This window comes from Argopecten irradians, chromosome 4 (genome assembly GCF_041381155.1).
Source record: "Argopecten irradians isolate NY chromosome 4, Ai_NY, whole genome shotgun sequence".
Lineage (NCBI taxonomy): Eukaryota > Metazoa > Mollusca > Bivalvia > Pectinida > Pectinidae > Argopecten > Argopecten irradians.
In genome coordinates this window covers 16,974,951-17,224,708 of record NC_091137.1, presented here as the reverse complement: position 1 = coordinate 17,224,708, position 249,758 = coordinate 16,974,951, and the positions used below count along the sequence as shown (strand labels likewise).

At 35.1% G+C, this 249,758-nt stretch overlaps 11 protein-coding genes, 1 long non-coding RNA gene and 1 pseudogene across 16 annotated transcripts; 10 read left to right on the top strand and 3 right to left on the bottom strand.

Moving 5' to 3' along the window:
• Window positions 1-11,878: 11,878 nt before the first annotated feature.
• LOC138322133 (C-type lectin domain family 17, member A-like) lies at window positions 11,879-17,218 on the bottom strand. The gene is made up of 3 exons (XM_069266188.1): window positions 17,032-17,218; window positions 13,978-14,148; window positions 11,879-12,622 (listed from the first exon to the last, which is right to left on the bottom strand). The coding sequence occupies exons 1-3, from the start codon at window positions 17,216-17,218 to the stop codon at window positions 12,357-12,359; spliced, it is 624 nt and encodes a 207-aa protein (XP_069122289.1). The 3' UTR covers window positions 11,879-12,356.
• Window positions 17,219-28,238: 11,020 nt separating this feature from the next.
• Window positions 28,239-52,436, top strand: LOC138320798 (YEATS domain-containing protein 2-like). Its single transcript, XM_069264016.1, is given in 18 exon segments — window positions 28,239-28,277; window positions 31,571-31,681; window positions 32,508-32,605; window positions 33,153-33,245; window positions 33,631-33,822; window positions 38,210-38,481; window positions 40,363-40,474; window positions 40,623-40,667; window positions 41,021-43,719; window positions 44,069-44,145; window positions 44,797-44,876; window positions 45,452-45,484; window positions 45,487-45,595; window positions 46,124-46,294; window positions 46,788-46,900; window positions 47,530-47,604; window positions 51,107-51,171; window positions 52,054-52,436. Coding segments are annotated over 17 exon segments (4,452 nt in total). The 5' UTR covers window positions 28,239-28,277; window positions 31,571-31,587; the 3' UTR covers window positions 52,178-52,436.
• Window positions 52,437-67,553: 15,117 nt separating this feature from the next.
• LOC138320796 (bifunctional purine biosynthesis protein ATIC-like) lies at window positions 67,554-107,116 on the top strand. Of its 2 annotated transcripts, XM_069264013.1 has the most exons (19): window positions 67,554-67,636; window positions 74,383-74,465; window positions 77,685-77,811; window positions 78,003-78,079; window positions 78,471-78,537; window positions 79,922-80,010; window positions 87,179-87,257; window positions 87,582-87,654; window positions 90,077-90,233; window positions 90,693-90,818; window positions 91,262-91,369; window positions 92,953-93,038; window positions 96,688-96,777; window positions 97,659-97,787; window positions 99,478-99,644; window positions 100,128-100,236; window positions 100,468-100,530; window positions 106,005-106,100; window positions 106,739-107,116. In XM_069264013.1, the coding sequence occupies exons 2-19, from the start codon at window positions 74,447-74,449 to the stop codon at window positions 106,856-106,858; spliced, it is 1,782 nt and encodes a 593-aa protein (XP_069120114.1). In that variant the 5' UTR covers window positions 67,554-67,636; window positions 74,383-74,446; the 3' UTR covers window positions 106,859-107,116. The 2 variants fall into 2 exon arrangements, with proteins under 2 accessions (XP_069120114.1, XP_069120115.1); XM_069264014.1 differs by lacking the exon at window positions 67,554-67,636 and having other exon boundaries at window positions 74,364-74,465.
• Window positions 107,117-107,585: 469 nt separating this feature from the next.
• Window positions 107,586-114,033, bottom strand: LOC138320797 (ATP synthase subunit C lysine N-methyltransferase-like). Its single transcript, XM_069264015.1, has 5 exons — window positions 114,002-114,033; window positions 110,920-111,195; window positions 109,761-109,898; window positions 109,323-109,373; window positions 107,586-108,566 (listed from the first exon to the last, which is right to left on the bottom strand). Exons 2-5 carry the CDS (start codon window positions 111,181-111,183, stop codon window positions 108,366-108,368), a joined length of 654 nt encoding a protein of 217 aa, XP_069120116.1. The 5' UTR covers window positions 111,184-111,195; window positions 114,002-114,033; the 3' UTR covers window positions 107,586-108,365.
• Window positions 114,034-118,886: 4,853 nt separating this feature from the next.
• LOC138320794 (sodium/mannose cotransporter SLC5A10-like) lies at window positions 118,887-135,815 on the top strand. The gene is made up of 16 exons (XM_069264011.1): window positions 118,887-119,081; window positions 119,878-119,973; window positions 120,348-120,419; window positions 120,846-120,950; window positions 122,329-122,388; window positions 122,704-122,808; window positions 123,472-123,577; window positions 124,195-124,275; window positions 124,688-124,893; window positions 125,543-125,678; window positions 125,962-126,069; window positions 126,675-126,825; window positions 127,150-127,318; window positions 128,273-128,488; window positions 134,171-134,357; window positions 135,335-135,815. The coding sequence occupies exons 2-16, from the start codon at window positions 119,884-119,886 to the stop codon at window positions 135,565-135,567; spliced, it is 2,025 nt and encodes a 674-aa protein (XP_069120112.1). The 5' UTR covers window positions 118,887-119,081; window positions 119,878-119,883; the 3' UTR covers window positions 135,568-135,815.
• LOC138320795 (uncharacterized) lies at window positions 135,754-140,459 on the bottom strand. Its single transcript, XR_011208254.1, has 4 exons — window positions 140,382-140,459; window positions 137,439-137,594; window positions 136,818-137,019; window positions 135,754-136,465 (listed from the first exon to the last, which is right to left on the bottom strand). It is a non-coding gene; the product is annotated as an uncharacterized lncRNA (long non-coding RNA).
• An 8,960-nt stretch (window positions 140,460-149,419) lies between these two features.
• On the top strand, window positions 149,420-150,475 carry LOC138322132 (uncharacterized). The gene has a single exon (XM_069266187.1). It carries the CDS (start codon window positions 149,420-149,422, stop codon window positions 150,473-150,475), a length of 1,056 nt encoding a protein of 351 aa, XP_069122288.1.
• A 2,722-nt stretch (window positions 150,476-153,197) lies between these two features.
• On the top strand, window positions 153,198-154,253 carry LOC138322131 (uncharacterized). Its single transcript, XM_069266186.1, has one exon. It carries the CDS (start codon window positions 153,198-153,200, stop codon window positions 154,251-154,253), a length of 1,056 nt encoding a protein of 351 aa, XP_069122287.1.
• A 12,353-nt stretch (window positions 154,254-166,606) lies between these two features.
• On the top strand, window positions 166,607-179,615 carry LOC138320793 (sodium/mannose cotransporter SLC5A10-like). The gene is made up of 15 exons (XM_069264010.1): window positions 166,607-166,810; window positions 168,118-168,189; window positions 169,238-169,342; window positions 169,611-169,670; window positions 170,398-170,502; window positions 170,864-170,969; window positions 171,805-171,885; window positions 172,216-172,421; window positions 172,988-173,123; window positions 173,279-173,386; window positions 173,532-173,682; window positions 174,441-174,609; window positions 174,975-175,190; window positions 178,498-178,660; window positions 178,975-179,615. Exons 1-15 carry the CDS (start codon window positions 166,727-166,729, stop codon window positions 179,208-179,210), a joined length of 1,998 nt encoding a protein of 665 aa, XP_069120111.1. The 5' UTR covers window positions 166,607-166,726; the 3' UTR covers window positions 179,211-179,615.
• A 3,410-nt stretch (window positions 179,616-183,025) lies between these two features.
• On the top strand, window positions 183,026-192,003 carry LOC138322130 (sodium/myo-inositol cotransporter 2-like; annotated as a pseudogene).
• Window positions 192,004-192,359: 356 nt separating this feature from the next.
• LOC138320791 (sodium/mannose cotransporter SLC5A10-like) lies at window positions 192,360-204,734 on the top strand. Its single transcript, XM_069264009.1, has 15 exons — window positions 192,360-192,478; window positions 193,898-193,969; window positions 195,231-195,335; window positions 195,650-195,709; window positions 196,101-196,205; window positions 197,069-197,174; window positions 197,668-197,748; window positions 198,779-198,984; window positions 199,114-199,249; window positions 200,050-200,157; window positions 200,317-200,467; window positions 201,210-201,378; window positions 201,648-201,863; window positions 202,269-202,428; window positions 203,537-204,734. Exons 1-15 carry the CDS (start codon window positions 192,371-192,373, stop codon window positions 203,770-203,772), a joined length of 2,019 nt encoding a protein of 672 aa, XP_069120110.1. The 5' UTR covers window positions 192,360-192,370; the 3' UTR covers window positions 203,773-204,734.
• A 2,186-nt stretch (window positions 204,735-206,920) lies between these two features.
• On the top strand, window positions 206,921-215,738 carry LOC138320790 (selenocysteine-specific elongation factor-like). 2 transcript variants are annotated; one of them, XM_069264007.1, is made up of 7 exons: window positions 206,921-207,234; window positions 208,862-209,031; window positions 209,600-209,689; window positions 211,103-211,285; window positions 211,802-211,885; window positions 212,349-213,099; window positions 214,356-215,738. In XM_069264007.1, the coding sequence occupies exons 1-7, from the start codon at window positions 206,940-206,942 to the stop codon at window positions 214,535-214,537; spliced, it is 1,755 nt and encodes a 584-aa protein (XP_069120108.1). In that variant the 5' UTR covers window positions 206,921-206,939; the 3' UTR covers window positions 214,538-215,738. The 2 variants fall into 2 exon arrangements, with proteins under 2 accessions (XP_069120108.1, XP_069120109.1); XM_069264008.1 differs by lacking the exon at window positions 206,921-207,234 and adding an exon at window positions 207,412-207,523.
• A 7,217-nt stretch (window positions 215,739-222,955) lies between these two features.
• LOC138320789 (contactin-like) lies at window positions 222,956-248,530 on the top strand. Of its 3 annotated transcripts, none has more exons than XM_069264005.1 (25): window positions 222,956-223,106; window positions 227,894-227,998; window positions 228,325-228,419; window positions 228,950-229,035; window positions 230,065-230,213; window positions 233,609-233,722; window positions 233,987-234,310; window positions 234,698-234,793; window positions 235,014-235,253; window positions 235,609-235,714; window positions 236,001-236,182; window positions 236,617-236,889; window positions 237,241-237,519; window positions 238,200-238,363; window positions 238,662-238,788; window positions 239,169-239,333; window positions 239,746-239,901; window positions 241,044-241,138; window positions 241,787-241,873; window positions 242,547-242,694; window positions 243,187-243,308; window positions 244,498-244,684; window positions 245,496-245,611; window positions 245,828-246,002; window positions 246,560-248,530. In XM_069264005.1, exons 2-25 carry the CDS (start codon window positions 227,929-227,931, stop codon window positions 246,685-246,687), a joined length of 3,684 nt encoding a protein of 1,227 aa, XP_069120106.1. In that variant the 5' UTR covers window positions 222,956-223,106; window positions 227,894-227,928; the 3' UTR covers window positions 246,688-248,530. The 3 variants fall into 3 exon arrangements, with proteins under 3 accessions (XP_069120106.1, XP_069120105.1, XP_069120107.1); XM_069264004.1 differs by lacking the exon at window positions 222,956-223,106 and adding an exon at window positions 224,780-225,023; XM_069264006.1 differs by lacking the exon at window positions 222,956-223,106 and adding an exon at window positions 226,863-226,883.
• Window positions 248,531-249,758: the final 1,228 nt, after the last annotated feature.

The window sequence follows — 249,758 nt, the reverse complement described above, 5'->3', positions numbered from 1 at the left end:
CCTAATCAAGATTACAGTAAACATAAATAGTCATTGCATTACCCATTGCCTAATCAATTTACAGTAAACATAAATACTCATTGCATTACCCATTGCCTAATCAATTTACAGTAAACATAAATAGTCATTGCATTACCCATTGCCTAATCAATTTACAGTAAACATAAATAGTCATTGCATTACCCATTGCCTCATCAATTTTCTTTCAAAGTGAAGTTAATTATTACATTTTAAAAGAAACGTGATATTTCTCTGTGATCCAGATAGATATATCTGGTAAATGTACTGGAATGACGTTGTAGAAATGGTGAACGATCAAGGAAGATTTTCTAAATCACGTGGTTAGAAAATTTCTTTAAAGGCTAACGTTTTCTGTCTGTCCAATAAAATGAAACATCCCCATCATTTCGATTAAAATTTTCATAAACAGACATAAGGGAGCTGTCGGTTGAATAGACAAGTTTTTATCTTCTCTCATATTCTTCTGAAACTGTTCTCCGGAGATTACACTGATCATCGAAATCAATCAAACATAAATTAATAGCAATAAAAACAGAAGGAAGGAGATAAGAAGTCTTCTACATTGTAAACAACAAGTGCAATTACTCACATTAAGTTGAATTAAGTACATTTTTATGATGTATTGATTTCATATATATCTCTCATATAGATACTTTTATGTTCTGTTTGATAGAGTTTTACCTATTTTAATTCTTATCGTAGCTTTCTAATACGAGTCCTGGTCAATAACCCCACAATTGTATGAAATTTCCGTGGTGTGTTTTATTTTCAAACGGATCGATATCAACGTAATTACTGATAAGAATAGACCTAAAGTGAGATTCGACCCCAATATTATTAGTATTTGTAGACGTAATTGAAATTAAGTTATATCAAAGAATATTTTATTATTTTATAATGATTTCTTAATAACTTTGGTACAGCAGTTGATGAAAGTCGAAATTTGTTAACATGTCTTCATTTTATGGCCGCCATAGAAGCTACGATTATTGCCGAACGGAAATCGGAAAATTCATGACCCGTTCGCGGAAGAATTCGGACAATTTTGATTTTTTATCAAGAGTTTCAAAATACGTCTAAATTATGAAAAAATAAGATAGATACGGATTTTGGGACTTTAATATTTGATAATTATATAAGATTAATATATAACTTCATATTATAAAAAAAACCTGTAATACATAAAACTGATAAAGGACGAAGATGAGAATATTGAGTGCATATTAAAGTTGTTCCATTTAATGGTTTTTGAATATAGGAATGAATGAGTATCACGATAATACAAATAAATGCACTTTTTTGGTGATTAATTTTTTTTCGACGAAACCACTCCAGAGTTTATTCAGATTGCATTTTTGCACGATTTGTTGCTTATACATCGATAAATCAAACGATTGTCCTGCACAATAATTAATTAATTCTACTTTGCTGTTTTTAATGAAACAAAAGTCAAATTGCAAGTTGCCTCGCCCGATACAAGTTTATTTTAGACCCAATATTTTTCCGTATTAGATCACTAACAAACTGTGTAAACTAATAGATTCCCAATGGTTTTGGGTCTTCTTAGAAACTAATGATATCGATATTTAACCTGCATTGTGAGTTTAAAACAAACATATATAATCTGAAACTAATAAATGCTTTGGTATGTGATAACAAAATATGTTGTGGTCGTAATACGTCGTCGTATATATGTACATGTAAGTCAAAAGATCCTTTAACGGGTTTTTCGCCAGTGTTAAATCGTCATACAAAAGAGTGACGAAAACAAAAATTGGCGATACAAGTCCTCTACGAGTTTCGAAGCAAATTTCCAAGAAAAAGAGTAGGTATGTTTGGGATATGATATAACATCCAAGTCTCCTCCTAAATGGCAAAAATATGAAGTGTCTATTTTTTTTTTAAATATTTATATATATATATATATATAATTTGATTGTTCCCCATATCATTTTTTAATACATAGACACGTATATTGACATAGACTCACTCAATAATATCACATCGACAAAGACAAATATCAACAAATATCACCAAAGATAATGATGGCTAAAATTAAAAATCTAATTTTCGAGTATAAATGGCAATATTTGCGAGTGGCGAAAATAACCCGGTAAAGTTTTTGATATTCAAAAGAATCGTATAACAGTACACCGTGGTTGTCTGAATGGCTGTAAAAATGGGCGTCGCTCTCTGTCTCTCTCTTCTCTGCAACAAAAATCTTTTCAGGCCTATGATTGGTCAAATATTTTCTCGTTTACTGTCTTCAGTTTTACTATGATATGGTCCAGGGGTGAATATAACGTCAATTATAGTAACCCCTAGAGTATCGAGGATGCACGAATACGAACCATGACTAAAACTTCATATGGAATATATATTGTTATGTTATTTACATGCAAAAACGATTTTTACATGCAAAAACGATTCCTAGAGCGCATTGTATAAGTTTGCCGCTCTGCATAATTCATATATATCTGTGATGTTTTAGATCTTTTATATGACAGAAATTCCATTATGAGTAAAATAACAAATCGAATGCCAGTTTTCAATTTATTATTATATTTCCTGTTTTTATCAATATAAATTCTAATTAATATCCTACATTTGTGTATGTATGTCTTTATAATTGCACCCAATGTATTTTCATTCTTTTTTTATAAATCTGAATTTTAATTACTATTCTACATGTACATTTGTATAGATGTCTTAGTTATTGCACCCGATGTATATAAAATATGACAACCATTGCTTAAGTGTAGATAGGGTTGGTTGATGAATTATTTTTATTTCCATTGGAATTAAGTAACCTTAACATATAATACCAAAATTCTAATATTTAACACCTACAAATTTCCTTGATGTAGTTATTCAAAGCTAGACCAAAATTCTAATATTTAACACCTACAAATTTCCTTGATGTAGTTATTCAAAGCTAGGAAGATTATTGCGATGTCGAGAACTGCCTTTCGTCCGCCCTTCAATGTACATATAGCCGAAGCATTTTCATATGATCTCTCCTCTTCATGGACCTCGAAACAATGGCTTTCTATTGTCACATACCCGTCAGTGCCGCATACTACATTTTTGTAATCAAACACAAAATGTCGTTATGGGAAACATAATTGTTTATTGAGTTTTAACGGCAGTATCATATTTTATAACTAACTCCTGCTAAAATTTATATCCCGGAATTTACGGTAACTAGCAGTTTGAGTTCAAAGTTCTCACTTTTAACATCTACGAATTTTGTAAAACGTTCCCACTGCCATATTTGCCAAATGCAATTTTCTCACATAACCTCATCACTCTATCATCAACACATTTCCCAACAACACCGCATCACTCCATCATCGACACATTTTCCAACTTGACTGATCCTAGAAGCATTCTTAGTACTGCCGTGCATATCTGTTATATTATTCTTTGGACAAAATATTAAAATGTGATGGACTAAACGGCGATATCAGAAAAGATAGAATACATCAATGTAATAAAGTCCGATATCAAAAAAGATATACAATATCAAAGTATTAAAAGACGATATCAGAAAAGATAAAATACGAAAATGTATTAAAAGGCGATGTCAGAAAAGATAAAATACAAAAATGTATTAGAAGGCGATGTCAGAAAAGATGAAATACAAAAATATATTTAAAGGTGATGTATGAAAATATAAATTACATCAATGTATCTAGATGCAATGTCCAGTCCGATTCCGCAACCATGTACATGTACAGAGCTATTGACTGCCGGTACAATTCTATCACCTTACTTGTTGGGTCAATTGATGTCTGGAGCAAAAGATGTCTACTAGATATATAATACTAATGTTCCGAAAGGAATTATAATGGAGTAAAATCGTGAAAAGATAAAAGAGAACTGTTATTGAATTAAACTTAATCATAATTAGGATCAGGGGGGGGGGATGAAGGATTGCACGAGAATAATCAGTCACTGAAAATATTTCATCAAACATTGTGTCCCTTGTTGATGTAATAACTTCAAGGTCTACTGATTTTGTTCGTGCAATTTAAGAAGTAATTCTCCCCTCGGCAACGAATTGATCTGTTATATGAAAATGCATACAGATACGTTCATAATGCTGGATCTGAACCGTAAAGAGATAGATTGCAATGTGAGAATGCATCGAAATAAGCATATACGATGGATAAGCTCATTTCATGAAAGGAGTCGGTGGGAACCAAATAAGGAGGATAATTGGTGTGCACAAATCATGGCATCCTCGATACACCAGGGGTTCTGATCACTTACAATCTTTTCACCCCTGGACTATCTCATAGTAAAACTGAAAGCAGCACAGCGAAAACATCTGTGTCATGTATGTATTCCTAGCCACTTATTGTCAGTAATAATCTACATGTTGGTAATTAGTATTACATAGGTCATGTGTGTGTTTGAATGTCAAGTCTCTTATAAGCGTTTGTGTGACTATGATTTGTTGTCTAATAAACATGTGTAGTTAGAACATGGAGTCGTTGATTCTTGACATGGTGTCAGAATCGGACTTAATCGACGCCTAGATATTGCCATCAAGGTTGAAAATAGCTGCGAATCGTTCTTAAAACCGACTTTATCATGACTATGTTTAGTGTGGCTGGCGAAGTCCCAAAGATGGACATGAGTGCCAAAGATTTGGAGGCAGAATGGAAAGCTTTCAAACAGCACGTTAACTTTATGTTCACAGGCCACTTGAATCTGAATTTAAAAAATGCAGTTACCTAATTAAATGGGTTGGCGAGAATGGAAAAACATCTATACTACATGGAACATGACAGAAGAAGAGGTAAACAAGCTTAACTTTTATACAAACGTCGAAGCTTTTGTAAAACCAAGTTCGAACATTATCTACAATAGATACAAATTCCAAACCATAGTGCAAGGAAATGATGAGCCATTTGAGCAGTTTGAAACAGACCTACGAATTTAAGTGAAAGATTGTCAATATCATAACGAGCTCAGAGAAAAATGGTCAGAGACAGGATTGTATTAGAGATCACAAACCCCAAAACCGTGAGAAACTAATAGGCATAGGATCGGACTTGACTTTGGATTAAGTCCCTAGATGTTCTGAGAACATACCAAGTGTCACACAGTTAGGCAAAAACTATGTCTAGTGATAGTAGCTCAACTACAGAAGTAAACGCGGTACATAGACAGAACTTTGGTAACAAGCAGAAAAAGAACATCACATGCTCGGACCCCGCGCAAAAATACACCACCAACTAGTAAGGAATCCAAATGTTCCAGATGTGGATATGTTATGAAATCAACGCCGCACAAATGTCCAGCGAAAGGGGAAAACTTCAATAAATGCAAAGGGAAAGATCACTTCGCAAGTATGTGCAGAACTAAAATGAAAAAGTAATAACACACTTTTGAGGAAGCCGCCTCCTGTTACGACACAGACAGTGAATCATCAGCAGATGAGTTCTTTATAGGACACATTGAAATCAACAATATAACATCGGAAGAGTGGTCAGAAAATATGGAAGTTTGTGGAGAAAAAATCCAGTTGGATACAGGTGCACAATGCAACATCATACCATACAGCCTTATTGAGAAAATATCAAAAAAATGTGATGTGAAACAACCCCAGTCCACACTGAAATCGTATTCCGGACATCGTATAATGTCCGAAGGCAAGATAGCATTAGCATGCACTGTTTGTGATAGAATTTATAATAACACTTTTGAAGTTGTGAGTGGTAATGTCAGACCAATATTAGGAGCTCAATCGTGTTTTGACATGGGCTTGGTACACACGAATGTGAATAAGATTTCACAAACATCAATTCCAGAAAACATAATAAAGGAATATTCCAAGGTTTAGGATGCATGCCAGGTATTCATACTATCAAGTCTGATAGTACCATAACGCCAGTTGTCGACGCACCACGGAAGGTTCCTTATGCCTTAAAGGACAGAGAAAAAAGAAACTTGACCGTATGGAGCAAGAAGGTGTTATCGTTAAACAGGAAGAACCGACACAATGGGTAAACTCAATGGTTACAGTAGTGAAACCTAATGAGAAGATCCGGATTTGCATAGATCCAAAGAACTTGAACAATGCAATTATGAGAGAACACTTTCCTATGAAAACTGTTGAAGATGTAATAGCCAACATGCCACACGCAAAAGTATTCACAAAACTGGATGCAACATCAGGCTTTTGGCAGCTAAAACTTGACGAAGAAAGTACTAAATTATGCACATTCAACGGCCCATTTTGAAGGTACAGCTTTCAAAGATTGCCATTTCATTAAATTTAATGAATGGAATTTGGAGTCAGCGGCATCAGATTTTCAGGAACTCAACTTGGGGTCCAGAATTGAAATTTTCCACCAAACCGATGGCAATTCTATTGGAATTTATTCAATATTTGGTGAAACAAGTTCTTATGACAATAGGTATGATATATAATAATATATTACATCAGAAGTGTTAAGCATGAAATCACCAACAGTTTACTGTGTTTATTATATACATACGTTCATACTGTCACAGAGAAGTGCTAACAAAGGCTGTTTTCAGTGATACACAGCAATCAATTTCATAATACATTTGAAGTAAATTAGTATATGACCTAAATAAACCTATAGTTGTAAAGCATGATAGTTTACATGGGCATTTTAATTCAATAACATTTGACAAAATTTCACAAACCAATATCTATGCATAATTACTAAAGCAATATCAGTGTGTAACATTTTCATGCTAAAAAAGAACTGCAGATAAATCAAAACTTACTAAAAAGTGTTCATCTGTGCTTAAAGAAATCCAGGAATTGAATAATCCGTTCACTTATGTGCCAAAACTTCTATTTTAATATTAATAATGTTTCCCACACGCCAACAGATACAGTAGCAATTTGGATTATTACTGTTTTGGCGGGAAATGTATAGAAGTCATGTGACTCATGTGGTCATGTGACAAGCCATGTGACCTTAGTGGATATTCATTAAAATTCATCAAAATGAATGAAATAGCATGTCAAGAATCATTCATGAAGTTTTATGCATAACTGATATTCATAAAAATTCTTAAAAAATGAATGAAACATTTTCATGACGATTATTCGACGATTTCTCCCGAGAGTAGGGAAGTCTCACAATACCTTCATTGTACTGCACCAACAGACATTTGCACTTTTAATCATAAAATAATTACCAGATCCATACGTGTTTATCGATCAATTCTCTGTCATATCTGTGTTGATTGGTTCACACGATCACAAAGGTTAATTTATAGTTCATCAACCTGCAATTTACCTGTAAACACTCACATGGGAACCCAGATAAAAGTATTTTAGCGTGAACCGTTTCAGCTTCATTGTTCGACGGACAATTTATCAATTATTGAAATACAAACATATAATTTGTGATATACACGGGTATATTGTTTCATTAATTACTAATGAGAAATTACATATTCTACTGGTAATATTTTACTGACTGCAACAATACTTGTCATGTGATATACAATTTTTCAGACTTTAACTTAAAGTATTATATAAGTATTATATAATTCTGTACTTTAAAATTGCTTGATTTCTTTTCATCTTACAGTTTCTCCTCTGAAATTATGAGTCAAATCAAAAGACAACTATATAATTTCCTAAGTTTCCATAGAAATCCCATCCAGGTCAGGGGAACCACATTAAGGCACTGTGCTGAATGCTTGGTTTCCGAATGGCTATTGATCTGTTTTAAGATTCCTTTTAACAACATTCAAACCAAACACCAGTGACTAATGCGCTTTTCATACTTCTGAATTAAGCTGTATTTGTCGGATTATGTCAAAGACATGGTCGATTTTAGAAATTCGTTGGAATGCTCTTTTTGAGCTTAAAACTGGTGTTGGTTCAATGCTAGCATGTTGTCAGAAACAGTCAAGAAAAATCAGCTTATATTCAGTTAACTTAAATATGGCAAACAAAATGGGAAGTTTTCTGAAACTGGAAGACTTTCATTATCATAAATGAATCGTGGAACAAAAAGGGTATCCCACGCCTTAAGTTTCTGTGCTAGTTCAATTGCTCTTCAACACGATTTGGATTCCTAAGAAAAAGGATTCAAAGAGTCAACATTTTTCAGGAGCAAATTTAAATTGTCATTGCAACGATAACAGTTTCGCTGTTTGTAGTTAATCATGAACAAAAACGTGTGGTTGCCTTCACAAAAACTTAGATAACTGATCATGAATGGTGGCAGACTTCACTGCCGATAAGTTTCATTAGTCAGTGATGTTGTTAATGAGTTAATGATAATCACAATACATATTATGTTCCAAAAACGTGACTAGGCATCTATGTATAAAGCTTTGATAAACATTTTCATTACACTATACCGAGGTGATATCCGTCCTTCCATCCGTCATTCCGTCCGTCTGGATGTCAACAATCGGTTTCTGTTTCTTTACCGCTGGTTAGCATTTAACCAACTGCATCAGCATTTCGTAGGGACTACCAATTGTACAAATCACCATGCGACACCCAGGGGCCTCTAAACCTAGGCATAGAATAAAACTCATATTGCATTGGTAGCATCCTTGTGGGGATGAGGATTCAAAATTGCACAAATAAATGGGCTGGTCCCTCCGGGATATGATGGAATAAGCTAAAAGAGATCAATATATTTTGCATATACACGACTTTTTCTCTGAAAGGAAGCATTAGTAAGATCATTAAAAACCAGTTGAGCGTTACAGGCCCTCTGAGCATCTTGTTATAAAAAGTTGCTTCATAAATATTATAAATATAAGATTACAATGAACTCATGTAGTCATTGCATTGTCTGTTGTCTGATCCATTTTTTAAATAAAATTAAATATTACGTGTACATTAAAAACGAAACGCAAAACAGCATGGATAGTAAACTAAAGGCTTTCATAACAATTGAAACATGCCGTTGATGTTACTCCTGTGGTCCAGATAGCATATCCCTGATAGATGTATAGGAATGAAGAGATGGTGATCAATCAAGAGTGATTTTCTTAATCGCATGTTTAGAAAATTCCTTTAAACGCTTATGTTTTCTGTCTGCTCGATAGAATGCAATATAGCCATCATTTCGATTAAAATTCCAACGACGTTTTATCAGGATTGCCGATCGTCTATTCATAAACGCGGCTCTGGTGCAATCAGTTATAAGATAGATGTCGATTGAATAGGATAATAATTAAGTTTCCATCTTTTCTGATGCTTTTCTGAAACGATACTTCTGACATATACCTGGTAGATAAGTCTAATGCATTGTAGAAAGCAAGTGCAATTTTCCCGGTAAAAAAAAAGATAACGTATAAGTATTGATTTCCTATATATCTCTTATAGATACTATTATGTTCTTTTTAATAGAGTTTTCGCTGTTTTAATTCGTATCATAGATTTTCCATACAAGTTCTGGCGAATTTCCCTACTATTGTAATAGCTTTTTTAAATTTCCCTGTTGTGTTGTATTTTCAAACGAATCGATTTTCAAGGCAATTATTGCTAAATATATATTTATATTCAATGCCTAAATATGAAAATTTTAAGTGAGAAATATCATTTCAATGGCGACTATCACATTAAGACTATTCCTTTTCATAGTTATCAAAATAAACATGTTCGAATTCGTGGTATTTTGATATGCATATATCTGAAATTGATATTCGATATATGACATGTATCATTTCGGGATAAAAAAAAAACACCTAAGATATGAAATTGCAGGGATATAAGCGCGTAGAAGAGAATATTAAATGCGTATTAAAGTTGCTTCCTTTAAAAGTATTCAAATATCTGAATAAATGATTACCACAATTACATATTTTTGGGGGATTTTCTTTTTTCAATTATACATTTGATACTTTAATGCCGAGAATTTCCGACGAAAACACTGAGCAATTTATTCAAAATAAGACATTGCAAGTCACAAAGCATTTAATATATTAATACTGTAAAAATAACTAAGTACCAATAAGTTTACAGGATATTATTAAAGATAACAGAAACAAATACTGCGATTAAGGCCATGGCTTTATTTGATGCACCGCCCCATCAATGGGTGTAATTGGCAATATGACAATCAAAATTTCTTAATATTCCAAGAAGTCAAAAGAGATGAATGAGGATACCAGCATTCACTCCATTATGTTAACATCACATTGTTTCTTTTTGACCAAAATTTATTCAAAAGTCATAAAGTTCCTTGATCGAAAGAAATTTAGTTACTTTAATCAATAAAAGTTAAATTACTCTCTAAATGTAGAATTTGCCCTAAGGCATTTACATTTAATTTTTCAAATTAATTCCAATCACATAATTAATATGATATTCATTTTCTTTTCAAATAAAGGCAAACAATGTGAATATAAAGCACTATCAATGAGTGCAAACAATTTCAATAAACTCTATCAATGACTGCAAAAGATGTTAATAAGCACTATCAATAAGTGCACTCAATGTCAATAAGCACTATCAATAAGTGCACTCAATGTCAATAAGCACTATCAATAAGTTCACTCAATGTCAATAAGCACTATCAATAAGTTCACTCAATGTCAATAAGCACTATCAATAAGTTCACTCAATGTCAATAAGCACTATCAATAAGTTCACTCAATGTCAATAAGCACTATCAATAAGTTCACTCAATGTCAATAAGCACTATCAATAAGTTCACTCAATGTCAATAAGCACTATCAATAAGTGCACTCAATGTCAATAAGCACTATCAATAAGTGCACTCAATGTCAATAAGCACTATCAATAAGTGCACTCAATGTCAATAAGCACTATCAATAAGTTCACTCAATGTCAATAAGCACTATCAATAAGTGCACTCAATGTCAATAAGCACTATCAATAAGTGCAACTGGTATCAATGAAGAACTATCAATAAAATGTCAATAAACACTATCAATAAGTGTAATCAATGTCAATAAGCACTATAAATAAGTGCAGAATAAACACGTTTGTCGAGGACCCGCCTTATAAATCTCTTGTCAACACGTCCATAAACACTTCACAGCCGACAAGAATATACGCGTTTGACGATGATACCTTACCATTATTGCACGGTACGAGGATTTCCAACATACCGAACATTACCATGTTTTAATCACGGTCCCTTTCCAGTTTACATCCAAGTGTTCAGTTCTTGTTCACATACCGAAAAGTGGCTGGAAAGAGAAACAAAAAAGAGCAGCAGACTACAAACTGAATAAAAAAAGGGTTTTTTTAAGGGAAGGGTTGAAATTTTTCCTTGCAGATTTGTTCAAGCCGCGACGAAGAAGGAAGTGTTCACCGCGCATGCTTACTGAGAGAGAATGCGTTATACTAAATGCTACTACTTCCGGTAGAAATGACACACACCGGCTGTAACGAAAATTATGGCCCCAAACCTGCACAACTTATCATTCCATCGAAACTGAATGAAATTTTTGCTCCTTTAATAAACTAATCTATTCGTTACACAATAAATCTTATTAACTTATGGAACAGGCAGTTGGTTTAGTCGAAAGGACAATTGTATATTATAATGCGATCGTTATTTAACCTGCATTGTTAAAAAAACTTATACATTCAGACAGAAGTAAGTAGATTTTTCTATATTTTATACAGAATGTTTAACATCAACGTCTGCTACTCATTGTCAAAAATATAAAGTAACACGCTTTATTTTTTTTATAATTGAATTGTTTCCAATCAATTTTACGAATAAATAGACATACACATATAATGTATTGGCATACATTCATTCACTAATATTCACATCGAGAAATAAAAATAACTGTGAAAACTAAATTTCCAATTTAGGATTACAAATGGCGAAATTTGTGAGTGGTGAAAATAACCAGTTATAACGAAAAAAGTACACTGTATATATGTCATTTACTAATAAAATGTATTATTATACCACATTTTCATTTAGATTGTTCTGATTAGATTAAACTTGATCACTTGTCATTGAATAGTTTGGATATCTCCCCAAATTACGGGGACAAGGAAAATAACCCCAGGAAAATACACCCCTTAGGGAAATAACCCCTTGGAAGCTCCGCACGTGACCGGAAGTGGACTTCGTCTGCAACGTCAACCAACAATGGCAACGCTTATTTTTTGCAGTCAGCCGAATTTAGCAAAGTTGTAATGGAAATCATCTTTGATTTCTTAAAAAGGAGATTCAGATTGCTTGTTGATGTTGAAAAACAAAATTATGACTTTATTTTGATTCTGTTCGGTATTATAAATAATTACGTTTTCGCACTCGAGAAAATTACTACAGAGAGACAATTCTAGATATTCCTTCAGCAGAGGGCCAGTATTCCCCCTAGACAATCACTCGCTCACAAACAAATGTCGCTGGATGGTCACAGTTATCGTCATATAATTTATCAATAGCTTTATGCAGATCGTGCCAGACCACCGACGCATATGCGCAGTCAGCAGTAAAATCATTGTATCGTCTGTCATTTCCGTTTGGTTGATTTCCGTTGAATTCTGGGACGGTGCCAATAAGGTTTCCATTCTCCCAGCGCCACTCTCCTTCCACTGCCCGATCCGTTAGACCCAGAAGATATCCGACCATTCCGCCATCTGTAAACAACATTTTAAAAACAGAAAACAAATGTCAAATACACTAATATATATGGTGTTGTATATCAACTATGATCTGACTAAAAACGAAAACTAGTCGTGATAAGTGTCTTCTGAGTGATGTTGGCACAAAATTTTAGAGATGCTCCACCGCCGACAGAGCATTAACATTATTCGTTACTTGAACAATAACTGATGTTTAATCGTGTATATCTATGTCGAATTAACACAAAAAATAATATAGAATTATTTATTTTGTTTTTGGTGCATGCGCAATCAGTACTTCATTCAATATAGGACATAGTGTCATGGATTTTTTTCGGGATGAAATTAAATATTTTGATATTCTTATCTTGAAGTAAAATTAGAAGCTCAAACTTTTCAATGGCGGTAATGGTATAAAGTAGCTAATAAAAGAAAAACACTAAATCGTCCGCTCTTGTTTTTGGAAGAGAAAAAATACCATTTTTTCAACGGTGGAGAATCTTTATTTATTTTATTTTGGTAGTCAAAAAATCGTATCGTACTGTAAAACAATATTCTTTCGCTGCTATTAAATTCGCGATTTCCATTTCAAAGCAAGTTGACGAAGATTAATATTCACTGATATAACAATTGAATGATAATTCCTATAAATTAATATCAATGTAGATATTAATTCGCGGATATAAAATTTCCCGAATTAACTTGGATCTCAAAATTTGCAAAAATAAATCGCTCGCGAATGAAGGGTTACAGTAACGGTATACTGTGGTTGACTGTATGGCTTTGAAGTTAGGCGTCGCTCTTTCTCTCTCTCTCTCTCTATAGATATATTTATATAATCTTAAAAAAAAATGCCTGTGATTGATTATATTTTATTGTTTCTCCTGAACTGTCTTCAGTTTTACTATTAGATAGTCCAGGGGTGGATATAACGTGAGTAATAATAACACCTAGGGCATCGAGGATGCACGAATACGAGCCATGTCTTAAAACTACATATGTAATGCATTGTTGTATCACTTGTTTGTGAAAGAAATTTCTAGGTTTGCAGTTCAGCATAATTCATTTTATACATAAATCTGTGACGCTGATGAGTAAGACACAAAATCACACGCCACGGTAAACATATTATTATTTATATTCTTTTTTTTAATAAATACATGTATAATATTTAATAACTATTCTACATTTGTTTAGATGTTTTTGTAATTTCACCCAATATGTGTTACAAACAATTGCATGTCAAAAATATGACAACTAATGCTTAAGTGTAGATAGGGATGGTTGATAAATTATTTGTAATTGAATTAAGGAACGGATTACAACACAAAATACAAAATATGCGCTTCTCCCATATATTTAACACCTACGATGTTCTCTAATGTAATCATTCAAGGCCAGAAAGGTTGCTGCGTTGTCGGTAACTGCCATTCGTCCGCCCTCCAAAAAACAGATAGCTGAGGCATTTCCATATGATCTTTCCTCTTCGTGAACTTTGAAACAATGGCTGTCTATTGTCACGTAGCCGTCCGTGCCGCAAACTAAATAAACACAAAATGGCGTTACGGTAAATACCATCGGTTATTTAGTTTTAACGGCGGTATGATTTTATAACTAACTCCTGTTATGATATGGTGATCATTCTTGTCGCCCAGAGAGAGTTTTTGTTATAGGTACTGACTGCTGGTTGGCGGTTTTTCTCTGGTTACTTTGTCTTTCCCTCACCATCTTAACGTTCTTAACTAAATGGTCCTGGTTGTTGCAACTTTGCTAGCCGAGGGTACAGTAGTCTACGTTAATGTTCGGTATCGTAGACAACTGAACCCTTTGCTAGCGAAGTTGTGGTTGTTGATGAGACATTTAACTAATCTAATCAATCTTTATAGTCTTAAAGTCAAAGTTATTGTTGGCTTTGAATACATTTTGTTTTTATGAATCAGGGTTAACTCTCCATGACATAAAAACATTTTCAAAATCATGCCCACATTCATTATGCCTTTGTATTAGACAATCAGAAGCGACGTTACAAACTGCAACCCTTTTTGTCCCTATATGAGCTAATAAAGTACACTTCAAGTCTAAAAAATTATCGTTACAAGTAATATTGAAATATTCACTCAAATCAACTTCCAATATTTTGCTCCTTAGATCTACAACAGTTTTAAAATCAAGGGTCTCTCTTTTGATATATAAACGTATTCAAACCTGGATCGTAAAAGCAATTTCCCCCACACAACCCCCTTCCCTCCTCCTCACTTGGCGCAAATTGAAATTACATGTATGTTTAAATTCCGTCCATATTTGTTGAATACGTGTTATAAATAATGTTTTATATTATTAGGAAATCTAGAGAGTATGTTCCTAAATACCATACATTATCTAGAAAAAAATTAGTAAAACAAACTCACTACTTGTGATATAGAGGAAAGGCGATATAAGAAATATAAAATACAAAAATGTATTTATCAAAGGCGAAATCAGAAAATATAAAATACAAAAATGTATTTAAGGCGATATCAGAAAGTATAAAATACAAAAATGTATTTATTGAAAGCGTTATAAGAAGAAATATAAAATACAAAAATTGTATTTAAAGGCGATATCAGAAAAGATAAAATACAGAAATGTTTTTATGAAAGAGCTTAAGTAAATTGCGATGTCCTGTCTGATTCCGCAACCACGTACAGTGTTACTGACTGCCGGTACAATTTTATCACCTTGTTGGCTCAATTGATGTCCGGAACAAAAAGTGTCTACTAGATAAATAATACTATTGTTCCGAAAGGAATTTTAATGGAGCAAAATCGTGAAAAGATAAAACAGAACTGTAATCGAATTAAATTTAATCACAATTACGATCATAGAGAATGAAGGATTTCACGAGAATTACCAGTTACTGATAAATATTTCATCATATATTGTCTCCCTTGTTGATGGTATTACTTCAAGGTCTACTGATTGTGTTCGTGTAATTTGATTGGCAATTGTCCCATGGGCAGCGAATTTATTTTGATATAAAATGTTCAGTGAGGCTCGATCAAAACCGCATATAGATCAATTGCGATAAGTTCATTCCATGAAAGGAGTGCAGTGAATTCCAAATAAAGAGAATAATTGAAAAGCATAAATCACCTTTGCGCAAAATAAACTACAATGTACTGTACCACGCACCCCCGTGTCCTTTGTACGTGAAACCAAATTTATTTTAAAAAAAAAAGTCATTTCGAAAAATTAATATTTTGACATCGTAATGTGCCATTGTAAGCAAGTATTGAATTCATTCGTTGCAAAATAAATAAATTCTTCATAACAATACAATGATAGAAAATCCGTAGGATCGACTATTCATAAAGTAAAATGCTGATATTTCCCGTGCTTGTTTCTCCTTGTTCGTTGATCATTTAAAATAATGTAAGGAATATAAATAATGTATGAAATAAATAAGTATGGACTCTTCGACATAGGAGATAACTACTTAATTAGTAAATATTTTAGACAGGTCATTTTTACTCCTTTGTCTTTGTGAATTGAAATGTGTAGCACGTAAGTCTAATCATGATGTCATACAGAGATTTTGACGTCGTATATTTATTTGAAAAAAAAAACATGGGACAAGGAAGTAATTCCAACCGTGTGGACAAAACAAAATTGTCAAATTTTCGAGGCGATCTGCCCCTTTATCAAGACATACAAAACGAACATGATTACATAATACGATACGAACAGTGCGGGACAAAGTAGACAAATATTAAACTATACAGCACTTTGAAAAAGACCAGTAATACCTTGATAAATGAACAGACTCGTACATCAAAACTATTTCATTTCGTCAAGTAGTCTAAAGTAAATGTTATGAGGATTGTTGTCACTAAAATGGTTTGCAAATGTTTGTGATACTCGCGTTCCAAACAGTTTGCAAACAAACACCATGTATCTTTATATTAAAATCAATCCCATCATTTCACTAAAACTGTCAGTAGACCTTCAAGTAATTACACTAAACATGTGGAAAATCTTATAAAAGGATGTGGTTGTAGCACTATAGAAAATAATGTCTGTCTATTGAAATAAGATGGGTTTTTCAAAAGATACATGTATGTCCGCCAAAACTTCACATTATATCAAATATCAAGCATTAAAAGCTCCAACCAAATCTAGTTCATGCTGTTTTGATTGTTTTCTTTAAAATACAAAAGAAAAATGTCTTAGTTATCACATACCTGTACCAGGTAAGTCAATTCTGATTGCCTTGGTTTTTTTCGTACTATCTACTGGTAAGTTTATTATAACTATTTGCCATTATTAAAATTACGTACAAACTTCGTTTAAATATCATAATACGGTATTAGTAATTGCGAGAAATTCAATGTTTTAAACAACGTATTGCATTTATGGATTAACAAAATCACTCAAAAAAGTCTTACCTAGACTGTCAATTAAAAATTGAATTTGTAGATTATACTCTTCATAGTACAACCATCCATGGTCGATTTTCCTTTCCGTAGACCACGTGGTACCATCTTCCTTGAACACGTGGCATTCAAGTGTTTTACTGTTGATAGCTAAAAATGTACAGCCTTCGTATATGCCACACGTGCTCGCACAGTGCATAATTCCAGAAGAATTTTTAAGCGCCCAAGGAATTTTTGTCACAACATAGTGGACAAGATCGTCACGTTGTGTGTACATTTTCCCAACATAATCCGTATGAACAACATCTAAATCAAGGAAATAACGCTTTAATATTCGTGTTTCTAGCATTTCTTGAATAATAAATGCATATTTATGTTTTTATAACTCTTTCTCCGAATTTGATATAATCCTTTTGAGACATATGTTTTCACATAGTCTCCATACAAAATAAGTATTTATAGAGCCACATTAAGTCAGCCCTATTACATTACAACACATACTGTAGGCAGACCACAATAATGTATTGCACGTTGTGTTTTGTTCTAAATAAACTTTAACCCGAAACAGACTTTGAAAACTTTCCTGATATTTACCAGAGAAAATAAAATGCAAAAAATATCTAGTCATCAACATGTGTTTATACTTACAGGGTAACAGAAGCAGTATTAGTGATAGCTTTTCCAATCCTCTCCTGGCCATGATGCCGGACGAACGTCTCATCTCTCATCAGCTCCGCCCGCCAAGTACTTTTTTAACACAAGAGCGTTGTCGTCTTTAATATACCCAAAACAGAGGACAGTTATAAGATGACGATATTGCGCTGGTTTCTTCCGAGAGTAAGCATTGTTGAACGTCACACAATTCCTTCATTGTACTGCACCACCAGACATTTTGCACTTTTTATTATAAAATAATTATAAGATTCATACGCGTATATCGATTAATTCACCTCTGTAATGATAAATTCACACGTCCAGAAACGTTCTAGGTTGTCAACCTTGCAGTTTACTGGTATATATACTCACATGGCAACCCTGACAAAGAGCATTTTAGCGTGAACCGTTTCAGCTTCATGGTTCGATATCCAACGAAAAATTAATCAATTAATAAAATGCAAATATACTACTTAATAATCATACCCGTTTTATAATTTGTGTTCGGGTGAGGCGTGCTGCTTGGCTGCATACTTCATTGATATTACACAAATATCGACATGTTTTCAGGTGGATACGGTGATTTATCAACTCGAGCAAATGATATCACCCGAGGCCGAAGGCCGATGGTTATTTCACTTTCGAGAGTTGATAAATCACCGTATCTACCTGAAAACAGGTTGATATCTGTTTTATTATATGGTATTAACATGGTGTAAACCATTTGAATACATGTATTTCCTTGCCTTCTTTACGATATTGAGCAGCCCCTCTCCCCGAATTGACCTGATACTCAATAGTCCTGTTGAATAATTTCGAAGAGAAAAATGAAGGCTGATAATATCAATAAAATAGAGAAAACACCACGTAATCCATTCCGAACTATTCATCGTGACGTCATCCCAGGTTGATATAAGATTCCAAAACCACCAATAATAGAAATCTTGCATTGTGCCGTCATGTAAAATACATTGTAACGTCACAATCACTTCACAGGTTGATATAAGATTCCACTGGGTCGTACCCAAATTAAGGATTAACTTGAATAGATTTTTTATGTTATGGAGATATAACAAAAAATCTGAGTGTACCTAAATAAACGCGAAATGATGAGCACTCAGTTTTTTGTTAATCTCCATAACATAAAAAATCTATTCAAATTAATCCTTATAATTCAATTTACTAAAGATAATCTCTTCAACATTTAAAATTCATTTTGGTACCTTTTGTGAAATTATTACGCCGTCATCTCAGCCAATATTACAAACGGCGACGCCATTTTTGCCTTTATGGGCTGATAAAGTAAATTTTTAAGTCAATGGAAATGCTCGTACAAGCAAATTGAATTATTATCGTAAATAGAATATCCGTGACGTCAAATATCTATTGTGACGTCATCGTTCAGCGAATTTGTGACGGACTGCAGCAGGTTTACTGGAATCAATATGACCATTCCAATATTTATATTTTGTCAGATTTATTCAAATAATATGTAAAATGTATTACGTGTTGTTTTATCTATTTATTGATATTATAAGCCTTCATTTTTATTGTTTATTAGGACTATTGAGCATCGGGCAGAAGGGCTACGCAATTTCATGAAGAGGAAATAAGTGTACATCATGTAAATGCCAGATAATAAAACAGATATCGAACTGTTTTCAGGTGGATACGTTGATTTATCAACCCTCGAAAGTGATATAACCCACGGCCTTCGGCCTCGGGGTATACCACTCTCTCGAGTTGATAAATCACCGTATGCACCTGAAAACAGGTCGATATTTGTATAGAATCGTGGCGGGAAAGTGAAGTTTTAGCCAATCAGGGGCGATCGAAAAAAAATGCCATGTGATAAAGTATATTCTTCCATACCTACGGGTCTGATACTGGCTGGTCTAGGGCAATACACTCATGCCGCCTAAGGCTGTATTGCATGGCTACCTATGCAATAAAGCCTCGTAGCGTCAACAAAATTTCTATTTCTCGGACATGGCGACAATAAATGTATTGGCTATACTGGTGACCTATCTATACATGCATACCTTTGTCTCGTACAACAAAACGCTTGATACTGGCGTAGCTTTCTATATAAGATATCTTATATAGCAACGAGATTTCAATTATGTAAATTATTTCATATATTATATAAGATATCTATATAGATTATTAAAATGAGATATCTTATATACGATATAAGATACCTAATATAGGATCAATTAAAAAACATATAAGATATCTCATATATTATATAAGAGATTTTATACAGTATAGAAGATATCTTATATATTAAATAAGGTACCTTAAAATATTATATGAAATATCTAATATACTATATGAAATATCTTATATCGCAATCAAGATATCTAACATATATGCATTGAAATTAAGGATCGACATTGCTCTTTGAATAAATGTCATGTGCTTGGCATCCACTATACAAGATGACACAACACTAATATACCGCAGTCTCCCAAAACACGGACTCCATACACGCTGCACACTGCATACATGGGAGGCCGTCCTTACATGACTGGCTGCTAATAGGACGTTAATATAATCAAACAAACCAACAGTAATTAGATAGTTTGCTGACTGCAAAAATACTTGCCATGTGACATAAGACTTTCTTCCAACATAGTTATGAAAACTCATTAAATTCCGAAACGCGTTTGCATTTTGCATCAAACGTACACTGTTGATATTGAATCACTTAAAGATATCAGCTAATGTGTGAAAGTAGCAAAACTTTAAAGACTTTATCTAAATGGTATTATAAAAAGCATGTATATCATTCTGTACTCTTTAAAACAAATGTTCCTTTGTAGTGCGACGTTATCTTAATCATGTTACCAAAGACAACAGTATAGTTTCGATGCGGTTAAATTTCCATAGAAAGTCACATCCAGATCGGGGGCCAACATATGCTACTGTGCTGAATGCTTTGTTTCCGAAAGGCTGTTGTTCTGTTTTAAGAATCCTTTAAACAGCATTTAGACCAAGCACCACCGACTACTGAACACTTCTTACTTCTGAATTACAATTGTTTAAATGTTCAGCTGTATTTGTCAGATTATGTCGAGGATATGCTCGATTTTGCAATTTAGTTGGAAGACTCTCTTTGACCTTAAAACTGGTGTTGGCTCAAGGATAGCATGTTGTCACAAACAGACAAGACAGTCAGCTTATTGTAGTTAACGTAAATATGACTAGATCAACACAAACAAATGGGAAGTTTCCTAAAACCAGAAGACTCCCATCATCATAAATGAATCGTGGAACAAAAAGGACATCCCACGTCTTAAGTTCCTATGCTTGTTCCATTGCTCTCCGACACGATTGGGATTCCCGAAAAAGGGTTGAAGGAGCCAACATTTTACAGGAGCAAATTCAAATTGTCAATTGATACAACTGAAACAGTTTCGCTGTTTGCAGTTAATCATGAAAAAAAGTGTGGTTGTCCTGCACAAAAGCTTAGATAACCGATCATGAATGATGGCAGACTTCTAATAATAAAGATAAAACACAATCCAAAGATAACGTCTCATCAATGAAGTTTCCTCAGAACAGCAGTTGGTGAAGGTAAGTAAGGAGACGGAGACTTCCTTTGATGATGACAGAGAGTGACGCCCAACTTAAAATCCACACAGTGTACCGTTACTCGATTCTTTTAATGTAGAATAAAGGACTAGATTGCCTTCAAATGTAATCGTTTGCTATTGTTTATTATCTTAGGGTTGAATTTACATTTAGATTTTAGATATTAATCTTCCTCTTGACATTCTTTTTTTTTTTTTTTTTTTTTTGTCGTTTGCCCCTGTGATGAAGGCTCTGGGTACTGTCCGCAGAACGAGACACCATAGTGTTTAAAATGGTATACGTACAGTTTCAGATTCTCCTTACAACGTGCGTTGTTGGATGTCTTTGTTGGCACGCTGTGTTGTTCGATGTCTTTGATGGCACGCTGTGTTGTTTTATGTCTTTGATGGCACGCTGTGTTGTTCGATGTCTTTGATGGCACGCTGTGTTTTTCGATGTCTTTGATGGCACGCTGTGTTGTTCGATGTTTTGATGGCACGCTGTGTTTTTTCATGTCTTTGATGGCACGCTGTGTTGTTCGATTTTTTTTGACGGCACGCCGTGTTGTTCAGTGTCTTTGATGGCACGCTGTGTTTTTCGATGTCTTTGATGGCACGCTATGTTGTTGGGTGTCTTTGTTGGCACGCTGTGTTGTTCGATGTCTTCGATGGCACGCTGTGTTGTTCTTGTTTTTGATGGCACCTTGTTGTCGTTCTGAGTTCTCAGTTGATGGACGCTGTTTCGTTCGATGTTCAGTTGCGGCACGCTTGTTGTTCATGTCTTTGATGGCACGCTGTGTTGTTCGATGTCTTTGATGGCACGCTGTGTGTTGTTCAATGTCTTTGATGGCACGCTGTGTTGTTCGATGTCTTGATGGCACGCTGTGTTGTTTTCAATGTTTTATGGCACGCTGTTTTGATCGATGTCTATGACGGCACGCTGTGTTTTTCGATGTCTTTGACGGCACGCTGTGTTGTTCGATGTCTTTGATGGCCCGCTGTGTTTTTCGAGATCTTTGATGGCACGCTGTGTTGTTCTATGTCTTTGATGGCACGCTGTGTTGTTCAATGTCTTTGATGGCACGCTGTGTTGTTCGATGTCTTTGATGGCACGCTGTGTTGTTCGATGTCTTTGATGGCACGCTGTGTTGTTCGATGTCTTTGATGGCACGCTGTGTTGTTCGATGTCTTTGATGGCACGCTGTGTTGTTCGATGTCTTTGATGGCACGCTGTGTTGTTCGATGTCTTTGATGGCACGCTGTGTTGTTCGATGTCTTTGATGGCACGCTGTGTTGTTCGATGTCTTTGATGGCACGCTGTGTTGTTCGATGTCTTTGATGGCACGCTGTGTTGTTCGATGTCTTTGATGGCACGCTGTGTTGTTCGATGTCTTTGATGGCACGCTGTGTTGTTCGATGTCTTTGATGGCACGCTGTGTTGTTCGATGTCTTTGATGGCACGCTGTGTTGTTCGATGTTTTTGATGGCACGCTGTGTTGTTGTTCGATGTCTTTGATGGCACGCTGTGTTGTTCGATGTCTTTGATGGCACGCTGTGTTGTTCGATGTCTTTGATGGCACGCTGTGTTGTTCGATGTTTTGATGGCACGCTGTTTTGATGGCACGCTGTGTTTTTCGATGTCTTTGATGGCACGCTGTGTTGTTCGATGTCTTTGATGGCACGCTGTGTTTTTCGATGTCTTTGATGGCACGCTGTGTTGTTCGATGTCTTTGATGGCACGCTGTGTTGTTCGATGTCTTTGATGGCACGCTGTGTTGTTCGATGTCTTTGATGGCACGCTGTGTTGTTCGATTTTTTTGACGGCACGCCGTGTTGTTCACTGTCTTTGATGGCACGCTGTGTTGTTCGATGCCTTTGACGGTACGCTGTGTGTTGTTCGATGTCTTTGATGGCACGCTGTTTTGATCGATGTCTATGACGGCACGCTGTGTTTTTCGATGTCTTTGATGGGCACGCTGTGTTGTTGTTCGATGTCTTTGATGGCACGCTGTGTTGTTTCGATGTCTTTGATGGCACGCTGTGTTGTTCGATGTCTTTGATGGCACGCTGTGTTTGTTCGATGTCTTTGATGGCACGCTGTGTTTGTTCGATGTCTTTGATGGCACGCTGTGTTGTTCGATGTCTTTGATGGCACGCTGTGTTGTTCGATGTCTTTGATGGCACGCTGTGTTGTTCGATGTCTTTGATGGCACGCTGTGTTGTTCGATGTCTTTGATGGCACGCTGTGTTGTTCGATGTCTTTGATGGCACGCTGTGTTGTTCGATGTCTTTGATGGCACGCTGTGTTGTTCGATGTTTTGATGTCTTTGATGGCACGCTGTGTTGTTCGATGTCCTTTGATGGCACGCTGTGTTGTTCGATGTCTTTGATGGCACGCTGTGTTGTTCGATGTCTTTGATGGCACGCTGTGTTGTTCGATGTCTTTGATGGCACGCTGTGTTGTTCGATGTCTTTGATGGCACGCTGTGTTTTTTCGATGTCTTTGATGGCACGCTGTGTTGTTCGATGTTTTGATGGCACGCTGTGTTTTTTCATGTCTTTGATGGCACGCTGTGTTGTTCGATTTTTTTTGATGGCACGCTGTGTTGTTCAGTGTCTTTGATGGCACGCTGTGTTTTTCGATGTCTTTGATGGCACGCTGTGTTGTTCGATGTCTTTGATGGCACGCTGTGTTGTTCGATGTCTTTGATGGCACGCTGTGTTGTTCGATGTCTTTGATGGCACGCTGTGTTGTTCGATGTTTTTGAGGCACGCTGTGTGTTGTTCGATGTCTTTGATGGCACGCTGTGTTGTTCAATGTCTTTGATGGCACGCTGTGTTGTTCGATGTCTTTGATGGCACGCTGTGTTGTTCGATGTCTTTGATGGCACGCTGTGTTGTTCGATGTCTTTGATGGCACGCTGTGTTGTTCGATGTCTTTGATGGCACGCTGTGTTGTTCGATGTCTTTGATGGCACGCTGTGTTGTTCGATGTCTTTGATGGCACGCTGTGTTTTTTCATGTCTTTGATGGCACGCTGTGTTGTTCGATGTCTTTGATGGCACGCTGTGTTGTTCGATGTCTTTGATGGCACGCTGTGTTTTTTCATGTCTTTGATGGCACGCTGTGTTGTTCGATGTTTTTTGATGGCACGCTGTGTTGTTCAATGTCTTTGATGGCACGCTGTGTTGTTCGATGTCTTTGATGGCACGCTGTGTTGTTCGATGTCTTTGATGGCACGCTGTGTTGTTCGATGTCTTTGATGGCACGCTGTGTTGTTCGATGTCTTTGATGGCACGCTGTGTTGTTCGATGTCTTTGATGGCACGCTGTGTTTTTCGATGTCTTTGATGGCACGCTGTGTTGTTCGATGTCTTTGATGGCACGCTGTGTTGTTCGATGTCTTTGATGGCACGCTGTGTTGTTCGATGTCTTTGATGGCACGCTGTGTTGTTCGATGTCTTTGATGGCACGCTGTGTTGTTCGATGTCTTTGATGGCACGCTGTGTTGTTCGATGTCTTTGATGGCACGCTGTGTTGTTCGATGTCTTTGATGGCACGCTGTGTTTTTCGATGTCTTTGATGGCACGCTGTGTTGTTCGATGTCTTTGATGGCACGCTGTGTTGTTCAATGTCTTTGATGGCACGCTGTGTTGTTCGATGTCTTTGATGGCACGCTGTGTTGTTCGATGTCTTTGATGGCACGCTGTGTTGTTCGATGTCTTTGATGGCACGCTGTGTTGTTCGATGTCTTTGATGGCACGCTGTGTTGTTCGATGTCTTTGATGGCACGCTGTGTTTTTCGATGTCTTTGATGGCACGCTGTGTTGTTCGATGTCTTTGATGGCACGCTGTGTTTTTCGATGTCTTTGATGGCACGCTGTGTTGTTCAAAGTCTTTGATGGCACGCTGTGTTGTTCGATGTCTTTGATGGCACGCTGTGTTGTTCGATGTTTTGATGGCACGTTGTGTTTTTTCATGTCTTTGATGGCACGCTGTGTTGTTCGATTTTTTTGACGGCACGCCGTGTTGTTCAGTGTCTATGATGGCACGCTGTGTTTTTTCGATGTCTTTGATGGCACGCTGTGTTGTTCGATGTCTTTGATGGCACGCTGTGTTGTTCGATGTCTTTGATGGCACGCTGTGTTGTTCGATGTCTTTGATGGCACGCTGTGTTGTTCGATGTCTTTGATGGCACGCTGTGTTGTTCGATGTCTTTGATGGCACGCTGTGTTGTTCAATGTCTTTGATGGCACGCTGTGTTGTTCGATGTCTTTGATGGCACGCTGTGTTGTTCGATGTCTTTGATGGCACGCTGTGTTGTTCGATGTCTTTGATGGCACGCTGTGTTGTTCGATGTCTTTGATGGCACGCTGTGTTGTTCGATGTCTTTGATGGCACGCTGTGTTTTTCGATGTCTTTGATGGCACGCTGTGTTGTTCGATGTCTTTGATGGCACGCTGTGTTGTTCGATGTCTTTGATGGCACGCTGTGTTGTTCGATGTCTTTGATGGCACGCTGTGTTGTTGGATGTCTTTGATGGCACGCTGTTTTTTCGATCATTCTATGACGGCAGCTGTTTGTTCGATGTCTTTGATGGCACGCTGTGTTGTTCGATGTCTTTGATGGCACGCTGTGTTGTTCGATGTCTTTGATGGCACGCTGTGTTTGTTCGATGTCTTTGATGGCACGCTGTGTTTTTCGATGTCTTTGATGGCACGCTGTGTTGTTCGATGTCTTTGATGGCACGCTGTGTTGTTCGATGTCTTTGATGGCACGCTGTGTGTTGTTCGATGTCTTTGATGGCACGCTGTGTTGTTCGATGTCTTTGATGGCACGCTGTGTTTTTCGATGTCTTTGATGGCACGCTGTGTTGCGATGTCTTTGATGGCACGCTGTGTTGTTCGATGTCTTTGATGGCACGCTGTTTGTTCGTTCATGTTTTTGACGCTGCTGTGTTGTTCGATGTCTTTGATGGCACGCTGTGTTTTTCGATGTCTTTGATGGCACGCTGTGTGTTGTTCGATGTCTTTGATGGCACGCTGTGTTGTTCGATGTCTTTGATGGCACGCTGTGTTGTTCGATGTCTTTGATGGCACGCTGTGTTTGTTCGATGTCTTTGATGGCACGCTGTGTTGTTCGATGTCTTTGATGGCACGCTGTGTTGTTCGATGTCTTTGATGGCACGCTGTGTTGTTCGATGTCTTTGATGGCACGCTGTGTTGTTCGATGTCTTTGATGGCACGCTGTGTTGTTCGATGTCTTTGATGGCACGCTGTGTTGTTCGATGTCTTTGATGGCACGCTGTTTGTTCGATGTCTTTGATGGCACGCTGTGTTGTTCGATGTCTTTGATGGCACGCTGTGTTGTTCGATGTCTTTGATGGCACGCTGTGTTGTTCGATGTCTTGTGCACGCTGTGTTGTTCGATGTCTTTGATGGCACGCTGTGTTGTTCGATGTCTTTGATGGCACGCTGTGTTGTTCGATGTCTTTGATGGCACGCTGTGTTGTTCGATGTCTTTGATGGCACGCTGTGTTGTTCGATGTCTTTGATGGCACGCTGTGTTTTTCGATGTCTTTGATGGCACGCTGTGTTGTTCGATGTCTTTGATGGCACGCTGTGTTGTTCGATGTCTTTGATGGCATGCTGTGTTTTTCGATGTCTTTGATGGCACACGCTGTGTTGTTCGATGTTTTTGATGGCACGCTGTGTTTTTCGATGTCTTTGATGGCACGCTGTGTTGTTCGATGTCTTTGATGGCACGCTGTGTTGTTCGATGTCTTTGATGCCACGCTGTGTTGTTCGATGTTTTAGGTGGTACGCTTAACATTGAGAAAAGGAGGAAATATTATAATATCTAAAATAAATTTTGTATAATTAGGATACACAAAAATTTGTTTTTAAAGCATTGTCTTTATTTTTGAGATTTCAAGAAACTATGCAGCCTATAGATCGCAATTTTTTTGGAGGTGGCTTCTGGTTATACATTCAATATAAAAGTTCCGAAAACGCGACTGCATCACAGATCTAGATTATTTGCTGTTAGGTAGCGGGCTAATTATACAAAATATATATAGATATAAATAGATATATATATAATTGTCTACTCTTTTTATTTTAACGTGTTTATACTTAAAATATTTAGTTCAAACACATGCTCTATTTCAAAAGTAAATTTATTAACGACCTTTTGATTAACTAAATTACAAACTAAGCAACAAATTATATAATGACATGATACATCATAATCCAATTTACATGATAATTTACAACACTCTTCTTTAGAAATAGTGTCATATTGTAACATTGGTCATGCGTTACTCATAAGATAATAAATTCATTTAAGTATCAAGTATTGGATTAAGTTTGTAACATTTTATAAATTATGTCGGCCTACAAACATTTGATCGGCACAGCTGAATTGCAAAATTGAACAGCTGAATGACCTTCCGCTAATAAATTGTCGTGGAATTTTATTATTATTTTATATCATATTCTACCATGAGTGAAAATGACACGTGATCACTACAGCTTAGAAGTGGTATGTATTTATATAATTATTTATTGGAATGAGCGAAAAAAGTATAGATAATGTTAACTACTAAATATAAATGCATACTGCAGTACAATGTACATACAAAGTTCAACGTAAATGTTACTTTTTTAACTAGGCCTAAGCCTAGATCTAAGCTTAGGCCTACTGTTACAGTAAGTTTTTGTTGTCTAACAAGTACATTGTACAACTGATTACATGGAAAAAAGTATATATACGGTGTATTCATAAGTGGCGACATAACTTTTAATGCCAAAATTCCTCTTTGAAACAAATTAAACATATCAAGAAGAAGTTTATAAATAGAACTTGGTTTTTATTTCAAAATTTCTGTCGGTCTGAAGTTCTCAAGTTGGAATTAGGAATCCAACCAATCGCAGTGCTTCAGTAGCTGCAGCAATGGTAGTAATGGCAAAATCCGAGAAGTTCCGAATAAACTAGATCGATGACAATATGGCTGCCTCCATGCAATAATGTAAGAAGAAATGATTTTATTTCATACATCCATTGCTGTAGGACATGCGACAGGGTATTTGAAAAGCATGTTTTAGAAGTAATTGCGAAATATTTATTTTAAGCAGTGTAAAGGTCTTAAATAAACGTCTTGGAAATGAAAACCCTTTTTTGGGACGGATCTCGAGCACCTCGAAAACCCGGGAAATTCATTAGCCTACTGCGATGCACGCATGAGGGGAAACGATTTCCGTTCTAAAGTATTTTTATTCATTCCAATCATTTGCAAATAATTTATTTTTTAATAATCGGGTAAATTTTATGACCTTATAAGTTATGTGAATCTTGGAGCTCTCACTTTACAGAAGACATGCGAGTGTGTATCGTGCTTTGTCAGCTTCGCTAAATAATCGGTTGTTTATCACGTAACCCATCCTTTATAGATCTGTGTAAACATTACCGAGTACGAACAGAATGACCACTGTAAAACGTTTTATTTCAATACTTTAAGCGTCTGTTATAATTACAAAATTCAATTAGTGATGTGTATCCAACTAAATCGATATCAAGGTGGAATAAGACCTCATACACGTTTAAGAGTAGGTACAGATCATGAGTATAAGGAGAGGAGAAATGTAGCATCCAGAACAGGGTTCAAACCTAGGACCTCCAAACACTAGTCACATTCTCTATCGATCGAGTAGCTGCAATGACGTAGCTCTGAATGTCGGACGGAAGATTTCTGACAAATGGTCGTTGTTAGAGCTACTATCAAGTCATATTGACCATAGTTTTGCAAAATATCCAGCGGTGAAAATGTAACATTTCACGGGTGTCATGTAAATGTGTTATTAATTTCAACAATATCAAACACTTGTAACATAAAATAATTATTTATTTACATTTGAATGGCTCACATCTCCGACACAGTTCACTTGGCCGCCTGATGCTTCTTGTTAGAAAGTCTACTCCAAATATGGCAACTAAGTACCATATATGGAATGACCTACAAATGTTTAAATGGAAGATATATAGTGTCACAGAGTTTTTAACACACATTTAAGAAATTCTTCTTCCCTAAATTCCAAATAATACTTACATTTGTTCAGTTTCATAATGTTTGTTCTTAATTTGTTGGCGTTTTTAAACTTCAAAACATTTTACCTGTTGAGTGTTTCATTTTGTCATGGTTTCCGGTAAATCAAACATGGCGGCATATTTGAACAGAATATTACGTGTATGTGTGTTGTGCTTGCCTTGAATTTTACCACTTGATGAAAAATTATGATGGAAAGGTTTGTGAATTTAATATCGATCATAGTTGTAAGAACAATACAGTTAAATATGGATATTATTCGAAAAATATATTCTTATCAGCCTCTAAGTGCCTGATGTGGATCACATAAGTGCTTGAAACAGTAGATTAGTGATTATTCATTCTAACAATCGAGCTACCCTATCAGCGATGATTGACCCAGTCTATTTCCACTAAATTCCTCCCTTGTTTCTCGATGCAAGTGTAAAATGAGTGGGTCGGTGTGTTTTGTGCATAGTGTTAAATATGGCCTCCATCACTCAGCTAATGGAGCATGATTCGTTGGCTCAGTCGGTATATCTAGAACCTCAGTTTTTCACACTGGAGGCCGTTTTCGATTCAGGAATGTGTATTTTTCCTGTTCTTCTACATTGGCGCCTAACTAAATAACCCATGGAAGATGGTTAGAGAGTCTTGGGTTGAGATTTAGGAAATCTCAAGAAAAACAATTAGTATCAGGGTTCGACATTAACAATCGCACACTCACCAAACGCGAGTTGGTTTTTGAAATGGCGAGTTGAAAAATATAGTATTTGCATTTTTTGGCGAGCAGGTGCATCGTACGTCATTCTAAATACATATACTGTTACTAAATATTACAATCAATAGGCATACACCTGTCATAGATTATGTGCCAAAGTATAGCCTAAATCAATCGTGAAACGAAAGCACAACGTTCCACACAAATAGTGGCATGTCTGGTCTACACTTTGAAATACTGTATACTCAAGCATCTCAAAAACAGTGACATTGATTTGGTATGGAAAAGTTTAGAGGTGTTCTGTGAAAAAGAATCATTCTTCCAAATATTTAACCTAGTTTGCTAAAATGGTTGACATAACAAAGTTCTTTCAGCCAGCAAAATTGCAAAAGCATACACAAGACAAAAAAGTTATTTACAGTTACTTTTAGACAAAAACACTTTAAACATGTGTTTTTTTTTTTTATTTGCACAAACTGCTACATAATGGTCATTCTGGAAATAAAAAGTTACTAAACTACACTTATATAGTGACACTAAAATGTAAAACATTTATTGTTTTATATATATATATATATATTTATATATATATATTTGTTTACACCAATCTATATATGAAGAAATATAATATTTTCAACTATTACACCGACCGTTCAATAAAACCTTGTTATATTGCACGGTTCGAAGTTATATTGCACGCTTCCATGGAAACGTTATATTGCACGGTTCGAGATGTTATATTGCACGCCTTTAGGAACACCTCGCTGTTGTTGTCTAGTTTTTTAGAAAAACTTCCGAGGAATTGCGAGTAACAGTGAGTTACGTTATTATGACATCACAAAGGTTCACGTTCAATTTCGCGCTGGATTTATAGATCTCGAATCAAGCACGTCATGTAGACTTTTACTGTACCGAGTAAAGGACGGACACGATGAATGTATTAGATCAAAAGGCTGCAAGCAGGTCTAATAATGTGAAAACAGACAATAAGACATCCAAACCGGAGTTACAACGTGATGTACGTGGGCTTTTTTCCGTACGGTACGGTGTTGGTGATTTTGTTAAGTGATTGTCGTATTCGTTTTATAAAAAAATATTCAACTGAAAAACTGGTGATTATGTAATAAAACAAATATTCCATGGTTACTGTGCTCTAGTTTATAATATTTACCCCTCAGTGATGGTAATCAACAAATGTTATATTGCACTCGGCCTTTGGCCTCGTGCAATATAACATTTGTTGATTACCATCACCTCAGGTTAAATATTATGAACTAGAGCACAGTAACCCATGAAATATTTGTATAATATACAATAAATAAATATAATATTTATCAATTAATTTGGTTGAGTTTAATAATGATAATCTCAAAGTGGCAAACAAGTTATTGATTTGGCGAGTTGAAATTTTACCAGCTTGCCAAAAATGGATAGTGGCTTAAAAAGTTTAATTCTATCCCTGAGTATATTCCAAATAATACCATTATTTTATTGATTTCTATTGTCTTTCCTCATTTAGCATCATGTGATATCAAAATGGCTGCCAAGAGGTCTAGGATTGAAGTGGATCCAGACTACCAAGATGTAACTGAACAGCAAAACAAAAGACAACGAGTTTTAGAACAAGATGGTAAGCAGATAATAATTTTCAGATACATAGCAACATTATGGTTCTTCATTTACTGGTATATACTTCATATAAATCATCAATCTCTGGAACTGATCATTTGATACTTGATTAAGTTGCTTTGTAATAAGCATGTAATCGCATTCTGCTACAGTTACATACATTGAAGGAGACTTAGTATATAAATAATCAGAAACCTTATTACTATATTGTCAGTTTTGGAATTTAATTGAGTTTCAAATTTATTCTTGACAAAAACATAGTGCACTGAACATGATGAGTTCTCGGTTGATAGGCATGCTAATTAGTAGACTACATGTATATATTTTATGTTTATTTTCTTTAAAGATGCTCCACCGCCGACAAATGGTATTTTTTCACTATCAAAAACAGTAGCAGACAATTAATATTTTTCTGTAGTTACAAAAGTTACTTACTTTACACCATTACCAACATTGAAAAATTTGAGCTTCTAATTTTACTTCAAGTGAAAAATATGAAAAGTCATTAATTGCATTCCGAAAAAAATTTGTGTTACTATATTCTATATGGAATGAAGTACTGATTGCGCATGCACCAAAGGCGAAATAAATTATTTTATATTATTTTTGTGTTAATTCGGCATATATATACACGATTAAACACCAATTATTGTTCAAATAATGAATAACATTTATGCTCTGTCGGCGATGGAGCATTTTTAAAGTAAGAAGTATAACACTGAGATGATACATTTATAACAAGTCACACATAATCATGATCAGTGATAACAAAATTAACCTTAAATAGTGTAACTTAATTAACTTCTGCATGTCATTTATTTTTTTAGCCAAAGTTGCCACTCGATTGAAGATTGAAAATATCATCAAGAAAGAATTTGCAGCTGAAGTACACAGCAGAGAGATGGAGATCGACCTGATAGACCAGGTACAGTAGTGTACCGATGTCTAAGTACTGGGAAATCCCTCTACCAAACTGAAACACATTAGTATTACTTATATTGTCAACTAGTTATATTTATATCAATTGCATACAGTAGTTCAATAGAATTAACCATTCACTGAAACATTACATGACTGTTTTTTTTTTCTTAAAAATGTAATGTTAAACTGTAAACCAACATCTATTTGTGTGCTATTAAATCATTCGTATTTTGCAGGTGATAATTAAGTAATCACAAGAATATATTGCCACAAAAATGTTTCAAATTCAGGTTTATGTATCCCCATGATCGAAGTTGAGATTGTGAAGATAAATCATAATGAAAAAGTTTTTAGGCATGAAAACACAAAATTAAGTAGCTACGGAAATAAGCTGGTTTATTAGGTCAAGGTCAATACATTAGTTTATATGAGAAATTTTAGTTTTCAAGGAGGTTGTTGAAATAGCAATGTTAATTGATATTGATGAATATATACATTGTATATCTGCTGCCATGTGTGTATGTGTGTTACTTGACCTTGATATTCTACAGAGGTTAAATCAAACCAGACTTATCATGGATAGACTGCGAGCCTGCATTGTGGCTAACTACTATGGTTCTGCTGGCCAGACCAAACTATGGCAGGTAAGAATATCTCAGATTAGTCAGTTCTCTTGATACATTCATCATGGGGCAGAATACTGACAATTGATTGGCAACACAAACTATTTTTTTTCTGAACTTACTAAGTGGTATATTAGTTAAATTTTTAATTTCTTTCAATTTAAGATATTCTATCTACATGAAATATTATGTTGGTCTTTAACAAGAATGATTTCAGAGAATAACTAAATTATTTAAAAAAATATTTTCTTAATGTTTCCTTATTCAATCAATGTGATTCAATTTGGAAGCTTTCATTTTAATTATTTCCTATACCACTTTCGTGATGTTATGCAAAGATTCTTTTCCCAGTTATTTGATAAGTTATTATCAGAATTGCCCTTTGATAAGGCTGTGTTTATTTCAGGGTAAAATGTCAGATCCAGAACAGGTACCCTCCATTCACCCAGCTGTGAAACAACATCTAGGGAAAACCCCGAAGGGGTACCCCTCACTTACTGCCGAAATCAAGACAGAAACCCCAGCTGAGACATTATCATCTGACACAGTAAATACAGACTCAACTCTCCTGTCATCAACTCACGTTACTAAAGAGGAGGTAACTCAAGCTTTACAAACTCATCAAAGAATAGGAGAAACTCTAAGGCCAAAAAAAAAAAAAATGTCTGTTCAGGGTCCTCTGACCCTACCTAGATTTTACCCTCCAACCCTAAACTTTTTATTAAGAAAAATTGAAAATCTTGTGATGCATCATTTTCGTTTGGGTTTGGGACTTTGCAATCAAACGCACCCGAAAAATGGCGGCCATGACAGGTGAGCCGGCTGGCCAAACGCAGGCATACTAACCGAGGTACAGACGCAAAACGCCAACCAGACATGACAATTGGATTATGAATGGCAATCACCAATTAATTAACACCTTAGGCACAATATTCTAGGTCCTGTCAGTGGGTATTTTTGGCATGTGGCCCACTTTCAGCATGGTATGGCTAGCGTGTTGTGTCAGTACTGCGGTGCCGGTGAGTGACAGCGCTAAGTGTTGGGGTTTTGTCTGGGTTAAATATCCCTTGTAAATTAAATATTTTATTTCAATCCAAATGTACATATTTATGTTGCGTTTCTCCAAAATGTGATAGCACTTAAGCTTTGACGTGACGCTATTGTATATCGTAAGTCCGTGATGGAAGGTGACTACGGCAGGGAAAACTAGAAAACGTCACTTTAAAACTCACATAATTTGTTCACTTTAAAACTCACATAATTTGTTCACATAAACATCCACGTAATGTAGTTCACAATAAATCCATTAGGAACACACACACTGGTACACTGTTTCACTTAAGTTCACTGCTAGGTGATATCCATAATCGCGAAGTATTCAGTACATCCCAAATGCAAGTATAAATCCCATAGTCACAAACACACTAAGAATGATATAGTAATCCGTATATATCACATCACTGACACATGTAGGAAATATCCGTACAGTACATCCCAAGTATAATCCCATAGTCACAAACACACTAAGAATGATATAGTAATCCGTATATATCACATCACTGACACATGTAGGAAATATCCATGCAGTACTTCCCAAGTACAAACACACTAAGAATGATATAGTAATCCGTATATATCACATCACTGACACATGTAGGAAATATCCGTACAGTACATCCCAAGTATAATCCCATAGTCACAAACACACTAAGAATGATATAGTAATCCGTATATATCACATCACTGACACATGTAGGAAATATCCATGCAGTACTTCCCAAGTATAATCCCATAGTCACAAACACACTAAGAATGATATAGTAATCTGTATATATCACATCACTAACACATGTAGGAAATATCCGTGCAGTACTTCCCAAGTATAATCCCATAGTCACAAACACACTAAGAATGAATAGTAATCCGTATATATCACATCACTAACACATGTAGGAAATATCCGTACAGTACATCCCAAGTATAATCCCATAGTCACAAACACACTAAGTATATAGTATAATCCAAGTCACACATCACTGACACATGTAGGAAATATCCGTGCAGTACTTCCCAAGTATAATCCCATAGTCACAAACACACTAAGAATGATATAGTAATCCGTATATATCACATCACTGACACATGTAGGAAATATCCGTACAGTACATCCCAAGTATAATCCCATAGTCACAAACACACTAAGAATGATATAGTAATCCGTATATATCACATCACTGACACATGTAGGAAATATCCATGCAGTACTTCCCAAGTATAATCCCATAGTCACAAACACACTAAGAATGATATAGTAATCCGTATATATCACATCACTGACACATGTAGGAAATATCCGTACAGTACATCCCAAGTATAATCCCATAGGCACAAACACACTAAGTGTAGTAAAGTAATTCGAATTAAAATAACTGATCCTGAGATGCGTGGAGTAAGTCCCAAAATTTCATGTAATCTGTCGTTTCGTCCCGTGCACCCCTTTTATACCACTTACATACTGTCCTCTAATTGGCTAAAACCTCGCTCCTTCCATCTTCATTCTCACGTTCATTGGCTGAATCTTACTACGATTACGTATTTCTACCTACTTCCATCCCCCCTCCCAACCTAACTCTAATTGGCTGGCCGGAGTGATCACTACCTTAATTTAGCTCTCTGTTACTATTAATACGAACACCTTACGCAACCTGTCCATCAAAGTGGACCCTAATACACAGCCCTAGTCGTAAACAACTCCTTATATGGAAAACGGAATGCGGTGCCCTAGCTCCCTACGTATATGTAACGACCCCAGATGGGCACATGCACGTGGCCACCTGGTCCCTAACTGTCCTATGTTTGTATATATACACTATACATACTGCACATAGATAAACTAAAACTATCAACTAAATAGTATAAAACTGTTATTTTACAATACAAATAAATTTTAACTTTAACAACTAATAAAAACTAAGCATGACATAAATTTCCACTCTACACTTATTATATTTCAAACTTCTTTGATAGTATGTAGTCTGTGTGTAGATTATTCTGTATATCTACAAGTCTATAAAGCGAAAATGAAAAAGGTAAGTTTTTCCATTATTAAATATATAGGCCTAGAATCTAACATATATTGCAAAATTGAAACAAGAAGAAAAGAAACATTAAAAGACAATTATTTGTAAAAGAGAAAGAGACAATGTTTAGCAGCATGTTATGTATAGTGAACAATATAAACTGACATTTTAATGCATATTTAAAAATATGCAAGTACATAGGCAATAAATCTGTGAAATGAAAATTATATGAAATATTTAAAAAAGAAATATCCGACCTACCTACCCTATTTTTTTGGCCTCATGTGACCCTAAACAAACAAAAAATTTTATTTGGCCTAAGGGTACAATACAATATGAATTCAATATTGTTCATTTTATCCATGGTCTTCATGAAGTCCGTGGATTTGTTAAATACTAAAGTAAGAGTACTTATAGAGTCTTAAATAAAAAGTACTAATACTTGAGTATTGTTTCAATGACCTTGTTACATTGGAGTCTGGAATGAAGTAAGCAATAAGGGGAAGCTATTCAAATGTCTGGAATGAAGTAAGCAATAAGGGGAGGCTATTCAAATGTCTGGAATGAAGTAAGCATTAAGGGGAGGCTATTCAAATGTCTGGAATGAAGTAAGCAATAAGGGGAAGCTATTCAAATGTCTGGAATGAAGTAAGCAATAAGGGGAGGCTATTCAAATGTCTGGAATGAAGTAAGCATCAAGGGGAGGCTATTCAAATGTCTGGAATGAGGTAAGCAATAAGGGAGGCTATTCAAATGTCTGGAATGAAGTAAGCATTAAGGGGGGGGGGCTATTCAAATGTCTGGAATGAAGTAAGCAATAAGGGTAGGCTATTCAAATGTCTGGAATGAAGTAAGCAATAAGGGGAGGCTATTCAAATGTCTGGAATGAAGTAAGCATTAAGGGGAGGCTATTCAAATGTCTGGAATGAAGTAAGCAATAAGGGGAAGCTATTCAAATGTCTGGAATGAAGTAAGCAATAAGGGGAGGCTATTCAAATGTCTGGAATGAAGTAAGCATCAAGGGGAGGCTATTCAAATGTCTGGAATGAGGTAAGCAATAAGGGAGGCTATTCAAATGTCTGGAATGAAGTAAGCATTAAGGGGGGGGGGCTATTCAAATGTCTGGAATGAAGTAAGCAATAAGGGTAGGCTATTCAAATGTCTGGAATGAAGTAAGCAATAAGGGGAGGCTATTCAAATCTTTCCATGACATTGATTATCATGTACTGTACTCTTTAATAAAAAGTTATACAAAGTGTGTAGGAAGGTAACTCCTGGTGTTAGTGGTGATATGTGTTATAGTAAGAGCTTGTCAAGTTCCCATCATTCTAACATTGTATTGTGTCACATAATAAATGGTGATATTTGTTATAGTAAGAGCTTGTCAAGTTCCCATCATTCTAACATTGTATTGTGTCACATAATAAATGGTGATATGTATTATAGTAAGAGCTTGTCAAGTTCCCATCATTCTAACATTGTATTGTGTCACATAATAGATGGTGATATGTGTTATAGTTAGAGCTTGTCAAGTTCCCATCATCTATCTAACAATGTATTGTGTCACATAATAAATGGTGATATGTATTATAGTAAGAGCTTGTCAAGTTCCCATCATCTATCTAACAATGTATTGTGTCACATAATAAATGGTGATATGTGTTATAGTAAGAGCTTGTCAAGTTCCAATCGTCTATCTAATAATGTATTGTGTCACATAAAATTGGTGATAGTGTTATAGAAAATAAATCACGCACACAAAAAATGTTGGTTTACAGTAGTCATTGAAATATCTTCATTTTCAAGAGGTTAACTTAATTATTATTTAAGCAAATAGAATAAAAGAGAGAAAATCCATTGAAATGATTTTGTATTTAAATAAATGTCATCTCTTTAAAAATTTAGCCTGGAGATGTTAAAGATGTGTCAATGGAAGTTAGTGATACAGCTCCGGCCAGCTGTCGATCCATCAGGGCTAAAGTGAAGAAAAGAATCATTGTTGGAAATGTGTCTAAATACATTCCTGTTGACCGGCGTGAGGAGAATGACCAACCCACACATAAGTGGATGGTGTATGTCCGAGGGCCGAAGGACCATCCCCATATTGACCACTTTGTTAAGAAGGTCTGGTTTCTACTTCACCCCAGCTACAGGCCAAATGATCTTGTGGAAGTCAGGTACATTTATATGTATACAATCTAATGCTGAGGTACATTTATATGTATACAATCTAATGCTGGAGCGGTTACTAAAAATGCCAACTGGTTAACAGGATATGATTAACCAAACCGTAACCGGATAACCATACAATTTCATTTTGTAGCTGTTTAAGTAACGTTACAGTTGTACAACGATGCCATGAATTTGTCATACTTTGTCTTGATTCCATAGCAATTGTTCATATCTTTCATGAAACACTCATTTAACACAAAGATTTTTTTATTTTTGAATTAGATTTATTTTGTTTGTTTTTAATAAAACCATGACGGTGAATAGAAATCGGTGTAAACCCTTACAGTGTCAGAGTAGGCCTACTTCTTGCACATGGTTTCTTTTGCACACGGCACTTGCGCACATCACACTCACTGGAACTGGAATGTTTGTATAGAAGCCAAGTGACACTTAAAAGCGTTTTAGTGATGACCCAGTTTCCGATAATAGCACTGTTAATTAAACGTTGTCGTAACACTTTTAATTTCATTAAAAAATTAGGCTTCTGAAAGCATATATACTTTATACTATAGGTGAAGACGATCGTTAGTACAGAAATTTCATTACTTTGAGGAGTATTTTTGCCATACAAAATGTATATGGCAGTTATGGGATAGCTAAAATGCTAACCGGACACAAGCTGAAACCGAACCGTGAACCGGTTATCTGGTTACCCGTTCTAGCACTACAATCTATATATGATCTGTTGAGAGTCGCTCATGTTATCAAATGAATGTAAATAAAACTCTATTACAATAAACAAGAGTATCATGAGTGGAAAGGATTGACAATAAGCTAGTAAAATATTAACGATTCACAGTGGATAATTATGTCCCCCAAGTGAAGTGGGGGGACATATTATTTTTACTCAGGTTTTTCTTCTTATTATTATTATTTCTTCCACTTTCTTCCGCCGGAATGGTTTCTGACACTTTTCTCAGAAACAACTAGGCTGATGATCTTGAATATTGGTAGACATACTTCATAGGATGTGGGATGGTGCATAAAGACTTTTTTCTGGGCCTAAAGTACAAGATGGCCGCTGGCTCATTTCCTGTTCTTCAGGTTTCAGTCTCTGATCTATATGAAAATTGGTCTATGGGGGTTTTAAGAGATGCCGAACAACATGTTAATATTTTCGAAAAGATTTTGGTATTCCAAGATGGCTGATTGGCCAATTTCCTGTTTTTATATTTCGGTCTCTAATTTCAATGAAAATTGGTAAAATGAAGTATTAATGGATGCTGATCAATTTGATAAAAATTTTGAAAGACTGTCGTATTTTGAAAGACTGTCGCGGGGCCAACTTCCTGTTTTCAAATTTTTCGTCTGCAATTCATTGAAAATTGGTAAATGTGAGTTTTAACTTATAATTTTAAGGGATGCCAAATTACAGGCTACCAGATTACTAAATTGAATGTAATGTATGATTAATGTTCTACTCATATCTCGAAAATAGAGTAAAACAAGTCTGAAATATTAATGAACAATAGAATCTTTGTTTTCTGGAGTTAAGAGATTTTTTTTCTGTATATTTTTTTTCATCTGCTGTTGAACAAGGCCTTGCCCCTAAAATATGCATTGTATCAGTCTTGACACCAACTTCACATATGCGCAACACAGAACCTCTACATCAGAACCTCACATGACAAATTTTGATTAAAACAACAAATCAACAAAATGTACATGAAGATGAACCTGTCAGCCCTTGTTAGTACTACAGTACAGCCATGGTCACTGCCAAATCAATTCCTACGAAAATAGCCTTGTATTAGGTATGTTCACAGTATAATTAATTTTGAAATATGATATTTCATGTTTCATTTTGTTTAAAATATTTCTTTCAGTAATCCTCCGTTTCACTTAACAAGAAGAGGCTGGGGAGAATTTCCTGTCAGAGTTCAACTACATTTCAAGGATTCAAGAAACAAACGCTTAGACATTATCCACCAACTCAAAGTAAGTACATCATACATGATGTCTCAACATGGTTCAGCAAGCATAGACATTTTTGTCACTAATTCCTTTTTTGGAAAAGCAAGTAAAAGTTGCTCTTTGTCATTTTTTGAAATAAAAACTTACTAAATATTATTTTATTTTTACGCAGCTTGACAGAACTTACACTGGTCTGCAAACACTTGGAGCTGAAACAGTATGTACTAACTAGATTTCATTTTGTGCAATGCACGATAGTGATGAATTCAAAAATTTTCACAATCTCAATCATTTTGGAATATCTGTGTTGTTTATTGTAAATTGAAAATAAATACTTATCTAATATTTGCAAAAAATCAGAAATCAATCCAATTACCATGTTTGTAGTATTAAATGCTTAGATTGGGAATGGTTGTTGCTAATTTTGATACATTTTTACTTTCATGGAATAAGATCAACATTTAGAAACTATTCATATTAAAGGTTTTTCCCTGTTTAAAAAGCCTTTGATTAAGGAATGATCTAGTTCAGTATTTTATGCTCATGGTCGAGCATTGTTTACAATTTCAGGTTGTTGATGTGGAACTAGAGCGGGACCTCATTCCAGAGAGAACAAAGCAATACAAAAATGGGAACAAAAAAGAGAGCAGTAAACAGGTGGCTTCATCCACTGTTAACGGAGAAACCGGTGAACATTCAGGGGCCAAGCAGGAGGAACTAGATCTTAATTTTACAATTAAAGAGCACATGACGCCAAAGAAAGCAAGCACAACTGATCAAAAACTTTTGATAGAGGACGTAACTTCTTTTCAAAGCAAACCTCAGGGAAATACAGACAATGGCACTGCCATTACACTCCTATCAAATAAAGAAAACTGTTTTATAAAGAGTGGTAATGGCTCCTTAGGCAGTCCTTCGCCACAGAAACCGAGAAGCTCTTTAGGAGGACCGTCACAAATGAAGGTCGTAAACAACACCAAAGGACTATCTATTGTTAACCCAACAAGCACTTTGTCCTCAAGTTTAGTTGTCGGAAATCTTTTGGTGAATTCCCTGGATGGAAAGACACCAAGTGGTACTATGTCGCCACAGGCTGGCCTTGGTGTAGTCACACAACAAGCTTCTCCGTCACGTCCAGGGTCGACACTGCTGCTTTCTGGTACATCAGGGGTACAGGTGGTGCTCGGTGGGTTTGGCTCCATATCAGGTGTACAGAAACCAATAGAGACGAAACAGCCAACTCAGACGGGGAAGTCACTACTGAAGAAAACGTCAGCGGGTAAATCAGCCACCACAACAGGTCAAACATCATCCATATCTTCACAGGCTGTTGTACAGACTGGGACAGTAAACAGGTTGGGAGGAGCTCAGAGTCCGTCTTCGTTTGTGTTACAAGGTTTGGGTTCACTCAGCGGAGCTGGGTCTGTTTGTGTGACAGACAGTGCTAAACCGTCTAGTAAAACAGTAACACAGGGTGTACCTGGAATACCTACAAATATGATTGTGACTGGTGGCTCCACATCTGGAAGTAAGACACCATCCTTTCACATTGTCACTTCCAACCAGACAGAAGGCACTAGACCTCAGAAACAGGTGTCTACACCTACAGGCAAGGTAGCTGGAGCTCCTGCCAATGAGCCTGTGCCTGCCAACCCCGTAAATCTACCTGCACCTGCTCAGACCTTATACGTACGGTGTAAAGATAACTCGGGAAACATTTTCCTAGTGCCGCACCATCTACTCAAGCAGGTGTCAACGACAGTCACTAAAACTACCACTCACAATACCTCTTCTACTGTAACAATATCCAGCTCTACGACAAGTTCTCTCGTCGGAGCCACCACCACTGGAGAGACTAGAGTTACCTCCCATCAGCAGAAATCACTTCTACCTCATACGTCTCTGGACCAAAAAACCTCGTTACCAGCATTGTCATCAAAAGGTCATTCTTTACCTTCCTCACTACTGATAAAAGTAGAACCACAACTACCAACCCAGGTAATGCAACAAAATAGTGCCGGCCAATCAGAATTGCAGAAGTCTTTATTGTCCGGAGGTTCTCAAAGGCCTCAGAGTGCTGTGTGTACAGTAGATCTCAAGAAACCTAGCACTGTATTTCATGTGAAAGCAGGCACAGAAGATCCAACTCAAATGTCATCTAAAGTTGTTAAAGATCTGTTTTCAGATCAAAAGATAGATCACAAATATTCCACACCAAATGTTTCCCCAGAAAAGAGGGATGGAGCCTTGTCTTCACTAACTACAGTGTCTTCAACAAAATCACAATCTAATCTATTAAACAGTGAATCTAATACTGAAACAGGAAAAGATAAATTACCAGACATTTCTACTTCAAAAGTTCAGCCTCAGGGTCAACGGGGTCAAGGGCCATTGTCAACCTCAGGTCATCTCAAGGTTACACCTCAAGGGTTGAAAATGGTTGGCAAGGGGAGAGTGGACAGCAGTCAAGGAAAGACCCCACCAAATACACCACAGAAAATGACCACATTTAAACTGCAAGGTCAAGGAACGACATTGACCAGTGATCAAGGGCCACAGAGTTTATCTTCCACACCAAACCCACCAGGGACCCTGCCACAAACGTCAGTATTACCATCCAATGGAATGGGGAATATTAAAGAAAGAACAACAGAAAGCAATGTAGTGGAATCTCAGATAAAGAAAGTTGAGACACAGAGTTTACTAACTGGCAAAACCATGATATCCTTCAACAATACTTCAAAATCATCAACATCAAAAGTGAAAACTCTGTTACCCAATTCAGACCAAAAACCATTTGTGACTTTGTTAAACGGGCAGTCACTTGGGTCATGTTTAGGTGGTAAAACGTCTCTGCTTTCAGGGGAAACATCTAAGATTGTTTCAACAGTTACTTCTTGTCAGACAACCTGTAGCACCTTACGACCTTTAATGACCTTCACCTCATCGAGGGACCAAGACGCCAAGACTATTGTAAACAGTGGCACAGGGAAGACAACAGACTTAATTCAAAATAGTCAATGTAAAACTATGATGGCTACCATCGGGAGTCAAAAACTACTGATACACGTTCCAGAACTCAACCCAGTCACAGACGAGGACCACCCACCGAATCTCACAGATACCTCGCCCTGGCTTCATGAAAAAGTCAATAATAAGTATGTTATTAGTGACGAGTCATCCAGTCAACAGAAGAAAATAATTAATGCCAAGAAGAAGAAATGTTATGAGACGGTTCCTTTCAAACCAGCTACAGTCCCACCCATCAGGTAAGTTTATCTCATCTGTTACTTATCTAATATCATGTGCAGATTAGTTATTTTCACAGGTCAAAATTTCCGCAATTCTAACAAAAGAAAAAGGATGGGGGGCTTTAAAACTTTCGCTATCGGCTTTAAGGGTATATATATATTTCAACCATTTATCAATACATATTGTTTGTTGTTTATTGTGTTTTATTGTTTGAAAATAACTGGCTATATGTATATGGTTTAATGGGGTAATGACACAGGCTGCTAGATTTGGTGCTAGTAGATTTGGTTTTGTCGTAATGACTGCTAAAATATGTGGCTGGTATGCATTTACAAAAATTTATCTTTTTTTGCGTTTTCTTTTCAGTGTTTCGAGTTTCCATGACTTATTGTCTCTGGTGAAGGCAGCTGTGAAGAGACACCCCGTGATTTGTGAGAACGTTGGTATGTCATTTCACTGAACTGTACCAACTTGAGCAAGGATTTATAAGTGAGAAGGATTTGTTACTTGTGGTTTTTTGGATGAATACGTCGCAAGCGCTTTTTTGGTTGTGCATTGACCATAATGTCAACATCGGGCGACAACTGATTTTCCTTTGATATTCGCTGAATAGACATTGTGAAATTTATTAAGCTTTAATTGGTGTTTCTTTTGACTTGATAAGACAAGCATATGTTGAGAAAATAGTTTTTATTACTGGTTCATAGGTATGGTGTTTAGTAGTGTAAAGAGACAGTGACAAATCCTTCTCACCTAAAAAGCCTTGACCGTACTTATCAAAGAGGATGGCACTTTTTCTTAATTTCATGGAAACAAAATTATCTGTAAATGCAATCAAACATAATCACAATCTATACTAAAACTTCAAAACACAAAATACTGTTCATCACATTTTGCCAAAAGGATAAACATCATCATATTAAAATGAAATTTCCTAGTTAATTAAGACTGTGTTCGTAGTGTAATAAATGGTGTCTCTGTGTCAGGTATACTTGATCCACACAATACAAATCTGGAGGATGTTTACAGTTAACCAAGAATTTGGTACGTAGTATCAACTGAATGTACTTTAAAAGGCTTTATATGTATTTCAGATCGCAGTCTTCACCCGTACTGTGCTCGATCCTTGGAGGAGTGGCTATCCTGGAATGTTGGTAAACGACGAGCTTCAGAGGTTTGTAACAATTATGTCTAGATTTGTGGTATGATATTTGAGCCCCTATTTTTAGTTTCAAGAATTATCAATCTTTTGGTACTGTAATTATGACATGATAGTGTATCTCATGACAGTCTGTGAAGTTAATTTTTTTTGCTGTTAGTCATTTGGACTAGTAAACCCCAAAATTTTACTATTCTGACTGTTTAATCACTAGTCACAAATTACAGTTTTGATGCATTTCAAATTCTCACAAAATGGTGCATCCGTACAGAAACAATCGCATACAGAACACACTCAAAATGTTTTGAAAAATACAATTGATCACCGCTCTTGTAAATATAGAAATTGTAATCGTGTGGGGAGCCACCAGTCCAATTGGACTAGTTCACTACAAGTGGCACTAGTCCAGCCATAAAATTACTAGTTGTTGGCATCGGACTAGTGCAAACTGTCATGATAATAAATGTGAAGACCTGGTAGTCAGTAGGTCACTGGTAATGAGGAGAGTCCTCAAAACAAATTACTAAAATTAAGATCTCTTTTAAACATCATAAAAAACGGTTTGATAGAATTGTGTTTTTACATTTCAGTGGCAAAGAGCATCATTTGTCAGGAAATATCTGCTCTGCTGAAGAATCTCAGTGGTGAAACAACATTCAAGGGGGAGTCACTCTGGACGACAAAACAGATCATGGTATGGTGTCGACATCATGTGTACAGTCCACATTTCCTAGGTATGTACATAATTTACCATGTCAACCATGTGGTTAAAACCTTACCATGGAAATTACATGATATATAATCCACCATGGCAACCACAATTTAAAATCTGCATTGGTAACGATAGGGTTTGTAAACTACCATGACAACCATGTGGTTAATTCTTACCATGGCAACCATATGGTTAATACGTTACCATGGAAACTACATAATTTATAATCCACCATAGCATTCAAGATTTAAAACCTACATTTGCCTACCATTGCACCCATATCATTTGTAATCCACCTTGGCAACTACGATTTAAAACCTACATAGCAATCAAATGATTCACAAGCTACAAGTATTATAGTAACCACATGTTTTATTGCTTTAGTGTCTTTGCAAATAATCTTTATAAACCATATTGGCTAATCTTGTTGACCAATTTTTTTTCTGTGTAAACCGTTGAATAGCAGCATAGACGCTGTAATTGGTATATAATAAGTGTGGAAGTACAGGGAAGGATAACTTCTGAACGAGACTCTATTACTATTTTTCAGAGAAAACACTTCATCCGTCCCCAGTAGAACTCGGCGCTGATTCTAGTATGTTGGGTAAAAGATACACTTCAGCAACAGACTCTGATGTCATCTTGTCCCGTATACATGATATAAATGCTGCAAGGAGTGCTGATGATACCGATGAGATGGATGTCGATATAATCTCTGTTGGTAGGTGTGAATAGGCATCAAAATAATAAATAAAAATTCATTAAAGATAATTACCTATATTGACATTTTCACTGCGCCCTACTATATAATCTTATCAAGCGCAGTTGGCATTTATCAGTCTATGAACTGCCATACGCTTATTATGATGATATTGCCGTACAGCAATTTAATATGGAAGATGGCTGTTCAAATGGCTGTTTCATCTTTGACGATAATGAATTCTTTATTCATCATACATGCAAAATCTCTTGGATTTCATCAAAAAATTTTTATCAAATGTAACTATAAGTATTGAAAGTCTTTCAGTAGGCATTCACTTAATTCAGCTCTAAAACAATTAATTACAAATTGAATTAATAATTAATAAATAAAAACTATTGTCATATTAAGCAGCCGATATATGTAGTAGGATTTTGTCACAAGGTCTCATCATGAAACACTATTAAGCCATCCTTTCACACCTCATAGTTTAGTATTTTACTGATTATTTCAGAACCTCCAAAGGTGAAGATAAAGACCGAAGTGAATAAAGAGATGGTTTATTGTGACCCGGTAATTCTGCCTCAATCTCATCAGGCGCGCTTTGTCCAGGATCTGTCAACCAAAGTAAGCTGCATACACAGCAACAATAAGTTAAATGTATCCTGTAGTTATTTCTTGGCTAAAAGATGTATCAACAGAAGTATCTTTAGTAGAAAACAATAAGTTAAAGGTTTCCTTTTATGAATTTCTTGGTTGGTGTCCTGTAGTTATTTCTTGGCTGGTAGATGTATCGACAGAAGGATGATTAGTAAAGTCTGTAGAAACCAGAGTATAGATTTGAAACATGTTATTAATTGATGACACTTGAATATATAGAAACAAATACACAATTTTGGGATTTATAATACTATTATCATTAAGTAAGTAACATTATAAGCTAACATGTTTCTGAGTGTGAATAAATTGTGTGTGTTTTGCAGGGGATCAGAATTCACCAATACTAATCACCACAAAAAATAAAGAGTATAAGTACATTATACAGTACAAATGTATAATTATTTAAATCCTGTACAATGTAAAACAAAATCGTGTGAAAAATTATCCCAACACAATTATCATGGAAAAAGTTAGTTCTTAAGAGTAGTCAGTCAAATATGCAAATTAATATAAGATTTGATCTGTCAATGATACAGATCCTCTCTGACACTCTTTGTTATATAAAGTGTTGCATGAATTGCAATATTTTTTCTCAGATCGGAGTGAGATTTGAGCCGACTGTGATTGATCAAGAGGTACATGGATCTGTAACTGAGGACATGATATACTCTGTAAGTATGACATTGTCTAGAGAAAACCATTGCAGATTTTTCATGAGTTGAAGCTACTTTTAAAAAAAACACATTTCAACTTCTCATGAAATATGGTGGCATATAGTGTTCCATCCAATCGTGTTTCGTCCTATTTACATTTCTATACCTACAAGTTTATAGAAAGGTTTTATTACTATGATGCATATAAAATGTGAGGTCTTCAAAAGGGACAAATGAGATTATAATGAATAAACAAAAAGATTTGACTTTTCAGCCCTGTTATAAAAGGGACATGAACCTAAATAAACCATGTAAATTTGAGTAAAATACATATTTAAGAAGTGTCAGATACCTTAATATTACTTATTGTGCAAATGTGGCAAATAAAATAATTATAATGAAAATTCCATCATTCGGTATTTTGAACCGGCCCGGTCAAATTTTGTAGATAAAAATAGTAGTGTTGAACTTAAGTGACCTCCAACAATGCACTGCATACATTAAATTAAATGAATGTAAACAAAATGGTGGGTCAAAAAGGTGCGTGAAGCGAACACAAACGAATTCCGATAGAAAATGGAGTACGACAAGAGTCAATAATGTGCGCGATTGGGAAAGTAGGTAAATATTTATGGATCGCTGAAATGCAAGAGACGGGAGCAACTTTCCACTTTATACTTGCGTGAATGATGTATATATGTGCAATAAGTCAAAAACCACTCTTTGCAGTGCTTCATCGAATAAAAAGTCTTGTTGACTTTTGACTTAACATTCTTACGCTAAATACAAATTGTTTTATAACAAATATTAACAAATATGGATCATAGGTCAACAATAGTTAATTAGAAAATAATCTTAAAATGTGGAAAACTAATATTCCTTGTTGTGTGTCAGCCAGTCGTTCATTATAATCTCGCTTTCGACCAGCTTTCGTTTTGTGTTCCAAAAAGAGAATATGACGGTCTATTTTTAGGTCACCTGACCATGAGGTCATGGTGACCTATTGCGATAGCCTTTTGTCCGTCCGAGATTGATGAAACTTTGTATGTAGCTTAATATTAACAAGATCTTGGACGAGTACGAATTTCAGGGTTGCTGGGTCAAGTTCAAGGTCACTGCTACCATTTTTAGAAAAATCCTTATCAGCACTCTAGCGGCTTCATTCCTTGAGTGATTTTGATCACACTTCCTACTTATAGACAAAGGATCATAATATCTGGGAAAAGTTTGATTGTGAAGATTGCCAGACTAAGGTCAAGGTCACTGTTACTATTTTTAGATAATTTCTTTGTCAGCACTCTAGCGGCTTCATTCCTTGAGTGATTTTGATCAAACTGCACACAAATACAAAGGACTGAAAAAGTTTGAATTTCAAGACTGCAGGGTCAAGGTCAAGGTCACCTTTACTATTTTTAGAAAATCCTTTTCATTGCTCTAGCTGCTTCATTCCTTGAGTGATTTTGATCAAACTTCACACAAATTTAAAGGACCATAATATTTTCAACAAGATACAGTTTTAGGATTGCCAGGTCAAGGTCAAGGTCACTGTTACTTTTTTTAGGTCACCTGACCATACGTCATAGTGACCTACTACAATAGCCTATTGTCCATCGTGCGTTAACTTTACTTTGTGAACATGATGACTTGAGTAAATGTTAACCGAGGTTGATGAAACTTTGTATGTAGCCTTATATCAACAAGATTTCGTACGAGTTCAAAAATGGGAATTATTCGACAGTAACGTACAAGTTATTGCCCTTTGTTCTAATTTTATCATTGTGCTTGTGAACAAGATAACTTTGGTAAATGTGAACTGATTTTGATGAAACTCTGTATGTAGCCTTATATCAACAAGATCTAGGATGAGTTTGAAAAAGGGAATTTTTCGACGGTAACTTTATTATAGAGTTCATGTCTTTTGTAATAATGCTATTATTGGACCTTGTGTTCTAAAGATATTGTGGTGCTTTATCAGAATTGTGAATTTTATAGCCCTTGGCCTCTTTGTTTGCCTCTGGGGAGGAGGCTAAGTTTGCTATAGTTTATATTGAATACTTCTTGGGTATATCATGTTTATTCTCTACTAGAAATTGTTCAAACTTTTGATTCACATTATAACCACAAGAGGATATTTTGCTGTTATGTCATTTTGACCCTGTCTCATCCCCAAAGGCTGAGGGGTGGAGCCCAGTGGGGTCCAAATGGCCAAAATTTTTAGGTCACCTGACCATAGGATGATAAAATTAGAAAGAAAAATAACAACCAAATTCATCCAAGACTTCATTGCATACAGAGTTTCATCAACATCAGTTCATATTTACTTCAGCTTCTGTGTTGAATACAGGAGGGAAAAAATTAACACACCATTTGTTAAAGTCCCTCATAGCTATTATGTTGGATCTTAAATGACAAATTACTTTTTGATGTCAGGTGACCGTTAAGGCCCATGGGCCTCTTGTTATCATTTGAGGGGTAGGTATTCCCCATGTTTTCCTGTCGTTTTAGATAACCAATCCTTGTAATAAAATATTCAATAAACATCTGAATACCATATCTAAGCATACAGAACAACTTATCTAAGGTTCATGTCCCTGTAATACTTGGTAATTCTATTCCTTTTTACTCCAGCATAAAAAATGCTGTATGAATATTTACCAAGGTTCTTACATTCCAGACCTGTGGTTTTGATGTTTGTCCACATAAATGAATCATGATGTTGCTTCAGTCTAATTAAAAATTCCACCCCACTACGTTACGCTCCAAAACAAGATCTTACAGTGCCCTGTTCCGGGTCACCTCAGCATGATCCTTACGGTTAGCCAATCGGCGTGTCGTTTATGAAATCTTCACTGTAATTGATTCTCTCGAAAGTATAAATGGCTACTATCTACATATAATGTGTCCCGAGATGTTTCGATTTTAGGCCAGAGGTCATGCTGAGATGACTAAGAAATTATCTACTGTCATTGGTTTTCTTGCTGTTTGTTTTGTTGTTTTTAGGTCACCTGAGAAGAAGTCACTTGAACCTATTCTGATCGCCTTTTGTCCGTCATGTGTCATCCGTTGTGCGTCGTATGTCTGCAAACAATTTACATTTTTGACTTCTCCAAAACTGTGAAAGCAATTTCAATGAAATTATGCACAAACCTTCTTAGGCATCATTAGGCCAATCAAAATTGTGAATTATGTAAATCCAGCCTACTTTCTTAAATTTTTTTTTTATTAAAATTGCCCCCAAAAAATAGTAATTTTGTTGATGCTGTGACGTCATGAGGCTTTATTGCATGGGTAGCCATGCAACACAGCTTCAGGTGACATGAGTGTATTGCCTGGCCCAGCCAGTATTACACGTGTAGGTATTAGAGAATTATATGTGTTGTGTCATTCTACATCAGAACTCAGGTGACCATTAAGGCCCATGGGTCTCTTGTTTAGGCTATTGTAATACACTATTTCAATGTACAAATGTATAATGTTGGTTTTTTTTCCACACAATTAAACTGCTTTTGTTATTTTTCAGGCTATGAAGACATTTATGAGTGATATACTTAGGGAAACTTATTCTATGAAAGTTAACTTAGGCAGGTAAGATATCTATGTCTGATATACTCTATGAAAGTCAACTTAGGCAGGTAAGTTACCTATGTCTGATTTATTTTATGAAAGTTAACTTAGGCAGGTAAGATAACTATGTCTAATTTATTCTATGAAAGTTAACTTAGGCAGCTAAGATAACTTTGTCTGATTTATTCTATGAAAATTAACTTAGGCAGGTAAGTTATCTATGTCTGATTTATTTTATGAAAGTTAACTTAGGCAGGTAAGATAACTATCAATGTCTGATTTATTCTATGAAAGTTAACTTAGGCAATTAAGTTATCTATGTCTAATTTATTCTATGAAAGTTAACTTAGGCAATTAAGTTATCTATGTCTGATTTATTTTATGAAAGTTGATTTAATAGGAAGGTAAGATATCTATGTCTTATTTATTCTATGTAAATAAATAGATTGAACAGTGATTTGATTGCGTTAAAGGTGGTATGAACGCAATGGGATACAGATATATTCTACATGTAGCGCTAACGTGCTACATTGAATATGTCTGTATCCCATTGCGTTCATACCACATTTAACGCAATCAAAACACTGTTTAATCTCTATATAAACCAAAAAGGGGAAAAGAATTAATTGATAACATAAATTAATAAGTTAAAACAGTAACTTTTAAATATTTAAAATAGTTAAAATTAAATGAGAGTTTAGAGAATCATTCTCAATGTTAATTAAATCTTATTGTAATAATGATATTGAAAATGTGTACAAGGTTAACTTATAGTAACAGTGTATTTGAAGAAAAAAAACAGCTTTCAATATGATATTAATCATAGATCTTCCTTTAATTTGATAATACCATTTTCCCATTATTCCTATATGCAGTAAGATATTCTATTATAATTGTTACCAGGTATGCTGACGGCATTGGGGTTGGAGACGTGTATCGAACCATCAGTAGAATGGAGGAAACCGACTTCCTTACCAACCACTACCTTGGTGTTCCAGCTAACACACCGGTCTCCTCTGACAGATAACAAAGGTTGTGAGGTTGGGCTAACAAATAGCCTCACCAAATGTCTTTTTTTATCCTCTAATGATATATATATATATCAATGAATTTTTCAGATAATCAACGAGAATGATATTAATCTCAGCCATCATGATTATTTACAGACATTATACCTCATCTTATACCTAGACTGTGATGAATACCTAGGTGAACTATTAATGATAAATAACTACACTTGCAGTTAGATTTGTATGGAACTCTCATTAAACTCAAACTAAACTATATTTATCGGTCTTATTGTCTGTGTAGACCTAAAACAACATCAGGTGTGCTGTTATAATCAGCGGATAGTTGGTTAGGCAAAAAAATAATTTTGTTTAGGGTTATATTAGCAAAAAAAATAGGGTTGGTTGGTCGAGAGTATTTTCTTTTTTTTTTTTTTTTAGTATTTTTCACTCTTACTGCCGTTCTATCATAAGATTGCACGATTGTGTTACAGTACTAGTGTATCGACTCACTGTAGTAGATTACATCGCTACATGGTACAGGTGAAGTGTCTATGTAACACGCATTGTGATTGGCTGAAGTGTGTAATAAATAAACGTTACACAATGCAACAATTTTGTGCAATCGGGACGTTGTAAGTACGTCGAAACAATTACAAATGTTCATAGATAAACATCTGAAAAATTAATATTTGTAAAATAGAAGTATTACGCTGTAAAAATAAATAACGCTAATATATAGAATTCGCGCTGTAATATACATGACTGTTGGGTGGTTTTTTCCGTAGTACACCTAGCACATGTGACGAACTTGACTGACAGAGTTTCCTGAAATAGCTGTTGTAAATATATAAATAAGATGATTGAAAAAAAAAAAATCAAACATGGAAAGAGATAACACACAATCAGGTTATACTAGCTGTAGAAGAATACATAATACTGATTTAAACATGATAATACTGGTACCGTTAATGAATAAATATGAAGGTCAAGAAGAAAGTATCTGCTAAAACAACTGTTCAGTTTCATAATTATGGTAAGGTATATTTAAAATGTCAATTTAACTCTGAATTTGAACTTTATACTGAATAAAAAAGTGTGGAAGTACTAAAAATCGTCGATCGCCAAGCTGCCAATGCGTGCATATTATACATGTAAGTTACCGGTAAGATTACCTTGGTGTTCCAGCTAACACACCGGTCTCCTCCTCTGACAGATAACAAAGGTTGTGAGGTTGGGCTAACAAATAGCCTCACCAAATGTCTTTTTTTATCCTCTAATGATATATATATATATCAATGAATTTTTCAGATAATCAACGAGAATGATATTAATCTCAGCCATCATGATTATTTACAGACATTATACCTCATCTTATACCTAGACTGTGATGAATACCTAGGTGAACTATTAATGATAAATAACTACACTTGCAGTTAGATTTGTATGGAACTCTCATTAAACTCAAACTAAAACTATATTTATCGGTCTTATTGTCTGTGTAGACCTAAAACAACATCAGGTGTGCTGTTATAATCAGCGGATAGTTGGTTAGGCAAAAAAAAAAAAAAAAAATTGTTTAGGGTTACATTGGCAAAAAAAAATAGGGTTGGTTGGTCGAGAGTTATACACTAGTACTGTAACACAATCGTGCAATCTTATGATAGAACGGCAGTAAATGATGGCCATAACCGGAGTCTTGAGATCGAAATCCCGACTTTTATTTTTTTTTGTAGAAAAGTGGGGAAAAAAATTAGATAGATATTGTCGGATTGAGCTGAAACTTGCTATAAATGGTTTTTGAAGGAAGATAAATACAATATGGATAATGTTTTGAAGACATCAGATGTCATTTAGTTGCCATAGTTACCAAACCAAAGCAAAAATGAAATAAACGGATTTTGTGTATCGGTCAAAAATGATAACATTTGGATGACCTAGATTAAATTGAGGAGTAGCGGAGAAATTGATTAGTTATTGGCTTACAGTTCTAGTTTGGAACGATAATCATCATGGCTTTAGGAAACTTTCTTACCTCAGGACAAGGTCATGTGTCAACTGACCAGGGTATATCAATCATCAGATAGTCAAGAGAACACCATCTACACAACAAGTCCGGAAATAAAAGGAAGAAAGCATTGATTGCAGACAACCATCTGATAGAGGGGACCAGGGTGTTTGATGATTGGGAGTCCCCAATTGACATTTGTTCTGTATGGCCAACCACTGATGAACAGGCCTAGACCAGTGACTATATAGTGATTGATAGTACAGGACTGAACAGGTATGGATCAGTGATTTAGAAGGTCACACACATAGCTGATATCCGAGACATAGAGGATCTTACATGATCAGTGACTATATGATATGGAATTTAACAAACGAGTTCAATAATTTGATATGCCATGAGCTTTTAGTTGATATGCCATGAGCTTTTAGGCGAGTGGCATATCAAGTTATTTAACAAGTTTGATAAATTTCATATCACATAGTCACAAGTATAAGATTCTATTAAGCACATAACTTTTTTGAAAATATATATCAGCAAAACTTTAAATTCCGCCTCCATATAAAACAGTAGAAATCCGGCTCGGATGTGTCGTTTCCGTCTACTGATACAATCGTGTGACATCATACAGATATTATGATGTCATATATATATGTGATGTCATATATATATGTGATGTCATAATAGTGTTATTACACATGTGTCTTACGATATTCATGACATGGCTGGTTGGGCCAGTTATGTGATAAATCAGTTTATCACTTAATACAGCACATTGAATGTTGTTAGGTGACAGAGAAAAACACATCCTGAAGATGTTACCGAGAAGGAACTGACTTGTATACCGTATACGTTGCATCAAATAGCTCTATCCTTGTGTTTATGTCCAAACATTTCTCCAAAGATAGTACACTGTTCACCAAGTATTGTTCAAGAGACTGGAGAAGAAACTGGGAAACCATTAGTGTGTACACCACGGAGGCCCACAGTGTCCAGTCACTGACAATGTTGCATTGATTGGTTGCTTGTGTGAACTTCAAGATGGTGATGAAGGTAAAATAGTTGTTAACATATTTACATCAATACTGATTTTCAGAAATTGTTTTGTACTGTAAACTAACTTATCTTTGTATGCGATCAAATGTTGCATATTTTTGCAAGCGATAAGAAATTGCTAAAAATTGCCATAAAAATATAAAACCACACCTGGAAGACAAGAACCGGAAATCAAATCACTATATAAAAGTCCTTATAGGCATGGTAACTGTGATGTAGTTATTTCTACAGTACAGCAGGGTGTGATAGCTATGATAAAACTACTTCAGTACAGCAGATTGTGATGGCTATGATAAAACTACTACAGTAGGGCAGGGTATGATAGCTATGATAAAACTACTACAGTACAGCAGGGTATGATAGCTATGATAAAACTACTACAGTACAGCAGGGTGTGATAGCTATGATAAAACTACTACAGTACAGCAGATTGTGATAGCTGTGATAAAACTACTACAGTACAGCAGGGTGTGATAGCTATGATAAAACTACTACAGTACAGCAGGGTGTGATAGCTGTGATAAAACTACTACAGTACAGCAGGGTATGATAGCTATGATAAAACTACTACAGTACAGCAGGGTGTGATAGCTGTGATAAAACTACTACAGTGCAGCAGGGTGTGATAGCTGTGATAAAACTACTACAGTACAGCAGGGTGTGATAGCTATGATAAAACTACTACAGTACAGCAGATTGTGATGGCTATGATAAAACTACTACAGTAGGGCAGGGTGTGATAGAACTACTACAGTATAGCAGGGTGTGATAGCTGTGATAAAACTACTACAGTACAGTAGATTTATTTTCATAACGCGGGTCGTCTTATGTTTCCCGCCGTCGTCCTAAATACCGCGCAGTAGTTGACTATCACTGCGCCAGACGGCAAAACAGCGAATTGACTCTCCACTGTTTTCATATAATACGCGCGGTATTTAGGACGACGGCGGGAAACATTAGACGACCCGCGTTATGAAAATAAACATTTTATTTATTTTAATAAAATCGTTCACAAGATAATGATAAAAGTGGTGTTAACGGTAAGTTAATAATTTATAAGACTCTACTAAATTATCGATCTTGTTTTACATTCCCATTTTAAAAATTAAAAGCCGTTTCGGAAAGGTAGTGGGCCTTTAAAGGATTTGTGCAGTCAAAAATGATAATTTCAGTTTATGCTGGAAATCGCTTTATTAGCACGTGTAGAAACCTCTCCGTGCCGCGCGCAACCGGAATAACCTGTAAGCCGTCGATATCGAGGTCAAATTTTCTAACCACTCGATTATGCATATTTTCAAGCTCTAAACCGTGTGACGTCATAATAGACCGTGGCTTATAGCTGCACTACAACTGATGTGCTATGACTTACATCGAAGGTCACAGGATAAACCGATCAAAGGTTTTTTTATGATTACTTTTGAGTGAAGTTAATCGTACAATAACTTTGGCTCGAATATGAATAACTAAAAGAGTGAAATTCGATGTTTCAAATACTCTAATTTATGCTCTAATAGCAGGTCATCCTCGATACTCCAGGGCTTACGATCACTTACGATCTCTACACCCCTGGACTATCTCATAGTAAAACTGGAGGCAACAGAATAGAACAGGTAATTTAGTCATTTGATGTACATCAAAAGAGCCGTATAACGGTACACTGTGGTTGACTGTGTGGCTTAGATGTTAGGCGTCGCTCTCTCTGTAGTCTTTAAAGGAAATCTTTGCTAGCCTGTGATTGGTCAAATGTTTTCCGCTGAGCTGCCTTCAATTTCACTATGAGATAGTCCAGGGGTGTAGAGATCGTAAGTGATCGGAAGCCCTGGAGTATCGAGGATGATAGCAGGTATCTTCGTGTAACTATGAAAGAAAATCCACACAGAAATAAAAGTTTCTGATTTTTTGTCGAGGAGTTCAACAACGAATACATGTAAGCTTTAATCAGATAATGTTTTCCTGTAGTCTGTATCTTTGATACATTGTGAATTGCAAAGTTTGTGACTATTAAATGAAATTTTACGTAACAATTTAAGAAATTCTTGATTAAAGCATCAAGGATATGATGCTTGACATACGTACACACCGATGATTGATGATTACAAACATTGTGTTGTGTTGCTAACCGAATAAATCGAGATACATTTATTGCAATACGCAATACGTAAAACGTTTCAACAAGTGGAAGAAAGAATTTATTTTGGATATTATAAAAAATCAAATATTGAGATATTAAGCAAAACAAACTATTTTTTCAGACCGTGCGGTCGCTTTCAATTTTAATAGATAATATAATAATAATAATAATATATTTTATTAACGTGTCACACATTTTTACACAACATTTACAATTAAAAAATATTCATCATTAGTAAAAATGCCCAGCCATTAATTGGCTTACGAGACACGAATGTACTAAAATTATGGACAATATATGTGAATAAAATAACATTTTCAGTTAAAGTTATAATAAGTTAAGATTATTATAACAGAGATCGCCTTCTCCTCATCGCTAAAAAGATATATTTAGCAAGACTAACTTGTAAAACATCATAATTCATTAAAAAGAGAAGTTGATTATCAGAAGACATACTTTCAAAATGTTCACATAAAACAGTTACTTTATCAAATATGTAAGTTTTCCTTAAATCACAATACGCTTTACAGTTAAAAATAAAATGAACTTCAGACTCAATGATATCTTGACAAAATGGACAAGTTCTTTTGTTTAAAGGCATTGGAGGCTTACAATAACGCCCTGTCTCTATATCCAATACAAACGCCACAACGCAACTTACCCAGAACTGTGTTCATCCACAATCTCCTTTGGAGTTGTCATGACCCGTACTTTGTAGAAACTCCATTTAAACATCCTGTAGCTCACTTACTGAATACGGGAATTTTCGTACCGGGGAAATTTCGTACCGCAAAACTATTGATATACTTACATGATATAATGTTGTGTTATTAATGCTGTGGATGTATTGAGTTACTCTATGAATTACAATGGACGATTTCTTTTGCGTACAGTATTTAGCTTTTCAGACATCGCGGCAGTCAGTGCTTGGTAGTAACATATATTACATGACGTATCTAACAGTACTTAGTTTGACACAAATTCAAGTCGTAGATTATCTGCTGAACCAAGTAGATTTTCTGGTGAACCATGATTTAAAAATCATACAAAATGCCATTTATTTTAGAAACATGTCTTAAAGAAAAGGTAGCTGAGTCACCGGTCGGTTGAGGAAACCGCCTTGTCAATCACCTGTAATATTATATTGACTGACACGTGTGGTGAGAGCTCGCCAGCCAATGATATTCAATGGGGGAGGAGTCATACACTTCACGTGCCTGTCAATTATACCTGACTGACTGATTGATCAAAGGAACAGCCACGTGCACGGGAGCACGTCAGTATCAAACTGTGTTCTACAATCGTTACACATATGTATGTTGAATTTATATATTGCTAGGGTCATCCTGTTTTTTTCACAGTACCTCGCAAGTTGAAATATGCGCCAGTAAATTATATTTTTTTCTAATGTGTAAATTGACGCAATCCGTTTATTCTCAATCTTCATTGTCTCTCTATTGAACTTCTGTTCGAAAGTTACTTTCTAGGGGTTACAGACCTATTTTACAAAAAGTAGAAAGGCTTTGGCACAAGCAACCGGTTACTACTAAGAAAGTAATTTTGTGATACATACATCTTCATTATGTATAGGGTTTTCGGTTATTCAAGGATTTACAAGTCCTTGGTTTATTTAACATCCTCCTTTAATTAAAAATGACGATCTATTCTTTTTACAAGACAGTCCAAAAAAAAAGGAAAATCAGCTTTTAAAATGATTACACGTGTACACTATATTTATCATACATTTGTATTTGATAAAACAAAAATTACAGTAAAAATTGGTGCAAGCAATCAGTTACTAATGAAGATCATTTTGTGTGATACCTATGTTTATACATCCCATGTCTGTAAAAACGAAATACTTTTCAAATACATTAAAAGTGTAAGTGCCCTGTAAGATCATAAACAGACTCGAACATGTTTCATAATAAATTTTACACAAAATTATTAAGCTGTTAAACCCTGTAAAATATATCAAAGGTCAATTTTATTTAGGCATTAGCTAGGCCTGTAAATATACCCTAATACTTGATTAAGAGTTGTGTGAGGTTTTTCAGTAAAACTACTAGATTAGTGAAAAATAAAGAATATGCGTATACATTGTTTCAAGAAGCGTTTGACAGATAATTTTATTCATGCAGGTAAGAATACATATTTTACGCAGTGTCACCAGCCCAGTTCTTCCGAATTTATAGACATGTATAATGTATATTGATATAATGAAAATGGCAAAGTGCTGAACAATAAAAAATAACAGTTAAAATTTAAATAGTAAGCAATGATTGAGGTTTATGTTGCCATAACTAAGGACAGGCAAACATTTTCAACAATTTCTAGTGCTGTACTGTAACGATAATGACATGCATAGAAAAGAATAGTATTCATTGTAAAGATTAGATAGACTTCTTTAAACATTTTTCTGATTAATGTGTGCTATATTGGTTCAAGTATTTGAAGAAATAACTCAATAACCATTATATTATTCAATGTGAGAAATTGATACATACGTGTACGTTTTGGAAGGACATTTGACAGTGACATGTTTTCTTCAAAATCGTTTAATATATCTAACTTTTATTATTATTTTGCTTAATTTAAACCTAGAAGCTATTCTTTATGCTGTCCTAAATAGACTTATTACTTGCCGAAATTTATGTCTCTGTTTCGTGCATTATAATTGATTAAGAGATAAACATCAAGGACGAAAATTGTCTGCTATTGAGATATTGACCCATGTCCATCTTTAGCTAATCATGATAACATTTTCATCAGTTTCATTTTGTTCTATATATGTACTTGTAATTCATTAAACAAGCACCCAATTAAACCCCAAGGGCTCTAGATGACAACGTAATTACTACAACGACGCTGACACGTGCCAGCAAGTTAACAACACATGTACGTAGAGACTACGTAGTTTCGTAAACTGAATAATGTGTACAGGTCTGTAATCGCCTGAAATAATCAAAATAATGTTGTTGACAAGACTAATCATCAATAAAATTAAATGGAACACTAAAAACGAAATAAAAATTTTCGGTACGAAAATACCCGGACGAAAATTCCCCGGTACGAAAAATGTCTCCGGTACGAAAATGTTTCGGTACGAAAATTCCCGACACCCACTTACTTTAACCGTCACCGCCATGTTCATTTTTCTCTCGGAACGCTTCTCGACATTAAATATTGTGACTACGTTATGCAAATTATGTTATGTTGTGCTTGTTTGTAAACTCGAGAAGCGTTCCGAAGAACAAATGAACATGGCGGTGACGGTTAAAGTTTGTGAGCTACAGGATGTTTAAATGGAGTTTCTACAAAGTACGGGTCATGACACCTCCAAAGGAGATTGTGAATGAACACAGTTATGGGTACTGTTTACCACCACAAGCGTAGTTTTTGTGATTTTGGCTTGGTTTTTGAGGTACCCATTAGAGCCGAGACGACATTTCGACTGGACAGGGAAATGTTAACCTAGCATATTTTTCGTAAATTTCCCGATTCATCAAGCCATAACTTCGTCAATACTTGGCCAATTTTGTTCATCGAGCACTCACTGGAAAGATAAATTATTTCTCTTTAAGGTAAGATATCCGTCAATGCTGTATAGAACCCATTTATTAAAATAATCACGGTTTTAAAAAAATAGGTCCGTTTTTCTCGACCGCCGAGTTCATACCCTTGATACTATAATATATATATATATATGTATACCGTTAGTTTAAAAAAATCGTGCCAGGTCCCTGTGGAATAGAACTGGTTTTACTAAACCATAATAGAGCTTTGTATAAACAGAGTAACTCATTCCTCCGGCAGCTATAAATTTCGACGATAACATGCAAGTTCCTTTACCGCCATTTTTAAATCTAGGTATTCATCGAACCATAGCCCTAAATATTTATAGGCATTACATATCTCCAACTCATTTGTACCACATGTGAACACAGACTTCGTACGTGATATAGAATTGGGGCGAAAGTGAATAATTTTGGACTTTGTCGTATTAATTGTGATTCTCCACTTGAAGCACCATTCCGCCACAATATTCAATAACTTTTGTAGATCACTTTCTGTCGCCGAGATGAGCGCTATGTCGTCTGCGTAAAAAAGAGCACTTAAATTCATTGTGTCTATGTTGACACCACATCCTGACTGATTAAGGATTCCAACCAAGTCATTTATGTACAAAGAAAAGGCTGCCGGTGACAACAAACATCCCTGTTTTAGGCCCCGCCGTACATTGAAGCTGTCGGTTAATGTTCCATTTATCCGTACATAACATTTTACATCCTCATATAACGAAAATATGGCTATAGAGTTTTCCCTTTATACCAGCTGATTGTAATTTAAACCACAGACAATCCCTATCTACTGTGTCGAATGCTTTCTGTAGATCTATAAAACTTGAAAATGTAGATTGACCTATCAATTTTCTATTGTTTATAATGTTCTATAATGTATAAATATGTTCCTGACATCCTCTTGACTTACGGAATCCATTTTGAGCGTCGGCCAGTTTATTTTCCCGTTCTAACCACTTCGTAAGTCTGGTATTTATAATATCGCAGTAAACGTTACATGGTACCGATAAAAGTGTTATCCCGCGATATGTTAAGGGGTTCCGAGGGTCTGTGGAATTTGGCTTAATTAGTGGATTGATTATTCCTTCCTTCCATTTTCCAGGCACCACTCCATTTTCAAAGCATTTTTTAAAAATGGAATGAAGTAATGTGACACATGCATCATTTTTTAAAGCTTCCGCCGGTATGTTGTCTATCCCTGCTTTGCTTTTTTTACTGAAACTTCTACTTCCTCCATCGTTATCGGGGCGTTTAGAGAACTACTATCACAATCATCTCCCGCGACGGAATTGGTTTCCTCTCGAATGCGCTTTAGGTGAACCTCATCAAAGCTATTGTCGCTAGTAGAGCATGTAGAATATAGGTCACTGTAGTCTAATTTCCATCTATTTAACACTGCTTTAGTATCGATAACAATACGACCATCACCATCAATTACTTCCCATAGAATTCTTTGCTTGCGTTGTTCTCCAATTCCAATTTTACCAATATCACGCCAAAATTCCCTAGAATCGTGTTTAACAAGTGATTCCTCTAATTCGCGTCGTTTCTGTAATTGATAATTACGTTTACATCTGCGATGAAGTTTGTCGAATAGTCGCCGAGCGATACAATACTCCTCCTTATAGCGACGACGTATTATAGGTGAACCTTTATACTTCAGCCAGTTTTTTCTTTATCGCATAATGCATCCTAATTCTCCTGTAAGATATCGTTCCAGTAAGGCTTATATAACGACTTGCGTTTGTAACTATTGTACGAGTTCTGTGTACGTAAATGCACACGCGATGACATACCTGCTCCCTCCATTTCTGTATGTAGAAATTTTTCAAATGCGTCATAAGCTGTATTTATGTCACTATTACAAGCGAATTCCTGCTCAATGCGGTCTATAGTTTTATTAATTGCGTCTATATAATCGACGGATTTTAAAAAATCTCCAGGTATTTTATTTGCGTTGAACATCGGAGCTGTGCTTTTGGACTCAATAGATGTTTCAAAGCGGAAATTATGATCCATTTCCGGAATATCGATAGAACATTGTAAGTAAGAGTGATCCGGAATTGAACATGGTGTGTTTAAACCGTTGTCGTTAATCAAATTAGACATTCTGTTCACTTTAAAATCGTCGTATAAAATCAGTTGTTCATGTGGAACAAGTATGTAATCCACGACAGACCTTCCTTTTGACGACACACATGTAAAATCTTGTGTTCCCGTACGACCGTTCATAACACACAAATTCGTATCTATACAAAAGTACGGTGGCTGATTTATGCCATTTCGTCTTTTCGTCTTTTCGCCCCAAAAAGACGAAAATTAAATATCTTAATTCTCGTCTTTTCGTCTTTTCGCCCCGAAAAGACGAAAATTAACAAATTTGAATTTCGTCTTTTCGCGGCGAAAAGACGAAAAGACGAAAAGTCAAACACGAAAAGACGAAAGTGAAGCACGCTAATTAGCGCCTTTAATTTTTCGTCTTTTCGCCTTCAAAAAAAATCTCGTCTCTTTTCGTCTTTTCGCCCCGAAAAGACGAAAATTACAAACCTTAAATTTCGTCTTTTCGTCTTTTCGCCCCGAAAAGACGAAAATTAACAAACCTTAAATTTCGTCTTTTCGTCTTTTCGGGGCGAAAAGACGAAAATTAACAAACCTTAATTTTCGTCTTTTCGTCTTTTCGTCTTTTCGCCTTTTCGCCCCGAAAAAATACAAATTACAGATATACCTTGTCATCTATTATATACGACGGAGATTATAATGTAATTTCTAATGTACAATTATGATGAAGACCATGTCATGTATGTAGTCAAAATGTCTTTTCAAATAATACACAGTACATTGTACCTACTGATTGACTGTTATAATTAACTGTATTTGAGCAATTTCTTGGTAAAAGTCCTTCCTTTAAACTCAAAGTCTTCACGAGTTGTCTTTCATAAATTATTTTGTTAACAAGTTTATCCGTGGTTCAAACGCTTTCAAATAATACCCGCCGACAACTTTTTTTTTTCAAGTTGTGTAGGGGAGGCAACTCCTGTAAGTGCTATGTTTAGCATCTTAAGTTTATTATGGTCCTTACATATACACGGCAATGTTTTGATAAGCGTAATTGCTAAAGAGGGCGATTAGAACACAAAAAATAAGATATTAATGAATTTTTAAAAAATGTATCAATCACGCTAAAGGATTTGCGGAATGATGAATCTGTTAGTGGCACGTGGCATATGCCACGTGTGAGAAATCTACGTAACTGCTGTAAACAAACATGTTGACTTCTGTTTTAAAACTTCTAATCTTAGTTATTGATGAAGATACTTGTAATACTATCAATTTAATAAATCCATTGTTATCATAAACTACTTTGATGCTTCTGTATTGAACAATTAAGTCAATATTAAGATAAAAAGGTTTCAAAATGACTTCCACACCAGACCGGAAGGCGAAAAGGCGAAAAGACGAAAATTAAGGTTTGTTAATTTTCGTCTTTTCGGGGCGAAAAGACGAAAAGACGAAATTTAAGGTTTGTTAATTTTCGTCTTTTCGGGGCGAAAAGACGAAAAGACGAAAATTAAGGTTTGTTAAATTTCGTCTTTTCGGGGCGAAAAGACGAAAAGACGAGAATTTTAAGGCGAAAAGACGAGAATCAAAGTCGCTAATTAGCGTGTATCACTTTCGTCTTTTCGTGTTTGACTTTTCGTCTTTTCGTCTTTTCGTCTTTTCGCGGCGAAAAGACGAAATTTAAAGTTGTTAAATTTCGTCTTTTCGGGGCGAAAAGACGAAAAGACGAAAATTAAGGTTTCTTAATTCTCGTCTTTTCGGGGCGAAAAGACGAAAAGACGAAAAGACGAAATGGCACAAATCAGCCACCGTACAAAAGTCTAATAACATGTCACCATAACTGTTTTGTGTTGAGTCGATAGATATACGCTGGGGGATTTGATCGACGCCCTCAATGAAATCATTTTCCTCCTCGATTCTAGCATTTAGATCTTACATTATAACAATATTACCTTCCTCCTGGTATGTGTGCACATGATTCAAAAGTTCACTAAAAAATTGTCCCGCGTCGCATGCCCTTGTCGAATTTTCAGGCACTAGATATACTGCACATACAAATAACACAGAGTCAGTGGATTTGTTCCGTAATTTTATCCAGAATATTCCTTCGTGCTCTTTATTTATTTCGGTAATCACATAACTTGTGAAGAGATCATCCTTTATTAGAAAACCTACTCCTCCCGAACCCCGTCTGGCGTTTCTGTGTAAATCGGTACGGTTATGACCTAGAAATGAATAAACCCTCGACTGAGAGTTTATCAACGTCTTTTAGAAAAGTCTCACTAATGGCTATTATATCATCGTTACAAAGTTTTATGACATTACGTCGAAATTCCTGGTTATCATTAGAACGCTTCTCGACTTTAAATATTGTGACTGCATTATGCAAATTATGTTATGTTGTGCTTGTGTGTAAACTCGAGAAGCGTTCCGAAGAACAAATGAACATGGCGGTGACGGTTAAAGTTTGTGAGCTACACGATGTTTAAAGGCCCACTACCTTTCCGAAACGGCTTTTAATTTTTAAAATGGGAATGTAAAACAAGATCGACAATTTTTTAGAGTCTTAAGAATTATTAACTTACCGTTAATACTACATTTACCATCACCTTCTGAACGATTTGATTAAAATAAATAAAATGTTTATTTTCATAACGCGGGTCGTATTATGTTTCCCGACGTCGTCCTAAATACCGCGCGGTAGTTGACTATCACTGCGCCAGACGGCAAAACAGCGAATTGACTTTTCACTGTTTTCATATATTACACAGGAAATCTTGCATATGTTTTGTGTCATAACCTTATTTTAGGTCATCGGTATGCATTTTCTGATGTTATTAATGTTTTTAAGAAACCTTTGTATTTTGCACCGAAAAGGTAATGGGCCTTTAAATGGAGTTTCTACAAAGTACGGGTCATGACACCTCCAAAGGAGATTGTGAATGAACACAGTTATGGGTACTGTTTACCACCACAAGCGTAGATTTTGTGATTTTGGCTTGGTTTTTGAGGTACCCATTAGAGCCGAGACGACATTTCGACCGGACAGGGAAATGTCTACCTAGCATATTTTTCGTAAATTTCCCGATTAAACGGCTAAAAATGATAATCGATCATCGGTTGGAATCGGAAGACTCATCCGATCCGATAATCGCACAAAATGATCGGTTCAATTTCCTATTCAAATTGCCTATAATCTATATATTAAAAGCTTGTTTTGCCCTCTCTGTTATGAGCAGTGGATAGAATGTTGAAAACGAAAATTTCTGGCCTGTTTTTGACAGTATTTGGTGAAAATTATTGACATGGAGGAATGTTAGGGAGTTTTCAGTGTATTTTAGGTTTTTAATAGAAAAATATTTGATTCCCAATGAGTTTAATTTTTTTTCCCGATGATCGATTATGACATTTTCAATCGATCATCGGATCGGTTGAGGGTCATCTAGCCAGTTAATCGATTATTGCCGATCATCAATAAAACACTAGCCATAACTTCGTCAATACTTGGCCAATTTTGTTCATCAAGCACTCAATGGAAAGATGAATTATTTCTTGTGAAGGTAAGATATCCGTCAATGTTGTATAGAATCCATTTATTAAAATAATCATGGTTTTTAAAAAATAGGTCCGTTTTTCTCGACCGCCGAGTTCATACCCTTGATACTATAATATATATATATATATAATATTGTTAGTTTAAAAAAATCGTGCCAGGTCCCTGTGGTTCCAGCTACCAAGACGTAGTTGCCCCTAGTATCTGCCATGCCTATATGACGTATGCTTCTCTGAATAACTATTGTCCCTTCGTTAGCCTCGCTCTCTATCTTGATTCCTGTGTGTATCGTGAGTACTCATGCGTGTACAGTGTTGGCCACCCCACACTCACCCGTGTCATGATATGTACATATGTATGCGTGTGTGTATTACGTCCTTTCTGTAGCATTCTGATAGCTCGATCAATCTTCAGTTCGGTTTTACTTTTATCGTTGTCAATGTAAACTTTGTTATATCTGCTGTTGTGTTTTAATCCTTGCTTGGACCTCATGATTTTCTATTTGTTTTCTATAATAGATATGACCCTCTTGTTTGTTTACGTTCTACATGTGTAATGTTTACGCCGGTTACCTTGAGCCCGTCATGTAGCAGTGTAGTGACGTTGCGTTTTGTGTACTCCTGCCCGTTTTCTCCTTTCTCTGTTTTAATTCTTCTAAGTTCTTTATTACTATATATGTTTAATTGTTTCTTGTTTGAACTATATTCACCTCTGTCCTCCCTATTGCCTGCACTGGTCCCCTTGTCCTCAATCCTATGTGTGAGCGCGTCACTTATCCCTTTTAGTTTTCTTTCCATTTCATTTCTAGTTTGACCATCTCTCCATTCATATCCGATTTCAGTTTGTCCATATCTTTGTTTACATGTGTTGTTACATTGTCTATTTTACCATGAAAAGTTTTAATAGATATACGAGTAGATACACCGATATAGATTTATAATTAGCCATGCCTTTGGTTTGATGGTTATGTAATACCTTGACCAGGATGTTGTTTACCTGTACACAACGCCATTCATCGAACTCACTTGTAATTACCTGGCCGCGGGCAATTTGCTATTCGGGTATTTGGTATTGTCTTTTACTGTCATTCAGGTTAGGACATCCGTTAATTGGATCGTGATTTGAATTATGGAAACCCCGTACATCTATGCTCTAGGTTTTTTATTGTGACTTCCGGTATGGACGTTTTTTACGGTAAAACTTGGTTTTACCAGTATTGGTATCGCAATTCCGGAACTAGCTTTTTACCCCCCCGGCTGGTGTCGTGAAGAATAAACTGAATAACCACACATTTGTGGTATATGTAGTTGTAATTTGCACCCAGATACAATATAAACTAGTTTAGAATCATTCTGTAAACTTATTCAGCAGCATCAATATCATTTTAAGTGGATTGCGAAGAAAATAAGAAAATATAGTGAACTGCATTTCATTAGTAACTTAATAATATTCCCGAGGCAATCAACAGATACAAGTGGTGTCGTGGTAAGTTCTGAGCTTTCTAAGCTGACGGCCCGGGTTCAACCCTTATCGTCGGCAGGTTAATTTCATTTTTTTTTTATTTCATATTTTTATTTGTTGTTAATTCACCATGCTTGAAAATATTCTTTATTTTTTCTTTATATTTATTTTTGTTTTTTTTTATTTTTATTTTCCAAAAGTTTATTCCAAACATAGACATGTATAGCATATACACTAAATTACGAACATCCCACTATTACGGCCACTTATTTTCAGTTCCGATTTTTTTTTCTCTTCAGAAATACAATCACACCGCTATTCCGTTTTACGACCAATTTTAATAGTCCCAACGACCACTAAAGTAACACTAATTGACCATTTGATTATGACCACAGGCACATGTGACTTCACACCTCGCTGTGCCTCACCTTCCCGCACGCAGCAACCCGTGAACAACTACCCGCAGGTACATCAGTCAGTCTTTTGTTTCCATCGACCTAATTATCAGATTATCTACCTGTACTAGGAGTGTGTTAATCGCCATCATTTGCATACTTGTGACTGGCAGTTGACGTGATCGAAACCACAAGTAATGCAGCGTTCTTTCGATAGCTCTGGTGGCGAGATCGAACGATTTAGGCAGTTCTTTCTCATACGTGTAACGCCAATGGAATTAAAATTCTTTAATGTATGAGATATATTGATCTTATTTTAGATATTTATGAAGTACCGTACGTCAATCATCTCATTTCAATAGATGTGTCATCTATTTTGTTGCGGTAAACAATCGATGTTTTGCATTAGTTAAAAGTACGCTTGACTATTGCACAGTAGTCTTTCAAACACTTTACCGATTGTGATCGTAAGTTATTATTTGACTAATCATTGCACATGGCGGGGTAATTAAAATCGATTTACGTAAATATTAATAATAATTTACACAGATCAATACCAATTTTAAAACACATAGATTCTCATTTACCTCAGGTGATACTATGTGATAATTAAACCAGAGACATAGATAATTTAATAACTATCTAAATCTCTGATTAAACTAACGATATGTATTTGAATTATAATTAAAACATAATAGAAAGTAATGTCTAGAAAAAGTATTTTCATTTAGATTGTCAACAATTACTTCATTGAAATTCAGTTTAAGATTTAAGTAAGCACACACCATTAACTTAATTTAATGAAAAAAATATGTCTATGCTCTAGAAATAAATGGTATAGTCATTATATGTCCCTAATTTATCAATCTTTAAAAAATATTTGTAAATTATTGGTTTTGATTAGATACGCATGCATTAAAATATGATATGATTAAGATTCTAATGATCGACAAAACTAATTGATCAAATATAGTAATTTGCAAATTTATCTTAACCAAAATATATCAAACTGGTTTTTTCCCCACACGTACATGTACATACTCAGCATGCTATGTTATGTTTCTTATGTTTTTTTATATAAATGTAATGTATATGTCATGTCAAGGTTATGTTGATGTCCCATGTATTTGTAAATGTGTTAAATGCAAAAAATTGAACAAAAAAAATAAAATATATATATATATAATATACATTTATATATACATGTATATTGCATTTTTCATAAAATTTCAATTTTGAAACAAAAATACAGTACATATATTATGTACCGTCAGCTAGGATACAGAGTTTCTGTTCTTGATCGTCATGATCATAGAAGAAACCTGGTCCACCTCAGAATTAAGACCACCTCGCTATTAAGACCACTTTTACTCGGACCACTGGGTGGTTTTAATAGATAGGTTTTAATGTAAATACTGTTATACATATTCTCAACACATGTTATATAATGTTTCTGACGTCCCTTGCTCATACACATTTTCATTTACAGCGGTTCGGAGCGGTAGGGAGCTGGGTTTTCGAGAAAAATATTTCAAAGATTAAAGGATAGATAACCACCCCATATATACATCTACATCTCTTCGTATCTGTAGCAGTGTGCAGCCAAGCGTGAAGGTGTGATACATATTGATCATGACCACATCAAGTTTCTTTATTAGTTCTCTTTGACAAATACATTGTATAGAGAAACATAATATATAGATATCAATTTCAAAAATTTGACAAGTAGAAAATATGTACATATAAGGAAGGACAAATCATAAATTCTTTTGGAAAATATCAAAACAATAAGCAGTGATCTAGAGTTGGCTGTTCTATTGTTTAGAGGATTAAGTGTCATTTTATAACGAAATCTTATCGTTTGGTTGTTTATGCAAATTAAATGAAAAAATTCGGAGGTGTTTAAAATATAAATGAAATTGTAATACATGTACGTACTATTCTGTACTAGGCAAATGTACTTATATAATTTGTAACACAATGTTTTTTCAGAGTAGATTATCATGTCAAAGTAAAATTGCTGAGTGAATCTGCTATAATATATATTGAAACCACTGAAGCTTATAATTTTCGTTACTGTAAAGGAAATTTTAGAAATATCAACCCATTTCAAATGATTCGACTGAACTAATCAAGTCTTCCCATCTTCTCCTCCCGGTAGGAGTATGTTATTTTTTCATTACGTTGTACAGATCAAATATGAAATATTTAATGTAAGTAGGAAACAAATTTGACATATTTCAGAGTCAGCCTAATTCAGGTATTCTCTGATAGCAGATACTAAAACCGTGATATTCCACAAAATTAGTACTAATCTGATAGATTTGTATCAATTCATCAAAACAGTAAAAAGTAAGCGTGTCACTATCCTTCATTAATTCATATACTACAATTATGTTTTTCTTGAACCAAGCCTTATAAGAACAGTTTTTTCTACCAATATTCATATTTCAAAGTAAATTATCATGTTCAAGCCTTATGAAAACAGTTTTGGAACCAATAGTCAAATTTCAAAGTAAATTATCATGTCAAAGTAAAATTTCTGAGTGAATTTGCGATCCGAATTTTGGACCTATCCTTGCTCCAAATTTTGCTGAACAACTTTCCATAATGTTTAATAAGAAGATATTTACAAATTGTAGTTAGAAAAGGACACTGATGACAATATCTGTCATTTAGGTAACTCGTGCCGTTACCGTTTGATAGAATATATGTTGTAATGTACTACAAACTTGATAGACATAGAGAAAAAATATTAACATGTTTTGACAAAAAACATCCTTCGTGCCATTTACATGTCGTTTAGTTAATTAACTCAGGTTATTTAGTTCTTTAGTTAATATATATACATTCATGTACTTGAAACTTGATAAAGCATATACCGGTAAACAGCTGATAGCTGACAGAGATTTTTTTTTCTCTCTTTCCCTCTCTTTCCCCTCTTTCTCCCTGATATGTTGCCAAAGTAGTATTCGTGAAGTTATGAAGCATGAAAGTCATCCTTTATGACAATATACGTTAGTTATATATGTTACACGGTCTGACAACCATTAAATTTTGTACTTATAGATAGTATGGTGTTCTTAAACTTGCTAGATACATTTTTGTTAAAAAGGAAATCCTTGATGTCATTCATATTAGTCATTAAAGGTCAAATACGTGTACGGTATCGCTTAAACATTATATGAGATTTTATATAATATAACCAGTAAGTTTTTTCTTGATATCTGAAGAATGCCTGTTTATTTTTTAACAAAAAAAATCAATTTAATTTGACATTACAAGTCACCATAATGCTGAAACTTTTCTTTATATAAACTTGACAACATAAATACTTCCTCTTTGATTGAAGGTTCTGCACTGAAATGCATTATGTGTATTTAGAATAACTGGACCTGTACAAAATGTGAGAAAATAAATCAATGTGGTAAATTATTACGACCAAATAAAAAACAATTATTTGTATTAGTTTTTCAGCCTTAGTTTAAGTCCTGTTTTCTTTGGATCGTTTTCCAATTTGCAGTTATACTGATAATATAACCATTGACTTATCAATCTTTAACACTCGAATCAACTCCTATCATCCAGAAGTTTTACCGCAGCAGTACTTTCAGTACTTTGATTAAAAAGATGATGTAAAAGCAAATGGAAATAAAATATACGTGATCATACCTAGGAATATATATTACATACATATATATATATATATGTCGTACACAGGTAAAACAATAATGGAAGTTGACTTATTCAGAGACAAAAATGGTTCTGAGAACTATTTCAACTAAAGGTTTAACCTTAAAACTAATTCCAGTCTAGTACTGTAATTACCTACGGAGACCGCGAAGGGACATGGAAATATATTTATTAATCCGTGCACACGGTTTGTGAATCTGTCCGCACGGTTTGTGAATCCGTTCGCACGGATTACTTATCCGTGCACTCGGTTTTTGAATCCGTGCACACGGTTAATTGTTTAATTGTGTGTGGAAAAAATGAGTGTTTGAATATGTCCTTGGTGGCAGCTATATGTATATATGTGAATGGGTGTGATTGTCTAGTCCTGAAGTCTGTCAGATTAAGAATTTGATTATAGTTTATTGCCACATGATGGTGTATGATTTTATAAAATAAAATTAAACGTGTTCTTGTTCTGCGTGTTTGTAGTGAGGTCCAGTTGAGGTTTTCCATCATGTCTTGTACTGAACTTGTGTTGTGGTATCTGCTTGTTGTGTAGCGTGCTGCTCTGCGTTGTGTTTTTTTTCGATTTGCATGATTTGATTTGTCTGGTGGGGGTCCCACACGGAGGAGCAGTACTCCAGTTTGGGTCTGACTATGGCTTTGTATGCATGTTCTTTTATATGTTGTGAGTTTATCTGTAGGTTTCGTTTCAAGAATCCCAGTGTCTTGTTAGCATTGGCTGTTATGTTATTGATGTGCGTGTCCCATCGTAAGTTATTTTGTATTGTGATTCCTAGGTATTTGCAAGATGTTACTTGTTGTAATTTGTGGTAGTGGAGTTTGTATGTATAATTGGTCTTTGTGCGTTTGTTTGAGATGCTAAGGACGTTACACTTGTCCGGGTGGAAGGACATTAACCAATCTTCCTCCCACCTACCTGCTGCGTCTAGATCTTCTTGTAATTTAAGTGCATCTTGTGAGTTGTATGGTTTTGTATAATATGCTGTCATCTGCAAAGAGTCTGAGGGTGCTGTGTTTGATGTATTCTGGGAAGTCGTTTATGTATATGAGGAAGAGTATTGGGCCAAAACAGGTTCCTTGAGGTACTCCTGACGTAACTGGTATTTTTTCTGATTGTTTCCCTTCAAGTACAACTGTTTGGGTGCGGTGTGATAAGAAGTCTGTAATCCATGTAAGTGTTTGTCCTGTAATACCGTAATATTTGAGTTTGTATTGTCAAATGCTTTGGCAAAGCCCATGATGATAATATAATGTCTGTCTGTTTGTTGTTGTTATGGTTTTGTGTTAATTCATGTATAAAGGTGGCTAGTTGTGTTTCGCATGATCGGGACGCTCTGAATCCATGTTGTAAATCATAGAGAATGTTATTGTTTTCGAGGTGTTTCATTGTAGAGCTTGTTATATCATAACATCAAGGATTTATAAGTCCTCATATACGTCCTTGCATAATATGTTCCATGAGTTTGCATGAAATTGAGATGAGTGAGACTGGTCTATAATTTGTAGGGTTGTGTTTGTCTCCTTTTTTATATAGGGTGAACATGAGAACATGAGCATGCTTCTCACAGTCATGTGGTAGTTTTTCTGTGGTGAGAGATGTTGTGAATATTTTTGTGAGAATGGGTGCTGTTACGTCTTTTAGTTCTTTGAGTATTTTCCCATGTATTTGGTCTGGCCCTGAAGCTTTATGTGGGTTTATGTTTTCTAAGAGTTTTGTAATTCCCAAGCATGTTATGTGTATTTGAGGCATAATAGGGTGTGGTGATTGGCCTTTGTTTGGTATGTTATGGTTTTGTTCTGTTGTGAATGCTTTTTGAAACTGTTGATTGAGAATGTTTGCTTTTGTGGTGGTGTCTGTTATACGAGTTGACCATCTTCACGTAGGGCTGTAATATCAGTGTTTTCTTTTCGAGTTGTTTTGATGTAGCTAAATAATTTCTTAGTGTTATATCGTTTGTGTGTTTTTGGTGTGGTTTGCTCGTCTGTAGGGAGATCTTTAATAATTTTTTCTAAGTAAGAACGGTATGCATTTCGTATCTGTTTTTGTACCTCTGCTTTTAGTGTTTTGTATGTTTGTGTTTGTTGGTGATTTGATCGTTTGTAACAGAAATTTAATTAAGAAATACTAATAAAAAGCTATCTGCAGTATTTATTTTGAAAAAAGAAAAAAATAATGATAGAACTTTTCAATTGTGTGCTTATCTGAAAAAAACTAACTATATCGCGATATATTCTATGTAGAGTTCACGAACTTTAATTTCACTTCGACCAATGAAAATTCAGGTCGTTGAGTTCGATCAGGACGCAGACAGTCCCGCACAACACGTGCTGTCGTACAACGAGAAACATGGCTTCAGGAGAAATTGGTGAGTGTCTTATACAGTTTTGTGACAATGACAACATCCTTTTTCGTAGGTATAGTTTAAAGTATACTCTAAGGAATGGAGATGCTTCGTTATATATACATAAACTTTATATATATAATGTATAATTATGATACAAAAAATGTACGTACATTTACAACTTTACACAACTGGCACGTTTAAATACGTTTAGTATATATAACCTTTAAATTTCACTTAACTAAACACGAACAATAGATCTAGAATTAAAGAAAATCTTTATAATATTTTCATTTGTGGATGACACTTTTAGATTGTACACAAGAACATTGTTTTTAAACATGCACATCACTCATGATGGACAACCGCGGCCAGATCTATAGTTTGTAAACAATTGCCTTGCACAAGTCCCGATAGTCTAATCTTACTTTCGATGTCTTTTTACTAATAATGCTTCGTATACATGATCTATGTAAATTAAAGACATAGAAACCCAATAACACTGAATGATGGACTAATGAAAAGTTACCAATAAAGTTTATTAAAATCAATGACCTTGACCTTGATATATACATGTACAATATATTTGTCTGTGTATTGTCATATATATAATAACATAAAATGGTAAAAAACAATATTGGGCATATAGTAGCATAAACAAATTGTATACAAAGTATGTGTACTTGATTGGATTAAGGGTTTCAAATTTCAAGTTTGCAACAATGAATGACCTTTACTTTAATTTGTTCAAGGTCACAGAGGCCTGGTCAAATATTTAAAGATGATTAAATTAGAATCACTTAAAAAAATAAGAACCTATTATCAAGAGAGCCCAACCTAGCTTGCTGATTAAAATACTGTAGGACATTTACATGTAGCTAATATGAATTTTTAAGGTGCATCAGGACACTGTGAAATCACCATGTTTAGTCGAAAATGAACTAAACAATTTTGAATTAAAGCACTAGCTGTTCAACAAGCAATCAAATATTTTCAGTTTCATAAATAGGACTAAATATATATATACACTTACATACACATTAATTATGTTGTAAATAAGTACTTTAGCATGCGTCAATGAAGTAGGCTACCAAGTATATATGTGTGAATGAATGGCCTTGACCTTTACTTTAATTACTGATGGTTACAGAGGTAAAGTGTAGCAAGATATGCAAATACTTTCTAATTAATAAGTTAATAAGAGTACTGGCAGCTAGACCACAAAGACCAAGGATATAAGGGCTTGAAATCAATGACCTTAACATTTATTCAAGGTCACAGAGGTAAAGTATGGTGGAAGTAACTACCCTACATGTAATATCATAGCTACTATTGTAGTGGGAAAGATATAACCATCTGACTGACTTTTCAGAAAAGTCCGTCAGAAGGTGATATCTTTTCCACAAAAACAGTAGCTACTAATGTCAATAACTTTGATCCATAGACCTAGTTGATCATGGGTCTAACAATTGTTTGGATTAATGCATGGGCTACCAATTCACAATGTAATGGACATTGACTAATTTGTAGTGACCTTGACTGCTTAATTCATTCAAGGTCACAAAGGTATAATATGATATAAATACTAGTAATTGTCAATGGACAATTTGACGGTCAATCATACAAATTGTATTGACATGCTTGGTAGCCCTTTATCTCGAAAAATTTGTTACAGGTCCAATTTCAGATCTCTACATTAATTATTTAAGGACTTTTGGTCCATGTGACCTTGAATGTAGGTCAAGTTTATTCATATAAACAAAATTGGTAGCCATGCATTTCTTTCAGCATACTACAGGCCTTTACAAGATCGCATTAATGATTTGAAGATTTTAGCTTATTTGGCCAATGTGACCTGTAGGTTAAGATCAATCATATTACGGGGGTAACATTAATAAGGTGATTGATATAAACAATATTGGTAGCCATTTATGTCAGCATGCTACAAGCCTAGTTATAGCTTTCTTGGCCTTCTAGAACTTAAAAAGAAGCCATTTGAAGATTTTAGGACTTATGGCTCCTGTGACCTGGAATATATTAGGTCAAGGTCAATGGTATTAACAAACTAACATGTAGTAGGTATTTATGTCAGCATTCTATGAACCTTATATTAGATCTCTGGGCCTTCAAGAACTTCAGAAGAAGATTTTTTTAATGACTTTTTTTGAAAAAAAAGCACTTTTGAACTTTGACCCTTATTTCCAACCTGAAGGTGAAAATTTAATGGAAAATGTTGCATTAGTTATTTGCTCCATGTTTTATTCTGCATAACATATCCAAATCCAATACAGAAAGAAAGTCAAGCTTTTAACGAGATATTGACATCAGTGTAAAATTGGAAGTAAGCTAATAGGTCATAACGGCCATATTGGATTTTTCTCACCAACATAAAAATGCTGCTGTTGCACCTTCAACTCATGCCCTACAATATGGTGACACGTTCATTGGCATATCTCTGACCATTTCAGAGATCCTAAATGTATACAACTTTCTGTGCAGAAGAATAATAAAATACCAAACAAAAACAATAGGTCTTTTCACCCATGCGCATAGCCCTAAAAAATTTGTTATTGCTCCCACTTCCACCCACATCACAATTTGTTCAATACCATGGAAACCATAATGGAGGAACATGTATGGTCTCAAATAAGGAGTAATGGAGGGTAATTAATTAATAATTAGCCAATCAACAATTTTGAACAAGTAAGGGTCTCTGAGACTTGATATTGAGTATACTTAGTTGATATTGAAGGGTGATGATAAACATTTGACATTTTTGAAGAGCACAGTGGTCAACTCTAGGAAAATCTTAAAAGGATTCAGAGACTGACCTAATTAGTCATATAAAATATATATTTGGCAAATTCAGTGTCCGTAACAATAACATTGACCTTCATAAGGTCACAGATTTTTATTATAATGGTGCAGTCTATATAATGAATTGTCAACAATTAGGAACAAGACGCATCATGTTGGACTATAAGCCTCCTGGAATGAAGGTCTTGCAAGTTTGTATTTAGATAAATTTGATGACCTTGCCTTCATTTTAAAGGTCACAGAAATAAGGTTTTGGGATGTTTTATAATTTCTATATATTTAACAATTTAAGGGTTGTTGTTGTTGGATCTGAATTCACAATTTTAACTGGGCAACCGGTGCAAGATATGTGCCTACAAATTGAGTCATTGTTCGGTTTTGTTCATTGCATGACCATGAAATCTACACCCATTTTATTTCAACCAGCATTGATTAGTGTTTCGGACAAGACTGGTTTGATTCCATTTGCAAAAGAGTTAGTTGCCCTTGGATTGAGGCTTGCTGCATCAGGTGGCACTGCAAAGGCTATAAAGGATGCAGGGATACCAGTTAGGTAAGATTTATTAATTGATATAACTACATATCAATATGATATTGTTGTATGCATAAATATATATGAGAAGTTTTTGCCCATGTGCGTATTAGGAAACTAGAGCGCTGAGTTATCAATTTTACGTTCCCCACAATCAAGGCAAATCATTCTTTTATTTTATTGCTTAATTTGTTTAATCAAATTGTTAATAGCTGTGTATCAGAGATTACTGGAGCAGCAGAGATGCTTGGAGGCCGGGTGAAGACTCTGCATCCAGCCGTTCATGGAGGTATATATATAAGCATTCAAAATTCATGCTAAAATGTTCATGAAGTAATGATTTGTAGAACTCCGGGCCAGTCTGGGGTCCATCGGTGATCGACACAGATGTTCATGGATATTTATTATTTAGAGGTCTCATGTTTAAGGAGGTAATATAACTTACCATAGAAAGCTCAGTCTTAATTGATTAAGGTAAACATTAAAATTGTGTATAATACTAACTGTAATGTATATGCTGTGATTGAATAAAAGAAATGAATTTAAGCAACAGCTATAGTCCATTCAGATAGAAACTACAAATGTAGCTTATATCCATATGTACCAAATATCAAATGTTATTCTTCAGTGAAATGTTAGCCCTTTTAATGTAAATGACATTTGTTTGTCTTTTATGTAAGGTATTCTGGCTCGAGCAACTGAATCAGACCAAGCAGACATGAAGAAAGCTGGGTTTTCAATGATACGGTAAGAAAAGAATGGGAGATGGTAACTTGATGATTGTTGATACAGAGACTCGAGTACATGTAAATTTATGTTAAAGGCCCACTACCTTTCTGAGATAAAAAATGTTTCTTTAAAACTTAAATAATATTAGTAAAAATATATTGATGACCTAATATGAGGTTAGAACACCAAAAAAGTGCAAGATAATCTGCGTAACAGTGAAGATTCATTTCACTGTTTTGCCTTCTGGCGCTGTGATAGTTGACTTACGCTCAGTATTCAGGGCAACATCGGGAAACATAAAAATAATCCGCGTTATAAAAATTAGCATTAGATTTACGTATTTGAATTAAATTCCTCAGAAGGTGATAATTACTGCAGTATTAAGAGAATGCTAATAATTTTTAAGACTTTGAAAAATTATCAATCTTGTTTTACATTCCCATTTTGAAAAATAAAAGCCGTTTCGGAAAGGTAGTGGGCCTTTAACAGTTTAATGTTAGATAATCAAATAATGAGAACATATATTTATTTATCCTGCAACTGTCCCACATGCTGACCGATAACTACTGCCGGATAAACTTGTGCTTTATCCGTCAATACGATATGCTTTATCCGTCAATACGATCACGTGAATTTGTTCCATATCTGACGGCACTTTTTCTAACTTGACCCAGAACTTGAACCTTCCGGTGAATGAAACGTCATTCAGTCCCGCTAAAACGTGACGTCACATTCACCGAAATGACGCCATTTTAACGATATCGAAAATCTCGTATGGCGGTGCCGTCTTTTTCTTGGCTCATGACAAAGGTATGTATTGCTAAGTAATTCTTTAATGGGTATTTATTGTTATTTGAGTATTTTCCTTTCCTTTCAGTGATATATCACACTGAATAGAATTATGGTGACTGTTTGTGAATGCGCTTATTTATTTCCCACGGCAGTAAAAAGGAGTGCACTCTCATTCGGTTAAGTGAATGAATCTTTACCTCCGCATCAAAGAATTGTCTCGCTTCGAGCGAAACAAAGTAAGGAACTGTCAATTTGCTTTCGTTTTGAATGCCATAATGGTTGCAGGATAAACAGAATACACGGTTAGTACCTTACAATACAAGTTTTATTTAAGTGCATGACACGGAGAAAGTCGAGATGACTCGGCACAGCCTCGTCATCTCGGCTTTCCTAAGTCTCGCACCAAAATAAAACTTGTATTGTAAGATACTAACCGTGTATTCTCTATACAACACATTTAACATTAAATTTATTCATCAGAGGATATCAAGCTTTAGCTAGTGAAGAATTATTAATTCCTTAACAGTGTAGACACTACATGGTACATATACAATCAAGCATGCATTACTGTACATTACGTAATTTTTAGTTAAGACTGATTGTTTTGCAGTCTGGTAGCTTGTAACTTGTACCCCTTTGTGAAGACTGTGGCCGACCCTAATGTACAGCCTGAAAATGCTGTGGAACAAATAGATATAGGTTTGTAATAAAATATATATTACGGTTTTCTAAGTATTAAATTAAAAAAGAATATTTATAGATCTTGGCTAATAATCTTTGTAACGGAATAGCTGAAGTAAATTAACACCAGTGTTGTAAATCCTACGATGTGATATGAATTCGAACAGCCACTATCCCAGGTCATTAGTTATTGTTATGACCCAGAATAACAGAAATGAGAAACCAGCAGCTAAATTCAAAACACAATTTAATTATATACAAAATTTTACAGAAATAGTTTACAATATCTAAAGTAATTGGTGGTGGTACAGGAGTAATACAAGACTTTAAAGTGTTACTAATCTGTATGCAAATTTCCTGGTATTATCCTTGATCCTTCCAGTTTCCGAATTAATAATGTTCACAAATTCACAAGGAGAATTTATGTCCACAGATATTTGTAAAGTTCCAGGCAATATGAATAAATCCACACAAAGCGTTGTAATAATCCACAGAAAAAGTCACAATAGCTCTCCCAATAGAATCTAATATGGCGCTGTACAATTCTCTAACTCCACCTGAGAATTCTTTGATTTTTGTTTTTCATTTTCCCAACGAATGTCAAAGGGTTGTGGTCGGTGAAGACCAACACAGGCACAACTGTAGTGCAGAGATGCACATCATGGTTCAAGGCCAAAATTAACGCTCAACACTCTTTCTCAATGGTGGAATAATTTCTTTTGTGTTTGTCAAACTTTTTCGAGAAATAACAAATTGGATGGTCAATTTGTTCAGAACCTTCTTGCATCAAAAAAGCACCAACACCTACATCACTGGCGTCAACAAACAGTTTAAACTGTTGATTAAAATCTGGAGCAGTCAGAATTGGTGAGTTTGATAGTATGGCTTTCAATTTCTCAAAGGCAGACTTACATTCGTCTGACAAGACAAATTTGACATTTTTCTTTAACAAAGCAGTAAGTGGAGCTGCTATAACAGAGAAATTCTGACAAAATTTTCTGTAGTATCCAGCCATACCAAGAAATCTCATCAGCTCCCTCTTGCTTCTAGGAGTTGGAAAATCTATAATTGCTTCTACTTTGGCCTGAACAGGTTTTACCTGCCCCTGTCCTATAACATGGCCTAAAAATTCATCAGTTGCATGACAAAATTCACATTTTAGCAAGCTTACGTATGTATACAGTCAATTTCATGGTAGTGAGTCAGGGATCAATCTAGCTCTGATTTATTACCGTTTATGGGTAAATTTCCCCTCAAGGAATGAATTCCCCTCTGGCTTAAAATTCCCCTGATGATTTAAAAATCCATTTTTCATTATTTTCTTAAGACTTTTGTTTGCAAATTTCTTCATATTTATCATACAGCTACTGCATATTTAATAATTAACTCAAAGTTTTTAATATTGAGCTTAAAATCTTGCTTTACTAAATCTAAAAATAAAATTAGTTGTTTTACTGTACTTTTTTCGTAAAAAGGCATATAATTTTGGACCAAAATAAGAAGATTCAAATATCCTATATTTCGCCAAACTATTCCCCTATGTTGAAAAAGGGTAGTTTCCCCCAAAACCTAGATTGATCCCTGTGAGTCTCTCGAAGAATGTGCGAATTCCGCGTAGATGGTCTTCCCAAGTGTCTTGGTAGTTGATTACGTCATCAATGTATCCATCGCAGCCTTCCAGGTCTGATATTACGCCGTTAAGAAGACGTTGAAATGTTGCCGGGGCATTCTTCATACCAAACGGCATAACTTTGTACTGGTACAAACCTTGCGAGGTTACAAATGCTGACACTTCTTTGCCTCTTTCTGTTAAGGGCACCTGCCAATAACCTTTCAACAGGTCAAACTTGCTAACATACTTGGCATTTCCAACTTTGTCAATACACGAATCAATCCTTGGAATTGGATAAGAGTCTGTTTTACTGACAGAGTTTACTTTTCTGAAGTCAGTACAGAACAGGTATGTCTTGTCTGGCTTTGGCACCAAAACACATGGAGAGGTCCATTCACTTTTGCTTGGTTCAATAATATCATTGTCCAACATGTATTGAATTTCTTTCTTTAAATGTTCTTCTTTCAAAGGATTGACACGGTAAGGATGTTGCTTGACAGGTGGCGCATCGCCCACATCCACGTCGTGATAGATAGCATCTGTTTTGCCTGGTGTATCCGAAAACAAATGTTTAAACTCGGGTATCAGATCTTTCAATTCATTTCGTTTCTTTTTCGATAGATGACATAGTTTCTTGTCCAAGTTCGCGAGCACATCTGAGTTCCGTAACTGAACACCACAGTCTAAACCTACATCTTGTACACCACCATCTAAGTCTAATTTACAAATATCAGCTGTACTTTCACTTTGTGATGGTACAGAGGCCAAAGTAGCAATAGGTTGAGAGGTCTTGCTCTCTTCTCTATCTACATATTTCTTAAGCATGTTAACATGACATAGTTGAGTTTTCTTGCGCCTCCCTTGAGTTTGTACAATGTAGTTAACATCATCTTTCTTTTTCTCAACAACTTAAGGTCCAAAACATCTAGCTTGCAAAGGCTGACCCGGTAGTGGTAATAGAGCAAACATTTTGTCACCTGGATCAAAACTTCTTGCACAGGCATCTTGATCATACCATGTTTTCCTTTTGGTTTGAGTAACGGCCAGATTTTCTTTTGCCAATTCACATGCCCTTGTCAACCTTTGCTTAAAGTTAGACACATACTCTAAGAGATTCACTTTAGAATCTTCGTTCAAAATTTTGTCTTTCAAAATTTTCAAAGGACCATGTACAGTGTGTCCAAACACAAGTTCAAAGGGGCTGAAACCAAGAGATTCTTGTACAGATTCTCTAACGCCAAATAACAACATGTGTATACCTTCGTCCCAATCTCTTTTGTTTTCAAAACAATAAGATCTCATCATATTCTTCATTGTCTGATGAAAACGTTCTAAAGCATCCTGAGACTCTGGATGATAAGCACTAGACTTATATACTGCTTGATCTGGAGCTGGTACATGACTTGTTGAAAAATACCAGACATGAAATTCGAACCTTGGTCCAATTGGACAGCTTTTGGAACACCAGCCATTGTAAAGAATTTAACCAAAGCCTTGACTATGTTAGGGGCCTTAATATTCCTGAGTGGAATGGTTTCAGGGAAGCGTGTGGAAGCACACATAATAGTTAAAAGATACTCATTTTGAGACTTAGTTTTGGGTAGAGGACCTACACAGTCTATAATGACTCTACTAAATGGTTCCTCAAATGCTGGAATGGGGTGTAGAGGCGCTACAGGGATTTTCTGATTAGGTTTCCCTACCACCTGACAAGTATGACAAGACCTACAATAATCAGCCACATCCCGTTTCAACTTGGGCCAAAAGAAGTGATCTAAGATTCTGTTCTGAAAAAGTCATGATCACACCTAAATGCCCTGCCATAGGTACATCATGAAACAAACTCAGAATATCTTGCCTATACCTCGGTGGGACAACTATTTGATTGACAACCTTCCAGTCCTCTTCGGGAGACGCATCAGGGGGTCGCCACTTGCGCATAAACACACATGACCTACGGAAGTAGCAAACTGGGACTTTCTCTGCCTCTTCCTCACTTAAAGCCCAATTACACAATAAGGAAATTTCAGGATCTTTTTCCTGTTCTACTATAAGCTCCTCTATAGACAAAGATGATTTACTCATCATGTCAGCCAAAGAAGTACCCTTGTTAGGAACAACTCTATCACTTTCAAAGTCTACAGGATCGCCAAAAGATCACGCTTGCTCCCGACATCCTCTATATCATGAGCCAAGAAAGTGTCACCTAACCCTGGACTATTATCCTCAACTACTGCAACATCAGAAACCTTCTTACTCATTGAACGAGTTACAGCACAAGAAGGGAAAATACCAGGAAATTCCTGTTGAATAGTCTCAGCACTACCTGTTTTATCAGGGATACTGGACAATTAGGGATCTACCCTAACTTTCTCTCCAGCCAAGTCATTGCCTAAAATGAGTTACACGCCCTCTATGGGAAGTTCTGGTCTAACACCAATGGTGATAGGCCCAGTTATATACCAAGTCTGACTTTAAATAAACACAATGGAGAGGCACATTAACAAAACCTAACTCTACACCTTGAAGCAAAACACTACTACCACATGAGGTCTCCTCAGACAAAGGCACTACGCCATCTAATATTAAAGAATGAGAAGCCCCAGTATCTCTCAAAATCTTCACAGGTTTCAAGTTGGTGATATCACTAGTAAGTGAAACAAAACCTTCAGAAATGAAGGAAGAGAATTTCTCCAAGACACTATCAGACCCTGAGCTCTTAATCTCAACAGACACTTTACCACAATATCACTAAGTTTCTGACTAGGCTTTGACATAGCTAACACAGAAGGAACCGATTGTTTACGCCATTGCTCCTTACGCTGGAGAGAATAACATTCAGACATAACATGTCCTACTTTCTTGCAGAAATTACAAACAGGACCAGAAGGAGACCCCACACCTGCCCTATGATCTGTTTTAGAATCAGACTTAGTCTTATCACCTAATTTAGGTTTGTCGTTAGAAGGGCCACTAAAGGTTGGGTTCCTAGGCTGACCAAATTTACTAGTACCTGTTGTACTGTTTTTGTCTTGAGAACTCCTCTCCTTTTCTAGAGTTTTGAAATTTCTGGCGGCAAGCCTCAGGAACTAACTCATAAGCTTTCAAAAGAGCTTTTTTGACTACGTGGTAATTTGAAATATCATCTACAGACAAAGAAGAAAAAATGTCTCTAGCTTTACCAGTTAAGACACTCTGACGAAGCATTGTAAGCTTATCTTCAGGCCATTTCATACTGTCAGTTTTTTTCTCAAAATGCAGAAAATACTTGTCAACTTCTTTCTCTTGAAAAGGAGGAACTAACCTAACGTTTCTACTAACATCAAAACCCCTGTTTCCTTGTAAACCCCTAAAAGTTAGATTACTTGAACCGTCTTGAGAAGCTAGTTCTAATTCTTTAATTCTAAGTTCTGTTTCAGCTTGAATTTTTTGCTTCTCTAGTTCTAACATCTGATCTTTCTGAATCTCTTTATCTTTTAATTTTCTTTCAATTTCTTTTTCTCTTAACTCCTTTTCTATTTCTCTTGCTTTCATTTCTTTCTCTATTTGTTTCATTTTCATTTCATGTTGTCTAATTTGGATTTCTGAAGTGACTGTTTCCTCTATTCACGTACTATCTAATGCACTAGAGTCAAGTTTGCCATTGTCAACAAAATATCTTATAATTACATTCCGAATTTCAGCTTTCCTCAAATTAGTTTTGATAGATAGGCCTAAATGTTTACCCAATAACAGTAAATCCTTCTTACTAACTTGCAAAAGAACTTCTAGGGATGGCGCTTTAACAAACTGTTCTACCTGCATATATATAGTAGTCATGTTTATCTAGCTGTTGGTTTCAAATGTAAACTCAAAGTTTGTACACAAATTTTGAAAATTTTCAAAGTTAGATTTCACAATTAAATTATCGATCTCGGACAAGAGCCCCCAATCTGTTATGACCCAGAATAACAGAAATAGATATGTCTAATTACAGGTCTCATTACAGTTTTGATTAAACTTGGGCAGCTGGAGTATATATAGCTAAACCCTAATTCAAGAATATTGGAGAACCTTCCACTTCTAGAAATATCTAACTAAAAACAGTAAACAGATAAACACACAGAACTTTCTGGAAATAGATCATTCTAGATCCCTACTTATAATCAACATGTTTGCAAACATGTATGTTTATACATGATATAATTATAGAAAGTTCTATAACCTAAATTAATTATATGACCTAGGATGTATTGATAATATAGCTATAGGAGTTATCTCCCTTATCTAATAACTACATACATGTACCTTATTTTCCCTATTAGAGCGCCTCCTCTAATAAGAGCGCCCCCACATTTTTTGCTGAAAAAAATCAACTAATTTCATACAATTTTTGTGCCAGATTGTGACGATTTGTCTTTGCAGACGCTAAAAAAATACCGTTTCACATCAATCTGATGCTTAACAGATATCCAATCAGCTTGTATAAGCACTAAATTTGTTGCATTGGACAACTTAGGACATCTTTGCCAAGTGTTTACACATAGAAACAGCGAGAACGCCATGTTCAAAATAAAACGTGTCACTTGAATGCCCCACACAAATGTATGGATGAAGACTAACTGGCAACAACATTTTAGCGATGTCTATACAGGTTTTATGAATAGTTACTGTATATCTATTATAAAGGTTCCTAAATAACAGGAATGTTTATCATTTTTAAGCATTTTATTGTGTGCTCTTGTCTGTAATTTCCATCTGCCACAAAACGAAAGTAGCGATTGAAAGCACTGTCCCCCATTTTGTGTACGCATGGTAAACAAACAGGCTAGCATGATATGCCAAAATTCTGTGAAACAGACATATTAAACCAATGTTTAATACTTCTGGTGCATACATTTCTTCATAGTTATGTAATTTCAATACTTACTTGACTTCAAATAAGTTGATTATAGTAAGTTTCAGAAAAATACCAAAACTAAAAGCAAGATGACTATAGTCTGTTTCAGAAAAAAACATCTAAAAATGGTCTCCAATAACGGCGCCCCCCTTGGCCATTTACCCTTCCCCCTTGGCCATTTACCCACTCCCGGCGCCCTCATTAGGGAAAATATGGTATTTAGTGTCATACATAACATTATGCATACTACATTTTGGTACCAATCGGTGAACAAAATAGCCGACAGGATGCCATCTTGAATTTTGCCAGTTGAAGTTTGTTACTGCTATTTCTCAGTGTTACCACTATATTTCTCAGAAAAAATAATGAAGGGATCTGTCTCAAATTTCATGTGCAGCTTCCCTAGGCCCCTAGTTATGCATATTGCATTTTGGTACCAATCGGTGAACAAGATGGCAGACAGGACGCCATCTTGAATTTTGATAGTTGAAGTTTCTTACCGCTATTTCTCAGACAGTAATGAAGACGTGGGACATCATTCTATCACCAATAGAAACAATAGTACCGCACAAACATTAATATCGGGTATCACGTGGTACATTAATTATTCCCATTTGAATTATACCTAACTACATGTATCTTAAATTAAATGTCGAAGAAGAATAGCTAATCAAAAAATCTCCTTTCTGTTGAAGGGGGAGTAACTCTGCTACGTGCAGCTGCTAAGAACCACGCACGTGTAACTGTAGTTTGTGATCCTTCTGACTATGGCCGGTTTGTATGTTTTTATATTAAAACTTTTTGCATGTGACGTTGTGAAACAAAGGTGTTTTTTGCTTGGACAGAAAGTAAATCAAAATGGTGATGACTGCTTTAAGGGATTAATTACCAGAATACTGTCGATGGAATTTTTGGTGACTATTTAATATACAGTTGTTGTTTCAAAAATATTCACTTTAAATCCTTTCCCTAGAAATATAAAATGTTAATGTTTTGTATAAATTGTCTTTGTGATTTCACTGAATCATGCTTAATATAGTACATGTATAAGTATATTCTTGTTTTAATATTGTTAGACCTTGAACATATTTTTTAAAGAATTTTAGAAGAAATGAAGAAGACACCTAGCATCGATACCACAGAGTCTACAAGACAACAGTTAGCTGTTAAGGTCAGTCCCATAGTGTTAGACATCCTTGGTACTCAATGGGTTACTATCACTGATATTATATCCACCCCTGGACAATATCATAGTAAACTGGAGACAACAGAACTGATTTTTTTCAGTCCTTTCTTGTACATAAAATGAGCGGAATAACGGTACACTGTGGGTTACTGTATGGCTTTAAATTTGGGTGCTGCTCTCGATGTAGAGCTTCCAAGGAAGTCTTTGCAGGCCTGTGATTGGTTAAGATTTTCTCCTGAGCTGCTTTCAGTTTTGCTATAAAATAGTCTAGGGATGGATATAACTTAAGTTATAACCTCTGGAGTATTGATGATGATAGTTAGAGTAATAATTTTCCTAATTTCACATGTTATGATATGTGTATAGCAGCAGGACCACATGCAAGTTTCACCAATATTCATAATTTAATGGAAACTCCTTAGTCACACTAAAAATTCCCCTTACAAAGCATTACTGAAGTTAAGGAACCCTCCTTACGTGTTTTACCTTTGAATAGTGTATGATGCTTGAATTGAGGAATTAATTTCAAATCAAGGAATTTTGTACCTTACTGTCGTGTAGGCCTAACTGTTGACACAATAAATGATGTAACATCTCGGTATTTTGAGCGACAGATATTATCAACTGGTCAAGTGGTTCTGTAGGGGCGGAGTTTACATAGCCTACCTGAGGTCAGGCGAAAGAACAAGTGGGCAGAGTTTATCGGACAATGTTCTAGAGTTTGATAGGCAATACGGCTGTGCACGATAAGAAACACGTGTGTGGAAGATCTTATGCTAGCAGGGTACTGACGGACAGTAAACTTCGTCGTGAAATACTTGATCTTCTTATAAAGGATTATCTTTTCATGAGATTAGTAAAAAAAAACTGGTGTGATCAGAGGAGTTTTTTGCAAGATTACAAAGATTATAAGTAGCCATCTTGGATTTTGATAATTCTGATATATTAGGGGTAGAATTTAATTTTTAAAGCCACTATCCATTTTCAGCAAGTTGATATAATTTCAACTCGCCAAATCAGAAATTTTCTTGCCACTTTGAAAATAAAAAAGATCAAGATTAAAAGCAACCAAATTTGTTGACATTTATCATATTTATTTATTGTAGGTAACAATATCTGTTGATCATTTTTAGTAAAACTAGCTAATAGATCATTCTTTGGTGGGTGCCAATTAAGATCCCACTGGGATCTCTTATAAATTTTTAAAAGTTTACTGTCACAGTATATCTTTGCCGTTAGATATAAATATATATCAGATCTTATATGAGTGTTCATTTCATTTGAGATTTTATGAAACGAGTCTAAGAAGTTTTTATTTTTGCGAGCCTTGGCGATACTTTATCTCCAATACTTTTTGTGTCGCCTTCACTCGAATGCAATGCAAGGGGCGACACTTAGGAATCACTATGTCGGTGTCGACGTCGGCGTCCGGGAAACGGTTTCCGTGCGATAACTTAATTATTTATTGTCCAATTTCAACCAAATATGATATACTGCTTTATATAAATGAGATCTCGGATGAGTTTGATAATGGTTAAAATCCGTCAATATTTGCAAGAGTTATGGGACTTTAAAATTGTCAAAACAGATAAATCGATGGTTTCCGCTCGATAACTTTGTTATTTATTGTCCAATTTCAACCAAATTTGGTATACTGCTTTATATTAATGAGATCTCGGATGAGCTCGATAATGGATAAATCCGTCAATATTTGCAAGAGTTATGGGACTTTAAATCGTCAAAACAGATAAATCCATTGTTTCCACTCGATAACTTAAATATTTAATGTCCATTTTCAACAAAATTTCATAAATATCTATATCACTGAGATCTCGGATGAGTTCGATAATGGTCAAAATACGTCAATATTTGCAAGAGATATGGGACTTTAAAATCGTCAAAACAGATAAATCTATAGTTTCCGCTCAATAACTTTATTATTTATTGTCCGATTTCAACCAAATTTGGTGTATTACAGCAATTTGCTTTATATCAATGAGATCTTTGATTATTAGCAATATTTTCAACTGTAAATAACTATTTTTTGTGATGCTGTGCAGGTGACACATACACTTCCGTGGAATTCTTGTTATCACATACCTACAAAAACCCACATAACAAAAAAATTCACATCAAAATGTATTTGAAAAATCGCAGAGGCCGCCATTATGTCCCGCTAGCCTCGTAATCCTGACGTCATTTTATTGTTTCTGTCTGACATCACAATGAATTTCCAGCCAATGAGAATTGCTCCAGGTCATATTACACTAGTGACATCAGCAAAAATATTACAGTACACGGGTAAAATCATTGGATATCAGGCGGATTTTGTGATAAATATTATTGTAAGGGTTGTAAATAACATTTAGATCATAATATAAAGAAAATAATTTTTCTCTGTTTCCAGGCATTTAACCACACAGCTGAATATGACGCTGCCATCTCGGACTATTTCCGTCGACAGTACAGTGCTGGATCGTCACAACTATCACTCCGATATGGCATGAACCCACACCAGAAACCTGCCCAAATATCCACCACACTACCCAATCTCCCTATCAAAGGTGAATTAATTGATAGTTCAGAATCTGTACACCTGTAACCAAAGAATACTATTCCACTTTGAAGTTTTGATGGAATGCTATATATCGAAATTAGTTGGTATAAGAAGAAGCGAATTACCCTTTTTGTAAAGATGTTAGAATTTCATTGCATGTTGAATGTTGAAAAAAAATTTCATCTGCTTACATCTTCTTGGATTTCTTTATGTCTGCTTAAATTTTGAGAGACAATGTCCACAGAAAAAAATAATGTAAAATGTCCTCTTTCTGTCAACCAGCCTTACATAATTATAAATAAATGTATGCTTGTAATATGCATGCATACAGTTGACATCGATAATCCAAGCACTTGTGCCCCTAGAATAAACTGTCTGAATTCCAAATCAGTTAACTCGGTCAATGATTTTACTGGTCAAGGTTTTTAGTTATATTTAACAAATATTTGCTTTCATGTCGTTTCAGTATTAAATGGTTCACCTGGATTTATCAACTTACTAGATGCTCTCAATGGGTGGCAGCTTGTCAGAGAAATCAGTCGAGCGTGCAACAAACCTGCAGCAACATCATTCAAGCATGTCAGTCCAGCAGGTAACAGATGTAACTCACAAATATATTCCAAGAGGGTAAAGTTTTAAAAAATAATTAAGTGTACTGATATTGATGTACATCGATACAGTACATCGATACAAAGCAGCGATAGAGCGGTAGGGGTTTATACACACACGTCGTTCTTAGTTGGGGTAGCTCGGCTGTATAAGTTATTTATGGGAATAAACTGAAAATTTGAGAAATATATGGTACTCATTCAGTATTAGAAATACCAGTACCAGCTCATAATTAAGCTACAGTAGTCCAATACTTGACACTTGAAATCTTCAGAAAGCTTGATCAGTGTTTGACAATAATTTCCACTTTCCAATAACTATTTCCACACATTCCCTTGTAGAGAATAAGCCACTCTTATGTAGATAAAGCGCTTGATGTGTAAGATCAGTAAATAGCTCTCTCATTATATGATCCACATTTTCCAGGTGCTGCCATTGGAGGACAGGGGATGAGTGAGGCGGATCGCAAAGTTTGTATGGTGGATGATTTAGAGGAGTTGTCTCCCTTGGCCGAGGCCTATGCAAGAGCTAGAGGTACATGCAATATAATTAAATTGCGTGGATAAAGAAATACAAATTTTGTTCTTTTTTGACCAGTTTAAAATATTGACAAAATATAAGAATGGTTTAATATACAACTTTGAAGAGGTATTACCCTTGGCTAATAGCTATTTCAAAGCTTACCGTATTTTTGCGCGTATAGTGCGCACTTTTTTTCATAATTTATCAAGTGAAAAGTTGGGGGTGCGCACTATACGCAGGTACAAGGCATAGCCAGGTCCTAGCTGGGTCATAATCACCGACCGGCAGGTCCGAGCTGTGCAGTAACATTTTGTACACGTTGTCGTGAAATAATTATGACTAAATACTTGGATCTTTAAGTCAATGGTCAATGCATATATTCAATATAAAAGGAAAACATCTCTTGAAATTTTTATCTTTAATTCCTTGAAAGTCCGTTTTGAGAGCACATGTGTTCATGACCGGATTCATGTTACGATCGTGAATCTTCAGTAAGGTATCTCCAAATCTAAATGGCTAAATGAATATAGCCTGGAGCTTGAAACGATGTATAAATGTGTAAGTAATTCGTCACATTAGACAGATTACCTTATAAATATGTTTCTCCATCATGTGATAACTTTTGAACTTGCAAATGTTTACGGAAGTGAGTGTAATCCCACATGCAGAGCCAGCAAATTAAATACGAAACTAAAACCTTCTTACATTAACACTGACCAATCGGCACTATAAATGATGGTATGACTGTAAAATTTACTCTTATTACTATCTTTTGAAATGGTTCTGTAAGATATTATCCTGATTTCAATACTAATTGAAATAATTGAGAATACGGAAGCGTGCAGTCAGTAATCAAATATGGCGGCCACCTGTGGTTGATTAGCCTACTCGGTCGGCTTTCCAGCTAATATCTTGGACAATGATTAAATCTAAATGCCGAACAGATACACAATAGACTTGATTGATACCACTTGGAATTACACAAGGTATGATTAATTATTTGATTGTAAAAACATCGTTGTTGATATCCTCATTATAGTGTCACCGGCAATTCACAAGCTAACTAGGCCTGCCGTTGTGTAAACAAAGTGTCAATCATCGTGTCAAACTCCTCTCGCCAGTTAATTTTAATGAACAGAAGGTTGTTTTAAGCACTGATAAACAATAAGAACCGGTTGATTTTGTTCTTCAAAAGTGTTTGGTGGCAATGCAAAATGTTGTGAACGAAGATACAAAAACTAAGATTTTTTTTTGTAATTTTTTTTTTTCCAAAATGGAACTCAAAAACGTAAATGGAACTCAAAAACGTACCTGCGCACTATACGCGGGTGCGCACTATACGCGCAAAAATACGGTATATAGCCAGGAAAATGATTTATATAAATCAACAAAATGATTTAGCCATTAAATTTCATCAATTTTTCAGATATGATCCTCTGATGCAGAAAAACCATGCCTGTTCTTGTCAAATCCTGTCAGTGCAATCCTACTGTCTATTTTGATTAAATGAATATATTTTTGAATTTACCACATGGTTTGTATTCTTTGGCTATACATATGGCTAATGTGCATTAATTTGTTTGCTTACTTTACAGGAGCAGACAGAATGTCATCTTTTGGAGATTTCATTTCATTATCAGAAACATGTGATGTCCCCACTGCCAAAATAATATCTCGTGAGGTAGGCCTCGGATATTTCTATCGAGTAATCAACTGTATAAATATAAGATATAGCTAGACCATGGTGCCGATAGCCGAGTGCTGAAAATGTCCCGACATATTACCACAAGCCCTCCACCTCTAGGTTATGAGTTCAAACGCCTTGTGGGGCAGTTGCCAGGTAGTGACTGCTTGTTGGTGGTTTACTCCAATTTCCTCCACCAACAAATCTGGCACATCCTTACATGACCCTGGCTGTTAATAGGATGTTACAGCGCCGTTACAATAAGTGTTCCTGTTTACATTCATTCACTCGATAGACACGTTGGCTGGTAGCTGATCTAGTAGGCTGGTAACTGATTCAGTAGATTATATTTTAGATCGCATGTAACGAAGGCACTGATTGGCTGAAGCATCAGCAGCCCGACTGATTGCCCCCGACTGACAAGATCGCTGACAACATTGAAAAGTAGGCGGAGCCAGCAGATCTTTGATGTTCATACCCGACTCTGTTGTACAATGTGTTTGATCACGTTGTGTACTATTTAATTTTTTACAATGTATACATTCAATCACTGTATTAAAAATTCGTTTTTAGCTCACCTGGTCCAAAGGACCGAGGTGAGCTTATGGGATACCGTAGCGTCCGGCGTCCGTCAACAATCGACTTCTTCTCCATAACCGCTGGTCGGATTTCAATAAAATTTGACTGGTAGCATCCTTATGGGCTACTAACTGAAAATTGTACAAATGATGGGGCTGACCCACCGGGGGCCTGAGGGGCGGGGCCAAAAGGGGTCAATTTGGCTATTTCCATATATTAAAACGACTTCTTCTCTGAAACCAAGCATGGGATAGCACCCATAATGCAATGGTAGCATCCTTATAGGGTGGGGATTCAAAATTGTACAAATGATGGGGCTGACCCCCCAGGGGCCTGAGGGGCGGGGTCAAATGGGGTCAATTTGGCTATTTTCATATAAACGACTTCTTCTCTGAAACTAAGCATGGGATAGCACCCATAATGCAATGGTAGCATCCTTATAGGGTGGGGATTCAAAATTGTACAAATGATAGGGCTGACCCCCAGGGGGCCTGAGGGGCGGGGTCAAATGGGGTCAATTTGGCTATTTCCATATAAACGACTTCTTCTCTGAAACTAAGCATGAGATAGCACTCATAATGCAATTGTAGTATCGTTATAGGGTGGGGATTCAAAATTGTACAAATGATGGGGCTGACTCCCGGGGGGGCTGAGGGGCCGGGTCAAAAGGGGCGAATTTGGCTATTTCCATATAAACGACTTCTTCTCTGAAACCAAGCATGGGATAGCTCCCATAATGCAATGATATCATCCTTATAGTGTGGGGATTTAAAATTGTACAAATAATGGGGCTGACCCCCCGGGGGCCTGAGGGGCGGGGTCAAAAGGGGCCAATTTGGCTATTTCCATATAAACGACTTCTTCTCTGAAACTAAGCATGGTATAGCACCCATAATGCAATGGTAGCATCCTTATAGGGTGGGGATTCAAAATTGTGCAAATAATAGGGCTGACCTCCGGGGGGCCTGAGTGGCGGGGTCAAAAGAGGTCAATTTGGCTATTTCCATATAAATGACTTCTTCTCTGCAACTAAGCATGGTATAGCACCCATAATGCAATGGTAGCATCCTTGTAGGCTGGGGATTCCAAATTGAGCAAATGATAGAGCTGACCCCCGGGGGCCTGAGGGGCGGGGTCAAAAGTGGTCAATTTCCATATAAATGACTTTTTCTCTGCAACTTAACATGGGATTGCGCTCATAATGCAATGGTTACATCCTTATAGGGTTTGGATTCAAAATTTTGCAAATGATGGGGCTGACCCCCCCCCCCCCCCCCCCCCCCGGGAGCCTGAAGGGTGGGGTCAAAAGGGGTCAATTTAGCTATTTCCATATAAACGACTTCTTCTCTGCAACTAAGAATGGAAGAGCACTTATAATGCAATGGTAGCATCCTTATAGGGTTGGGATTTGAAATTGTACAAATGATAGGGCTGACCCCCCGGGGCCTTAAACGGCAATAGATGCGAGGTCAAAAAGGTCAATTAGGCTACTATTTTCATAAAAATTACTTTGTCTCTGAACCTATGTATTGGATAGCATATTTGTATGGTATTAATAGCATCATTGTATGGTTGTGATTCAAAATTAAACTTTGGGAGTCAATTTTGCTTATTTTTCTAATTGTCAGATTCTTGTGATAATTACTAACAAAAAGCCAGGTGAGCGATACAGGCCCTCTGGGCCTCTTGTTTTGTTTTGTTTCACTTAGTAAGCGAATGTTTTGAGGATGTTTTGTTCATAAATTATTGGCCATTTCTCTCAACTTCGGGGAGTATTCATACTGTGGCTTATCTACCAACGTTCCAATGGATCAAATTTTTCATCATGTTTGTTAATGTGTTGGGTTTAGATCTATTATATCCATTGTAATGTTACATGTAATGTCACAGCCGAATCTAGCTACTGTTGTACCTTCTGACTGACTTTTCCGCTGCAAGGTCCGTGTGGTGTGGAAAACAAATCAGGTACAGGTGACAAGAGATTACAGTATGTCTTATCAAAATATATTCCGATCAAACACGGTTTTGATATATACCTGGATGTTAGTAGGGGATGTTATTCTAGTTATAGACGTCGAGTTTGAATGCATTGCCTAAATACTTACAATTTAATTTTTAAATTTAATATTTGCGCGACCCACACAGGTAATGTTCTCGGGGGTTGGCGCATGCGCGACGGTAGTTTACAAAATGTCTGTTGATTTTAGCCGAGAAATTGTCAACACTAGATTCAAATGCATCTATCTGATTAAATACTGGTGACAGAGTTTAAAAAATCTAAGCCTACATCTGGAATAGCATCCCCTACTAACATCCAGGTATGTGCCAAAGCCATGTTTTATCAGAATATATTTTGACAAAACACGATGGTTGGTCATACATTGTACCCGATTTGGTTTCCCACACCTTGCGATAAAGTTATAATTAGTCAGAAGCAGGTGATTTCTTTTCCATACAATTTCTGACTGACTTTTCCGCTACAACAGTAGCATATATGTACATATGTACTTCACTGATTAGCGCTGTTTCAGAGTCTATACATGAGGTAATTAAAATGTATTTGTGTAATCTTTTTACATTATGAAGCGTATGCCGATCATGTTATGTATATATACTGTCTACTGGTACAGTACACGTTACTGATCTCAGTATTCGACGACAGACATTTCCGACTGTTTAGTTCCGCCCCACATTGAAGCGACAGCCAATGAGAGCCACGCTTACACAGCTTATTGAATGTTGTTGGCAAATTGACTATCTGCCATGCAAACTGACTAGCTACCAATCAACAGAACCACCTACTAGACTGGCAGTCACACGTACACTTATTGTAACGGCGCTGTAAACTTGCACCAAAGCTAGAGCTGCAGGCAGATACATGTAAATGATTACCCTAGAATTTATTGATGTAGACCTATGGAAATAATCAGGCAGCTGTTTTATCATTAATCAAAACAGTGCTCTGAAACAGTACATGTTAATTAAATCATTGCTTTATCTAAAAGCCATGTCCATTCCATAGACACGGTACATCTAATATAACCATGTTGTTTTTTGTCAAATTTAGGTATCAGATGGCATCATCGCACCAGGCTATGACAATGAAGCCTTGGAAATCCTTCAGAAGAAGAAAGGAGGCAACTACTGTGTATTACAGGTTAAAACTTAACATATATATTTTAAATCTACATCCTAAGTCTTATTTTAAGGTGTTTGTTTAGAATGTTACTTATGGCCTTATTATTTTGCATACCTACCATTGAACACTTAGTTACACAGTTAATTACAATGTTGTACTACATCTGACAGTGCATCCTTTTGTCAAAACTTCTTTGTTTCTTATCCTGAGAGCTTCACCAGTGGAGAGACGAACAGTGTTTGGATTATAGTTGTAATTGTCAGTATACATTGCTGTTTCAGATTGACCCGACTTCTGACCCGCCACCAATGGAGACACGGACAGTGTTTGGATTACAGTTGTAATTGTCAGTATACATTGCTGTTTCAGATTGACCCGACTTATGACCTGCTACAAATGGAGACACGGACAGTGTTTAGATTACAGTTGTAATTGTCAGTATACATTGCTGTTTCAGATTGACCCGACTTATGAGCCAACACAAATGGAAACACGGACAGTTTTTAGATTACAGTTGTAATTGTCAGTATACATTGCTGTTTCAGATTGACCCGACTTATGACGTGCTACAAATGGAGACACGGACAGTGTTTAGATTACAGTTGTAATTGTCAGTATACATTGCTGTTTCTGATTGACCCGACTTATGACCCACCACAAATGGAAACACGGACAGTTTTTAGATTACCGTTGTAATTGTCAGTATACATTGCTGTCTCAGATTGACCCGACTTATGATCCACCACAAATGGAGACACGGGGACAGTGTTTAGATTACAGTTGTAATTGTCAGTATACATTGCTGTTTCTGATTGACCCGACTTATGACTTGCCACAAATGGAGACACTGACAGTTTTTAGATTACAGTTGTAATTGTCAGTATACATCGCTGTTTCAGATTGACCCGACTTATGACCCGCCACAAATGGAGACAAGGACAGTGTTTGGATTGCAGATGCAGCAGAAGTATAATGACGCAGTCATCAATGCTGAAATGATGAACAACACTGTTACAAAGAGGTCAGAGGTCAGTCAATATTAACCTATCATAGTATCTATTAGAACGAATATACATACCCGGCCTACTATACCTTTCGGCCAGGTACGAATTGGTCCCTATGTGTTGTAGTGGAGCACTGCCTCCGAAAATCACTCGGGCACAGTTTTCTATACTTTTTTGTAGGTTTCAGATTATTTTCTGCGTATACATGCATTTACATATTATTTTTGTCCAAAACAAACATAACTACCATTCTTTATATCTACCGTACCGCTCACAAGACGTCGAATTCACAATTTGTGGACTTGCAGTATAAATTTCTTTCAGAAAGACCTGATCATATGTATTATCTAAAAAAATAGTGCCTCGATGAGATTTTGATATTTAATGTTGTTCAGTTTTATTAGCTCACCTGGCCCGAAGGGGAAGGCCCGTCCGCCGTCCGTCCGTCCGTCCGTCCGTCCGTCCGTCCGTCCGTCTGTTCGTCAACATTTCCTTTAAATCGCTACTAGTCATAGAGTTCTGCATGGATTGTAACCAAATTTGGCCACAAACATCCTTTGGAGAAGGGCAATAGAACTTGTATAAATTTTGGCTCTGACCCCTCGGGGGCAGGAGGGGCAGGGCCCAATAGGGGAAAAAAAGGTAAATTCTATAATTCGCTACTTTGAAGTTATTTGAAACTTTAGGGAGATAACCTAGTACATGTATTATTAATTAATTAAATATTATTTTAAACTCTGTTTAAACCCCCCCACCCACACACCCCCAGGGGGCAGGAGGGGCGGTGCCTAATAGGGGAATTTGAGGTAAATCCTTTAAATTGCTACTGGTCCTAGAGTTCTGCATGGATTGTAACCAAATTTGGTCACAAACATCATTGGGTGAAGGGGAACAGAGTTTGTATAAATTTTGGCTCTGACCCCCCGGGGGCAGAAGGGGTGGGCCCAATAGGAGAATTAGAGGTAAATATTCAAATTCCTTCAGAAAAGAAACAATGAACCTGTATCCAGAACATTACTTGGCATTACAAACCAGGTGAGCGATACAGACCCTCTTGGCCTCTTGTTTCCGAATAGGTAAGAGATATCAAACAAGTACGATATAATGCAAACAGATGTTTTATAATCATTACTTTCCTCCATTAGCAGTAATAGGCACCAATTGTAGCTCTAAAGACGAGCATAATTTTCTGTCTAAAAGTCTTTTTAGCTACAATATTGCAGCTAAGTATCTATATCATCTTTAGGAGAAATTTGTACATGCATGCGCAATTACGCTACAGTTGCATTGAAGTTATTTGAAACTTTAGGGAGATAACCTAGTACATGTATTATTAATTAATTAAATATTATTTTAAATTCTGATTTAGCTCTTTTCCAAGTGGTCAACATAAAAAATATAATATTCACAGCATGTGGAATGCATTTAGATTAATATAGCTTGATTAATTAGAATTCAGCTTGATTAATTAGAATTCAGCTGAGAAATCCTTAATTCCAAAAACCTTGGTCTTGTGGCCAGCTTTATAGACAGATTGAATTGTGCATTGATTTGGGGTTACAAATTATTGCTCTCACTCTTGGACAAGTCTGTATTTTGCTACCTTACTCTTAATACAGCTGTAGAAGCTCGAAGGTAGGTGATATCCCCCAGAAACTGGTGTAGCAAGTATACTTACTAATAAATCTAAGCAAACTTTGTACCATGATTGTAGCTTGGAGAGGGTGTGCTGGAGGATCTGATTGTGGCCAGTATTACCCTGAAATACACACAGTCTAACTCGGTCTGCTACGCTAAGGGTGGTCAGGTAATTGGAATAGGTGCTGGACAACAGTCACGCATCCATTGCACACGACTGGCAGGGGACAAGGCAAATAACTGGTGGGTTATAGAGCTTCTCTTTATGTACACAAATACATCATCATCTGTCTGAATGTGATATTTATATATATTTTTCATAGGAACTCTGATATATTGATTGTAAATAGGATTTCTGAATTGCAGCATTCACTGCCTATTTCCTCTTTTATTTTTTACTTTTTTTTTAATACAAAGTAAAAAATGGTAAATTTGATTTATTTTTTTCTTCCAATAGGACTTCAATAAAACGTTAATATGAAACTTCAAATGTTACATATAATATAATAGCTGATAGTTTGTATACAATATGGAATTGAATTGGTCCTGAGAAATCCAAGATGGCCACTGTGACCCTTAAAATATTAAGTCATAATTTTAAAATTATTCCAATTGTTTTGGGGATGGGTACTGTAAGGTAAGGATTCAAAATTGAATTTCCTTTACTTTAATATGAGCCTTATTGATGCATGGATATCGGTTTTCTTGTCCTTACTTGATTTGCAGGTGGCTAAGACAGCACCCTAAAGTAATGGAAATGAAGTTCAAAAAAGGTGTGAAGAGAGCGGAAAGGAACAATGCTATCGACCAGTTTGTGTTGGGGACTGTGGGATCGGTGAGTCTGCTATTCAGGATTGAAACAAAAAAACTAATCTTAAAGTACAGCATGGTTGTTGTACTAGCTGGCCATGTCCAGTGTAATTGATGTGTATTTATGATAAATGATTACTTCTCAATATGATAATGGTGATGGATTAATTGTATGATATATATATATATATATATATAACTGTACAGCTAATCTAAATGAGATATTCAGTGATGTTACAGATTTGATTATTTATAGGACATGGATATGGAGACATGGGAGGAACTGTTTGAGGATAAACCACCACAGTTACTATCACAGGTACATGTATATATTTAAGGAATTAATTTTATGTTTTGTTGTTTACTGGTGTGTAAACTGCATTTTTTGTAGATATTTTAAATGACGCGCGTCATGTTGAAATATCTGTACAAAAAATGCAGTTTACACACCAGTAAACAGCAAAAAAATAAAAACATTCCTTACATTTACATTTCGATAGACCATTTCATTTAAATTTAGTGTTCCAGTGAAATAAACCTTCGTTTTTCAACATTTTATGATTGGTGGAACAGCTGAGTAATTGATGGAATCGCGAAACAGCTGGCTCCAATTTGTTGGGAAAATGTGTCAGTTCCGGGAGTAAATAAAATATAGTTCCACAATAACTTTATCGTTTTTAATCCATTTTTAGCTCACCTGGCCCGAAGGGCCGGTGAGCTTATGTCATGGCGTGTCGTCCGTCCGTCCGTCAACATTTCCTTTAAATCGCTACTAGTCATAGAGTTCTGCATGGATTGTAACCAAATTTGGCCACAAGCATCCTTGGGGGAGGGGGAACAGAACTTGTATAAATTTTGGCTCTTACCCCCCGGGGGCAGGAGGGGCGGGGCCCAATAGGGGAAATAGAGGTAAATCCTATAAATCGCTACTTGTCCTAGAGTTCTGCATGGATTGTAACCAAATTTGGCTACAAACATCCTTGGGGGAGGGGGAACAGAACTTGTATAAATTTTGGCTCTGACCCCCGGGGGCAGGAGGGGCAGGGCCCAATAGGGGAAATAGAGGTAAATCCTTTAAATCGCTACTATTCATAGAGTTCTACATGGATTGTAACCAAATTTGGCCACAAACATCCTTGGGGGAAGGGGAACAGAACTTGAATAAATTTTGGCTCTGGCCCCTCGGGGGCCGGAGGGGTGGGGCCCAATAGGGGAAATAGAGGTAAATCCTTTAAATCGCTACTAGTCATAGAGTTCTGTAGGAATGTAACCAAATTTGGCCAGAAATATCCTTGGGAGAATAAGAACTGAGTTTGTATAAATTTTGGCTCTGGTCCCGGGGGGGCAGAAGGGACGGGGCCCAATAGGGGAATTATAAGTAAATCCTATAAATCGGTACTTGTCCTAGAGTTCTGCATGGTTTGTAACCAAATTTGGCCATAAACATCCTTGGATGTAGGAGAACAGAACTTATATAAATTTTGGCTCTGACCCTCCAGGGGCAGGAGAGGGGGAGGGGGGGCGCCCAATAGGGGAAATAGAGGTAAATCTTTTAAATCGCTACTAGTCATAGAGTTCTGCATGGAATGTAACCAAATTTGGCCACAAACATCCTTTTTGGAAGGGGAACAGAACTCATATAAATTTTGGCTTTGGCCCCCCGGGGGCAGAACGGATGGGGCCCAATAGGGGAAATAGAGGTAAATCCTATAAATCGCTACTTGTCCTAGAGTTTTGCTTGGACTGTGACCAAATTTGGCCATAAACATCCTTGGGGAAGGGGAACAAAACTTGTATAAATTTTGGCTCTTATCCCCTGGCCATGGGGGCAGGAGGGGTGGGGCCCAATAGGGGATTTAGAGGTTAATATTAGAATTCCTTCAGAAAAGAAACAATGAACCTGTATTCAGAACATTACTTGGAATTACAAACCAGGTGAGCGATACAGGCCCTCTGGGCCTCTTGTTTTCATATGTTTTCATTTTCTTATTTTTCAATATTAACACAATGTTTCCATTGCATTCAAACTGATGTTGATATCAAACCTTTGTCATGGCATATATTTTGGCCTAACCGGATGCGCATTCACATAAGGGCGGAAGTCAGTGTTTCAGTTTGTAATTTTGCGCAGCAGCCCCTCTGCGTTTACGCAAGTGTAAACGATTGCCCGGTTACTAAGGGTACATAGGAAAGTGAAAACAGAAATGTAAATATATCACTATCAACATCATTTCTCATTTGGCCTCTTACAAAGTAATTACAGTCCAATCTGTATGAAAAGACAACCCAAGGGAAATTCAAAAGTGGTCTCTTAAGGATGTACTCCTCTGAGAAGTCAAAATTTTCTTGTATTAAACTTTTTTTCTCATATAAATTTTTGGAATGAGGAGTTCATACCATAAAAGAAAATGGAAGAAAAAACATATGTCCGTGTGCTCGTTTTTGAGTTATTGTCACTCAAAGATACCAAAATGACAAAATAGTGGATTTTATTGGAATTTCACCGTTTTGACCACATACACTAGAATTTAAAGCCATAATTTCCTAATGAGGTGTTTGATATGTATGGATGTTTGTAGAATTTATTTTCCAGTAGTCTTCATTAAAAATATATCAGTTATGATTAATAAGAGTCATATTTTTTCTCAAAATAACAACATATGCTACCCCTACCCCTTAATTTTGAGCTCCAAAATGCACCATTTTCAGCCATTTTTGTCAAATTTAATACTTTATAGAAAAAGTTCTGGTATTAAACTTTTGTCAATAGTTTGCATATCAATAGGGAAAGGGTTGTTCTTTCTAAATCAGGCAGAAAAATGGGGGGTCCGTGTGCTTACTTTTTTGCCCCATTTAAATATATGTTATTTTTCAATATTTTTGACTAAAAAATAAAAGTGCTCAAATTACCATTAAATGTAAAAATAAAGTGACAAAAGTGTATCATTTCACACATTAATGTTCAATGTTTTAATTAACATGAACCCAGTGAAGATTAACAGCAAAAATTAACTCGATACAGCTGAAAATGCTGACGCGGTGATGATTTAAGTAAAAACAATTTAAGAAAAAAATGGGAAAACGATGGCTCTTCTCAAAGCCAAAAAAGACACAATTTCAAAATGGCCGCCAAATTGGCCATTTCTAAAAATCGCTGTGTAAAAAAATCTACTAAAAATATAAATGTAATTTTTTGACAAAATTTGCTACAGACCACATGCTACAGATATTGATAAATCGTATTTGAAAATCTCATAACGTTTTTGATCTATGTCGAAACGAGACTTTAACGGGACTGAAACCACAGAAGAATACATCCTTAATAGGGAGTGGTCTCTTAATAGAGAGTGGTCTCTTAATAGAGAGTGGTCTCTTAATAGGGAGTGGTCTCTTAATAGAGAGTGGTCTCTTAATAGAATAACCATGCTGATCAGAATTGAGATGACAAGTCACCAATGTTTTGATATTAATTTCTTTCACAATAATCTTATGTGTTCTAACTTCTAGAATAAATCAAAATATAATACAATTAAAAAGTGTCATTTTGTTATTGTTTCAATTCATTTTAATTCAAATATATCATATACTCCTCCAATTATTAGGTTTGTACATCACAAAACGCCGGAATGGGGGTCATTTTGGATATTTTTTTATCGTCAAATGCAGATTTCGGCATCCACAGTGTAGGTAAAATGTGGCCACTGGTTGCTGAGAAGATCTGGTAGTTTAATAGAGTTAAAATGTAGAGGTTTTGGGGATTTGAAATGGTCGCTTAGAGCAGAGGGTAGCTTTATAGAGATGGTTGCATGGAGGGATTGGACTGTCTGACTACTTGAGAGAAGAAATATGTATTTGCTAATGTTAGGGTGTTTTTCCAAACTTCAGAGATGACTGTTGAAGCCCTTTGGGCCTTTTTAGGTCATCTGACCCGAAGGGTCAGGATGACCTATTGTCATCATGCACCGTCTGTCGTCGTGCGCCGTCCACCGTCCGTAAACCTTTCATTTAAACAACTTCTTCTCAAAACGACTTCTTCTCAAGAACCAGAAGGCCAAGGGTACTGATATTTGGCCTGTAGGATGCTGGGATGAAGGGCTACCAAGTTTGTTCAAATGAAGCACCTTGACCTTCATTCAAGGTCACAGGGGTCAAATAGACTAAAATCTTTAAATGACTTCTTCTCAAGAACTAAATGGCCCAGGATACTCATATTGGGCCAGCAGCATGCTGAGATGAATAGCTACCAAGTTTGTTCAAATGAAGGACCTTGACCTTCATACATGGTCACAGGGGTCAAATAGGCTAAAATCTTTTAAACAACTTCTTGTCAATAACTAAGAGGCCTAGAGACCTGATATTGGGCCTTTGACATGCTTAGATGAAGGGCTATCAAATTTGTTCAAATGAATGATCTTTAAACAACTTCTTCTCAATAACCGGAAGGCCCAGGGTACTCATATTTAGCCTGTAGGTTGCTTGGATGAAGGGCTACCAATTTTGTTCAAATGAATGACCTTAACTTTCATTCAAGGTCACAAGAGTCAAATAGGCTAAAAAATTTAAATGACTTCTTCTCAAGAACCAGACTGCCCAGGGCACTGATATTGGGCCCGTAGGATGCTGGGATGAAGGGCTACCAAGTTTGTTCAAATAAATGACCTTGACCTTCATTCAAGGTCACGGGGGTCAAATAGGGTATAATCATTTAAACAACATCTTGTGAATAATGAAGAGGTTTAGAGACCTGATATTATGCCTGTGGCATGCTGGGATGAAGGGCTACCACGTTTGTTCAAATGAATGACCTTGATTTTCATTCAAGGTCACGGGGGTCAAATAGGCTAAATTTTTTAAATGACTTCTTCTCAAGAACCAGTAGGCCCAGGGTACTGATATTGGGCATGTAAAATGCTGGGAGGAAGGGCTACCAAGTTTGTTCAAATGAAACACCTTGACCTTCATTCAAGGTCATGGGTCAAATAGGCTAAAATCTTTAAATGACTTCTTCTCAAGAACTAAATGGCCCAGGATACTCATATTGGGCCTGCAGCATGCTGAGATGAATAGCTACCAAGTTTGTTCAAATGAAGGACCTTGACCTTCATACATGGTCACAGGGGTCAAATAGGCTAAAATCTTTTAAACAACTTCTTGTCAATAACTAAGAGGCCTAGAGACCTGACATTGGGCCTTTGACATGCTTAGATGAAGGGCTATCAAATTTGTTCAAATGAATGACCTTGATCTTCATTCCAGGTCATGTGGGCCAAAAAGGCTAAAATCTTTAAACAACTTCTTCTCGAGACCCAGAGGCCCATGATACTGATATTGGGCCTGTAGCATGCTGGGATGAAAGGCTACAAAGTTTGTTCAAATGAATGACCTTGACCTTCATTCAAGGTCACGGGGGGTCAAATAGGCTAAAAAAATGACTTCTTCTCAAGAACCAGAAGGCCTAGGGTACTGATATTGGGCAGGTAGCATGCTGGGATGAAGGGCTACCAAATCTGTTCAAATGAATTACCTTGACCTTCAATCAAGGTCACAGGGGTCAAATAGGCTAAAATCTTTAAACATGTATGTTGTATTGTACTAATAGTCAGATGACCTTTAAGGCCCATGGGTCTCTTGTTTTAATTAAAATTTTGATTGTTATGGTAACCAGCTAGTCATTATATATACCACACAGGTTTTGAAAAATGGCAAATAACTTAATTACATAGCCTAAAGAGAATATATCTCAAATTAAATCTACAATATTGTACTTACACATACTTTTAAAACTTTTTTCAGGAAGAAAGAAAGGAGTGGATTTCAAAGCTAAAGGGTGTGTCTCTCAGCTCCGATGCCTTCTTCCCTTTTCGAGATAACATTGACAGGGCTGTACAGGTGAGTTTTAAAATTTGTTTTGGCCAAAAAAAAACCAATAGTTGCAGTTGAAATTAAATCTTTTGAATCAATCTCATCTAACTTGAAGGCACTATCTATTTCATTTGAGGTGTTTTGTACATGTATTTCATTTATTTTGTTCAAATGAATGTCCTTGGCCTCTGTTCAATGTCACAGGGGTCAAATAGCTTAATATCTGAACGACATCTTGTCAATAACTAAATGCCCTAGAGACGTGATATATAAGGCTTATGGCATGCTTGGATGAACATAAATTCTTTTAATGAATTTTCATCAATAGTTAAGAGACTTTGAGATTTATATTGGGTACATTTATGTTGCCTACTAGGATGAAGGGCTTCCAACTTTGTTCATAAGAATGATTGACCTTGAATATTATTCAATCTGATTTTCTTGGGCCTGTAATGTTCAAAATGATCAGGTTGTAGGTGAGGAACTCGAGGTCATTATTTCTTCCAACTCTTTGTAATTATACGACTATTAAAAGTACACATAATATTTGACATGAAAAAGAAATAACTTACAGTACTTACAAACAAACTCTTTACTTTCTTTAAAAAAAACTCCCATGTGTAGGTATACTCTGTGACTGAGAAGTTGTGTTTATTTTTATTCAGAGCGGTGTTGAGTACATTGTGTCTCCTGCGGGATCTACAAATGATGGAGGCGTCATTGAGGCCTGTAACGATCACAAAATGGTGATGATTCACACCAATACCAGGCTCTTCCACCATTAAACTCCCCATACAGTGCTACCAAATATGGAATATGTTACTGTGGTGATGTAACACCGTGCATGCAAAGAAATCCTAAGGCGTTAAAACAATCATGGAAACGTGTAATGTGATTATACTTGTCAGCATAATATAGACTTCATCATTCCATTGACTTTACAAAGTTTGTGCCATGTATATATACACTTACTGTGTCATTCCATATCTCTTTGTTATGAAGCAGCAATTTGATCAAATTAAATGTTATTGGAAAAAACCAGTGTTTTCAATTACTTATCATACCTCTCGTGACAAAGTTTAATACTGGAATCAGCTTGTCTCTGTCTGTCCATAGCAAAAAGTGTCGGGACACCTGAACTACTGGATCAATTTCACTGAAACTTGGCCGCAATGGTAGGAACCATGTATAGATATGTATATAGCAAGGTTTGTTTTGCTGACAGTTTTGTTTGTCATAGTAACCAGGTAACTATCAACATATGTATACACAGGTCTTTGTAGAAAACTTTTGCCCGCGAACAACTCGCTAAACTACTTGCTCAATATCAATGAAACATAATTCACAGCAATGTTGGATAATGGTACATGACCATGTGTACATGTAGATATGCATGTGGGATTTTTAGCTGAAATTGGTACCGGGTCACTATACACAAGTTTTGCAAAATGGCCAATACCTTAAAATGAAATATTAAGTATATACATGTAAATTAAATAGACAAATAGATACTATATGGTCATATCATTTATTCCATGGATCATCCAAAATCCTCTATTACAATATTCATCATGTAACGTTAATTCTAAAGTTTTCCTAGTAAATGAAATTTAATGTAACATTTAAATCAACTATTAATTTCTATATGTACAAGTACACACAATGTTATGAAAAAATATCCAAAACCACATCGTGAATGGCTTTCTAGATTAGTCTCCATAAAACACTTTGAACACACTGATCACCTTTATATATACAGCTCACAATCTATTGACATCATTCCACACAGCACTATCAGATGTAATTTCACATATACAGTATATACACGCATATCCCCAAGTTACAACTACCTTAACAGGTACCAATATGTGAATAAACAATACAGGTATCTAGCCCAATATTTATCTACATGTATACCCAATAGGGATAGTATACAAATTAATGTAACGTCCTTCAGGAAAGTTCAGTATTGTAAACTTATACATTTCATAATATATTAGAAATGATAATTATAAAGATTTACTGGTAAAGGTTCTCATCATGGTAAATTATTTTTTTACTCTAAGTTGATGAAAATCAGAAAAACCAGGCATGAGTCTGCGAGTATTCGTGCAGCACAAAATATGATATCATATAAGCTGCACACACACATGCACACTGAATTGGTCATCCCAATTAAGTTTCTTGTGCATAGTTGTCGCTTTAAAAAATGTCGCATTTGAATATTACTGACATTATCTCCCATCTGAATATAAACAAGGTCACTTCTGAATGTGAATATAAAGACGAGTGTTAACTCTGGTTGTTTGTACTGTCACATTTGTTTGTTGTTTTGGATGAGATTGATGATTTATTTATCCGATATAACCAGACTCGATCAACACCCTCACCGAGGGTCAGAATTGGCTGCCAGTTAGGGAAGTGGAAGCGACAGGCGACCACCATACTGTCCTGTACTAATTCCTTCTCTAGCTTCTGTTCCAGTGGCTCCATCTGAAATACAACAACAAAAGGACTATATATACATGACTGTGTTCATTCTATCTATACATGTAATTAAATCTCACTAAGAAAGAATTAGGAGTTTTAAATATTAATATTCATCATCTGCAGGAAGTCTTTTATACATAAGGATATATATACTAGTACATGTATGATGAGAGAATTGAAGCTGGCCATCATCCATTGCTATCATGACTCAGTAATTACAAATACAACCTTAATTCTCATTATGGTTATAGTACATTTAATTTATATAAAGAATACACACTTTTACAATAATTCTGAAACAATTTAAATAGTATAACTATATGTACATACCTGGTAAACTTACCTGTATAAATTACAGACTACACATTTTGACCTGATAGACACTGGATATGTATATAGAATAAGGACATAAACTTGAGTAACCAAAGAAATTCAACCCAATGTGGTTTACAAGGTGACCACCATATTTTCCACATAGGTGTCCTATTGCCACTTATAATAGTAACAGTGTAGGGGTTTCGTCATCTTTCAGTAGACACTGTGGAATTGCAATTTCAGGGAGTACTTCTCTATACTATCTATATGCTATCTAATGGAATTTAGCCCAAATCAGGCGGTACCACGGTCTGGTTTAACCGGCAAAAAGGAAAGTGTATTGGCTGCCTGATATTGAATCCCCAGAGAGTGTTATTATATAACATAAAGATTTTATTAAATATTGATTCCGCCTGGATAAAAACATAATGGAAAGGAACCTACCATTTGTCTGACACCAAATATCACTACATTGTTGTATGGACTGACATCACTCTGAAACATACACAATTCAATAATTTCATATATAATCACAAGTAAAATACATGCTCGACATTTACACTTTAGTATATACTGTCACAGGAATAGGGTCCAATTATTAAGCCAATATATAATTCTTACTTTATCCATGAACGATGTATTCAGGAAATCTGTGCCCTCATTGAAGGATCATTAGACAAGTATACCTGTATAGATTATGAAATTGAATTATCTTGAGTGCATGTTGAACGGCTCCGATAGGAAACTGTGGCTACTGTGAAACTATACTGGTACATGTATATGTTTTGATAGAGTTACAAATTACAAAACAATGAATATTCAGTTAATGAAATTATTACATGCCGTAGTTGTTATTAAAATACCAATGATAGTTGTACATACTTTCCATAGATCCTGCCGTTTGAAGGTAGCCATTTTGTTCATGCCAGCTTGCCTGGCTGCCCAGCGTGAATAGAGAACCAGCCACATATTGAGTTCAATCCCTGAGGCTTTGTAACCCTGTCTGGCAGCCTCTATTACCTGTGTGAGAAGATTCAAATAATTCTTTTATTGTTTTGCATAATCAGTGAAAGTCTGTATTAAAGATAGTCTATATGGCAATATGGCAATTTCAAGATACCAAAATGACGTTACTGACGTATGATTTAGAATTGTATTACCAATGAGTCCAGTGAAGTCATATTTTAATGTGAATTTTTTGTGACATCTCTATCACTGGAAATACATGGGACTCTTCAACGGTATTCAACAGTATCTTGTAATCCCCATAGCAGCTTGCTTTTGTGGTATATGTCATTAGGTTTGGAATAATAGCATACTGGTATGTTTGTCTTTTTGTGATAGCGAAAACTCTTGTAGACTTTTGTGTTACAATGATGAATCACATTTGATTAACACTCTTCAGGCCTCCCCAATCAACCACTATCAACATTTACAGGTTACAATAATCAGCAGATTTTTGGCTTTGATTTTAGTCTGGATACAAATCTCTTCCTCTCTAAGTTAAAATGGAGATGGATTGTCATAAATTCACCAAAGACAGACACTTACTCATACAAACTTAATTCACTCCTTTGCACTTTTAAAGCTTATATCCAACCATGGAAAGTCTGTCGGGGCTTGATCTATTCTTTACAATGAGTAAATTTGCGTATTAGTTTGAGCAATATATTACTTTACATATCACATTATTAACAGTTACAAGATTATCCTTCTGAGCTTAAGTTAATACATTAGCTAGTATCACATTGATCATCGATCAATGTTTGCAGTATCATTTATATATCAGAAATATATGATGATGGCGAAAACTTAACATATACATTGTATACATAGTGTTAAAGATGCTCCATCGCCGAAAGAGCATAAACGACAGAATAAAGGGAGCAACTTTTGTAACTGAAGGAAAATACTAATTCGTCAACGGTCTCCTGTTTATGATAGAGAAATAATACCATTCAGTGACGGTGGAGCTTTTTACTGTCAGTAAGTCAGCAATAATATAATATGCTCAGTTCAGCAACATCACATTTATACCTACAATTCGTCCATCTCCACTTCCAATGTCCAGCAAGCTTCCACTTCGACTTCCAAGTGCTTTAAATACATTTTTCATCTGAGCTGATGATGCTGGTAGAAATGGTAAGCAAATCTTTCTGATTGCCGGAGCCAAGAATGGACCAGTGAGTGTGTATATTCCAACAAACAAACCACCAAAGACTCCAAGCAGGACACCCCCTTTCTTGGTAAGTCCACTACTGGACTTTTCACCTTCGGGTGTCTCCAGGAATGACTCGATACCCATATTGTTGAACTCCTGTACAAAAATAAATTATTAAGACATGGCTATATGTCAGCAATATTGTGCCAATATTAATGCAATAAGAAATCACCTTATCATCCGGACTTATTGAATTCCAAATGACCATAATTAACTGTTAATTAAAATGAGACAATTTTGCAAATATACATTTTTTTATCATATTACTGTAAATGATATATTAGTCTGCTAAATTAGGCTTTTATTCAATTTTTAATTTTTTCCCCTAGTATGATTCATAATATAAAAAAAATCAAAAAGCCTAAAAATATAGGGAGGTTTAGTGGACTAATGATATATAATTCAATTTTGCTTGTTACGAGCATTTTCATTGGCTTAACAATTTACTTTATCATCCCATAAAGGAAAAAATGGCGTCGCCGTTTGTAACGTCGCTTCTGATTGGCTGAAATGACGGCGTAATAATTTCATAGACAAAAGAGTCCCAAAATGAATTTTAAATGTTGAAGAGATTATCTTTAGTAAATTGAATTATAAGGATTAATTTGAATAGATTTTTTATGTTATGGAGATATAACACAAAAATCTGAGTGTACTCTCATCATAAACCGCTTCGCGGTTTATTTAGAGTACACTCAGATTTTTGTGTTATATCTCCATAACATAAAAAATCTATTCAAGTTAATCCTTAAATATACACATGTTATATGCTGTATTAAAAATTTTCATTACATATTACATGATCTAAAACAGATAATTTTACATATATATTAGATGCATGTACTTGTATATTATAATTATGTAATTATATAAAATTGTTTCTTGACACAATCTTTATACATAATGTACGACCTTTATACTTTCGCTGATATTACAGCATACACTTAAATGTACATGTATAGATAATATACCTATAGTGGCATTACATAATTATAAATTAGCCTAAAATGCATACATATTGTAGCGGAAAAAGATACCTTGCGCCTTCGTTCTGACTGAACTTCGCGCCCTCGTTCTGACTGACTTTTCCATTATATTAGGGTGACGGTCTAAAAATATCCATACGACCCAATAGTCTGAAGGCCCGTTAGTCCGAAGGCCCATTAGTCCTGCATGAGGCCCATTAGTCCGAAGGCCCAATAGTCTGAAGGCCCGATAGTCCGAAAACAGATTATATAACTGGAATTTATATGCGAACAGTACTCGAAATGAAACAAATGTTTATTACAGTTTTTGATGCAAAAGATTTGTTGTAAATTTGCTATGGTTTACTTACATGGATGCAACTCTATAGATTTGAAACGAAAAATGATAATAAACAACGAAAGTTGCGAATTTTACAAAAGAGCATAATCTTGAAATTCGTAAACGGATCTGATATTAAATAGTATATGCATTTTATATGTATAATGCAATCCTGTTTAACATCCCCCCCCCCCCCCCCAAAAAAAAAAAATATCATTATGCGGACCATTTCCGTCATTAAGGGTAGAATAAACAAGTCAAAGAAAGGGGAATATGTACATAATACATATTGTACAATTAACGACATTTACAGGTATAATAAAGGTCATTTTTTGGTAATTTTTGGACTAACGGGCCTTCAGACTAGCTATTGGACCTTCGGACTACAGGGACTTCGGAGTATTGGACCTTCGGACTAATAGGCCGTAGGGACATAAGGGTGTCACGTTATATTAGGCATATACTGCAAGCTCTATTCAGAATCTAAGTCAGTGAAAGCCAGAACAGGTTGGGCACAACCCTGCATATGGGCAACAGTTACCCATTTGAGTAACAGTTATATAGGCCTGTTTGAGTAATCAATAAGTTACCCAAATGAGGAACTTTGTGTAAGAAAAATGCATGAAGTTGTTTTAAACTTTTTTTATCAAAAAAGGGCGTAATAATTTTGACATGGCACCATTACTAACATAACATAGTACATTACTAATCAAAATGGGACAAAATTCATTGTCTCAATTTTGGTAAAAGTCACAAAATAAACCACCTCCATTGCTTACTATGGTGCTAAAATAGAACACAGGTAAAACTCATTCAACCATGACATTTGCACTGAATTTCCCTGATAGCTATACACTGAAGTCAATGGAGAGCACCTAAATTGTCATCTTACAACAAAGTTATATTTTAGACAACAGAATTTGATATTTCACCCACAGAAACATATATAGAGTCTTTGATCAGTTGTAAGGCATTCTAAAAATTATGACGCCCTTTTTGATAATAATTTTTAAAACAACATTATGCGTTTTCTTTTCACATAATTACTCAATTGGGTAACTTATTGATTATTGCAAACAGGTAACTGTTACTCAAATGGGTAACTGTTACTCATATGCAGGGTTGTGCCCAACCTGCAGAAGGCGATATCTATCAGTCTATATTGTGCTACAACATGCAGTAGCTATGTATGAATGTACATGTATAATGTTATTTGTCATATGCGTAGTCGATGACATATATAACATCAACATGATCTTAAATGTGATGAAATGGGTCGATTAGGCCTACTAGGTAGATATCGATGTAGACAGGTACATGGGAGATAAGGACGGGACATTAAGTATGACCACAGGCGTCTGCTTCTGGTTTGATAAAAAATATAATAACCTACCCCTACTATATGACATTGTATTTTTCCAAAACCAAATGCAGACGCCTGTGGTATGACATTGACAATTTTCCATGGTCAGTGGGTTCTATATTCGTTAAAAAATATGAGTGGAACTCTATACTAGTTTTTAACTCAGAATAACCATACCAAATACCTGTAATTGTTCAGATAACTATTCAATCCGGCATAACAAACCAAAACAACCTTTCCTGCGAGTCCCCATGGGCGCAGACATCTTGAACAGGGGAAACAACTCTAGTAGGATCATTGTCACTAATGGTATCTGGCACGGAAATTCAAACCATTCGTACAATTATGAGGGAAAAGATTCATTTTTCACATAAACATGCTTAAAACATCAGCAGGATTTTTTACATTGTATTTTAGTCTGAACTGAAGTACATGTATTGCTACTAGTCTAATTAAACCTGATGATTTTAGCTAGTCACTCGCATGTAGATTATCAAAATTAAACGTGTTTTTTAACAGTAGTTTTTTTATGAAAAAAATAACCGACCGAGATGTTATTTCAGGTAAACTAGATCTATCAACTTCATTTATTTTACGTCTATTCAACAAAACAACACATACACAAACTCGGGTGTAAGGGTGCGATCAGGGGCGTAGCTAGATGCTTTTACATGTCACAGCCCATGGCCAGGCGAGGGGTCTGGGGCCCGCCTAGGCCCACAGCACAGGGGCGTAGGAAGCGGGGGGGGGGGGGGGGGGGGGTGCCCCCCCCCCCCCGTTCCCCAGGACGGGGGGGGGGGGGGGCAAACATGTCTTTTTGCCCCCCCCCCCCCCCCCCATTTTCGCCGACTGAAATGTTCTAAAAATGCATATTTGAAAGAAAAATGGGTCCTCCTGAACATTTTTCGTTCTTCATTCTAAAAAAATTTCCGCTGCGCGGCGCATTTCCTAAAACGTTCAAGCACATAATGTTCAAACTTTTAATAGCAGAAATTCAATACACATGAACTACAATGAAAATGTCCATTAAGGGATTTTACGTACTTCATTTGTATTTCAAAAAATGTCTCTTAAAAGATTATACTTTGCTTATATATTTCTTAGCAAGACAATTAATTCATTATTATTAAATGAGTTCAGATCGAGCAGGGTTGCATAATGATATAACGACACTATTATCACAATTATCATTTCTAAATGCATGTTACTTTAAATCGAAAAATTAACATGGTAAGAACGCTTTAAAATCATTAAAATACATCGTAAAACTCACTCAGCCATTCTAATCGTATTTTTTTCCCCGGGGGAGACCCCCGGACCCCCCAAACACCAAAATCTCGCGCCTTCGGGCGCTCATAAATTCATCCAAATGCATCGTAAAACTCATCTTAGCCAATCTAAATCGTAATATTTGTTCCCGGGGGAAACCCCGAACCCCCCAAACACCAAAATCTCGCGCTCGCAAAATTATCAAAATACATTTGTAAAACTCACCTCAGCCATTCTAAATCGTAATATTTTTCCCGGGGTCGACCCCCAGACCCCAAAATCTCGCGCCTTCGGCGCTCACACGCTAATTTGGCCAATTTGCGTATTCGCTAATTTCCTTTTAGCGACCACACTGTCAATAAATGTGCACAAGGATTATATTTAATGATATATAAAAAAAGTATGTAAAGTAAATATGGTTGTGTGTTGAATTAATCTCCTCCTGTAGGTGCGGCGGGGGGGGGGGGGGGGGGGGGGTAAAAAATATTGAGGACCCCCCCCCCCCCCCCCCCCCCCATTACGTTTCATCTTCCTACGCCACTGCAGCGGGTCCAGGGCAGCGTCCTGCAGCTGGTTGGGGGTCCAGGGGGGCGAAGGCCCTCGACGGAAAATGGTTTTAAGGAATTGTTTAGCCTCGAAAATGATGTTTGATAATGCTTGGTATTGCTAAACTAGAGTTAGTAAAATCAAATGAATAGGTCTGTTTTCTACCTGTACATGATAATTATGCGTTAATGTTTTACTCGCTTCTGTTCCATTTGCAAGTCTACAAGGGTATGAAAATCTCATGATAAGTCCAACATGTATCTTGAGTGACACTAAGGGGATTTGAGGATAGATGGACGGAACTTTCTTACGATACGGAATTTTTCCATGTGTAAAAATCGAATTATACATATATGTGAAAAAAGTGAATAAATATAAAAACAGCGCCTCACGAAGAAATTTTGTCTTCATAAAGTCTATATCTAGATAAGATAAGGTGGCCATAAAGTCTATATCTAGATAAGGTGGCCTATTCCTATTTAGATGACTGAATATAATCTAGTCCGCTAAACCTGCCTATATTATTAGGTTTTTTGATTTATTTTTTTTTTGTTGCCGATTATAAAGACTTCATATTAGGCAAAAAAACACAACTAATATAGGTAGGTTTTAGTGGACTATCTAGGTAGAATCTACTCTGTGTCACTATAATTTGCGAGGTGTCACTTTTCGATGGTTCATCTGTCGTCCTTTGACTTTGTGTGTCTTTCGGTTTAGGATTGAAAAAACCATCCTGTCGTTAATTGTCTCTTCTTCACATTAACGCACTATACAACAACACCCAGAACCCGTAGGTTGATTGTAATAAACGGATACGACTTCAGGTTTCCATTTCCGTACTTCCAAAACTGCACGGATATATTACAGTATCATTAATTTTAGATAAATCATCTACATTTAGGTTATTTTTTACTTTGATTTTTATATTACATTCATGATTTTGACGGATCTACATAGGTGTTTAAACTTTACATCACCATGAATACACTGTAACTCATACTAGGATTATTTATGTGCACGCCCGGGCTTTTTTATAGAGCAAGCTACTCCACTGGCGATGGGTAGTAATGTGGGGTTTAATTGTTCTACTATAACTTTTAATCTTTGTTTCGGTACATGCTCGGCTTAACTATTTAACGGGGGATAGTTGTATGATATAAGACTCTTTAATATGTAGATATGAAGGAAAGGGATATTCTATCCAGGGTCACAAAATGTTGTAAAACCCGTACCATTTTGAAATAAATTTGAAAAAATAACGCGAATTTCTCCACACATGAAAATATGCGTGATATTTCAACGCATATCCCGTTGTTTGTAGTTTAAAGTAAATCCTGCCTGCTTTCTGGAAAAAAAATGTTAAAATTACACCGAGAAAACAGTAATTTTGTTGACGCTGCACGACATCATGAGGTTTTCTTGCATGGGTAGCCTTATTAGAATGATGAAGCATAACAAAATACATATACACTCACGTGATAATTAGTGTATTACTAAAGACAATTACAATATTAATGTGCATTAACAGCTTAAATTTGTAGTTGTAAATCGTAGTTGTGTGGGTAAATATTATATGCAGTCACTTCGTATAACGAAAAGTTGTTCTCAAATAATATTAGTTTACTATACAAAGGCTACACTTAAATAGCTTGTACATAGATGGGTTACGAAAATAAAAGGGTTTTGCATATTTCTTTCTGAAAGCATGATAATATCATGTATGCTGTACTGGCTTCATAACTATATCATTGCTCGTCTATTCGACTTCCATGCCAGATGGTGCATCTAATATCACTGCTCTCGATCTCTTGGCTCTTGGCCACATCAAAGGACATCGTAATCACCACGGGCATTTGCGACTAAAATAATTTGACAGCATGTCTTGGCAATAATATCGTTTCAGAGAATATTGCCAGGACACCTTTTATAATGATCTTTATTAAAAAAAATGCGTGCGCCTGTGGCATTGACATGGTAGTTAACTATTCCGACTCTCTATCGGTCCTTCAAAGTTTGCGTTCAAGAAACCCTATAAACACTTTAATTCAAAATATTCTAATCCGATTACATCGAATGTCTAGTAAAACTTAAATAACTTTTTTTTTCTGGATTTCCCAGCCATGTTGGTATAAATGGGAATTAAAAGTTAACAAAACAGCCAGGACTGCTCTCAACTTTGTACAGGTTTAAAACTACCATACACCGATAAAAAAATTAATTCAGTTAGTCATCATTTGATTATCATTGGCAAAAAAGGTGGTCAACCGAAAAAAAATAAACATGTTAAATACAACCTAAACTTATATCTCGTCGCAGAGAGAGAAAGTTGTCCTCTCTCGGCTCCAAACAGGTCTAACATATCTCACCTATGAGCATCTGATGTCAGTGTAGGATCCTCCTGTACATGCCGTGCATGTGACTCTCCGCACGCAGTAGAGTAAAATACTTCGATGTCTCTGACATGTTACCTCTTTTTCAAGTCGTGAAAGACTCGATGTTTCAAAAAATTCAAAACTTTCTAACGCCTTTAAAACAAAGATTTTAGAACGCACATCACTACTAAAACATTGTTTTGCTTAGTAATATATTTTGGCTGACAACGTGTACTTTTAGAGTCCACAGGCAATACTACATGTATGCCGCGAAACATGATACACACAAAATCTGAGTTATTGTGCTGCTAAGTTATAACAAATCTAAACTCGGCATACATTCATATGTAAGTCGTCATATGTCTAGATCTGTATAAAACGGAGCGGAAAGCTGTTTTAAACTTGTGGCGTTCTCATGATTTAATATATATGGATATATATATAATAATACGCAAAAAGTAAAAATGGAATAATATAAAAAAAAAGAAGGAAAAAGTCCAAATAGAAAGTGTAAACGATGAGGGCTGAATGCCTTACTGCGTACAGAACTATATATAAATATATAATTTTAACCAATCGTATAAACCTATGAAGTATGTATGTGTGCTTCAGATTTTATCAGTAAGGGGACTTTATGTTTGAGTGAACTTTCGATCGCAATCCAGCCGTTCATATAGTCTGTAGAGAAGTCAACGCTGATGGTAAGCTATGCATATATCTTCTTGTTAAAATTAATGTTAGCAATATTTTCATGAAGTTAATATTGATAGATATAGTATGATAAAATTGGTTAAAGTTAATTTTTTAAAATGAGTTTTGCTCAACATACAATAAATGTTTAAAACAAACCTTTCGACAGGTTTGAAAGCCGATTTTGTCCTTGTGAGTTTTCTTTTCTGTTTTTTTTGTACATTGTAATCAATACATTTTCTTTTCTGTTTTTTTTGTACATTGTAATCAATACATTTACCTCGGGCCGACTGTGATTATTGTATGTACAACCGAATCAATATAGATACCTCGGGTAACCACTGTGCGCCACGTACACGTTAAACACCACACCTGAGGTGGATGACGTTGGGGTTCAGCTAGACTTGCATTACCTTGGCTTACTTACAGTGTGTAAGGTAAGTAGATGCTGTGGAAAGTATTTTTGTGTTTCATAATTCCATGAAAAGCATTTTCCCCTTTACAGGTAAAAGTAGGATAAGTGGAGTTGTTTGTATTTTCATCAATTTGGAACTGAGTTGGAATATATAAGGTACACCCATAATTTGCAATCTACGATATTGCTCAATAAGTACATACATATTACTATCATTAAAAGGCTATAAATGAAATCTACCGAATAATTGATAGGATGGCATTTACTATCCTCCTAAAAGCGTTTCTTTTTACAGTGAGCAGTTTCATGTACTTTGTCTCAGAACTGCAAATGATGGTTGTTATCCTAAAATAGGTATCAAAAGTCATTGCCGTAATGGTTAGAATAAATTGGTCATGATAGAGTTGATTTTCTGTCTACGAAATTTCTGAATTTTATTCATTTATATTCTTTGTGTGCATACACTTGATTTTGATCACAAAACAGACAAAGTTCCTTGTAGCACATCAAAATACAAAAATGCTTATGGTAATATGACTTGACTTTTTCTCTAATTATAGAAAGGCTATTGTTCCACAGTACAGAAATAGCAGTATTTTGAGTATTTGGTATCAGTCTGGCATTTTAGATCATAAAAGTAAGGTATTTCGCTCAAATGCAGGCTCTGTGTTTCATCATAAATATTTCTACTTCCCCTTCTTTCAATGACATATGGAAGAGAAATTGGATTGAATGCTCCATTTTACTAACATAGTTGTTAAACAATCGTCATACCTATAAACTTGTCTACTAACAAGAGTTGTTCTTCTATAAAACAGATAGACATGGCCAATGCTAAAGGACGTATCGATAACTGGACAGATATTTTGGTACTTGTCATATACTTTTTGGCTGTTTTAGTTATTGGATTATGGGTATGTATAACATTTATGCGAAATTCAAATATTGTCTTTTATTGCCATATTTTGTGACATATGCAATCGTCATCATCAAATTCAAGACAAAACAAGTTCTGCAGCTGAATTCTTCGAAACGTAAATAAGAAATTGTTCTGTTTCATATTTCTCAGTGGTATAAGATGCAGTGAATTTAATAGAATGAATGGTCACACAAACCTTATAAGAAAAAATAGCATTTGCTCCAAACAAGGAATACTTCACTAGCTCCATCATCCTCTATTATAAATACATACGTTGAATTTGAATCGTAAATGAGGGACATTTCGTAGTTATTTTATGTTCTACCAATCAGGAGCGGCACACATAATTCCGAACCCTTTTGTTTTCAGTCAATGAAACGATCAGATCGTGGGAATGTGAAGAGCTACTTTCTTGCTGGCAGAACTATGCCATGGGTAGCGGTACGTCCTCGTTCGTTGTGTATTCACAGCCATATATAATTTTGATTTATGATTTTTTTTCTATACTTGAAATGATGATATGTAAGTTTCAATGCAACTAAAAATGGAGATATTGCTGATTTTGCGCAAACAGCAGCATTTTGATTTGCCGATTTGTCGCATACTTCAAATTTGACGTCTACGTATTTATTTCAAAGTTCCACGAAGAAAACTTATAAGCGATCATATTGCTTTGATGAATTCATATAAAATAATGTTGAAAGCAAGAACAATACTTCAATTAGATATTGCCATATGAGCAAAGGAATAGTAAACTGAATGATTTGAAATTATATGCAGCGGAATACTTATATTCCTTAAATGTGAAACCAAATAATCAAGGTTGGAAGAAACTACAACGGTACTGTTTTGAAAATCTTATTCCAGGTAGGCGCTTCCCTTTTTTCCAGTAACATCGGCAGCGAACATTTTGTCGGTCTTGCGGGATCTGGTGCCTCTAGTGGAATAGCCAATATTATGTTTGAATGGATGGTAGGTTTGGACTTGTGCATATTAGCACAATCCAGCGCAATTGCAGATGATCCACAATGTTTTAATAGAAAATTATAAGACTAAAGCATAACAGCAAAGGTACTGTATCTTCCGTCAAAATGCACCATTGAAAAAGGATAATGATAAAAATCCTAAAGAAAACAACACACAATTCAATTATTTACCTCCTTTATTATACAAATATAGTAAGATATAAGCGGGTTGGTCACCTTTTTTTGGTCAACAACAATAGAGACCCAAAACAATAACATCACATATATTTTTCTCTACCCACGGGTGCGTCACTGATTTATCTATTGCGACTCATCCATGTCGTCTGAAACTGGGTTCTGTACAGCATATATAGGTCTGTGCACAATCGGAGTAGGGTGCTTTATTATAGTTGCATAATTCGTTTCCAGTCATGATTTTTTGACAAAAGTTAATGCAAAATTTTCTAAATGGTTGGATATCTTTATGTGGCTAAAAGGTATAGGCCAAATACATCGACATTGTCTAGACGTGAAAGCAAACCACTCTTCCGTGTGTGGATACGAATGATGGGGATATTGCTCTCTCTATGTCGTTAAATCCCTCAGCAGGCCTAGGATTAACAGATTAAATCACACTATGCTGTCACGATAGAGTGTGTCTATTTATTCGTCTCTACGTGTTCTGTTATTGAAATTCACCGATGCACTTTATGTAACTTGCACCATAACTAAACATAACTAAACATACACATATATAGAGATGATACACGGTCGACGAATGATAAAAATACACGTATATAGAGATGATACACGGTCGACGAATGATAGTTTGTATCTATTGAAACATGAGCAGACGAATAAGTGTTTATATTCAGTAACAATAGTTAATTACTTTGCACTACTTCCATTATGGGGATGATGGGGCTTCTTATTTTAACTTAGTATAAAAGTACATTGTATTTAAAATAATCAATTGTATCTCGAAAAAAATCCATGCACTATATGCTCTCTATAGAGCAACTATACTGATTGCTCAGACAACACAAGGCAAAACAAATTACAGGTATTTTATATGTATTTTTGTGTCAATTTGACATTCATATATACGATAAATCTTCAGATATTGTCCAAATGATTATTATTATTTATACTCTGTCGGTAATAGATGCTTGGTTATAACATCAATGCACAAAAGTGTGTGATTTCAAAATAATGTAAGTTCACAGGCATTTTAAGCAATAAAAATGTCATTATAAGAAAGTTTGTGCCCCGTATGTAATGAATGACAAAACATCTGTTTGAATATCGTGACATGAATTAATACTACATGTATCGTTATGTGGTTCTTTAATGTTACGAATATAATTTTGATTTTGTTATTTTAGCCGGCGATTATCATTTTAGCACTTGGATGGTATTTCATCCCAGTATATATATCATCCGGGGTAAGTTTTCTGACATCTCTTTAAAAATATAAGCTTTAACAATTCATGTAATGTCTTCACCTTCAAAATATAAAAGACAAAATATAAGCTTTGCATTATGATACATAATGACTACAAAATAAATGTACATAATGCATTCAAATTGCAAGCGATAAAATATCAGCTTTAGTAATTCACACAATGTCTTCTCCATGGTGTATTTCTATTCGATATACATTGCGCTATCACATATTCATGAATCCTAGATGTATATTAGGATCACTATGAGTATATATGGTACATACACAACCTATACAACGATTAGATGTTTTGTAGGTATATACCCTGCCAGAGTATATGGAGAAACGCCTGGGAGGAAACAAGATCCGGATATACCTTTCCTGCTTGTCTCTTCTTCTTGCCATTGTCACCAAACTGGCGGTAAATTTCATCCTTATTGCAAAAGGCATATGTGGGAAAATTGTCATTCTCAATTCATAAAAATTTAGAAAAAACATAATTAAGAAAATTAAATTAAAATAATTAAAAAAAAGATAACATGTCGTTTCGGTCCCTTGATATGTATCCCCCGCTGAACGCGTTTGCGAGGGATATTGTTTAGTGCTCCGTCTTTCCCCGTTCGTCCGTCCGAGATTTTTTTTCCGGGCTATAACTCAAAAACCGTTCAACGCAGCTCCTTTAAACTTTCTGTATACATCAGAGACAAGTGCTTTAGTTGTGCCTTTTGCTATTATGGACCTTCAATTTTGGAAATTTTCCACCGTCTCCATGGAAACTCAGTCAAATATACCAAATTACTGTTTCCTTTTGTTTCCGGACTATAACTTCAAAACCATTAAACGCAGCACCATGAAACTTTCTGAATATATCAGACAAGTGCCCTAGTTGTGCCTTTTTCTATTGCGTACCTTCCATGTTAGGTGTTTTTTCTGTTACCAAGGAAACTTTACATTTAAAGTTATACTTGAATAACTGCTACTTTGACCTCGATGTTTTTGGGTTCTTATACAGCTGCGGGGCGCGGGGGATATGCCACGCTTTGTGTCTCCTTGTTTATTATTGAAATCTTATTTTTATCAACAGGTAAGTTTGTTTGCTGGTGCCTTGTTCCTACAAATGGCTACAGGATGGAATATGTATCTGTCTGTCATAATTCTACTAGCTATTACGGGATTTTATACTATTCTTGGTAAGTAAGTTTTTGTGTGTTTTTATTTCGAGTTTACTGTCTGAACATAATATTAAATATAATCAAGAAATGTAGGTTGATGGAGACCGCGATTTTGTCATAATATACCGTTTTTTCATATTCTGTATTTGTATACTACAGTGTTATCTGTCCAAACGTATAGGTAGTAATTGTTACGTCATTTTTGTATGAGCGCACGTACTGTCATATTTGTAGAGACTCAATTTTTGCTCACAATCGACCATTACTCGCAAGGAAGTTTTAGTTGTCAGCAAAGCTGAGAAAGCGTACAAGACCTGAATCTATTATTGGATACTTCTACATGTTTTCGTACATTTCCATATACTGTTTACCTTTTTGGATTTGAAATTAGCTTTATGATACTAATGTCGATATAAATTTTACTTAACGTTCATAAACGTTCCTTCACTAAGTAAATACCTTCAATTAAAATTCTACATTCGACAGTATTAAAAGTGTTAAGTGAAGCGTCTGAAGTGAAAAAAGTAACATAAAGCTAACTTTTGTGTTCAAGATAGTTCAAGATTCCGTTAGGTAATGACACTGATAAAACAGGGGTTTTGCATCTGTTTTTTTAAAGTCCTGGTACATTGTAGGAGGACTAACCGCGGTCATGTACACTGATACCTTCCAGACATCTGTGATGACAATAGGAGCTTTTGTATTGATGGGAACAGGTAAGGACAGCTTGAACACTGCATGTGCTGACGAAACAGCATGCACGCTTTCTGAATTTAGTTAGCCTCTACCGCTGTGGAAGCCGGATACATCTTTCTTAAAATTAAACTGAGGTCTTACTCAATGTTTATATATCCATCAAGGCATAGGAAGCGCATTTGTTTTTATTGATTTATTCCTTTGTTGTTTCTTAAACAAGATAAATATAACCACGTTGCGTTTTGTTTCACCAAGTATTCAATTTTAATTTCTTTGTAAATCCGATATACTTCAGCTTCGATTTGAAATTAAGCTCATACGAACGTATATATAGAATTGTTAAGAAAGTAATCCACTAAAATAATGGTAGTAAAGTATATCTTTGTCAGTGAAAAGTGGGAAATTCCGCAATTTTTCATATATAATTTTCAGGAATGAACGAAATTGGAAGCATTGAGAACTTACAGAAACGATATATGAACTCGTCAGCAACCATTAGAATTGCAAATTCTTCGTGTGGACTACCTAGAAAGGATGCGTTTCACATATTCCTAGACCCTACCGGAAGTGAGCAGCCTTGGCCAGGTCTTGTCGTCGTTAGCACCCTTGGTTGTGTCGCATATTGGTGCTGTGACCAGGTAAATTAAGACTCCTTTTCACAAGAGTTTGTCCTGAGTTGACATTATTTTGTTATTTCTGATTTTTGTTTAGACTGCTGGCTACATAAACGAGATTGGTCAAGGTGTAAATTTCCAATGCGTTTGTTTCGAAATACAAAAATGACATGGGTAAAGTACGATTAGCCGCCAATTAGTCACTTTCCTGTGATTATGACTTCATATTTTGACATGAGTTTTGCGACGTAAAAATCACCGAAAGGTGTAACTTATCGACGGTAAATCATACTTTACATACGTCGATTGGGTATCTCGAAACCCCCGTATCACTTATTAATTATTTACCTTACTAGGAATATGGCTGCTTTATTATTGTAACTTTAAGATCAGTGATATACAGTACACATTTTATGTTAAAAGGAAGAATACCGTAGAATATGTCTCCTTTACAAATATGTTTCACGTACAAAATGTGCACATAAAACATTATTCCACCGTTTTGTCTTTAAAGTAAATAACTTTTCAGACATGTTGATTTATACAAACAGGTTCATTGTATCTCAAGTAAGATTTTATTGTGTTAATTGTTATAATTTGGTCAAATTATTTCTCCGAAACTGAATTCCGAACTCGTATCCCCTAATGCATATATGTCATAAACTATACGTAGATGATTGTACAGCGATCACTGGCAGCCAAGAACATAGAGCACGCTAAAGGTGGGTCAGTGATGGCCGCTGCTCTAAAGATATTGCCGCTATTTCTCATGATATTTCCTGGAATGATCAGCAGAGTATTATTTACAGGTAAAACGCGTATGTTATGGTCGTCAATAGCATCTTGATTTTCAAATAAAATATTTATATAAACAGGTGAATACATCGTTTAATATTCCAACAACATTAGCAATTTTGATATGTAAATTAATCTTGTAAATATTCATCTTGTATAATGAACTTAATATGGATGCTTCTTATAACAAAGTCACCAAGTTGGAGTACTATTAATATATAATTGATAAAGTTTTTGCGTTTTAAGTAGAACTGTATTACGTCACAAACTCAAGCACTATCTTATCTACATTTTAAGATGAAGTAGCCTGTGCAGATCCCGATGAGTGTATGAGGATATGCGAGAACCCTGTGGGCTGTTCAAACATCGCTTACCCTAAAATGATCCTTGAACTTCTTCCTGATGGTAATTGCTATGTACGCGCAGAACCATTAAAACCTTTATTTTAATTCGCTATTCTAATCGCGTTCGGACAATCGTCCTGAGTCGTGCGTCCGTAAACAGTTTACATTTTCGACTTCTTCTCCAAAACTGCTAAATCAAAATCAATAAAATTTTGCACAAACCTTCTAAGACAAAAATGAAAATTGTGAATTATTTGGTCCCAACCCCCAGGGGCTGTAGGAGGGGCCTCTCCACTCTACTGCTAGATGTGGAAGAATGAAATGCTCTTCATAGATTGAAACATTTTAACATCATATCCACATACGTCCTGGCTGTCCTGGGACCAAATAGGGTCAAAATGGCTGAAATTTCAAGAACATTGCTTGCGTATATTACTTGCGTGAAAAACAGTTCCGCAAAGCAAAACGTTAATGTGTTGTTCTTTTCTTTTCTGAGTATACATGTATGTTAGTGATTTAATTGACATAGAGCATGCTCGGTGTCTGGGCAAAGAAATGGTGAAACACTATTATGATTGGAAAGAATCTATACTATGATTTTAAGTGGGAATGCATTTTTCCAACACACACAATCATTCAAGTATTAAAACTTACACATTCCTCTAGGACTGAGAGGGTTTCTCATAGCCGTAATATTGTCAGCCATCATGAGTTCCCTGACGTCCATCTTCAACAGTTCCAGTACTTTGGTAACCATGGATCTATGGAGAAGATTCCGGCCTTTATCTACCCAGAAAGAACTGCTCATTGTAGGCAGGTTGGTGCCATGGTTTCCACACAAATTCAATGGTTGAATAACTTCTCTTAGATCAACCCAATGTCGAACTTTAGAAATGGATGTAACAGTGTTGCGTATTGTGAACATTTTTGTTCTATATTTCTTTCATAGTGTGTAATTGTTCAATATTATGCTAGAATTCTAGCAATGTTAGAAACTTTAAAAAAAAATAACCTTAGTCTATACTTGGGTTTCTGCAATGAAAATACGATATAAGTATTAAACATACGGAAAGGGTGTTTACAATTTAAGAACATCTCATTAAGGGCACAGTTTATAAATATCGGTTACATTAATTTATAGGGTCGTCATTTTATTCATGTGTGCGATCAGCGTTGCTTGGCTACCTGTGATAAAGGCATCACAGGGAGGCCAGCTGTTTAACTATATCAATATGGTACAAGCAAATCTACTGGCGCCATTAGGACCTGCTTTTATCATGACTATGCTATCGAAACGGACCACCGAGCAAGTGCGTATATTTTGCATTTACGTATTACAGAGTTATCCGCTCTTGTTAGTAGTTATTAATGTGACGTCATGTATCTGCGGACTTAACGTCATACATTTCTCGGAAAAAGATTTTTACTCACAAAATAATGTCACCATAATGAAAATCTACCCACAAGGGAGATAAACATGCAAAGAGTAATAGTAATATAATTCATTTCATCTTATCATCTCATAAATAAACATAATATTTCCCGCATTACTTCATTTGATTTTGATTTCGTTTCCGCGATTCTGTACAATCTATGTCTATACTGTCTGAAGAACTAAGTCAGTTGATCGCTAAGTACTATTAATATTGACAGAGTGTAAAAGGCAATATGTTGTATAGTGAAAGCGTTAGGAAAAATATTAAGAATTATCATGATTCTGAAAGGTTCTCCTTGTGCAATGGCAAATCAAATGTGTTTAATCTTTAGTGGGGTTTATGATCAAATCTGGTTAAAGATTAAGAATATGTAATTATAAATACTGCTATTCGCATAGATAAATTTTATACAAATGCATAGTAGATACACTACAAATGTTATCCAGTATTTTCGTTACACAAATGTGGTATTAAAAATAAAGAAAAAAATAATGATGACTGAAACCAAGGCATTCAAAATATACTAAATATCATAAGTGAGAAAGTAAGAGTGAAAGAGATGTTGCTATTTGTTTCCTTTGAAAAAAGCTAATACCAATGTGTTTCAAGTGAAAAAATGATTTTTGGTCTAAACTCGAAAGGGTGTTTTGAAGAACAATTATGTTTTCTCCATAAAGGTTTAATCACAGCTTTGATGTTTATACTCTTCTGCATGACTGTACCGTCTAATTGATGATTTTAGTAATTTGGATTTTAGGTATAATATGCAGGAATACAGTTAACTTTAGGATATAGCTTACTGTGTTTTGTTGTTTATTTATGATACAGGGCGTTGTTTGGGGTTTACTAATCACACACGTTTGCGGTGTTATTCGACTTGTGCTCGAGTTTAACTACCCTGCACCAGTTTGTGGAGAACCGGAAACCAGACCGGCCATATTATATAAAGTACATTTCCTGTATTTCGGAACTTTTCTGGTTTTATTTACACCCTTGGCTATAGCTTGTATCAGCTTGTTCACGACAGGAAAAGGAGACAAAGAGGTAAGTTTCCAAACGAAAATACCTACAGTACGCGTCAAGTGGATTTGTTTTAGTCCAATCTCGAAGTTACGAGTGTCACACGAGTGTAGGGGATTAGTACAGCCATTGTTTCAACTCGGTTGTTTACACCGACCGCAACCCGGCGGCGGGAGGTGATGAGTGTAGGGGATTAAGATAGTAACATATAGGTGTGAAGTCTCGCAGCAGGAAACATGGTTGTTGGCAGTAGGTTACGGTTACACAACCTTACCCGTACGTGCCAATGTACAGTAACTGATAATGATGCATCACTACATACACTGTATCTCATATACATGTATATTATATTTATTAGATCATCTGACCCGAACGGTCAGGATGACCTATTGTCATCATGCACCGTCCATCGTCTTGCGCCGTCCGCCGTGTGCCGTCCGTAAACTTTTCATTCAAACGACTTCTTCTCAATAGCCGAAAGGCCCAGGGTACTGTACTGATATTTGGCCTGTAGCATGCTGGGATGAAGAGCTACCAAGTTTTTTTCAAATGAATGACCATGACCTTCATTCAAGGTCACAGGGGTTAGATAGGCTAAAAACGACCTTAAGCTTCATTCAAGGTCACAGGGGTCAAATAGGCTAAAATCTTTAAATGACTTCTTTTCAAGAACAGAAAGGCTCGGGGTTCTCATATTATGCCTGCCGCATGCTGGGATGAAGGGCTACCAAGTTTGTTCAAATGAATGAATTTGACCTTCATGCAAGGTCACAGGGGTTAAATAAGCATAAATCTTTAAACAACTTCCGCTCAAGAACCGAAAGGTCTAGGATGCTCAAGAACCGAAAGGTCTAGGATGCTCACATTGGGCCTGCAGCATGCTTTGATGAAGGGCTACCAAGTATGTTCAAAGTAATGGCATAGACTGTCATTCAAGGTCACTGGGTTCAAATAGTTAAAATCCTTAAACGACTTCTTGGGAATAACTAGGAGACCTAGAGACCTGATATTGGGCCATTGACATGCTGGGATAAAGAGCTACCAAGTTTTTTCAAATAAATGACATTGACCTTCATCCAAGGTCACAGTGGTCAAATAGGCTAAAATCTTAAAATAACTCTTTGTGAATAACCAAGAGGCCTAGAGACCTGATATTTGGCCTGTGACATGATAGGGTGACGGAAAATTGACCTTGATGTTCATTCAAGGTCAAATCGGTCAAAATGGCTAAAATCTTTAAATGACTATGTTGTATTGTGCCATTAGTCAGATGACCGTTAAGGCCCATGGGCCTCTTGTCTTATATAAGCCATTGTCTTTAAATCAATCCATATCTTGTCACTGAATTATGAAATCATGAATAAATATCATTTGAGATATACCAATCCAGATACTCAGGTATATGAATCTCGTTACAACGACAGCAAAACTGTATATACCATAAACTATTAACAATAATCTGATCTCAAATATAAGCCTTCCTTGAAAATTTGCACGAAAAGAACTGCTAGGAAAATGTTTTGAAGATGATATACATGTAAACCAAGGATTTATAAGTGAGACTCAAATATGTCCTTGATGTAAACCCTTGTAGAAAAAACCGTATTTTATGTATAAAGATATTCGTGTTTATAACATGAACATCCGATTAATTGTAAAAATAAATAAAATGGATTTCTTAATCACAAGGACGTAATTGAATGAGACTCACAAAATATAATATACACGAATGCATGTCCTCGGTGCCTTGGACCTATTTTTCGAAAATAATTTAGATTTTGTGAAAAGAAACCTATTATAGAGGAAGTTATCTTTGTATAAGTGAATACATGATTCCTCGCAAAACGATTTGATAAGGAGCATGAATGTACATGTATATAAACTAGTCAGTTTATATAGAAATACATGTTCATACGTTTATAATACAAGTATTACATAATTAATATCTTATAAAAGAAATTTAATATATTCCAGAAAAGTATACGCACATGTACTCAGAATTGATACATGTATGCATATGTATCAGCAGAAATTAAGATATTATATGATGACAGTTGATCTTGTATATACCGTATTACAATATCAAATAAAATTATTGCTAAAAAATATATGTTTATATAAAGTGTATACTTATACAATTTCTTAACGCTTCAAATTAAAGTTTTCTCATTTAATCTGCGTACATATAAAAATCGTAAACAACCAAACGTTAAGATGTCGTTATGGTGTGGAAATTAATCCCCTAAACAATAGAATGGCCGACTCTAGATCACAGCCTATATCTTGTTTAATGTGGTCAAGGTTTCACGCCTAAACGTACAGTTATACCCAGAGATATGCTTCATCACCTCACCTGTAAATTTCACTTACGGTAATGGGATACTCAGATTCATAACTATATATAAAATAACACCGATTGATATGGAATGCTTCGTTGATTGCATGAATTCATAACGATTAAATTTTTGATTTGAAATAACTGGTTCAATTCAGAGGGATTTGAGAATTAGTTACAGATTATATAATGGACCCACTAGAGTACCCTAAGACCATTTTTTGATATTTTAGAGGTCTAGATAAAAAAAACGATAAAAGTGATACTCTACGTGGTACTATATACGAGAAGGGTAGAAAGCCTTAGACTCCAAATTTCTAACACGCCCACATTTAGCGGCTATAAAAAGACATTTCTAGTACATCGTCATAAAATCGGTTACTACAATGTACCGTTAGAAAGAGCGATAATTTTCCTTTCAAAATCATCCTACACATCTATAGAAAGTGCAGTCATTAAGACGACATAAGCCCTATTATGACAAACATCTTGAACATCAGCAAATTAAGATTCATACTGGCGGTGTTGCTGATATAATTTGCATGAGAGAGGCTTAGGCTGCAATCTCATTGGCCTGCTATAAAAAGTCCACAGTTATATATGTTTGAATTGTAACGGCGAAATCCATATATAGATGTACAACGTCCCGAAAAGATGAAATGATTCAAATTTTGCTTATATAATATACATTTTGATGAGGAGTCCAATAAGCCTCTTAAATGTTGCGGACTCTGATCAAGTAGCCGTTGCTTTATCAAACATAATATATAGTTACATGTAGAATAAGATTTTTATCGTTTTTTTATCTAGACCTCCAAAAAACGTCTGAAAATGGTCTTAGGGCACTCTGGTGGATGCATGATCATATAATCTGTAACTAATTCTCAGATCCCTGTGGTTTGATTGTGTACATCACTAAAATATATGCTTCTAGATTTTTATGCCAAAATCTATGATATGTTGAATGTTTTGAACAATGCCTCATTTCATACTTCAACCGCTTACGGAATATGTTTGGAGTTTTCTCAAACGAAAATATACCTGAAATGTTTATTTTATTATTTCTTGGTTTTTTTTTCTAGAAAAAATATCACAGTATTTTGCCGTAATGTAATAAATGACTCAAGACACAACTTAAAAACTTACTTGTGCTAGTTAAAGACTACTGACCAAAAATATCATTCAGCAGAAAATACTTTACGACATTGCCCCTACCGTTTATCTGTATGTTCAATATCTGCTCATTGTTTGTTTTTGTGAACATTCGTGACCGTTCTTAATATGTAATTTTATTTGCTCTTTTTTTACATATGATAATATATAACTATGTTTATGTTACAAGATTACTAGGTAGCCTTTGCACAGCGGATTTTTAAGAGTGTGAAGTACGTGTACATTATATATATCTATTATAAATGGATATTTGTTAACTGGGCATCATTTACCTTAATTATAAATAAAACATGTTCCTCTCTCAATATATAAAACTCAGATAATCACAATCACGGTCGCATTATGTGAATGTATCTTCTTGGCCGTAGAAATAATATATTTTTCAACTTCAACTATATCGTTTAATATTTTGTTATGTTCTGCTTTTACGAAACTCTTAAGTAGTTCAGCAAGCATGGTTATAAAATAGGGTAGAAACAGGTAAATAACGACCTAGTTTCATTAATCCCCAACACTCGTCAACACTGTGTCGCACGGTGTCTGTTTACGAGTGGCCACTCGGGTTTTGAGCCGGTGTCACCCGGTGTTTCATCCGACATTCAATCGACTGATTGAGTGGAAAGGATTAGACCCCAACACTGTGGCGGTGTTTGACTAACAAACCACCTGACGCGTGCTGTATTAACTTACAATAATAGTTTCTAACGATTAACTACATTTTTTATATAAAAGTTCTTTTAATGGTACGATCATGTACGTCAAAAAGATAGCAAATATTGTCAATTGATTGCGATTGTAGGTGTCTTTTGTATTTTTGAAAATAGATGTAATATCTGGCACCTTTGGATTGCCGTACAGATGATCTGAAACCGGACGGACTTACTGTGTCATGGGCTTGCGACGAGCTCATATTTCTTGTCTTTGGTTTTTGCTGCTATGATCAAATTTCACATCAGTAAAATTATGCATGATTCAGAATGTACTGATGCTTTTGAAAATACAGTAGTTCGGTTTTTTAGCCCACCATCATCAGATGGTGGGCTATTCAAATCGCCTTTCGTCCGTGGTCCGTGGTCCGTCCGTCCGTCCGTTAACAATTCTTGTTACCGCTATTTCTCAGAAAGTACTGAAGGGATCATTCTCAAATTTTATATGTAGGTTCCCCTAGGACCCTAGTTGTGCATATTGCATTTTGGGACCGATCGCTTTACAAGATGGCCGACCGGCGGCCATCTTGGATTTTGATAGTTAAAGTTTGTTACCGCTATTTCTCAGAAAGTACTGAAGGGATCTTTCTCAAATTTGATATGTAGGTTCCCCTAGGACCCTAGTTGTGCATATTGCATTTTGGGACCGATCGCTCAACAAGATGGCCGACCAGTGGCCATCATTGATTTTGATAGTTAAAGTTTGTTACCGCTATTTCTCAGAAAGCACTGAAACAATCTTTCTCAAATTTCGTATGTAGGTTCCCCTAGGACCCTTGTTGTGCATATTGCATTTTTGGACCGATCGCTCAACAAAATGGGCGACTGGCGGCCATCTTGGATTTTGATAGTTAAAGTTTGTTACCGCTATTTCTCAGAAAGTACTGAAGGGATCTTTATCAAATTTCATATGTAGGTTCCCCAAGGACCCAAGTTGTGCATATTACATTTTGAGAAAGATCGGTCAACAAGATGGCCGACTGGCCTCCATCTTGGATTTTGATAGTTAAAGTTTGTTACCGCTATTTCTCAGAAAGTACTGAATGGTTGTTTCTCAAATGTCATATGTATGTTCCCCTATGACCCTAGTTGTGCATATTGCATTTTTAGACTGATCGGTCAACAAGATGGCCGCCAGGCAGCCATGAATGAATCTGTCTCAAATTATCGCTATTTGTCTGCAATTACTGAAGGGTTATCTCTCATAATGTATGCATAGTTTCCCCTTGGGCTTTAGTTGTGCATAGTACCTTTGGTCAACAAGATGGCCAACCTGTCGCCATCTTGGATTTCACCGCTGATTCTCAGAGAACAATAAAGCGATTTGTCTTAAATATCATATGTTGTATATTTGAAAAAGTTTGAAAAGCAGGGAAAAGATCCTTCTTTCCATTGTCAGACATAGATCATTCTATGGTGGGCGCCAAGATCCCTCTGGGATCTCTTGTTAAAAATATATTTTGTTGTTGTTGAACGTTTTTGTGTGCACAGTTAGAAGGGTTGACTTGGTGGACGCGTGTCAAACCAATAGCGAGGACAAGGGAGGACACCAACGATGACAATGACGATAACGATGACGCTGCTGTTATTTTACCTGCTTCTGAAAATGTCATTGTACGCCAAATTAAGAATGAAAGTTGTTTGGTATCAGAGGACGCCGCAAGGAACATCAACACGGGTAATTAGAAGTGATTTACCCCCTGTCTCTATAAACATATGAACTAAATTCTACCACCATGAAAATAACTAAAAGAAATAGTAATAAATATGTCAGGTCAAGTACCCCTTGACCATATTTCGTGCGTTCTATGTGTGAATTAGTACCAGTTCTGTTGCATCTGCAATGGAACGCGCTGGGCCAGCCGAACCGAACCAGTATATGTAGTTAGTACAATACCACCCCAATATGATGGACCGGATTTATTTCATTTGTCTTCAAGACATGCTTTGTGCTGAAAACAAGGTGTAATAGATTGATATTCGTTAGAATTTATTATGTGGTTCAATGCATTTTGAAACCTTAGTATCATTTGCTTTGGGGCCGCGATGGCCGAGTGGTCAGGATATCCTGCATATTACCACAAGTCCTCCACTTCTGAGTCGCGAGTTCGAATCCCATGTGGGAGAGTTGCCCAATGGTCCGTGTTGATTTTCTTGATACTCTGAGTTTCCTCCGCCATCAAAACTAGCGCGTCAATATGACCATAGATTTTAATAAGATGTAAAACTAAACCAAACATACGGATAATTATGCTACGTTAAGATAGGAAACATCACAATTCTACAACTCTGATATTGTTATTTGCCCTTCGACATTTCAAGTTATAGGCATACATCTTCATTTCATTCCATTTTTCCATTTTATTGGTCCCGTGTTCAGGATCAACCAGAACACAAGGTTAAAGTTTTAGAAACATGATTTAACATAATTTTACGGTTAAACCAAGAAAGGAACTTTCTTTTCGTGGTTGCCATATAAAAATAATTCTGTTTTCTGTTACATGTACATATGACTTTTTACATATGCCTATAGAAGCTGCTTTGTCTATTAACCAGGTGATGGATTAGTGTTAACATTTTTCACATTTAATAAGTTGTGCTAATATGCAGAATTTGTTTTTATCAAATGTAATACATTTTATTCTATTGACACAGATAATGACAGTCTGGAAGAGGACTCTGTTTCCGGGAGCAAGGGAAGTACATGGAAAGCGAAAATCATATATTTTCTTTGTGGGAAACCTGATAAAGGACGCGAGATTATTTCTATTACATTTGCACAGAAACAAAAATTTATGAGGGAACGCCCCACACATCGGTGGATTTTAAATTGTAGTGCATTTGGTGTTGTGGGAGCCATCCTGTTTTTATCAGGATATTTCGCGTAAACCGAAAAATTATTTATATAAGTCCTTTACGTTAACTCACCAATGTAACATTTGTGTGTGGATGAGGAAATGAGAAAAAATCTAATCGAACAAACCTTTAAAACAATAGAAATGGTTTCTCATTCCATAGCGTATGTATAAGGTTTGATTGTAATTATAATCACAGAGAAAATACAAAAATGAGAATGTATTATGTTGTATTTACTATGGAAAAAGTATATAGATAAAAGTAAAGAGAGAAAACCCCATGTAAATATGATGTCTTTTATAAGATAAACTTTGCAGTTCTCTATAACAGTTTTTATTTAAGACCGGCCTATGTACAATAAAATACCCAAACCTATCTAAAAGATATATACAAATAAGTGAAATATGCCAAAATCGTGTATTCTCCTTAATGTTTACTTGAATACAGTTTCTAAAACACAGTGCATTTTTTATGAGCATTCTTATCTCAAACAATTAATTTTTCACAGCATGCAGCACAAATTGTCCGCTCCATTTTGACTCTTGCATGCGTTTGGCTTCATTCTTGTCTAACGTTTTCGTTATGAAATCAATTATGTGAAATCCACTGGCTTTGTACATACGTTCAATGTCCTCTTTATTAACACAAACACATAGAAATCGAAATTTTCCAACTTCATAATATTCATTGTCAAAAAGGCCTACATCAATTAAATGTCCTCCCTTTTTTAACAAGGAAGCGGCATTTTGTATGACTTTTTGATATTCCGCCAAGTTATGTGATGCCGACTGGAAGCAGAGACAAGTGGTAATTACGTCAAACTGACCAGGATGGTTTCCTTTAGCCAGTGGGCTTTCGGACCGGACGTCAACAGGAAGAATTCCACAAATTTTCCTTTTCAAAATGTTTTGCATTTCCTCCACCGATTGCCTCAAACAACATAATACTTCAATTAGAGATGTCATCCACAGTTAATCATGCATTGGTATAATGATAGAACAAGCTTTCATATTTTATTCTGCTTTCATGAATTTAATATTTTCGAGAGCGCAATTCACTGGCGATTATTAACGAAAAATGTTATTTCAAAACATGTTTCTACTATATTTACAACGTAAATTATGAGAAACAACATTAAGTCACCATGGAAACATTCATACCTCACAAATATGGAACGACAACAATAGATATTTGAGACATTAAACGTGTACTGTGCATGGATACACCGAAACATCATGGTATAGATTTAATTAGATTCAATGCTACATGTTTTTACACATACCTGCTATTTTCCTTTTTAATGATATATTCTACTATACATTTATCCATAGTTTCAGCACTTTTCCACCATTTTGTCAGTATATCTCTATTGGGTTGATTAATATCGCTAAGATATATTTCACGCACGTGTGCACGAGCACAGATCACAGATTTGATTGTTGCGCCAGTCCCGATATCCAGGAGACTATGTCCATCAATAGTACCTGGTGAATATTTAAATTAATGTGTAATCTGATATTCCATATGATTATGCTTCTTTATTTTTTACTTGACAATATGGTACATTTGAGATAATAATCGGCCATTAACCTTCAAATTGAAAGAAAAAAATAATATAAAAATAAATACACGTATTATTAGTATTACTTTGACTTGTCTAAGAAAAGGTCACATAGCTCTAAATACCTGTGACGAGGCGGGGAGAAAAGTTTTTGCACAATATCATTATGTTTTTCTCCCTTTTCCACTTTTTCTCACTTATTTTTTGTTAAGTAATCTCTTTTCCTATTATTTTGGTCTATTCCCTCCCCCTTTGTTTGTTCCCTCTATTTTGTTTCTGTTCTTTTCATGTGCTCAGATATTGGACCTCTCAACCATAATGCATAATGTGTAGTATTGTTACCTGAATTGAAAATGACATGCATGGCGTCCAAAATGAATTGGTACAATTCACCTTCAGCTGATCCCTCCTTCCATTTGTAGGTTTCCATGAAAGTCACGGGATCGAAGTTCTCATAATCTGTGGTTTCTTTTAAAGATGTCATAGTAGAAGACAACCCTAATGGAAACAAGAACATTACTAGTACTTTTGAAATAGCCTTTGAAATTAAACCATTGCTTAGATTTGCGAGTGAATATTCATCTTACTAGTAGCGATAAAACGTGGCTGTTTCCTATCTATTATTTATTGTCTATGATAAATATATGCTCATATGTCTCAAAAGCGTTCATATACAACTGCAATATACAAGTGCGATACGTTCTAAAGGCCTGTAAGCTTCCATCTGGAGTATTTGCGTCATTCACGTTTACAACCGAGATCTAAGTGAAACGGTGCATTTATAAAATAGTAAATTTAGATCATCTGACCCGACGGGTCAGGATGCCCTATTGTCATCATGCATCGTCTGTCGTCGTGCGCCGTCCGCCATGCGCCGTGCGCCTATTTGGCCTGTATCATGCTGGGATGAAGGGCTACCAAGTTTGTTCAAATGATGACCTTGACCTTAATTCAAGGTCATAGGGGTCAAAAAGGCTAAACTCGTTCAACGACTTCTTCTCAAGACCCAGAAGGCCCAGGGTACTGATATTTGGACTGTAGCATATGCTGAGATGAAGGGCTACCAAGTTTGTGCAAAGGAATGACCTTGACCTTCATTTGAGGTCACTGGGGTCTAATTGCTCAAACAATGTTAGAGGTATAGCACGAAGAGACACTTTTGATCATTACGTCGTGTGAAACCTCTAACAATCGAGGCAGAATTCACACGGCGCGGAAATTGGCTCGATATAAATAAAAAAATTCAAGTTGTGATTACACTAACCTTTCACATCCTGAAAGAATTATCCCAAACCATGTTAAATCCAAAGTACAAAACGTCACTATTGCACTTTTATACTGAATTTAGACATTTCTTTACCCCACCACTATTTGTAAGTCTACCCGGTCGCCAGTTTTACTCGATAGTTACAAATTACGGAATGGTGACGGAAAGTAAAAATATCATTATCTACAAAATATCTTGCAGTATTTCGACTAAAATGCATTAATTTATTTAAATATTTCCAGAATTAATCAGAACTGATAAAAAATACTTGTTTCCGTGCATATAAACAACTTGGTTACCACTATTAATATTATCTTTCCACTTGATACACCGTGCTATAACTTGATAAACCGGAAGTGACGAAAATTTGAATATGATTTAACCTAGATTATACAGCGCTGCACATAATTGCCATGGGTCACCTATAAAATGTGTGATTATTCTTTGGATTTATATTTTGTCATACCAGTTGATATAGCTGGTTGTGTTCATGGATAACTACTGATTCACGCTATACATTTTTTGACATTCTAGTAAGTTCTAGTAAGCTTCGTAATTAAGCGTCAAACTTACGCCCTAGTTCAAGGGCGGAACTTGTGAAGACTCATATAGGGGTCGGGAATTAGAACTCGATATTGCCCCTCAGAAGTTTCTCAATATCGAGATCTAATATTATTGGATTAGGGTCAAATAGGCTAAAATCCTTAAAACAACTTCTTGTGAATAACTAGGAGGCCTACAGACCTGGTATTAGGCAGTAAGATGCTTGGATGGAGGGCTATCAAGTTTGTTCAAATGAATGACCTTGATCTTCATTCAAGGTCACTGGGATTTAAAAAGGCAAAAATCTTTAAACGACTTCTTCTCAAGAACCAGAAGGCTCAGTGTACTGATATTGGCCATGTAGCATGCTGGAATGAAGGGCTACCAAGCTTGTTTAAATGAATGACCTTGACTTTCATTCAAAGTCAAGGGGGTCTAATAAGCTAAAATGTTTAAACAACTTCTTCTCAAGAATCGAAAGGTCTATGATGGTCATATTCGGCCTGCAGCATGCTTTGATGAAGGGCTAGCAAGGGGTCAACTAGGTTAAATCTTTAAATGACTTCTTGTGAATAATTACAAGTAAGAGGCCTAGAAACCTGATATTGGGCCTGTGACATGCTAGGATGAAGGGCAACCAAGTTTGTTCAAATGAATAACCTTGATCTTCAATCAATGTCACAGGGCCAAATAGGCTAAAATCTTAAAACGACTACATTGTGTATGTTGTATTGTGCTAATAGTCAGATGACCGTTAAGGCCCATGGGCCTCTTGTTATTCTTAAAACTGAAAATATATTCCTTTAAGATAAGTATTTGTAGAAAAATACTACTTTGTATTCTATAAAGTGCAATATGTTTTAAAGCAAATTGTTAAATTTTCATATTTTGAAGAAATATTTATATTTTGAACATTTCCTAATGGTTTGGTCTTATTTCATAAACAAAAAAATAATTTGAAATAGAAATGTCACTTTTTTAATATAAAGTAATATCTTAATACCAAGTATTGATGTTTTTTGATTTTTTGAAAGAATAAATAAACAAACGCCATCGTTTAAAGTTGCTCCACCGCTGACAAATAGTATTTTTTCACTATCAAAAACAGGAGCAGACGATTTAGTATTTTTCTTCAGTTACAAAAGTTACTTACTTTACACCATTACCATCATTGAAAAGTTTGAGCTTCTAATTTTACTTCAAGTTAAAAATATGAAAAATAATTAATTGCATCCCGAAAAAATTCCGTGGCACTATATCTTATATGGAATGAAGTAATGATTTGCGCATGCACCAAAGGCGAAATAAATTATTTTATGTAATTTTTTTGTGTTAATAGGGCATATATATATACACGATTAAACACCAATTATTGTTCAAATGATGAATAACATTTATGCTCTGTCGGCGGTGGATCATCTTCAACGTTTAAACAATTGTCAGTTTTTGGTGTTAGTTACAGCACAATTTCTTACCTGAATCGAGCCTGGCTTCTCCACATGGGCATATAGATTACAGTGAACTGCATTCAAGCGTCAGGATTAGACTCTCTCTCCCCCCCCCCCCCCCCCCCCCCCAATGCATGCTGTAACGACAGCCAATGAAAACGATGGAAGATTGAGTTTTATGTGTCATTTACATTTTATTACAATTAATATCAATTTGTCCCATTGGCTCCACAGTTGAATCTATTTCGTGCTATTGAAGCGGTATAGATTCCTCCTACACATGTTGTATGTAACAGCTGTGCTTTCGTATTGTCTTGGTCAAATTTCAACATAAATTTAATGACAACAATATAAATTTGTTTCATGTTTATCATGTTTACTGATGTTAAAAGCTGGTGAATTCAATCAAAGCAAACACCCGGGAAGGAACCTGACACATTGTTCAGTAAAAAGTAATAAATTATAAATATATTATTTTCATGTAGTAGTAATGTGGGAAATTAATGTCGATATAAAACAAAATCAAACCAAAATAGAAATGTGTCAGGATCATTGTAGGATGAGGCTATCCATTCAAATAAGCCGACATGTATTATGTATGATGCTGTTCCTCTGAAGTGTCACCATCACGATGGAATTCATAGCGAGAAATCCAGATGTCATTTTGATTTTAATTTTTTATAATGTATTCTCTTTGGCAGCTTTGTCCATACCGTAGTCGGAGCAGTCATCAAATTGGAAATACGGAACAGTTTTAGACCTAAATACTTAATATAACAGAAGTGATGGTACTGTAAAGGGAAAGTACATAACGTAATAATAAAACGTGATCTCTTTGGCAGCTTTGTCCATACCATCATATTTGACATTGGATTATCTATGTAATTTGCTCTTTCCTTAACTGTAGTCCGAATCAAAAATGTAAAACTTAAAATATTATAGAAAAACTTTGGCTTCTCCAGTGTGGAGTTATAAGAATATTATATTAAAAACATTATTTATCCTAGTATCAATATCATATCAAATTAAATTTGAAATAATACGTATGTTTGAGTGAAGGGCACAATGTACTTTAAACTATGAACATCGGATATATGATTACACATATCATTATATATATTTTTTTTGTGGCCTATATAGATGATACAGATAGATGTTAGACTGACATTTCGGGACTTTTTTAAAATTTATTTCTAGTTTGAAATCCTTGGGAACTTCAATTCACCTCTGTGTATGAAATCCTGAGGCAGGTCTGCATAAATAAATCAAAGAGGACGACCATAAGCAACAATCTTTGCCATTCCAGGGGTATAACATTGATGCTTTTTCGTGATTCGAGATCGATAAACATTTCAGCTTTAATTATACAGTAAAACATATTGATTATGATCACGCTTACAACGAATACGTGGTTATTTAAGCATTAAGTTGCCTTCTTTGGGGATTTATGGTCCTATACTTCCCCCAGGATTGAATAACGCGTGTTAGCGCGTTATGATTAACTTGTCTGCAATCCTGGGAAAGTTATAGGAACATAAATTCCCAAGAAGGCAATTTAATGCCTAGATTTTCGTTTTCTGCTATTTTTAAGCCAAGGTGTAATGTATACTGTAATCGTTATTACCAAATTAAATTCCCCACTGCCCCCGTCAGTTGGGCTTATCTTGTGACGTTATAAGTACCTCCGACGTCTGAAGAACTCTGGACGTCATTCGCAGTGAAAAAAATGTCCATGGATATAAACATAAAATCACCAGTACAATCTTTTTAAACAATATATTCCATCATTCGGATATTCAACATTTAAAAATCAAAACTACAAATATTGTTGCGAAAAACATGGAACAATTGGTGTTTTTCATTCCGGTAGCACGTACGTACGCACGAAAATGCACATTACGTCAGTACGTCATAACGTCGTTCAGAACGACGTCAAAATACATGTTAAACATATCACCATATCTACGGGAGTAATAGGAAAATTATGATCTCATCAATTTACTTTTTGGTTGGTAAGGATATATAGTGTTAGTCTCGAGCAAATAGAAATACAACGTAATAATTTTATTCTCCGTCAAGGTTCCTATAAGTTTGACTGCAATGTGTGTAGATCTATAACGAACTATGCTTTAACGTGACTTTGGTTGTACCCAAATGTTCGTTGTTGTATTACGATAATAATAAATTCGTTTGATTAAGAAAAGTCTTCCATGTATCTCTGTTTTTGTTTTCTGTGATCGTTTCAGTTGAATATAACCAATTATTCCACGTTTTGAAGCACGCGTATCTGTCTTTCTGATATTTCATACAAGTGTCGATGTGACATGCCTATTTTTTGATTCTGCACTTTGACCTATATATACATATACATGTACATAAAAAGAAAACACAACTATAAAACAGTTTTTTCTTCCCTAGCGCTTTCTCGGCTCATGCCGGTCTTCAGGCATTCAAACCCCTGAAGACCGGCATGAGCCGAGAAAGCGCTAGGGAGGAAAAACTGTTTTTTAGTTGTGTTTTCTTTTTATGTATATGGAAACCATCACATGGACATGGTTCTTTTTTTACTTATACATATACATATATATATATATATATTATATATGATTCAGTAGATACTTAGGCACTTCCTAAAAAATCCTAGCTCTTACAGATCTTTCAAACTGAAAGTCATAGAATATCGTTCTTAAGAGAGGCATCAACATATTTATATATTTTAATTGAAATTAAAACAAATCTGTATCAATGAGAAAAGTTTTGATTTCAAAATTGTTCAAATTGGGATTACGCCTCTGCCCCGAGGTACATGTACACCCGCATGTAAATTGCATGTTGGAGAAAAACGTCAGAGCTTGAAAAGTATTCACAAAGGCACGTATATGTAAGACTGTATTCATTTATATACATGTAGCAGTATACAGGTTGATAACGTGTTGTTTTTCATTTAGACCCAAAAACATTGACTGGGGAGGAGGCAAATTAGTGAATGTGAGGTCGCAAATATTGGTAATGACCTATCTTAATTATTTCCAGTTCCTCCTCAACTTACACACCATGTGCAGTACAGTTATATTAAGCCAACACAGGTAAAAAGGATTCCGTGATAATGACTAACTAATTCAGATAATTCAGAGATGCCGAAATCTGTTGAATGTGGTAATGCTTTTTTTCGGCCAAATATACTGATTATTATTTTTGCTAAATAAATCATTAAACCTCTCTTATGAAATTCACGTAAACGTTTCGAAATAAAATATGATATGATCACAAAATAAACAATACAACATGAGTTTACCGATGATACAAATGAGCAAAGAACTACTATGATATATATTTTAATTACATTTTAGAATACTCATGTAATGTGATATATAATCTCTTGTAATAAAGCAAATATTTTTGAAATTACTTAAGATTATTAAACATCTCCAAAACCTACCTCTTGATACACTACCAAGAACTGCTGGTACATGAAGTACATACAAAGTAACGGAACTACGATAAAAGGATTTCCAAACATACTTTTAAACACATTTAATAAAAAAAAGACCAAACGATGCAAAGAAAATTACAAGAATATTTAAAAATGCTGGGAATGAAGGTGATATTCTTTTACAATATCTTCAGATTTTGAATCTAGCTTTGACCTCATTATCATTGAATCACGTACCGACTTGCAAAGATTAATTGGAACGAAATAATTGTATTTGTTAAAAACTCGTTCATACATATACTCTTCATTTAATAAGGCGAGATATTTCTGGGGTTTATGTAAACAGGAGACAAACGTTATCAACCTAACAACTGTTTGTTTGTAAAGTAAAGTTATTAAAAGGCTAACAATCGAACCCAAACTAAATCGCATCAAAGATTATTCTATGATGGACGAAACCAGTGAAGGTGAACACTATTGTAGTTGAAAATGATACAACAACTATTTGAATTTGATTAATTTGGTCGTTCACCAATAAAAGTAAACATTGGAAATAACAAGCATAATTGATCATCTTTGAATCTGATCACGAAACAAATAGTCTTGTTGAAGATCTAAATAAAGAAAAACTAATTTAACCTTTACGCGGAATATGGTAATTATCGTTCAATATCATTCTCAACCATCCACCACTGCGAATTCATAATGTAAAAAATGTAGAAAGGTAATGATATACTAATTAGGTATCTCTGGCATTATTATCATAGGAAACATCTACCGAATCCACTTACATATTCATACATGGCGACATTCTGTTCCTATAAAATCATCATTCGTTCTAGCAAAATGTATTTACTGCTGATTTAACCCACACTATTTTATTGCACATCAAGATAAAAAAACTGAAATAATTAATAGAAAGGTATTTCCTACATGAAGAAATATATGGCGACGCCGAAAAACTGTTGCTTTGTAAGATAGAATACAATCACTCAATGCGAGATTGTTAAAATTAAATTACAAAACAGCCGTGTGCCTCTTTAAAGGAGGTGTTGCATATAGACTGAAAATCCGACCACGATAATTTTTTGATTTTTGAATTTACATTAATTAATTGCATTAATACACATATGTCTATAATACTTAAAACCCGATTGGACCATTATTAGGACTACAGCACCCCCTACATTAACACTGGTAAATTTAAAGCCTCTGGGGCCTTTTACCTGGCATAAGTCATAGTAAAAACACTTAAATCACATTTTTCTTATGATTAAAAATACCACATAAAATTGCCTTTTTAACGACATATCACACGTGGCTGTATCCAATATCATTTTATCACAAATGGAACGTAAATATCAAATTTGACAAAAGATACGACTTTTTGAAGTTTTCAATTTTTCGTTTGAGCAACAGAATAAGTAAGGCACTGCTCGAGTACCCTAAAATTTTTATGTTTAAAATTATATTCAGGTTATCATCGTTTCACCATAAACAGCTCAAATGGATGAATTTTTTTAGAAATTCTACTTATCTGTTTTGAAACAGTGGGACATATAATACTGACAGTTATGATTTAACATATATACAATGCCATGTTGCATTCCAGAAACTGTATAAGCATTAAGGTAATAAATATGACAGTATGTGTCCTTTGCCCATTGTTAACGGGAACCATCAATGTTGCCATCGTCTCAGGTAGGGTGTTAGAATTGCACCTGCTATACCCATTGCATGATCGTAAAAGGCGACTAAAGGTACCGTTTTTGCTAGCGTCAATCAGACATCAGACGAGGCGCTATGTCTCATTTTACCTTTAGTATCGCGAAATATTACCATCAAAAAGTTTACCAGGTACTGGTCACAAGTTATAAGTTTTTCCTCATCAAACATCCTTCATGAAAGTGCATGCTTTCTAGATTATCTAATGAAAGTTCTAGAAACGCTCTAAAAAGTTCTAGAACAGTTTAACAACCTGTTTTAGAACAATTCTACAACTGTTCTAGAACGGTTCTACAATGTTAAATGAGACTTTTTCAGAAATGTTCTGAAAATATTCTAGAAATGTTCTAGAACTGCTCCAGTTTCTTAATTCCAGAATAGTTCTAGAATTGTTCTAGAACATTACTCTAGAACACTGTTCTAGAATAGTTCTAGAACATCGTTCTAGAAAACGTTGTAAAACGATTCTATAATTCCTTTAGAATAATTCTAGAACACTTCTAGAGCTCTTTCCGGAACCGTTCTGGAGCAGTTTTAGAACTGTTCTAGAAATCCTTGCAGGGGTATAATCAACACATTCCCACTCAGTCACATTATACTGACAACATGCGAACCAGTCGTCCTACTCCCTTAATACTGAGCGCTAAGCAGGGTGTAACGTGTGTCTCGGCCAGGTGACAGAACCCAGAGCCTACCTCACAAGGGCGAGCTCTCAACCGAAGGCCAAACGTGAGGCGGTGTCAAGGAAGACGTTAGGAAATATAAATTTCTTTCGGATATTCAACATTTTAAAATCAAAACTACAAATATTGTTGCGAAAAACATGGAACAATTGGTGTTTTTCATTCCGGTAGCACGTACGTACGCACGAAAATGCACAGTACGTCATAACGTCGTTCAGAACGACGTCAAAATACATGTTAAACATATCACTATATCTACGGGAGTAATAGGAAAATTATGATCTCATCAATTTCCTTTTTGGTTGGTAAGGATATATAGTGTTAGTCTCGAGCAAATAGAAATACAACGTAATAATTTTATTCTCCGTCAAGGTTCCTATAAGTTTGACTGCAATGTGTGTAGATCTATAACGAACTATGCTTTAACGTGACTTTGGTTGTACCCAAATGTTCGTTGTTGTATTACGATAATAATAAATTCGTTTGATTAAGAAAAGTCTTCCATGTATCTCTGTTTTTGTTTTCTGTGATCGTTTCAGTTGAATATAACCAACATATACATAAAAAGAAAACAGAACTATAAAACAGTTTTTTCTTCCATAGCGCTTTAATGGAAACCATTACATGGACATGATTCTTTTTTTACTTATACATATACATACATATATATGATTCAGTAGATACTTAGGCACTTCCTAAAAAATCCTAGCTCTTACAGATCTTTCAAACTGAAAGTCATAGAATATCGTTCTTAAGAGAGGCATCAAAATATTTATATATTTTAATTGAAATTAAAACAAATCTGTATCAATGAGAAAAGTTTTGATTTCAAAATTGTTCAAATTGGAATTACGCCTCTGCCCTGAGGTACATGTACACCCGCATGTAAATTGCATGTTGGAGAAAAACGTCAGAGCTTGAAAAGTATTCACAAAGGCACGTATATGTAAGACTGTATTCATTTATATACATGTAGCAGTATACAGGTTGATAACGTGTTGTTTTTCATTTAGACCCAAAAACATTGACTTGGGAGGAGGCAAATTAGTGAATGTGAGGTCGCAAATATTGGTAATGACCTATCTTAATTATTTACAGTTCCTCCTCAACTTACACACCATGTGCAGTACAGTTATATTAAGCCAACACAGGTAAAAAGGATTCCGTGATTATTACTAACTAATTCAGATAATTCAGAGATGCCGAAATCTGTTGAATGTGGTAATGCTTTTTTCGGCCAAATATACTGATTATTATTTTTGCTAAATAAATCATCAAACCTCTCTTATGAAATTCACGTAAACGTTTCGAAATAAAATATGATATGATCACAAAATAAACAATACAACATGAGTTTACCGATGATACAAATGAGCAAAGAACTACTATGATATATATTTTAATTACATTTTAGAATACTCATGTGATATATAATCTCTTGTAATAAAGCAAATATTTTTGAAATTACTTAAGATTATTAAACATCTCCAAAACCTACCTCTTGATACACTACCAAGAACTGCTGGTACATGAAGTACATACAAAGTAACGGAACTACGATAAAAGGATTTCCAAACATACTTTTAAACACATTTAATAAAAAAAGACCAAACGATGCAAAGAAATATTTAAAAAAGAATATTTAAAAATGCTGGGATGAAGGTGATATTCTTTTACAATATTTTCAGATTTTGAATCTAGCTTTGACCTCATAATCATTGAATCACGTACAGACATGCAAAGATTAATTGGAACGAAATAATTGTATTTGTTAAAAACTCGTTCATACATATACTCTTCATTTAATAAGGCGAGATATTTCTGGGGTTTATGTAAACAGGAGACAAACGTTATCAACCTAACAACTGTTTGTTTGTAAAATAAAGTTATTAAAAGGCTAACAATCGATCCCAAACTAAATCGCATCAAAGATTATTCTATGATGGACGAAACCAGTGAAGGTGAACACTATTGTAGTTGAAAATGATACAACAACTATTTGAATTTGATTAATTTGGTCGTTCACCAATAAAAGTAAACATTGGAAATAACAAGCATAATTGATCATCTTTGAATCTGATCACGAAACAAATAGTCTTGTTGAAGATCTAAATAAAGAAAAACTAATTTAACCTTTACGCGGGATATGGTAATTATCGTGCAATATCATTCTCAACCATCCACCACTGAGAATTCATAATGTAAAAAATGTAGAAAGGTAATAATATACTAATTAGGTATCCCTGGCATTATTATCATAGGAAACATCTACCGAATCCACTTACATATTCATACATGGCGACATTCTGTTCCTATAAAATCATCATTCGTTCTAGCAAAATGTATTTACTACATTTAACACCCATGCGATACTCTAATTTGTGAAGGAAACTATATAGAGTCAAGATCATTTGCTGTTGAAAATGACATCATCAATCGAAACCACTGATTATGACAATTTCGATCCAATTTCATACATGACAACGTATAGATTGACGGAAAATTAAATGGCTCACACGACGAAAGAGAATTTTATCACTTTAAATTGGACTCACTTCATGACATCTTCAGGTCCGGTAAACTTTGACAAATACAAAATACTACTCCGATCTCTGTCCAGTATCTAAGACGATTTAACCCACACTAGTTTACTTCAGTCCCCATACCTACCTGCATGAGTAAAACATTAGACAATTCCTCCGGTTTACCAATACTACACGCCCGAAAACAAATCGAATGCACCCGACCGGAAGCACATCCGGTACTCGCGCATGCGCACCAGTATTCTTTCGGGCGCCATTTACAACCAGCACGAGATTTTTGCTACGCTATTTAGAGAAGATAAAATGGACAGATTTAAAGAATGTAAGAAATGTTCGAAGTCTATGAATGTCTTGGACGATCACGAGGAGTGTTTTAGACACCGAATATGTAATAAAGCGTTCCCATGCATCGTTTGTGAACGATTGATAAGCGAAAAATGGGTCATCTTTGACAAGATGATTGAGAAATCGGCCGGTGGTGGCCGGCCTCCCAAAGGGATTACGAGGACCCAGGGTGGGATGAGCCCCCCAAACAAGGGTCTAGAGCCTACTAATGAGACTTCGGAGGGTGTGAGGCCCCCCAGTACCAGTCTTACGGAGCGGGAATAGCCGTTATCAACGGTAAGTGTCTCGCTGGATGAGGCAACACGTGGGGCGATTGACCGATACATTTCTGCTCAAATGTCTAATTTTTTCAAAGATCATAGACCTTCCCCACCTGTTCGGCAGTCTGAGAATGAGAACGATCAGTTTTCAGTAGATAATATTCATAAGTCACGGAGCAGAGAAGGTCGATTTGATAGATTTGTATGTGAACGTCAGGAGAGTGAGGACGATGATATGGAATCTGTGTCCGTGGCAGCCGGGTCAGGATTTAATGACAGAGAGTCTGTCCAGGACAGGCCTGTAAAAGACAATGATAGCATATCTCACGTGTCTTTAGGTGGAGGCTCCTCTATTAATATAGGTCAGGTGTTTCAGGGAGCTCCAGGGAATTTGGATCCAATTAAGTGGGATGAACTTATACAAAATGTTTGTTGTGAGCTGAACATCCCAACTCAGGATAGGGAGGGGGACACTCCCAAGGGTACATCCTATTTACCCTCACACTTGAGTGGAGGATCAGAAAAACAGAAGGTCACAAAGTTACCATTAGAGGGGAAAATTAGTGACATTGTGCAGGACATTGACCGTCAGGGTACTAAGTATGGTAAGGTCAGTGCATTCAGAAACCGTGATGAGAAAGCTTTTCTGATTACAGATACAGATTTTGAGAAGTTTGGGAAAACCACTCGCTTGGATTCTTATATTGAGGAAGGATTGGTTGGTTCCTCCAGTCACCAGGGTCAGATGTGCCTCAAGTCCAAGCTCTTGAGGGAAGTAAATAAAGACTTAACACGTAATGATTCTGGAGCCAGAGTACTGCTGCGGGCCATTTCATACGCCACCATGATTGTATCATACATGGACAAGTCTTCAGGTAATGTAGCAGTACAGCAAGCTGGCCGTCAGGCACTAGCCAGTGTCTTTATGTCTATGGCTGATGTTACATCTTGCATTATGGTGAATTCGGCTCTGGGTCGTCGTAAACTTTTTCTGAATGAGGTAAATTTTGTCAACAAGGCGACTGAAAGCCGTCTTTTATCACTTCCTACAATGTACCACAAACGCAGAGTTATTTGCTGGGAAGTATTTCGATGTGTTGAACTCGGCCGCAGAGAACATACGCGACGCTAAGGAGACACAGAGTGCTCTGAAGTATGGCAAGCGTCAAAGAGAGGACCAGAAGTCTAGGAGTGGAGCACCTCCTACTAAAGTTAGTAAACAGTCTGAGCCTAGACAGCGTCAGTCGAGTCAGAGTACCCGTTCACAGCGTCAGCAGGGATTCAATAGGCAACGGAAGGAGAGACCCAAAGACACTCAGCAGGAACCTTTCCAGGGAAAGGGCAGAGGATCCTTTCGGAGGCCGGGAAAGGGCCAGGGTCCACATCCTTTTCGGTCTCGTCCATAGCTTCCAGGATTCTGTTCCAGCCAGTAGGCGCCAGAATCCAGCAGCTTTGTCGAGAGTAGGTGCAGATTAAGGACGACGAGTGGGTGAGGAGCACTATCCAGGTAGGATTAAAACTCCAATTCATCAAGATTCCTGCAGATACAGGGATCAGGCAGACAAGGGTACAAGAAAACCTTTTAGAAAAAGGTGCTATAGAATATGTTCCCGAGGACGAGGTCGGTTCCGGGTTTTACAGTACGTTTTTTGTGGTTCAAAAGCCAAACGGCAAGTTTCGGCCTATTTTAAACCTGCGCATCCTAAATAAGTTTTTGGAGAAAGTTCATTTCAAGATGGAGACATTACAGGTAGTAATAAACGCGTTGCAGAGGGGGATTGGGTCGCCTCTCTCGACCTTCAGGACGCATATCTGCATGTTCCAGTGCACCCAGCCTTCCGCCGATTTCTTCGGTTTTGTGTGGACGGCAGACATCTACAGTTTGTTGCAATGGGACGAAGTCCAGAGGTAGTGCAAAGATCACTGCAGGCTACGGTGACATTGGCCGAAAGGCTAGGACTTCTGATCCATCAGGAGAAGTCAGTTTTATATCCCACCCAGACAATCACTCATCTAGGAGCAGACATTTGCTTGAAGGAAGGGGTGGTCAGGCCAACTATAAAAAAGTGGAGACTATTCAGACTCTGGTCAGACAGATAGAGCAGACAAGGTTAGTATCAGCACAGGTAGTGCTGCGCTTGCTAGGCCAGATGGAACCATGTATACTTCTGATTCCTATGGGACGCCTCCGCATGCGTCCAATTCAGCTGTACTTGTTAGCCCTGTGGAGACACTCCACTCAATAGGTTCTGACTTTGATTGCAGTGAGGGAGCCACTGCGGGAAACTTTAAAAATGCTGGGATGAAGGTGATATTCTTTTACAATATTTTCAGATTTTGAATCTAGCTTTGACCTCATAATCATTGAATCACGTACAGACATGCAAAGATTAATTGGAACGAAATAATTGTATTTGTTAAAAAATCGTTCATACATATACTCTTCATTTAATAAGGCGATATATTTCTGGGGTTTATGTAAACAGGAGACAAACGTTATCAACCTAACAACTGTTTGTTTGTAAAATAAAGTTATTAAAAGGCTAACAATCGATCCCAAACTAAATCGCATCAAAGATTATTCTATGATGGACGAAACCAGTGAAGGTGAACACTATTGTAGTTGAAAATGATACAACAACTATTTGAATTTGATTAATTTGGTCGTTCACCAATAAAAGTAAACATTGGAAATAACAAGCATAATTGATCATCTTTGAATCTGATCACGAAACAAATAGTCTTGTTGAAGATCTAAATAAAGAAAAACTAATTTAACCTTTACGCGGGATATGGTAATTATCGTGCAATATCATTCTCAACCATCCACCACTGAGAATTCATAATGTAAAAAATGTAGAAAGGTAATAATATACTAATTAGGTATCCCTGGCATTATTATCATAGGAAACATCTACCGAATCCACTTACATATTCATACATGGCGACATTCTGTTCCTATAAAATCATCATTCGTTCTAGCAAAATGTATTTACTACATTTAACACCCATGCGATACTCTAATTTGTGAAGGAAACTATATAGAGTCAAGATCATTTGCTGTTGAAAATGACATCATCAATCGAAACCACTGATTATGACAATTTCGATCCAATTTCATACATGACAACGTATAGATTGACGGAAAATTAAATGGCTCACACGACGAAAGAGAATTTTATCACTTTAAATTGGACTCACTTCATGACATCTTCAGGTCCGGTAAACTTTGACAAATACAAAATACTACTCCGATCTCTGTCCAGTATCTAAGACGATTTAACCCACACTAGTTTACTTCAGTCCCCATACCTACCTGCATGAGTAAAACATTAGACAATTCCTCCGGTTTACCAATACTACACGCCCGAAAACAAATCGAATGCACCCGACCGGAAGCACATCCGGTACTCGCGCATGCGCACCAGTATTCTTTCGGGCGCCATTTACAACCAGCACGAGATTTTTGCTACGCTATTTAGAGAAGATAAAATGGACAGATTTAAAGAATGTAAGAAATGTTCGAAGTCTATGAATGTCTTGGACGATCACGAGGAGTGTTTTAGACACCGAATATGTAATAAAGCGTTCCCATGCATCGTTTGTGAACGATTGATAAGCGAAAAATGGGTCATCTTTGACAAGATGATAGAGAAATCGGCCGGTGGTGGCCGGCCTCCCAAAGGGATTACGAGGACCCAGGGTGGGATGAGCCCCCCAAACAAGGGTCAAGAGCCTACTAATGAGACTTCGGAGGATGTGAGGAATCGGAGCGGGGATCGCCGTTATCAACGGTAAGTGTCTCGCTGGATGAGGCAACACGTGGGGCGATTGACCGATACATTTCTGCTCAAATGTCTAATTTTTTCAAAGATCATAGACCTTCCCCACCTGTTCGGCAGTCTGAGAATGAGAACGATCAGTTTTCAGTAGATAATATTCATAAGTCACGGAGCAGAGAAGGTCGATTTGATAGATTTGTATGTGAACGTCAGGAGAGTGAGGACGATGATATGGAATCTGTGTCCATGGCAGCCGGGTCAGGATTTAATGACAGAGAGTCTGTCCAGGACAGGCCTGTAAAAGACAATGATAGCATATCTCACGTGTCTTTAGGTGGAGGCTCCTCTATTAATATAGGTCAGGTGTTTCAGGGAGCTCCAGGGAATTTGGATCCAATTAAGTGGGATGAACTTATACAAAATGTTTGTTGTGAGCTGAACATCCCAACTCAGGATAGGGAGGGGGACACTCCCAAGGGTACATCCTATTTACCCTCACACTTGAGTGGAGGATCAGAAAAACAGAAGGTCACAAAGTTACCATTAGAGGGGAAAATTAGTGACATTGTGCAGGACATTGACCGTCAGGGTACTAAGTATGGTAAGGTCAGTGCATTCAGAAACCGTGATGAGAAAGCTTTTCTGATTACAGATACAGATTTTGAGAAGTTTGGGAAAACCACTCGCTTGGATTCTTATATTGAGGAAGGATTGGTTGGTTCCTCCAGTCACCAGGGTCAGATGTGCCTCAAGTCCAAGCTCTTGAGGGAAGTAAATAAAGACTTAACACGTAATGATTCTGGAGCCAGAGTACTGCTGCGGGCCATTTCATACGCCACCATGATTGTATCATACATGGACAAGTCTTCAGGTAATGTAGCAGTACAGCAAGCTGGCCGTCAGGCACTAGCCAGTGTCTTTATGTCTATGGCTGATGTTACATCTTGCATTATGGTGAATTCGGCTCTGGGTCGTCGTAAACTTTTTCTGAATGAGGTAAATTTTGTCAACAAGGCGACTGAAAGCCGTCTTTTATCACTTCCTACAATGTACCACAAACGCAGAGTTATTTGCTGGGAAGTATTTCGATGTGTTGAACTCGGCCGCAGAGAACATACGCGACGCTAAGGAGACACAGAGTGCTCTGAAGTATGGCAAGCGTCAAAGAGAGGACCAGAAGTCTAGGAGTGGAGCACCTCCTACTAAAGTTAGTAAACAGTCTGAGCCTAGACAGCGTCAGTCGAGTCAGAGTACCCGTTCACAGCGTCAGCAGGGATTCAATAGGCAACGGAAGGAGAGACCCAAAGACACTCAGCAGGAACCTTTCCAGGGAAAGGGCAGAGGATCCTTTCGGAGGCCGGGAAAGGGCCAGGGTCCACATCCTTTTCGGTCTCGTCCATAGCTTCCAGGATTCTGTTCCAGCCAGTAGGCGCCAGAATCCAGCAGCTTTGTCGAGAGTAGGTGCAGATTAAGGACGACGAGTGGGTGAGGAGCACTATCCAGGTAGGATTAAAACTCCAATTCATCAAGATTCCTGCAGATACAGGGATCAGGCAGACAAGGGTACAAGAAAACCTTTTAGAAAAAGGTGCTATAGAATATGTTCCCGAGGACGAGGTCGGTTCCGGGTTTTACAGTACGTTTTTTGTGGTTCAAAAGCCAAACGGCAAGTTTCGGCCTATTTTAAACCTGCGCATCCTAAATAAGTTTTTGGAGAAAGTTCATTTCAAGATGGAGACATTACAGGTAGTAATAAACGCGTTGCAGAGGGGGATTGGGTCGCCTCTCTCGACCTTCAGGACGCATATCTGCATGTTCCAGTGCACCCAGCCTTCCGCCGATTTCTTCGGTTTTGTGTGGACGGCAGACATCTACAGTTTGTTGCAATGGGACGAAGTCCAGAGGTAGTGCAAAGATCACTGCAGGCTACGGTGACATTGGCCGAAAGGCTAGGACTTCTGATCCATCAGGAGAAGTCAGTTTTATATCCCACCCAGACAATCACTCATCTAGGAGCAGACATTTGCTTGAAGGAAGGGGTGGTCAGGCCAACTATAAAAAAGTGGAGACTATTCAGACTCTGGTCAGACAGATAGAGCAGACAAGGTTAGTATCAGCACAGGTAGTGCTGCGCTTGCTAGGCCAGATGGAACCATGTATACTTCTGATTCCTATGGGACGCCTCCGCATGCGTCCAATTCAGCTGTACTTGTTAGCCCTGTGGAGACACTCCACTCAATAGGTTCTGACTTTGATTGCAGTGAGGGAGCCACTGCGGGAAACTTTAAGATGGTGGAAGTCTCGGGTAAATCTTCTGAAGGGCATGAGCCTACAGACCACACTGATGGAGACCACACTAGTCACGGATGCGTCGAACCAGGGCTGGGGAGCCCATCTAGAGGAAGGAGTGAGGTCTGGTCTATGGAACAGTTGAGAAGCCAAACATCACATCAATTGGTTAGAAATGAAAGCCGTCCTACTAGCATTAAAAGGGCTTCATTCCAAGGTGAGGGGATGGTCTGTCAGACTGCGATGCGACAACTCAACAGTAGTCAGTTATATCAACAAACAGTGTGGAACTCATTCTCCAGATCTTTGTTACTTGACATGGGAGATTCTGCTATGGTGCGAGGAAAATCAAATTCAGTTAAAAGCAGCTCATATTCCGGGGAGAAGGAATGTTTTGGCAGATTCACTTTTCAGGGGTCGGACGGTTCAGGCAAAGGAGAACAAGAATCGACCAGTTTTCTGTTGCCCGTTTCCAGAGGAGGCAGCATAGGCGGTGGATGCACTGTCGGTTCCATGGGAAGGAATGTTTGCTTACGCATTCCCTCCAATAGTTTTGATTCCTCAGGTTCTGCGGAAAGTAACACAAGAGGATTGTGTGGTCCTTCTAGTAGCTCCGAGATGGCCACGCCAATCATGGTATCCACAGCTTCTCGAACTTTTAGTCGATTACCCAAGGGAGTTACCTCTTCACGAGTTGTTGCTGACACAACAAAGGGGCAGACTCATACATCCAGATCCGGGAATGTTTCGACTGACTGTATGGAAAGTGTCCAGCAGGCTTACGCTACAAAGGGATTTTCACAGGAGTTTGTTCAGGCAATCTCTGCATCTGGACGAACTTCTACACAGGCAGTCTATAATACAAGAATCAGATGCTACAACAGCTGGTATGAGGAACGGCAGATTGATCCACGTACAGCAACTAAAAGTGATATTGCAGATTTTCTGTTACACCTTCATCAGACGAAAGGTTATAAGGTTTCTACATTAGCTGGTTATAGGTCAGCGATTGGAGTTATTCACACGCAGGCTGAAGCTATTGGGACTAATAGAGATTTATCTCGACTTGTGAAGGGTCTTTTTAATAGCAGACCAGAGGTACGATCATTGGTTCCAAACTGGAGTTTGCCACTTGTTTTGCTAAAAATTACAGAACCACTATTTGAACCTCTAGAAGAAGCCCCGTTGAAATGGCTTACTTTGAAAACAGAGTTTCTGTTGGCAGTGGCTTCTGCAGCTAGATCTAGCGAGTTACATGCGTTATCCGCTGGGAGCAAGGAGGTGTTCGTTTGCTGCCTAACCTACAGTTTATTGCTAAGAATCAACGTCTTGGGAAACCATGGGAGGCATTTTTCCTTCGAAAGTTTACAGCTTATGCGACAGAGGAGGCAGATCTGAAGTTGTGCCCATATCGAGCATTGAGACTTAATGTAAATAGCTTAAAGTCTACTAGAGGCGATAAGACACGTCTTTTCCTTACATACCAATGTGGTAACCACAGGTAGGCATCAAAGGATTCTATTGCTCGTTGGCGAAAAGACGAAGATTATCGGATTGAAAAACGATAAACAGCGGGGCGAAATATTTCGCGTCGCAAATTAGCGACTGAAATAATTTCGTTATTTCGTTCTGGCGCTGCGAAAAGACGATGATTAGCGGGGCGAAAAGACGATGATTATCGCCTTTGTTAGGCGAAATAACGAAATAACGAAATGGCACATATCAGCCACCATAAGTGAATGACAAGTGATTTAAACGTTTAATTGGTGAATTATTATCAACTTAGTCGATATGCAAATCTAATATTTAAATACATTACATCTGATTTACATATTTGAAACTAACATATTCAAATACAGATAGGAATGCATCTAAAAATAAGATAAAATTTCAAAATAAACATAACATTGAACTATTCAGTCCTCATCTAAGCATTAGGCCTTAACCTTTGGATATATATACAACAATCAGGAAATTATTATCAATTTTTTCCTGTTTTTTTTGTGTGCATAAAATCAGCACCCAAATTGTAATTAAGTGTTATAAGGTTGCTCACAAGGAAACATGATGTAAATATTAACATGTGCAGTTTTCAAGTATTTGCTATTTACAAATTGAGTGTCATTTGCATCAAAATGTAAGCAAGCTTAGATTGCTGCAGCGCATTTCAACAAAATGTACGATAAGTTTGCGTCAATTGTTCGCCGTAGGCTTCTAGCAACTTGCTGCGGGGAACTTATTTGAAATACGAGATGTGCGATTGCCACAAGCTTGTGTTTATCAATTATAGTAAGGCTTTAATTTCCGTAACGGGATTGAGCCTTTTCTGACCTTGGCAAAATATGGCGGTTGCAAATTTAGGATCACATGAGGAAAGTGAAATGATCTTTTCCATAAAAAACGTTTTAATCTATTATTTTTCAATAAATCAACATATTTCTCTCAAATGTAGTGGTTCAAAAATCCCCCTTCCACGAAAAAAACAAACTTCTTTTCATCTTTATAGTTTCTAGTTGTTTGTAATAGGATAGGTTTCGATTACTGAAAGGATGTATTGACATATCCTTATGCGATGTTTGCTTGCGGTTTTTATTTTGCTTGTAATACGCACAAGTTTTGTATCTCCAGGTGATATCCAGGGTGACAGTCTCCTTGATATTGGAACAGGACCATCAATTAAATCTGTGGTTAGTGCCTTTGTACACATGGATGAAATTTGAGCGACATTTGTAATGGAAACAGAGCTGTGCTGACTAATTGGTGGACGGGTGATGGAATGTTAGATAAGGAAATTACAGATTACGTCGTCAAAAAGAAAATGCCAGGTATGAATAATATAATAATGGAGCGCCACATTAGTCACTGAACTCGCCACCAGTGAACATAATATTATAATCACAAGGTGGACTGTGATCGTAAAGCATTTCCCCCTAATTTGTCAAATTTTCAAACATATTACGTGAATATAATGGTTGCTAAAGATTGCGCTATATTGCTCTCCTAGAGAAAACTATAAAAACAAACAGTAAATAAGAGATTAGTCGCATTCTGTTGATTAGTCCATATATATATATATCTTGTACGATTACCATTGCAATTAAAGCTGAAAAACTGCCAGTGAATAAGGGATGTACTTAATATTTCGAATAAAATCACTTTATTTCGAAGCGCTTAGTAAAGTTAAAAAATGATGGATTTAAGTGACAAAAAGGCCCAATCCAAAATACATTTTCCTTGATAAAGTCACAACGGCATATTTGATTATAGAATTTCAACCGAGATGAAAATAATCTAGTATCAAAATTCTGCTGAGGAAATGAGGGTAAAGTGTATTAATGGTTTTATGATTATCTCCTCTCTGTTTTGCTTCCGATTATCGTTGTAATTCGTTATTCAGTGCTTTCATCTAGCGTTTATTAATTCTTAAATTAATGTACCATTTCTTTGCTTTAGGCAAGCTATTGAAGAAAGGCGAAGATGATGAAAGGGAACGTACGAGGAATTCTTCATATTGAAATTAGATCCGAATGTCCATTAGGAAAGGGAGACCATCCAGGTCAGTTCGATGTAATTACATCATCTTTATGTTTTGAAGCAGCTTCGCAAACCGTGTCGGAATATCGGAAAGTAGTACAAAATGTATCACGTTTGCTAAAAGATGGCGGACATTTGATATTGCTTGGCCTTTTCAATAATACGCATTATGAGGTTGGGAAAGTTAAATTTTTATGTTCTTCTTTGTCTCAAAACGAAATAGAATCAATATACACAGAATGCGGTTTCCAAGTATCGACAATAAAAACTGCTATGTTAGATAGCGATCAGAAATGTGATTTAGAAAAAAACCAACATATTATAGTGGAATTTTTATGTTGCATGCTACGAAAAAGTGATTTCCTTTGTTGATAATATACTGAATTCGTACTATTTAAACAGAACGAAAATAATACTATAATTATTATATTTAGAGATATTTCAAAATGCAAATTTCTTGAATTAAGATCATACTCCACAAATCAAATATATGTGTATTCTGTGAAATTGATTCTTGATGCCCATCAGTGGATGGCTAATTGTTTTAAACACATGCGGACTTTATAGCCTGTATCTGTTGTGGCGAATGGGACCAATATCATAAAATATACATACTATCAAGTATAGTTAGAATTGTGTGAAATATTTTGTTATTATATAAAAAATTGTTGTCAATTTATAGAGTTACAATATATATGATCAAAAATTATGTCATTCCTCATCTAGGAGTTACCTCCCCTTATTTTCATAAACCTCACCATGTATATATGTTTTATATAATAATTTGTCTGTACCACCAATATCAAGAGAAGACTAAGATAGGCTATGCCTGATGTCTAATCCTTTTGACACTAACATCTTTTTGTCAATAAAATATTTGGAAATTGAAATTAAGATCATACATAGTAACGACCATGTGTAGAAGAGTCCTCTCTAATCTTGAAAGTAGATGTAGCATATCTTGTTTTAGTGTTTGATATTGAATTGCTAGACGCATGTGTTGGTTGGTAATATTATATAAGCTAATTTTAGCTTATAACAGGACACATTATTGTGTTACAGAGGTAAATTGATCGTTTGGACATTTAGGGCTCGAACATGTGCTGTACCAGCCAAACTCATTTCATCCACAGCATATGTTTCAAATTAAGCTATTTTGCTTCAACACCATCTAAACTTTTAGGATAGGCTCATGTTTAATTAAAGATGACCATAAAATTAAAAAAAACAAAAAAACTAACAAAAACATGAAAAGTGATTATTTAAACTAGTCGATGTTATTACCATTTTAATCAATTATGATGTCATATAATATATATGATATTTAGTTTAATATGTACCAGATTGACCATTCAGTAAATTAGAAATGATTGTATGGCATATGGTATAAGTATGCTGACTTTGTTTATGTATGTGAATTAAATTGTATGACACAATTAATAAAAATAGTTAAGACCAATAGTATGCAAATTATATGATGTGCGTTTTTACAAATTAAAGAATTATTCAGCAATTGCTATATTATGGTTATCTTTTATTTCGTTTAGCGATTTATGGATGAAAAGTAAACGTAATAAAGAATATATTTCTACTAATTTGTTACCCAGTTAATCCTTACTTCCTCGCTAAGGCCTCAAATAGTGACCGAATCAGAACGACAACTCAAAACCAAGCGAAGTTAAGACGTAATAGGAAACGCAGATTAATTATGACATTTTACGAATGCGAATAACCATAGTCATTATCAACCTCAACTAGAACAAAACACTACAAAGTGTTTTATTCTGTAATTGACTGATAGAATGATATCAAACAACTTCAAAAAGTTTAAAAAATGTTTTATGTAACTTCAGCACTTTTAATGTTAAACTATCTAGTCTTATCAACTTTGGCCTTATTTTGCGTTTTTGTAGGAATAAATCTTAACTATGATGCCTGTGTGTAAGGCCATTCTCACATAATGTGTGTGATTACTGTGTTATCACCTCACGTTTTCTATAAGTAATCTCGCTAATTTTAAACGACTTAAATGACTACAATGTTATTGCTACGGTTTACCGTTAATACACTGTTCATGAAATTTATATAGGGAATACTCATTTATTCCCGTATAGGGAATACACATTTATTCCCGGAGCACGGTTGGTAGGAATATATCTTCTATAACTTTGTAAGATTTCCAATATCTTTTATAAGATAGCTAATTAAGTTATTAAGGTATCTTTAAACACAAATATATGAGATATCTTATAAACGAAATTTTGGAAATTTTTACCAGCTTAAAATAAAGCTGTTTTGAACAGCGATGATTTAAAGAGACTATATTTACGAAAACAGAATATTATAATGTACTCAAGTTCTGAAAGTTGTAGAATGTAATTACATTATATTTTAACTGCGTTCGTTTACAAATCTGGCAATGAACTATCAACAATTATATTCGAACTATATGCATCTGTATTCTTAAGCATTACTATACCAAATCTCTTGTGGTTCCTTAATTTTCATCAATCGTAACATGTACAATGTAATGGGACAATTATTTTAAAGATGTTTTCGGTTGGTTTTGCGACATTATCTTTTATGTTACACATTTTACACATTGTATGACATATCTTATAAAACATGTGTCTGTATGAGATGAAGTACTTCAAGTAGTAAATACAGGGCAAAAAGTTACTTCTTACAGCGTGGACAAAAATACTGCTTAATTGTCCAGGCGACCTGCCTATGTATCGCAAAAATACACCATTTAAGGAATGACATAAATATCAACATAAACATAAACAAACAAACAAAATCCCACATAATTATGCATACATGTTGCTGATATTGCATGTAGGGTTCTTCTCCTTTTTAATCTTTGATATGTCAAGTAAATGAATTCATAAAAAATAAAGAGTCTATGCAATAGACGATTTTTTACACGATTCAAATTTACCGCCTCCTTGTAGTCGTTTCAAATTTACCGCCTCTGCGTATATATTTGATTACTTCTGATTGGCTTATCAGCTCACGTGACCACGCTTTGTTTATGAGTTTGCGCACTACTCATTTCAAACAGCAGCAACACCAACAACAGTCGAGTTAACCACAACCCCACCCAGCACCCAGTTTACTGCAACAACTGTGACTGCCAACATGTCAAGTGCCCCATCCACAACAATGGCTATTGGTGAGGGCATTTTTCCAGCCAACTCTCTCGCATTTCATGATGACGTAGAGACAGACACTGACAATTCGAGGCATTTCGTGTCTCAATCTTTACCCTTACATTTGATGGTCTCTGACATTGTTCGACAAAAGATTTTGGCAAATAAATTCGTTGACATGAGCACGTTAACAGATAAAGACACTGATGGGAACATGACTATGGTCATCAACACCAATGATGACAAACCATCCTTTCAGCTAGTCAGGAAATCTGGTCCACCAAAGACTCTATCAATAGATGAATGGACAAATCATTTCAATATATTTATTGCTGTGTTTTGTAGCATAGATGCTAACAAAGAGGTTTTTCCCCAACTGCTTAAATACATGTCAATGGTCCGTCATCTGGCAGCAAAACATGCAGACTGGCGATATTATGACAAAACATTTAGAATGTTGATGGCCAACCCTGCATGTCATCTTCGCTGGGATGAATGCCAAATGGAATTGTGGCAGGAGGCCATGTCGCGTCGCGCAAACTTGTCTCAAAATACAAATGTCTGTCATCGCTACGCGCGTGGTGAATATTGCAGTGGGTGCAAATTTCTGCACAAATGTGGAGTTTGTGGGGCGAAACATGCCAGCTCTAATTGCCCGGTTTTGGGCTATCAGGGCAACCAAGGGTCATCTACCCATGGCAATTTTCGTCCCCCTCACTTTCGCTTCCGTGGGCCACGCTTCGGCCAACGTTTCAACAATCCATCCAACTACCGCTTCCCCTATCGTGGAAATGCCCGCGGGCATCAATGGCGCTTCGGACAATAAAGTAATCTCGCCGGTTGATCCAGTATTTCTTGCTCGTGCCCTTCAGGGTTATGACCAGGGAAAAGCCTCTTATTTAGTGAATGGTTTTACTGAAGGTTTTAAATTTCATTTTCAAGGTGAGCCATCTCATGAATTCTGCAATAATCTGGTATCGGCTAAAGATATACCTGAAATTGTTGACGAAAAACTGGCTAAAGAAATACAAGCAGGTCGTATTGCAGGCCCATTTCCAAATCCACCATTTTCAACTTTTCATTTAAGCCCTTTAGGGGTTGTTCCTAAGAAAGAATCCAATAAATTCCGACTCATTCACCACCTTAGTTTTCCAGAGGGTTCTTCTATTAATGATGGTATTCATGAGGAGTTTACGTCGGTACAGTATCAAACAATTCAGGACGCAATATCTTTCTTGAAACGTACTCCAACACCATTTATGGCCAAATCAGATATTGAATCAGCTTTCAGGATTATTCCAATTCACCCCAGTCAACACCATCTGCTTGGTTTTCATTGGAAAGGTCAATTTTATTTTGATAAATGTCTTCCCATGGGCCTTGCAGAAAGTTGCAGAATTTTTGAGATGTTTAGCTCTGCTATTGAATGGATCATGTATCAGCGAGGCAGAACATCAGCCATTGTCAAAGTTTTGGATGATTTTTTGTTCATTGAACCTTCTTATGAGAAATGCCTTTCGAGTTTACAAGATTTTCAATTACTTTGTTCACAGTTAGGGGTTCCCTTGGCAACAGAAAAAACTTTTGGACCGGATAAAATCCTCCCCTTTCTAGGAATCACTCTTGATGCTATTGTCATGGAATCTCGTCTCCCACAAGACAAACTATCTAAATGTAAAGCTTTATGCCACGATTTCAAATGTCGCAAAAAAGTCACCCTTAAGGAATTACAATCTTTAATTGGGACATTACAATTTGCAACTAGTGTCGTGATACCAGGTCGGCCCTTCCTGCGTCGGATGATAGACTTGACCAAGGGCATAAAGAAATCGGGTCATAAAATTAGACTTAACGCGGGTGGAAGAGCTGATATGGCATTATGGGCTGAATTTTTAGACAAATTTAATGGAAAAAAACTTCTTCTTGTCAGATATATGGGAGACCTCAGAGACAATTCAGCTTTTTACTGATGCCTCAGCTTCTATTGGTTTTGGGGCTGTATTCAAGGATGAATGGTTGTATGGTGTTTGGGCACCCAACATTACAAAACCTCACATCAATGCCTTAGAGCTATATCCTATTGTCGCTGCTATATATACATGGGGTCATCAAGTAGAAAACACGGCTATCTGGTTATTTACTGATAACATGAGTCTTGTTTCGGTTTTAAACTCTCAATCTTCTCGAGACCCTGTGATCATGACAATGGTTCGCGCTCTAGTCCTAAAATGTTTACACCATAACATTTTGATAAAAGCTCAACATATTGAAGGTAGAAAAAATATATTGGCTGATGCTCTGTCTCGTTTACAGATAAAGCGGTTCAAAGAGTTGCTGCCTTCTGCAAATCCTCAGCCAACTCCAGTGCATCCTCAGGTGGACCAAACTCTCTTCTTCCCACTTTGTCAACCCTCCTGAATGCTTCTCTGGCCCCAGCATCAAGAAGAATATATGATCGAGCTTTATCAGCGATTTCGCAATTTTCTACTGTCATACTAGGACAACCATTCTGCATACCAGTACCTCATAGTACAGTAGCATTATATGTTGCCCATGCCTACCAAATGGGCAAGGCACCTGGTACTATAACGTCACAGTTGTCAGCTTTAGGCTATGTACATAAGCTAAATGGTTTAAACGACCCTACCAAATCCTTCTTTGTTCGCAAGGTCATTCAAGGTGCTACACGTCTGGCCTCTTCTTTCGACACGAGACTGCCCATAACTATTCCAATTTTGCATTCACTTTGTGAACAAATCTGCAAAGTTACTAGTTGCCCACACGAGCAGTCTCTCTTAGCAGCGGTCTTTACACTAGCATTTTATGCGTTAGCTCGTTTAGGGGAATTGCTAGCATATACTTCAGCGCAAGCTAAGAAATTGTTGCAATTAGCAGATGTTGATGTTGAATTTAAAGACAAAAGACCAAATCAAGTATTTATCACATTTCGTCATTTTAAGCACAACATCAGTGGGAAACCTCACACTATTCCAGTCAAAGCCATGCCCCAGAAGCATTGTCCAGTGTTATACCTTATCAATTATTTAAAACTTCGTGGTTCTAAAGCAGGATGCCTCTTTCTAACACGCCAAGGACTTCCCTTCCCGCGAAAGCGTTTTGATTCCCTCGTCCAACAATGCTTGTCACTGTGCCACCTTGATGTGTCACGTTTCCTATTTTGTCTTTCCTATTTTGCTTTATGTTTTCACTGGTATTTTTTCTATAATAATTTAAACTGGTAATCAGGTCTGTAGTTAGTATTTCATTCATACGCAGCAAGGGTGGCGGCAGCTTCATATATTGTGTTATAGGTTATATATATATATGAAGCTTTGTGGCGATTTTAAAGCCGCACCTTCACTCATAGTTTTTTGTAAAACCTTATTTTACTGAAAACTTTAATTGAAAGATCATATAATAAAACTTATCGGACATCTTTTTTTCATTAAGATGTGCCAAGTATTCGCCATATCCTTGTTGCGTTAATTCCTTGAGTGAACAGAGCTTGCTGCTTGTTAGTTTGTGGTAGGAAGCACAAACTAGGGATGTTAGTGCCTACTATTTGAAGAAGTGGAAAAATAAAGAGTCTATGCAATAGACGATTTTTTACACGATTCAAATTTACCGCCTCCTTGTAGTCGATTCAAATTTACCGCCTCTGCGTATATATTTGATTACTTCTGATTGGCTTATCAGCTCACGTGACCACGCTTTGTTTATGAGTTTGCGCACTACTCATTTCAGCGGACAGAAAAAATTTTCACAGGCGCCATTAATCGATTCTATCAACATTTCATTACCCACCCAGACCACATCCCTGTTTGTTCTTATTATCCACATTTATTTTATACTCATTGCTTTCTTTGTAGTTCTATGTGTAACATTTATATGTATAATGTAGATTTACTATTGTTATTTTATCATTTATTGCATATTGTTCTCTCTCGTAATATTTTGTCACCGCTTTCTTTGTACTTGTATGTGTACCATTTATATGTATAATGTATGTTTGCTATTGTTAGCATATTGTTCTCTCTTGTAAAATTTCTGGATATTGTACTGTGTGGCGATTTTAAAGCCGCACCTTCACTCATAGTTTTTTGTAAAACCTTATTTTATTGAAAACTTTAATTGAAAGATCATATAATAAAACTTATCGGCCATCTTTTTTCATTAAGATGTGCCAAGTATTCGCCATATCCTTGTTGCGTTAATTCCTTGAGTGAACAGAGCTTGCTGCTTGTTAGTTTGTGGTAGGAAGCACAAACTAGGGATGTTAGTACCTACTATTTGAAGAAGTGGAAAAAGGTATTTTTCTAAGGTACATGAACCAATATAATAGATCATCTATAAGTTATCACAGCTGAGTGAATTGATAAACATCATCTGAGCAGTATAGGAACTCTACCTTACGTCTTATTATCACAATGGTTTGTAATGCATACAAAGCCTTACTACACTATCTATGCTGCGGCCCTGTATTATCTACACGTACGGAGTTATCACAGTTGGTATACTGATCTTTTCGGCTGTATCCCCTCGGGCGCATTTAACTCTTACCTGTTTATTCTGATTCATAAAAGGAAACTTACACGCCAGTTTATAGAGTGCGGCCTCCCGACCAACATGACGACTAAAGGAATTGACAACTGGGCTGACATTTTGGTCCTTGTAATTTACTTTGCTGCTGTGTTAGCCATAGGGTTATGGGTAAGTGTGCAATATTTTTGATAACGCTATTGCTTTTAAACTTCACTGATTACAAATGCTTTAGACGAGGTCAAGGTCACCAGACGTACTTTGATATTATGATAATTAATCGCTACACAATTCATCATCTAAAATTAGTTCCGAGGAAATACCTGTTATGTAAATATAAATATATCTCTGATGGATTGATAATGTCAGGTAGCTAGTGCATGCATGTACTTCTCTCTTCACATATTTTGGTGGATGTTACAATCTAGACAAAATACTTATAATTTCGTGCGTCCATCTAATTCGTTCAGTCTTTAAAGAAGCTTCACCGCCGACACAGCCAGATGAATATTCATTATTTTTTATTTACTTGTATACATGAGGATACTAAACTTGCTTAATATCTACAGACAGAAATGCTTACTTTTGATTTGAATATATGCGCAGTCAGGAGTTCATTAAATATTGGGTCAGATCGCACAGCATTTTCTAGGCGCAATTTAGATCTTTATTGGATTTTGACTGACTTTAAAAAGATATCAGATGTAAAAATGTAAATATATGACGATAGCAAAACAAGTCACCAGGTATTTTTAATTAATTTTCAATTCAAAACTCAAATAAAACAAACAAACAGGACCAAGAAACATCAAATTGTGGTATTACAGAAAGAAATAACAAATGCGTATTAGAAATCTCTTTCAAGACAAGCTTATATTTATGATGTGAGGTATAAAAGACAATATTCATGTATGTCAGAATATTACTGAAATATTTAAATGAATTTTGATAGCGTGATAATATAAATGTGAATATCGTCGAAAGCTTCAAATATATAATTCTCATCTCACGACACATGTGTTTTGTGAGGTCTCGTTATACTTTGGTGTCCTGCTATATAGCGGATTATTCTCTTCACCTCAGCAGTACACGTTGAGATTTAATCACCAAAGGAAATATAAGATCCTGCTGGAAGATTCAGACTACTCAGACAGTTGTTTATTTTTCATTTATAAAAGTAGTTTCACTCCTTCTGTTTATGTGTATAACATAGTTCGGTTTCTATGTCCTTGGACTAATTTAAGTATACTGTCAGGAAATGAAGTATAATAATAGTCAACGATCCTATAGTATATGTGCCTTACCTAATGGATATACATATTTGATGTTTCTGTAAGCATAGTCTTAATAGGAGGACAAGTTATGATCCTAGTTTGATTGAACGTTTCTAGACAATGGTTGAATACAGGTGGAATATTGAAATATTACTTTTACATTTGATCCATATCCTAACGATTTTCATTCTATTATTGTTTTAGTCAATCAGACGGTCAAACCGAGGAAATGTCAAGAGTTACTTCCTTGCCGAACACTCTATGAATTGGGTAACGGTATGTAAATTACATCATCGAGTGTATACCTACTAATTAATGATCCTTGTACACCCGGGGTCCCAGATGTAAATAACACACACGTGTATGCTACATTTGTTACGTCATCATCTCTCAGTCTCAAATTATCATCATTTGATCGGTTCTTCCAGATAATGAGTCGTAAATCTTGTCCAATAAACAGGACTGTTGGAAAAGACACCACGTGTTGTTATTGGGGCGACCATGTTTCTGTTTAAATCATATGCTATTTTTGGTGTCACTTGATGAGAGTTCTAATGACTAACTACGCTTGTTTGTTAGTGGTAAAGGTTATTGGAACATACCAATGGGACATGCACACCCAGACGTTAATAGACGTCAATTAAATAAACTACTTTCTGTCTTTCTGATACGTTTTAGAATTATGACCCTTGGTCAGTCACTAGATAACAAATAGCTTTATTTATCTTACGTATACGTCTTAACCTAATACTCATCTAACGGTACACTGTCCGTCACGATAAATCCACTGCTTGCGTGGTTGTAAGGGTCAAAATGTTATCTTCGGGAAAATGATTTAAAATAATCCAAGTTCTTGGACGGTTATTTTGATAATATTTATAATTGATGGCTGTGTAAAGTTACATAACATAATTACAGTTAGACATATTGTCTATAACATTATATTACGATAAACTCGTAATCTATAGTGAATGTTTTGAAAATAATAAAAAGTTTATCCGTTATACTGATGCCCCTATTAATCATATCAATCACATACTAAGATAATTTTAAGATAATTTGTATATCTGCTCGAATTTCATTGTCAGGTTTTTATTTGGTCTACATACAAGTCGCAATATAAGTTTCACCATGCCACATAACGTTTGACATCCCTCGAAAAAGAATCCTCGTGAACAGCATTTTTTGGTTTAAACCAACAAATCCATTTCATTTTCAAAACTTTCAAGTACTTTATAAACTAATACTTCCGATAATAATAACCATTGTAAAACAGTTTTCCTTTGCTCATGACTAATCATTAGTCGTATCATTCGTATTGTAGGTAGGTGCATCCCTTTTCTCCAGTAATATCGGGAGTGAGCATTTCGTTGGATTGGCTGGATCAGCGGCCTCGGCCGGGATAGTCAACATCACATTTGAATGGATGGTGTGTTATCAAGACACTTACATTGTTTCCTCCTACAAAAACTATGAGCAATAAAGTTGTTTAAAATCATTAAAATCTTTAACCACTTTGAATTTATCTACATTGTGTAAAATGCTCTAGGCGTGCATATTCTAAAAACTCACTTTTACATACATGCGTAAGACCTGCTCCTTATTTTTCGCTCCAGGACTTTCTTTATCATTTTCATTCATCATAACTCAGAACATATTCTCAAAACGGGTATCGTTTCAATTACATACTTTTGCAGTCGATGTTTCCCATCCTGCTGCTTGGCTGGTACTTTCTGCCTGTTTTCATATCTGCTGGGGTAAGTAGCATTTTAGTGCAGTATCATTGATAGCTATTATCCTTTAATAAAAATAACTGAAAAATATGTGCGGGTTAAAAGTGTGCAGATTAAATGCTGAATTTCCTATTATGAACTTATAATAATCTTCCCAACGCCCTACTGACTTCAGTCAGGTTAACCAAATTGTCACATAGGGACGCGAAAGCACAAGATATATTTTAGGCACACATATGTATGAGGTTTAAATTACGTATTTCAGCACATGCATTTTAAGTGACGATAAATACATTAAGAATATACCATTTTTTCTATTTTCATTTTTGCTGGTAAAATCATACTTTAATCATCCTCGATACTCCAGGGGTTTCGATCACTTACGATCTCTACACCCATGGACTATCTCATATTAAAACTCAAAGCAGCTCAGAGGAAAAAAGGAAAAAGTCTGAACCAATCACACGCCAGCAAAAAATTCTTTGAAGACTACAGAGAAAGCAGCGATATCTTTGTTATACGAATATTTGTTTTATTCATTTACCATTTACATTAATTTTCCTAAGAGCACAAGGGTTTGCAATTCACTTGAAATCCGTTTTACAGTTATCGTCGGTTCCGTGTTTGACAAACTGAACATGTTAGAGGTTAGACACTTGTGTATTTCGGTCCACAATCGATTATTTGCTCGTTGGCATAACGTTCATAACGTGCTTAATAAATCTATGTTACTATTTATTCTCCCCATAAGGTGTATACATTACCAGAGTATATGGAGAAGCGTTTGGGTGGCAATAAAATCAGGATCTACCTCTCCATTTTGTCAATACTGCTGGCCATCATCACCAAACTGGCGGTAATACATTTCAAATTACTTCCTTTATCATATCACATAAATGTATTAAGTTCCCTATTTATACACGAAATTCAGATAATTTTATCTGGAATTCGCAGGCATTCATCTATTCGCAATAGATTATTTATATTTGCTGAATTGCTTCCTTTCATAAAGGAATACAATTAAAAAGCAAAGTGAATGCATGCTATTATCATCTTAGTAAAATAAAACATCTGTTTGTGATTTTGAAATCTTTAAAATGTTTCGAATCTACCATAACATATTTTATGACATTCTTATGAACGAAAATATAACTGAATGAAACACTGCACATCAATTTACATTGTTTTGTTTTTGTTTTGTTTTATAAATCATTTAGACGAGTATGTTTGCCGGTGCCTTGTTCTTACAAATGGCGACGGGATGGAATATGTATCTGTCTGTCATCATACTTCTGGCGGTGACAGGATTTTACACCATTGTAGGTAAGTAGAAATGTATATTATTTATGCCAAAGTATTCATGCATTTTTCTCAATTACCTCAAATATCTAACCAATAGAAATGAGTGTAACATATGTAATTCTAATGAAAATGAATATTGTCATGTACAAAGTGATTATCTTTAGTACATCTGAGTAATTGCGAACTTTTTATGAACAGATTTAACTAATGTAGTATAAAATGTTTTCATCACATTTTCTTCAAATGTTCTGAATAATGTGAAATAAACCTTATATGAAACACGCAATGCATTACCGGTATATATACCTATACTGAGACAAATCTTAAAATAAAAAAAATGAATTTTAATTTCAAAATAATTACAATAAGAAGGCTTTACTTTTAATTTTTAGAATAATTTTCAAAAAACACTAGGTCAAAGACATGTGCTTGATAATGAAAATCTCTAAAATTAAAAAGCACGACATGATAATGTCTACCTCGTAGTAAATGTGTCCTGTTTATGTTGTTTTTCCCGAATATGAAAAGAACATTTCGATAAATTGGAAATGTAAACTAGTTTAGCCGCTTTCAGTTACAAAATTTTTAAACAATTTATGACAAACACCGTTTTATACATTTTTTTTTTCATTTTTTTTCCATTTTTTTAAATAAAATTATATTGCTTTTAAACTTTAATTATTATATTCCGACAATTTTGAATGAAATGATTATAGGGGCATTGTAAACTCCTCCCTTACATTATAAGGCAATCTCTTCTTCCTGACATCTCTAGAGGTTTGTAACCCTATAGGGATCCTGTAGATATGGACGATAATGTGTTTCGGGACCTTGAACCAACATATTTGTTTTGTAGGGGGGCTCACTGCTGTGATGTTTACGGATACATTCCAAACAGGGGTGATGACGATTGGGGCGTTAGTGCTACTTGGAGTCGGTAAGTAAAGCAGAGGTGAATACAAATTGAAGGTACTTCTGTTTGATGAAAACATCAAAACAAAAATAAATCAGTGTGATGTTGTTTAAAGCTGACATTGTAACTTAACAAGCAATCAAATATTTTTTAAAAAAAGTACAATGAACTTAAAGTTATGTCGTCAAAAATATTTTCTGAGACACCCTCGGTCATTTATGACAGTGTCTTATCCATACTGAAAGTGCAAAAAACGTAGAAAGAAAATGTTTGCAGTATTATGGCATGGACATACATGTACATAACGGTATTCTGATATAATATCAATGATATATTTTGTCATACATTCACCAGGTATAAAAGAAATTGGAAGTCTAGACAATCTGGAAAAGAAATATATGAATGCCACCGCTACTATACGGAATACTAACACCTCGTGTGGCCTGCCGAATGCCGATGCGTTCCACGTTTTCCTCGACCCAGCCGGTAATAATCAACCATGGCCGGGACTATTTATATCGGCGCCTGTTTTAGCCTTAACATACTGGTGTTGTGAGCAAGTAAGTTAGATATAAGTGTTAAGTGGCTAACGATTTATTTAAAAAATAAAGATATATGTAGACACTAACATATCCCATTTAACAAACATCTGTGTTTTCATGTTTACCCAAATTCATATTACACATGTTTGTCAAAAAGTCGCCCTCTTTTCATAATGGGTTTTTTCTTGTAACGAGCATTTTCATTTGCCTAAGAAGTTACTTTATCAGCCCATAAAGGACAAAATTGGATAACTATTTGTAAAGTCGCTTCTAATTGGCTGAGATAACGGCGTGATAATTTCATCGAAAATTAGTCTAAAATACATTAAATGTTTAAAGAGATTGTCTTTAGGAAATTAAATTGTAAGGATAAAATATAAGGATTGACTTGAATATATTTTATGTTATTATTTGTTTATGTTTTACGCACACAAAAATCTAAATGTATTTTCATCACTCAGATTTTTGTGTTATATCTCCATAACATAAACAAACTATTCAAGTTAATTCTTAGATAAAAATTATGACTTAATCCCATAATGCAATGGCAAATTGATGTTATTATAATGTGTCTTGGTTTGTAGATCATAGTACAACGATCGCTAGCTGCAAAAAACATGGAACATGGTAAAGGTGGATCTGTTTTTGCTGCTTTCCTGAAAGCAACTCCAATGTTCTTGATGACTTTACCTGGGATTATCAGCAGAATTCTGTTTCCAGGTAAATTCGATTTTTGCATCATAAGAGTCTATATGCGATAAATAGCAAGTTCTGTCAATGCAGTTTTCCGTTTTGAACGCATAAACTCACGCAATACTTCTTGTCTTACTATAATCAACTTATAGAAATCGTAATAAAGATTTGTATCTTGTTAGATGAGGTAGCCTGCGCAGACCCCGAGGAATGTATGAGGATTTGTGAGAACCCTGTTGGCTGTTCTAATATCGCATACCCTAAACTGGTCCTTGAACTTCTTCCACGAGGTGAGGTTTTGTGCAGTTAGAAATTGGATGAAATATGTGCCCCTAGTAATGGATGCTACAGATAAGCACGCACCAGTTGAGTAGAAGGGGGCATTTCAGATGTACAAGTGCAGGTATTAAGGCAAGAATGTTCTGGCTTTTTCAGGATTACGAGGTTTTCTTATGGCAGTCATATTGTCCGCCATCATGAGTTCCCTGACCTCCATCTTCAACAGTTCCAGTACTTTGGTTACCATGGATCTATGGAGACGATTCCGGCCGTTATCGACCCAGAAAGAACTGCTCATTGTCGGAAGGTATAATATAATTTTATGATGTTTTGGAGTCGGCACTAACTAATATCTCTGTTATTTGTACATCGTATTATATATGGGAGCACATGTATATATATAAGAATGCCAATATAATATCAAATCTTATGGGTAAGATTTAAAGAGACAATATTAACTTAACATTCAATGGAACGTCGGTTTCAATCGTACGTAGACCCATTCTAATGTCGTTTCCTGGTATCGCAGTTGTCAGATTGTTAAATGCTAAAAATAATGTTCTCCATTTTACATGTTGTAGAAGCTACATCTTGTAGCACTTGAACTCGAAATGGCATCTTGTAGCCAATAATCTATGAGCAAACGATAAAGACACCCAAATTGCAAGTACATGTAGTTTCTCCTGTATATCATAGATATTAATACGTCGTTATTATCATGCAAACGCTTTTTGTCTCAGGAAGTATGCTTCGATGGGATGTAAAATATAAGGAAGAAACCATGGACACTCTGAGAAATATGTATAACAAATGATAAAACACAAACTAAAACGTACCAAACCAGGACAACATAACAAACACGAATGCGGAAGATACTGTAATGTAAGGACCTTATCTATATATGTGGATAGGCTATCAAATTTGATCATGCACGATAAGAAACATTCTTGATTAAATAAGTATAAATTATTTGTTCCAAATTGTTTGCAGATATAATATAAAATTAAAACCGTAGATAACAATTAACAAAATAAACATTTGACGGGTTACATTTATTTTCCACAGAGTCGTCATTCTTGTAATGTGCGGATTAAGCATTGTCTGGCTCCCACTCATAAAGAGCTCCCAAGGGGGACAACTCTTTAACTACATCAATATGGTCCTTGCAAATTTATTAACTCCTGTGGGTCCAGCCTTCCTATTAGCGATATTTTGGACGAAAACTACGGAATGGGTAAGCTTTAAAACATTTAAAGTTTTATCGAGTAATATATGTCACGAGAAATGATACCAATAAAAAGAGGGGGATGGGGGGTGGGGGGGCATAAAAGCACTACAGGCAACCTATGACATTTTAAGTTGAATAATGAGTACGTTTTTCCGTCAAATAGCATTTTACTTGGTATTCAATAAAATAAGCATAAAAAGATGAAATCGGTAACCAAGCCTCGGGCTCAATTAATTATTATTTGATATGTACTCAAAATCGCTTGCTAACAATCGAGACGTTATCATTACATTGTAGATAAATTCTCTTTAAAGTCTTAATTAAGAATTGATATAGATTGTGTTTACCTTATTGATTGTTTTGTACTCTAGGGTGTAATTGGTGGATTGTTGATTGCTCACTTTTGCGGAATCATCCGACTCGTTTTGGAATTTGTTTATCCAGCGCCACCTTGTGGAGAACCAGAAAATAGACCGGCTATATTGTATAAAGTTCATTTTCTTTACTTTGGGGCATTACTTGCCTTCATCACGACATTATCTATGACGGTGATCAGCCTACTAACACCAAGAAGATCTACAGAGGAGGTAATATCGGGAATTAACGTTTAGAATTGGACAAATTTCACTGGTCCGTTTCATGAATATTCCTTAACTTAGATTTCCCTATAGAAAAGCTTTATAGAAGTTAAGGAAAAGCATCGTAAGGTAAAGAACCTTCCTTAATATTTAGCACGCCAAATATCACTATTATTCTTCTTCAATCACCAAATAATTCTTATAATCAAGCGCAAACACTGCATTACTACCTGGCGTCCGGCTGGATAAATCAAACCTGATAAAGGAACCGTTTGAATAGTGCACATATGATGGTATATATATATATATATATATATATGTCGGTATCTACATGCTTCAATGCATTGATTTGATTTGTCAGTTTTTACGTGATCTACCACTCCAAATAGGTCACGCTGATACATCTGTTGGTATATTAAATATGTTTTAGTCTCGTGATGTCACAGGAAATTAATTCATTTTTAAATATGGCCTCGTCATTAACAAGTAGGTACGTTATCTTTCATGTTAAATGTTCAATGTATGTACACTTTCTGACTGGGAAGATATAAATTGTATCCCATCTGTTAGCGAGAAGATCTGTTCGTAATTTAGAATAAGCAAAACTCAGATCACTGGTCACGTCCTTCGAATATTGGAATTTCTCGACATTAATACATATGCTTAGGAAAATGATATGAATCCATGGGCTTTTGTGCTTACTTGGTAGCTACGCGCCTGGAAAGTATAATAACGACCACTGAGTTCATATATAATCCGACAAGAACATGTATAAACTTTTAAAACTATAATCATGATTAATGAATTTTTTAGTCATTAGTTATTTTCGAAAATCAACTTTGACCCTATAAACAAACGAAAATGCATTAACAATTATAAATTATTATTATTATGTTTACGAAAACCTCCCAGTCATATATGTTACATATGTTACCGGAATGTCAAACAACAAAAAGACCACGAATATTTAGAGTATTCAGTGATCCCATTGATGGGCTATTTTCTAGAATTATTGCTTTGTAATTACATTTAACAATGTCCTTGGAGGTCTGACAGATTTCCTTTATTTCCTTTAGTTAGATGAAGTGTAGATTGTAGAGTGCTTGATAGTTTTATTCTCTTCCCTATAGTTACATGGAGTGTACATTTTAGAGAGTTTTGTAGTTCTATTCTCTTCCCTTAAGTTACATGAAGTGTACATTGTAGAGAGCTTGATAGTTTTATTCGCTTTTCTTTAGTTATATGAAGTGTACATTGTAGAGAGCTTGATAGTTTTATTCTCTTCCCTTTAGTTACATGAAGTGTGCATTGTAGAGAGCTTGATAGTTTTATTTCCTTTCCTTTAGTTACATGGAGTGTACATTGTAGAGAGCTTGATAGTTTTATTTCCTTTCCTTTAGTTACATGGAGTGTACATTGTAGAGAGCTTGAAAGTTTTATTATCTTCCCTTTAGTTACATGAAGTGTACATTGTAGAGAGCTTGATAGTTTTATTTCCTTTCCTTTAGTTACATGGAGTGTGCATTGTAGAGAGCTTGATAGTCTTATTATCTTTCCTTTAGTTACATGAAGTGTGCATTGTAGAGAGCTTGATAGTCTTATTATCTTCCCTTTAGTTACATAAAGTGTACATTGTAGAGAGCTTGATAGTCTTATTATCTTTCCTTTAGTTACATGAAGTGTACATTATAGAGAGCTTGATAGTTTTATTCGCTTTTTCTGTAGTTACATGAAGTGTACATTGTAGAGAGCTTGATTTTGTAATAAAATGGCTGCCTCACCTTTCGTGCAAGTAACTCGACAAGCAATGTGAGAAAATAACTCTTTCATATGTAAATTATGTAGGATAGAAATAATCCACCCCCGGGTACAGAATTTTGGGTCAGAAACCTCAGCAAGCCTCGGTTCTGACCCAAAATTCTGTACCCTCGGATGGAATAGTTCTATCCTACATATGAAAGAGTCATATATTCTTTAGTTACATGAAGTATACATTGTAGAGAGTTTTATAGTTCTATTCTCTTCCCTTAAGTTACATGAAGTGTACATTGTAGAGAGCTTGATAGTTTTATTCTCTTCCCTTAAGTTACATGAAGTATACATTGTAGAGAGTTTTATAGTTCTATTCTCTTCCCTTAAGTTACATGAAGTATACATTGTAGAGAGTTTTATAGTTCTATTCTCTTCCCTTAAGTTACATGAAGTGTACATTGTAGAGAGCTTGATAGTTTTATTATCTTCCCTTAAGTTACATGAAGTGTACATTGTAGAGAGTTTTGTAGTTCTATTCTCTTCCCTTAAGTTACATGAAGTATACATTGTAGAGAGTTTTATAGTTCTATTCTCTTCCCTTAAGTTACATGAAATATACATTGTAGAGAGTTTTATAGTTCTATTCTCTTCCCTTAAGTTACATGAAGTGTACATTGTAGAGAGCTTGATAGTTTTATTCTTTTCCCTTTAATTACATGAGGTGTACATTGTAGAGAGCTTGATAGTTTTATTATCTTCCCTTTAGTTACATGAAGTGTACATTGTAGAGAGCTTGATAGTTTTATTCTCTTCCCTTCAGTTACATGAGGTGTACATTGTAGAGAGCTTGATAGTTTTATTATCTTCCCTTAAGTTACATGAAGTGAACATAGTAGAGAGCTTGATAGTTTTATTCCTTTCCCTTTAATTACATGAGGTGTACATTGTAGAGAGCTTGATAGTTTTATTATCTTCCCTTTAGTTACATGAAGTGTACATTGTAGAGAGCTTGATAGTTTTATTCTCTTCCCTTCAGTTACATGAAGTGTGCATTGTAGAGAGCTTGATAGTTTTATTATCTTCCCTTAAGTTACATGAAGCGTACATTGAAGAGAGCTTGATAGTTTTATTCTCTTTCCTTTAATTACATGAAGTGTACATGGTAATGAGCCTGATGGTTTTATTCTCTGTCGTTTAGTTACATGAAGTGAACATTGTAGAGAGCTTGAAAGTTTTATTCTCTTCCCTTTAGTTACATTGTAGAGAGCTTGATAACTTTATTATCTTTCCTTTGCTTAGATGGGGTGACTTGGTGGACACGAGTAACACGAAAAATGCTAAATCGTCTGCTGCTGTTTTTTTAAAGTGAAAAAAACAATTGTCAGCGTTGGAGCATCTTTAAGAGAGTTTCATTTTCTATCTTATGAAGTTAGTTGGTGGTTTTATCATATTTCCATCGGTAAATGAAAATTCTCTTTGCAGAAAACTTCATAGTTTATTTTATTACCTTGTTAGATGGAAGGAGTTTGAAGAAAGTATGATAACTTTATGCTCTTCCCTTTAGTTAGATGGGGTGACTTGGTGGACACGAGTAAAGTACGACTCTACAGTGAACGATCATTATGAGGATGACATGCCATCAGATGTAGAAAATGACAGCAAGCGAAAGGAAAGTAAAGGAAATGATATGTATCTACAGAATATTGAGAAGGAGGCCCCTAAATCTGGTATGAATCTTAATTTTCATTTTCAAGTTAGGAATAAGTCGTTATGTCTGTTTCTGTAATGTACATATTCAATGTATTGTCAATTACTGATATGACAGATGTATGAGGTGGAAACAAGTAGAAAAATATAGTGTCACGGCCGTCAGTGCGTGACAATTATACTACGTGAAATGACCTTGAAATCATGTGATATACATGTATCAACTCTAAAATAAATATTCCTTATTGATTATTCCTTATAATCATATTTTGTTTTTTACTAACATTAAGCTACTCAGATGTTTTTGCAAGCATGTTTTGTATATTTTGTATAGATGACGCGTGTGGAAATGAAGACTTGCCAAAGTCCCAAGAGAAAACCAAATCGTTCAGGAACAAGTTTCTTGAATTTGTGTTCGGAAAGCACGATGAGGGACGAGAAATAGTTGTGATGACTTTGGAACAAAAGAAAATGTTCATGAGAGAAAAGCCTAGAGTAAAAAGATTGTTGAATATTTTTGCGCTTTTGGCTGCCGCAACTTCGATGTTTCTATTTGGATACTTTGCATGATGTATTTGTTGAGTGTATATATAGTAAAGAGAACTCAACTTAGAACAGATGCAGTGGATTCACCTAATACAGCACACTCAGGGCTCACTCTCATGTAGGCCTATACCTCAAAGTTAGCATTATTCAGATAGAATATTACGGGTGTCTATGACATTATCTCGTATAACCAGTTGCTTTGAGATTTATCTAGATATATATATATGCGTTTTTATATATGTATATTTTTCACTCTGTATAGTTTGCCTTATAGCCGTGACGTATAAAAACATTATTACAGTTTATCTTTTCTGAGAAAATACCAACAGCGATAAAGGTTTTGACATGTGGTAGATAAGGTAATTGTAAAGCACATGATAGTTACTGAAAATAGTCATTAAAGTGTTGTGCATACTTGTTATACATAAATGTATTTCAATGTTTTGTTTCAATGTAAATAAGACTTCTGAATATACGATATTGCGATCTCTATAGAAAAATAACAAACAGTATAAGAAAATTATATAGAGCAGCATTAATTTATTTCCTGGAAAAAATAATAAAAATAACATATTAAAACATATAATAAATTAACACCTTGCACAGTAATATTGAACCACAATCGGCCTGTTGATACCCCATGGATCTAGATGGAACAATACTGTGGCAATAGTAATAAGATTTATACAGTGAAAGCTCACTGGAATAACTCTTATAGAGATAAAACAAATGTTCATTTCGGATGATAATCCAAACAAAAATTGAAAAGTAGAACAAAGACATTCTATATAAGAAGCCGTTGTATTCTGTATTTGCATATTTCCGAGATATTTGCCCTTGTGGGCAGGTAATGATTGTGACGTCTTGTCTTGCGAGCTAAACGTCAAACGTTACGTTCTATACCTTTACATAATAATGACAAGGGGCAAAATGGATACCTACTTTCTGTAATAACGGAATATTCATTCGAAATTTACCTTTTTTTCTTGGTGTGGTTAAAATTTTTATGTAATTTGTTTTGAAAAAACGGCATGAGTACTTGTGTATCAAACAAAGAAGACATGTTCATAAGGACGACCTGGTTAACAGCATGATGTTTAAAGAACTTGTTTCTTCCGAAAGAAACGGCTAGGACACGTATGGCTTGTTCAAAAAAAAGTCTAGGTTACTGTAAACCAACTTTCTTTCAAAACAAGTTTGCAAAGATTAACATTCCCGGATTTTCAAAATGTTATTAAATTCTTATCAATTTAAATGATGTAGATATTAATTCACCGATATAAACTTCCGCGAATTCGCAAAAGTAAATCGTACATGAAACATAGTTGATTTACAGTATGCAAGTATTGAGCGGTTCAACTAAATAGTAACACTTCATTGTGATCAAATCACATTACAAATACACAAAATCCAGCAGGGCGAATACCACCATCATTCTTCTTCAATCACCAAATATTTGTCATGCGCAAACACTGCATTACAACCTTGCGTCCGGCTGTATGAATCAAACATGATAAAGGAACCGTTTGGATAGTGCATATGTGATGGTATTTAAGCACTTATTTAGCATTTGCTATGTATGTGTCGGTGTCTAAATACTTAAATGTATGTGATTTGATGAACATACTATTTATTTATCTATTTATTTTGCAACTACCTATTAGGTGTTACTCATAATACAATTGTATACAAAAAGCATGGAGTTACACGACAAACACGTTCAGTTTGTAAACGTATTCTGCAGTTAGATTTCCATTATGTCAGGATCCAGTTTCATGGACATTCCTTAACTTTAAGGACTCCCTTAACTTAAAATTCTCCATAGGAAAGCATTACAGAAGTTAAAGTGTACACGTAAGGAAAAATCTTAAGGAGTCATCCTTAAAATCCGTAATGCTTTTTAATGGAGAATTTTAAGTTAAAGAATACTGTAAAACTTGAAATATCCGTGACTCAGAGCTTTGATAATATTTCTTGGAGAAATATTGGTGGTTAGCCGATGCAGCAAAAGTAAAATTACAATAATTTGTTGTTTTTATGTTCATGGTCTCACAGCAACTACGCCAACAACGAACGTGTCTACGGACATTTCATGTCATACACTGGAATGACAGTGACGATGCCATACAAATATATGGCTACTATAGAGAATGTTACATCACGATATTCCACTGTGACGTAACGTAAACAGAGTTATATCATATATATACATGCAGTGGAGCTGTATTATCTATACTCTACACGCTGATCATCCAGGCTGTATACCCTCGGGCTGATTCAACTCCTTACCTGTTTATACCGAGTTCATAAAAAGGAGACTTATGCGCCAGTTTACGGTGTGCGGCCTTCCGACCAACATGACGACTAAAGGCATTGACAACTGAGCTGATATTTTGGTCCTTGTGATTTACTTTGCTGCTGTGTCAGCCATAGGGTTATGGGTAAGTAAACATTGATTCTAACAGCTCATCAGTGACTATAGATTTTTTAAAAGGAGGTCAAAGTGTCTAGATGTACTTTGATATTATGATAATGAATTGCAGCATATTGTGTTATCTAAATATAGTTGTGGGGAATACCAATTATATTATCTTAATATCTCATAGACCAAGCTAGTATTGAAATCAGGGCAACTTTTTGTCTACGAAGAAAATTAAGACTGCACTTAAAGAAAAGATGTCTAATGCTGCGCTTCATTTGTATCATATACCTCTTTTAACAGTATATACAGTATATTTTATATCAACACCCGTGTGCGACTACTGAATTCCATAATTGCAATTTCAAATTACATTTGAGAAATTAAATTGAACAGAATAAAAAAATAAGTATAAGTGATAAAAATGTTTTACATATGTATCTATTCGCAGTAACTTTGCAAATTTACATCAATCTCAAAATTGAAAATAAATCGCTATTCAATGGTTTTTTTTTTCTAATATAAATAAAATGCAGGAACAATTACACTTTATCAAGTATTAAGATTCAGTGCACAAAATAACAGGTATGTGATAACGGTCTGTACTAACCTTCAGTCCATCTAGACGAAGTGAGACGACATTCTAAGTAGGGGACATCTAATTATGCGACGTCTGCTTCCGATTATATAGTAAAATGTATTACCTAGTACTACTTAAACGCTCTACTTGAAATGAAATATGTTCGTGTCGATTTATTTTCCCGAATTTTAATTGCCAGGACATACGCAAAAACATAGCGCGCGAAAATAAGGTTTATACATGTACACATTGATATTTGTATTTACAATTATGATATTTGTATTTAGGCAATTACATATTATAAGATAATACTTACTGGTTGTTGTTATAAACATTTGTATATAACAGGGTTATATGTCTTATTTAATGTTGTACGGATAACAAAATATATTACTTACCACCATCAAATCGTTATAAAAAATACTCATGTGCTCATATATGGATTATTAATCATGTATTATTGTATAGATCAGTATTATATTATCCATATTCAAATGCATTAATTACACTTTTTTGTTTGTTATAATTTGCACAGTTATCTGCCCTTGATTTGACGTTATGTGTTTGCGAGGGTAACTTTACAATCGAAACTCCTCGGGCATTCTATAAAGAATATTTTCTCGTTTACGGAAAGTGCCGAAGGTTCCCGATTGGGTAACTTTATACATTTTAGAAAAACGACGCTAATTTCGTTCACAAAACAATGACGTCACAATCAACAACCTACCCGGAAGGGCGGTAACTCTGTAATATAGAAAATCGGCATTGTTTTCAAATTAACAGTCAATCAGAGGGACTAACCGTGGAAATGTCAAGAGCTATTGCCTTGCGGAAAACTCCATGAATTGGATTACGGTATGTAAATCCCAATGCACGGAATATCCTCGTTTTTGTCCACTTCGTTATCGATTTGTTGTCTTGTCTTTCAGTTACATTTCTATAATGATGACCCATGGTCAGCCACTTATAAGCGAAATCGTACTTTGGTGATATTTATCATACATTATCTTGATAATTATCTAAGAGTACACTGTCCATCAATACAAATATACTGCATACATTGCTATAATGGACAACATGTTATCACTAGTGCCATTATCGAGGAATATTCTATTTACTTACTAGTACACTTATTTTGATAATAGTTTCTATTTTTTTAATTTAGTAAGAGACAAAGTATCACAGTGTTGATTCTTTAAATATAATAAGAAATATCACTTAACAGTAATATAAATCAATTATGGGCCGCCCAGCTGGTAGAATAAATGTTACTGTTGTATTATGTAGGTAGGAGCTTCCCTTTTCTCCAGTAATATTGGGAGTGAACATTTTGTGGGACTCGCTAGGTCAGCGGCCTCTACCGGGATAGAACATCACATTTGAAATTATGGTAAATTACCTTTATGCATCTTCAGTCCTGTCACAAAAAACTATAACAAGGGTTTGAATGAACATGGCCACCATATTGAAATATATGGTGACATTTTTAATCTAATATTCAAACTATAAATTTCAACATACACATTGCATAGCCATAGCATAACAAACCCCTTATAACACATAAGGGAATTTATAACACATAAGAAAATCAAAGCATCTAAATAACAATTACACAAAATAAAACTTATTTTTTACGTACTGACAATAGATAACAAAGGGAAATAACTCTTACAAACTTATCAGCATAATATATAACAAATATTGTGCAGGCTTTCAGATGCATAAATTAAGCTTAGTGTTTAGCTGCCTTAAATGTCTACATGCATATAGTGTGTAACTGCAAAAAATGTAATATTATGGAATTAATGATACGTCGATTTCATAAAGTCCCGCCTTCCGGTGATTATGAATCAAATAGTCACTTGATATATGTATCTGTCGTTACAATTAGGACTAATCGAAGATAAATGGTTGTTTTGGTACCTGTTTTATATTATATCAAATTCTGTCATTATAGCAAAGTTTCTTTACCTTAAGTATGCTTATTCCAAGCATTTTTACATACATCCACACATGTGCGATAGCAGATGTTATTTATATTTGCTCGTAAGCTTTAAAGCTAATCTCCTAAAAACTTTTCTCGTCCGAAATTAGAACATTTGTTTTAAAATTCTTTTGTATTTTGTTTTCTTCTGTCAATGCTTCCTATCCTGTTACTCTGCTGGAAATCTCTTTATATCTACTGGGGTAATTATTCTGACCTGTCTAGTATGTTAAACACTCGTTTGTAGTCATAGTTACTATTCAATACAAAAGGAAATAAATATGTTACGTGCCGTAACTGGGCAAACACTTTGACATGTTATTTTTTTCTGCATTAATCTATTGAAACCCACAAGGTTTGATGAATTAAGCTGTGAAAGTGTTTCAAATGACTTCAGATGCCTTATAGATAATAGCTACAACACATACATTACATACTGTAAAATTGTTACTATATTTTATGCGTTATGTATGTTTAGATGGAAACATACCTGCAGAAATCACTTTACAATTACTAATAACACTGTAAAAATGTAAATTGCAGACCATAATATTGCTTCGTCGCTGACAGTATGTACTCATTTCAATAAGATTGTCATTCTCAAAATGTTGGTTACTTTTGGTAATGAATAACATATTAAAAGCTTATCTTGATTCGTGAGTATGAAAAATACGGCACACATAACATTAACTTATAATTTGTTTCCTGTATCTTTTTAAGATTTTCTTAGGTATAATGTATCACTTTGTTATTAAAGACACCAATATAGTTCAACATTCTAATGTTCATGTTATTGGTAATGATTTCTTTTGTTTTCGCCTGCATCAGTCGAATCGTATACCATACCCATGTATTAATGTCTGATGTAATACTGCGGACACAAGGGTGTTATTCATGGTAAATGTTACTCGCGGGATAAAAGTCACAGAAATGTCTAACTACAGGAATAACTATTTTTTATTTAAATGTGCAATATAACAGCCTTACTTGTTATTGTAATATTGCGTGATTTATTCCATAATATAATTATTATGTCATTATGTATATTGTGCTATGAAATTGTTGCAGTTGAATTAGTTTTCGTTATAAACTTGCTTTTATTTCTTTTGCAATGAGACGATTTAGTGAACAAAGAAAGAAAACATTTATTTGAAGACATTGTCTCATTACCATCGTGCTTATTGAATCGCTGTTACTGTTTATTGTGTCCGTAAGGTGTATACATTACCAGAGTAGATGGAGAAGCGTTTGGGTGGCAATAAAATTAGGATTTATCTCTCCTGCTTGTTCCTGCTGCTCGCCGTCATCACGAGACTGGCGATAATGTATTTCATATATTTGTGGTCGTTTTCTAGAGTCTACTAGTTTGACTTTAACAAAGGGATTTTTAATCTTATGTATAGATAGCTGTATAGATGTAATACTCACGAAAAGTCTATTTATCTTATGACATCACTCAATTTCAGGAAAAGTATTTATACAGACGCGCTCGTTACCGAACTATGTAAAACTGATCTACTCTCAATCATCAAACAGATAACGCTCACCTTTGCCTATTTACTTTTATGTAAAATTGTTTTTTTATGTCTGATGAAAGATTGTTCAATGATACTTTTGATGTATATGTTTTTAAAAGGAAATTTTAATAAATGCGGCCACTACAATAAAGAAGTGAGCCAATGAATGACATTCGATTCACTGTTTGTTATTATATGGTAAATACCTATCCGAGTATTAGATATGCAACCAGTTTAAACAGAATAAGTATATGACCGAGTGAGGTTGACTTATATTATAACATTGGTCACAATACACAGACATTTTGTAAGAGGGATGGCATATGATGATTTTGAAAGTAATTATATAATTTTGCAGGATGGCAAATAACACCGTAGAAATGTCAAAAATGAGTTGAAAAAATCATATATGGTTTATACAATGTCCACGAAAAATAAATCAAAATTGAAAAAAAAAATATATACACACATTATTACATGATACTGATACGGTACAGATTATATACACACATTATTACATGATACGGTACAGATTATATACACACATTATTACATGATACGGTACAGATTATATACACACATTATTACATGATACGGTACAGATTATATACACACATTATTACATGATACGGTACAGATTATATACACACATTATTACATGATACGGTACAGATTATATCACACATTATTACATGATACGGTACAGATTATATACACACATTATTACATGATACGGTACAGATTATATACACACATTATTACATGATACGGTACAGATTATATACACACATTATTACATGATACGGTACAGATTATATACACACATTATTACATGATACGGTACAGATATATGATTTCTCTTTATCTTAATAATTCAGGTGAGTATGTTTGCTGGTGCCTTGTTCTTACAAATGGCGACGGGATGGAATATGTATCTGTCTGTCATTATACTTCTGGCGGTCAAGGATTTAGAGTTCTGTATATAGTAAAGGTAAATATTAAACATTACAATACTTTCCAAATCATAACTATAACCTAACAACGCTGTATTTTAAATGAGTCGACTTTGCCAATCCGCTGCCTTTAAGATAGTAGTCATGGGAAATATTCCAGGTACAAATGTATTTTTTTTCCAACTACACCGGAAGTGCCTTATGTACGACACCGGTAGGTCAACCTCGCTCCCATCTTCTGTGTTTTGATTGATGATTTTTAATTGAGACAGTGTAATGACAATGATTTTATTCTCATAAACGTAAAGTGTAGAGAATTACATACAGGCAGAACATACATAAATACTTAGACATTTGATAAACAAGAGAAATACTTAAATGGAATTGATCATTAACATTGTATGAATGTGGGGTGATTGTACCGCAAGAGTTATAGGCATAAATAAATAACATATAAGTTGCAATTATTTATCAGACACCTCACTTACCATTTAAAACATCGATTTGTAGATTATGGTGCAACGTTCACTTGTTGCAATAAACTTAGAGCATGCTAAAGGCGGATCTGTTTTGGAGTCTTTCCTTACGGCAACACCACTGTTCCTGATGATTCTACCTGGAATTCTCAGCAGAATTCTGTTTCCCAGGTAAGAATAAGCATTATATAAATCGATCGTAAAAATTATGTAAAGATTTGATTTGAAAATCATGCTACATGTCTGCTTTGAGCCAAAGATACAGGAGTTTTAATAGGCTTGACTTATCAGAAAAAATAAGTACAAATTAAACAGGAAGCAATGCGTTTTAGATTTATCTAAATTAGATTCTATGAGAATATATATCACTCACTCATATGTGTGAACCCCTTAATTAATTAAGATGAAGTAGCCTGTGCAGACACCGAAGAATGTATGAGAATATGTGAGGATCCTTTGGGCTGTTCTAACATCGCTTACCCTAAACTGGTTCTTGAACTGCTCCCACGAGGTGAATCTTTTAATATTTAGCTTTTGATGGAGTCCAACGAGTCTCTTATAGTGATACATGTATATAATGCACACTTTGGCAAATAACGTTCCAAAGCAAATGAGAAATTCTGAAGACAGAATTCACTGAACATGATTATAACACGAAACAGCAGAATTTGGGCGTTGTTGAGAAGACAGCGTTTAATAATAGACTGGGTCAAGTAGACAAGTATACAGTTGAAATGTCTGTATACATATTTTCAGGATTGCGAGGTTTTCTCATGGCAGTCATATTGTCAGCACTCATGAGTTCCCTAACGTCTATCTTCAACAGTTCCAGTACTTTGTTTATCATGGATCTATGGAGAAGATTCCGGCCGTTATCCACCCAGAAGGAACTTCTTATTGTGGGCAGGTATACGTTTGTGTTTGTTATTGAGTAAGATATTATCCCTGACTGCACAAGAAAAAAGGTAATAAGGAAAAGATAGAAAATTACAACTTTGGAGTAACGTTGTATATTACAACATCATATATGTATGAATTTTTCATAAGCTAAAGTTTCTAATTATCCATAAATATTTGCTCACCTTTGATTGCTATGGTTTCCCTATATTCTATAAATAGATGCAAATAGCATTGGGATAATTGCATTTCATTTACTAAATGACTGTACCAGCTACTAAAAATACAATTGCATATTTTAACAACAATGAGGATTATACCCATGGGATATTATCACTTGGTTCTATCTGTCTAAACTGTCTATAAAGGCCACCAGATGGACAAAGAGTAAATAGCCTTTATACACAAAGCACAACGTGTTTGGTTTTACAGAGGTGGTCGCTAGGACAGGTTTGACTGTATCCAATCAGTCGATTCTAATATAAAGTCTAAAAATAGGTTACTCTCTACTGTTACTATTTTAATATCTATCACGAACAATTCCGATTCTTTTGATCACAAAGGAAACTTTATGTTAATAACAAACATGTCTGTTTCCACACAGAATCGTCATTCTTGTGATGTGTATATAAAGCATTGTCTGGCTTCCACTCATAAAGGGATCTCAAGGGGGACAACTCTTCAACTACATCGCTATGGTTTATGCCAATTTATTGACTCCTGTGGGTCCAGCCTTCATGTTAGCCATGTTTTTGGACAAAAGCTACTGAATGGGTATTGATTATGTTTCTTTATAAATTTTACATACATGTCGGTTTTATCGAAAACAAAAATAAAAATCATAACAAAAAGTTACCAAAACAAAAATGTTAAAAAATCACTTTAGAGCCAACAATATATGGACTGTTAGTGAAACGATATAACAATATTTTTTAATATAACATTATATAAGTACGGATGCATGGATACATCGGAACGGAAACAAAGCTATTTTGAAACATACATCGTACATAAATTAAGAATATCATTCATATAACTTGAATAAATCCAATTATGTAGTCTCGAGGCTCTTATATGAAAAACGATCGATTTCACTTCAGGGTGTAATTGATGGACTGGTAATAGCTCATATTTGCGGATTCATCAGACTCGTCTTGGAGCTTGTTTACCCAGCGCCACTTTGTGGAGAACCAGAATATAGACCAGCCGTTTTGTACAAAGTTCATTTCCTTTACTTTGGGGCACTGCTTGCATTTCTCACGATGTTTTGTATGGTAGTTATCAGTTTGTTAACACATAAAAGGACAAAAGAAAAGGTAACATTCTTTAACAATTTTATTATATCAAAAATGCAAGAGCATCTTTGAATAAGATAGGACTTAAATCAACAATTGCTTATAAAATAGCATTACATCAACAGCATGAACGTACATATCTATTCCCGAATGTCTATTTTGTCGAAATGCAATACTGAAAAGCTTATTGATTTTTTTGCAATCAATTTATTTTCTTTTGCATACACGGATATGTCTCTGCCATACGTATAATACATTGGTATATATTATTATAGACCTCCGATACTTTTGTCATGGGAAAATGTTGCGCTCTCTGTAAAGGAAGCAAAAGGAAAACGAAATGTACAAACATTTCTGTACTACCTGGTCGCCAGCTGTTAGGGTTGTCAAAGCATTATACTTATCTGTTGCTGATTTGCCCTGATTTCCATTACTGACATTACTAACATATTCATGTGACTTTTATTTTATGTAGCTAGTTGGTGGTTTTATTATATTTCTCTTTGCAGAAAGCTTCATAGCTGCGTGCCCCGAAACGATATGTATATACCGTGACGGCAAGTAAAACTCCTCACTTTGCTTCATAGTTTTATTTTATTACTTAAACTTGAAGAAAGTATGATAACTTTATGCTCTTCCCTTTAGTTAGATGGGGTGACTTGGTGGACACGAGTAAAGTACGACTCTACAGTGAACGATCATTATGAGGATGACATGCCATCGGATGTAGAGAATGACAGCAAACGGAAAGAGTGTGAAAAAGAGAACATTGGCATGCAGAAAATTAAAACGGAAGCGCCTGAATCGGGTAACTACATTGTATTTTGTTCTTTTCAAATACATCAGTTTTATTAATCATATATTAACTCTTAAATCGAAACAATTTATAATCATATCCACTGTAATATTACATGTAATTGAAATAGCCTGTATTAGACATATCAGAAAAATTATATGGAGAATTCTGTATTACCTGACACACACAACCAAATCTCTTATTGGCGACAACATACTTTTCGGTATGTACCATGGCACAACATCACCTCACCCCGCCACCAATTTTACGTATATAGGAATAACACTGGGTACACTATAAGTAATTTTGTTATTGCCAACTGAAACGAAATTGCGAATATCAAAGAGTATTGTAGCAGATATTGGTAGCTATTTCAACATATGTAAGAGTGAACTGCTCATACTAAGATCTCTTTGCAATTATATATGTACAGATCTAGATGACTCGCGTGGACTTGTAAAACCCCCTCAGTCCCAGGAGAAGAAGGAAACTTCAAGAAACAGGTTCATTGAGTTCCTATTCGGAAAATATGATAAAGGACGAGAAGTTGTAGTGATGACTTTGGAACAAAAGAAAAATTTTCATGAGAGAACGACCAAGAGTTAAAAGATTGTTGAACATCTTTGCAATTCTTTCTATTGGAACTACAAGGTTTCTTTTAGGATATTTGGCATGATTCGTTTGTGAAAAACAATATAATATTTGAAAAATATGAGATTTTAGACTTTCGGATGTCCTTCATTTCAAATACGCATTCGTTAAGAGAAATGTTGACATTGCATTATATAACCCATAAATTATGTAACTGCTAATGTAACATCAACCTTTATTTTTGTATGTGTAAAATTAGCTGAGATTGTATCATTTAGAATGAGTTACGTTAAAAATGAACAGTTTACCGAAAATAGTCCTGTAAATCATTTTATAATGTCAATAACAGTAAAGAAACGTTCTAATAAATCTTCAGTTGTTATCTGTTAAAATTTCCGTTTTAAAACTTGTAATGTAACACTTATTGAAAAACAAGGACATATAAAACACATTACGTAACTGCTACAAACATCAGCTGGATGTTTAAACAATGGATCAAAACTTTAAAAAAAAAACTTGATATTGTTTACCCAGCGGAACCTTTGCTACCTGAATGAGGCCAGTTTGGTGTATTGCAAGAGATAAATAAGTACTCCACAGCCGTAGTTTCTCCACAGCACGTTGATATTACGTACCATTCGACTGTAGCACCACGGGTAAAAATATTAAAGAATCAAATAGAGAATGCATGGTCAGTGTATTAAGATATACGCTGAATTTTGGAGAGGGTAAGGAAAGACAAAGATATCGCGTCTTCGTAGAGCCGAAAATGCAGTTTGGTTTTTAAGACAATGACCATGTGTACTTTTTATCCTGCAAAATTAATTAATATTTAATTTTTGACACAAAATTAATCATAATCTGCATTATGAGTAAATAAAGCCAACCTAGACTTGGTGTAGTAATACAGTTTGAATGGGGTAATACAGTGTGAATGGGGGTACTGTTTCCAAGTTAGTTCTCGCCGGAATATTGACGCTGTAGTTAAATGAACCAGTGCAGTTTTTAATTCATCTTTTTTTTAAATATCTGGTTTATTAATGGGAAACTGAAATGTTATTGAAACATAGTGAGATTTGTTGTGTTTTCAAATTATAAATAGAGACTATTTTCATATCTTTTGTCATTGTTAATGTCTCACACGGTTCTATTTTTTATGATAGGGATTTGCGGTGAAAACTTTAATTAAGAAGTATTGGCTATCTGAATATCTGTATTTACATTGGTAATTCAAAGTGCATTAAATATGTGTTTAACACGTTTACCTGTTTCTTAAATTGTTTCATTATTTATAATGCAATTATATATATGCTCCGCAATGCACCAGTTAATCAAATGTCTTTTTTGTTATCGCGTACATGGATTCAAATTGAAATAACATGTTATATACGGTGTACAGTATATGTACAAATATGTGTTTAAAAAAAAATCATTATTAAGAAATGAGATGGACCTATAACCACTGTCAGGTAAAACAAATACGTAGTACTGAATCACATCTTGACTTTACAAGTGATTGTTATGTAAACAAATCCTTGCTACATTATCATTCAGCGGGCCTATATTATCTACAGGTAAAGTTACAGTTAGTAACGGGATAATTCAGACTATATCCCATTAGGCAAATGAACCTCTTCACCTGTTAAGGCAGGAGCTCCACACACATGCTTTAGTACATGTATATAACAAAAGAGGTCAACATGACGACTAAAGGCATTGACAACTGGGCTGACATTTTAGTCCTTGTGATTTACTTTGCTGCTGTTTTAGCCATAGGATTATGGGTGAGTGTGCGATAATATTCAGAATTTATTTTCTTAACCTTACCAAAACATCAATCAAGCCTAAAAGTTAAGTTTTTCAGCGCTAACATGACCTTAATAGCGGCTCTTTCAAATTATGTAAACTAAAAATAGATTTTGGGAATACCAGAGATGCACACTTAAAGGTAAGTGTTGTATGAAGTGCAAAGAGTCACTCAACTGACAGAGTAAACTGCTATGGATCAGTCGGTAGATCTGGGTTCAATACCTGGTCAGGGCATTCAAAGGCAGAGTGTAATATCCCTCTTCTTCAACACAAGCAACTTCGCTAGCAAAGGCTATTGAGTACGATACTCTCCCTGAAACTAGGGAGTACATATGTATATTGTAATGAATATCCTTGACTAGCGAAGTTGCCATACATGCAAGTTCATCGTTGGAAAACCTATTACTAAGAAAATGTTTTCTTTACGTATATTCATGAAGTATATGCTGTCGGTTACCACCCTTGCATTGTGTCTCATTTAATTGTGTATGTTACTGATGAAGTAACAACCTTTTCTGGCTATCCTGAAATCTTTCGCGAACATTAATTATGAATTTTTCATGACCAGTGCTTCAATAAATAAACATGTATAGATAACATAAAATCTTAAAGAGAAGGTAGATATAGTACCTCTATATGATATATTAACTGTATTATCTGTTATACGTCTCTTTAATCTATTGCGGCTTTATTAGATATTATACATGTTATATTTCTAATAATTGCAAAATAGATTCGACACCAGCAGTACAGATTTACAATCCTAGCATATCATATTGATAGCCTTATAACATGTTTTCTGTGTTTGCATTCTAAATCCTATTTACTTTCTGATTAGCCCATTCGTGTTCTCCTTTATGAAGGAAAAGAATCAAAGACTGGCGCCAAAATTTGCGTAACCGTGACATTACAAAACATCGACGTTGTATATAACGGAAAAATAATCCCTTGAATGGATGTTATTTTATCAAGAATTCAGAAAAATGCATTATGAGTATTGATGTAAATTTTTAAAATCATCTGTGTATGAAAATGAATTGATTGCAAACTTTTTGTTGATTTGTACCAAAACCAATTAGTTAACTTAGTAACTATACCCGAGAGGATGTATTTATTAGCTGCATAAAATGTTTTCGAATCGCTATATCTATATAGATAATCATCTCGTAGCGACGTGACCAAAATTCGCTTGTACTTTTAAGCGTCATATATTTAATGATGAAATCCTGCTACTTCTAAAACCCATTAAATTTCTTTTGGAGTTATCCCTTGGTTGACAGGAAAAGCAGTTTTTTACAGAAGAAGTTTCACACAGCTCATAATAAGCTTTTAAAGGTTTCATGATTTGTGTATATGCATATTATTATGCATTATATATTGTTTATAATTATCAGTCAATCAGACGATCGAATCGAGGGAATGTGAAGAGCTACTTCCTTGCAGAACATTCTATGACATGGGTTACGGTATGTATTAAATATATGTAAGCTATATATATATACCTTGATTTTTTTTTATTTATCTCACTTTGCGTTAGTAATTATCTAAACAATTGAAGTATGATTGGTAAACGAACAATGACAATTAAAGATAGACAATTATGATATACCACAAGCGGAAGATATAAACGGTATAAATGAAGTCACAGGTACAATGAAGCTAATTCATGCCATGGTTATTTTAAGAAATTACGATACAGAGGTCATTAATACATCCTACAAAAAACAATTATTTTCATTACAGTTTTATCCTTCATAACAAACATTTGCAACCCTACTCAACGTTCCTGTATGTTGTGATCGTCAGTTATTTCTTAACTAGTTATTGATGTCTCTTAACAACGAAAATATAATCGAAGTTTTAAAATATCAGTACTTTATACCAACTCAGGTAGCAGAAAACAGTAGATTTGGACAATCTATGAAATTAAGGCGCACGCCTTAGAAATATAGATATAGTCATTTAACTGTAAAAAATACCTGTACAAAAGTATATATATTATTAATCAGCACAACTTTTGCAATTACAATTTGATATTTTGATGCAGATTTGGCCATATTCTGCGCTTATTCATGCATGAGAATACCATGGTAACAACAAAAAAATACCTGAAAAATTGCAAAATATCATGATTTTTAGCCCAAAATTGCAGAAAATTGTACTCAATTTTTTTCTTAAGACCTACCTCAAATTGAGCACTTCTATCACAATGGCAAAATAAGCTAATTCATTTCATAGGTCGATTAGGTGGATTTTTCAATATTTTTGCCTAAACCCGCGCCATGGATTTTCCTTCAAGTAAAGCTAGCATTTCCGGTCAAGACGCACTTCCGGATGAGCCCAGAATTGTAATCTCTAACCCATTTTTGTTATGTTTATTTTTGAAAAAAATGAAACTGATATCAAACCCTCCATATTGGATGTACCAATTTCAGAATATATTTGATTTTTAATTGTTTATGCATGGCTCAAAACAGGGGCTCCCCACTTAATAAAAATATATAGACCGTGGCCAGGCTGTTCTTCTCTGGTTTGCTACCTCATATTAAGCATGCCATCACCATCGTAAAAGGGTCTTTATGTAGGAGAATCGGAGCAAGCAGATGATGACTCAGGGAGCCAACAGGTGGACCATTATGGCCATAAGTGACCATTAGAAATATTTCATATGAAAAAAAAGCAATTTTCTGTTTGTACAATTTATCTTTGGAATGTACATAATTGCAGGTGGGGGCCTCCCTTTTCTCCAGTAATATTGGGAGTGAACATTTCGTCGGACTGGCTGGGTCAGCAGCCTCGGCCGGGATAGCCAACATCACATTTGAATGGATGGTGTGTTGTTCATTATATTTCATCTAACTGGTTGACAGATTACACCACAAGATGTTGAGTTTGATACGTTACTTCATTTTGTAAATTCAGCAGTGGAGGATAAACTATGAAATTAGTAAATACTTTTCAGCAGTAATTGGTGAACATTTAAATGTATTGGTGGCATTTAGGAAAGTCATCATAAAAACTTGATAAATATCTTAAAATGTACAACTAGGACCTTTCATATTCCAACATGTATGTTCTGTGGATACAACAGTATTTACATACTTTATGCTGCATGGATACACTTTATTTTGTTATTTTCATTACAGTCTACATTTCCCATTCTGTTACTTGGCTGGTACTTTCTACCTGTATATATATCTGCTGGGGTAAGTTGTCTTTGTGATGTTTTATTTTTAACAAATTATCATCTTAGTAGAAACTATCATAATAGCCCATGTTTATGATTTTAGCGGGTTGGCGATCTATTGATGAATTACTGATGTAAATAGTTATTGTTTTATACATTCGATGAATGACACATATCCCATATAAAAACAAAATATTAAAAAATAAACAAACTAATAAACAAAATAGAAGGGGAATTTCATTGATAATTTTAATTTCATTGATAATTTTAATGGCATGTGTTTATATTCAAGATGTATGTGCCAATAGAATATTTGTTATTGGTTATTCAATATAAAAATTACATCAGATCTTCAATTCGCTTATTGACCTTTTGGTTTTAATGCAAGTGTTGGTTATTTTGTTTTTAAGGTTTACACATTACCAGAGTATATGGAGAAGCGTTTGGGTGGCAATAAAATCAGGATCTATCTCTCCATTTTGTCGCTACTACTCGCCATCGTCACCAAACTGGCGGTAATTACTATTGACACGTTTTGTACATAAAACTCTTGAATGTCTACGCAACCGTTTGAGATTTTCCGACTTAATTTTTTTTCTACCCATGATCCTTTAGTCCTATCAGTAAAGGGAAGTAATTCCTACAATAAATTCGGCTACTAGCTCAAAGGAGAAAACTCCTTCAAAACATATGTGCAAGTATCACTATGCATAAATTAAGCTAAGTGCTTAGCTGCATTTAATGCAATGACCTTGAGCTCACATTGAAAGTAATAGAGCATTTGTCATGGTTTTTCACTATCTTATATTTACCTTATAACAATGGCAGTACATACGTTTATTGGTACATTTTTTATCCATGAAAGTAAAGTCAAGTTATATGTGCTGTTACTGAACAAAAATTTTGACATGTTAATTTTTATTCATTAATCTCTTGAAAGCCAATTTTTCTTCATTAATCTCTTGAAAGCCAAAAGTTTTGTTTTTATGCCTTATTTATGTTTAGATGGACACTTCCCTGCAGAAATAATTTTACAATTAATAATAACACTGTACAAATGTGAATGGAAATTGTAGACCACAATTTGGCTTGACCGTAAATAATTATTTCACTACACTATAGTTGTACATATAATGAGTTTTGGCAGTACTGCTATAATCATTTTCTGCTCTTATTTGTATTTGTAAAATTAAAACCAATGCATTGAAATGTCTGTAATTTTCAAAATGACTTTTGGTGATGAATAACATATTAAAAGCTTATCTTTGTTCGTGACTTTGAAAAATACGGCACATATAACTTTAAAACGCATGAAGCACTCTTCACTCTGAATTTTTTAGCTATGAAGGCGAGTATGTGTTTTATGTTTACTTATCAGGTGAGTATGTTTGCTGGTGCCTTGTTCCTACAAATGGCGACGGGATGGAATATGTATCTGTCTGTCATTATACTTCTAGCGGTGACCGGATTTTACACCATTGTAGGTAAGTAGAAATTATTGGTATTTGAGTATTACAATTGGTGTCTAGTAAACGAACGCATTTAGAAACGATTTTAAAATAGAATAATACAAACAAAGTGATATTGATATTAATTTGGATGACTTCATTATTCCCTGCTAATTGAAAATAGCTTCTTACGTAATCCAGAAGCGAGATGACACAACAAGTTGAAATTAAGGTCACTATAAAATCTTTAAGTGACAGTTTTAAGTAGCACATGAACATCTTATATATCTTAATATCATTGCCTTTTATATCTACTGTATGAATGTGACACAAAAATACTGATCTTGGTATAAAATATAATAAATGAGGGATAAAATACTTTCCAGAATATGGATCTGCATGGCAACATTCACATGGACAGTATGAATATTGTGTCGGATATTGCTGGTACATTGTATTTTGTTTCATCAAATGTAGTACTGTCCATTACAAATTACTATATTTTATCATTTTGTTTGTTGTCCTGTAGGGGGTCTCACTGCTGTCATGTACACAGATACATTCCAAACAGCGGTCATGACAGTCGGAGCTTTAGTACTAGTAGGAGTTGGTAAGTAAATAAGTGATTTTCTTAATTGTTAAACGTTGTTTCTTAAAATAAAATTGTAAAATGACCTGATGTGGATAATAATTGGAACAGGATTAAGTTTTTGTTTTTGATTTTTTGCCTTTCGTATTGCCGCATCACAGTGTGGATGGTTGTTCTTAAACCAGAAATCAAAAGTTTTGATATGTGTATACATATGCAGCATCATATACTTGGAGTTTCTCAATAGCCTTAGAGACATACTTTCTAGGATTTGTTTAGATACATTGTACGCTGGCAAAGTTAAGCAAGGCATAAGCAAGACATACATAAGACAGAACTGTGATTGTGTGTAAAAAGACGGATTTGTTTGTGTAGATTGCAAAAGAACACAAAAAATGTCTAGATTAATAAAGGTCAGATAAATAAGCATTCTGCCCAAAGGCGTCCACAGAACCATAAATGAAAGTTCAGATTTGATATTTTTGGTTCACGGTGTAAAATCAAGAAATGATCTAATCTTAATGAAAGCTACATTTTTACAGCAGCCCAACACTGATCCAATAAATTGTCTATCGATTGTTTACTTTATCCATCTGAATAACTATGATATGGATTCATAATATTATTTCCCCTTATTTAAGCATTGAACGTCTTTCAGTTGGCATTCATAACCAATGTGAATACCAACTAGTGAGAGGCAAGTTCCACGAGACGCAGTAGCTCTTCATGTTTAATCTGCCTCTGTCCAGTTGGCATTCATATTAGCCATGGATGCCAACTGGAAGTCGTTCAATGCTTATATACAATGAATAAAATATTAATCAAAAATGGAACAACTATCTAAAAAGCCATCTTCCATAAGCGTTGGCACGACAATTGATATGTTATGATGAAAATAACCTCATATTAAGCGGTTGGCAGTTCATAGACTGATAAATGCCAACTGCCCTTTGCAAAGTTACATAGTACTAGTAGGGCTGCAATGGAAATGTAAATCTATACTGATTCAGAATATTGTTCCAAAAAATGAACATTTTCATTCTGCTTTCAGGATTAAAAGAAGTTGGAAGTTTAGATAATCTGGAAGAGAAATATATGAATGCCACAGCTTCTATACGGCATGCTAACACATCGTGTGGCCTGCCGAGGACGGATGCCTTTCACGTTTTCCTAGACCCCGCTGGAGATAATCAGCCTTGGCCGGGCCTGTTTATGTCAACACCTCTTTTGTGCTTAACATACTGGTGCTGCGATCAGGTTCATAGATTGAAGTTGTTTTGTACAATGATGTGAGTTTCCGCTTATTAACAAACATTGGTGGACATTTGCAGCACATTGATTGATAAGTTACATAAAAACTCAAACAATTGTACTTATAATTTGTAGATAATTGTTCAGAGGTCACTCGCTGCGAAAGACATGGAGCACGGTAAAGGCGGGTCGATCGTTGCTTCTTTTCTGAAAACAACTCCTCTCGTATTGATGGTTCTACCTGGACTCATTAGTAGAATTTTGTTTCCAGGTATATTTGTTTCTTTTTGTACATGATGCAGGCCGGATTATAAAAATGTCCAGCTTCATCTTCAAGGTTCATGTTCAAAATATGAAGCTTTGAACCAGTAAGCGAAAGGATCACTTCCTTTGTATCTTAGTATCAACACATGTTCCTCTTTGTGGTTTTAGCAAAGACTGTATTGGCGATTTAACTTAAAGATGCTCCGCCGCGGTTTCATTTCAAATACTGTACTTTTATTCTGATTCAGAATTAGAATAAACAGCCCAAAGTAATTCGCTTTTGTTATTGAAGAAAAGCAATATTACAACTTTTCCATACTCGCGAATCAACTTTTGATTGATATCTCAAGAAATTACCAACATTTCAATATCTACAATGCATCGGTTTTATTTTTACAAATTCATATAATACCTATTATTTATTTCACCATAAAACTCAGTAAATAGTACTATATAATTTTCATTATATCGACTTAACACCAAGAAAAAAACATTCAATTTACTCTAACTTTATTCCAACTGTCGAGACACGCATGGGTAATGGAGCTCTATCTTTACTGACCACTACTTTTAAAAGTATAGCAATAATACCAATACTCGTTTTCCTACATAAGGATTTTTAATATATTTTTGTTTTTTGTTGGATACAATAAAGCTTCAACTTCGAAAAGGGTATTATTTGATTTCAATATATTGATTGCTACTGGAAGCAAAGGATTCACTATTCACAAACATTAAGAAATCATATAAAAGTGTAAATCAGACTATCGAGAAGACTTAATCGAGATTGATTTATATTTTGTTTAGATGAGGTAGCCTGCGCAGATCCTGAGGAATGTATGAGGATATGTGATAACCCTGTCGGCTGTTCTAACATCGCATACCCTAAACTGATCCTCGAACTTCTTCCACAGGGTGAGTTGTAGTACACAGGGCCCAAAATATAGTTAACACATCGTAGACATGTAGGTAGACAGAAACTTAGTTAATATCTGATTTACAAAGATCGGCATTTAGTGATCTGTGATCTCATTTTGATAAATGATGATTTAAAAAACTTATTCGCTTTTTCAGGATTACGAGGTTTTCTTATGGCCGTCATATTGTCTGCTGTCATGAGTTCATTGACTTCCATCTTCAACAGTTCCAGTACTTTGGTTACCATGGATCTATGGAGACGTTTCCGACCGTTATCTACTCAGAAAGAACTACTCATTGTCGGCAGGTAATGTGTTTTTGTAAACTTTGATCAGTATCTGTTGATATTGCCTTTATCAAACGTAAACCAAACCCAAATGGGGAAAAAATAAAATGGGACTAGAGTCACGTTTTCCTCAAGAGGTACGTACGTACAACTCTGTTCTTCGTTGTAAACTTCCATCAGAAATATCTGGCTCAAATGGGTTTGTTCATTATCTTCATAATATAATTCGAAGATAGAAATGACACTACGATAGAGAACATGCGATATTCTATAACGTCAGAAGTAAAAAACAAATGTTTTCACAATGATTTGCAATAAAACGTCTTAAATTCATAAATGTCTTTTGGTCTTCCGAGAAAAAGCCTACGAGATGCACCTAGTTTTGTTAACGACATTTACATCTTAATGATCTGTACAAACAAACAAAAAACATTGTGTACAAGTAATGTTTGTGTAATAAAGTTCGTTTACACTTCTATTAATAATTCTAGAACAAAGTTCTAATATTCGAATATTCGATATGCTTATTGAAATTAAATGGCCATTGTAAAAACATTATTTTAAAAACTGTACCTTGGTTACAAAGAAAATTGTGAATAACCAATCTATTAGACAATAAAACATTGGCATAAACTAATTCGATTCATAATGAGTTAAAGATGCTCTAAGTCATCTTTAATGATGCATTTCAAAATTCCTCCGGCATCGATACACGTAGTTTTGTACAAGTTTACATTAACTGACCAGCTGCATTTTATTAAAGAGTCGTCATCCTTGTAATGTGCGGATTAAGCATTGTCTGGCTTCCACTCATAAAGAGCTCCCAAGGGGGACAACTCTTCAACTACATCAATATGGTTCAAGCCAGTTTAATGTCTCCTGTGGGAGCAGCCTTTATATTAGCGATGTTTTGGACAAAAACAACGGAATGGGTTTGTTTTGATATAGTCAAATTTTATTATTTAGATCTAATAACAACATTGACAAAATAATTAAGCAAAATGTATAACAACAACATTAAATGCTACTGAAATAGAAATAGAGGATATAATATGTAGTAGATTTCCGTTGGATATTACAGTGTGCTTTGTTGTTTGTTGTTGCAAACTAAGCTAAATTAATTGCTTAATCACATATTTTCAACTAAGGAATTGCGTTCATATGAACTAATGTTAATATTGAATATAAATTTTATCAACAGGGTGTAATCGGTGGATTGTTGATTGCCCATGTTTGCGGAATCATCAGACTCGTTTTGGAGTTTGTTTACCCAGCACCACCGTGTGGAGAACCAGAAAATAGACCCGTCATTTTGTACAAAGTTCATTTCCTTTACTTTGGGGCACTTTTGTCCATCCTGACACCGTTAAGTATAGCCATTATAAGTCTGGTAACACCAAGAAGGCCTGTTGAAGAGGTAACATTCTACCATTTACTTGTATTATCTGTAACGCAGTCATTTGTATAGGAACTGATAATGGAAAGTAATAAGCTTACACAGGTCTAATGCAAAAGATAAACTTTAAACGTCATAAACAATTCCTGTTATCTGTATACTTGTCAAATCTGTCCTTAAAAACTACCCGAGATTAAAACAAAAATGATTTTCTTATTGTTATATAACCCATTCTATTCCCCGTAGTTAGACGGAATACGCTTTGAAGAAAGATTGGTATTATCAAGAAGAATTATAAAAAAAGATTGTTGGTTCCATCAAGAGATGAAAATTCTCCTTGCAGAAATTTATATAGTTTTATTTTATTACCTTGTTAGATGGAAGGAGCTTGAAGAAAGTATGATAACTTTATGCTCTTCCCTTTAGTTAGATGGGGTGACTTGGTGGACACGAGTAAAGTACGACTCTACAGTGAACGATCATTATGAGGATGACATGCCATCCGATGTAGAAAATGACAGTAAGAAAACAGAGGGTAAAGATAGTGTGAATCTGCAGGAGACAAACATTAAGTCGTCTAAATCAGGTATGCATATCGAATTCGTGCTTCATGTTTTTTAGTTAAAAATATGTTGTATTGCCATATTAGCCACATGATCGGGCACAAGTTAATTCTAACTTACAAACGCCCTCTCCATGAAAATTAACAGCACACACATATATATACATCTGATAAGATGGATTTACATTATTAAAATTACAACATAATTATTTTTTAAATGTGAACAAATAAAAAGAGAAGAGAGAAATAGATTAATAACGAGAGATGAAGGAGAGTGGATACAACATCAATAGATCACATGTTATTTATAATCATTAGGATATGTTTTATATAGTATACTAAGATAATTAAAAAGAAACTCTGTACCATCATGTATAGTCGACACTTTGAAAAAAAACCTATTGTAATCCAAAACGTTCATCTTGTACAAATGTACGTCATATCCCGTGCTAAAGGGGGCTTTCTCCATACATCTCATGCTTCCATATCAAAACTGGTCCTAAGGTCTGACTGTAACAGTATGGCACATCCAATTATAATATAACTATATACAAATGTAATGAAAAATAATGAACGAGTTAATTTCCACTCATGAACACACTACACGCAAACACCATCTATCTCCCTCTCTCTATGTTTGTCTCTCTCCATTCCTCTTTTTGGGTGAGACTGCATTCTTCGTGATATCCGAGGAAATGTTGAGTATTTTTTAAGTTGAGGATACAATAAACGTGTTGACAAAGGAACGTTAAAGAAACGAACGAGTGCATTGATATTACAAAACCGTGTGAAGTGTTCCATAAGAGTGAACGTTCTTTTCTATAATTTTATATAGTTACATAAAAAACAAAACAAGGGATCTGGAATCCAATGGTAACATTAATATCAATAGCCATCTTATATTATGTGTTGTGCACACACAAATGAGAAAACATTATGTTGACCTATATCTCCCGATAATTTCAATTGACATAAATCTCCTTAATTCATCCAGGTTAATCTCTCAGAACTTAACATCTAAGATTCTCCGTTTACAAGCCGTATCGCCATATTTACGTTATGAGATGTTAGCACGTTTTTTAAATCAATGGAAACACTTGTTACAAATAAAATTAATTTATATTTTATACAGGTGAATCATGTGGTCAGGATGATATATCTCAAACAAAGAATGGGGACAAAGTTTCGGAGAATAAATTCGTTAACTTTTTATTCGGGAAACAAGACACGGGAAGAGAAATAATCGTGATGACTATGGAACAAAAGAAAAACTTTATGAGAGAACGACCAAGAGTTAAAAGGGTACTAAACATCTTAGCCATTTCTGTGGTAGCACTTGTGATGTTTCTCTTCGGATACTTCGCGTAAACATTGTGTATTGTTCATAACATTTAATATTATTTTTTAATTTATTTATGACATATAAACGTGTAGCATTTCTGGAAACATATGTAAGCTTATGGTTTTCCAAGAGTACAGTATAATCAAATGTAAATACTTCCTTTTTCTTTCATACCTATGGGTGGATTACTGGCTGGTCTAGGGCAATACACTCATGTCGCCTGAGGCTTTATTGCATTGCTACCCATGCAGTAAAGCATCGTGACGTCACGGCGTCAATAAAATTTCTATTTCCTCGGTAAAATGTTAACTTTTTTTTTCACAAACTTGACTATTTTTACTATAAAAGATGCAAACAACGGAATTTTCGTTGAAAATATCACGTCATTTTTGTATGAAAAATTGACTAACAGCCGTGGATTTCTTATTTCAAAATGGCGGGATATTATAGTTGTAAAATTGCAGTAAAACGTCGAGGTATGAAAGAAAAATACTCTTTCATAAGTGGATATGAAGGATAGGGATATTCTACCCTTGGGATCACAAAATGTTGCAAAACACTCGCTAAGCCTCGGATTTTACTACATTTTGTGACCCTCGGGTAGAATATCCCTATCCTTCATTTCCACATATGAAAGAGTCTTATATTCCAACTCCATCACCTTTGCACTGATAACTTATATAGTAAATATAATCGGTACTACATCCAGTTGCTTATGTGTTATATATGAAGACGGATTAATATAAGTACACTGTACTTGTTTCTGAATCAAACATCTCGTGACATGTTTATTACACTGTATACTAATTGAATAAAACATTGTTTTAGCTAAATGTAAATGCTCACTCATTTATGCAATTGCCAAAACAATTTAGAAAGAGTATGCCTATAAATACGATATATTTCAAAACACAAGTAAAAGCCATATATTATTGCTTAATTTGTCTATGCGATGATCCATTTCAATAAAAGAGATGAAACCCTTGAATTTCAGGAGGTCTGTTGCATTTTTTTTACTAAGCAGCACATATTTGGTTTTGGTATGGTGCGGCTTTGTTGATTACATTTCACGTACTACAGGTATGAAATAAAACTTTTAAGGAAAATGGGGATGATCTTCCTTCATGATCACTGTATTTTGGTAAAGATTTCTAAAATTAAAAAATATATATATATATCTGAAATGGGATGATGAGACAAAGTGAGAAAAATACAAATACCGATTGTATCAAACATTTCTGTGATTCACAGTGAAGTAGATTTAAACAGATAACTGTCCTTGTTTGACGGAACCACGCGAGACTGCTTTTAGTATATGGGATATGTCCGCTACTCAAATCACCTAATGAATTCGAAGAAGACTTTATAGATGCCGCAAGATGAAACCAGGTCGGTACGAAAAGCATACATGTACAAGACCTTGTGCTCCTTAAATCAACGACATGATATATTGTTCAATAGAAAGGCTTCACAAGAATTAAAGTTGATGAAATCGTAACAATAAATTGATTTCAACATGAAGACCGATTTTTTTTTAATACATATACCTTCCAATCTTGTCATTGGCGTTTGTTCCACATAAAACTCAAAACCACATATGGATTGAAATGGCCATCGATATGAAAATGACATATTATTGAAAACCATCATTAATTATTCTTTAAAATTTCTCATGTGAAAATAAAACTTTTCGAAATTCATTACCTCAGTTTAAACATGTGGTGGGGATTCCACAAATTAAGTTATACTATACATCAGTATAGAGTTCCTGTAGGTCTAGACAGTTGACATTATCCTTAAAGGATAGCGCTAAGAACTAGGCGATTCTTTGGGTGTGACATGATTTTTTATTTTTATGTTTCTAAAGTAATTTCCTGATACATTACCCCGGTATAAGAAATATTTTAGGGGCAGCACAAATCCAAAGCCACTATTTCTCCCAATTTCACATTTCCTATACTATCCCTTCCCTCTGACAGTTTGCACTTATGCAATTACAAGTACACGTACGTGTATGTTCATACCACTTTTATGTATGGATATACTTTTGGAATACTATGGGATGTTTCACAATTATGTATTTACAATTAACACTGTTTCTGTATCGATAAACTAAGCTGGGGGTAAATCTGTTTATTTCCAAATAACTTGAGTGCAGAACGTGACCCGATTCACTGCGTATCTTTTGACATTCCAAAAAATTACGTGTCAATGTTTACAAATAACGCATGTATTTTTTTTTTTAAATCAGACAATATACAATAAAACAAATTTATTTTCTTAAATATTTTTGTGATATCATGGAGAAAAGAGCGGGATTAAGTTGTCAGTTTAGAAATGACAAGTATGCAATCTGTGGTGATTTTAAACTTGTTCTTGACCAAGAAGTAGATTACGATAAAAATTATAAAAATGTTCAGTCTTGCTTAAATTCAAGCCATTTTAAAGTATTTTCCTGAAATAATGCTTACAAAGCATTCTACAAAATTGTATTTGATAATTATATAATGAATACATTTTCAATTTATGTGAAATATCTTGGATGTGGTATAAAATAAAAAATAAACATACATGCACATGTATGTAGTTTAAACATATTTTATTGACATAAAATGACAAAAGGATAAGTCATTAAGTTTTTTCCAACTTTTATGTATATAGATATCGTCTAAACATACACGTAAGAAGTTTATATGTACTTCATATATTTTAAAACATGTACTCAGTTTTATAATTTGGTTGATGAAAAATGGTCTATGAGTACAAATGTAGGCTAAATGATCATTTTGTTTGCCATGACCGGAAACATGGAAAGAAAGAAATTACAATCTGAACCACACAGAAGAAACAAGGATTATTGAACCGATAAAACATAAACTATAGATTTTTTTTATAATCTTTAAACATTGAAAAAGTCACGGAAATTAAAATATTTGGTTAAGGGAGGAATATAGTAATGCGATATCAACTATTTAATGTGTGTATATAGGCCTATGTAAATTAAAAAAAAATCTTGAATACATATATATACCCATTGGAGATATCAGTTTCAAACCAAATAGAAAATGTATTCAGCATTGTGTACTGCATAATATTTTGTTCCTTATTTATTGTGGAAATCCATATTTCCCGGATCATATTCCGGATCCGGAAACGACATGATTTTAGTATGGACCTTTCGCTTTGTAACAAGATGGCGGCCTCCAGTGGTTGCACGTTCAACTTCAACGTGGGAGTGTTGGGACACGTTGACAGCGGTAAAACTAGTCTGTCAAAGGCTCTTAGTACTGTAGCAAGTACAGCAAGTTTTGATAAAAACCCACAGAGTAAAGAAAGAGGCATCACTCTTGATTTAGGGTTCTCGTCATTTTGTGTTGACTTGCCAGATCACCTGACTGACGAAATAGGAAGCTCGGACAGTTCCCAAATTCAATACACTCTAGTTGATTGTCCTGGCCATGCATCTCTCATCAAAACAATCATTGGAGGTATGTATTGTGATCGTAAGGGAAAAAATAACACAAGATGTAGTTATCACTAATCCAGTAATACGGGAGTTTCGTGATCCCAAAACGACGTGGGCAAAGTACAATTTACCATTGATTAGTCCCACCTTCCGGTGATTATGACGTCACGAAACTCACGTCAAATGATAACGTCATAATCACCGGATGGTGGGACGGTAAATTGTACTTTGTCCACGTCATTTTGGGATCTCGAAACCCCCGTATTTTAGACGTCGATATTGAGAAACTTCTGATGGGCAATACCGACGAGGTAGGCACGATGTGCGGTAATGATCAAAAGTGTCTCGTTGTGCTATATCTCTAACATTGTTGGAGCAACTGCACATACATGATTACACATATGATATAAATTGTACAGGATCTCAAACAACCATCACTACACACATGTACATAGAACACAGTCCAGACTAACTGTAACATACAGTATGTTAATATGAATTTAAGGCAAAGCCTCAGAAGAGCGCAGCTACATGTAAAAGATTATAATATCATAACTTTATATTGTCTATATTTTTCTACAAGATTAACAATAAAATATTTCACTGACATGCACATACTATCAATTGTTAGAAAGAATTAAAAATAATCCAAATGAAATAGTTCAATATACTTCAATCTTGTTTTTATCAGATGCAGAGAAAACTTGGCAACATGCCATGCTATCAAAAATACGCGCGAATCTGTGCCGTCATCTTTGGCGTCAGGTTTTGAGACGTCACTGCTGACGGTGCTGTGCGCTTGAAAACATGCACAGTATATATTGGACCAGTACATTTATTGCGTTGTCCTTGTATATGTGTAAATTTAGACTACTTACAGTAATTTTAAAGCGTATACTGATAAAACATTTAGTCTAGTACATAAATTTCAAATCTCGTCGTGCTGATAACGAGAATTAAAAGATGGCTGCTTACATGGAGGCGCGAGACTTTTCCCGCGGGACACAATTTCAAAGTCCAAGGGGTACTGGAATATATTGGAATCTATATGCACACACACGTGTTATGGTTAGTAGAGCTTCGCTCTACGTGGCCTTCGGCCGCGCAGAGAGCTGCGCTCTTATTATGTAGTTATACAAATCACACACAAACAAGCCAAATACTCACCAGATGATCTAAAACAGAACACGCACACCAACATACACACACTTACTTAACAGACATGTATAGTGTATCTTAATTGCTACCAAAGACACCCTATGGAATTTCTTACTGATAGCCACTTATCATTGATTTTGATGGACTGGTTAATCCTGAGATCCTGATTTAATTCCTGCTACATACACAATGTAATTGCATGTATATACAGTGATATTTTTTAGGTACATTTGGGGCCGAATTAAGGCCCTTTCCCCTAGAGAAATTTTGCTGTATTTTCCCAATTTCATGTAAATATTTTCCCAAATAAAGAAAAAGTCTATAACATATACATATTTCATAAAAAATACTAAGTAAATTTTAAAAGGTACAGGCCCCTGAAATTACTGAGTAAGAAAATCACTAATTTAATTTGGTTATTTGTGAACTATACTCGCTGCAATCGATACCAATATAATTTGGTGTCCAAATATTCCCTGTTTATTTTGTAGGTGCTCAGATAATTGATTTAATGATGCTTGTGGTAGACGTCACTAAAGGCATGCAGACACAGACAGCAGAATGTCTTGTCATCGGGGAGATTGCCTGTCAGAAAATGGTGGTTGTTCTTAATAAATTAGACCTCTTGCCTGTAGCGAAGAGGGACGCAATGGTAGAAAAGGTATTACCAGGGTGTACTGTCATCATCTACATATAATACACTGTATGTACATGCATGTTAATATATTTCATCAGCCTCCATAAGTTTTACATGGCTATATTTACATCTTTATTGTATAATATTTCTGTGTCATTGACTCATTGTCTCTGTAAAATTGATCACTGTGTGTATGTGATATGTTTTAAGCCATTTAATTGTTTGATAACATATACATATGTTTGTCGCAAGAATAGCACTACAGTGCTAATGCTGTATTTCTTCTTATATATCAATATGACGTAAAATTAAATATCCTGCATCTTGAATCAGAACTAGGTATTTGTCACCAAATGTTACTTTCCAGTTTCCTAAGATTTTGAGGGCTCTATTGAAACTATTACATATTCATCATTATTTTATTATGAGTTTGACAGTATCATATATTTCCCATTTATGTACCTTGAAGTTGTACTTTGAATTTGTATACATTTTTATACAAACTATATAAAGATCAAGTGTTAAAATGTCATAAAAATTGATGTTATGAATGGTTATTTATTTCTGATGAATTGTTCTCCATTATGTTTAGATGAAAAAGAAGATGCTGAAGACATTTGAAGCTACAAAGTTTGCTAACTGTCCAATGGTAGCCGTGGCGGCTAAACCAGGTGGACCCGAGGTGGGATATGATTTATGCCTGCTCACTGTTAAATCATATCTGAGGGAGAACTTGAAATTTATGTTTATAGTTGAGATTTATCAGTAACCAATTATGTACTTAAGAATCTGACCCACTAGCTACTATGTTAGTAAAGATTGTTTTACTTATGTTTTACAGAATATTTTAGTTTATGACATATTATATCTTAAAGATGCTCCACCGCTGACAAATGGTATTTTTTTGCTATGAAAATCAGGAGCAGACAATTTAGTATTTTTCTTCACTTGCAAAAGTTACTTACTTTACACCATTACCACCATTGAAAAATTAGAGCTTCTAATTTTACTTTAAGTTAAAAATATGAAAAATAATTAATTGCATCCCGGAAAAATTCTGTGTCACTATATCCTATATGGAATGAAGTACTAATTGCGCATGCACCAATGGCAAAATAAATTATCTTATACTATTTTTTGTGTTAATTAGACATATATATATACACGATTAAACACCAATTATTGTTCAAATGATGAATATCATTTATGCTCTGTCGGCGGTGGAGCATCTCTAATGAAATATCAAAAGTCTCAAATAATGTCAAGGTAGTAGTATCATTAATGTTTGATTAATATTTGATAGATATAAAGACAAACATTGCGGTTTGATCATTGACAAAGATTGTTTTGCTTTGGTGACCTCCGACATCGGAACTTTAAATGTCGGCAGGGAATCAAACTCTGACTTCCTAGTTAAAAATCATTTATGATTTTACAATGCCACCCTTGCTACCATTTATATTATTAAACATGCATATACCGAAATCCATTAAAGGGACAACTCAGTGAGGCTTATTTGTTACATAACCACGAAGCTAAATATAGTTCATAAATGTATTGTTCTACATTCCTTATCAAACATATGACAAGAAATAGTGACAAATTCCGCAACATTGTTAAGTATTTTGATAAATACCATTGAAATTCCAAATTGTTGATCAATAGGATTAAGCAGGTACAACATATATGCTGTACCCACACTTGAGTCAAAGTCACTCACGTTGAACAAATGCAATACATAACCACTGAGGAGTTGATGAAATTATTTTTAGACATGAACATGCATCTTATAATGTTAAAACAACTGTGAGAACGATTTGAGTTGTTCTAGACAAAAAATTCTTTACTACACAGGCAAGGGTCAGGGTTCTGCATACAAGGCTGTGTGTAATGGCGATTGAACATTCACATAATTTGACTAAAGTGGGCTTTTCTGAAATATCACAGCAAAACCAACTAATCTAATTTTCATTAGAACTGGTTTGTTTCTGAAATATGTGCAAGTTTTAATATACTCTTAAGACTAAATGGTCCCTTTAAAAATTATTTATGCATAAAATCAACTATGTGATAATTAAATCAGTATTTTTTCCAGGCGCCAGACACAGAGGCTTTGGGTCTGACAGAACTGATAGATACACTGAAGGCCAATACGTATGTTCCTCAGAGAAGTTCCACAGGACCCTTCATCTTTTCTGTGGATCACTGCTTCTCTATCCGAGGCCAGGGGACTGTGATGACTGGAACTGCCCTTATGGGCAGTATAGCTCTGAATGATGTAAGTAATTTTCTCTAGGGTTTATAATACAAATCAGTAAACAAACCATATTTTAAATTGTATAATCATATTGGACTGAATAAAAACTCTGACATACAGGGCTAATGGGCAGTATAGCTCTGAATGATGTAAGTGATTTTCTCTGGGGTTATATCTAGTAGATGACAATTAAATGTATAATGCCATGTATAGGCTTATCAACTTAAATAAACATACAGGGCAAATTCATTTACAATCAAATGAAAAACTAACTTTTTCTTTTATGCACACTTATATGCAATTTGGACAGGGCCAAGTCTTTTTCATGATAACTATCAAAATGTACTTTAGTATTTACTGTGTTTTAACTCTATAGCCTTACTCCAAGGTCTGGGTTTTACTCTAAATTCAATTTGTTAACGATGAGAGTTTTCATTTCTTTTTCTTGTTCTATCATATAGTAAGAATATTTTGGTATAAATGTTTTTTCTCTAGAATTTTTCCAACATTTGGCTGTACAATATTATGTTTATTTAGACAATAGAAATTCCATCCATGAAAGTTACCAAGAAAGTGAAATCCATACAGATGTTCAAACGGCCTATTAACCAGATATCTCAGGTAAGAAATAGAAATCGTTAATAAAGTCTGATATTCTGAGAGTTTCTGTATCATGCAAAAAGGAATATTATTACATATTTAGTACAAAAATATATAGGTGATTTTTTTGGGGGGGTGCATTTGGGGTCGAAATTTGACCCCTTCCCCTATAATATTGAGCTGTATTTTCCTGATTTCATGTATACATTTTCCCAAATAAAGAAAGCTCTGTTAAATATATGGATTATTTTCAAGGAGGTAAAAATGTAGTATTTTCCCTAATTAAAAGGTGCAGGCCCCTGAAATAATCATATACAAAAATCACTGGACATGGTTGAAACAAAGATCCCCATTCAATATGAAATATTCTTTATTTACAACCTACAAAGTATCTGGCCATGCAAGGGAGGTAACTCTGTGATATATGTAAAGATGGACTTTGTCAATGAGAGAGTTATTTCTAGATTTACTATATTTTGTACAGGGTGATAGAGCAGGTGTATGTGTGACCCAGTTTGACCCCAAACTACTGGAGCGTGGACTGGTATGCAGTCCCGGGGCATTACCTACAATATCAGCAGCTGTTGTCGCAGTTGAACGCATTTCCTACTACAAAGGTGCCATTAACTCTAAAGCGAAATTCCACATTACAACTGGGCATGACACAGTTATGGGCAGAGTTTCCTTCTTTGGTCTTTATGGGGACACAGCTACTGCTGATGGTGCTGGGGAATCTCTACATTCTACATCAAATAGTTTTGACTTCAGTAGAGAATATGTTTATCAGGATGAGTTGAAAAATGTGAAGATTATGAAAAAGGACGCAGGTGCTGAAGCTGACGTCGAACCTTTACCTGTTAAACAGTTTGCATTAATTGAGTATGAAAAACCAGTCACATGTCCGCGGAATTCGCTTGTTATTGGCTCAAAACTGGATACAGACATTCACACCAACATGTGCCGCATTGCTTTCCATGGTCACCTGCTTGAAGGTATCACTGATGACGCGGAGATGCAAACTGTTTTGCCTAAGCTGAAAGTGTTCAAGGTCAAAGTTCGTGAAGGTCAAGTTGAAAGATGTCAAGATGAATATTCAGTTATAGGAAAAAATTTGTTTAAGAAAGAAACAAACCTACAGGCATTCGTCAACCTAAAGGTGACCTTGTCATCAGGTGAGAAAGGTCATATAGAGGGCGGTTTTGGTCAGAGTGGGAAAGTGAAGATCAGAATTCCAGGTATGTAGAAAGGTCAAAAGCTATCGTCATGGTGACTTAAATGACTGTGACTGTTGGTAATTGTTAGCCTTTGTGTTTTCTTCATAACTCTTAACAGACATAACCAATCTCTGTTGTAATCTGACTTGTGAAGGGTAATTTTCTATTACTAATTTGGCTTAATGTCAATAAAGTAAAATATGGATATGAGGAATATCAGTATTATGGAGTAAAGGGAAATTACTTAAGCAATAAACTGTTACCAGATTGGACATACAGTTGATATGAAGCCCATCCGGAAGGAAGATAAATAGAATGGCGCCCGTTAGGGCGCCATGAATATTTATCTTTCGGACGGATGGGCTTCATATCAACTGTATGTCCAATCTGGTAACAGTTTATTACTTATATTTCCATTACGATCATTCGAATTCAAAACTACACACGTATATCCTTTAAATTTTCCGCTTGCGCTAGTGTTGACGTCACCAAGTTCAATAGACTGAACAGCAATAGCATCAACTTCTGAATATAGTTCAACACAAAACGGTTTGAAACAAGCGAACAAATGAAAATTATGCGATTACGTTTTTTTAATACAAGTGATTTTGTCAACACGATAATACCATTAGATTTCATAGACTACACAACTTTATAACCACTTTTGAAATTATTTGACCGTTATGTATAGGCGTAAGTATACATTGAATACATTGTCAGTGACGCGGTGGAAACGTTTGATATTCATACGCTTGACCAGATTGGAGTTCATAGCCAGATATTGCCCATCTGGTTTAACATAGATCAAACGGGAAACTGAAAGTAGAATGGAAATATTTTGTTATAAACTCAGTTTGCTGTACACATATTACATACAACTTCCATGTTTATAACAATAATGCTTATAACAAATTCAGTATAAGATGTTTGTAATTTGTGTAGAAGGATATACATTAAGTGATTCTGCTGGTCCCCAAAGGTTTGTTATAACCTTGTTTTACCATGGTGTTGTATTTCATTTATTATATATACATGTGAGATTCCAAGTTGTGGTTATACTGAAGCTGCAGTTTTTCCTTGCAGGTAAAATAAAAGATCTCACTAGACTTATCTGATATTTAATGCATCTCTACTCCCTAGATAATAATATTATCATATTTCTATAAAATACTTTATTCATAAGAATCAATATTTGAAATCCAAATGTTCTGTTATTAGTTTCTGATTGTGCTGTTACATTTTAAAACAGATCCGTTACATTGTTTTGTTTCTTGCAGAGGGACTTCAGCCAAGCACATTCCAAAGGTATTCTGGAACAAAAAAGAAAGGAAAGGGCAAACAGACTGCAGAGGATTCATCAAATCAGAATGAAGGAGACTCGGATCAAGAACCAATCAAGATCCTTCTTACATTTAAAAGATTTATTTATGATCCTGAAAAGAAAATGAAACAGACTTGAAAAGAATATATGTTTCTATTAATTTTTGTATCATATACAGCCTGAAATGAGTAAGAATGGAAATGCTTTTAGAATAACTGTTAAATTATTTAAATTAATTTAAAGAGAATGTGATTGAATGAAAGGATTTATGAATGAATTAAGCTAATGTCATTCAGAAGTATATATTGTATCATTATAATAATAAATCTACACGTAGTTGGTTATTCTTTTACCAGTTTTTGTGAAATCACAACGTGTCAAAAATTCTGTTTTCAAGGATTTTCTTTGAAAAAAACATCATTATTACTTTAAAATAACAAATATCCTATCAGTCTATTATAGAATGTAAAAAAAATCGAAATGACCTGATACCTATGTGATAAAGTCATGATCAGGGGATGAGAGAAAAATAACTTTCATTTGTGGATAAGAAGGATATGGCGATCCTAGCTACCATCAGAGTCAAAAAGTGTTGTAAAACGTTTTTTGAAGTAAATCTTGGGCATTACTTCATTTTGTGACACTTGGGTAGAACATTCCTATCCACACATAAACAAGCCCGACAGTAATTGCACTGAATACATTCTGGGGATTGAAAATTGTACAAATAGCAGGGCCACAAGGGTCAATTTTGCTATTTCAAATTGTGAGAGCTTTTGTGATAATTACTAAATAAACCAGGTGAGCGATACAGGGCCCTCTGCATGGGCCTATTTGTTTCATGACATCACAACGAATTTTCAGCAAATGGAAATCGCTCCAGGTCATATTACACTAGTGGCATATGCAGAAATATAACGCTAGCGAAATTACGGGATATCATGTGGTTTATGTGATTAAGCATTATATTTCAGTAGGTATAAGTTATATGTCGTTTTTAGGAAATAGTAGTGCTAGCGCTGTTTGTATTATTAGTTTTTGTATAAAAACTAGATTCTGCCTAAGCAGGTTTGATAGAATTTCTTTGTGATTTTGTCCTAATTTATGACATTGTAAGGTAAATGAAAACAAGCCGCTGCACGGTCCATCTGATTATGAGCTGGTATTACTACTGTAAAACGAATTACCAAGACAACAAGCTATAATAAAACATTTCTACATGCAATCAGAGACATGCCTAACAATGAAATAATTATTTATTTATGATTGCTGTAGATTCATGCAAGATTATTCATAGCCTTTTTCTATACCAAGGAATAAATTAGCGATTTTCATTGCCAAAAACTTGTTGTTATTTATTTCAACGCGATGAATAAACAGAATAAATGGAATGTAACAAAACAGTGTCTGTCGTCAACGTCACGAATAAGATGTTGTGTAATGATTTCATTTTTAATGTGCATTTGCTAACATGGTAGATATACGAGGCTATATCAGACCGAGTGGCTTATGAAATACATGGTCGATATATTTGAGGAAGAAGGTGAACTATCGGGCGATGAAAATTAAAACGATTCTTTTGAAGAGCAGGTCGGCGACAAGAACCATGATGATGAAATGAAACAATGACCGAGGCGAATGAAGTTTTCCCATGGTACATACCAAAATCTGGAAGCAGAAAATGTACATGTATGCATTGAAAGGGGAAAATAATATAAAACACACTGGAACAAGAAAAAGCAGAATTGCTGAAATTATTAGCAACATTGAATGAGCACAAACAAAACCACAGGAATACCTAGCTATAGGTTGTCCACGGGCGACATGTTCTTGATACAAGAACACTGCTCTCCGGGGCAATTTTGCGGTTTCATCAATGTTAAGGATGTATTCCTCTGAGAAGTAAAAGTTTTCTTGTATTAAACTTTTTTTTCTCATATAGAGTTTTGGAAATAGGAGTTCATACCATAAAAGAAAATGGTAGAAAAAACATATCCCGTTTGCTCGTTTTTGAGCTATTGTCACTCAAAGATGCCTAGTTGACAAAATATTAGATTTTATGGGAATTTTGCCGTTTTGACCATATACAAGAGATTAAAGCCATAATTTCCTAGTTAGATGTTTGATATGTATGGATGTTTGTAGATTTTACTTTCCAGTAATCTTCCTTAAAAATATACAAAATATAATAAGACCCATATTTTGTCTCAAAATAACAACATACGCTACCTCTACCCCTTAATTTTGAGATACAAAAAGCACCTTTTTCAGCCCTTTTTGCCAAATTTAACCCTGTATAGAAAAAGTTCTGGTATTAAACTATTAAACGTTTGTTAATATTGTACTTATCTACTTATCAACAAAAGGGGAAGGGTTGTTCTTTCTAAATCAGGCAGAAAAATGAAAAATGTGGGGGGGGGGGGGGGGGGGGGGGCGTGTGTTTGTTATTTTTCAATATTTTAGAGTGAAAAACAAAAGTGCTCAAATTACCATTAAATGTAAAAAAAATAAAGTGACAAAAGTGTATCATTTCACACTTTAATGCTCAATATTTTAATAACCAAGAATCTAGTAACGATTTACAGCAGAAATAAGCAATTTTCGCAGTGAAATAATATTAACGAGTGCATATTTACTTATGATATCACTACACCTTATTTGCATTTGTCGGCAAATATTGTTATCTTGTTTTGGCTTCTAGTAGATGGTTTAATTGTGGTAGACACAGGTCACCTAGCTCGGTATTATTGGATATGGAATTTATTGCATATACGTAAGTTATTTTATAAAAGTTACAAAAGACACTCGCTTAAGCTCGACCATGTCATTTAAAAAAATACCTCACTCGTGTGTAATATATTCCATTTCCAACAACCACTCGTTGTGTAACCTCTGTTTAACTTATTATTATCCCGCAACTACCCCACATACTGACGGATAACTACTGCCGGATACACTTGTGCTGCATCCGTCAATGCAAACTGCTATATCCGTCAATGCGATAACGTGAATTTGTTCCATATCTGACGGAAATTTTTCTAATTTGACCCAGAACTTTAACCTTCCGGTGAATGAAACGTCATACAATCCCGCTAAAAGTGACGTCGCATTATTCACCGGAATGACGTAATTTTTACGATATAGAATATCTCGTATGGCGGTGTCGTCTTTTTCTTGGCTCAAAGCGAAGGTATGTATTTTAAGTAATTCTTTGATGGTTTTTTGAGTATTTTTATATTGTTTCAGTGATATTTCATTCTGAAAAGAATCACAGGTACTGTTTGCAATCCGCTTATATATTTCCCACGGAAATAAAATAGAGTACACTCTCATTCGGTTTAGTGAATGAATATTTTCCTCCACATCAAAGAAGCGTTTCGCTTCGAGAGAAACCAAGTAAATAACTGGCAAGTTACTTTCGTTTTCAATGTCATAATGGTTGCAGGATAAAAAGAATACACGGTTAGTATCTTACAATTCAAGTTATATTTTGGTGCTTGACACGGAAAGCCGAGAAGTCGTCTCCTCTCGCACCAAAATAAACCATGTATTGTAAGATACTAACCATGTATTCTCTATATAAGTACAATTTCCTAGTTCCTATCTATGCAAGTTGGCAAATGTAACAATTGTTGACAGGTGTACATTGTACATCATTAACTGGATACAGCCCAGTCTTGTAGAGCCCCTCCAATTATGAAATAAATACACAGAATATTTTCTTACAAATTGCTTTCAAATCGGCTTAATTCTTTTTATCAGCACAATTGTGTTTTCTATGCAGTATGTTACAAATTGCTTTCAAATCGGCTTAATTCTTTTTATCAGCACAATTGTGTTTTCTATGCAGTATGTTCGTTTGCGGCCAAACAATTTCCAAGTCAGTGACTGTGTAAATTTTTTGATGATCTGGTGATCATGTAAATATATAGTATTTGTACATGACCGTCGTCAGGGCAATTAGAGCTTGTTGAAACAAATGCATGGAAAACAAAGCAAGGACTTGTTATGATTGAAATTGACTTTTTATATATATAAACGACAGACTTGAAAATATTACTTTTCAAGGCAATATCAATTAAACATTGGTTGTCATATTTTTGACATGCGTTGGTGTGTAGCATATATCAATTGTTGTAGCATATCCAGTGGTGCACATTAGAGCACTATGATAGAAATGATAGGACAACTAATGCTTACATTAAAATCAGTAATTGTTGTTTAAAAAAGAAAAATGGATAAAACATAGCGCATGAAAATAAAACTTAGAGAAAAAATATCAGTGGGTTGAACAGCCTATGATTTGGCGGGAAATAATGTGTGACACTGCCTTCCGGTAGGTTGTCATGGACAACCAATTAAACAATAGCTATAGATGAAATATCCCTATCGATAAACCAGATATACAAAGACAAATACAACACTTCAATCCATTTCAAATATTTTAATTAGAATATATTTTCATATTGATCAATGTTAAATATTTACATTTCTGTTTTCACCTTCCTATATAACCTTACTAACCGGGCAATCGTTTACACTTGCGTAAACGCAGATGGGCTGCTGCACAAGAACACAAACCGAAACACTGACTTCCGCCCTTATGTGAATGCGCATCCGGTTAGGCCAAAATATATGCCATGACAAAGGTTCGATATCAACATCAGTTTGAATGCAATGGAAAGCATTGTGTTAATATCAAAAACATAAAAAATGAAAACATACGGAATAAATGGATTAAAAACGCTAAAGTTATTGTGGAACTATATTTTATTTACTCCCGGAACTTGACACATTTTCCCGCCAAATTGGAGCCTGCTGTTTCGCGATTCCATCAATTACTCAGCTGTTCCATCAATCGTATAACGTTGAAAAAACGAAGTTTAATTTCACCGGAACACTAAATCTAAATGAAATGGTCGGTCGAAATGTAAATATAAGGAATGTTTTTAATTTTTTGTTGTTTACTAGTGTGTAAACTGCATTTTTTGTACAGATATTTCAACATGACGCGCTGACTAAAATATCTGTTCAAAAAATGCAGTTTACACACCAGTAAACAACAAAAAATGAAAATCTTTCCTTAAGAACATTTAACATTTTTTCAGTAAATTCTCACAATGACTTAAACCAAATGTTTTTGGGACATCTTGAACTCTGATTGTAGTATTAGTACACCAGAGCCTAACTGACAATGTTAATATTGGAAAATAACACACATTGAGCTTAGTAGCAACATATAAGTACTGTGCAGTGGCAATGTAAATATAACCAATTGACACCTCGAGACATCGTTTGGATCTAGGTGGTGATAAATGTAAATATATAATGTATTTAAAATCAAGCAACGGTAGCCACGTCAATCACACAAACCATGTGTATATAGTACGGATAGCTCGAAGGCTTGATGGAAGGATGAACTTGTGTTATCTTCCCTGAACCATCTTGTTATAACTTCTATCTGTCACAAGTCAGATATAATCACTATACAATGGGGTAAAAATGGCTTTCATGTCAACAGTGGTTTTCCTGTCAAATTCGACGGTGTTTATCCAGATAGAATATCGTCTGACCCATTACTTGATATTTTTGTCGATTGTTTGAATCGAGTATGCAAGGACTGGTTATCTTAAAATGTCATTTATGTTTTTCTTGTTGAGACATTATATTAAAGCATTTACTTTAACGTGTGTACAGCGGCATTTGCTTAAATAAAGGTTTCTGCAACATCATCAAATGTGACCGATTTCCTTTGATGCATGTCAACTTTAAAATGAACTTCATGACAGCTGACTCAAAAGCATAATTAAAGAGACAATTCACTCAGGCTAATTCTTTTACATAACCAAGAAGCCAAATATAGCATAAATGTATTGTTCTACATTTCTTATGAAATATATAACGTAAAACATTGACAAATTCCTCGACATTGTTAAGTATTTTAATTAATATCGTTCAAATATCAAATCGTTGATCAATACGATTAAGCAGGTACAATATGGACGCTGTACCCATACCCGAGTCAAAGGCACGCACGTTAAACAAATGAACTACATAACCACTGAGAAGGTGATAAAATGATTTTTAGGCAAGACAATTCACCTAACAAGGTAAACACACTACCGTCAGAGCGATTTGAGCAGTTCTAGACAAATATTGCATTACTCTACGAGCAAGGGACAGGGTTCGGCATACAAGAAGTTTGACCACAGTGTGTAATGGCGGACAGCGAGCGAGTTTGAACATTTCACACACATGTCACCCCATGGGCATTTCATGCATATCACAGGAAAACCGACTGATCTTATTTCCATTAGAACTAGTTTTTTCCGATATATTTACAAATTTTAATGTTCTCTTAGACTGAATTGTCCCTTTAAGATCATTTGTAATCACTAAATTAATTAAAAGGTTTATGGATACCTTACATGATACATGTAGGTCTCAATGAAGTGTAACTAATTAATTTTGAGATCCCTGTGACATTCACAGACCTTGATTCTTGAAGTTGGATAATTATAAATAATAACGAAGATAAACAAAAGCTGACATAATTGATCAACTGCTGATCTCGTGCTAGGGATATGAACGACATTATATACAGTTAATATCCAGGTATATACGGTAGACACAATGTAGCCTAACAGTACTTAAAACAGCCGAGCAGCGATCGACAGACCGTGTTATCTCGGACAAACGGGCGATCCGGCGTTGTTGCGGAGATAACACTAAACACGGCATATGGAAATAATATCTTGACAAACAAGTGACACAGGTATTCACCAACTCGTGTACCTTTTATACAGATCAATAGTACATTAGTATTTAACACCTCACACTTTGCTGGTCAAACACATTGAAACTTTTTTCCACATAACTGATCATCATTGGGTATGGACTTTCTTGTAACAAGGCGGACGGGTTTGTCCTTACTCATCTAGCAATGAAAGGCTGGAAACAATTACATTTTAGCCGTTCTAGTTCATTGAAATGCTGTACTGTACATGTAGAACAGGAAGCGTGGTAATGTTTCTGCCGTTGCAAGCTATCTAACATTGTTTTGATTTCCATACTGTACAGTTGTCTTTATTGGCGTCGGATTTAATTTCGCTATATTCACGGACAATATCATTGCCGCGAATTTAACTGCAAGGAAATGGAAAGCAAAGAATACCAGGAAAGAGAATCAGTATTCAGTATTCTTACCGCGGTTAGAAAGTGCACGAACATTTCTCCCCGCTGTTAATATCAACGAGACTATCGCGAAATTTTCCAATCACGAAATCAAACAACTATTACACTATTGAAACGGCAGTGTCTCATTTAAATGATTGATTTACTGCACAGATTCTTCTAACTACATCAGAAGCTGTTATTCAATGAAGATAGGTAATGGGCTTTAAGGTCATCGAAATTCTCGATTTATATTTACATAATGTAAGCAGGTCATTGTGACCGTCATCGGGTGAGCAAATACCATGTAAACATTGCTATGTTGTAAAATGTTGATCTTAAATGGTTAATGGACACTCACAGTCACCGAGTACTCATCTATAGACCAAACCAACAATTCATATTAGCCTTGTAAAATAATTTGTGATTATAGAAACATCAATATGAAATCTGGAGAGACGGATACAAATGAATTATATCATTGCCTTTGAAAGATGGCGACTTTCATTCGTGTCTTGTTAGTCTTAAATGAAGTCAATTTACTATATTCCATTTGCTTAGCTACATGTGTGTATAGTTTCAATCGCTAAGAAGACAAACTGAGTACACACAAAATGACTTTTAGACCTGGTATTGCTTTCTTATGTACTTCTAATCCTTAATAAAATATACGACTGTTATTTTCACCCTCTTTGTTTACTTGTTTAAACGAGCAATATTTTTGTATTCCTATTGTATATTACTTTATTGGACAAATAAATGTAGTATGTAATTGCGATGAAATAAGATATGAAAAAAATATCAAAACAAATCTGCTATCCCTAGCCCTTTCGCAGCTTCGCAGCTACCGCAACTCTTCATTGAATGCTTAATGATACACGTTATTGGTATATGTATCTATATATACATGAGCATAACTAATTTGATAAAAATGTGTTTGCGTCAGCGCGAATATTAGGTATTGCTAACGACTCGTAAATTGTTGTGTAGCCTGTAAAATGTGAGAAAACATGCGAAAAAATGTACTTTTAAGAAATACATGGTATTGTGTATGCCGTAGTTGTAAAGTCGGATCCGATCCCACCAGCGCTCCTAGTACATACTATAGACATTAGTAAACAAAATGACGTAGTTATGTAATTATTTGTTTACAAAAATATTTTCCGGACCCTTTGTACTTGTTTTCCAGAAATGGAAATATTTTGCTGCATATTTTGCTAAAATTATATAACTACGAGAGTATTTACGTCTCAACAATAATACCTTATGAAAGCCTCGATGCATGCACACTTTTTATCAACTTAATAATGCACATGTCCATCAAAGAAGTACTACAAAGACGCAAAATATCACTATTTTCAACAGGGGCTTATGCCTTAATAACATCAGAGAGAGAAAGTTCCGTTATTATGTATTATGAGATCAACAACTGTTCAGCTATTGCAATGGCGGATACCTAACCTCATTTGAAAACACACTAGAGCTTGTGTGAACAGACCAGTTTGGTACTTGCTGAAGACTAAATACTGATATCGTAAGTATATTAAAGTATCGACCACCTGGCACAACCTATAGTGCCCATAACACCGCTGATTGAAACATGTCAGCAAATTGGAGGACGTATACTCTTCTGAATCGCATGGTCAGTTATCATTTTCATTTACTAGTTATATACAAAATTACAAAATCACACTCTTTTCTTTTCCGATTTGCTCATACCGATTTGATTTTGAATGAGAGATAACTATGTCAGTGTGTATTTTTAACGACCCGACTTTCCACTTTGATGTCCATGTATCCTATTTTTACATTGTGTAGTATATAGTGGCTTTGGTATAATAGCAACTTTTGGAATTTTCAAAAGAAAAAATAAACAAACAAGTTGTTTTTGCCACAGTTCCTCGTCACGTGTGAGTTGTGAAGGTAACAACAGTATTATGTTCTGGTGTCATCTAGCGTCCAACTCAAAAGTCTATTGTATATCCAGGTGGTGTATCGTTTTACTGATCATAATGGGATTAACAAGCCAGTGACGTATGTGCGTGTTTTGTTATATATGTTTACTGTATATATGTTTGTTTAACCCACATACGAACTTTTGGTAGTTATTTTTTAAGTGCAATATAAAAAAAAACACAAACAAAAAACGAACAAATGATTAATATGCTTCAAATCAACTGATGTTCGCGTGCTATTAAAGTTTTACACAGACAAAAACTTCACGTGACTTTTACGTAAAGCGGGGGAAAATGTGAATTTTACGTGATTTTTACGTGAACAGAGGTAGAAAAGTTACTTCACATGGAATTTTCCACGTGAATTTCAATGTGAAATATTGCTTGTCTATGTGCCATGACTGGATGAACAGTTTGACATGCTACTTATATTTCCACTTCAGTAATTTATTGAACTCCATAAGGTTTGTAAAATAAACCACGAGAATCACTCAAATAGACAGATGAACATGCTTGATGACTTGTAAACTTTAATTAAAACACAAAATTTAAGCAATGTTGAAAGTTCTTGATATCTTATGCAGGTTGATATAAAAACATACCTGCAAAAGTCACTATACATTTATTGATAACGCTCTAGCAATGTAAAAGGAATTGTTTTAACCGTACGTGCACATTTCACGGCGCTAGGCCTATATGCGTGAGTAAATATAATGATTTTTAAAGCATTGTAATTCTTAATATATTAGTAACTTTTGTGGTGAATACCATATTGAAAGCTTTTTTTTTAATTTGCAAGTATGAAAATTACAGCACATAATATAGCAAAAAAATCGATCAAGACGAAAATACTTCCTTCACAAATACTGGAGAAAAAGTTGCCATCGTTGTGAAATAGTCATTAGACCCGAAATGGCGAAAATTAATTGCCGCGAATTAAGTTAGTTTTAGGCTGTCAATTTGCAATGTATATGTATGGATAAACTAACACTAATCTGCTTATAAACTTCACAAAGATCACAAAGAATAGTTGGTGCGAATATATATCATGTATCCTCGTTTGAATATTAAAGAATTTGCTACCGAATCTCCTTGAGACAAAATGTCCATAATATTACCAATCGGATCCTATTCGAGCAGAATTTTGTTAAACCACCAGAAACATCATGACGGTCCTTTAGATTTCACAAAATAGCAGAACCACACAGCAATTCAATCGAGCTTTAGAGTCCCATCGTTTCCCCCCGGAGTAGTTGAACCAGGTATTCGCCTCCGTATACCTCAGTGGTAGTCGTGTGATTACAGAGGTCGGTTTTACCTGTCCGTGTTTTCTCAGATAACGCCCCTGAATGTTCCTGATAACGGTCAACAGATACTACACTGACTAATGTACACCGACATTTTAAAATTGCCTGTTATCGTTTCCCTGTGTTGTTGTTCGACTCAATCACGTACTATTCATATTGGATATTAAAGATGAATACCTAACATTGAAGGTAAGTTTATAACTATTTTTTTCCTTATAAATACCAGTTTCTGTATGTATACGAAATACGCCGTGTTTTCGAAGACAAATTGTCTCAAACCACAGTAGCTTATTAGGATTACTTTACCGCTCAAATCTAAATATATTGAGGGTATACTGTTTACTGTTTAGGGTTTAATTATTACAGCAGGATAGACAAAGAGGTCCTGGTACTTTGGTATAGCGTTTCATATCACGCGTGATACGCGTTATAGAGATAAGATTTTTTAAACTATTTTTTCGGGCCAATCCTTAAGCGTCTGTCACTGTTATGTACCACAAAATCATTGTCACCAATTCCAACAACACTGATGGAACAGCCTTCTTCTCATTGTAATCACGAACGATTCCATCCAGTGAATTAAAGACATGTATTGCAACTGGGGGGGACACTTGGACACTTTTTTCCCATACCAACACATGTATATAGGAAACAAAGGCACACCCAAACAACAAGGTTATGCTTGATAAAATGTATGCGATACATTAACAATAAAGACGAAAAACCATGACAAGTAACTATGATTCGCATTCTTGTTTTCGTTTTTTTTCTGTGAATTGTTATTTTTTAATTGTTGTTTTTTTACGTTTTTTAACGGAAAATAAATATGGCTTCACATATGTCTTCGACAGATTAATATAAAATTATGCTATCTATATCCCATTGGAATAGTGATAACATTACTGAAATTCTAAGCAAGGGCAAGGCCTAAGATCCAAGTTGTTCGATAAATGACATTGAATATATTACTTTTTATTTTTAAATATATTACAGTTAGTTGATAAATATCTTCTGGACAAGCTATTTTCCTTTCTGTAGTATACTTAAGTTGCCTGTATCGGATGATGTCACCAATCTCAATATGTGCATAGAGTTGTCGTTCCTTCCGCTTAGATCACTCATCATTAAACTTCGAATACGCAACGATAAACATATCACGATTATAAATAGCAAAATTTCATGCATTTTCTTCAAACAACATGAGCATACAGGGACATAACGAATCAGTACACAAAACAAAGATTAAGAAATTAAAGATTAAAGAAATTAAAGTTATTTAAATTGTATTAAGATAAGTTGGAAAACTTATGGCTAACCCCATGGCACATAAAATATGTTAAATAGATACATGTATAGAAAAAAAAACCAAACGATTATGTATATATATATATACATTTGTGTATATACAGTAATGTGCGAGATTTAAGAGGATTTATGAGTAGGAAGAAGAGCAACAGCCTAATTTAGAAAAAAATATAGACACGAACAGCAAGTGCAATCTGATCAGCAGGTTGCTATAGGCGGGAGATTGCGGTAGGATCAAGAAGGAAAAAAATGAATGACAGATACGAATGAAAATAACAGGGATTGGATGTAGTAGAAACGTGGTAAAGGTGATGGATGATGGGAGGTAATACCTATTTAGGATATCATCCGGTTAAGGTACTCTATCATACTGAGATATTGGCAGGGCAGTATTAGGATGTACTTTCTCTGATAACTTAATATGGTGGCCGAGAAGGGCCGTAGTCTGTGTATCGCTTTGCTGTGTTCAATTCGGATACCTTAGGGATAATATATCCATTTAAATTCGATATCATGCTTGTCGTATTGTCAATGTCTCGGCATTGTTTTTTTGTGTACCTATGTAATTGAGTTTACTACAATTTCGCGGAACATGCACACAGTGGCACAGAGATGTGCATTGCATAAGGATATTTTATTAATTAGGTCAGAAAAGGTGATGTTGGTTGACTCGATATGCTTCAGGTCTGATTGACATCTGAAGTACTTTATGGATATGTTTCCTGTTTGCAATGAACTGGTATGGTGAGTACATATCATGTTGTTTTTTATTGCAATACTGGACCTCATGCCAAATTTTATAGTGCTATCCGACTGAAGCATAATGTGTAAAACATCTAACATAATATTGTACTGACAACAGGGAAATCAGTCGGCCAAGTAGTAACAAATACTATCACTTTCATAGACTTTTTTATAAGATTATAAAATGTCATCAAAACAAATTATGTATTCACCCGAATTATTTCACAACCTTGCCTATGGATTTCACAAGTGTGGAATTATTCATCAGGTTTCACTGCCTTAAGCATGCGGAAGTCTTAATGGGCATACTTGTTTACCCTCAGTATATATCACGAAATACACGCAAAAACGTGAATTCGCTAACACCTGTAACGAGATGCCATCGGTACATAATACGTTAGGAGGGTGCCATTACATTGCCAATCAGTTATCTTTACACACACACATACAGAGGCAGAGTTAATTATAATGTTGAATATATACTTTGTGACGCCATATGTTAACGAGTACAACGTCATTTTTTGAAGAAGTTAGTTTTCCTCACGAAATGATGACGTCCTAATCAATACCAAACCGCAAGGGCAAACAACTGTAGCATTCAAAACTGGAATAAAAAAGATAAGAATTATGGAAGTATTAACTTCAATAAAGTGATATGAAATGAAATTTTGCAGAGCTAGTTTTTTTTTTTGGTTTGCAAGTCATTGATATCTTTTTCACAAACCTTTGGTATACTGATTCCGTAGTTATAGGAGCTCCACCATCTTAACAAACACTTACCCTTTTAAATGAACCAGCCGCATCTTGCAGTGCTTGAGCTCGAGGGAACTCTCAACTTATATGGAAACCCATTATTAGACTATCTTAAACAATGCTTACTTAACTATAATGATTCATTCAACCTTTACCCAGAGTTTGACATATGTGACAATACAAATCGACACATTTCTCAATATCATAATTTCAGTTACTACCGATTCTATAAATTGTGTTCTGTTACCCTCTTACAGAAAATGGAATGAGAAGCTAGATCCACAGGTTGAAGATGGAGAGTAGGTTTGTGATTGTGTTGCTGTGGGCGATGGTACTTGGTGTTAATAGTCAGATCGCTGGAGGTAGGTCAACGGATAATCGTATACTTATATGTGTGTATGCTTCTACAAATCGGAACTTCTTTAATCTGGTACAAAATACAATGAAAAATTCAACAAACTGATAAACTGCACCTTTAAGCTGTATGTACTGTAATTTTACACCGACAAATTATTAAGACCTTTTACTCAGAACTAAATGTTATTAATTAAAACATCAACACAATTATTTTGATGGCAAATATAACTTTATAATGTTACATTTACTGGTCAGTGACCTAGGCCGATTACGCGGATTAAATTACCGTAAAGAAGCCATTTTATTTAGTGTTCCATATTTTGAATTACAGAATGTCCACTTGGATGGTTTTCCCATTCCGAAAGTTGTTACGAATTTATCAAAGATCCACTAGCGCTTTACGAAGAGGCCGACAAGACCTGTAAGGTACGGAAAACATGTAACAGTTGATATTAATAGATACTGGGTTTTAAGAACAGACGCATGTTTTCTCTTTTCGATTTTCGATTTGAGCTATGTGGCGCTATCCAAGTCATCAGATGTTCAATGGAAGAATCGGCACAAATTATTAGTATTGATATATTGCGTTTTGTCACGCCTTTGAGTTTAATGCAGGGATTTTAAGTATGTACTTAATATAATCAGGTTGCAGTCTTGGAATAGTGTAATATAAATAACTGGCTATTTTCAGTCTGACTGACATATAAAGGCATACCAAGTTTAAAATGTGCTTATACTGGGAAACAAGCGACGCAGTGAATAATCGCCAGCATACAGCAAAACACAGTTAGTGGTTTAAAACAATGAAATATCCGACCTGATTACAATTTTGTGTGACAGGATCTTACATCTTCCGACACCATTGTTTATTAGCAATGGTGTTCGGCGAGTTGTTTTTCTGAAGAATAAATTGTGGATGCTTTGATGCGTAAATCGTCTTTGATTTCCTTTTCCAGGGTAAAGGTGCTGCACTTCTTAGTGTCAACTCTTTTGACGAGCACAATTTCATTACAAATGAACTTAAGATTATTGACGTAGCCAAGTGAGTATGTTTTTTATTGTGAGTATGCTAGTTTCATCAGTCGATCATGACATTAATTGAAGATGTAGACTATAGTTGTCATGAAGATGTTAAGTGCACACGGTCGCCTGCGGTTAGTGGATGAATACTATTGAAACAATTCATTTATTCATTCATTTTTTTTATTTCCTCTCACAAAGATACAATAAATGGTCAATAAATTCAAAGAAAGAAATGAAATAATTCAATACAGCACGTTATCGCGAAAGAAAAAGAATGGAAATTTACACTGTCAATTATAACTCGTCTTCGACCGCGATGAATGCATGAGACGCTGCTCTGATGAAGCGCGTGGCCATCAACTCAAAGTCTTTGCTTGAATCTGTGTTGGATCCATATCTTTAAAAAATAATTCGGACAAATACTTCTTCTAAGGTAGTATCTAATATTACAAAGGCGCATATCCCACAAATGCTATGTACTTCTATAGTAAATCTGTTCTTGACACAGACGGTGGCAAATTCGTGTATAGAAAAGTGGTTTCTCATAGTAAATTATTAAACATATCATTGTTGTTTGCAAAATAGAAACAATTAAACCTCTCTATCGTTAACTTTTTTTCGAAGTCTGTTTTCCTGTCTCAACGAAATATAAAACTGTGAACATATTTTTAGAGTGACTAAGGTAAATATTTTCATAGAATATCATTATCGGGATATACAGTTTAATACTTTTTTTATATTTCATTAACATTTAAACAGTTTTATTGGCATGGACAATTAATAAAGTCGACAAGTAGTTAAACGTTTTGGCAAAGTACTGCATATATGCAATAATGCATTCGAAACAAAATAAAAAAGAAATGTCCCATCCAACTTCATTGAAATCGTAGTATAAATTAAACGTTAAGAAACATACAGAAGATAATAAGAAAGTAAGAAATGGATCAATTGAAAACATTCAAAAATATATAATAATAGTGGTGGAAAGTTACCAACACTGATTTTTATACAAGGAAGTGTTTCATCATTATTATACATGTATAAACAGGCGCTACAGCTGGTGGACCAGCGGATCGGACATAGACGGGCGGGTCAAATGGGAAGGTGATGGTCAATTTGCAGATCCCAATTTCCAGTACTGGCTGGCCTCAACGCATGTGAATAACCCTGCCATCCATATTGCCTATAAATATTCACGTAAGTCAAATTTATTGACTTGGTACAACTAAATGTAGCCATGGCGACCCCGTACAATCTATGTTTATTTGATTTACTATGTATTGTCATAGTGCCAAATTATGAAGTCATTGTTGGCAGATCAAATATTGAAATTTGGCATTGACGTACAAACGTAGCATCTAAACTTATTTCATTTTAATGTTTATTTTGAAACGTTATATAACATGCTTCACAAAACTGTTCTAGCTAATGATACCACTATGCTGCACAGAAAACCTTATTAAGGTAATATTTTGGTACATAAAAAGAGTACTGTAACATAACATAACACGTATATAAATGTAATCACAATGTATATTTATAGAATTCAATAATTTAGCCATGTCAGACAATATAACTTAAAACAATCACATACATTACAACCATGCTATTATGAAATATAAACACAGTACCTAATATAGCATGATTATAAAGGAATGCTACAAGAAATGAAATTTAGTGTCGTATGCAGATTTTAATAATACATTCCAGCTACACAAATCAAATAATCCAGTACAATTTGATGTTATTGTACATTGTACCATGGCCGTTTTAGCGTAACTAATAACTAATCTATTTTCAACGATCAAACATCAAAACAGGATCGATAGTATACAATGTTAAATTAATTCAACTTTGTAAGAACAAACAGCTCAAGAAACAGTTTCTGTTTTTTCACGACATTAGATTATACGAGACGACGTGACAAAGATAGACTGATCACTATCATGCATACCAGTACTATTATACTGAATGTGCTATGATACAGATATGGTCGTGGTAATGTATTAATATAGCAGTTTTGTAGGAGTAAATGTAGATAATATATGTAAACTCTGATAACCATAACTTTGTATGTTAGTGTATTTAACAGTCTGTCCCTCCGTGGTAATTGACTTGTATATTTTTATGATTTCAATACAAGTGGATTCAAAAAATGTCAATCCAATTGCCGTTTAATCGCTTTAGACGGTGATAAGATATATATCCATTTCTAGGGTCAAATTAATACCAGCATATCACGGTATCATCACAAAAAGTTCCAGCTTCATAAAAACTGCACAGGTTTGCCAAAAAACAAGCCGAGAACCAGCCTCCTCATGACACCTACCGTACAACCTCCATTATAATATTCGTTGTCTCTCAGTCTCTTGTGCTGAATATCACACTGGTATACAATTCTTATATTGGAAAGGTCTTTACATTGCTTTAAACTATAAACTTCCCTTGTAATTAAACTTCAAATCCAGAATATTAATTTCAGAAGGTTACTTTCTGAAATCATATAAATAGTCATTTATAATTTAGATATAAAAAGGGTTTTGTTTTGATTAAGGGAATGCCATTTCTTAAACAAATTCCCAAATAAGTGATATTGACTGCTGAAGAACGGTAAGCAAAGATAAGTTTTGAAAATCAAAATCTGATTCAAACCTTTACCAGAAATAAGAAATCCTCATTATAATACTTGAGTGCTGAATTTCATACCAATCATGGTTCTATATCCACAAAGGTAGTATATGTAATCAGTAATCGCTTCATCATTAGGAGAACGCGGTGCTACTTTTTCACTTAGCTTTTGTTATTTGTATTTTATTCACTTGACAAGAATCAATAGCTTTTCCCGGGATCCTTTAAGGATAATGTAAACAGTACTGATATTATTTCACCTTCGGGTTAAACGACTTCCGTAACAAATGAAAAAAAACCTCGATATTACCATACTTTGTCAAGGTCTGTTTCGTTTTATATAAATTTTTGATTTATTTCTACATTTATTAATCGATATATTTGACGCTTATGTTTGTTATCAAGTTCTTCTTCCTGTTCTTAGATAATGAAGTCCTTCAAGAAAATGTTCCAATAACCAATCGTTTATCCGACCAAGTATTGTAATTCTCGAAATATAGGTAATTTTAGTGATTGATAAGATATCAAAAGCTTTTCCCGATTCATGAGTATAACAATACATCACATATAACTTTAACACCAGAACAATATTTGATCTTTTTTTCATTTTATGTGTACATGAGAACTAACGATGTAGCTAATATATGTCAAATGTGTGTTCCTGTTGGTCAATGGTATATCGATGATATATTCACCTTAAAAGGCAATGCAATATTATCTTAAAAGGAAAAAAAAAGACCACCAAACTGGGTTTAATTATATGTTATTATTTTAGAACTTTAGCTTTATATAGCAAATATTCATGAATAAAACCTGCTGAAAGTAGCAATGTAGTACAATATGTTTAAATCTTCTCTTTTAATGGTAGTACAGAAATACTATTCAGAATTAACATATGTTAAGAAGAGTCATCGTTTATATTCGATATTATCGTTATTTCTTAGATTTGTGTTTATTCTAGTGAAGTACAATTTGTGTAATAGATATTTTCGATGTTTTTTGCTCAACTCCGAGTATTTTCCAAATATTAATAAAGCTTTTTTGTTTTACTATAAAACGTATATAAACATAATTGATATTTAACAAGACAGATACCTAATTATCATATTTAGTACAAGCGTACGTATATCCAATACATCAAGAAAAATGATCTCCATGGAAAATACTGATAGCAATATCGATATTTATTTGAAAAGGTAATATGAAAAGTCTATTCTGATTTTAGAACTGTATTCATTTTTTTTACCTCAGGTTAACGTTGTAAAGAAAAATCTACAAGTTTTCAATAAAGAAAGCTTTGATTGGAAACCTCACCACAAACATTCCGTGTCATCGGTATATTGATTGTAGTACTTAGATAGTTGAGTTTGGATAGTCCAATGTATGGTGCAAAGACACCAGGGTTTTCAGTACATTTATTGTACTTATAATATTAAAAGAAGTTTGAGTATTTAGTTTTAATATTGATCATTTAAACTGTCACTCATATAAAAATGTTTGCAAAAACTATTATTCAGTAACCTTTATAAGATAGTCCTGGTTTACCATCGATGCCGCCTAGGCGAATACTGGGCGGGTAATATGTACATGCTTGATCTATTTAACAGAAAGTACCTAATTGTAATAGAGACAATGAAAGAAACAATTTAACACCACCTATTTGTTCTATTGAGTGTAATGTATTAATGACGTAATGCGGATAAAGCACAGTTAATTTTTTTCACTAATTATTGCGATGTAGCCCATGTATAAAAACATATTCGCCGTCTCCTTACGTCTACTGATTTATAAGCACGATAGAATAAATAAAACCTTATTGCATTCACAAATACATGTTTCTATAGTAACATGGTTTGCATGGTTACATTGGATCTTATTGGAAATAACGTTACAAAGTACATATAGGTTGGTGCAATAAGGTTGGTTTTAGTGAAACAAAAACATTTTTCATCTGGATATTTTAGATATCAATCCCGGGTTTTGGTGGATTAAACAATCCAGGAATGAAAAATCAAGTTACATATGTGAAATACCAAGAATGGAAGTTCATAGACTTGTCCAAGCAACGCGAGATTTTAGTAAGTAAAATATATTTCAATAAATATATGTTTATTGGTGTAAATAACACAACTGAAATGTGAAGCGATTATAACTCATATATTGTATGAATGGATTGCCATCCACCCTTTGATTAGATAAGATTGTATTATAGGGAACATGTTAAAACAGTTTAAAATATCAAATATTCTAAAACTAAATGTTATTTAAATTCTTGAATAAGACGTATATCGTTGACATCGTTGATATACCACACATGTAATTTTGTAAATGTGCATTTTAAGCATTTGGGACGAATATAGTGGACCCTAGTAAGGTAGAGACAGGGCCGACATTCATCATCCAACCTTCCAACGTCGTCGTTACGGACCGGACTACGACAACATCACTAGAATGCGTTGCTAGGGGCAACCCTCAGCCAGAATACATATGGTACAAAAGTGAGGACCAGACGGAAGAAGTAGTAGCTTCCAAGACTATTACAATAACGAATGGAAAGCTGACTTTTGACAACGTTTCGGAAACAAATACAGTAGGAGCCTATCAGTGCGTGGCGTCAAATAAGTTTGGATCAGTTCTCAGTGACATCGTCTTTATCACATATGGATGTAGGTTGTTTAAATGAAAACAATAACCAAATCTTAATTTTTTACGAAAGTTTTATGTTTTGTGTTTTTTGTGTGTCACTAATCAACATAATAAAGACTGGGTATTTGTAAGAAAGTAGGCGATTAACTATCGGTTTAAAAAAATTCTCTAACGTATGTCATCTTTAAATTAGTATTTAATTATGTAATGTTAAGCAGAAAATAAACTTTGCTTTCAACAGTAGTGTTCTGGTATGTGCGTAATCGCACTGCTGTTATTTTGACTTACTTTGCCGTTGTCGCTTTTCCGAATAATTTCCCAATAAGACTGATTTCACAGCTAAAGTGAATATGTTATGTTTTAATGTAGATAAAAAGATAAAAGACAAATACTTATTGGATTTGTAGATCTACGGGAGTATTCCAATGTACCGCCAGGGGCAGTGAACGCCTCACAATATCAAGGAACGTATATCAACTGTAACCCGCCATCGCACAAACCAGGTATAATCAATAAAAAATCATCGTTTTTTCCTTCATACCAAACCAATACAAATATCAGCATTGTCATTTAATTAGTTTCTGTAGTCAAATGTATGAAAACAAACTACTTAAAACTTCAAAACTAAATCTGTGAAATAATTGTCGTAATTAAAATGTTTCTCCAAACATGCTACGTAATAAATATTGTATAACATATTTAAAATCAATCGATATTTTACAGGTGCAACGTTTCAATGGATGAGACAAGGCAGAAAAGGGTTGGAGTTTCTGATGCCACAGCTGAATAATTACTACTTCATATCACAAGGTGGGAATCTGTACTTCTCAGAGGTACAGGCAGTGGACGATGGCTACTATTACTGTTCCGTCACGCTATCCGCTGGTCAGACGGGGACTCTGGCCACTGACCAACCGACCAGTGGTCTAAGTCGGGGGATTAAACTCAGCGTGGGAAGTCAGAGTAAGCATTAGTATTTGTCTGGGCAAATAAGACTCTTTATATAAATGAAAAAAAAAATAAGAAGGAAAAATACTTGAAACAGTCGACAATATCTACATTATATTTGTATAACAGATAACAGTGTAGGTGAAAAGCAACCTCTACACACTTATCTGCCTATAATGATATATGCTATTTTAAGTCTCTTTAATATGACGAAAATACAAGACCGGGATACTTGCTGAAAGGTTTAGGGCTTGAAATGACAAGGTGAGTATCCAGATCTGACTAGCAATATACACATGTGCATTTAAAATATGAATAAACAATTACCATGGTAATAAAATGCTATAATATTTACCCGGTTTTGTTTTAGCTGCAGCCGATTATCCACCTGAGATACACGACGGGTTCCCAATCGTCTACCCTAACAATCCTGTCAGAGGCATGACCATATATATAGAGTGTTTAGCATACGGCAGGTGAGGTGTTTTAATGGAGATTCAAAGTAAAAAAAAAATCATATATAGGTATATTAATACTCATTTGTTTTGTTGCTTAGATATTTCGTTCGTGGGACTCTGGAGGAGCGATATGTTAATTATATTAGTTTGTTTTACGTCAGTGTCGTGAGATTCCAAACACTTTCTATCAAACTGGATATTGGTAAAAATTCTGTAGGAAACCTTTCATGTTCTACAACCTTGCAACACCCTTGACTCTTTAATAGTAAATTGTTGAATCGTATCTTCTCATAACAATCGACAGGCTTCCACTCAATTACAACTGGATACGGAAAAACAAACCAATGCCATCGCGTGCCCGATTAACCGACCTTAACAGGGTACTTGTGATTGACGACGTCCAGTTGGAAGACGAAGGCACTTATGAGTGTCAGGTGAGATCTAAAGCTACGTCGGACGTCAAACAGTATACTCTAACTATCGGAGGTTTGTATTTAGAAGTTCAACGATTTCATTTTGCCACAACTCACATTTTAGTTATGTAAACGAATTCACAATAAAACCAACTTATATTTCTGCTTAATGTCATACAAGCATGAGAAAATATAGTATGCTAAAATAATACTATGGAAAGTGTGTATTCACATTTTACTTGGTAGAGATTTTGAAAGAAATTAAATCTGCAGCGATGCATTTGCATTGATTGCAATCTTTTTCAACAGTATTCGCAGGTTTAGTATTATTCTTGGTTGGATCTTAAAGAGAATTTATTCCAGCATATGAAAGCATGTGTAAAACTAAAAGTTCGGTAAAAGTAAGCAACATGAATCTTAATACGCAAAATTTACCTTTATGTTCAGGATAAAAAAATTAAAAATTGTGCAAGGTTTTAATAATTGCATATTTTTTTCTGATTCCAGCAAAGCCCTTCTTTGTGTCACCACTGAAGGACATTCACGCCGACGTCAATAGCGAGTTGACCTGGCGATGCGAGGCTGTAGCAATACCACGTGCAACATTCACGTGGTACAAAGACAGGAAACCTCTACTTCCGGTCCCTGGCCAGATTGACATTACGTCAAATGTTCTCAAGATCTACAGTCTCGATGCATCACGTGATAGTGGGATGTACCAATGTTCGGCTGAGAACACACACGGTATAACTTTAAGTGGAGGACAACTTCGGGTTTTATGTAAGTCTTCATCTCAATTATTAGATAATTGCTTATATGATGTTTGTATCATAATGATAGGAGATTGTTAATTTTAATTTGAAATATTTTAATGGAGCCTGTTCCCTTTTTGTGTTTTTATGCAATTAAATACGTTTAAAACAAATCTAGGGCGAAAGTTAGAAACTTTATCCTAATGAAGAGCCACTTAACCTTTATGCAGCCTTTTTACGAGCATACAATAGTTCTTATTCGTTTGAAATGTCTCAACCGCCTATCTACTCGATTCAAAGAAAACATGCATCATTGTTTCATTAAATTACATTAAACATATTTTCCTTTATCAAAATTGAACTTCGAATTGTTTTGCAGCCCTGAAACCGTCGTTCACGAGAACTCCATTACCTATGTCAATGTATGGTGCTGTGAATGGTAATATCACAATTCCTTGTCGACCGGAAGCGGCGCCAACACCAGAAATCACGTGGTTGAAAAATGGCTCTCCGATTGGATTACGGACAGGCTTGGAGGTTCTGTACAATGGCGACCTTCGGATTAAAGGGGTGCAGATGTCAGACGAAGGGTTATACACATGTAAGGCTACCAATGTTAACGGAGAGGCGTCAAGTCACTGTGCTCTGACTGTGATACGTGAGTACCAATTACAACATGATTTCATCATTATCTACGCTCAGAATTTAAATTTACGATTTGTACATTATAAGGCAGAAAAGAAAATGGGAAATTTAATTTGAGTCAACCTTTGTGTTGTGTCTGTTTGTAGTTCGCAAATCAGTTCCTAAGCTTGTGAATCAATTTGCCGATTATACATCGGGAAAGATATACTAATCCTTACAATGATCAACCAAATCATATAAACAGGTTATAAACGTACATATTGTAGCAGAAATAACGCGTAGACGAATTCATCACTGCGCATTTTTTTACGAAATCAAATTTTGCGCTAAAATGTGATGGTGCCCGCAGAATTACGTTTACATTATTTTCAAGACATCCATTGTTACTTATTTAGCAGAGTGATTCGATGATTGCAAAGTCAAAAATAAAGCAAATACAAGGCCCCCCAAAAGTTCTATTGCATATGCTAAAATTTACAGACAATTTATCTAAAGAAAAATTTCCAGAAAAGCAATGAATTAGTTAGGGAATCTAATTAAGTTGATAAGTTATATATACTGATGCTTGTATTAACAAGATTTACAAATTTCTGTCCTTAATGTGCATTTGTAACACAACTTTTGGAGGGCAGCTCATAATATGACTTAAACTCAAAGGGAATTATTTAACTATTAGTTCTTTGTACCCTATAGGTGAGATGTCATTTATCCAAGCCCCGACTGCAGAAACTGTAGACTACAATAATACAGCTTTCCTACGTTGTGAGGTGTCGTATGATACCAGATATGACCTCATCTACCGCTGGACACACAATGGACGGGTCATTAACGTCACAGAAAATGCTCACTACCGACTGGTAAACTGCATTGTTATAAGCATTATGTTATTCTATTTCAAGGGCGTCAAATATGATTTCAAATAAAAAAAATTCTTGTAATAATAACTTTTTAAAATTTTACAAGATCATGCAGATATCAACTCTGTACCTACTTACATATTGTAGTAATGCTATATTCACTGATTATGCAGCAAATCAGAAATGGAACTTTCATTATTCAAGTGATTAACTTAATCACTCTTTGAACAACAAGTCCCTGGGTACTTATAAAATAAAGGTTTATTTTTTAGTTATAGAAACTGATATGTTTTCACAGGGTGAGAGGACTAACATCCGAGGTTTATATATAATGTATGCTGACTTCCACCATAGTGGGTTGTACGAGTGTCAGGCTCTCACTACCAGATCCATGATCAAGAGTAGCGCCATACTGACCGTTTACGGTAACTATAGATAACGATGTGTGTCCATATGTGACATGGAATATTATGTAGCATTTACTTCAAATAAAAAGGTAAATGAAAAAACAATCACCGCCAAATCAAAATTACAAAATCCTACCTTTTGACTCTAGACTCGAGCATGGTAATCCGAAACTCGAAAATGGTCAAAATGAATTCCTTAGCATTTATATTCTTATCATGTGTCGATGCTCTCTCATCACTATCACGCCCCTATCACGTAGATTCCGGCTACAAAAAATGCATTCATGCATAATCTTTTCAGATATTTAATCATTATATCTATTGCATCAAAATCAGATACACAAAAGCTAGTAACTTCGTTAGATATAATAAAAAGATACACCGTTTTAATTCGCCAGGACCTCCGGGAGAGCCAGCTGGAGTGTATGCAGACCTTAGCACAAGAACTCCTCATTCTATCCGCCTAAAATGGACCCCACCGCCCGATCACGGCAGTCCCATCATTTACTACATTATAGAATCCAAGACGGTCTTCAATCCAGAATGGCAAACCCACGTAGCAAGTAAGTATAGCACACTCTTTAATACATACTAACGCCAATTCACGACTCTAATATATGTTGTATTACAAAGACTAAACCTAACTTACGCCTGAGTGGTCCGTGGTATGAATCACATTGGATAATTCAGAACTTAAAAATGTTACTGGACAACTGAGAGATCCTAGCTTTCGATCTGACGTTTTCATCGTAAATAAAACATCACAATGCATTAAGTATATAATTTATGATAATGAACTATCTCATTAAGATTCTTTTTTTATATTTCATGATAGACAATTCCATTTGTAAATTGGATCACTACTTCTATAACTATTTCACTGCTTTGTCTGATGTAGGTTTCCTAAGCAGAGTAACTACATTCAAACTATCAATTTAACATTTTCTAAAAATATTTTTCCAATGTTCATGGCAGATGTCACAGAGCAGGATGCCCTACTTTCTGACCCAACTAGCGGGATGGACAAGAGGACATTTACTGTAACTGGACTGAAACCTTTCAACGACTACTCTTTCCGAATACGTGCCTCGAACAGATACCCAACTCTAGGACCACCTAGTATCCCTTCAGGTGAGATAATGTTTCATGGATGTTCATTGGTCATTTAGTTCTAAAGTTGAAATAATGTGCCGTTGATTTCCATTAGTCAACAATTTTTTAAGTTCAAATAGCATAGCTTTGATTATCATTGTTGTTTGTTTCTTAAGTTGAGATACTATATTTGATTTCGATTGACCTATATCGTCTTAAGGATATAGTGTATCATTGACAAATCTAGGATTTCTTAGGTGCGGTAATCTGATATTATCATTGTTTAATTGTTCTATGATTCCTATTATTGACCTAATATTTAAGATAGTCTCTTCAGTCATTTATACATATTGAATAACCAACAGTAAAGAATCTCACTAATATGCGTGACTCTTCAGTCATTTATACATATTGAATAACCAACAGTAAAGAATCTCACTAATATGCGTGACTCTTCAGTCATTTATACATATTGAATAACCAATAGTAAAGAATCTCACTAATATGCGTGACTCTTCAGTCATTTATACATATTGAATAACCAACAGTAAAGAATCTCACTAATATGCGTGACTCTTCAGTCATTTGTACATATTGAATAACCAATAGTAAAGAATCTCACTAATATGCGTGACTCTTCAGTCATTTATACATATTGAATAACCAACAGTAAAGAATCTCACTAATATGCGTGACTCTTCAGTCATTTGTACATATTGAATAACCAATAGTAAAGAACCTCACTAATATGCGTGACTCTTCAGTCATTTGTACATATTGAATAACCAATAGTAAAGAATCTCACTAATATGCGTGACTCTTCAGTCATTTGTACATATTGAATAACCAATAGTAAAGAATCTCACTAATATGCGTGACTCTTCAGTCATTTGTACATATTGAATAACCAATAGTAAAGAATCTCACTAATATGCGTGACTCTTCAGTCATTTGTACATATTGAATAACCAATAGTAAAGAATCTCACTAAAATGCGTGATGCACATAAACATTTCATTAAAAACGTCCAGAGAAATTAACTGTTATTTGTTTCTATTTTGCATGTAATTTTCCCTAACTATTTGCCCCCCCCCCCTGTGTACTCAGCGTACCCTTGTGGCAAATACTCATATCATTTGATTATTTTTTATGTCATGGCTATCAATACATTGTTATTGTAGACTCGTATCACCTCAATGGTGCAGCACCAGTTGTCGCCCCTAGGAAGATTGGCGGATGCTGTGGCACTGTCGGCGTTCTTACAATCACATGGACAGTTAGTGTTTATTCAATTACCTGCTTGTTAATTTGATTTAATGTGCAAGCGGCACACTGTTTTTACTTTCCATCCTAATTATTATTGATTGTTTTATAATAATGGATAAGTCAAGGTGCAGATTGGATGTGAGGAAATATTCGTTTACACAGCGAATAGTTGGCAACTGGAACTCTTTACCTGAGAGTATAATACCTAATCTAAAAACTGTTGAGAAACATTTGGAAAAATTTTTGGATTGCGAAGAAATGAAATTCAAAACAACGCCGGTGTAACGTCACAAGAAAAACTTTATAATGTCATTTGTATAAATGAGTATATATATATAGACTACGATCTGAATATAGAAGTACGCAAAGTGCCTGCGCTCAGAATAAACTAAGTAAAACTAAGTTTAAATAGTTATTGGCAATAAGTTTTCCTTTGCTTAAAATATCTAATATCTTTCAATCAGGTGAGTAACAACTTAATGCCACTGGCCACTGATAATGACATGAAGCAAATGCAAACGTCCTTCTTTAAACCTTCATAAACCCCTCTTGCGAAGATTTTCGTGTCCTTGTATACAGTATGTAATTGTCTTTATGTATTAGCTTTGTTTTACCTGGTTATTCTTTTCTAAAAACAACCATTATGTTTATTCAACAGCCTCTTCCGATGGAGAGTAGAGGGGGCTCTAGTATAGGCTATGTCATATACTGGAGACTTCAGAATGATACTGCGGCTTACAAGAAGGTAAATATCATCAGTAACACAATAGTGACTTATACATACTTATTACAGGAAGTATTGGGTCGGAGACGAGTTCGATATAATTATATTTCATTTTAGAAACTATGTACGATTCCTTATAAACATTTATTTAGTTGCAACACAGAATTGACTTTACAATTGCTAATAACACTGCACAAATGTGAAATGGAATTGCAGACCACAACTTGTCTTTAACGAATTTATATCGTCAAAAAACCTTCAAATATATAAATGAGGAAGATAAAAGCAAAACAATTAGGCTAAACTGACCTGAATTCTTTGCAATGAATGTTTACCTCGTTCTCGTAGTTTCTGCCTGTCGTTGATGGCATTAGGGGAAAAGAATGACAACTCTGTCGTCAAAACCTATAAAGAGTCTCTATTAACTCAATACGACTATATCGTGCCTCATTTTAAAGAGTATTATTGCCTTAGGCGGATAATTAAGTATTTTTAGATTCTTACATTTGTGATAAAGACATGTCTCTTTACATTGTATTTCATCCCATCTCAAAGCGTATTCAATAAGATAAAAAAATACTCATTTTCTATTATAGTCCCTATACAATATATAAATTAGAGTAATGCGTATAACACGAATATATGTATATATAATTTCAGTGAATGATATATGATATAATACACATGTCTATAGGTTATAAAGAACGGAAATGTCGGACAACACGTAGAGGATGTGGGAGTCAACAACTTTTATCTCCCATATGAAGTCATCGTAGGTGCATTCAATGAGTTTGGATACGGACCCAACAGCTCCGTGGCTATCGTTTACTCGTCGGAAGGAAGTAGGACATCTTACGATTTCTCCGTTGTATTACAACAGCCATGATCACGGCTGTAGAGTAATCATTTATTTCATTTTCCATGATAAAACATTTCCTTCATTATTCGATCTGAAGAAAGAAATGACATAATGGTCAGATGGCAGCCACTGATCTAGGTCGGTTAATTTTCTCAGGATTATGTGACTTTCCCCATCGTCTAAACTTGAGACGTCCTTTGTTAACCCTGATTTTTAATATAACTTTAAACTAAAGTCCAAACTAAATTATGTTAATCGATTGTTTTTGTAAGCACTGTTACGATGTCAATTAACGAATGTTACCTTTTCCTGATATCTCATAGATTATATGTATATATAGACATGTATGAAAAAGACATACGCAATAGTGTCACTTCATGATGACTTATTCACAGTTTAGAATAGGACAAAATAAAAAAGGTTTCCTGATGTCTTTTTGAGAAGATAAAGTATTAAGAAAAGAAATGTTTTCCAGTGCCTTCGTACGTACCGACGAATGTAAGAGGAGATGGAGTGAATGCTACTGCCATTTACCTTACTTGGGACCCAGTCCCTAATACCCGAACAGCAATGAAGGGAAAGATTATGGGATTCGAGGTGAGTAATGAAGTATTAACTTTTATTACATACTTTGTTTACACCAATCTATATATCTGGAAATATGATATTTTCAACACAGTTCGAGGTTATATTGTACGCTACCATGGAAACGTTATATTGCACGGATGTTATATTGCACAGCTATAGGAACACATCGCTGTTGTTGTCTAGTTATGTAAGAATCTTCCGAGTAATCGCGCGTAACAGTGACTTACGCTATTATGACATCACAGAGGTTCACGGTCAATTTCGCGTTTGCTTTTTAGATCTCGGATCGACGTCATGTAGACGTTTATCGAGTAGAGGACGGACACGACGAATGTATTAGATTGTAAGGCTGCATGCAGGTCTAATAATGTGAAATAAGATAATAAGACCTCCAAACCGGAGTTACAACGTGACGTACGTGGGCTATTGGTCAATAGAATTTGAAGCTTTTCCGTAAGGCATGTGTTGATCGAATTGGTGAATTATCGTATTAGTTGATGATTTTTAAGTGATTATCGTATTCGTTTTATTAAAATACTCAACTGAAAAATTGATGATTATGTAATAAAACTAATATTTCATGGGTTACTGTTCTTTAGTTGTATAATATATACACAATGATGATAAAATGTATTGAAATCAGCATCTGAAATCCCCACTAGATTTCTACAGTTCCAACCAAAGATTGTAAGTATCGGTTAAATCATATGATAAAGGTGTGTGGCACCTAAAGCATAATTATGTTAGTTGGTTTGAACTGAAACGTGTCTATTATGTTAATGCTTATGACCTAAATTGCTGAGAAAACCACAGCACTCATTTTCTTAAAATTTTCTTAAAACCCAGGAAAAAGCCTTTGATCATATGCCAAAGATATTTATTTTCTATTGAAGATCAATATAAGTATTCCTTTTCTGCGTGTAGATTTTCACAAATATGTGCAAATATTTCGGATAGTTTTATTCTACAATGCATTATTTCATTCAACGCATATGACTGATATGTATGCTTAAATATAGGTAATTTATTGTATATTCATCTCCTAATCTAACCACCAGTATTTCATTTACAATCCATGTAGAGTATTTCTACCACATTCATCTGACCTCTATATAATTGTACGTACAAAATAAATATGTGAGGTGCCAACATAAGTTCAGTAGAGTTTTTGTAACGACCTACTCCACTGTTCCCCCAGCTCAACGTTGAAGACTTTAATGACCCAAACAGAAAGTCTGGTACCACCTACCTGTATGGAGAACACACGACAGGTGTAATCATAGGTGTGGAGCCGAACTCGGACTACTGGGTGACAGTTCAGGTCTTCAACACGGCAGGGGAGAGCAATCCTAGTGAGCGATACAGGATCAGTACCTACCTCAACCGTAAGTTACTCCGGCATCACGATAAAACCAGAAAGGACTGATGTTTTATCAACAAAATTAGGACAAGGCTTCAGTATATGTGCAAAAATGAAAAGAAAGTCGTCATGTCAGATGACATGATGTCAAGTCAGTTAACCGGTTTTGGATTGTTATTATTTTGAACGTGAAACAACAAGAAAGGCATTGAAGTTTGAGATCTTAAGTTGTACGTGTAATTTGTATAACATGTATTAATTAAGCGTACAGAACACGACATTATTTACAATTTTATATTAACAATTTAGATTCAATTGTTGATTCGAAGGAGAATAATAAAAATAGATACATGAAAACATAGTACGTTAATTTCTTAAGTTTAAATACATTGAAACATATCTTCTTGCTAAAAGTAAACAAATATATTACAATTTTAAAACTGTATTGCAGTTTAAATAGGACAGACAAGATTATTGTAAGCAGTCTTGAATTATTTATTTGAAATATTATTTGTAGATAAGGCAAGTCGATATCACGCAAAATCACAAAACAAAACATATTTGATGCGAATTCATCTAAATACAAATCAGCGTTTTGTTATTTCTTTGTTATTTTCAAACCTTCATTTTCATTAACTCATTTCATTAATCAATATAATCCCTGTTCATATTTTGGTATATCCCTTTGACGGACAAACAATATAATACATACATTCCTCAGTCGTTAATACTGATATTGAAAACTATGCCTTTGTTCCTTTATTGATATTAACTATAATGCGTTTGATACCAAACATTTGCTGACTTTGAAATAAAGTACTGTTTTGTCTCTACAGCCCCATTCCTGTATCCAGAGTACGTAACCATTACATCCCATGGCGCAGAGAGTGTCGCAGTTCAATGGCGAGGAATTAGCACAAGTCTTCTGGAGGAGTCCATCAAGGGATATAAAGTAAGCAAAGATATTTAATAAGTGATACACTTATTCTTTTTTTTCAAATGGACACTTTTTAGTCAAACCGTTAAATCGTATTGGAATAAAATTCAATAAATATGTAAGTTACACATGTGTAAATCACAACAGACACATTATGTTCTAAAGTAGTGCATTTTTTAAAATAGTGCATTTTTATAAGTTTGAACTATGGACTATATGACGTATTCGCAGTTGGAGTATTGGCAAAGGGGAGAGAACTATCGTGCAGCTAAGACTGTGGTGACAGATAAAGTAACCAATGCAGTTATCTATGGTATACATAAAGACGTGATATACTGCCTGAGGGTCTTAGGGTACAGCAATGGTGGAGACGGTAAAAAGAGCCCTACACAATACTTCACTCTCGGTGAGTGTATCAACAATGTTTTTGATATGCTGTCTACATTCTGTAGGCTACATGTATTTTACTTAGTGAAAATGATGTTTGTTTTAATAGGACCACTCACGATACCTGGTATGAACCCAATAACTCAAATTATCAAACGAATCTCTACTGTCAAATAACGCTGGGTACTTTGAGTTATTGCCCTTCTTCCGAAGCTGACAATTTCCCGCACATCGACGCGGCCTTGAACATATATTGATACCTGTTATCATATTTATATCCTAAATTATATGGAAATGGAACTTCAGGTACAATTCTTATTATAAAGGATATCAATAAGGATAGACGTTTGATAACATTCTATTTAAAAAAAAATACTCATATTGAAAACAAGGACAAATACATTTTACGTTCAAACACAAATAGTAGGTATTTTATTAAACTTATCTTTATTTCATTTCCAATATTTCTAACATTGAATTTAACGATGTGATGTCTTTCATTCATCATTACCACTATTATGATAGAAGTTGGTATTAAATTATTCGGATAAATTACCTGTCGGTAACATTTTTCAGGTGGACACGTTCCCTTAGATCCTACCACTTCCTTCCTGATCACAGTTGGTGGCGGCTCACGAATAGCAGCATCCATGTTCTTCACCATAATCTTATCAACACTAACAGCCTTTCTACATTTTGTTTAGAGTTGAAAAAATTGTCGGAAATCCATTCATTATTACGTTTTCGTACATGTTTGCAATTCAGAGTTTGTTCTTTGTAACTGTACGTCTATCATTTTAGTATTTCCGTAACATGCTGAGAATTCCATATCCTGTAGTGTTTCTGAAGGATTTTTTTTATTTTTCTTCTAAGGTTTTAATTTTAGAAGATCCATCATCAGGAATATTATCTTCTTACTAATGTAAATAGTATGCTTTGTTTGTTATTTTTCGGAAATCCAATTGTTAACCGATTCGTTAATATAATATTTACATGAAATCGATTCAATAGTGCAGTCCTTTTGTCTTGCCAGAATCAACTTATGTCAAAATGATAATTATAATGTCATTTTGTCATATCAATATTTCCCTTTGTCTTAATTTCGTTATGTTTTTTTTTTTTTTTTTTTTTTTAAACTTTTATTTCTTATTACGATTTATTGTAAGATAACATAATTTAACATTGTTCGTTTTGTCGCCATTGTTAAGTATTTTCTATCATTCCATTTTAAGATAGCTTATCAAATCATTTGTTCATAAAGCCTTTTCTAATATTATTCAATATGTATACAAATGTATAGCCTAATGTTGTAGATCTATATTGGAACATTTTCCCCAGTTTGCCTCAATTGAATAGTGATCAACGCTTAACACTTTGTATTATATAACCCACATATATAACTCATTTATTAGTCGTGCTGAAATCCAACATAGTCCAAACTTGATTAAATCTTATTACTACGTCATTCATTTAAAGTCACAATGTTGACTCTAATTAGCTCTAATGGTACATGTAATTTGCATTTAACTGTACACACGTCATTTGCATGAAGTCATCTTTACCACTTCATAATATACACATGAAGATATACTGAATATACAAGTATATGAATTTTTCACATTCACGTCAGCAAAATTCAGGGAAACTTAGTTTTAATTACATGTTTGTTTTTAAATCTGACACCATAATTTATTTTAGAAGAAGATATTAAGATGATATTACATTTGTTCAAGACATTTCATAAGAGATAAACTTTCGCCACATTTTGCGTATGTGAGGTAATCTTTGGTGGAAATCGTAACAAGGAAAGTCAACGTTAGCTACATATTGTTCGAAATCCTCCATTCTTTAAATGTCCTGGTAACATGTTATTTCGGTATCTTGTCTTAAGGATTTAGTTAAATGTTGTAGCAACTTCACCATGACAATACCATGACATCATGTCAAGGGTTCCAATTATGTCTACAATGAAAGTATGTCACTGTGACTTGTCTCGTTTTAACCTTTGTAAAGATAAAATCGTCAATATGTTGATAAGAGAAATGATAGTACAGTACATTATAGTAGAACCTGAAAATCCTATATCAAAGGATAACGTTCTTGTGTGTCAACCGATGTTCACCAAGGGTGCAGCACAGAAGAATTCTCAAGTTCTCACTGTAACTTGTTTTTGTGGTTGACTAAAACAAAAATATGTAACAAAACAAAATCTCCCAAGAAGGGGTAGAATTTGGTTTATGTGCCGCTGGTTGTTACTTAGTCGTCTATTAAATGCTCGAGTCAATCCAATATACCCCTTCACTTGGAGTATTTCATTCGACTTCTCCCCATGATAATGTCCTTGCTTAAATGTTACATTGTCTAATGTTCCAAAATGTTCTGTTTAATTTGCCTAAGTTGTATTTTTATACTAACGACAATCATACATTTTCATTCATTTATAAATTACAATCAACAACAACTATCACAATCCCCATTGTATTTTAAACACGTACTTCTATGCATAACAAAATAGAATTTATTTGAATAAATTTGATTTTTAATGAATGTGTCTTTTGTTTTCATTTCAATGGCATGAACGCAATTTTTTAAGACAAAGAGTCATTATGAATGTAATAAAGAAAATAAATACACATTAGTACTGAGAGTCACAGATAAATTATTATGGAGTTATCTCCGATTAGGTTTTTATGCTTTGATGAAGCATTGTTTGTGTACAAAAAGGCAAATAAAAGTGGGTTTACTTTACTAAAATCTAATATCAAAATATAAAGATATAAACATCTTTTTCTTCATTTTTCTTTTTTTTTTCTCTGACATTTTTATCAAACGAAGGCTATTGAACTTATGTTTTATCCATGACTAACAGACTGACAATGTTCGATGCATAGATTTCCATCATATGGTGGCAACTTATTGATTGTATTGTGATATAAAGATGCAGTTTTTTGAAAACGATAAAAAGTTTGTGTTTATAAGTGACGGAATCTAGAAAATATTCAGCCTTTGTGAGAAAACAATTTGAGTAAGACTTCAAAATACTATCAGAAGAACGATTATCATTCTAGCATAAAATTCAAATCCGCCCAATCACTTAGCTCACGTGTTACCGTGGCAACAAGGAATCTGAACGTTTTGTTGAATAAAAAACTGTAAACAAGATGTTTCGCAAACGGATATTAAACTTGTTTTCACATCCGCTGTTATTGACTGACCACGCCCCTAAGTTTACTCTGACCCTATCTTACTTGTGTTGTCATGGTAACGGCTTTGGTAACAAGGAGACATTACACGTGGAGGGTCGGGGTTATTGTATTGGGGGTGAAATAAGATTTGGTATCAGAGAGAATATCGTTACTAGTCAGTGTAATCTTATTAATACAAATGAAAACACCTCAGTTATTTGAGGAATGTTAACATTTTTAAACACAAACATAACAGAAATATTAGATCTGACAACAATGTCAGAAGTGGTATTTTTTTCGTTCGTATGGCAAACTTTTAGATAAAATGTTTCTTTGTTGTATTAAGGTTTAATCTATAGCCGCCGTTTACATGAAAATATCAAAAAGGATTCGAAAGTCGAATCCGGTCAAACAAGCGCTGCTACTACATGATATAGATACTAGTAAACATAATGGCATGGTTATTTGGTAGCGGAAACATATACTGAACCCTGTGGACTTACTAAAATGAAATGTACAATTTTTGGATATTTTGCGAATATTTACCAACAACACAAAGATCTAAGAGTCAAAAGTAATATCTAAGGTTA

Bases quoted from the DNA above. Each gene is read 5' to 3' on its own strand.
- LOC138320797 (XM_069264015.1), bottom strand. From the start codon at position 111,183: ATGGGTATCGAGTCATTCCTGGAGACACCCGAAGGTGAAAAGTCCAGT. The intron at 109,899-110,919 runs GTAGGTATAAAT...CTTCTCACACAG, and splicing joins GAAGTGGAGATGGACGAATT to GTAATAGAGGCTGCCAGACA. The intron at 109,374-109,760 runs GTATGTACAACT...TGTATGTTTCAG, and splicing joins AACGGCAGGATCTATGGAAA to AGTGATGTCAGTCCATACAA.
- LOC138320789 (XM_069264005.1), top strand. From the start codon at position 227,929: ATGGAGAGTAGGTTTGTGATTGTGTTGCTGTGGGCGATGGTACTTGGT. The intron at 228,420-228,949 runs GTACGGAAAACA...TTCCTTTTCCAG, and splicing joins AGGCCGACAAGACCTGTAAG to GGTAAAGGTGCTGCACTTCT. The intron at 230,214-233,608 runs GTAAGTCAAATT...TGGATATTTTAG, and splicing joins TATTGCCTATAAATATTCAC to ATATCAATCCCGGGTTTTGG.
- LOC138322132 (XM_069266187.1), top strand. From the start codon at position 149,420: ATGTCTAATTTTTTCAAAGATCATAGACCTTCCCCACCTGTTCGGCAG.
- LOC138320790 (XM_069264007.1), top strand. From the start codon at position 206,940: ATGGCGGCCTCCAGTGGTTGCACGTTCAACTTCAACGTGGGAGTGTTG. The intron at 211,886-212,348 runs GTAAGAAATAGA...TATTTTGTACAG, and splicing joins CTATTAACCAGATATCTCAG to GGTGATAGAGCAGGTGTATG. The intron at 213,100-214,355 runs GTATGTAGAAAG...TGTTTCTTGCAG, and splicing joins AGTGAAGATCAGAATTCCAG to AGGGACTTCAGCCAAGCACA.
- LOC138320794 (XM_069264011.1), top strand. From the start codon at position 119,884: ATGGCCAATGCTAAAGGACGTATCGATAACTGGACAGATATTTTGGTA. The intron at 119,974-120,347 runs GTATGTATAACA...TTTTGTTTTCAG, and splicing joins TTTTAGTTATTGGATTATGG to TCAATGAAACGATCAGATCG. The intron at 122,809-123,471 runs GTAAATTTCATC...TTTTATCAACAG, and splicing joins CCATTGTCACCAAACTGGCG to GTAAGTTTGTTTGCTGGTGC.
- LOC138322131 (XM_069266186.1), top strand. From the start codon at position 153,198: ATGTCTAATTTTTTCAAAGATCATAGACCTTCCCCACCTGTTCGGCAG.
- LOC138320793 (XM_069264010.1), top strand. From the start codon at position 166,727: ATGACGACTAAAGGAATTGACAACTGGGCTGACATTTTGGTCCTTGTA. The intron at 171,886-172,215 runs GTAAGTAAAGCA...TACATTCACCAG, and splicing joins GTTAGTGCTACTTGGAGTCG to GTATAAAAGAAATTGGAAGT. The intron at 178,661-178,974 runs GTATGAATCTTA...TATTTTGTATAG, and splicing joins GAAGGAGGCCCCTAAATCTG to ATGACGCGTGTGGAAATGAA.
- LOC138322133 (XM_069266188.1), bottom strand. From the start codon at position 17,218: ATGCACTGTGCGAGCACGTGTGGCATATACGAAGGCTGTACATTTTTA. The intron at 14,149-17,031 runs GTAAGACTTTTT...GTGTTTATTTAG, and splicing joins ATTTTTAATTGACAGTCTAG to TTTGCGGCACGGACGGCTAC. The intron at 12,623-13,977 runs GTAGGTGTTAAA...TGTTGTTTACAG, and splicing joins TGATTACATTAGAGAACATC to ATGGCGGAATGGTCGGATAT.
- LOC138320796 (XM_069264013.1), top strand. The intron at 97,788-99,477 runs GTCAGTCAATAT...CCATGATTGTAG, and splicing joins CTGTTACAAAGAGGTCAGAG to CTTGGAGAGGGTGTGCTGGA. The intron at 100,531-106,004 runs GTACATGTATAT...AACTTTTTTCAG, and splicing joins CACCACAGTTACTATCACAG to GAAGAAAGAAAGGAGTGGAT.
- LOC138320791 (XM_069264009.1), top strand. From the start codon at position 192,371: ATGTATATAACAAAAGAGGTCAACATGACGACTAAAGGCATTGACAAC. The intron at 201,864-202,268 runs GTAACATTCTAC...TCTTCCCTTTAG, and splicing joins CAAGAAGGCCTGTTGAAGAG to TTAGATGGGGTGACTTGGTG. The intron at 202,429-203,536 runs GTATGCATATCG...TATTTTATACAG, and splicing joins CATTAAGTCGTCTAAATCAG to GTGAATCATGTGGTCAGGAT.